This window comes from Taudactylus pleione, unplaced genomic scaffold (assembly GCF_031769625.1).
Source record: "Taudactylus pleione unplaced genomic scaffold, aTauple2 ptg000009l, whole genome shotgun sequence".
Classification (NCBI taxonomy): Eukaryota; Metazoa; Chordata; class Amphibia; order Anura; family Myobatrachidae; genus Taudactylus; species Taudactylus pleione.
In genome coordinates, this window is record NW_028284412.1 from 3,612,410 (window position 1) to 3,900,767 (window position 288,358).

The window sequence follows — 288,358 nt, forward strand, 5'->3', positions numbered from 1 at the left end:
TCACTGTCTGTTAAATGCGTAGCCTGGGCAGCCAGCACTGGACGCTTATACGCCCTTGAAGACATGTCACCCTGTAACATCGACTGAAAAGCCGAAGACGAGGCCGCCAAACTCTGGACAGAGTTGGAGAGTACATCCACCCATGATGGAGGAGCTGCCTGAGGAAAACCCTGAAAAGGCACCACAGACTGCTGCGTCACTGGGGTATACTGAACATACATAGGCAACCCTGTATACTGACCAACAGTCTGAGACCCGGGGGAAGACTAAGGGGAAATGGTCGGCTAGGGCAACGCCCTGGTAGGGACAGCAGTCGGGATAGACACCAGCACTTGTGAATACATCGCCCAAGGAGGGTTCTGCGACGTAGGGGGTTGAGAGGGACCAGGCAATAGCTGGCACCGCCTGCACAGACCATCCTGAGATAAATCCTCCCTTTCCACCCCCGCAGAACAGCTTCTGCAGGAGAACAACACAGGAGCCACAGAGCGCTCAATCTCCTCATCAGACATGACAGATTATATATATTTAATGTATATATAACGCACAATAGAGCAGTATGGTGTTTAACACCTGCGCACTCACAAGTATGCAACACAACAGCCCACAATATGGTACTGTGTAGCACCCAACTGTATGTGACTGACCCAACAAATACGCGATATATATATATATATATATATATATATATATATATATATATATACACACACACACACACACACATCCATAAATATTGACACATTGACAGAATTTTCAGATTTTGGCCTCTATTCACCACCACAATGGTTTTGAAATGAAACAAAGATGTGCTTTAACTGCAGACATTCAGATTTAATTTGAGGGTAATTACATCCAAATCGGGTGAACGGTGTAGGAATTACAACAGTTTCAATATGTGCCTCCCACTTTTTAAGGGGCCAAAAGTAATGGGACTATCATCTCAAAAGCTATTTCATGGACAGGTGTGGGCTATTCCCTCGTTATTTCATTATCAATTAAGCAGGTAAAAGGTCTGGAGTTGATTCTAGGTGTGACATTTGCATTTGGAATCAGTGACAGCTCTTTGGATCTCATATTGAGAGTTGACAGCAACTATCAGTGAAGCAAGCCATCATTAGGCTGAAAAATCAAAAGAAACCCATCAGAGAGATAGCAAAAACATTAGGTGTGACCAAATCAACTGTTTGGAACATTCTTAAAAAGAAAGAACGCATCGGAGAGCTCAGCAACACCAAAAGACCCGGAAGACCACGGAAAACAATTGTGGTGGATGACAAAAGAATTATTTCCCTGGTGAAGAAAAACCCCTTCACAACAGTTGGCCAAATCAAGAACACTCTCCAGGAGGTAGATGTATATGTGTCAAAGTCAACAATCAAGAGAAGACTTCACAAGAGTGAATATAGAGGGTTCACCACAAGATGCAAACCATTGGTGAGCCACAAAAACAGGAAGACCAGATTAGAGTTTGAAAAACAACATCTAAAAAAGCCATTACAGTTCTGGAACAACATCCGATTGACAGATGAGACAAAGATCAACTTGTACCAGAGTGATGGGAAGAGAAGGAAAGGAACTGCTCATGATCCAAAACATACCACCTCATTAGTGAAGCATGGTGGTGGTAGTGTCATGGCGTGGGCATGTATGGCTGCCAATGGAACTTGTTCCCTTGTATTTATTGATGATGTGACTGCTGACAAAAGCAGCAGAATTAATTCTGAAGTGTTTCGGGCAATATTATATGCTCATATTCAGTCAAATGCTTCAGAACTCATTGGACAGCGCTTCACAGTGCAGATGGACAATGACCCGAAGCATACTGCAAAAGCAACCAAAGAGTTTTTAAGGCTAAAAAGTGGAATGTTATGCAATGGACAAATCAATCCCCTGACCTGAATCCGATTGAGCATGCATTTCACTTGATGAAGACAAAACTGAAGGGAAAATGCCCCAAGAACAAGCAGGAACTGAAGACATTTGCAGTAGAGGCCTGGCAGATCATCACCAGGGATGAAACCCAGCGTCTGGTGAAGTCTATGCGTTCCAGACTTCAGGCTGTAATTGCCTGAAAAGGATTTGCAACAAAGTATTAAAAAGTGAAAGTTAGATTTAGGATTGTTTAGTTTGTCCCATTACTTTTGGCCCCTTAAAAAGTGTGAGGCATATATAGAAACCGTTGTAATTCCTACACCCGTTCACCTGATTTGGATGTAATTACCCTCAAATTAAATCTGAAAGTCTGCAGTTAAATCACATCTTGTTTGTTTCATTTCAAAGCCATTGTGGTGGTGAATAGAGGACAAAATATGAAAATTCTGTCAATGTCCCAATATTTATGGACCTGACTGTATGTATGTATGTGTATGTATGTGTGTGTGTGTGTGTGTATGTATGTATGTATGTATGTATGTATGTATATATATATATATATATATATATATATATTCCACAGAAAATGCCCTTCCCCGGGCCGTAGGAGAAGGAAAGGGATAGGTATAAGCTGACAGTAAGTAGAAAAATTAGCACAGACTGGCAGCACTAGCAAAAGTCACATACCATGCAGAAAAGTCAAAACTCGCTGCACCTTTCACTACAATCAACCGCCCAGATTCAGTGTCTGGGAGGGCTATAGTGCTGTGTACACTGTCCTTTAGCAGGGGAGACACAGAGGGACCGACGGTCCACGCGCCGCCTGGGAGATCTGCGCTGCTGCCAATTAGAAGACGGCCGCCGGAGACCTCAGAGGAGTGGCCGCAAGGAGAGCAGCTCAGCGACGCCAGTACACTTGAGAAAAGGCGCACTGAGCTGAGGAGTCGCTAGACAGGGAAGGCTGCCTCCCCTGGCTAGCAATTAATCCCAGGGTTGCCGGTTCCCGCTGCCAACCAGTCACCCTGGTGGTCTAGCGGTCACACAGGGTATGCCTCTTTGAGGGGGAGCCCGCCGCCGCTGCTAGCGTCTCCGGTCTGTCCCCAGAGACTGGAGGCAGCCGACTGCATATGCTCGCAGGCCGCCGCTCGCGGCTTACCTGTTCCCCGGCGCTTCCGGCAGCAGTCATGGGAGTCCCCAGAGCCCGGCTAGTACAGACGCTGGGGTCCCACCGCGATCCCCAGATCTGTACTGGTGTCGCGGCGCAAGCGGGGTGTAGGAGCAGCAGCGTGGATGTCCTAAAGAACGGTCTGATGCTGCCACTCTGAAAAGTGGAAAAAAGAAATTTTTTTTTTTCAAAAAAATCAGCTTAGGGGCTGCTCCTGCAGCCCCACTGTGCAAGGGTGACCCGTCTCCGGCCGGGCACCAACTAAAACTGTGGTGCCTGTGGCTCGGGGGTGGGGTATAGAGGAGGATGGACCCAAGTGCATCCTGGGAGCAGCAAAAGCTTTAACTGCATGGTGCCCGTGGATCCAGATCCAGCTATACCCCCAAGGTCAACCCTGTGGGCCCCCTATGGACTCTTGAAGTAGAAACTTTGCATAAACTTAATGTAATTGTCAATAAAAGCCTTTGACACTTATACTGAAGTAAAATTACAAGCATTTCATACCATAGTAACATCTGCCAAAAAGGTCTAAAACCACCGAAGCAGCAAACTTTGTGAAAACCAATACTTGTATCATTCTCAAAATTTTTGACCATGGCTGTATACAAGATGTATTTGGTTTTCGCCAAACCTAGCACTTAAAGTTCAGTCCAAAAAGCTCTTTGTCTCATCTGACCATACAACCTTTTGCCACATGGCATTAGTCTTGTTTGCGGTTTGCAAAAAAACATTGTGTGGCACTTTTTCAGCAGAGGCTTCTTTCTTGCCACCCTGCCATAGGGGCCAGCTGTGTGTAAAGCTTTTGAGCTCGTTCAGTCTCAACCATAAAGATTTGCTAGTCCTTCAAAGTTGCTATTGACCTGTTGGTAGCTCTCCTCAACATCCCTGCGGCTCTGTCACCCAGTTTGAAGGGACGGCACAATCTAGGCAAGGTGTTGGAGGTGCCCACTTTTCGCTTCTTAATGCTTTGACCAGTCCTAAGAGGGAGAGTAAAAGGCCTTAAGGATACAAAAAGATTTCAATCTTAACTTGTGCCTTTCCACTTTATCCTGAAGCCCATTTTAAAGCATCTTTCCAACCATGGTGAATTCTTGGCATTACTATGCATCAAGGTTTTATTCTGAAGATTTAAAAGCACTACTAGTGATTTCAGGTGGCAGCCTATTAGGCCGTTTGACCTGAAAGGTCATCAGTTGTACCTGAGCAACTTTATATGTTTGTTCTAAAGCCGCGTATCCACTTGCAGATATAAATGAGCGATTGAACGATAACGACATCACTTAATCGTGCATAAATCTGGCAGTTTAATGTCAGAAACGACCAGCGATGTGGACTCCCGCTGGTAGTCTCCGACATCAATCACCTGACCATGTTGGTCAATCTGCCGATAATGACAGATTGGCCATGTTCAGGGATGAGGGAGGTGCCTGCACTGAATGACATATCTTTCAGTGTAGGCACTACAGGGAATGTGGAACGACTGTACGATTCCACTATCTGCAAGTGAATACGCAGCTTAAGAAAGGGGTGTTCAACATGTGGCCCTCCAGCTGTTGTGGAACTACACATCTGGGATGTGTAGTTATGTGTAGTTCCAATAACAACTGGAGGGCCACATGTGAACACTTCTGCTCTAAGGGTATGATCACTTTACCAACCCAAGTATTTTATTAATTCTATTAATGGTTAAGATTTTGTGTAAATGTTTTTCTCACTTTCATGTTGAATGTGTAAATAGAGCAGGGAAAATTCTGGATTAATTTTTATTTTCCAGGGTGTAATAAGACAAAAGGTTGAGGATTTTGACAGGGTATTTACATTTTTTTTTTTTGCTATCATTTTATATAGGCAAATTACTACATATCTGGGGAGAGGAGGTGTATAGTGAGAGTGTATAGTTTCCATGCGTGCAAGGAGAGCAGTCATGTAAATGAACCTACAGTATATATGGGCATTGAATTGTTGCAGATTTTGTACAACAGAATAAAGCCTGGTGATATACTGTAGTGTGTAAAAAAGAAATATTACAGTGTCACAAATTCAGAAAAAAAAGAACTTAGAGCCTTAATAGAAAACATATACAACAGGAAGAAGTGAGAGAGGCCACAAATGCAGGGGTGCCTAAATCTCAGAGAAACAATCTATTATGTATAGTCTAAGGTAGTATGGGTCCAGAGCAAACACCTTTAGTAGATTTTTTTTGTTACCTAGGGCTCTATGTACTACAATCCGCATTTGTAATGCAGATTGTAGTGTGATATTATCGACTGAATTCGCATTGCGAATTCAGGCAATATCACAGGGATTTACTACAAATCCCTTGCAGGGACAGAGCTTGTGAGAAAGCTCTGTCCCTGCGAATCCCTTCCACACAGTAGTCACGGTATTTTCACAAAAAAAATACCGTGACAAGTGCCCCGCGCATGCGCCGACTGGCCGCCCCTGCTAGCCCCCAGGCGCTAAGCACCCCCCGGGATTGCGGACCCCCCCTCCCCTTAATTACACTTACCTGCATGATCTGGGCTCCGGTGAAGTCCTCCAGTCAGCTAAAATCCCATACTGAACTGGGACCCTGTCAGGTGACGACCGGGCCGCAGTGCAGCATGGGAGACCAGCTACCGGAGAGAGGACATCACCGGAGCCCCGATCACCGGTCCCTGGAGTCAGGTAAGTATTTTATTTATCCATTTTTTTTACAGTGAATCAGCATGTGGTCCGTTTAGACCACACAGCTGATTACTGGGGCCGGCTCCGGGCTCTGCTCTCCCCGTCAGAGCAGGTGGCGTTATTATCACAGGCCTTTCCCCGGTATTTTTTCACAATTCATTTTTAGTAACTTTGGTCAGATCACATTTCCCATTACAATTATGGGAAATGCGATCTGATTACTAAAAATAAGTGATACTTTAGGGATTGGGGTAGAATTTTACAAATTCTACTCCAATTGCCCTTTAGTAACTGTAGGTGATACTGTGAAAACACCCTTTTTCACTTTATTTTAGTAAAAATAGAACCCCTAGTGCTAACATATTTAGCAACGACAGACTGTCTTAGACTTCATAATATATTTTTATGCTTGTACGAAATGCATGGAAAGAATGTGAGCTCTAGCAAGCACCTTCCGTTACCAGATTATTACTGAGCTATACAATCACAATTCATTTGATATAATAAACTAAATGTGAACAAGCAATGCATCAATCATGCAGCAGTCTTTACTACTTTAAACATGTGTAAAGGGTAAAAGGTATTTTTTTCAAAACCATGCACATTTCTTAACCTCTCTGATACCTCTTCCACATCACAATGGCAAGTCTCAGCCAGGATTTTGTTCACACGTCCATCACGGGTGTGACCTGGCTGAGACACGTCAGACTGGTGGAACGACCTGGCTTATTGCCGGGTCGATGAAGTCACCATCCATCACATGCCGAGCTGGCACTTGGAGACTAGATCATCTCCAAGCGCCAGCTCTTCTTATGCTGCGAACGGGACCCAGGTTGCATCGACCCGGGATACCCATTCACACTGCATCGCAAGCCTGGTTGAACCCATGTTCAATATCCCGGCAGATGGGATTGCGGCAGTCTGAATCCTAAAGGTAGGTAGCGGTTTTAGGGTTAGTCACTAGGGGGAGGTTTAGGGAGCGTGGAGGGGGGAGGTTAGGTTTAGGCACCAGGAAGAAAGGGTTAGGATACTGACTGACAGGTGTTGGTATCCTATCCCTGTCGGGATGCTGGCGTCGGGATCCCGAAAGCCGGCATCCTGTTCAAACCTGCTCATTACCAGGGTTGAAATGCATGATAGCCCTTTCACACTGCAGTAACCCGGGTTATTGCTTGTAGTGTGAAAGTGGTACTTAGAGAACTCATCCTCCTTCTAGGCCAGCTCCTAGTGACCACGGCTGATATAATAAACGGTGTATATGCTCACTTGTATAGAAATCTATAAACACCCATATTTGCATGGAGTTTTAAAAAGGTATTTACTTATTTTCTTTAAATTTCATCAACTTTTTTGAGCAAGACCCTCTTTTCCCCATTCATAGCGTAACCTCCAGTGCCCAATTGATCTATTCTCCATGTCTCAGAATTAGGGGTCTATGTATCAATAATCGCAGTACTGCCGTGATTATTATCGGTCTAACTCGCAGGGGATATTTTCTTTTAGAATGAAAATATCCCTGCTATGTACAAAGAGGAACTCACAGGGACAGCAGTTACTGCAAGAGAGAGATATATCCCTGGCACATTGTGGAAGTCTTTCATAGAAGTGAAAAACTTTCCTGGGGGAAGCTGGCACTGCACATGCGCACTGTGTCAGCTTCCGGAGCCAGCCAGGGGCTACAAGAGAGATCGAAAGATCTCTCTCCTGCCCCTGTAGCCTCCACAGGCTTACAGTAGTTTACACCATCTGAAGATCGTGTAAACTACCAAGGCTGATCTCCGCTTTTTGGAGTTTAGTACATTGGGGACTAGAATCTGACCCCCTTTGATAATAATTTGGGACTGCAGCGCTAATTAGCACTTTGCCAGAGATTTCTGTGACATCTCCTGCACTGTGCTTTTTGTAAACTACATAAAGTTATGCAGAAACTGAAGTTTATGTAAAAAGGGTTTGATATACATACCTCAGTGAATTTAGGCTGTGAATGATACACAGTGGTGTTACAACAAAAACCAATTATTAAGATTCTCCATATGCTGCAACATAATGACGACAGGATGCATATAACTCCTCTGACTACCTGGGCTCCACAGAAAGCCTGTGGTTAATACGTTTTGAACATTAACCACTATTAGGCTACATGTGCAATCAAGTGTCAGACAGAACAGGGATTACTGTGTCTGGATTACCGTTTCCTTCTAATAGTCATCTGTGTGGGTAACTTTTCCGTTGCCATACATTTCATTACAATGTGATCATATCTTTAATGCCCTGAAACAATGAAGCAGAGCATTCAGATGTCCAATTTAATAGTACTTTATATATTTTAGTTCATGGGGTATACACACTGCACCTACACCAGCACTATTTGCACACTTCTGAAATAAGAACAGTAATTTTCTTATGTTTAAAATAAGACAATTGTAGCAGTTCGGGGGTAGAAATCTTTAGCAGTTCATGTTATGTTATTTGATATATACTTTTACAGTAGCTAGCGTTGGTACAGAAACTAAGAAAAAAAAAAGTTGATATACAAAATAAACCAAACTTTTTATATACTGTATATATACACACATACCAGTGCCTTAGTGTAACCTGCTTATATCTCAAAACTTTATCACTGTTGCAGCAAAACGCAAACAAGTATAAATTAAACAAGAAAACGATAATAAAAAAAGTACAAGATGCATAACTGCCATTCTATATCGTACTACCACACAACATTTTATACGCCAAAGGAATGACACGTGCTTTGTGTTTAGCACCTAAAGTGCAGACCCCACACTGCTGCGGACTCGCCCTAGTAGTGGCAGCAATTTGATAATGCCTTTCTAGAAGCAGGAAAAGTGTTAGGTCGCTATTCCCAAAACTGCTGGAGTTGGAACTGAGCCTTCAGTTCCTGGATGTTAGATTTCTCTGCAGCTGATTGGCTTTCAAAATCCTCTATGGTTTAGAGGCCCCCTAACTATGGAAATGATCTCAGACATCCAATAAATTGCTTTCCAATGCAACACAGGCAGACAAAGTTACAGATTAACCAGTTTTATACAAATCCTATAACGGCAGTTGTGAGGCGTGAAATGGACAAACATACGGCTCCAGAAAGACAGACGGGTGCTTCAAACAAAGGTTAGTCAGAGAGAAGAGCACAAATCTCCGCTCAGAGCTGTAACATACAGAACAGGGGCGCTCCTGCTGCGTCACAATGACCGTTTCAGTGTCTGTGCAATATATCAGACACTGAGGGTGTGAAGCACGGATAAACTCCAAGCTAAACAGTGTAGACAAGTGCATTGTGCCTGCAAATGGGCATCTGCTGGCTATAGAAAGGATAACATACTAAGATGGTGTTAGTCAACCTCTCGACATGACGTAGAGTGTGTAGATAACAGTCGCCTGCTCTAGACATGAGGTTAGCATGATAGGCCCATTTTGTCTTGCGATTCTTTCCATGTGAATATAGATCTGAACATTGCGACATTCTGCTGTAAAAATAAAAGCATTCCTACTTGGTATTTATGTGAAGGATGGTCAGAAGTTCGTACCTTCATTTTTTTTGTTCATTTAAAGTTCTATGTTTCGGTACAGAATAGGGATGCCACAAGGCCTCATTTTATGCCAATACAGTTTTGGATCTCAGTGGTAGAAAGGTCCAACTTTTCTAGGTTAAAGGCATGTCACTCTTCTATTAACCCACTCACAACTAAAGGAGCTGGTATTACAATGGTCGTTAATGCGTTTCAGGTCCCCTAGGCAATAAACTGTTAAAATACAACCTCAAGATGTAACATTTGTTGAGTAGTAGATGAGCTAGAAGTGAAGATACACTGAGGATGATCACTGACCAAGAGTCATCACCCCATGAGTCCACAGCTTAGAGTTCCTTGCGTAAGCTCAATCACTTAATGAAATCTAAAACTATCTTGCATATACAGAAGCCTAATAACTGCCCCTGATTTCATTTACATTTTAAAAACGATTTGATGTCCTAGATCATTTAAAAACGGCAAAACGAAACCCCTAGTGTCGGGTGGATCATGGAAGGCTGCACTGCTATCACGTAGCCGGCAGCCTCTCTTCACCCTCCTCAATACAGTTAGTGTCGGGATCCATTTCACATGGACTGCAGAAGTATTAGTAGGAGCCAGAGCTGACTAATCTTACATGAGACTGACGAGCGCTGACCCACTACCATTCTGCCATGCTGTGCTCCAGGACCTCTTACATATAGGCAAACCAAAATATCTGGCCAAGGAAAGGCAACAGAAGGTATCATATTTTTAGAAAGACTTCATTTTAAGAGATGGGGTTGTTAAGAGGTCTCTTTCCCTTGCACTCCAGTGGCTGTTTTTATGGTGGTGATGGTCCTGTTGAACCAGGTCTTCTTTGCTGCTTGCACTTCATTTAGGGCAAGACCAAGATGGTGCTCCAGATCCTGCAACAGAACCATATAAAACAGCATAATTAGAACCACTTCAACCACTTGAAAACGGTTACTCTGAAAAAACAAATACCAAAGCTAATTTCAGCACCACCATTTACTTTTTCATATACCCAGACCTTCTCATTAAAATGTATCTGAAAGATTGCTCCCCCTCACTCACATCTTTAGGACACTCATAATGACTTCGGAAACAGGATGAAACCTTTGCAAAGCACAGTAAGCCCATTGTGCTAGCTTTGGCATCATGGTGAATTCATACTCAGTGGCATGGATAATTGGAGACCTGGACAGAACATTTGTTATTTTGGAAACTAGCCACTCAGTCCAGCTCTGGTTTTCCCTAGTTTCAGAATAGTGTAACACAGATATTTTGCTAGTATCCCCCCCATACAACATTTGATTTAATATTTTTAATTCAGGGCATCGGGACCAAAATACGTTCATTTATGTAAGCCTATGGCTTACCACCAGATAATTGCTTCCCCATCACAACCCATGATTAGGCCACCTAATTCAAACACAAAATTGACACCATTTCACAAATTATTTTCTCATGCCAAATCCCACACAGCCCGTCCACCATTTTCTGAATCCATCTTTAGTTCCCTGCACTCATCCCAATGATCTCACCCTAGAAAGTGCATCCTCATCTCTATTCACTCCCAACTGTTTGGCCACCTCTAGCTCATCTCCTCTCAACCCGCCTCTCTATACTGGAACATCGTCATACGCTTTTAAACGCGCACTCACCTCAACACTACTAAAGAAACAGTCTCTCTCCAATTACCACCCTAGTTCTCTCCTCCCATTTGTATTCACATTATTTTATGACTAGTGTCCAATTGTCTCTATCTCACTTCATTCTTGACTCTTTGCAATTGACCACCACCTGCAACATTCCTTCGAGACTCCACCCACAAACTTACAGGAAGTCACTTTTCCATACTCCACCTCTTTGCTGCTTACACCATTGCTGATCACCCTCATCTCCTGCACACCCTTCACCTAATTGCATTTGATAATGGTGGTTCCACCAATCAGCTCCTGTGATTTGTTTGAAAAAATGACTGGAGCGGATTGGTTTGAGCAGTATTTATCATACGCCACAAGTTTTATCACTTGTTGCATATGATCAACATGTTGATAAATGAGCCCCTTAGTGTCTTTACCTCTGGCATATACTTTTCTTCATTCCCATTATCTGCGGGTCCCACAAGGCTAAGTTCTTGGGTATAAATACGGTACACCTCTTTGCCTAGGGACTTGCTCATTTGGATTCAAATACAAACTCTTCGCTGATGACACCAGATCTACCTCTCCTGTCCTCCACCCTTCTGTATTATGTTGTGTAACCAAGCATCAATTTATATGTGTGTCTGTATATACTGTATTTGTGTATATGTAAATTTACTCTTTATATTGCAGACATTAAGGGGTATATTTACTAAGCAGTAGATTTTCAAAAGCCTCAGTTTTTGGCAGATTGTCAGCCAGATTTAAAAGGGCAATAATATTTAATGCAAAAGAAGCCTGATTTTACATTGACGATTTGCCTGCCATATTTAAAAGGGCAATAATTGCAAAATTGTGGGGTTTGAAAGTCCACAGCTTAGTATATATAATACTAAATGATGGTTGTGTTTCTGAAAAACAAGTTGCCTCAATTTTACTATCATCTAGACCTGGTGGATTACTTTAACAAGTTAAATACAATCTTCTATATTCTAGTAATTGGTATTATTGATAAGCAGGAGTACAATTTGTGTGTATTTATGGTTCAATACTAATAGGCTGAAAAAATAGAGTCAGTACATTTTAAGAGATGTGTTAAACTATTATTTTTCAAAGATTAACCACTCATTGCATTATAGATCTGCAAACAATAAGACTGCATGTATAACTAACAATTCACTAATATGTGACACAGACCAAAAAGAGAGAAAGCTCACAAGTGACATCTGTGTAAGAGCTGACAAGTTAGGACACAAACAGCTAATCCGTAATAAGGACGGTGTGGTTATTGTATTAAATCTTCCAGCATTATCATAATCCTTCTATAAAAAAATGCTCAAATTGTACATACATATATATATATATATATACACACACACACATATCAGATCTTTGAAGAGAATGAAATATATTTTAATTTAGTTTGTCTCTGACAAATCAGAGAAATACTTTTGAAGTTAAAAGAATTTCAACAACCTTCTACTAACTCCAAATGGATGTTCCGACATTACCTAAAACACAACATGCCCAATACAGAGCTTCTCTGATCTCAGATTCACCACCTCCCTTCCAGTCTCCTTTATGGTCTATAACACCACGGTTTCCTCATTCTCCTGAACCCGCTGCCTTATTGTTATACTCTACTCCGCCCCCTGCTTTATTCTTCGCTCTCTTTCCCAGTCCTGTTGCCTTGACCTTTGATAAACTACCAGAATACGCCCGAACTGCAATCAAAACTTATTTAATCTCTCAACATCTACCAACCTTAAATAACGCAACCTCCTCCTATCTAGTATTCCTCTCAACCAACTATTCCTGCTTAATTCCATTTTAATTGCCACAGCAACACTGATCTTCCTTTCTCGCCACTGCACAATCTGCAAAACCTTACACTGGCTCCCTGGGCCTTCCAGAATTCAAGTCACTCACTCTCTACTATTCAACCCCACTTTCATATACAGTATGGCTACCAACTTATGGCACTCCCTACAAAGACTGATCACTCTCCCATAGCCTTTAAAGCTTTCAGAAAACCCAATCTCTTTATTAGAGCTTCCCCTACTCCCACCTAGAATGCCCACAGTGATGCACTCTCACAACTATCCCGATCTTCACGCTGAGCCACACGTTTTATCTTTGCTTTCTTTAAACTAGAATATAAGTACGAACATGAGCAGGCCCCTCTCTACTCTTTGCTTCAAGTCTGCATTTTGTCTACCTTGTATGTCCCTGGTTTATGCATGTCCTGTTTCCCCGATGACCAGAGCTGCAGAGCACAGGGGCTCCCTACAAATCAGCAAAAATAACGTAGGCTGTCATTCCACCCCCACAAAACTGCTCCAATCATTCAAAATGTACATCTGGGGTCATAATAATAAAGTGCATAAGCCAAGGCCACTCTAACCAAATCATATGACAGTATAAAACAGTGCTCTGACTTTCAGGGTTAGGCACTAGGGGGCAGGGGGGATTAGGGGAGAAATACTCACCGGAACGCTGGTGCATAACAGGTTCGTGCCGAAAGTGATTGTCGCTGGAGCCGGCGGGAAAGAAGGTGATGATGACTGGGCCACCAGGGACGATTTGTCGACATATCACCCGCGTACATATGATGAATGTCGACAGCTTGACCAGGTCAACATGCTGCATGGTGACCTGATGCCTGTCGACAAATCTTATCACACACGTTCCCAGACCTGGTTCCTACCGATCAAGTGGTATTTGTCCCAGACAGAAAGGCGACACAACACAATAATTCACTATATTTTGTCTAAATCAACAGATGTTGAGAATTGGGTTGCCAGGGTGAATTGTAAGGAATATTGGAGTATACAACTGGACTCCACCTTTCTATCTAATCTAATAAATGAATATTGAGGACATGGAAGATGCTCTGAACGCAAACTGATATCCTCCCTGATCTCTCCATTAACCTCCCTATTACACATAATGTTACACATGTTCTTGGTTGACTCAAATGGCTTGCGCTCCCCTTTCCGGTTCTGAAGGAATCCCTCTCCATTCCCTATTAGGAAACATAGGCCATATTTACAAATAAAACATTTCCCACAGGAACTGGGCCAGGAGCATATCCGTAATACCGTTTTACTGGAAATCTGACATATCCCTTTGCATCACAGGCTGGTTTACTAGAATATACTTCTAAATAAATATGGATGAAACTATTATTTCATCCAAAGACAAATTTACTGAGTTTCTCTCCACTTGGCTTGGCTGGCTAGTGTTCAAAGAATTGGATGAATACCGACCTTGAGTCCCCTCTTTCCAAGGCGTAGTGCCCGCTTCAGACTAAGTAAACCAAGCAAAGTATACATATACTTAACAATCAAACGCCTGACCATAACCTAAGTGTCTCTCTCATCCAAACCAAGAACACAATCACCTTCTCATAATCATATCTCCCCATTGCTTTCTCCTGCACCAACCTTATATAACAAGCATTATTTATGGCAATGTTTCTCACATTACTGTTTGAATAATGACTTTGCAATCTAATCATTTTGTGATGACTAGGTTTTGTTGTAAATATATTGCGATGAAAACCAATAAAAATGTAATATTGAAAAAAAATAAAAATTGTGATGGTCTTATGCACATTATCATACGTCTGTTTGTATGTCACTTGAATGCTCCCTATTTATAAGCTAGTAATATTCTGCTTATCACATAGAGGAGTTGCACTGATGCGTACTAACTCTTGTGGTTACTCCATTGATGGCTCACCTGTATTTTACACTCTGCTTCTACAAGCTGAAGCTTGGTCTGGGCCAGTTCTAGCTCCATTTCTCGTAGCTGGTTCTTCAGACTCTCCTTCTCCTCATCTGTGTCCTCGTCGGTGGAGTTCTCCTTGATGGCACTGACCAACTTCACCCGTCCCTCAGTGTTGAAGAACTCTCTGCAGCGCTCGCAACCATCAACCTTTTGCTACGATGTGAAATAGAGCAGGGAACGATGAAAATCCATAGCTTCTGCTACAGTATATGTATTTTTCTAGTACTCATAGGTGTAAAATTACTACTATAAAATTGGGGCTGCTGCAAAAGAGGATTACCAGCTTGGTCAAGCAGAATATGATTTATGGACGTGGACAAAAAATTGTGTAGCCATGTTTATACTGCAAAGATTAATAAGAGGCGAATATTCTAAAATCTCAGTGATCACAATAGTGACGGTTTATAAAGGGGTGATAAAGTACATGTGAATGTTGTATTCGATATAAAATGACCCATTGAAATAAGACATTGATAAATGTAAAAAAGGTATACCGTATATACTCGAGTATAAGTCGACCCGAATATAAGCCGAGGTACCTACTTTTACCACAAAAAACTGGGAAAACTTATTGACTCGAGTATAAGCTTAGGGTGGGAAATGCAGCAGCTGGTAGTGCCCCCAGAAGTAATCCCTCCTGGTTGTGCCCCCAGTAGTAATCCCTCCTGGTAGTGCCCCCAGTGGTAATCCCCCCCCTTTCAGTGGCCCCAGTAGTAATTCCCCCTGGTTGTGCCCCCAGTAGTAATCCCCCCTTTCAGTGCCCCCCGTAGTAATTCCCCCTGGTTGTGCCCCCAGTAGTAATCCCTCCTGGTAGTGCCCCCAGTGGTAATCCCCCCTTTCAGTGCCTCTAGTAGTAATCCCCCCTGGTAGTGCCCCCAGTGGTAATCCCTCCCTTTTAGTGCCTCCTGTAGTAATCCCCCCCTGGTAGTTCCCCCTTTTAGTGCCCCCCTGTAGTAATCGCCCCCGGTAGTGCCCCCAGTAGTCCCCCCCCCCCCCCAGTAGAGAGAGACGTAATAAGAATTAAAAAAAAAAAAAAAATCACTTACCTGAAACTCCCGCTCCTGGTCCCGCCACTAACAGCTCCTCCGGCCGCTTTGCATGGGAGAGACGTCATTACTCATGACGTCTCTCCCATGACCCACTGTGGGAGCCGGAAGATGGCTCCCGCAGTGGGAGCAGCAGCAGCCGCTGAGAGTCTGACAGACTCTCAGCGGCTGCTGATTACAGCAAACATACAGCTGCCGGCTCCGGCGGCTGTGTGTTTGTGCTATGTAGCCCTGACCGAACTCCGTCCGGTCAACGCTACACTTCACTCGAGTATAAGCCGAAGGGGTACTTTTTCAGCACAAAAAATGTGCTGAAAAACTCGGCTTATACTCGAGTATATATGGTAGTTAAGTCATATTTAATTATCCTTCACTGGAAACGTATGTAATACAATTGAGCACAGAGACCACTTTATTTTGTTAAGAAGCATATATGCAGATTCAGATGATTAATTGATTTGGTAATTGAGTGTACGCCTGTGACCGTCGTGCTGTGCCTCTAATATAACCAGAGCGCTCTACTATGCTATCTCTTGTCATACAGATGTGTCCTCATACACCAAGCCTCAATACGCCAAGTGGCACGAGACACCTGGCAGGAGTGAGCCGCGCTAAACGGTGTAGCATCCATTATGCTTGATTGAGCGTCTTATGGTGCGTACACACTGGGCGATAAAGTGGACGACTTTATCGTCCATTTTTAACCCCAAAAAGATGAACGATGACGACGACGCGCGTTCCCGCGGGTCGTTCGTCATCATCGTTCATCGGGCTGACATGCAGGCCAACCTGACGATCTCGTCAGGTTGCTGCATGTCAGGGAATGGGGGAGAGAGCCCGGCGCTGAACGATATCGTTAATGATATCGTTCAGCGGCTGTGCTCAATGTCATGAACGACATTGAGTACAGCCTGCCAGGGACAACACTACACGATATCGCTCAGGGAGCATATCGTGTAGTGTGTACCCACCATTAGTCGCAACGTGATGTGACATAACTGCCTCATGAGACTGCAATGATTCATATGACACGTGTGTGCAGTTAAGTAGGTATACGAAGAACAAAAGGAACTTGGCGTGGAAAAGAGCCGCGGCATGGTAGCACTACGTATACAGATTCAGACTCAGTCGCACACAGATATACACGTCACATATCATATTAATCAGTGCAGTCTTGTGAAGAGGCATCAAGTTGTGACCAAGACCCACGTTTGATCGAAAAAAAACTGACCCCCGAGACTACGGCTATAGTGTATGAGGACACATCTGTATGTCGCCTTATGATACTGCTATTAATCCACAGGATCTGTCTGGTTATTTCACCTTTTTTCTACTCTGTGGTTATCTGCGACCACATTCACTCCTCTAGAGCAGGGGTTCCCAACCACGGTCCTCAAGGCACACTAACAGTCCAGGTTTTGGGGATAGCCATACTTGAGCACAAGTGACTTAATTAGTACCTCAGTTATTTTGATTTAACCATCTGTGCACAATCATAGACATCACTAAAACCAGGACTGTAAAGCTGGGCATCCACTATACAATTTTCTAGCAGATATCTGTCCAATCTGGCTGGTTGGAATGAAAACAAAGTAATGTATGGGAGCAAATGACAATTGTCCATTTGCTCACAAACACTAGAAAACAGACAAAAATGGTTGTTCAGACAAATTGGTTAAAACACACAAATTTAATCAATTTGAACAATTTTTGTCCTTTTTTTCAGTGTTTAAAACCATATGATGGATTGTCATTTGCTCCCATACATTACCAGGTTTTCATTCCAACCAGCCAGATTGGACAGATATCTTACAGAAAATTGTTTAGTGGATGCCCAGCTTTAGTGTGCCTGGAGGATCGAGGTTGGGAATCACTCCTCTAGAGGTTTTATCATATTAATGTTTGTCTGTTGTGGATACTACATATTTTAGACAATTATAATGAGCTAGGTTATAAAATGAGTGCCCCGCTATTAGTGTCTTTTCCTATGTTTTTTTGATCCTTAAACATTTTACTCTTATAGGTGGTTAATTACTACTATTTTCCTTCCTCTTACTCCTATATCCAGTGCTAAGGACCACACCTTTGTCTTAAGTAAGATTGTAATTAGTTTAGCAAATCAGCCCTATTAGAAGTCGTGCACAACAGCTTAATATCCCCTTGTCCTCATCTACTAAACTATTAAGGAGTGGTAGAAATGAGTAACCAGCATTATGCAATATGGAATCACAACAGTTTTTAGTGGTAGAAGCTCTAACGGAGCAGATGCAGTTACAGAAGTGTGGTGTAAGAATGCATTACATAAAATGATGTTTCTAGCTACACAGGGAAACACAACATGAGGTGTAACAGGTATATCACACACTGGCTTTGTGTTAGTCAGATGTTCGATGAGCAAAGGTCTCCAGACACAGGATAACATTTTAAATACTTCAATGGGCTGATGATAATCAAACTGTATTAGTGTATCTTCCTATTGCGGGAAAAGCACCATATAAATACAATTAATCTTTTTGGGGGTTAGGGTCTTCATAAAGAAAGAGGAATAAATGATTTATAATAAGCTGCATCTTCATTTATTTGACATAATACCATTTGTATTCCTACCTGAAAACATCAGGTCATGAAAAAATAAACTGGACACAGCTGAACCTGAGGATCAGGTTTTACAAGTGTTCTTAATATTAACAATATTTAGACCTCCAATGTCAACATGTGATGTCCACATTGAGGACCTCATTCAGAGTCGGTCGAAGCGGCTGAACGGTCGTACGGAAAAAGGGGCAGGATATTCAAAAGATTCCCTCGCAAGTTGCGTCCCTAAGTTCGGATCAGTAGTTGGCTGACCAAGAGGAGGAAGCGGTCGGAAGACTAAAAAATACGCCCCCTTCTCGTACGCTTTGCACGTCATCTCCGGGCATATAAGGATTAATCGAGACCATCGGCACTGGTCGTAGAGCTTAAGGTTGACCATACCCTCTCTTAAGCTCTACGATCATGTCAGTGTAAAAACCTCCCATGTGCCATGACGCTACTTTGCATACGGATTATGGGAGTGCATAATTAACACTCCCATAAAACACCGTTCGCATAATGAGGCACGCCTGCGTTCGGATCTCCACTCCCCCGTTTTCAAGCACCTTCCCCTGTTACCACCCACAAACGCCTCCATCTGTCACTCAAACTACCGACCTGGCTGTGTTCTAGGAGAGAGAAATTTCTGATCGTAGCAGCTAGTTTGCGCACGCGCATTGCGAACTTTACGCATGCGCAGTATAGCGAACATTGGTGGCGTACGACCGTGCGGCCGCTTCGACCGACTCTGAATGAGGTCCTGAATCCCTGTGGCTCAATAAGATATTGAACTTACCCGGATTTTCTCAATTTCAGCTTTGTTAGAAGACTGCTGCTTTTCTAGTCGGTCACTCAGTTGGGAACATATCTACAAATGAACAAAGGATTGGCTGGTAACTTTATGCTCAATACATTGTTCCTGCTTGGTCAAAACGCCAATTGAGTTGATAATTAAATAAAAATGAAACCAAGATTAAGTGCTAGGTGCTGTAAATTTGACCTAACCATTGGAGGTACCCATTTTGTAGGCTGAAACATAGAGCTCATCAATTTAGTAGGAATCTGTAAAGCGAGGCACTTTCTGACGAATATTCATGAGATACTACTTGTCAATGCATTGTTAAAGTAGATTCTTATAAATGTTCGTTTAATAAAAAAAAAAAAATTATTTATCCACTGTGACAGAATCGCATTAATATACTGGGCACAAAATAATGTACGTCTATATCTGCCTAATAACTCATGGGAGTAATGGTAAATCCGGGATGGGTATGGGATCCCGGTGGTCGTGATGCCGCCGGTAAGAATACAGATAACGGCATCCCGACACCCTTAGGTAAGCAAGCTAACCCTCACCCCTCCCCGGTGCCTAACCCTAACCTCCCCCTCCCCAGTGCCTAAACCTAACCCTCCCCTTATACTTACCTTCAGGATGCTGGTGGTCGGGATTCTGGCGCCGGTATTTCTGCTTGCGGTCTTAGTGTGAGCAGAAATCAGCGGTGTTGGCTCTACCTTATTTGCCTGTTACAGCTGAGCCCATATCGTGTACACTGATTGATTTTCCCCCTTGGAGTGAGAACTTCTTACTTGTGGTCAAAAGATGACATCACACAGCAGCAAAGGTAGTTTGTCACCCAGATTTTTCAGTTGGCTTAATTGGATAATCTGATATACATGTGTGACACCCTCCAGGCACCAACATCTTGCCTTCATTCTCACTTCCTTAGAAGTTTGTATAAAACAGTGGCCTTTGGATCTTCAAGTTATTAAGTACAATCCTAAAGTAAAAGGCTAAAGTTAACACATTTGACTGTTACTGTATTATAAACTATTGCTGAAATTGGCAACGCACCTAACAGAATTTGAACGTGCTTAGTATAATGAATTACCATTTCAAACCAGAAGGTACAAATAACTCTCTACATTGCATAGAAGCACTGTAATTCAGAGATTTCTTTTTTTTACTTATTCAGAGCCCAATTGTATGCAGAAAACATCCACCACACACGTTCCATTCTGACAGGTCCAACAAAACACCCACTGTACAGCCTATTTTCTAATATATGTGCCAACTCAACTTTCCAGCAGTTACCAGTCAAAATAGTTGGCCGCAATTACTAAAAAAAAAAAAAAAAGAAAAAAATGACAATTACTTTAACAAGCTAGGTTTTCAGTTTTGCAAATATGGTGATTATATTAAATGCTAAATACAGGGAAATATGGCTCCCTGTGGAAAATAAAAATCCTTGAGGTCTGCCGCGATTAACAACGTTCCAACTCGCCAGGGATATTTTCACTTTTAATAAAAATATCCCGGCTATGTACTACTGTGAAATCTCCAACATTGTGCCAATAGTACATAAGTTTCTGTATCATTTTATGTATCCCGTCTACATATATGACTGATAAACCATATTAAATGTCATTTAATTAGTGGATAATCTATATAGGACTTGAAGCAGTGAGGTGCTGCATGTGGGCCTCTAAAGATGGAATCTTAGAATGTATGTGATTTGGCCACCACAATCCGAACATTCCAGAGCTATGTATGTAAATCCCACCAGGACATGTGTTTATGTAGACACTGAACAGCTCAGGTTTATGTCACGTTAAATCCATGCGCGCAGTTTGGATCTGGACAGAAAGAGATTTGCTAAGGATGAAGAAGAATGTCCAGCTCACATGCTGATAGCTGGATGGCCCAAACCCTGAGCTTCTCATTTTCCATTATACAAAACACTGATCTTTCTCTCTCTTGATCAGTCAACAATTTGATGTCTGAATTGTATTTCTGTTTACATCCAGGTGGAATAGTTCAAAGTAAAATGCTAAAATAATAACGTTTTTACTGACCACTATGGACACACAGCCCACTAAGCTAACAGCGGTGTACACAGAGTGTGATATCTTTATATACGTGGATTTAGGAGAACATAAAAATAACTGTTCCCTCAGTGCTTTATTAGTTAGCAGCTTGCATTGACAGAATTGAATTTCTTTATAGGAGATGTTTCCTTTGAGTACCTTTCATGTAACAGATTACACCTTCAGGATATGATACAAAGTCATTGCACTCTATTTCCACTATCAATTCATCAGCAACTGAGGAGGTTTTTATCTAGTAGGAGCAGAAACAGATAGGATTTGTTTGGCTTTATGTTAAATAAACAGTTTAAGTAATTGTCAATAAAAGTATATTGCCACTAGTATTTGTGGTATGATCAATCAAAGGTAATCTACACAGGTCTATTTGTAACTGTACAAAATAAACAGTTAGTAGAATTTTACTGGGTTGCCATGTAACAGAACGAGACACGGCTGCAGGAGGCAGCATCGTCCTGTCATGTGCATACCACAGAGTGAACAAGCATCAATTTACAAAGCATCCATGTGACATTAGTATTACAGGGACTTTCCACAGTCCCCCTTATTGAAGACTAATATATTGGCTGGAATTTTAGTGGTACAGCAGTTACCAATATTCATGTGTACTGAGGACCTCTGCTGGAGACTTGGTATATTGCTGCAAATGCTTCAAAAGAAAACATGTATTATATGGACATCCTAAATTTTATTAAAACGAGAGATCAGAAGCCAGTTGTTTTGCCAATGCATATTGTAACCGCCCCACCTTTGGGAGGGATGAGTCCCAATGATACACTGTTTATTCACACACCTTTCTATCATGGCCAGCATTAACTTTTTCAGAAATCTGTGCTTCAGTGGCTTTTCTGTGTGATAGGACCAAGCGGCCTAGCCTTCACTCCCCACACACATCAATGAGTCCTGGGCGCCTATGACCCTGTCAACGGTTGTCATTCCTTGGACAACTATTGTAGGTACTAACCACTGCATACCGGGAACACCACACAAGACCTGCCATTTTGGAGATGCTCTGACACAGTCGTGTAGCCAAAGCTATTTGGCCCTTGTCAAAGTCGCTCAGATCCTCGCACTTGCTCATTTTTCCCTCTTCCAACACATCAAATGTAAGAATTGACTGTTCACTTGTTGTCTAATATATCCCAACCCTTGACAGGCGCCATTGTAACAAGTTAATTAAGGTTATTCACTTCCCCTGTCATTGGTAGTAATGTTATGGCTGATCGGTGTATAGGCCCATACTACAAGCACAGTAAACTGTTCATGAATCAAAACTCTATACGTATTAAGATCACAATAGACAGTAAAAAAAAAAACATAAAACTGACAGCACATGGTGGAAATGGGTACAGAACTTTGTGCTGCTGGGAGGCATACTAGATTTTTGCCCATGAAAATATATTGAACTAAAGAACATTTGCTATAGTAACGGTTTCTTTCAAGAAATAAATAACACTGGAGTGTATGATTATATACATTATGATTGTATTTAGAATAATAAAATGTTTTGTTATACTTCTTAGGTGCATATCCAATACACGATGAAAGAACGATTGAACGATAACTACATAGTAATCGTTCATTATATTGTGCAGTGGATAATGTGCCCACACTGAACGATGTGTCAATCAGTGCAGACACCCTCCCTCATCCACAACCTGATGAGATAGTCAGGTTGGACAGTATGTTCAGGAGATGACAGATGCCGGCAACGACCAGCAGGAGCGCACATCGCTGGTCGTTGCCGGCATATTCACTGCACGATTAATGAATGAGAACGATGTCGTTACCGTTCAATCGTCCATTTATATCATGTAGTGGATGTGCGCCTTAAAGCAAGGGTCAACTAAATAGATCTTCAGTCAATTTTCATGACTAACACAAGTATGGATTAAATAAGAAGAGTGAAGTCTTTAAAACTCCAATTAAACATTGAATAGTCACTTATCACTACAGTAATTACAGCAATTTAAGCAAATGGGTTGGATAGAACTTAAATAGGAGACACGTAATAGTAAGGACTAGATGATTTTTTTTTTTTTTTTCAAATATATATGTTTGCCAAATGTGAGTTTGTGCTCTATGTTAAGATTGTTTTTTTTTTTACATAAAAGTATAGAGATGGCTACAATTGAGAATTAGATCATAAAAAAAACAATAGAAGAGCAGTTTGAAACGTCTCGGCCCTGGATTGAAATACAATCCATACTGAAAGCAATAGAATGAAGCATCACTTCAGCTGTTCATACTGCAAATAACGTTATACCTATGAACCACATATGCTTTATATAATATCTTGAATAATATAACAAAGACTGTTTAATATATATGTAACAATTTTTGGCTGTAGAATTGAAATGCATGATATTTAATATAAAGATGGCCTATTTAAGGAGGATTCGCAGAGAAACGTTAAGATGATCTGTGGATTTCTGTACCACATGTACTACCATTTCTGCAATCACGTTGGAACTTCAGCTAATAATCACATCAGTGACACACGTTGATTGTTGGATTGCAGTCAGCATAATCAGGAACACTTATCGGACTGGTAAAGAACCAGAGACAGCACAGCCACTTGTAAAAGCTGGTGAGCATGCTTATGTCTCGTAAGACAGAGATTCCCAAACTCTGCCATTACAGTCCAGGTTTTAAAGGATATCCATGCTTGAGTCCAGGAGGTTAAATAAAACTGTGAGGTTGAGTGGCAGGAATTCAATAGGTTTGTGAATTTTCAGATCATGTCTAAGCAGCCTTAATAGGACATATGAAACCGTAAGGTTTTTTGTCTATGGAATTTCATAGCTTTTTAAATATGTATTAACTATCAGGGTTTGGATGAGCAAACCGGACCACCTGCAGGTGAGAAGGGCAACAAAATGGTACACTAGCGCAGGTGGAAGAGGGGCCAGCACACAGGAGGTGGTTTGGGAGGTGTAGAGTGCGAGACGGCTGCAGGGGCAGGCCGTAGGCGTGCGGGGTAGCGTCAGCAGCGGTGGTGCAGAGCAGTGCAAAGCGGGCTCACTGGTAGTGCGCATGCACCTGAGAAAATAAAATCAATGAGACACAGATGCACGAACACAGCAGTGAGATCCATCTACACATCTATGCTAAAAATTAAATGTGTAAAATAAAACAAGTTGCACCCCTACCAAGCACAAGCAGCAGGCTTTTAACAGCCAGTCCTGGTTGTGTTTAACCACAGGGGAAAAATGATGTAGGGGTCCCTCGTATTCAGCGCAACCAGCACTGAGCTCTGAGCCAGCCCTGGTTCTTGAAATACAGGGGGAAAAAATGCGTAGGGTCCCCCCTGTATTTACCTGAACCAGCACCGGACTCTCTTTAGCAGGGGGGGGGGCGATGCCACAGCCAGGGGAGCCCTTTCACTGGGCCCTGGGCACCTGGTTACTAGTGTGCAGATGCCCAATTATTTTTTTTCTTTATTACAAAATTGGTTCTTGTGATTTATTTACAGAGGTGCTATGATGATCATGCGATTAATACTTAATGATCAGACGAAGCATCACCCCTTACCGCTAGTCAGCCCAGGCAGGGGATTGCTGGGGACCCACCCAATAAAGGGTCCCCTCTCTCCAGGGCACCCCAGGCTGATAGCCCGGGGCTATCCCCGGAACCTCTGGGCGATGTGTGGCGGGTTGATTGTGTGAAGCGTGCTGCGGCCGGGATGCGGGGGAGAGGGGGTAGGGGTTGGCGGGCGTTAGCTGTGGCAGTATAGCAGACGTTAGGATCGGGGGAGGTAGCAGAACACAGATGCAGGCTCGGGTCTGGAATATCCGTAATACCTGCATCTGTGTTTAAAAAAAAAAAAACAAACACAGAAGCAGGGACGGGTCAGTGTGACCAGTCTGTGTTTCATTAAGAAAAGCAAGACCAGTCTGTGCTTCTGTTTAATTTAAAAAAAACCTGTGTTTGAAAAAAAAAAATAAAAAAAAATAGCGTGACCCCCCCCTCCCCAAAACCAATAACGGGCTTTGAAGACCCAGTACTCACTGACCGGTCCCTGCTTCTGTGTTTATTTAAATACAGGTATCACGGATCGCTCAGATCCGAGCCTGCATCAGTCTGCTGCTACCTCCCCCGGGTCCTGTCGCCTGTTCCACCGCCGCCGCTAACACACATGGGTCCCAGCCGCAGCTAATGCCTGCTATCCCCCCCGGCCGCAGCTTACAGCTGCTTCCTTCCCCCGAGCCTACTGCCACCCGCACTGATCTGCCATCTTGCTGCACCTAAGTGAAGCCACAGTGAGTACACCTGATGGAGGCTCCTACTGAGGCTGCGCATCAAGTTGAAACTTCCTATCTCTATAATGGCGGTTTCGTGAGGTAATAGTTTGAAAACTAACTTTCTCAATTACCTAAACTCCAAAAGCACCTACCCTGGAACAATGACTACCTAATAAAACAAACCAAAAGTGTAAATTTGCCCCCTGCCCTGAGTTATGCCTTCCCAAAAATCCCCCATAGAGAACAACAGAAAAGTGGTACTAATTGAGTGCTAGAAAACACTGACAGTTGGAAATTTAAATTACTCCCAAGTCCCCATTTTTTATGTTTTTGCAGCACCGAGCAACAGTTCTACCAGCTCATGCCAAATTTCAGCTCCGTACCTCCAATAGCTTTTGAGTTTAGCCCCTTAAACACCATGCCCCCTCAGGATTTCTCTATGGGAAAATTCAGTGTTTTTCGGGAGCACCCCTACGTCACTCGTCCCCTGTATTTTGTGAACCAGGACTGGCTCTAATTAGCCTGGTGCTGGTTGTGCTTAATACAAGGAACCCCTACGTCGTTTGTCCCCTGTGTTTAGCACAACCAGCACTGGGGCTCAAAAGCCAGATGCTGGTTGTGCTGTGGAGGCACGTCATTTTTATATTACACATTAATTTTTTACAACAATACATGGATGGATCTCACTGATACGTCCATGCATCTGTGTCTTATTGATTTGATTTTCTCAGGTGCATGCCCAGCACCAGTGAGTCCCTCTGTCGCCCACTGATGCTTCGGGTGCATACCCGTTACTGCCACTGCTCTGCACCTCCACTGCTGCCACTGCCCCACACACCTGCAGCCTGCCCCCACAGCAGTCTCTCCCTCTGCACCCTTAAAACACCTCCTGTGTTGTCTGCTCCTCCACCCATGTTCGTATACCTATTTGTTGTCCTTCTGCCCTGCAGGTGGCCCACTTTGCTCGTCAAAACCCTGATGGTTAATAAATTATAAAAAAGCAATGAAATTCCATAGACAAAAAACCTTACAGCTTTACATGTCCCATTAAGGCTTCTTAGACATTATCTGAAATTTCACAAAACCTATTGAATTTGTGCCACTCAAATTAAAAACAGCAATGAAATTACGATCATTATGGCTGATGCCTTAAGGACGTGTTCCTTGCACAATACAGATATGGTATGCCATCACACCCTGTGGTTAACTGCAGATTCAGCACTCACAGAATGAGATTGCTGCCACTCAAAAAATGGTGGAGCTGCTAATTCACAGAATTGTGTGCTCATTGGAATACACACACGCAGTCTATGCAACTGAGGTTTCAGCAGTCATGTGGCTCCCACATCCCACTCAGTGCCCACAATCTTCCCATTTGATCAACAAAACAATCTCACTGGCTTCCAACATCATTCTCACTGCATACATTTATCTAATTTAGAATACACCTTCAGCTCCCTTATTTTTAAAACTATTATATTGCCCTGAAGCCTAGCTCTCAAGACCCTGGCAGAGCCGTTATGCTCAGATTACATTATTTTGCTACCAAACAGAAACTAATGAGAGAAACCAGGAAATCTCAGAGTCCAAATATTTTCGAAGCCCCACATAAATTTATCAAGATTTCTCACATCCTAAAATAATTCCAAGTATATCCTGGCTCACAGTTACGAGGAATGCTAATCTGCAACAGCTAAGACTTGAAGTCAATTATCGCTTTTTTTCTCGTTTAAAAAAAAAAAATGAAAAAAAAAAAACCTTGCTCCAAAAGATCATACTTCCCGTAGGCACTAATTATTGTACTGAATATTTAAGTTCCAGTTTTTGCAGTAATTGTTTAATTTAACTAAGGCCTATTTTACAGTATACACTGTTTTTCTATTATGACATGCTAAAACTGTAGCAACGCATGCTGGGATGTGTAGTTCCACAGCAGCTGGAGTGCTGCATGTTGAATACCCCTGTTCTAGAGTGTCTGTTTCACCTATGTGCCTAGAAGTGTAGCTTTCTATAGATATTAATGCTTCTTGTTGTAACACATATATTGGTCTCATTGTTTTGCGCTATGATGTTATATTATTAAGCTCAGTTTACAGTCGTGTTTTACAGTGTATTCAAAAGTCTGTAGGTCCGAATTGGAGGGACTATGTTGCGCCCCCACCACCATATGCATTTTGCTAGTTCCCAGGCGCTGCGTGCACCAATCCCCTTCTCCCTTAACCAAACACTTTGGCCAGTGTCTCTTGCACCAAATAACCTTACCCCTCCCCTAAACATCATATACCTACAGGACAAATAAACCGTTCTACTTTATAACGGAACAGTTTTCCATAACTATAATAGCAGTTCTCTTCAATTCTGAATAGATGTTTTACGAATATATAATGTTAAAGGAATAAAAACTCCTCAGAAGAGAGTAAAATTAAAGCCTCCTCTACCCAATATTTTTGCCTCTACCAAGATCAGCATAGATTCTTCACTGTTCTGGGCATAAATTTATCAGCATTCACGATATATGATTTAGCAGTAGTGGGATGTTTTACTGTAATCCTAAACACGACTATGGATAGACAAGAAAATAAACCTTATTACCTAAAGCAGCCAAGTGATTCAATCTACAATAAACAAAAGTGTATACAAAAAGTGCCAAGCTGGGTACACACAAAGCAATATATCGGCCAATATCTCGTTCCGACGCGAATCGGAACGATATATCGGCCACATTGCTCAGTGTGTATGGGTGATTGTGCGCTCCTGTGCGTCGCTCATCGCATCTTCTTTTCTGCTGTACATGCACGTCAGATCAGCAGCTCTCGTGGCCGACACATGATTCTGGATGCGTGGTGCACCATAATCTTGCAGTGTGTACTATCGCGCCGTCGTTGGGTACACACTTTATCTAGTGTGTACCCAGCTTTAGCCTTGGACAGGTGTCCCACTGTGCCCCACTCTCTGTAAAAAGCTGATACACTCTTAAGATCTAAGGCTCTGATTTTTTTTTTTTTTTTTTAAGTTGCATCACCTTTATGACTCTTGGAGGATCAAGGTAACCCTAACCAGGAAATACACCTTTTACTCTTCAGTTAACTCATCAAGTTCCAAACTATATATGGTTAGAAAGACAATTTAGCCAAAAAAATAGCACCTCAAAACCCAACATAAAGCCTCATCTGACCCACAAATCCTACAGTCCCTCAGGAGAGGTAAGCTGGGTACACAGGAGCGATGGTTGGGCCAATTTGCTGTTTCAATAGGACAAAATCGCCTACATCGCTCAGTGTGTACAGATGATTGCGCACTCCCACGGTCGCTAGGTTTCATGTGCTGCACATTAAACCTAGAGATATCGCTAGCGTCCTTAGTTAACGAAAGATGGAACAGTGATCACTCCGTCGCTCATTAACTCGTTGAAGTGTAGACGGACAATCCCCGTTCAAGGGCATTCGTTCGTTGTCGGAACAAATGCCCATTGCTCCAGTGTGGAACCAGCTTTAGATCCTGATCATTTCATAACACTGCACATATAATGAAATGGGTCAAACAGACTTTCAGCTTTAATTCAAGGAGTTGAACAAAAATACTGTATGAAACATTAGGGATTGCAACCATCTTATACACAGTCCTACAGATGTTTTTTGGAAAAGTCTAATCTGGCCTTTCTATTCTTGTGGCTTATGAATGATTTGCACCTTGTGGTGAACCCTCTGTATTTGACCTTGTACAGTCTTCTCTTTATGGTAGACTTTGATAAGGATATACCTACCTCCTGGAGAGTGTTCTTCACTTGAGAACTATAGAAATAGTCCACAGAATCATGTGCTCTTTGAAAGGGTAGAAGCATTTCATATATACACCCTAGTGCATTTATATAGAGTAAAATTGTATATAATGATGCTTACTAGACGCTAACATCAATCAAGTATGTTGCAGACTCAAAGGTTTCTCTCTCCACATGCTGCGTGTATCTTTCCCCACATCAGGCATATGCAAAGAGAAACTCCAAATGTGTGAAAAAAAAAAAAATCACCTTTTTTAATGGTATTAGAACATACAAGTTTAAAAAGTGAGAGATATAAGGTGGTATGGAACCCGGGCGCTCATAGAGGGGTATATCAAGCTGGCCTTAGCAGTATGAAATATTCCCACCGTCACTCCACTTTACTACGCGTTTCGACGCTCACCGGCGTCTTTATCAAGTGGAGTGACTAAAGATATACAATTAATACATATTAATATCCCCTTCTTTAATTTAAAAACATTAAAGTTTAAAAAACTTTTCCATAAGAAGTGAACTCAGCCTTTAATAAGTCCACTTGTATCTGCGGCGCCATCTTGTCCACACTGGATAAAGATTTATAGGGGGGACATCACGTCCCACGTGACCAGATGTAAAAAAAACAAAAACAAAGTTTTATTCAAAATAAAAAAAATAAAAAAAACTTTATACGCAGATGTATAAAGTTTTTTTTTTTTTTTAATAAAACTTTGGCCCTCATTCAGAGCCGTACGCTCTGAGCAGAGCGCACGCTCTGCATGAGGGCCGGGCTCCTTTTTCATGGAGCGTCCTCCTGGACGCTCGTATAGCTGTGGGTCACCACCCACAGGCTATTCGAGCGTGCATTTTGATGGCCGCGATGGTCGTGACCATCACGACCATCGAAATTGCGAGCAGGAGCCTGCGGTTGAGGTTTTCAACCGCAAGCTCCGGAGTGATTTTGGCTCTATCAGAGCCAAAATCACTCCCACTGACATCACTAGTGATGTCAGTGGGCCGGCTTCTGACGGGAGGCGTTCCCGTGGGAACGCCCCCGTCAGGGAGGCACGCCCCCGGCACGCCCACCAAAGGGGGCGTGCTGTCAATCAACATTGACAGCACGCCCCCTTTGATCGGACACAACGAGCGAAGGAAAGTCCTTCGCTCGTCGTGTCTGGCGCATGCGCACGACGGAGCTCCCTCCGTCGTGCGCATGCTCAGTGCAGACCATCGACCCACTTGCGAGCGTACAGCTGCTCGCGAGTGGGTCTGAATCAGGCCCTTTGTTTCTTAACATATGATCTTCTGAGCGCTTATGGAGGTTTTTGTCTATATGTATCCATTTGTGATGTGGTGATTCACTGCCATCAATTCAAGTGTTCTTTTTTCTGTATTGTTATTAAACATACATACACCTCATAATTACGTTCACACTGTGCAGTAATACCACTTACAGCGCGTGTGCACTTTGGCTTAATGTGCAATTCAATTGCAAAGGGTTTCCCTCTGCGGTCACGCGGTAATTCGCCATGATGTTAGCAGCAATAAGTGTGGGGGAAAAAATGGGCAAATCAGCCTGTACCCCCCTAAAAATGCAACTAACATTGGATAACAGTATACAAGCCTAAGTGACCAAAAGCAAAGAAATTGTAGAAAAAGGGTTTTTCTGCAAACTAATGGTCTAGATGAATTTGGGATGCAAATTGATTTGTCTGTCATTTTAAGCCCCTTTTGTTATTAAAAAAAAAAAAAAAAACATACCTGTAACTCCCACTTGCAACTATAAGAACACCTTTCCCGTCAACACAGCATCCCCATATGCCTGTCCCACATCATTTAACCCATAATTCTGCATTTTGCATATTACCCCAAATATTGCGTTATTATCGGCCAATTAATCGTTAGGGGAATTGTCCAAATCCTGACAATTTTTACCATAATAAAAGGGATTTTCCCCAATTTATAACCCGCTCAGGGTCTGTGTTACTGCCTATGGAGCAGTAATGCAACTTAACACTCGTGGCTAACTGAACAAAAAATTTGTGCCCGCCTACGTTGACTCATATTTACCCGCGGGACAAGTCTTTAGCCTAAATGGTAAAGAGTAAGCAAATACATTGTCAATCTTAAAAGCCTGTTTTACATGTTAGTAAATACAAGTGCATTGCAAAGCTGCAAATAACTAACGCAGGAACGTGAAGAACACGAGAGACGGGTATACCTGCTTGTAATCCCCAATGATAGAATTGTTCTTCTTTATTTCAGATTCTGCTTTATCAAGTTCTCTACGGCACATTTCCTTAAGCTGCAGAAGGATACAAAAGAGAAACAGAAAGAGATTCGTTTTTCTAAAACCCATCTGCCCCCCAATAATCCTGGACGCACATGTCACAATTAGTACAACACGTGGGGCCCCACAACAGCAGTGATAATGGCAGAGGCTATATCCAAATTGACAGGGTTATTGTGTGAAATGTCTCTATGTGTGGAGGTAACAGTATGTGTGGAGGTAACAGTATGTGTGGAGGTAACAGTATGTGTGGAGGTAACAGTATGTGTGGAGGTAACAGTATGTGTGGAGGTAACAGTATGTGTGGAGGTAACAGTATGTGTGGAGGTAACAGTATGTGTGGAGGTAACAGTATGTGTGGAGGTAACAGTATGTGTGGAGGTAACAGTATGTGTGGAGGTAACAGTATGTGTGGAGGTAACAGTATGTGTGGAGGTAACAGTATGTGTGGAGGTAACAGTATGTGTGGAGGTAACAGTATGTGTGGAGGTAACAGTATGTGTGGAGGTAACAGTATGTGTGGAGGTAACAGTATGTGTGGAGGTAACAGTATGTGTGGAGGTAACAGTATGTGTGGAGGTAACAGTATGTGTGGAGGTAACAGTATGTGTGGAGGTAACAGTATGTGTGGAGGTAACAGTATGTGTGGAGGTAACAGTATGTGTGGAGGTAACAGTATGTGTGGAGGTAACAGTATGTGTGGAGGTAACAGTATGTGTGGAGGTAACAGTATGTGTGGAGGTAACAGTATGTGTGGAGGTAACAGTATGTGTGGAGGTAACAGTATGTGTGGAGGTAACAGTATGTGTGGAGGTAACAGTATGTGTGGAGGTAACAGTATGTGTGGAGGTAACAGTATGTGTGGAGGTAACAGTATGTGTGGAGGTAACAGTATGTGTGGAGGTAACAGTATGTGTGGAGGTAACAGTACATAAAGGCAGTGACATGTGACGAGATCCCATGTAAAATTAAACAGTAATGCGGTCACTTGGTGTGTGGCAGTGTATAGGCTACAGAAGTACCATATCCTGTATAGTACTGTGCAGAAATGATCCAGGGGCCAGAAAGCTGTTACTTTGGAGTCCAGCACAGCTTCACATCAATGTATCACGGGGTTGGGTGGGTGTTTATGAAGAATCCTGGAGGGCATTACGTAGAAACACCACACTAACTTAGACGTGCATTTTTGTTAGTAAATGAACCAACATTTCTACATGGTAGAGATGCAGTTATGTCTAGCTGTCCTCTCTCATCAGTAGACTGCCCTATAATGAGCTGGTGAGTCATTAGTTCGCTCCCAGTGTTGTACATAGCACATACAGTTTGCATCAGATCACTTGTATTAAATAAGGATGAAATGTAGCCAAGTGATGATGACTACAGTAGCTCTTGTATAGGCACAGTGGAGATTCATCCTTCTGTGACACTAATGCCGGACATACATTATTCAATTATCTGTCCGATTCACCGACTATCAGTGGATAGGGACGTAAAATTATCGCATAGTGTATGGTCACGACCAATCAACATATAAAATAAAAATAGATGGATTCTAATCCAATGTATTTTTTTTCATTTCTCTCCAAAATATTAGAGATGGCTGTAAAAAAAAAAATGTTTCTAGTAATAGGGACTACATCGTTTTGATGGTTTGATGGTTTTCTGCTTGCTGAGCTCACCAATAAGTACAGTTGCATTATTTTCTCTCTCTTCCCCATTATCAGTTATCCATACTGTAAATATAATGGAGGGCAAATAATCCGGTCACAATACAATAGTGTGAGTGTGTGTACAAATAGAAAGGGATGTGTGCAAAATTATTTGGTTGTGATACATCACAGAAAATCTAACACGATATGGATATGGCGCGGATGAAGAGGTGCCGACACAACACCGTGTGCGCTCAGCGCCTGCCCAGGGGATAGTAAATCCCATATGATAGGCAGAGTTAGACATAGAACTTTTCTGAGCTTAGTTTATGCTGTGTATTGGGTTGAATCAGGAGGTCTCTAAACAACAAACCTGTCCAGATTCTTCTGCCAGACGTCTCTTCTCCTCCTCTGCATCAATCAGTTTCTGTTTAGTCATCAGTAATTCCTTGTTCAAAGCATCAGCCTTCTCCTCTGCCTGAAAAAACAGGGCCCACTCTCACCCAGGATCTGTATGTGTGGTTTAAATCACTTATGACAGGAAGCGTACAATCATGACTAGCATTCTCCAATAGGGCTGCTTCTTACTTAGGTTTTATAAATATCCTCTACTAAATACTCTGTTTACACCAGAGATACTACGGGCAAATATAGATATGTTTCACATCGATGGTATCATTAAGTTAAGCTGGAGCTCTTGTGGAACAAGTGTTTAAACATTGAAAATTTCATGTGAAATCCATTTATCACGTATTTGAATGTAGTAGATGGATAACATATGACAAAGCTCTATAAAGTGTGGAGTCCTGGACTCTTCCGCTACTGAAGCTCCTCTCAGTAAAATGTTACGATCAACTTCTGAGGTCTAAGTAATTGTCAGTGCTTGGTTTGTGGTTTAGAACGGTACATACGTTTCTACGGTCTGTAAGCAAATACTGATCAACCTGGTTTTCGTTAACGATCTAGTCAGAATCACTGTATAATTTTCTTTGAGCAAGAGACCATTGCACACGCAGTCGCTATAGAAACTTAGGCCATTGTTACTTATTAAGTACAGGTATCGGCAGAAGTGGAATCTGCTTTAATTCATATACAAAAGTGGCCGTGTTTCATTTACCAATTGTAATAGCAAAAAATGTTAACCCTTGTACTAAGATATATTAATACTTTAAAACTTCTTAGAAAATATTCTTTGTAACTTCATAGTTGTTTGGCTCATTCTAGATCAGATGTAGCACGGCACTAGTATGGTCTACGTAGATTATTACCTGCTCTAGGGGCAAGTTATGAGGGTAGGATACACAGAGGCTAGAAATAATGGAGCTCACTCTTTAATTGTATGTCAAAATGGAAAAGAAGGGTTTGGAGGGTGTTATTCAATCAAAATTTATTGTAACACTGCTAAAAAACAGACTATTTTAACATAATAGGCACAGTTATACAGACCCTGGTCCTTCATAGAGATCAATCCATGGGGAAGAGGGTGGCAAACACTTTGCAGTACATGTTTCATAGTTACTGGTAAAGTGGATAAATGCAGTTTTTTGCAGAACGCTCCCCACAGAGGCCTTGGGATGGGGTTCACTATGTCAGGGAGCCCTACACTCCTGGATCTCCCTGTTTCAGTGGAGACCAGGCCGACACATTGGTGATCTCCAACTAACATGCTATATTGATTTATTTTATTCAATAAACTGGTTTACAAGGCTTTAGGGAGTCTTTTACAGCTCTGCTGAATATGTTGTCACCATATAAATAAATAATTCCAAACCACAGTGATAAGTATGGAAAGACCCGAATGTTCCGTCTCAATAAAACTGTAGAGGAGGCGTTTTATTGTACCCTTTTACTTAAAATGTTAATGTAATGCTCAAACTAATAATATTTTTCTATGACTAGGTCACTAATGAAGAGGTTATGGACCTAATATTAAATTGATCTGCTACTGTATTCACAATATCATGCATTGCAAATAACCATAGAAGACTGATTTTAGCAAAATGTTCAAAACGGATCAGACCAAGAAATTCAGATTTGCAACAGAATTTTCTATGTTGCGCATTAGAACATCGCAGATATTATATTTATCTATCTTCCAGAAAAGCAGCTATATATATATGTTCTCTTACATTATCCAGGTCTTTGCGCAGGGCAATCTTGCTGGTAACTAATTCATGAGCTAGATCATCATTTTCTTGCTCCAGTCTCATGTTTGCTTCCTGGAGACGCTTGTTTTCTCGCTAAAAATAATAAAAGATTTTACATAGAATCTAATAGCTATAACAGAACATATTATATGGCTTGGATAAAACCATGTTATATGGCTTGGGTAACACCGCCAGTTGCTTTGAAGATTTTGATCCATGGGATAATTCCTGAACAAACCAAACAGATTGAAAACAAAAATATATATATATAATATATTATATATATAAAACTGCAGTCGCCACAACAAGTTATGGTTTGAGGATTTTCCCTACACATTGGCTTTAAATAACAAAATAATCATGGCTTAGGAAAATTAACCTAGGGTCTAGCAAACTTCCTAACAGAAAGCAATCCGCTTTCTAGGAGTATGGATGCTTGGTTTGACAAAGGGTACAGATTTCATACTGTAGGATAAACACTTTGAAATTAGGCTTTAAAGTAAAACTTGAGATAAAAAAAACAAAAAACAATCAGATAAAATAATTATTAATTCTAACCATACGCGAGTGCAACATAAAAATCATATGTGCATGGGACATAGTCTCTGGTTTTCTAAATTATGAAAATCTTACCACTGTGAAACGCTGAAAGTCTATTTGCATGACAGTGAAGCCTCCATACTGTGACTGGCAATATTGAAATTCTAGAAATACATCTATCAGTCACTAGATGAACCTAATCATACCTTGCATATCAGAGGACAAAGTATGAAAAGTACTCAGGACATGCGTACTGGGCTTTTTGGGACTAAAGCCGCACATCCACTAGGCGACTAGGGAAAGAGTATGATTACAACATCGTAATCGTACAGTCGTTCCCCATCCCCTACGATTAGTCGTTCAGTGTAGGCACCCTCCATCATCCCCGAACATGGCCAATCATCTGTCGTTATCGGCAGATTGACTGGCATGTTCGGGCGATGATTGATGTCGGAAACGGCCAGCGGAAGCGCGCATTGCTGGTCGTTTCCGACATTATAGTTCACGATTACGATGTCGTAATCGTGCAATTGCACATTAATATCGCCTAGTGGATGTGCGCCTTAAAATTATTATTATGTCTGCCTCCTGGCTTAAATAAATAAATCAATGGCATCAGTCATCCCTTTCCAGAAAAATAAACCCCCCCCAAGTGTCGAGAAAATAGAGACCAGCAATCGAGTTACTACCTCACACATCACAGATGCTGCAGCAATGTATACTCTGAAAAATAAATTAATAAAACCTTTTGTCCTAGTCCCTCACTAGTACTCAAACAGCATCGGCTGGCTTACACTAACTTCTCAGATAACGGAAGGCTACACGGTGTGCTAAAAAGTATAGTGCAAGGGGAACACGACAGTGTGCTCAAACCACCTAAGAACTACTGGCTTGCTCAAAGAGGGGAAATTGCATGGTCTTCGTGTTATAGAGCAAACCAGCTGAGGCTGCCTATTGCTGTCAATCGATTGCAGTACTCTCATTCAGTTACATGTGTATTTTTCTGCAAATGCTTTTACACCTTAAAGGTCACAGCGCTGTCAATACATTAAGCTTCATTTGTCATCTTATATTGTTACAATGATTCAGTAATAAACCATGCAGCTTTTTGTGACACTTCAAGTAAAATGTATTAATGATTTGATAGCAGCACAGATGGTGTAATGGTAGCATTACTGCCTCACAGCACTGAGGTCGTTGGTTCGATACCCACTATGGCCCTAACTGTGTGGAGTTTGTATATTCTCCCTGTGCTTGCGCGGGTTTCCTCCGGGTACTCCGGTTTCCTCCCACACTCCAAAAATATACTGGTAGGTTAATTGGCTCCTAACAAAAATTACCCCTAGTGTGTATGTGAGCATGTGATAGGGAATATAGATTGTAATCTCCACTGGGGCAGGGATTGATGTGAATGGCCGAATATTCTCTGTAAAAGCGCTGCGGAATATGTGTGCGCTATATAAATAACTGGTAATAATAATATTAATGCTTCCAACCTAGGCTTTTCCCTCCAACATCTCCCAGGCGGCCTGGGTAAAAGCTAAATCTCGCTCACTACATGGATTAAAATACATAAGTAAGTTCTAGATAAAAAAATATTGTCCTTTAGCATAGGCATTTTTCTTGCAATGCATCACAAAACATTTTACCGTGTTTGGTACAGCACTGTGCATTAAAAAGGTTTTTAAGAATTTAACCTATAAACACCAGAAAAATATAAAAAAAAAGAAAAAAATTGTTGTAAAGAAAACAAACTAATTTAATAGACGTAAAGTATTGTTAAATTTGAAAATACCCCTTACATAGGCTACATCTGTGTATCTTGGTACTTTTCAATAGTTTGGAGTCGGTGCTCAGGCATAAATCATTTTGTTTATATCATGTACGGCTCTATGGTTTTATGGTATTGGCTTGTACACATCACTCACCTCAAATCTCTCCAGGGGGTCTTCCTGCTGCGCCTGCTGCTCCCGCATCATGTGGTATTCTCGCTCGTATTTCTTTAGTTTTTTCTGACTAATCTGAAATGGAAAATATTCCCACGGATCAGCAACAAAGCAGTTGGAACACATGTTGGATTTGTTTATTACAAACGTGTTGACATGAAAACAATGGGGAGAAATGTTTGTTACAAGAATAATAAAGTTCACTAAAGACAAAACTTGGCCAGAACTTTTTAGTAAATAGGCAGTAGGTGGTGATGGGAGCGGTCATGTTAAAACAATATTCTTACTTAGATTATATTAGAAGTTCAGTTTCACTAAGTAACCCAGAAGTGAAAAACAAAAAAAAACCTGCAGGTTCTGTATTCTAGTATAAGGCAGGCGGCTTTACCGATACATAAGCTGTACAAAAAGATAGGTGTGGTACCACTACAGCGCATACCATCTCTGCATACTGGCCCTAGACAATCTTGTTACATACCCACGCCTACCCCTGTCGTTTCACCCCATTAAACATTCAGCTCTCACAGAACTCTGGAAAAGTTACTGTACCAAGGCAGTATAACACAATGGAGATATACATGCAATGGGTTGTGTATGAAATACCGGCAGTCGGGATGCCTTCTGTCAAAATGCTGACAGCGGTATCCTGACAGGGGTCGTGTAAGTATAGTAACCCTCCCCCTTCTCCCACTAACCCTCCCTTCTTGGTGCCTAAAACCAAACCCTCCCCACCCCGCACCCTAACCCTCCCCGTTAGTGCCTAAACCTAACCCTCCTCGTTGGTGCTTAAACCTAACCGTCCCCCCATGGTGCCTAAACCTAACCATCCCCTTTAGTGCCTAAACCTAACAGTCCTCCCCCAGTGGTGCTTAACCCTAACCCCCCCAGTGGTGCCTAACTATATAATATATATATATTCATTCAACAGATGTAACAATATCTGTGCATAGCTACACTGACTTTGATTAAGAATTCAAAACCATTTGTGTACCAACACTGCCGCTGTTCCTGCATATAAATGCCACCACTTTTCCTGCATATACTGTAAAACACAACATTGATGTTTGAACCACAAAGCAGAGTGTTAAACATTCAGCAATGAAGGCACACATACACAGCCCTATTACAACAATTCCAATCATAAACTTCATCACAGACCACGTTTATCATCATAACACAGACTACATTACACGCCATGCCCATCACAAACCCAGAAGGCAAAATTACATCCCTATCACACCTCCATATATTAAAGCAAATATATTATACAGATGTGTCCTCCTCTCACATCTAGCCTCAATACTCCATCTAGCACGATATGCCCAGCATGAGTGAGCCGCCAGGCCCTGAGCAACTCTGCTAGCATTGGGAGTCTTTTTTTTCTGAACATGCGTCTAAGTCTAATGCAATGCGACTAGGACGCACCGGGATTAATTTGTGCTGATTAATTTGATATGTGACACTTGCATATGTGTGTGCAACGGAAACTGAAAACAGAACTTGGCATGGAATAAAGCTGTGGCCGCTGCATATAGCACTTTGCATGCTGACTGAGACACTACGTTGCACACAGATATACAAGTGTCACATATCAAAGTAATCGGCAGAGTCTTCTGGTGCATTCTAGTCGCATCTGATGCATTTTCAGCAAAGCGAGTAACCCGGCGCTAGCGGGAGGGCCTGCTTGGCTCGGCTGCAGCAAAGACAAATGAGAAAAAAAAAATAATAATTATATATATATATATATATATATATATACACACACACACACTCACACTCTAACACAAATCTCCTTATGCTAACTCACCCTCCTGTATTACTGCATTTTCTCACAGATCTCCATATATTTAATAATGCAATAGTGTTCATTCTAGCACCCTGCACCTGTTACAACCTGTGCAGTTCCTCTTTCCTGCCTGGGGTGTTGCTCTCTGCCCTGGTGCTTCTAGCGCACTCTGGTGTGTATCTCAGCAGTTTGATGCATCAGCGGAGTGTGCTAGAGGCACCAGAGCTGAGAGTGACACCCCAGGCAGGAAAGAGGAACTGCACAGGTTGTGACAGGTGCAGGGTGCTAGATTAAACACTAATGCAACATAAACTCCACATGCTCACTAGTCAATATAAGAGCAGCAATCATGGTATTCACACGGCAGCCTCAGTATAACCACTTATTGCCCAAATTATCGCGCTGCTGTCAATGCCGCCTTTTTTAGGTCCAGTTCCCAAATAGACTGTGTATAGTGCTTTTGTCCAAGCTCTGTAGGGAGATCCTCCTGTTTCTACCATGTGTTTGAGCCCTACAAAACCAAAACGGCTACAAGGAAATAGGCACTTGCTTACCTATGTGGTTGCGTACCTAACCAAACAACAGAACACTGATTCTTGCGGCCGCTATGGCTACTCCTCCATCACTTATGTAAGGCCACCGTTGCTTACCAAAGGTAGATTCTCTGCAGAAGAGTAGATTATAACACCTTCTTTATAATGCAACTGTTGCTATAAACACGATTTGTGTGTTTTATGGCAATATAAATATGTAAGGTAATGGAATCTGAAGGTACAATGCACGGACGACTCTTCACATGGCTTTTTACTCCACTTATTTCTGTGTTTCTCAATTACAGAAAGCCAAAGACAACGCTTTCATAAGCTGGCCACACACTAGACGATTTTCTGCACGATTTACCCGATTTCGAAGCACCGGAATGACAAATCGTAATTAATATGTGCAAATCGTAAGTGCCCACTGACTAACGATTCACATACCCAGCAGTCAAGATCTGCCAGTTTCGTACACGACGCACTGGAAATCATTAAGGACGCACAATAGGTCGTTGGTCAGATTGAACACTTTAAGCGCCATATTGTGGCCTGGAGTGCCGGGAAGAGTTCAAGGGAAATCGTTAACGACACTGCATCGTTTGTGAGTGTGTGGTCAGCTAAAAGGACTACAGCCAGCAAACCCATTTCAATTTCAGTTAAAAATGAGACTTCAACCAGATAGGGAATCTCTTCCCTTTTAGTTTCACTCATTTATTTTGTATACATGAGATTTCGTAAAGTATAAGCTCTTCTGTTATTGTAGATATTTTATTAGCAACAATGCACCCCTCCCCATTTATCCCAGACTATGATGGGTCACTAAATACTTTATGCAATGTTGTAGATGCGCCAAAGGATAGAGCTCAAACACTGCTCTAAACTAATGGCTGGCTTCTGATTGAACAATGACCATCCAATGAGGAGTAGGCTGTAATTTTAGCACCAGGCATCGGTACCCCCTGGCTTTACTGCAGTATTACACCAAGCTGCCAGCAGAGGTCTCCGGTACAAACAAGTACCCTGAACTGCTGCACCTCTTAAATGGCAAGAGTTCTAGGGAAAGGATTGGGAGGGCTGTAAAACCCAGTACTGTCCAACAATGGGTTTAATTGCACTTTAAGTGGGAACTGCTAAGACACGCTCATGGTGAGGGTTTCTGGAGCCCCCGAATAAAAAAAAAGAAAATAATATGACTGTGTGTAGCCATATCATTACTCCCAACCTTCCCAATTTCAGCGCGGCAGTCCAGCTTTTCAGGCAATGTCCCGCTGTTCCACCCATGGTGTGCTGCAGTGACCAGCAGGCAGGGGTGAAATTGGAGGGACACGGTCATACGTTGCTTTGCATAGCAGAGAAGTGGTAAATGAATGATGCGTGAGTCATCCACACTGTGCTGTAATACTAAGGACTGCCCAGCAGTTTCCGGAGTGCTGGGAAAGCCCCCAGCATGGCAAGACACGGGAACCATGACACATGGCCACGCCCCCAAAACGTTACACACCTGGAAACTTGGCCTTACTGACACGAGGTCATGCCCCCTTTCCTGGCTTTGCATTTTAAAATGTTGGGCAGTATACCATATAGAAAACTCCACAAAATAAACAACGGAATATTGTCTATTAGACAGGAGAAAAGAAAACCAAAAACTTCTAGTTATCTATTCTGACATAAAAGAATAGTCCTATAAGGCAGGAGGTTTTCAATCCAACCCTCAAGTAGGCACAACAGGTCATGTTTTCTGAATTTCTCATTCTCATGCACAAGCGAGGTAACCTGTTTTTTGGGGTCATTAATAATACCATGGGTTCCTACAGGCAGAAATTCTGAGAACATGACCTGTTGAGGGTCACTTGAGGACTGAAAAAAAAAATCACTGCTATAGAGTATTATACTGGACAAGAGCACAAAACAGATCGCATACAACAGAGGATTCTCATGTTCTCTGCCGTAAGCACCGGAAACACTTTCCTTTCTACAATGTACATTGCGGATAAAGGAGTATACATTAATTCTAACAAAATAATATTAAGTGCTAATTTAGAGACGCTCCAGGGAAAAGCTACCACAGATGTCTGCGAGACAGACGTATTCATTTGGTCGGTTTACAACTGAAACATATTCGGTGCTAGCAAGTGACCACTGCAGGATTCCCCATACAGAGCTACAGCTGGGGAATTAAACTAGAAAAAAAAAAGCTCTCTATAGGGTTTGGTGGAAAGGACAGGCCACAAGATAGGGCCTGGTGCGGGGAAGGAGTTCCGACAGTTTATATGAGACAAAACAGGGCTGCTGCACCTATCCAAGCTAACAAGACAATCTGTGGAAAATTCTGATAACTGATCAAGGCACCAACATAAAACAGATAGGAGACATTATGCAGTCATCAGAGGGATACTTACAAACGTGAATCAGCAAAGAGGAGCAGCCACTGAATGCAGCTTTCCTCAGGCATACTGACTGAGCAGACAGGATATCCTTGGTTGGAAACAAAACCTCTTGCATTATTAACTACTTTCCAGAATAGCAGGGCTCACTGACAGCCAGCATAAAGCACAGAGCTAAGCAAAGAGATTACGGATGAGGTACATGGAGCGAACAGTTTATGTACTATTGTGTCTGATGTGCACATCTTTGTATGTAATAACTCACGTATGGGTCATGCCAACACGGATTGGCTTCAGTAATGCAATTGTAATAAATCAGCCTGTCAGCAACGGTGATGGGGTACTATGTATTCATTCATTATCTGGTTACTAAAAAGTTATCTTCCAGAATTATGTTGTGTATTCCAAAGATTATTTAATGTAGCTATAGGTCAATGTATTATTACAAACCACCTTTACATACACCTACTACAGAGCTGTTTCACTTTGTGGTGAAGTCAGGAGACACAACAACTATTTTATTTTTCATAACTATATAAAACATCCCAACACATGTAGACAAATTTGCACATACCCCCAACCCCCACTGCCAATATGATGGACAAGACTCATTTGGATATTGGAAATCAAAACGGTTAATGGGTATTATATAAACATTAGAAAATAAATGCATTACTTAAAGCCCAGTAGATGGGAATCATTTGCTTTCTACCCTGAAAACCGGATGAAGCGGGTTCTTAGCTGCTATAAAATATGAGCTTAAACTGCTGGAAAACAAAAATGCCATGAGGCTTGGCAGCAGCTGGGAGTGTGTGTGTGTGTGCACTAGTGGATGCGAATGTCATTTGATTGGCTCATATAGACTCATGTGACTCACTCTACAGCCAGTAACACTCCTCTGCTGAGCATTCTGGTTGACCGTTAGAAATAATGAGATTCAGTTGTGTGATCGGTCTTCTTTAAATGAGATGTCAATCCTGCAGACATGTAACTTACACAATGCAACCTAAATGCAAGGTAATTGCTCTGTGTTTAGTCTCCTTCATTAGAAGGTGCCCCTCTAGGTCGCCAACCATTTCTATATGTCATGCTGAATCAGCAATAAGAGGCTAGTGCCAAGCTGTCTGATACCATTTCCATGATGTGGATACAGCTGGGAATGAGGAAGCTCAATGCACAGTATGGATCGTCATCGCATGGGTGGGATTGAATTGTTCTAGTCACCGGCACCTGTCTATCAATGGCATTTAACAGTCGCTTGTAGACCATTAGATGGATTGAACCATTGATGGTATGCTCATGTGCATGCCAATGGACAGATATAGTTTGCATGTGCACAAAGTTACTCCTTGTATTGTAACCTACAGGAGTGACACATGCAAGCATCGGAACAAAGCAGCAATCATCCTCACGGAATCAAAGTCACTATAATGGAGCGTACACACGGTCAGATTTGTCAGATTTGTCAGATGAACGACTTGAACGATTTGACCAAAGTTTTGAACGATTTGAACGATTTTTGACTACATTAAAATGAATGGAATCGTCCAAGTCTGACTGCAAACCCATCAGATGTCAGATATCGTTATCTGACAAACGGGAACGCGCATCGTTGATCGTCCATCGTTCAGGCATGTCAGATATGTCAGATTTTCCTTCAGATATGAACGACTGAACGATTTTTAAATCGTTATCATTCATATCTGAAGGAAAAATCTGACCGTGTGTATGCACCATTAGGCTGAAAACATTAATGATTACCAATGTCCATATCTAATCCATAGCGACACAGTATATACTTTTTATTGTCTTTAAAACATTCACCCACAGATGTGTCCTCATACACCTAGCCTCAATGCGCTGTGTGTTGCGAGTGAGCTGTGCCGCGGAATGTATCGTCTTTTTTGCTCAAAAATGCGTCTTCGATCACAACGCAAAGGGAGAAAAGCGCTTTCTGAGACTACACTGATTAATTTGATATGTGGCACGTGTATATCTGTGTGCGAATGAGTCTGAAGCCGTATAACGGAACTTGGCATGAAAAAAGCGGCGGACGCTGCGCCGTAGCACTTCGCGTGCGGATTCAGACTGTCGCACACAGATATACAAGTGTCGCACATAAAATTAATCAGAGAAATCTCAAAGCGGTTTTGTCACATTGTGTTGTGACTAGGACACATTCCAGCTAAAAAGAAGCTTGGCGCAAGTCAAGTCGCGTGGGACCTGGTGCGATGTGAAAGACGGTTTGACGCCACAATAGTGTATGAGGACACATCGTTGTACTTCACACAAAACAGATGCTACATGTATCTCTTTACTTTCATGTGCTTTGATACAGAGATTTTGTCTTAACATAACTGACCGTGATGGGGACATTCAACCTGGAGCCGTGAATCTATTATAGTTCAAAGGATTAGCTTATTTTCATCTACACTTCTATGGTATGCAAGTAACAAAATTAATGATAAAGATCAGTGGCAGATTTTACCTAGGGGGCTGCCTAATAGTGGAACGTTCCTTGCTAATCACAGCCTGACAGGCAGTCCCCATGGGGGATCCTGGGACTGCCAGACTAGTCTGCGGTAGTAGAGAGCGTTTCCCAGGGGAAGTCAGTCCACTGCTATTACGGCAGCCCTTACCAGCTTCTAGGGGATGCAGCCGACTCAGTTCCTAGAAGCCTGGACTGCTTGCCAATTTATGCACATACGCAGGATTGCGATCCTATGCACAATTTACAGACCTCCTTGCCAGACTGGTAAGGAGCCATCACTGATAAAGATATTGGTTGTTTAGTGCATTTGCTGAACTGACTATGGATAATATTGCAGCTACAAAACAGAAGAATGTTACTTTTATTTGTTTTGGCCATATGTGACGGAGATAGATGTATTTCTCAACTACATCACTACAACGTATTCCACGTGAGCTGAAATAAGGCACTAGACTTGCAAGTCATATACCAAAATGATAAAACGTTGGCACTGAGTAAGTGGAGCTATGAATATACAGATACAGAGGAATGCTCGGCTGCTCTTTTCTATCAGAGACAGAGTGACACGTAAAAGGTCTAGCTGTGTTCTCACGCTGTGCTGTGATTCTTACAAAGATCTCCACCTGATGTAATAATGACAACATGCACTGATCTGGAACACTACAACCACAAAAGAAAATACATTATCGGGAATATAACAAATAGACTTGTACGTAGTCTGAGGTTGTGCACAACATGGAATTTCTTACATTAACAGGTTTATGCAGAGAGAAAAGCCCGATCATCTCCTACAGGTACTCAGAACATTACATTATCAGCGGCCACGTGTGGGCCACATAAAGCCGGCACAGATCCACCACAGAGATTGATTGAAGCTAGTGTAATAGAGGCAAACCAATTTATACAGAAATAAAATCAGATGCAAGAATTAGAATTCCAAACGGAGATCTTAGTCATAGGTATATTGTATCAAAGGAAATAAACTCTTATATCACCAAATATTCCACAGTGTGAAAGTCATGATCAAAAGTGTGAACATTAATCCATTAATCACTTTGTGAAGCGTCAACAGTCAAAGGACTATTGATGATGAGAGTTACCTTTAGGCTGCAAGCCAGCTCCATTAGCTTTTTAGCATTATCCTCGGAACGATAGCGCTTTGGAAGCTGAACGCGGAAGAATTTTAGAGCGCCCTCAAAGTCTGTAAGAAGGAGGTCATCCTTTGAGGTCTGGGGAGAAATTGTATTTGTTAATGGTCTTAGCTGTGTGTATGCGCATACACATCAGGGATGGTGCATAATGTTTCAATAAAGAACATTACAATGAGTCACATGGTTATGCAATTTAAGTACAAAACAATTTACTGTGAAATACAGAATGTATAATAAAGAGCACTTCACAAAATTCCTGGTATATTAGTAATAGATCACAAAGTATAACATTCAGGGCGAAGTTGTTCTTTATACAGCTGCAGAAGAGGTTTGCAGCCTAGTGGTCCCACTGCCACACAGCCTTCCGATGCTGCAAAGACCAGAAGGGGTATGGGTGGGCACAGCATAGGTGCAGGGACGTGCAATGCCTCCCCTGTTATACTCCCTGTCAGACTGCAGAGTTTTGACTATAAAAAGGAATAGAATAATACAAAGACGATATTTATAACTTATAAATATCTCCTTTGGATTATTCTGATCGATTTTATAGGCAAAATTCACCAAAATTGCAGCACTCCCTGGAAATACAGGGAGAGAATAGAGATGAGGCAATGAGGGGAGAGATCTGTCGGGGAGAGAGAGATCTGTGCGAGGGGGGGGGTGAAGAGATCTGTGCGAGGGGGGGGGTGAAGAGATCCGTGCGAGGGGGGGGGTGAAGAGATCCGTGCGAGGGGGGGGGGTGAAGAGATCCGTGCGGGGGGGGGGGTGAAGAGATCCGTGCGAGGGGGGGGGGGGTGAAGAGATCCGTGCGAGGGGGGGGGGGGAAGAGATCCGTGCGAGGGGGGGGGGGGGGGGAAGAGATCCGTGCGAGGGGGGGGGGGGGAAGAGATCCGTGCGAGGGGGGGGGGGGGGAAGAGATCCGTGCGAGGGGGGGGGGGGGGGAGAGATCCGTGCGAGGGGGGAGAGATCCGTGCGAGGGGGGAGAGATCCGTGCGAGGGGGGAGAGATCCGTGCGAGGGGGGAGAGATCCGTGCGAGGGGGGAGAGATCCGTGCGAGGGGGGAGAGATCCGTGCGAGGGGGGAGAGATCCGTGCGAGGGGGGAGAGATCCGTGCGAGGGGGGAGAGATCCGTGCGAGGGGGGAGAGATCCGTGCGAGGGGGGAGAGATCCGTGCGAGGGGGGAGAGATCCGTGCGAGGGGGGAGAGATCCGTGCGAGGGGGGAGAGATCCGTGCGAGGGGGGAGAGATCCGTGCGAGGGGGGAGAGATCCGTGCGAGGGGGGAGAGATCCGTGCGAGGGGGGAGAGATCCGTGCGAGGGGGGAGAGATCCGTGCGAGGGGGGAGAGATCCGTGCGAGGGGGGAGAGATCCGTGCGAGGGGGGAGAGATCCGTGCGAGGGGGGAGAGATCCGTGCGAGGGGGGAGAGATCCGTGCGAGGGGGGAGAGATCCGTGCGAGGGGGGAGAGATCCGTGCGAGGGGGGAGAGATCCGTGCGAGGGGGGAGAGATCCGTGCGAGGGGGGAGAGATCCGTGCGAGGGGGGAGAGATCCGTGCGAGGGGGGAGAGATCCGTGCGAGGGGGGAGAGATCCGTGCGAGGGGGGAGAGATCCGTGCGAGGGGGGAGAGATCCGTGCGAGGGGGGAGAGATCCGTGCGAGGGGGGAGAGATCCGTGCGAGGGGGGGAGAGATCCGTGCGAGGGGGGGAGAGATCCGTGCGAGGGGGGGAGAGATCCGTGCGAGGGGGGGAGAGATCCGTGCGAGGGGGGGAGAGATCCGTGCGAGGGGGGAGAGATCCGTGCGAGGGGGGGAGAGATCCGTGCGAGGGGGGGAGAGATCCGTGCGAGGGGGGGAGAGATCCGTGCGAGGGGGGGAGAGATCCGTGCGAGGGGGGGAGAGATCCGTGCGAGGGGGGAGAGATCCGTGCGAGGGGGGAGAGATCCGTGCGAGGGGGGAGAGATCCGTGCGAGGGGGGAGAGATCCGTGCGAGGGGGGAGAGATCCGTGCGAGGGGGGAAGAGATCTGTGCAAGGGGGGCAGGTTATATAATGTGTGTGTGTGTGTAAATCTGCCTGATACTAGACAGTGCCTCCCCATCCATTGACCTCACCACACGTCCCTGCCTAGGTGGGCACTCATCCAACTCTAGCTCTGCACAATGGCAGCAGTGACAGGGTATTTTATTACATGTGAAAGTCTACCTTCATATCTACATTTTCCCCAACTATGATACAGAGATATGTATATATCAATACTTTAAATCAGAGAGCGAAATGACTGAATATTAACTAGACTTCAACTAAAAAAATACATTCCAAGGCTTATTTAAGGACAAGGTACAAACAGTACAAATGTGCTACTGTATATTGCATTATAGCCAAAGCGGTTTATGGTTAACCCTGACATACATTAGACAAAAGATACAAGTAACCAACTGCAACAAATCAGACAGCACAGCTCAGACTATATTCAGTATCGATATTAAAAACCAGAAAACCACTTACTTTTAATAATCCAAGTGCAACATTGAAAATGACACTTATTCCCTGTAAAGAAAACAGAATATAGAATGCATTGAAATACCCATACAGCAGGGAAAATATCTTTAACAACAGGATTATGTTTAACTATAAGTGTGTACGTTCAAGGAGGACAAATGTTAACATATTTTAACAAGTAAATGTAATGATGTGTTTAATTATAACTGCATCCCTTAACTTGACAGCAGTAGTGAACACAAATTAGATAGCCATGTAATAAAATATACTATAAAGACTCTGCTGAATTTGTGTTCACAAAAGCAATGGATTACATGTGATCAGGAGAGGATAGGAATTCTAAGGATGTAATAAAAGATAAGTCCTGCTCGAGTGAAACAAAGGTGTCTCTGAGGAAATTGCCATCAGTTGCAAAGAAACTCAAAAAGGGAGAATACTTTTGAGTAACCGTAATCATATTTCTCCAATGTAAACATGTTTTGTGCTAAGCACATTCATAGGGCAATCTTAGATTTGGTTTCATTTTCAATAATTGTTTATTCACTTAGCTACATTTTAAGAATTGTGTTATAATAAACACTTATATTATTTATAATAAACACAATGACATCTAATTTCCTATGGTTTATATATATTTAAATGTATAAAGTGGTGCATGTAATAGGGAGATACTAGAGCTGTAATCTGCAAAAAAGTCTTCCTGAATAGGGTTTATCTTGCTGCAATGTACACTCATTTACATCACTGGTATACACAGGATTCTCTGCCTAAAGTGTATCTATTACTGGTAGTGGTAAAATGCTGGGTATCAAAGCAAACCAGGACCAATCATTAATTAAATCTCCACGTTTAGTGTCATTAATTCTCTCCGAATGTTTCCTGCCGCCAAATAAAAGTTGTACAATTACATGATTTGTTTAGTTTTATTGGGAGGAGCAGCCAGAATAAAAATTTAACATATTACTTCAATCAACAACAAAGAAAAACAGAACTGCTAAAAAAAAAAATAAAGCTGACACTAGATTTATTTCTACATATGCAGGATTATTCTGCATTTTCCCAGCAGAGGGCAGCGCAGGTCAAACATCAGCTGTAAAACAAGAGATATGGTAAGAACTTACCTTTGTTATCTCTGTTTCTACGAAGTCCATAGGGTCCACAGGGTTGACCTTGGGGTATAGCTGGATCTGGATCCACGGGCACCACGCAGTTAAAGCTTTGCTGCTCCCAGGATGCACTTGGGTCCGTCCTCCTCTATACCCCGCCCCGGCCACAGGCACCTCAGTTGGTAAGCAGCTAAGGCCGGAGGAGGAGACTAAACAGAGAGAAGGAAGACTGGAACACACAAGAAACCATACTCACAGAAATGGGAGACGGAAAACCGGTGACCAGCCACACAGCCCATTTGAAGCCAGGTGCGTCAGGGCGGGCGCCCTGTGGACCCTATGGACTTCGTAGAAACAGAGATAACAAAGGTAAGTTCTTACCATATCTCTTGTTTTCTACTTCAGGGTCCACAGGGGGTCCACAGGGTTGACCTTGGGGATGTCCCAAAGCAGTTCAACTAAGGGCGGGGACGCTCCTGTGCTGAAAGGAGTACCCGGCGCCCAAAGGATGCATCCTGAGAGGCGAAGGTGTCAAACGCATAAAACCTCAAAAACGTCTGAATTGAAGACCAAGTAGCCGCCTTACACAGCTGAACAGCGGAGGCGCCACGTCTAGCAGCCCAAGAGGGACCCACAGAACGAGTGGAATGAGCCTTAACAGAGGCTGGCACAGGTAAACCCTCCTGCGCATAAGCCTCACAAATAACTGAACGAAGCCAACGGGCTAACGTTTGCTTGTTGGCAGGCCAACCCCTCTTGTGAAAACCGAAGAGGACAAACAAAGAATCCGACTTCCTAACTGAAGCAGTCCGGTCCACATAGATTCTAAGTGCCCGGACCACATCCAAGGAAGCCTCACCAGCAGAAAGATCAGGTGACTGAAAAGCTGGCACAACAAGTTCCTGATTAATGTGGAACTTTGAAACCACTTTGGGCAAAAACTCAGGACGCGTGCGGAGCACTGCCCTGTCCTGGTGAAAAATCAGAAAAGGAGGGCGACAGGAAAGCGCCCCCAATTCTGAAACCCTCCTGGCCGAAGCAATTGCCAGGAGAAAAATGGTCTTAAACGTCAGCCACTTGAGCTCCACCGACTCAAGCGGCTCAAAAGGAGGACCCTGCAAGACCCTCAGTACCACCGTCAAGTCCCACGGAGCCACCGGAGGCACGAAGGGAGGCTGGATCCTGAGAACACCTTGGAAAAAGGTGTAAACATCTGGCAGTGTAGCAATCCGTCGCTGAAACCACACGGACAAAGCAGACACATGAACCTTCAGAGAGGCCAGGCGTAAGCCGAGGTCCAAACCCGATTGAAGAAATTCCAAGATTCTGGAAACCCGGAACACCTGCGGATCATAGTTTCTGGATTCACACCACTGAAAATAAGTGCGCCACACCCTGTGGTAAATCCGCGCGGAGGCAGGCTTGCGTGCCCTAAGCATGGTACCAATCACTGAACTGGAGAAACCCCTAGACCTCAAGTCGGCTGTCTCAAGAGCCACGCCGTCAAAGACAGCCGACCCAGATCCGGGTAAAGGCAGGGCCCCTGAGACAACAGGTCCCGACGCTGAGGAAGAAGGTACGGAGCGTCGATGGAGAGGCACCTCAGATCGGAGTACCAAGGACGTCTGGGCCACGCCGGAGCCACCAGCACGAGCGTGCCGCCGTCCTGCTTGAATTTCCGCAGAACCCGAGGAAGTAAGGATATCGGAGGAAACAGATACGCCAGGTGAAACGTCCATTTCACCGACAGAGCGTCTACCAGACAGGCGCCTGCGTCTCTTGTCCTTGACCCGTAAACGGGCAACTTGTGATTGTGACGGGAGGCCATCAAGTCCAGCTCCGGCAGCCCCCACCTGTCCACGAGTAGCTGAAACACCTCTGGGTGAAGCGACCATTCCCCGGGATGCACATCGTGACGGCTGAGGAAGTCCGCCTCCCAATTGAGGACTCCGGGAATGAAGACTGCCGAGATCGCTGGAACGTGACACTCCGCCCAAGCAAGAATGCGAGACACCTCCGACATTGCTGCCCGACTGCGAGTTCCCCCTTGGTGGTTGATGTACGCCACCGTGGTAGCGTTGTCGGACTGCACCTGAACCGCCCTTCCGTGAAGAGCGGGGCCGGACGACTGCAGGGCCCTGTACACAGCCCGCAGTTCCAGGATGTTGATGGGGAGAAGTGCTTCTTCCGCGGACCAACGACCCTGAAGCGATAATGAGCCGGTCACTGCCCCCCAACCCCGAAGACTGGCATCCGTCGTGAGCAGGACCCAGTCCGGGATCCAAAAGGGGCGCCCCTCGACCAGATGCACCGTCTGAAGCCACCAAGCCAAAGACTGCCGAACCTCCGCGGACAACACCAGCATCTGAGAGCGGATCCGGTGAGGTAACCCGTTCCATTCCGATAGAATCAGCGCCTGCAGGGGCCGGGAATGGAACTGGGCAAATTCCACCATGTCGAATGTCGACACCATGGACCCCAGAACTCTCATAGCTGAATGGACCGACAGGCGGCAACTGCTCAGGCAACTGTGTATCCGCAGCTGCAGGGAGGAGACCTTCTCTGGAGTCAGGAAAATCCGCTGCTGACGAGAATCCAGCAGGGCTCCCAAATGAACCATCCGCTGTGATGGAATCAGGGAGGACTTCTTCCAGTTTATCAACCACCCGTGTGCTTGAAGACAAGCAATGGTCAGGTGGAGATGTCGAAGAAGCACCTCCGGGGAGCTCGCCAGCAGCAGAAGATCGTCCAGGTACGGCAACAGACGTAGACCCTGACCCCGAAGGTGGGCAGCCATAACCGCCATCACCTTGGTGAACACCCTCGGAGCCGTGGAAAGGCCAAAAGGCAACGCCCGAAATTGGTAGTGATGGTTCAGGATAGCAAACCTCAGATACCGCTGATGTGCCGGTGCTATGGGCACATGGAGATAGGCGTCCTGGATATCGAGGGAGACCATATAATCCCCGGGTTCCATCGCCAGAATGATGGAACGTAACGTTTCCATCCTGAACCTGGGAACTCTGAGGTATCTGTTCAGAGACTTCAAATTCAGGATAGGGCGATGAGAACCATTGGGTTTCTGTACCAGAAACAGAGTAGAATAGTACCCCGTCCCGCGCTGAGACTGCGGAACGGGAACAATGACCCCTGCTTGTAGCAAGGATTCTATAGCTACCTGAATCTGACCAGCTTTGGTCTTGTCCAGAGAAGGACTCGTACAGAAAAACTGGTGGGGCGGCCTGAACCGAAAAGACAGGGCGTACCCCTGAGAGACTACTTCTCGAACCCAGGCATCCGTGGTGGTATTGTGCCAACACTGGGCGAATTGGAGAAGTCGGCCTCCCACTCTGGGGTCCCCCAGAGAGAGGCCCGTCCCATCAGGCAGCAGGCTTATCCTCCTGCTTGGAAGAAGGGCGTCGAGCACTCCATGCTTGCTTCTTGGGCTTGGGTGCGGCCTTGGTCGCCGAATGTCTCGGGAAGGACTGGCCCTTGGCCTTACCCTGAACCCGAAAGGACCGAAAGGCAGAGCTCCTCACTTTAGCCGGCGCAGAGGCCGAAGGGAGAAAAGCCGACTTGGACTTAGCCAAAGTATCCACTATTCTGTCCAAATCCGGACCAAATAGTAAATCACCATTAAAAGGCAAGGCCTCCAGACCCTTTTTTGAATCTGCATCAGCCCTCCAGGACCTCAGCCACAGGGAGTGCCGAGCAGATACCGCTGCAGCCGACACCCTAGAAGTGAGCAGGCTGGCATCCAAAGACGCTTCCCCAATATAGGAAGCTGCATCCCGCATCTGTCCCACTAACGCTCTCTGGATATCTGGAGCCTCATCAGGAAAGGTATCCTCCAAGGCATTGGCCCATGCCTCAATGGCTTTAGCCACCCAGGAGATAGCCATGGATGGGCGAGCCACCGCCCCGGAAAGAGAATAAATGGACTTTAAACAAGTCTCCACCTTCCTGTCCGTGGGATCCTTCAAAGAGGAGATAGACGGCAATGGCAACGTCGCGCTTTTGATCAAGCGGGTAACGTGGGAATCCACCGCCGGCGGAGTTTCCCATTTCCTGCAATGAGCTTCAGGAAAAGGATAGTTCGCCGCCAACCTCTTCTGTGGATGGAACCTCTTACTAGGTAATTGCCAGGCCGCCGCCATATGATCCGATAATTGATCAGACAGGGGGAACACAGTTGAGGTCACCTTGGCCTTTTTAAAATTAGGAAACTTCGACCTAGGAGCCGGCGCATCATCCTCAACATGTAGGATAGCCCGCACCGCCCTAACTAAGGCTGGAACATTAATGGAGGACTTAGCTTCCACCTCCTGCCCCATGACATCAGAGTCAGAGTCCTCATGGATTTCTCCATCATCTGAGGACACTTCCGAGTCCGACAACTGCGCAGCTAGTGAACTCACAACCGGACGTTTAGACACCCTTGGTGGCACATCACCTTGCAACATGGACTGAAACGCCGAGGATGAAGCCGCCAGACTCTGTACGGAGCTGGATAGAACATCCACCCAAGGCGGAGGCTGCAAAGGCACTACAGACTGACACGTCCCTGGGGAAGACTGCACATGCACAGGCAGTCCCGAGTAAGGACCCACAGTCTGGGCCCCGGGGGAAGACCGCAACATTTGTGGAACCCTCGGGGAATGGGGGATGGTGGGCTGCGGTAACGCCCTAGAAGGGACCGCTGATGGGACCGATAACCGGTCCGCAATAGACGCCAGCACCTGTGAAAACATCGCCCAAGGAGGGTCCTGTGATACAGGGGGGTTGGAGGGGCCCGGTACCAGCTGGCACCGCCCGCACAGACCATCCTGAGATAAGTCCTCCCCATCAACTCCAGCAGCACAGCGTCTGCAGGAAAATAGCACAGGAGCCACAGAGCGCTCAGTCTCCTCATCAGACATGATACCGTAAATCACAAGAAACAGGTATCACCAGAGGAATTACGGTTTTAACACCCGCGCACTCACCAGTATGCGACACAACAGCCCAGATATGGTACTGTGTAGCACACAACAGTATGTGGACTGACCCCACAAATACGTGTTTTATATAAGTGAGGGTCTCAGAAAAATGCCCTTCCCCCACACACCTGCCGGGCCGTAGGAGAAGGAAAGGGATAGGTATAAGCTGACAGTAAAGGAGAATAAGTCACAGACAGGCAGCACTAGCAATAGTCACATACAATGCAGAAAAGTTATACTCACTGCACCTTCCGCTACAATCAACCGCCCAGATTCAGTGTCTGGGAGGGCTATAGCGCTGTGTACACTGTCCTTTAGCAGGGGAGAGGTACACAGGGGGACCGGTCCACTTGATACCGCCTGGGAGTCTGCGATGTGCCAGTAAAGATGGCCGCCGGAGACCTCAGAGGAGGAGTGGCCGTAAGATAAGAGCAGCTCAGCGACGCCAGACTCCTAGTTGAAAGGCGCGCTGAGCTGAGGGGAGGAGCCGCTAGACAGGGAAGGCTGCCTCCCCTGACTAGCAATTAACCCCCGGGTTGCCGGTCCCGCTACCAGCCTGATACCCTGGTGGTCTAGCGGACACGCGGGGTATTCCTCAATTGAGGGGGAGCCCGCCGCCGCCGCTAGCGCCTCCGGTCTGTCCCCAGAGACCGGAGGCTCCTGACTGCATTGAAGTATCCGCGGGCCTCCGCACGCGGCGACCCGCGGCTTACCTGATCCCCGTCGCGTCCGGCAGCAGTCAAGGGAGTCCCCAGAGCCCGGCTAGTACAGGCTCTGGGGTCCCGCCGCGATCCCCAGAGCTGTACTGGCGTCGCGGCGCCAGCGGGGAGAAGGAGCGGCAGCGTGGACGTCCTAAAGGACAGTCTGATGCTGCCGCTCTAACAGTGTAAAAAAAGAAGAAAAAAATAAAAAATTTCTCTTTTAAAATAAAGCTTAGGGGCTGCTCCTGCAGCCCCACTGCGACAGGGTGACCCGACTCCGGCCGGGCACCAACTAAAACTGAGGTGCCTGAGGCCGGGGCGGGGTATAGAGGAGGACGGACCCAAGTGCATCCTGGGAGCAGCAAAGCTTTAACTGCGTGGTGCCCGTGGATCCAGATCCAGCTATACCCCAAGGTCAACCCTGTGGACCCCCTATGGACCCTGAAGTAGAAAGAGTCAGCATCACTCATCACACTGTGCATAGTTTTGATCTTATGACCTCTGATATATATGGACAATATATAATATGCTTTAGTAACCAAAATGGAGGTGTCCTATATAACAGATCAATGTTTCTCAGGGACATGTTTCCAGGTCTCCTCAGATAATCAAAGTGAAATATGTAGTCTCATTGGTAGATCTTTCTAAATGCTCTGGTTACCACCTCTCACTACAGAATCCAAGATTTCTCCTGTGCAGCCCCCCACCACAGGAACTTTCTCTCAGACTACTGAACCCCCCCCCCTCTGTTCATACAAGCATATCCATCCACCTGACAAACATATAGCCTACCTCTCCCCCCTGACTCCTCCATCTCTCCCATTCTCACTTTCTTCCCTCAGCTCCCCTTGTATTGGCTCACGCTCTCACTTCCATTTCTCATCCCCTCCCTTTAGATTGCAAGCTCCTATATGAGCAGGATCCTCCTCCCTGCAGTAGTGTTCATTCTAGCACCCTGCACCTATCACAACTAGTGCAGTTCCTCTTTCTTGTCTGGGGTGTCGATCACTGCTCTGGTGTTTCTAGCACACTCAGTTGATGTAACAAACTGCTGAGATACAGACCAGAGTGTGCTAGAATCACCAGAGCAACAAAGAGGGCAGGAAAGAGGAACTGCATGGGTTGTAACAGGTGCAGGGTGCTAGAATGAACACTATTCCTGTTCTCCCTACCTACTGCTCTTGCACACCAGCTACACACCTTCTTGGGCTCACTGCCCTCAGTGCCTTGCTCCATCTCCACCTCCAATGGCTCCAAGCCTGTTAGTTGTGGCCAAACTATTGGGGTACAGGTGTACTTCCCCTGTACCCTCTCTGCTTCCATAGCTGTGTTGCGAGTGTAGTGCTACCTGGAATTTGCTGTTAGTGTTGCATATTTGTTATTGTTTGCTCTCTATGGGGCGGCACATGGGGTCCACAGTGCTGTACAAAGTTTAATAATAATAATAATAATAATAATAATAAAAAGCCAATAAGGAAAACTGTGCAGGTAAGAGATATATATAACAAGTAATTTTAGCAGTCCTAAGGACCGGATTAGGGAAATACTGATCTAGTATATAGGACAGCTCCAGTCTGGAGAGAATGACTGTTCTCATGAGTGGCCATGTGAGGGATTTCTGCTATCGATATATATTATTAAAGCACCAAAATGTGAGATGACAGAACCATAAGCTGTTCATGATCCAAACAAATTATATGAGACACAATTGGAAAGGATAGCTCAGCATGTACACACACACACAAAAGAGTGGGGAACATTACACACAAAGTATTACAGGCCTACTTATATAACTTATCCACCATATTAATGTCTACAATGCAACTGCCACCCGACTGGGCATATGCTTTTCTTAGTTAGTATATGTATAAGAATGGACTTCGTATACTAGCTAAGAGAAACTGCTCGGGGTCTGCACTGTATATTTGCCAATAAGTCTGGCCCAAGACTGGACAGTTGCCACCAGAAGCGACCTTGCTTTATATGCTAGAATCAAGAGAGGCTTCTGTACTGTACGTTCCAGGCTGAAGGGTGGGGCCGCGTCTAGCAGACTGTAAGGGGGCTGCCAAGTTCAAGCAGGAGACTGCTGTCATTTTTCCTAACTACACCATTTGTCAGTTTCGGAAGCGGTTTGACTGAAAGACTTAACATGTGTGATTTATTGCGCAATGTACCCACCTCACACAGGAGCAAGTCAATGATGTGGAAGACCATGTATAGCGGGAACTTGGCCGTGAAGAGTGTCAGAAACCATTGGGAAGCATACATGTGAGCTTCAAGGCTGATCTCCAGGAAATGCGTGTACAAGTCAGCGATATACTCCTGATAGAAAGAAAAAAAACAGATCCAGGATTAAATAACAACCCTCTAAGTATATGGTCTTCTCTCTATCTAAGGGCAGTGTAGATGGGCAAAGTGGTTCTTATCTGCCGTCAAGTTCTATGCTTTTTACCAACACAACTTGTTTAAATAGCCAAAGGCTGAAGCATTATGGTTTGAGATGATATCTAGTGATCACTTAAGATCTTCAGATGGGCAGAGCCAAACTGGAGGAGCAAAGACTGAGCGGCCAGACCAATTCCTGCTACATTGGGTCCCATTAGTAGTCAGAAGTAGCCACACATACTGGGGACAAGTCCATTGCCAAATGTATGATCAGATTATTAAAGTGTTCATGTTGTGGCCAAACACAAATATATCCACTTTCCTATTAAAAAACAAAACATCTAGTACAGTAGAACACTCATTTTAATGACAATCATATTTTAATTGGCAAACAGTTCATAGTAAATTAAAACCAGGGTGCGATAAGAATGTCATTTCTGAAGGGGACACGCAGTAGTTCACTAAGCTTCATACAATGAGCTGAAAAGAAATGTTTTCATATTATTAGGAGAAAGTTTAATACTTCATTGTGGCCTCTAAAAATAGCCAAACAGGAATGTGTGCGGGTGAATGAGCCAGCTGATAAGCAGACAGGGAAACACCCAGTCCTGCAATACACCAGCTGTTCCTGATATGGGCATATTATTGTAAGCATACAAATGAAGTCTGATTTCAGTAGAGTAAATCACAGGTTCTCAAACTCTGTCCTCAGGACCCCAAGCAGTGCATGTTTTCCAGGTCTCTTCACAGAATTTTAAGTAAACTAACTCCACCTTTTAAAATGTTTCAGCGAGTAATGGTTACACCTGTGCACCTGCTGAGTGACCTGGAAAACGTGACCTGTGTGGGGTCCTGAGGACAGTGGGCCTGATTCAGAGATGCTCGCTTTGACAGAGCGCTCGCTCTGAATCAGGGCCGGGCTTTTTTTTTTTTTTTTTGGAGCGGCCTCTCGGCCGCTCGCATAGCTGTTGGTTGCCACCCACAGCTATTGCGAGCGGCCAGGATGATTGTCGCAATGGTCAAGACCTTCGCGACCATCGGGCTTGCGATGAAACCCTTGTGGTAGGGTCTCGCCCACCGCAAGCCCAAGAGAGCTTTCGGCTCTAACAGAGCCGGAAGCTCTCCACTGACATCACTTGTGATGTCAGTGGGGCCACCCCCAAACGGCAGGCGTTCTCATGGGAACACCTCCATTTGGGCAGCCACCACCCCGGCCCGCCCACCAAACGGGGCGAGCTGTCAGTCAACATCGACAGCTCGCCCCCTTTGGTGCGAGACCCGGAGCGACGGAGTGCCCGTCGCTAGCCGGGTCTCGCGCATGCGCACGACGGAGCCGGCTCCGTCGTGCGCATACGATATGGGCCACCATCAACCCGGTTGCGAGCGCTCAGCGCTTGCGACCGGGTCTGAATCAGGCCCAGAGTTTGAGAACCACTGGAGTACACTATCAAAGTCAGGTAAATGGAGACTGTAGCTGGTATGTAGGGAGTAAAGGAGATAGTGACCAGAGAACAAAATATATGTTTGGTGTATACATAAGGAAGTTGTTCACAAATTGATGGAATGCTCATTTTTGCTCTTTATATTTAACTTGCAGCCAAGACACTAAGCAGAATGTCCCGCACCTCAGTAACTAGTACAGCCCCTTCTAGGAGAATGTAAAACGCCACTAAAGTATACGTTAATAAAAATATATTGTGCAACATTACATAAATAGAAGTTTACATATAATGAAACCATTAAACTGCATGAAGCCTTGTGACCTAGCAGAGTGCAAGCTATGCATTCATTCAAGCAATCAATCATTACAGACTCCATGTCGTGCCCTTTATAAAAGCTAGAACACAGGAAGTCAGTGTTAGAAAGACTCACTGGAGAATTGCAGTTTGAAATGTATCTTCACTTCTTATAAGATTCTAAAATTATTATATAGGGCCGGAAAAAGGCAGAAAGGAGCCACAACTACCCAATCTCCAAAACACAATCCCTCAATGTATCCTCAAGCTTTAACACGTTTTCGTATATATTATCCCACTATTATGATATGAAAGCTGGACTCCGTTTAACCTCTATGTCCAGCAGAAGTGGTTAATTTATGTTCAACACATAGGCCCGTATTCAATTGCAGGCGAAAAGTCCCGGACTTTTCGCCTGCCGGACTTTCCGCCTACATCGCGTGTTTTTGGTGAAAACACTTTCCGTGCGCGCGGCCACTTTTCGCCCTATTAAATTTCAAAGGACGCAAAAACAGCACCCGGCGAAACTTGAACAGACGGAAAGACATCTCAAAAATGGGGAAATCAGCCAGACACCCCCCAAAAGATGCACTGACATGGGAGATCACTATGGATACCCCCAAATTGCCCTGCTGGAGGTATTTAGGGTATTTAAAGGGTCTCAATAGGTGCTGTTTAGCGTATTTGCATAAGGGGTGAAGAATAGCATTTAGAAGGGTTTTTTTTGGTGAAAACAACAACTAGTCCCAACAAAATTGGGGTACCTGAAAATGGGGGGTAGCATATTTTAAAATTGCTAAAGTAAAGTTTTAAAATCGTGAAAAAACCACCTGCTGCAAGCAACTGCAAAATAAAAAACACCTGGGGCATACTTGGGGACCCCCCTGGAGTCTATTTAGCTAGTTTTTAAATTTGTCCCCCAACGTTACACTTTTTCACCCCCAAAACAAAAGTACTTTTTTGGGGCGTTCTAAAGGTTTTTTAAAACTTTTGATGCAGTTTACCTTTGGGGAACTGTCCTAACACTGCACGGGGGTTCCCGCAACTTTGCACCCCAAAACTGCACTTTTTTCAGCCTCCATTCAGAGGCAAATCTATTTAGCCTATCTGAATGTATTGACTTTCTGCTTAGGCGAAAAGTAATTACAATTGAATACGGCGGAAAGTTTCCGACAGGCGAAATGTCATCAGCGAAAACTTTTCGCCTGCAATTGAATACGGGCCATGGGGTACATCTATATAATCACCACAAGCTGGAGAGGTGATCAGTCAATTTAAATCTTTGTGATAATGGATGGTAAGATGCCTGTCCAGCCTACGCTACCATAACAAAGCAAGCTGGCACCTTTCAACACATTCAGAGATCTTTAGGAGCACATACAAGACTGTAACCCATTTTCATCATCCTTATGAATTCTGTAGCGGTAGAGACAATGGGCTAAATGTATTATAGCGTATCGTGCCGCTATAAAACTCTTCCTGCTTCGTCTCTTTACCGAGGTGAACAAGCAGTAAGAACTACCGATGCGATGTATGAACTCTCCCCCCTCTGACGATCCCTGCCTGCGCCCAGTGCTGATGCGTTGTGTCTCACCTGCCAGCCAGCTCCACCGGGCATGCGCTTGATCTTGCAAGCATCGCAAGATCCTGCGTGTGGCCCCTGGAGCCGGCATCTGTGCTCAAAGATATAAGGTGCATACACACTGTCAGATTTGCCAGATGTGTCAGATGAACGACTGAACGATCTGAACTATTTGATGAACGATTTGACCAACGATTTGAACTACAAACGATTTTTGACTGCATTAAAGTGAATGGAATCGTCCAAGTCTGACTGCAAACCCATCAGATGTCAGATATCGTTATCTGACAAGCGGGAACGCGCATCGTTCATCATTCATCTGACAAACATGTCAGATATGTCAGATTTTCCTTCAGATATGAACGATTGAAGGATTTTTAAAATCGTTATCGTTCAGATATGAAGAAGAATCTGACCGTGTGTATGGACCTATACACATTCAAATGGGATCATTAGTATAATATCCCTGCATTGGTTATAAGGCACAATGATCCCTATGGTCACAGGCATTTTCTGAAACGTACCAGTGTGTTTTCATCAACAAGAAGATCTCACTAACTGCTTTGTTGCTCATTTACATTTGGATGTGTCAATGTTATGACACGCCCCTCTGATGTAGCAGTACACGCCCACTTTACCACCGCACTCATAGGTGCCGCTTTCACAATCTCCCTGACATGCTTTTTCAGAAGTAGGCATGTACTGTATGAGTAAGAGCTGGGGCTAAAGGAAAGAAAAAACCAACAGGACATACAGTAAGGCAGGAAGAAAATGGAGGCCACGAGTGAAGGCTGAGAGGGCTGCTGGTGGCCTGACTGCATCCTGAAGACCATTACTGGTGTATATCATAACTTCTCTTATTTACTGTACTACATTTCTCAGTTCATGTCATGGTTCATGTGTCCTTGGACCCCTATCAAATGTAGGGTACACTATGTATGGAACATAGTTGGCTGCAACAAACAATTCCATATTATATACCAGGATCAGGCAGCCTGCGGCAGTCCAGCTGCTGTGGAACTACACCTCCCAGCATGCCCTGCAGTAGTTATGCTAAAACTGTGGCAGGGCAGACAGGGTTGTCTAGTTCAATAGCAACTGGAGTATCACCGGTTGTCTAACCCTGTAATATAATTTGTCTAAGTGATCTGGTGGGATCCATTGTATACTGGTGCACTACCTATATTTTTGTACATCTCAGTACAAGCACAAGATAAATGTCATCCTTGAATGTATTAGTAATTATAAAGTTGAAATAATATTATTGGTATGGCAACACTCTGAGTTTTCTAAATTCTAGCATGTGACCATACCCAGCTGCAAATACACACCAACATTTTCCAGTACTCACAAAAGAGTTTATCTATGGGGCAGCACAGTATTATGGTGCAACCTGGTGGCACAGTGATGAGCATTCCTGACGCTCAGTGTTGCGATAATGGGTTTGATTCCATCCCGTGCCCTATTTATGTGGAGTTTGTATGTTCCATCCAGGATCGCGTAGGTTCTTTGTACATTGCTGTGCAATATGGTTGGTGATATGTTAATGAAACTAAATAATAAATGCTAATATTTGAAATTAGATGAAAAAAAAAATGTTTTATTGAAACATTCACTTTGGACTGATTTAACATTAAATACAATATTACAGTAACATTACAAAGCTACTATAAATGATAAGAACTCTGCATACCAATTTTGCGTTATTTACATAATATGTTGGGCATATACTAGACAATTATTGGTCCAATCTGCCAGATATTGGCGGATCACCTTGATAATTGCACTGTGTGAGCAGCCAACCGATGCCAAAATATCGATCGGACATGCCGGATCGTCTAGCATGCCCGCCTGATGCGATATTTTGTACGTTGAATGCCAACCGCATAGGGCAGCATACGCCCAGCCACAGCCGACTGACAGACATTTCCCCTGAACCTTCACAGGGAATGAATGGGGAAAGGTCTCCTGCGGATAGGAAGGAGCGCAGCTATCGGAGCCACTACCTTGAGATATCTTACAGTCTATGCCTGTGATATCTGCAGGGTGTCAGGCTGGTTGCCAGTTTTAATGTCGGTCAGTCCGACAGACATTGTATCTGGCAGAGTGTGCCCAGCATAAGAAAAACATTTACTATATTGTTTTTAAATATTTCCGCACATTTTGTTAATCGGTTATTTGTTTTACTTATCTTTTAGTTGCATGCATCCTGCTTGAAGTTATGAATAGAATAAATGAGAAGTGAGGGCCAAATGTATATAAACAACCTTGTGTGCTTTTTATGATCAAATGGAACCGCAACATCTATCTTTGCATAATTGTGACTAGCACAAGGATGCACATACTAGCTGTACAATTATGTTATCCCTTCCACCTCGCCCCAAAGAGGTCACACATCCTTTGCTCTCAAGTCCGTGTCCCCCACACTTATTTTGAGCGGTTCAACGTTTACCAAAGCTATGCTGTCAGTTTTCTGCAAGTGTCATAAAGGGATTATGGGTAAGAGGAAACCAGATCACATCTCCTAACAGGTATTCCCAATGCTACCATGAAAACTAGAATAAATCCTAACAAGAATACTTTTAAACATTTATCACCCAAAGTTAATATAAGGCATATACAGAACATGGAAATAAAAACACACAGTGCAGTCTCCCTCTAAGTTCTGCCAGGAAGAAAAAGATTCCAAAAGCAAAATGACAGTAGTTCTCCACTGAAACCGGGGATGCTGGATACTCAGCAGCACCTGCTCAGCGATCAGGATAATTTAACTGTACCAATGGCGTGGGCCTCTGTCATCGCACTTTATTCAGCACAAATCTTCTTCCCTGTAACCTAAATGTTCCCCAAATTCACGATAGAGAGAATTATAGAGTTAAATAATTTGGACCAAGTAAATAATAAAGGTTTGTGCGCACGGGAAAATATTTTTATTACAAAAGGTATTAAATGCTGCCAAGCCCTTACTAGTACGGACCTATGTTATAGCACTTTATACTGTAACGCTACAATTTACCTATTTCACAGTAAAAGTAGTTGTGAGACAGCTACACTGAGTCTTGTGCTCACTGTATGTACAATAAAGTTATGCTTTATATTGCCTTTGCCATATGCATAGACAAATATTGTCCTTACGTTGGCTGTACTGTATGCATTCTTGATAAAAGGTTTGTTTTATGAAAAATACTTTAAAGAACAAGCTACACATTTTTCCAAGCATGTTCACAATCATACACTCATAGGGCGGTATTCATTTGTTATAGCGCGCCCGATCTCCCATCTAAAGTGACGGGAAATCGCGGGGTGCTATTCAATTGGTTTTTCGCGCTGATAGCGCCCAAAGTGGTCTGGTGTAGCCGCGTAAAGCAGCTACCCCCGACCAAAATGCTGGGCGCGACCGCGAACAGTGATGTTTGGGCGCCCAAATGTGTCACTTTTCGCCCATTTCAGCTTGCACCCCGCTGGGGCTGCGAGCTGAAATGGTGCGCTGGCAGCTGATCGCGCCCAACAGGAGAAACAATTGAATAGCTCCTGTTGGGCGCGCACAGGGGCGTAACAATTGAAAACCGCCCATAGTGCCATGCATACACATACAGAAATATATACATGATTACACATACAGATCCCCACATGTACACAGGGGATACGTTCAGTTTCCTGGCACAGCGGAAGCTGGCGCTTAGAATACCGGTGCCGTAATCCTGACACGTGTCACAATTCCTGCGCCAGCATCCTGACCGTTGGCATTCCGAAGTTGAGTAGCGGGGTTGTAGGGAGGGTTAGGCACTAGGGGGGTAGGTTTAGGGTACACAGAGCAAGGTTAGGTTCAGGAACAGGGGAGGGATTTAGGATAAGGAGAGGGGGAGGGTTAGAATACCTACTAACAGGTGTCAGTATCCTAGCCCTGTCTGGATGCTGGAGTCGGGATCCCATACACAGAACAAGAGACACAATGCAATGCTAAAGATGGTGGCTACATGTGATAATGTGATGGCTGGGAGTGGGAAGGGCTTTCCTGCTTACATCTATGACAGATAATGTACAAATGATCAAGAGTCTTTAATCACAGACATTATTAGGTAAAGTAAGGATGGCATCGCCTTTTCATTAACATAGGGAGCACAGGTTGTCTGTTCGCCATCACATACAGCGCCTTACAAAAGTATTCACCCCCTTTGCATTTTTCATGTTTTGTTGCTTCACAACCTGGAATTAAAATGGGTTGTTTGAAGGTGTGCATCATTTCATATACAGAACATGCCTACAACTGTGAAGTTGTGTTTTTTTTATATTGTGAATCAAAAAACATTTAGGACAACATAACAGAAAACTTCAGCGTGCATAACTATTCACCCCCCTAAAGTCAGTACTTTGTCGAGCCACCCTTTGCGGCAATTACAGCTGCAAGTCGCTTTGGATAAGTCTCTATGAACTTGCCACATCTTGCCCCTGGGATTTTCGCCCATTCCTCAAGGCAAAACTGCTCCAGCTCCTTCATGTTGGATGGTTTTCGTTTGTGTACAGCAATCTTCTGACCACAGATTCTCAATTGGATTGAGATCTGGGCTTTGACTAGGCCATTCCAACACATTTAAATGTTTCCCCTTAAACCACTTGAGTGTTGCTTTAGCAGTATGCTTCGGGTCGTCCTGCTGGAAGGTGAACCTCCGTCCCAGTCTCAAATCACAGGCAGACTGAAACAGGTTTTGTGCAAGAATATCCCTGTATTTAGCACTATCCATCTTTCCCTCGACTCGAATCAGTTTCCCAGTCCCTGCTGCTGAAAAACATCCCCACAGCATGATGCTACCACCACCATGTTTCACTGTGGGGATGGAGTTCTTGGGGTGATGGGATGTGTTGGGTTTGTGCCAGACAGTGTTTTCCTTGGTGGGCGAAAAGTTCAATTTTAGCCTCATCTGACCAGAGCACCTTCCTCCATACATTTGGGGAGTCGTCCATATGCCTTTTGGCAAACTCAAATCGTGTCTTCTTATTTTTATCACTAAGTAGACGTTTTTTTCTGGCCACTTTTCCATAAAGCCCAGCTCTATGGAGTGTCTCTTGGCAGGTTTGTTGTGGTACCATGTTCTTTCCATTCGATGACGATGGATTTGATGGTGCTCCGGGATCATCAAAGATATGGGTATTTTTTTATTTTTTTTTTATAACCCAACCCAGAATTGTACTTCTTAACAACTTTGTCCCTGACTTGTTAGGAGAGCTCCTTGGTCTTCATGGTGTGATGCCTCTTGCTTAGTGGTGTTGTAGCCTCTGGGGCCTTTCAGAAAAGGTGTGTTTATACTGACAGATCATGTGACACTTAGATTTCACTCAGAAGGACTTCATTTGGGAAACAGTCGGGAAGCCAGCGGGCTAAATCCCGGCAAGGGTTAAATGACAGGCGTGGGGATGCCGGGCGCTGACAGCAGTGGGGGGGGAGGGGGTCAGGTTTAGGGCTCCGGGGGGTACTTAGGGCTAGGCACCCCCCCTGGGAGGTTAGGGTTAGGCACCCCCCCGGGGGAGGTTAGTGTTAGGCACCCCGCCCGGGAAGGGGAGGTTAGAGTTAGGCACCCCGCCCGGGAAGGGGAGGTTAGGGTTAGGTGGCTGGGAAGGGGGGGGGGTTAGGTTTAGGCACTTGGGGGGAGGTTAGGGGGTAGAATAGGTTAGTTTATAATTACCTTCCGATGTTCGGGATTTCCACCTATGTCGGGCTGCCACTGCAGGGATTTGAACCGCCGGCCATGCGTAATTATGTGACTTCTGAAGGTAATTGGTTGCACCAGAACTTTTGAGGGGCTTCATAGCAAGTAGGGTGATTACATATGCACATGGCAATTTTCAGAATTTTATTTATAAAGATTCTTTTTTAAATATATTTTTCTCATTTCACTTCACCAAATTAGACTATTTTGTGCAGATCCATCACATAACATTCAGATTAAAATAATAAATAAAATTACAGGTTGTAATGTAACAAAAAAAGGGAAACAGCCAAGGGGGGTGAATACTTTGCAAGGCACTGTACTTAAGATAAAAAGAAACATTTGGATGTTGAGAATTGTACAAGAGCTTGGATTTGCATCTGCTGAAATGACTTGGCTTGGTTCATGTGTGTCAACAAATCCTACTGGTAGGAACATTTATATGTAAACGATATTCCTGTATGTTGTCACCTGAATGTAAGGTTTGGGGAGGCTTCCCACCAGTCATACTGTAACACTTCCCTAGAATTATTCTCTAACCTGCATCAAGCGCTCCAACTGATAAAACTTGCAGTGCAGATCTTCAAAGTTCTGTTTGAAAAGTTCCCGGAGTCCGTAATCGAACATGATTTTGACCAGGACGCTGAAAGCTTGTTCTTCAGGCATCTGTGGGAGCAGACAAAAGCTAAGCTTCCTGTGTAAAACTTGCCGGATCTCGTCAATATAAACACTACTGCTATTCCCCAGACATGTTTTCACAAAACGTCCCAGGCGCACAAGATTCCTAAGGTCATGCCAGGACAGGACGGGTCTTTGCCATCAGTATGAGACAACATTATACTGTCACACACCATTATATTAATATAGTCTATCATACCCAGCACAATATACTGGGAATCACTGTATTTCTCACCTATGCGGAGCTTTCCACTTACATGTAACAAGAGAACAGCAGCCAGGAAGGACTGTCCTTGGCAATACCCAATCTCTTCATCGTATACAGAATAGGCCTAGGAAAACAGGACAGAAGACAGATTGTCATAACTTCCTAAAACAAGCGCTAAGCTTCAAACACAGCCGCAGTGATATTTCTTAAATAATGTGACTTCTACTTGGCAGATATCCCATGACTTCACATATAATCACTGAATTACACTCTGTATCAGAAGAGCAAAAATAAAATGCGCATAAGGATGTGTAACGACAAAACAGTAGATCTAAAGACATACTAGGCATGAGGCACAGTTGTACGCAAGAGCGTTCTGTGGACAGATCTTGTAATCTTTCGCAGTACACAACCATATGTGACTCATATCAGTTTGTGACATTCGTATGTAAAGAAAAGGTGCCCACTCACTAGCAGACCTCAAACGACTGCACAGCAACGACATTGTAATTGTGCAGTCGTTTGTCAGTCTGTGATGAGCCTGCACTGAATGAGCAGTCGTTCAGTGCAGGCACATCAATCATCTGCAAACATGCTGAACCTGATGTTATCGTCAGGTTGTCCATCATGTTTGCCCGATGATAGATGTCTAAACAACCAGCGGGAGCGCGCATCGCTGGTGGTTTTAGACATTTTTTTAAACAATCTGCAAATGATTATCAAACTATATTGTTATCGTTCAATTTAATCGCCTAGTGGATGGGCACCTTAAGTGTTCTGATGACACCTCAGGGGTGTGTACACAAAATTACGGGCTAGTCAGAGTATTTTAGATGGACCTCTTGCTCCTGGTATAGGGCTGGTGTAAATGCACACTGTTGGCTACTTTTATAATCAAATGGATGGGGGCAGTGCGGTCACGTCTGAATACAGCAGAAGAGCTGCATTTATTTTCGAGCATACAGGGCGGCCTCTGAATTAGGCCTACTATGTATTCCAGAATCATTCATTGCTTTGCAGGTGTGTATTACAAAAAGGGAGAAGCACCTATTCTACTCGGATCAAGAACCACTTGGCCCATCTAGCTGGGACTCACTGGCAGTTGGAATGGCTCCCCTATTTGAATTTTGGACTGCTCCACCACTGGAGCCGCCACTGGTGACCACCCTTAGCCTTCACAGCACTCTTTCTTCACACCTGGCTAAAAACTTTTGCACAGTATTGTGTGTGTGTGTAATATATTATATATACATACACACACACACACACACACACACACACACTTGTACTCAGAGGTGAGCACATCTACGCAGCTGAACTGACCCTCATCCATCATCACCATCAGTGCACAATTACACCAGCCCTATCCTTGGTGCAAGAGATCAGTCTGCAATCAGCTCTCTGCATGCGCTCACCCCTGAATAGCCCGCATTCCCATCTACATGCCCACTGAACACTTCAACTATGTGATAATGCCCAGTCACAGCCCAGTTACAGGATGTAGTCGGCATCCCAGCATGCGGGATGGCGACGGCCTTAATACCAGCGCCGAAATCCTGACAGGTCGGGACCCCGGCACCAGTATGCAGACAGTCAGCATCCGGAAGGTAAGTATCGGGGTGCAGGGGGAGGGTTGCGTTAGCTAGTGAGGTTAGGGTTAGGCACTAGGAGGAGGGTTAGGCACCGGGGAGCAAGGGTTAGTATTAGGGTGCGGGGAGGGGGAGGCTAAGTTTAGGCAATGAGGAGGGGGTGTTAGGTTTAGGCACTAGGGAAGGTTGGGTAAGGGTAGGGGTTAGAAAATTACTTACCATTCACTGCTATGGGTGTTAGAATGCCACTGTCGGTATTCTGACTAGCGGCATCCTGACAGCCGGGATATCATACCCAACTCATTACAGGATGTAGTTATTAGACCGGCAGCCAGGATACAGTCGGTCTAAATCCTAAAGCCCGACACGGGACTTAAGATAGGCATCGAAATACCAACGCCTATCTTAGACACCGGAATGCAAAGTCTTAGCAGTTAGAAGTAGGGGGGAGGGGCTTAGGGTTAGGCACCCCCCAGGGAGGATTAGGCTAGGGGAAGGGGGGGGGGTTAGGCACCCCCACAGAGGGTTAGGTTTAGGCACTCCCGGGGGAGACTTGGGGTTAGGCACCACTCCGGGAGTTTTAGGGTTAGGGTTCATTGCTTTGCAGGTGTGTATTATAAAAAGGGAGAAGCACCTATTATGCTCCTGATCAAGTTACTCACCTTCACTAAGGCTCCGCCCATTTGCAGTGGTTAGGAGAAACAACCCTAATTATCAGATGTCTCTCATAATTGTATATATTCTCCCCTGCGCAGACTTAGTATTCTATGCAATCAAAAGGGAGCAGCCACAGCCAACATATACCGTAGTAGTGTTAGAGGTGTCCGGCCAACCTTACCTTTTGAATTAACCCCTTCACCGCTAAGCCTATTTTGGTACTTATTCAGCTAGTCACATTCTAACATCAATATCAGTAATTAATTATGCAGTAACAACATTAAAAAAAAATTGAAACATTTTTTTTTTTTTTCAGAAGACTTTGAATTTCCTGGAAAGAGCATTAGTATATATGTTTAGATTTTTTTTTTTCTTCTCACAATAAAATCTGCACTTGAAAATAAGAACACATTTTCTTTATTTATACGTATATTTAAATAAAATGGGTAAAATATATACACTAACAGAACACAGCAGACCTGTATTTATTGCCAGGATGTGGGAGATCTGAGCATTAGAACCCCCATCTCTTAACATGTGCTACTGCCTGGTGACCATCAGGCAATACCTACTAAGAGGGCACAATCTTTGAAAAAGCAGACTCCCCACTTTGAAAGGAGATTGCTTACAAGTGTGTAGGTGATAAGATGAGGGACATCATACACATTGTGCCCTCCCCATCCTCCAGGCAGGGCCGGATTAATAATGGGGCGGGTGGAGCTGCAGCTCCAAGCCCACCATGGAAATAGGCCCACAGGATCCACTGCACACAGTACTGATAGGGAAAATAAAAATCCCTGTAAACACTGTCTGCACTGCACTGAATCCTGACAACATGACTGTCTGTATTGCAGACAGTGAGCTAGGATACAAATCCCGGACCATTCACACCCTCCACCGCCCCCCCCCCCCCCAGCCATCCAAAGCCACGCCCCCGGACAAGCTCCGCCCCTGGCTTTCCAAATATCCTCTGTGCAGTTGAAACCTCTGTCCCCATGCTCCAGAAGCTCCGCCCCCAGATCCTGCTTAAACAACCCATGGGTCGCCCGACGCCCACCATAGTTGTGTCCCCCAGGTGACCAGAAGCTCGGGTCCCGACTCCCCGTGTCATCTAAAGCTCCCCCGCCTTCCTCTGCAAATGGGCTGATACAGCTGGCCCTGGAAATTATGAGGCTGAGGTGGAGCGCAGAGGCTGAGCTGCCTTGCACAGGAGGGAAGGCACCTGTCACCAGCTGAAAAACAGCATGCATAACCAGGTCAGTGTAATGCCTGCCACCTATGTATGTGTTTATCTATGTGTGTGTATACAGTTTGTGTGTGTGTGTGTGTGTGTGTGTGTGTGTGTATATAATATGAGATATGGTAAGAACTTACCCTTGTTATCTCTATTTCTACGAAGTCCATAGGGTTCCACAGGATACCTTGGGGTATAGGTGTGACGTCAGTCATCGGGCACCAAAGAGTTAAGCTTTCAGCCTCCCAGGATGCACTAGGTCCCCCTCCTATACCCCGATCCCGAGCCAAGGCATCTCAGTTAGTTACCAAGCCATAGGCCGGAGGAGGAGAAGGAAGAGAGAGAACAAAGATCTGGACACATACAAGAATCACATTCTCACCAGAGGGAGATGGAAAACCGGTGACCAGAGCAAAGCCCATCTGCAGCACAGGTGCGACAGGGCGGGAGTCCTGTGGAACCCTATGGACTTCGTAGAAATAGAGATAACAAGGGTAAGTTCTTACCACATCTCATATTTTCTACTTCAGGGTCCATAGGGTATCCACAGGATACCTTGGGGATGTCCCAAAGCAGTATCCTTCAAGGGTGGGGACGCTCCTGTGCTGAAAGGAGAATCCGCCGCCCGAAGGAAGCATCCTGAGAGGCGAAGGTGTCAAACCTGTAATACCTCACGAAGGTATGGACAGAGGACCACGTAGCAGCCTTGCAGATCTGGACTGCAGAGGCACCACGTCGAGCTGTCCACGAAGGACCCACAGACCTAGTGGAATGAGCCTTCACAGAAGGAGGAACCGGCAGGCCTTCATGAAGATAAGCTTCAGAAATAGCCATACGGATCCAGGCTGCCAAAGTTTGCTTTGAAGCAGGCCAACCCTTTTTACGGAAGCCATAGAGGACAAAAAGCGTCCGACTTCCTAAACGAAGAAGTGCGGTCAACATAAGTCCTTAAGGCCCGCACAACATCCAAAGAGGCCTCACCCACGGAAAGACCCGGCGAGTTAAAGGTCGGAACAACGATTTCCTCGTTAACATGAAACTGGGAAACAACTTTGGGAAGAAACTCGGGCCGAGTGCGGAGAACTGCCCTGTTCCCATGAAAAACCAAGAAAGGGGGTCTACAAGAAAGAGCCCCTAACTCAGAAACACGTCTGGCCGAAGCAATAGCCAGAAGGAAAACAGTCTTAGCTGTTAGCCATTTAAGATCCACTGAGCCCAGTGGTTCAAACGGCGGTCCTTGGAGAGCCCTCAGGACCACAGCCAAATCCCAAGGCGCCACAGGTGGAACAAAGGGCGGCTGAATGCGGACAACACCTTGCATAAAGGTGCGCACATCCGGGATTGTAGCAATCCTACGGTGAAACCAAACAGACAGGGCCGAAACCTGTACCTTCAAAGAAGCAAGGCGAAGCCCATGATCTAGTCCCGCTTGTAGGAAGGCGAGAATCCGAGACAGACGAAACTCCCGCGGTGCATAACCTCTCGGTCGACACCACTGGAAGAACGTATGCCACACGCGATGGTATATCCTCGCGGAAGACGGTTTCCGAGCTCGCAACATGGTACGCACCACAGAGCTGGAAAACCCCCGGGACCTCAGCATGGCCGTCTCAACAGCCACGCCGTCAAAGACAGCCGAGTCAGGTCCGGGTGAAGACAAGGACCCTGAGACATAAGGTCCGGTTGTAGCGGCAACCGCAGAGGACTGACCACGGACAGACCCTGAAGGTCTGAGAACCAGTGCCGTCTGGGCCACGCGGGAGCTATCAACAGGAGCGTCCTTCCTTCCTGTTTGAATTTCCGGATTACCCGTGGAAGAAGGGAGACCGGAGGGAACAGGTATGCGAACCGGAACGTCCACCGGACGGACAGAGCATCCACCAGAGACGCCCCTTTGTCTCTTGTGCGAGACCCGTACACCGGCAACTTGTTGTTGTGCCGGGACGCCATGAGGTCGATCTCTGGAAGACCCCACCTGTCCACCAGCAGTTGAAAAACATCCGGGTGCAGGGACCATTCCCCCGGATGAACGTCCTGGCGACTTAGAAAGTCCGCCTCCCAATTTAGCACTCCCGGGATGAAGACCGCTGATATGGCCGGAAGATTGCGCTCCACCCAAACCAGGATCCGAGAGACCTCCACGAGAGCCGCCCGACTGCGGGTTCCTCCTTGCCTGTTTATGTAGGCCACGGTGGTAGCGTTGTCCGACTGGACCTGTACCGGGTGACCCTGGAGAAACCGATGTGCCTGCTGGAGAGCATTGAAGACCGCACGGATTTCCAAGATATTTATGGGAAGCTCCGCTTCTGTCGGCGTCCACCTGCCCTGGAACAAGTGTGGACCCAAAACCGCTCCCCAGCCCCGAAGACTGGCGTCCGTTGTCAACAGGACCCAATTTGGAACCCAGAACGGACGTCCCTTGTTGAGGTGGGTCGTCTGTAACCACCAAGCAAGGGACAGGCGAACCTCCGGGGTGAGCACAATCGTCTGGGACTTCAGAGACTGAGGCAGCCCGTTCCACTTGGACAGGATCAGGTGCTGCAGAGGTCTGGAGTGAAACTGGGCGTATTCCACCATGTCGAACACCGACACCATGGAGCCCAGTAACCTCATCGCCGAGTGTAGGGACACCCGGCGGCTGTGCAGACAACTGCGCACCCTTGACTGTAAAGCAGAGATCTTGTCCTCCGTCACGAAGATCCTTTGCTGTCCCGAGTCCAATAAGGCTCCAAGATGCAGAATCCTCCGAGACGGGATTAGAGTGGACTTCTGCCAGTTGATTAGCCAGCCTGATCCAGAATCTCCCCATCATCAGACGTCCCCTCGTCATCCTCATAAGGAGCCGACAGAGACGCCACCGGCCGTTTATGCGGCCGCATCACAGACTCCCCTTGCAACACATCCGACAAGTGCTGTACAGAACTCCTCAGGGAGTTAACCCACGCTGGCTCCAGAGAAACAGGGAGCGACGAAATAGGGAGACTGTGGGGTACCACCAATTGTCGTGGGAAACCCTGCATGGGTGACGACACCACTGACTGCTGGGACAAACCCATCGGTGTAAACGCGGGCTGCGGAGCTAACTGGCCTACTAAGGCTGTAAGCGCTTGAGCGAAACAAGCCCAGGGCGGCTCCTGTACCGGTGCAGTAACCGTAAGAGGCCGCGCCATAGACAAACACTGCCGGCAGAGGCCCTCCGCGCTACCCTCCCCCTCCGCTAACGGTACTTTACACGTAGTACACTGTAGCCGGAGGGGAAAATCACTTTCAGACATGATGGCACCACGTATGTAACCCCTCTCACCAATTATATATTTAAGAGGCGAGAGACCACCCTGCAGCACCGCACCGCAAGGGCTTAGCAGAAAAAACAGGGACAGTATAAAGCTGACAGTTTAGAAAAAAAAAAAGTTACAGGCAGCAGCGCTAGCACAGTCACATACAATGCAGAAAAATAACAATTCCTGCACTAACAGCGCTGATCACTCAACTACACAGACACAGGGCCTGGTAGGACACAGCGCTGCATACACAGACCTGACCACAGCGGAGGAGAGGTATGCGGGGGGACCCAGACCACGATGCTTCCAATGCAGGCTTCCAGCAGCGTTCACCATGCTTCAGAAAAGATGGCCACCGAGGAGCAGAGAGAAGGCTGGCCTGGGGAGGAGCGCTGACACAGGGCCAGTCAGCACAGTGCAGAGAGGGCTGTGTGCAGCGGGGGAGGCGCCGGCTGTGAGACAGGGAAGGCGCGCTCCCCTGGCATGCATTTAACCCCTGGGACGCCGCAGCGCTACCGCTCTGCTGCGGTCCGCTGTCCCAGGGGGTAGTGGAAGCGCAGGTTGGTCGCCTGGCTCCACGCTGCAGCCAGTCCCCAGGTAGCCCCCTGCCTGGGGACTTAGGACCATGTGATCAGCGGGGACCCCCCGCGGGACCCCGCTGCTTACTTCTGTCCCCCTTGAATCCGGCCATGGTCCGGAACATCTGGGGTCACCGCTAGCTGTGACCCCAGATGTCCACCAGCATCACCGGATCAGTACCGGCGTTCTGGTACCGGCGGGGTGTAGGGAAGACAGCATGGACGTCAGGACTGACTGTCCATGCTGTTCATCCAGATGTGCAGCCACAGCTGCATGAAGAAAAAGCTTCAGGGGCTCTTCTAAGCCCCCCTCTAGCAGGTGCCTCCGACTACGGCCGGGCACCAAACGAAACTGAGATGCCTTGGCTCGGGGGCGGGGTATAGGAGGGGGACCTAGTGCATCCTGGGAGGCTGAAAGCTTAACTCTTTGGTGCCTGATGACTGACGTCACACCTATACCCCAAGGTATCCTGTGGATACCCTATGGACCCTGAAGTAGAAATAGTGTGTATGTGTTTATCTACTGTATGCGTATATGTGTGTGTTTATCTATGTGTGTATATATAGTGTGTGTATATGCATATAGTATGTGTATGTATGTGTGTATATACAGTATGTATGTTTATAGTGTATGTATGTATGCAAGTATGTCAGGGTTGCCTACCCTCCCGATTTGGGCGGGAGCCTCCCGATAATCGGGTGCAGCTCCCGCCCCCCCGGAGAGGCAGGCAAGCCTCCCGGCGGCCGCCGATCCCCCCGACACCCCCCCGCAATTTACTCTTAACCCCCGCTGCGATTCACGTAATTTTGGCCCCGCCCCATGCCTCACAATGCCTGTATTATCGGCATTATATATATACATATATATATATATATATATATATATATACATACACACACTATATACATATATATATTTAATGTGTGTGTATATATTATATGTATACTTTGTGAACCTTGAAAAATGAGCCTGGAGGCTCTGAAACGTTGGTTTCTATGCTAATATAGATTGTCTTGTGCATCAGACTGGGTGCCGCAGTTCTTTCTACTTTTTCTATGCATCTCTGAGGGCACCCAAGCAGCTTGGTTATATAGTCAGGAGTGCCAGTTCGAGAGAGAGATCGAGAGAGAGAGAGAGAGAGAGAGAGAGAGGGGGAGATAGAGAGAGGGAGAGAGAGAGAGGGAGGGGGGGGAGGGGAGGGAGAGAGAGAGAGAGGGGGAGGGAGAGGGAGAGAACTGCAGCTATGTTGGCCTCCTGCTACAGCCACAGTCTCAGTGTGCCCGTGATGGCACGCTGGCTGCGGTTCACACAGTATGGGGGAGTTGGGAGTGAATGATGGGGGAGGTAGGAGGGCGCAGGGCTGTGCTGTATTATAGATATAGGGCCTGATTGATGGTCAGACGCAGATGAGGGAATTACTGGAAAACTGCGCGTGTGCAGAACAGATTCTGCAATATCGCTCTCAGATCCTCCAAGCTGCAGCATGATTGAAATGCTGTGGTGTTTGGGTGGATGGAGCGTGGGTATGCCTGGGCAACGTTGTCGGAAATGGAGACGGGTCACCCCTGTTTCCCGGGAGCACCGAGGCCAGGGTCTGTGCCTGTGGACGCATATTTTCTGGCCTCACAGGCTGCCCCATCGAGACAGATAGTCGCGATGGGGATCCGAGGCAGCATCTACAGACACTGCACTCGGATTGCTCATCCTGTCAGGAGGCGTCTGCTTCCTATAGATGCCTACTGCAGTATACAAATATTTGCTATACAGTGTTGCACAGCAGCTTCCTTGCAGCTGCCCAATACTGTCTGACCATGATCAGGCCCATACATCTGCCAGCAGCTTGCTATCTAATTTATCCCATTTCAGGGGCCATAATCGGTGGGTGTGATGGCCCCTGTATTTTGTGGTGGTCTCTGGAGTTCTCTGTATTATATGGCACTATTTGCAGTGTTCTTTGTAGTGTATGGTAGCCACTTGGATGCTTAGTGTATTATACTGTATGGTGGGCACTGATGGTCAGTATTATATGGCACTCACTTAATGCTCTCTCTATTATATGGCACTCACTGCGATGCTCTCTCTATTATACGGCATTCACTGTGATGCTCTGTATTATACGGCACACACTGCAATGCTCTGTACTATACGGCACACACTGCGATGCTCTCTGTATTATATGGCACTCACTGCGATGCTCTCTATTATATGGCACTCACTGCGATGCTCTCTATTATATGGCACTCACTGCAATGCTCTCTGTATTATACGGCACTCACTGCGATGCTCTCTGTTATACGACACTCACTGCGATGCTTTCTGTATTATACGGCACTCACTGCGATGCTTTCTGTGTTATACGGCACTCACTGCGATGCTTTCTGTGTTATACGGCAGTCATTGCGATGCACTCTGTGTTATACGGCACTCACTGCGATGCTCAATGTGTTATACGGCACTCACTGCGATGATCAATGTGTTATACGGCACTCACTGCGATGATCAATGTGTTATACGGCACTCACTGCGATGATCAATGTGTTATACGGCACTCACTGCGATGATCAATGTGTTATACGGCACTCACTGCGATGCTCTCTGTGTTATACGGCACTCACTGCGATGCTCTCTCTAGTATACGGCACTCACTGCGATGCTTTCTGTGTTATACGGCACTCACTGCGATGCTTTCTGTGTTATACGGCACTCACCGCGATGCTTTCTGTATTATACGGCACTCACTGCGATGCTCTCTCTATTATATGGCACTCACTGCGATGCTCTATTATACGGCACACACTGCAATGCTCTATTATACGGCACTCATTGCGATGCTTTCTGTATTATATGGCACTCACTGCGATGCTTTCTGTGTTATACGGCACTCACCGCGATGCTTTCTGTATTATACGGCACTCACCGCGATGCTCTCTCTATTATACGGCACACACTGCAATGCTCTATTATACGGCACTCATTGCGATGCTTTCTGTATTATATGGCACTCACTGCGATGCTCTCTCTATTATACGGCACTCACTGCGATGCTCGCTGTGTTATACGGCACTCACTGCGATGCTCGCTGTGTTATATGGCACTCACTACGATGCTCTATTATACGGCACTCACTGCGATGCTTTCTGTGTTATACGGCAGTCACCGCGATGCTCTCTCTATTATATGGCACTCACTACGATGCTCTCTGTGTTATACAGCATTCACCGCGATGGTTTCTGTATTATATGACATGCCCTCTGTAATATATGCCAGTGTATTGCACTCTATATTATATGGAAGTCCCTGTGATGCTGTGTGTGTGTGTGTGTGTGTGTGTGTGTGTGTGTGTGTGTGTGTGTGTGTGTGTGTGTGTGTGTGTGTGTGTGTGTGTGTGTGTGTGTGTGTATATACACACACACACACACACTTTCTCTCTCTACTAATAAAATAGATTACATAACTGGTACTGCATGATAGAAAGTTTGTATCCTACAACCCCTTCCGGGAGGAGATATTTTTATGGACCACCACATCACCATTATTTTGACTGCGTCTGTAACAAGGTAAGAACCACAAATCTACCAGGTTGTCACCTTGCTACAGGCGCAGTAAAAGTTAGCCATTGCTGCCATGGTCCAGCATTGCCATTATTATTTTTTTTTAAACAACAGCAGCAAAAAAGACAGTTCATGTAATAATTTACTGCAGTGGTTAGGGATGGGGGATGGACACTTATAGAAATATGCCAAAATCAGTGAACAATTTTGGATTTTTTTCTTATCTTATTAATGTAAAGAAAAGGCAAACCATACAGTTCTCACTCACAATTTATTTTCTTGTTATAGCTCCACTATAAAGTGATTGAAGGTAGATGTCACATGTGCCCTCCATGGAGATAGCCACACATTCCACACCCACACACTAGGCATGCCCTCACATAGGGGCGTTTTAAGAGAGGAGGGGGCCCGTGTGCAGCCTCTGTTTTGGCCCCCTCCTCTCTGACGGCGGCTCAGCGGCACTGAGCGCTGTAGATCCTGGCTTCATTCCAGAATCTACAGCACATGTGCGAGTCTCCGGGAAAATGGTGCCTGCGCCTACTTTTCCGGAGACATCTTTTCTGTGCATGTGCAGATCACTGGGAAAATGGCCGTCGCTCATTTTCCCAGTGAGTGTGTGCTGCTCTACAGCGCCGGTCTGCCGCTGCGGAGCAGCACTTCGGGAATCGGCAGAGAGGTAAGTATAATTACCTACGGGTGCAGGGTGTGCGGTGTGGGCCCCCCTTGGACCCGTGTGCCCTGCACACTCTGCACCCATTATAGATACGCCCCTGCCCCCACATCACTAGTCACATCACCACAGCGCTTATCAAACTCCCCTGCGGTGACACACAATAGGCCCTTCATAAATTTCAGCTCCAGGCCCATGTGGACCTTAATCTGGCACTGTCTCCAGGTACACAAGTAGCTGCAGTGCAGTGCAGGCTGATATTGCCTAGTGATCATAAGACAATAACCACAAACAAGCCTGTTAAAATAAGGCTGCCCATGAGTTTATTGAAGGATGGGATATATTTCCGCCTTCCCGGGACTGCAAAATGACTTCTGCAGAGCAGGGGTGTTCTCTGGTGATCACATATGTGTACCATAGAATAACTTCCCAGGGGGTCACAACACAAACAAAAGGTAACCCAGGAGTCTGTTGGTGCCAGTATAAGGGAGATAGATACTTTGATCAGCACCTTATTTCTTGATTTTTAAACAGTACTGCGATGTTTATCCTCCAAGGCAGAGGTTCCCAAACGCAGTTATCATGCGATATCCATGGTTGAGCACAGGAGGTTAAATCAAATTGACTGAGATACTAATTAATCACCTGTGGCCAAGCATGAATATCCTTAAAACCTTGATTGTTAAGGTGCCTTGAGGACAGAATTTGGGAACCTCTGCTGTAAGGGCCAGAGCTTAATGACGCAATCGCGCATCAAACATGATTATGTCATTAAGCCCCACCCCCTCATCTGGACCCCTGCAGTGCTTAGGGCAAGTCTCGCTCAACCTTAGCATTGAAGGGGTTAAATCCCAAAGGTCTTGTAAGCACACAGAAAGTAGGACCTTAGAAAAGATTATTATAATGTATATAATGTTTGTTCATCTATTTTTTTACAAAAGAAACTACAACATAAGTTCCTAGGGGAATAATGAAAATAGGACGCGATTCGAGAGTTTGGTTCTACGCACAATGTGCTGTTATACCTAATACTGATCTACTATGGAGTATATTCTTGTGAAATTTATACTAAACCATAAACTGTAGACTCTTCTGCATCTATTTTTGATTACACACATTTGAATCTAGCAATCTATTACACTAAATTAGATAGTCCTTACCCAACATGCCCTGTTGTGGTAGTAACTCCTGCTGCCCAAGGGCTGCACTATATAATGTGCACTCCCCCAAAGTGTCTGAAATGGTGTGAACCACCCATCTAGTAGCTATAAATACACTAGAAGGTCATTCTTGACACCTACAAAAAGGTAAGCATCTTTTTTTTTTTTTAACTGGTCATTGGAAGTGTTTAGACAAAACATTTAAAGTGAAATTTCCTGATGTCTGTGAAGAGAGGATGCCACATCAGGGACAAAGGAAGGACCAGTCTTTATATTAAATGAATATTTTTATAGGGTTCTTTACAGCCTACCAATTCCCTCGAACCATACACCTGCATTCTGCCATCTCCGGGACCTCCTAGTGCTTTCTTTACATGAACTCTACTTCATGTTTGCTAGATGTCTTTGTGACACTTTTTCTTATTATTGGAATTGACCTTTACGTTTTACTTTGTAGAGACCCTAACTTTTCATCTCTTCCCTTCACTAGTCAATGAGAAGAACTCGTTGAATTTTGCATTTAAATCAGAAAATATCTAAAAAGCAGCTCAGAAGGGTGCCATTATATATGGTTTGTCATTACTGAAGAAAATACTTTCAAGATCGCTAGTTTGAGGACATCTCTGCCACCACTGCAGACCAACACCACTGTAGATATGACACGAAGGAGTACAGCCCAGTCTCTCCGGCTCACATCTGTGGTAAGGACAGCCTGCTCTAGAGGACCTGGCAGTCTTCCTACCTCCAGTTTTATTATTCTATCCGTTAACAGAAAGTCTGCCACTCTCCATTGGATTGTAAGCCGTCACGAGCAGGGCCCTCTTCCCTCATGTGCTTTTCCTTCCCTCACTTACACCATCATTGGCACCAAACATTTGGGTTCAGCCGCCCTGCTGCTTATTTGTGTATTAGGACTGCTGATACAGCAGTGTTTATAAACCCCATAGTCCATGTCTTGCAATATTTTGTACTGTAAGTAATTTTTTCTTGTTTTGTTCACACTGTTTCTGTATTTTGTAAGGCTCAGCGGAACCCTTTTGGCGCCATTTAAATAAAAGTGGCGGGTACACACTGGTGCGAAGTCGTTACAATTTAGCCAAATAGTAATGACATACCATGCACATCGTGCCGTGTGTATGCATGACATGTGCGTGTCAGGTTTCATGTGCTGCACATTAAACCTGATGATATTGCATGTGGCCCCATTCATGTTAATGACGGACGTGGTCATTTGTCCTTCATTAATCTTTGCAATGTGTACTGTTAGTGTCCAGCCAGTCCCTGTACATCGTCAGGAATGCCAGTGTCAACCAGTTTGTGCCCAGCATAAGTTTGGGATACAATGCTTCCTAATGATACTTTGTTTCAAGAAAATAGGAAAACTGCAGGGAAAAATCTAGTCACTACTACCATCCGCGATGAGTTCTTGATACCAGAACAAGAAGTAAACCTATAGCACTGAAAGTAGCTGCCTTGGCTAATGAATGTAACTACTGCTCTGTATAACACAGCCCACCTCCCCAAGTACCACACTGGTTCTCCAGCAGAAACCTTTAGTGTAGTCCTGTGAAAAATAAACAGCAAGTGATTGTACCTACTGTGAATAAGACACAAAAAAAAACAAAAAAAAAAAACATAGGACATGGTGGGTGATTACGGACATTACATTTGGGTTATATATATTATGCACTATTGTAGAGGTGGAAAAAAAGTTGAAGAAATATACGGTCAGATTACATTTCAGTGATGACTGACATACCTTGCAGATTTTATAAAGGGAGTCCTGACCGTCTCCACCAGTGTCTTTAAAGTAGTCATGAGCCGGAAACGTTCTGTTGATGTCACGTGTGATGGCACTGTCCTGCGGAGACTCCTGAAAAAGAAAAAAAAAGTTTATCATTTTTACTGTGTAATGCTCTAAGCTTATTAGACAGGTTTATGGAGAACGTAGCATGAAGCCATGGTTGTCCTACTCAGTTTTTCCAAAGCGTAGACATTTTTAAAGCTCATTTTGAGCAACTATTTGGTCTAGACTAATCCAGCGGTCTATCTATATGTGGTGAAGTGTTTACTGTATATAATTTTTAAAAAGAATGATAATAGTGTGCAAAAGATTTATGCAGGTGTGGAAGAAATGCTGCAAAGCATGAATGCTTTCAAAATAAGAAGTGTTAAGGTGCATACACACACAAGGATTTTTTGAATAATTATCGTTAAACGATATCGTTTAACGATAATCGTTTGAAAAAATCGTTCACTTTATGAGTCAAACGATGAACGATTATTGTTCATGCGCGTTCACGTTTGTAGTTTGTAGTTCAGTCAGACTTGTCAACTCAACGATTTTCATTAAGTTAATATGCAAAAATCATTTGTAGTTCATAAAATCGTTCATTACATTTAAATGAACATAGTAAATGAACAACTTTAGTAAACGATTTTAGTTCATTTTTTCAAGGTAGAAAATCGTTTACTAAAATCGTTCATTAACTAAATCGTTGTGTGTGTATGCAGCTTTAAGCTATGCTTTCCAGACTGTAATTGTCTGCAAAGGATTTGCAACAAAGTATTAAAAAGTGAAAGTTAGATTTAGGTTTAGTTTGTCCCATTACTGAAGGGAAAATGCCCCAAGAACAAGCAGGAACTGAAGACATTTGCAGTAGAGGCCTGGCAGATCATCACCAGGGATGAAACCCAGCGTCTGGTGATGTCTATGCGTTCCAGACTTCAGGCTGTAATTGCCTGAAAAGGATTTGCAACAAAGTATTAAAAAGTGAAAGTTAGATTTAGGATTGTTTAGTTTGTCCCATTACTTTTGGCTCCTTAAAAAGTGGGAGGCACATATTGAAACCGTTGTAATACCTACACCGTTCACCTGATTTGGATGTAATTACCCTCAAATTAAATCTGAAAGTCTGCAGTTAAATCACATCTTGTTTGTTTAATTTCAAAGCCATTGTGGAGGTGAATAGAGTACAAAATATGAAAATTCTGTCAATGTCCCAATATTTATGGACCTGACTATGTATGTATGTATGTATGTATGTATGTATGTATGTATGTATATATATATATATACACATACACACACATATATATATATATACACACACATATACATACATACACAACTTGTACTCAGAGGTGAGCACATCTACACAGCTACACTGACCCTCATCCATCATCACCATCAGTGCACAATTACACCAGCCCTATCCTTGGTGCAAGAGATCAGTCTGCAATCAGCTCTCTGCATGTGCTCACCCCTGAATAGCCGCATTCCCATCTACATGCCCACTTAACACTTCACCTATGTGATAATGCCCAGCCATAGCCCAGTTACAGGATGTAGTCGGCATCCCGGCACCAGTATGCAGACGGTCAGCATTCGGAAGGTAAGTATCGGGGTGCAGGGGGAGGGTTGCGTTAGCTAGTCAGGTTAGGGTTAGGCACCGGGAAGGGAGGGTTAGTATTAGGGTGCAGGGAGAGGGAGGCTAGGTTAGGCACTACGGGGGGAGGTTAAGTTTAGGCAATGAGGAGGGGGTGTTCGGTTTAGGCACTAGGGAGGGTTAGGCACCGGGAAGGGTGGGTTAGGGTAGGGGTTAGAAAATTACTTACCATTCACTGCTATGGGTGTTAGGATGCCGCTGCCGGTATTCTGACTAGCGGCATCCTGACAGCCGGGATATCATACCCAACTCATTACAAGATGTAGTTATTAGACCAGCGGCCAGGATACAGTCTGTCTAAATCCTAAAGCCCAACACGGGACTTAAGATAGGCATCGAAATACCAATGTCTATCTTAAACAGACACCGGAATGCAAAGCCTGGGGTGTCTTAGCAGTTAGAAGCAGGGGGGGGCTTAGGCTAGGGGGACTTAAGGTTAGGCACCCCCCAGGGAGGATTAGGATACTTACTAGCCCCAGTCGGGATCTCCTCCTGTTTCGCTTCCACAGTCAGGATTTGAACTTTTCAATCCAATTCCATTATTACAGCTAGCAATGTTTTCTACATAAATAATTTTAATACTTTTGCCTCCAAAGGGTTCAAAAATAAAATGTAGTCGAGATTCATAGAAGAGTACCTTCCAATGGTAAGTCAGTGTGGAAATGGATTGTTTCCAGATTAGTTACCACTACAAATCACTATTATTCACATGTGTTACAGATGTGTCAACATACATGTTACCTCCATGTGCTACAACTCATGTTAAACATAAGGCATGAACGTTGTGGGACTCGGTAGCACCGAGCATCTGTTCTTACAACTTTTTACTTTCAAATGTGTCTTACTTGCAAAGCGATGAAAATATGATGTGCGAGCCGCTTCTGCTGATTAAAATGATATGCAGCATGCCTATATTCTGTGTGCGACTGCGGGAGTATCTGCATGCAACATGCTATGTTGCAGTATCAGTGGCTGTGACACTAAGGCAGCATTTCACATGCAGATACACCGGGAGCCGCACACAGAATATAGGCATGCTGCATATCATTTTAATCAGCAGAAGCGGCTTGTGCATCCTATTTGCTCTGCGAAAAAGGCAAATTTAAGGTAAAAAGTCGCACAAAAAGATGACCAGCGATACGGAGTCACACCACAGCATGGCGCAACTAGAAGGGCTGTTTAACAAGCAAGGAAGTAAGTTGTATATGGACACATCTGTATGTTCAATGGAGTTATCCAGGAAAAAAAATTAAAAATAAATTCAGTTTTCTATTTTTAAAAATAATATGATGAAAGTGGAAATAAACACATATGAGGCCACTTAAGATGCCGATTTAATTTTGTATTCAATTACAAAACCTGTAGGCACATGGCTTTCTCCATCTGTAACTTCTCCCATTGTGGTTTATAAATAGTGAGAACAGCAGTTCTGGGTATGACATAGTGTACGGTATGATTTACAGTAGCTGGTTTTAGGCAAACGGATTACATCCAGTTTGGTAAAGCAACACTATAAAAGTGTTGCCAGTTACATGTAAAGGGGCCTATCCATTAGCAGATAAAATGAACGATTGAACGATATATTGTTCATTATATCTGCTAATGGATAGGCCCTGAACGATGACAGATCTCTCCAACATGTTGGTCAATTATCGCATATAACTGTACGCAGAGCCGTAACTAGACTTTTTGGTGCACTGTGCCAGAAAGAGCATTGGCGCCCCCCTCATTTTTCAAAGGGACATAATGCACCCAAAAAAGGAGAATGGCCTCATGGGGAAGAGCCAGGGAAGAGATAGGAGAGGCCAGGAGATGCTGGGGATGAAATAAGAGGAAGCAACAAGCAAGAATGATAAGAAACAGAGATTTGACAGGCCCAAACAGCGCCCCCTGACCTGTGGTGCCCTGTGCGATGGCACCGGCAGCACTACCCTAGCTACGGCCCTGGCTGTACGATATTAGCAATATCGTGCAGTTTATATACGGAATACGACAAAAGATATTAGCAGCAGATTGAGCACTGCAGAGAAAAAAATCCACTCCCTGAATGATGTCATGCGATATCGTTCATCGTTTGCCAAAATCTGTCATGTACATGAGAGATATCGTTCAGCGCAGCCAGTGGAATTTTTAAGGGGTATCTTTTGTCTTTCATTGCTCAGAAATACATCTGCTAATGGATAAGCCCCATAACAATTCATCAGATAAACATAAATCACAGTATAGGACTCATGTAAACATATCCCAAGTTTAGAAATCATATAAGCCAGTGTTAACATTTTTAAATACGTGTTAAGGCGCTTTCAAACTCTCCAGAGTCCAGTTAAAAATCTTAGTGTACTTTGCTGGCTGCTCATCAATAGAGTTATGCTGCGTACACACGATTCAACTTTCATGAGCGATATAAACGATATAGTTCATCGTTAAATCGTTCTCTCGTTCATTTTTATACCACCAACAATCGACCAACGATGCGTGTTTCCACATGGACAATAACGATATCATTAACCATCCATGCATGCAGGCCAACCTGGACGATATCAGTGCCTGCAGTAGGGAATGGTCGTTGGTGATATTTTTGGTGTGTGGATGAATGATATTCATCTAACACACCGGGAAATTCAAGGGAGATCATTCAGCGATATTGATCGTCCCGTGTGTATGCAGCATTACAGCTCAAAACCCAGAGAGCTCAAATCATGGTTTACAGTAACCAAAGAGAAAGCAAACTAAAATTTATATAACACATTTATCTTCAATTTGCTCAAAGACGGCAGCGGAAATCAGCCTGCATTGTTAGAATCCGGCTAGCCACTGAACCACTGCATACAGCATGCAGACTCAACTCTTTGCCCTTAGAAGAGCTGCCTATGGGCCTGATTGAGAGCCGATCGTAAGCGGCCGCTCGTTAGCTCCGAGCGATGTTTGCCCAACTGCGCATGCGTACGGATCGTTATACGCATGTGCAAACCAGTCAGTGCGGCCGAATGCCTGCTATTTTGAGTGACAGGAGGAGGCGTATGTGGGTGGTAACAGGGGAAGGTGCTTGAAAACGGGGAGTGGAGATCCGAATGCAGGCGTGCTTAAAGGTCAAAACGGGCGTTTTAAGGGTGTGCATAATTAATACAGCAGCATCACTGACCACGTCACTGGGTTATTTTATAGCCAGAACTGCTCGCAAGATTGTGGTAGCAAAAAACAACCACAAGAATAGCGAGCAGTTCATACGCTGGTCGATGTACTCGATTAATCTAATAAGTAGCGGACATGACGTAGGATGCGAGCGGCCAGAGGGCGTATTTTTCCTAAAAATGACCACAAGTTTTGTTCGCTCGTTCAGACCTAGAGGCGTGAACAGACCGCAAAGAGCGAACGGTTCATTTGAACAGCCACCCCTTTTTTCTGGACGAGCGAGCGCTAATTGCGTCCGGCTCTGAATCAGGCCCTATGTCTGCAGTCAACACAGGACATAATGTGCCTTTTCACAGAGGTTACCAGGAATTTCATTGTCCTAAGGTAGACACTGAAGAGTGCAAGACAGATCCAAATCAGGAACACGCCAACCTCTCCCGACTGTCAGCATCAGCGGATCCGATGTCAGAATTGTGGCACATGACACATCATTTACTACTGGTTCCAGTCTGTGCTTAATCTATTTGTGCTGGAAATAAGGGATGCATACTAAAGTCTGGGTAAAAAGAAAACCTACAATCCTACTTTTGTTCCCTGCAGGTTACATAAAATAAAAATTGTAATACATGCCATAAATATATACATATTTTGGAGAAAAAATAAAAAAAACTATATTCATCCAACACTAGATAAATAATTATATATTTTCATCTATACAAGGTGTGATGTTTGCCATCATACTAAAATAGCAATATTTAATAACGCCAGCATCCTGACAGTTAGGATGCCAACTACATCTCTTTAATAATATTGTAAAACTTTTTCCCTTGAACTTCCAGGCAAACGATCTAGTGGATATACACTGCAATGCAACAAACGACCAAAGGCTATATCTTGCATCGTTTGGTGGTTAGATAATTAACTATATAATGTAACCATATCGCCTGATCGTTCGGTAGAGCGTACACACTGCACGATCTAAGGGGAATCGTTAACGAGATTGACAGACCTTCCTGCATGTACAAAAGATCTGAATATGCGATGAACGACGCCGTAGGAGCGAGCATAGTGTGTACACACTTGACGATTTGTCGTTCTGATGCGTCGGAATCGGCCGAATCGTTCAAAATATCGTCTAGTGTGTAGTAGGGATGTGCAGGCTCGGATAGGTTTGGGTTTGCACGCAGAGTTCGGATTTTTCCCTCCAAAAATCCGGTATCAGAAAGAGGCAAAACGTCATCTTTCATGGACAAACATCTTCCATGGACTTTTGTCCAGGAATGATGAGGTTTGTCCATGAAAGATGACGTTTTGCCTCTCAGACCCGATTTTTGGAGGGAAAAATAAAAACTCGGCGTGCAAACTTGAACCTATCCGAGCCGCCACATCCCTAGTGTGTAGGGGCCTTTAGATTTGAGAGGGGTGTCCAAGCTGAATTCGAAATTGCAGTGTAAAAATAAAGATGTCCAGCATTTGTGGGCTAAATGCAAAAGCAGTCAGTTTTTGCACCACAAAAAAAATAAAATATGATATATATATATACACACACATTTTTTGCACCCCTTGCATTGCAACATGTTTTGTCCAGGTTCACAGTTACTTGCTATGTCTTACTCTATTCCCAAATCTGAATCAGGCCCTTTGGGTCTAAATTCAATGGTGTGTTCCTCCCATTGAGTTCTTAAAGAAAAAATAAATTCCACACATTCCGCCAACCCGCTCCCCCTTCGCTGAACAAATACCAAATGGTCATCAGTAAACTTCAAAAACAGATTAATCCAGACGTGTGCAGGTTAGGTCTGCGGGGCACGAGTGCGGGTGAATGTGTTGACTTGCACGGCATTTTCTGCAAGCTAGTGTCTGGTCGGCGCAACAACCAATGTAAAAAAACATGGGCCCACGGGGGTAGAAGCTGCTACAGTCTAAAAATAAGAGCGAGAAGGAGTGGGGTGGAGGAATACCGAGAAACAGAAGGGCAGGAGAGCGAGGAAGGGAAAGAGCGCCAGACGGGAGGGGTAAAGAAAGAGTAGTGAAATGGAGAGGAGAAAATGGAGCAAGTGGGAGGATGAGAGGGATAGATACCCCCTCCAGGCAGCACCAGAGAAACAGCTAGTAATAATATACATAAAAAGTTAAGATACATATAAAAGTGATTATTTAAAGAGAGTGAATACTGAAAACAGAAGAAATGTATTTATGATGCGTTTGAAAAGCCACATAAATAGTGGGATTATTTGGAAGCAAGCATTACATATTCTTATTAAATAGAACAGTTGATAGGACCGTGTAATTTGGCATGGAATAAGGATTGATTTGTATGATAAACCAGAGCACAGACTAGCCCTTATATACATATGTATGAAGTAATATGATTGTCTCATCACATCAGATGTACCATACAGTGTTACTAAAGCAGGCTCTAGGGAATGACTGCCAGGAGTCTCACATGAGGTCCCTTCCATTTCATTCTATCTTGAGGAAGCGATAACAACACAGAAATGACTTAAACAAAGAGCATGTTTTTATAAGCTTGGCCCACAGTGTGGCCTGTGCCATGGGCATCAGCTAACCTCCGCCTATTTTTATACCTTTCTGTGAGAACCGGCTCCCTGGGCCATTTCTCAAGCTTGAAGGATAGTGGGAACCGTAGGAAACCCTTCAGAGCACACGCCCTGTGTAAACGCAGGCTCAGAATGGCAGGAAGATAGGGAAAGCAACAAACCGATCTTGAAGGAACCATGAGAAGCAGGCTCCTCATTACACACTTCAGTTCCCATAGCAAAAAAGATTTCACTTAAAAGAAAAGTGACGCTGAGCGGGATCAGAGAACAAACATCACAAGGGTTTTAATATTGAGCACCCATTCAGCAAGCGTCACAGAAATAAAAACCCTCTGGGTCACAAGAACATATTAACCATCTTATGCTTAATGCCAACCAGCACTTTGCATGAGCTGACACCAATTATTAATACTCATCCTGCAGTAAACCAGCACCCTGCAGAAATATACCCCTCCTGCAGGCCACAATGCCAGGTGACTACAATCAATACCTAATCATTGCTGCTTAATACAACATAATGAGAAAACATAACATTCAAACTATTATGAATGCTGGTAAAAGCAAGACAACTAAAGTGTCTATGTACTAAGCTTTGGAGAAAGAAAGTACCAGCCAATCAGCTCCTGTCACTTTACAGGCAGTGTTTGAAAAATTAGTTAGGAGCTGATTGGTTTCTACTTTATCTCCCTCCAAGGCTTAGTATAAGGCTTATACCCCTGATATGTCTAAAGGCCGGTACACACTAGACAATGTCTAGTGACCTCGTTAACTATGTGTCCCGGCATCAGCAAGTGCATACACACTTGCCGATGCCGGGAGCAATAGCGCGAGAATGGGAGCCTCGCTGACTATGTCGCCTGTCGGACCTGCATGCAGGTACGACGGGCGATGTTGCTTACTATATGCGGGAGCGTGCATATCAGTGACATTGAGGGTACACATTAGACCAGGGGCAGCAATCCTGGTCCTCGTGAGCTACCAACAGTGCATATTTTTCAGGTCTCCTCACAGAATCACAAGTGAAATAATTAGTTTCACCTGTGGATCTTTTCAAATGTGGTAGTGAGTAATGAATACACCTGTGCACCAGCTAGGTGATCTGGAAAACGTGAACTGTTGGTAGCTCTCGAGGACAGAGGTTGGCTAACCCCTGCACTAGACGATGTGCCAGATAGGTCATCCAATGATAAAGTAAAGATTATTTTTTTTTGCATATTTCTCAAGTGATGACATGGGCTGCACTTGTATAGGAATGGCAAAATGTGGAAACAAGTTACACACCCTCACGTATGGGGGGGGGGGCGGGGAATACCAAATATATGCTGTTTGGACATTTTCATCTGAGCATATAGGATGTGATTTCACACTGTCCCAACAGTGGAGGCTGGAAAACCTAGTCAGCAGCATAAGGAGCCACACCGTGTAAGACCATTGGCACCCAAATCTGCATGTATTTTAGGCTCATCTGCCCGTGCAATACATTGTATACTGCTTCAGTGCTCTTGATGTATAATATCCTGTAAATATCATCTGAATAAATGGGACCTTCTGTATACATCAGAAAAGCTTGTATACTATAAGGAATGCCATGTGCCCTACTATAAACTAAGGAAGTTAGAAAGTCACCTCATTGTCCGGGACCTAAATAAAATCATTCAGCCTGCAGCCCTGTATCTTAAGGCTTCCAACATCCGCTGTATATCATCATGTATACTAAGTAAGTACAGCAGGTTATTAAATATATTTTTCACAAAAACCCTTTGTCGAGACTGATAATCACAGTGTGCTCTAAATTGTAGCCCTTGATATAATCTCGCTAAAGCACACCTTTAATGTTAATACCAACAGATGGGAAAATTATAACACGCACAAAGAATCAACTATTGTTAATAAGCCTCTGGTCATTTATTATTCCCTAGAGAAGAAAACACAACACACTTGGACATCCTTAGTGGTAATACAATTAGTAAGTCTGGTAAACACCACCCAAATTAATGCTGTACACTGTATTTAGTAGCCATACCCCTTCTGTCTGGCATAAAACATAACGTCTAGAACATTAAATTTAGCCCTGGTCAAAAATAGTTCCACTTCCACGTTTTGTCCTTATTACAGACATTTCTATTTCTCAGTCTCATATCTCCAAATTTAACAATTAACTTGCACACGATTGTTAGGAATCCTACAGAATGGTCTCTCATAAATACACGGTTTTGGGGGAATGGTCAGTGTCTCCCGTTAGGGGCAGCGTGCTGGTATACAGAACACATTTGTTTATCCATACAGTGTTGTAGTTTGTTTCTAAAAATATAAGTCCCCTGTGAAACTGGCTTCCTCAGATATTTCTTCCCTTTTAAGGCTGATGTTGCCCCACAGGCAAGTTTTCTTGAGTGTTCTTTGGCAATACTATAAGAATCACGTATAAAGAGCAGATAAAAACAGTGTGGTCAACATTTTCATTGCATTGTGGAATGTTAATTAGATACAAAAATAAATACTTAGAATTCTGGGGAAAGGCAGCGCCCCTGACCTATCCTTGCTGCAAAGGACATATAACACAGAAGATTACCAGCTTCATCTAACATGGGGAGCACATTTTGACCTCAGCATAATTTTTCAAGAATGTGGAATGAAGCAAATAAATTAGTATCTGTTAAGAAAATAAACAGATCTCCACTTTTAATGACTTCATCACTCGGTCTAATAAAAGCTGCATTCCAACTGATTGCTGGTGTTTTGCTGCTCAGAAATATAGTCTGACCCTAAACATTTGCTTTACTAATTTGTTGCTAATACAGCTATAATGATATAGTTATGTATACCCAACACTGGCCCAGGCCTCTGATGACATCATGACACCCTTAAGTGACAGTAGACCTGGGGGTATATTTACTAAATTGCATGTTTTTGATGTGGAGATGTTGCCCATATCTACTAATCAGATGCTAGCTCTTCTCTGAGGTGCTAGATACACGTTAAGTAGTTTCTGATTGGTTGCTATGGACAACATTCTCCACTTCTAAGAAACCCACACATTAGTAAATATACCCCCCAGTCTTACCGCTAGATCATGGCTGTAAAGCTGGGTACACACTGACCGATATATTGGGCGATCAATTGATCGGCCAATATATCTGCTGCCCGTCGGCAAGTGTGTAACAGCGATATGTCTGAACGACGTCATTCACAGGCCTATCGCATTGGCTGTGCTGCGCAGCCGATGGACAGATATGTCTGCAGACTGCCCGTACAAACACAGCGGCAGCTGCGGGGATGGGGATGGGACACACCCACGACCCCCTCCCCATACATTCATTAGATTATTGTTTTTAAAAAGAGAAAATAGGGTGGGCAGCAAGAGATGGTAACAAAGCAATATCCACCTCCTGTGTTATAAACATTTTCAATAATTTTTCTTTATATATATATATATAAAGAAAAATGGCACACTACAATGGCAAGCAGGCCTAGGTGTCAGGGCAAGCTACCGCTGGTGGCTGTCAAAAGTTTAAGAATGCCCTGGCAGCCGTCTTAGGTACCCGGCCATGCTGGATCCTGAAATGTATAGCAGGAAAAAATATTTAAACAAAAACAGACAAGTTTAGTCACATTAAAATAAAAAAAATAAAAACTTCAATAGACGTCAGGACCGTGGAAATGCACCAGTTTAAGTATAGGGAAATCATTCTGGCTGTACAAATTTTATTACTGCAAGGGCTCCAAGGGTCCATTCACAATTTTATTTTTGGGGCTGGCGTCTTTAATCCAATATTCGATTAACTTTTGGATCCTAACCTTTTCATCTGTTTAAAGTGCTTCTTTATATTTTTTTGTTTTTATTTGCATCTTTACCTGGTGCATTAAAGGTGTCAGCAGTATCTGGTGCCAGGGCAAGCTGTCACTTGTGCTTGTCCAATTGTCAGTATGCCATGGCAGCAGTGTTGTGCATCTGACCATTCTGGTAATTGTAGGATCTTTTACACCTATTTCCACGACGTACACAGTGCTACACGGGTGTTAATGGCACTAGGGCTCAGTACACCTAGGAAGGATAGAAATGCACCAACATTGCACAACCATTGCACACAGTGTTTGCCCAGTTCTTTCTCGCCCACATACACTGAACTATAATCATTCAGAACAATCACTTGTTGGGCTGATCTTAACGATCATTGTTCAGCGTATGGGCAGCTTTATTCTCGATGTTTAGCACTATAGAACAAGTCGACCAAGTTAAAAAACATAAAAATAAGTCTGTGTGTGTCTAAACAACCTTTACTGTTGCACTGTCCTTTTACTATCTTCAGCACCTCCCTATCTGACTCCTTACACCTTATCTATTCAACACAAAATAGACAGTCAGCATTTATGCTGCATGATGTATTTGTTAGACAACTTTGCTTAATTAATGAAACAGCCATCACATAACTGATTAAACGTAAGGTAGGTTAAGTACAATCTCCAGAAAGGAGGATATGTATATTCACAAAAGCACAACAACATTGGTCTCTGGATTCAAAAGTAATCAACACGGAGGAGATCGTTGTAGTGAAACTCAAACACAAAAATACATTATCTAAAATCAAGGGGCAGATTTACTAAACACTGGGCCTACAAAACGATTGGCGGCTTCGATGGTTTTTTTTTAAAGTGGCAATAGTATTTAGGGCCATATTCAATTGCCGGTGAAAAGTCCCGGACTTTTCACATCCCGGAGTTTTCGCTGTCATCGCCAGTTTTGCTTCCGGAAAAGTATCACGCTTGTCACTGCGATTCACCCTATTCAATTGCAAAGGACACGAGAAAGGGTCCCGGCAAAAAGTACTGTCAGATTTGGGGAAATCAGCCTGACACCCCCCTAAAGATGCACTGACATGGGGGATCACTATGGATACTCCAGAATAGCCCTGCTGAAGGTATTTGGGGTGCTTTAATGCTCTCAATTGGTGCTATTTAGTGTCTTTGCACAAGTGGTGAAGAATAGTAATTACCAGTTTGTTTGGAGAAAAATTAGTAGTCCCAGCAAATTTGGGGTACATGAAAATGAGTGTAAGCATGTTTAAAAATCGCTAAAGTGCGCTTTTAAAAATCCTAAAGAACACACCTTCAGCAAGCACCTGCAATCAAAAAGACAGGTTGGGCATACTTGGGGGACGCCCTGGAGTCAATTTCGCTAGTTTTAAAGGTTGTCCCCCAACTTTGGTGTTTTTCGTCCCCAAAACAAAAGTACTTTTTTGGGGTGTTATGAAGTATTTTATTCACTTTTTTTGACAGTTTACCTTTGGGGGACTGGCCCGAGGCTGCAGGGGTGTTCCCGCAACTTTGCACCCCAAACCCCCAATTCTGCACTCTTTTCCACCTCCATTCACAGGAAAATCTTTTCCACTGGTTACAAGGCGCAGACTTTTCTCAGCGGTGGAAAGTGTTTCAAATTGAATACGGAGAAAAGTCCTCGCATGGCGAAATTATGTCACCGGCGAGATCTTTTCGCCGCCAATTGAATACGGCCATTAATGTTAAACCACGCTGATACAGCATTATTTACTATTGCCCTATGAAATCCATTGCTCAAAGCCACTTTGATAGTAAATCTGCCTCTAAGTGTGCAAAGTGCTTAGCTCAGGGCTTTCTCCCTACAACTGGCTCCATCTTTTGGACTAACAATCGTGGTGTTTTGTAACCGATACATTTCTTCACCTTTTCCATGAACTAAAAATACACATGAAGATCCCATTGGAGAACATAAGAAATGTTTTTAATTATTAATTATGGTTGAGTACATTTGAAGGAGCATATTTCAATGAAAGTTTCCAATTATTTTACTAATACTTTTTCTATGGTACCTTTCCCACTATACAGTGATCAATCATCTTTATTGCCCTGGCACTTAAAGGCCAGAGGACAGAGCAACTCTTCTGCTTTGGATGCTTCTTTTTAACATATTAGCACATGGTAACAGATCTAGAATGGAACTGGCTTCCGCCCTAGCACTTATGCTCTGCTTTAGTTGAAACCAGCTCCGTCTGTCAAGCGCTGGCACAAGTTGAGGAATTTAGTGGGGGCATAAGGCCTGATTAATTTAACATTTATGTGATTGCTCATTCCCCTTCATTTTAATGGCCTACATATTTCTACGTGGTGGAGCAAATGCTCGGAACCTATTGCAATTAATGGTAAATTTAAATGATTGAGAAAAAAAAGCTATTTAAAACGATTTATATGTATTTTGTCATGTCTGCAATTCCAGTGTTTGATGCAAGAGCAAAAACCAATCTGGCAATAAGGGATGGCGGCACTCAAATGTATCATCCGACAAGTACAGAAAGAAAACAGCAGGGCACTGTGGTACTGTATCTTTACATAGTATACAGATAGACTGTCTATCGGCAAAAGGAACTTATTGCTTATGTATGGTAACAGAGGCATCGAAAAAGGCAATCCTCTCTCACTGGATTAATAATACAATTGCATACTTCTTTATATGGATCAAGTAGATTCCAATGACAATAAAGATAGATTAGTTAGGAAACACTATAATATTTGGGATATATATGTGTGTGTATATATATATATATATATATATATATATATATACACGCACACACACACATACATACATACACACACTAACCCCCTATACCAAAAGAAGCTTCTTAAAAATGTCTTTTAACTTACATCAAAGGTATAAAGTCAACATTTTAATAAGCCATGCCAGTCTATGTATAATGTGTTCATTACAGCATTGAGATACTGAAACCTATCATGACCTGTATTCATAGATTAGTGTTGCAGGATGTTTCTTTTATATATAGGTTTCTTATACCCCTTTCAGGCAGAGAAAAGAACCCGGTAATTTTCCGGCTCTTGCCGGGTCGACCCAGGTTTTTTTTCTGTCTGAAAGTGTCAACACAGGACCTAACTCCCGGTACTTCGACCCAGGTATTTACCTGGGTTTTTCCTGGGTCTTACACGGGTTAGCAGCTGTCTGAAAGGTGCCGACCCGGGTTTTTCTACTCCGGGCATAGTAAGCAGCGCTTATTGGCTGAGTTGGCGGTGCACGGGCTGCACTTTTCATGACCTCATCTCTGTGTGCCATAAAAGCAGTCCATTTATTATGGCACACTGTATATTGCAGTTATTGTGTTCTGTGTGAAAGGGGTCGACCCGGGAATTTCCCAGGAATTATGTGCGGTTAGGAGCAAATTCCCAGGTCCTTCCCGGGTTGAAAGATATGGGAAAAACCCAGGTTTTAGGGATTTTTCTGTCTGAAAGTGGTATTAATCATCTTAGAAATTCTGTGTAACATTGTTGTTTTATTGCTGTTGAATAGCTCTCTGAGGAGATATGTATATATTATATGTATGCTTTTCTTAGAACTTCTAATAAAAGTTTAAACATAAAAAAACAGACAGTAGTGTCAACACAAGAGTCAGCATCAACACAGGTTTGTTTTTAAATGTATTGTCTAGGAGACTAGGACAGTATGAGGTTCTCTCTCTTTTCCAGTACAGATGTAATGCTTTCAATCGATAATGTGTTTATAGTTAAATTTTTGATTGAAGACACCAGAAATTTCACCGTGCGCTCTTAAGTAAACGAACAACTCAATCGGCGCAATTTGGGCTATGCGTGTCCAAACTTTCCACAGCTCCAGTGGCTTGGCAACCATGGATGATTGGAAGATGCAGGCAAAAACAAAATAAATGAATGCCAGGGATGCTTCCATACCATAATCTGCAATTCTTACAATAGAAAATATGACCCGAAATAAAATTAAAAGCATTTACAAAGTGGAATCACATGTGACAGGAGAAACTAACCTTTCCTCTCATCAGAAGATCCCAAGAGAGCGCCCTTCTATGCTATTGTAGTACTCTGGATTGCAATAGTGAAATGTCACTACACATAAAATGCAGATTGCTTTATACAAATGAGAAAACGGCACTGCTCTCAGCCATGTAAAAATGTCTTCAGAGCAATCTCGGGTAGTGAAGTAGATATGATTATATAGGTCTTACATTACTGACATGGTATAAGGGCATCTGCAAAGACTTTTCTGAAAGCTATAATGTAGATTTTCAAATGTAATCTAAACGTATTTTACATGAAGATGCCATCAGAAAATACAAACCTCTCACACAGCATATACAGTGTTTGGTTGTACAGATTCCCGTTGTACTTTACACAGAGGGTACAAGAGAGTTAAACACATCCTGGTGTGTACAGAGAGAAACGGCAGAGTCAGTTCTGACTCTTCAATGTTTCTCTGTATAATAAGAAAAAATATACAATAAAAAAAATAAAAAAAAATAAAAAGACTTAAAACAAAAAATAATGAAATCTGAACACATGGCTAAAGGACCAACAATTGTCTAAGAATTAGTGGGCAATAAGCAGCTACCCAGCTATTGTGGGACCACACATCCCAGCATGCCCTGCCAGTTTTGATATCAGGGCATGCCAAGAATGTATTTCAACAGCAGCTGGAGGGCATCTTATTGCCAAGCCCTCTCTAACCTCATATGAAATGTTAAGTGGGGTATGTACCGCTACATGGAAAACAAAAAACTCAGCATTTGATCTGATTGCCTTTACCTATGCTACACTTATTTAAAAAAGATAAATTATGCTACTAAAGGAAACTTTAGCGGTCACAAATAATACTACATTTTGCATCAGTAGTTCGCAGAATAAAAGGATTATTCCAGTATAACAATGTTTCATAAAAAGGCAAGACTACTGCTCTGGCTTTTAGGATAAATCACCTCCGGTTAATAAGAAGTTAAAGTGAAGCTCAACTAATTTGGGATAAAACCTTATTGCGTGGTTTTCATGAGAAAAACGGAGGGCCTCCATTCTTAGGTAGTGCATCGTGCCAAAGTTATGACACTATACTCCGGTTATGTATTGCGTTATTGATGTGTATGGAAAACCGTCCCTTGTGGGCATAATAAAAATGTAAAAACTACGGTTCTCAGACAAATACCACAATAAAATGAGAAGAAACAGACAGCTCGGCAGGGTGTTTCCCTTTCAGTGTCAAACCTTCTAATCATTGGCAGCAATAGCTTTTATACAGTCCTAAAAGTTATTTTTCGCATTGATTTAAACAAATGTATTGTAGTTTCTGCACACATAGCTAGGGTAGCACTCTGTGGGGGCAGAAGACAAACTGGTTTCGGTTCATTTCCTGCTCCCTTTACCCTATTTTGCTGCTGGGCAATGGCTGCACAATGGTGATAACTGTGGAGGCCGGGGTTTATACAGTTAGAGAGTACTCATTCACAATGGGTGCAAGATATGTACTAAGTGTTTTTTTTTTGTTTTTTAAATCCATTGCCAGTAATAGAGGACATATCCACCTCATGTTAACACGCCTGGAACACTTAAAAAGTTACGTGGTTACAGTTACATGGTACGTTATATTACGTACACCAGCACTTGCTGTATAAATGGCTCACCTACCTAGCATCACTTACAATTTTATTATAGTGTCTATCATGGTCACCAATTGATCATTATTTTTTTCTTGCACTCAAGGTCAGCCCACTGCCTGGGCGCCACAGCAAATGTTAAACTGCTCTGGATTTCTTACATTAAAAGTAGAACAAATGTTGAACACAGGCGTGTATTTATTCCTATGCAAACACACCCTCACTTCTGACTAGTAGACTGACAAACGTCACCCTCTTGTACTACTTGCTCTACAAAGCTGATGGAGGCCATTCAAGCAGGTGCACAGTCTAATGCTCTTAGTGGATCAGTACTAGTAAGTTTCTGTTCTACAATGATTCTGCTACTCTGGGAATCAAGGGACTTCTTCCTTATATAGAAACTTCTCAAAGTTAAATTCTGAGCAGAGGGATAGCTGCCAAACATCTCCATGTGCTTTTAGGATTCCATGGGAAATTGAAGCAAGCTTGTAACAGTAATGTCCAGTAGGACATTCCACACTAAACTAACAATTTGTTTTCTATGACTTTGCTTTTCAAGAAGAAACATTACAATCTCAGGTCTTAATAATGAAGACTGGACGCACAGCGGCCATTTTGCTCAGACTGTTGCACAAACGAGGATACAATGAAAGCCTCAGAGAATATTTCTATTTTTTCTTTGCATAATTTACTGATTTCAGATCGAAACAGAACATTAATTTTGTATGGACATCACAACTTTAACAGTTTTGGACTTGCAAGGCAAAACTTTCATGAGAAGCTTAATCGTAGGGCTTAGGCAGCTTGTAATCTTCCGGCTGTTGCTGAACTGCAACTCCCAGCATGTTGTTGAGTAACGCGTTAGTCAGGGAATTGCATAGCAACTGCTGAAGTGTCACAGGTTGCTTTAGTCTCCTTTAAAGGGTAGAAATAATTATATTAAACTGCTCTAATACACTATTACAAAGATAAAGCAGAAAATCTTTAAATTACACACACAAAATTCCAGTGGTCAACAGCTTTTTAAATATCAATAATATATATATTTTTTCCCCCATTTAGAAAAATATTGCATTAAATTGGCTGTAACCAAATTAACCACATGTGTAACAATATAAACAGACAGGATATGTCTATCACAGATTAGCTTTTAAAGTTGAAAGGCATAATGTTTGTTTAAAGTACACCCATGGCTCTATCAAGTTTATGTTACAGAAAGCGTAATCCATTAAGCTAACAGATAAGTCCAGATCGAGCGGGTTCCAAATATTTTGCTCCTTTCGGTGGCACCGTTTAGAGACGTAGGGGTGAGGGGGAGGGCTGTACACAGACCACACAACAGTAAAATTTTTACTGGCAGGGGACAGATCCAAAAAGCAGCAATATATCTCAGCTGCAGCTTCTAGAGTGCTAAACAGGTAGAGGACAAACCAGAATATGAATAGATCCGTACAGCAAAACGTATGTGATGCTCTAATACAGTGGAAATGACGTCAGATAACCACAAACTACAAGAGCCACGAGCTCAAGTAACATAATTATACAAAATATTGCAGCTACAGGTTAGGTCCACAATGGGACTGAAGCACTAGATCGATTTGTCATAGTCAATACTGTTCCAATGCCCCTTTAATATAGTAATCCCAACATCATTATGTAGTAATTGGTAGTAAAGTTGTTTAGTATCGGTGTACATCTGCAGGGATATCACATGGTTTGGGATATTTAGGGGTTGCAATCATCGGTTGGTCTTTTATGGGTAGTACCAGGTACATCATGATGACTTTCCCCTTGTCTGGAACAAGAAGCACAAATGGCCCCAGAGAGGCGCTTCAAACCTTTTTGAAAAACACTGTTGGACATGCTGTAGATGACGCAGTTGCAGAAACTGTTGCTGATGGCTAACCAGGTTGTGAGAAAGGAAGCAGCATGGTTTGAGTAGACTTTGGAACTCTCCAGTAGGAAGTAGATAATGTAGGGCAACCAAAGAATGTAGAACACACTGGTAATGCGAAAGAGGACAGTTGCATAGCGCTTCTCTGGGCTAGGTTGTCCCTGTGCTGGCTCACTCTCTGTCGAGCTGAATCGCACGCGCCTGTCATTGATCTCTTTAGTGTGCTGCTGGCAGATGCGAAAAATGTTGAAGTATGTGAAACAAACAGTAGTTGCTGCTGGAGCATAAAGCATTATCACAATAAAAGAAGTGAAGTAGGGACTGGTATGCCATAAATCAGCACATGGCTGAAATACATCTCCATGGTAGCCCGGCTTTCCCCAGCCTAGAAATGAAGGTAAAAATATAGCACACGAATATATCCAGAGCAATAAAATGCAGAAGCGTAGACGACATGCCGTGACTAATGTATTGTATGTGAGTGGTTTCGTTATTGCTATGTACCGGTCGATGCTGATACAGGCTAAAGAGGTCATGGAGACGCTCTTCAGAACAGACACTACATACACAAACATCTTGCACACAATGTGCTCTGGCAGCAGGACAGTGTGATGCAACAAAGAAAAGGAAGGTACCAAGCAGCTAACCCCAACCAGGAGGTCAGCATAGGCCATCGTCTGAATGAAGTAACTGGTGGTGTGGTGGTTGAGCAGGGGAGCACAATGGAAGACAAAAATGACTATCAAATTGCCCGAGATGATTAAAACAGTCAGGAAGATGATGATTCCCACTTCCAGAAGGCAAACGGACAAAGCTTCATGAGATCCCATGCCCAAAAGACAGAATGGATCGCTGCTTTTGTTAATTCCATCCAAGGAAGAGTTCATCTTTAGATCTCCAAAGATACCAGAATCATTCCTGCATCTCCTGCGTCCTCCTGCAAACCCCGGAGCTTCTCTTGCTAAAACTCCAGCTGTGCTGTGCCTGCGATGTGGACTCCCTTTAACTTCAGCAATGGAGAATACTGTGCCAATCTCCTGCCATGTTAGAAAAAGAGGAGAAAAAGCTCTGGAAAGGAGCTTGGGACAAAAAGGTGCCGTCATCAGGAAGCTGGGGTCATGTGGGTTCTCTGTCCTCTATCCGAGGCAATCCCACTCCATCATTACACTTCCGTACTAGACATCAGAGCAGCTGAGAGGAGAGAATGTGACAATGTTTGTACAGTATCCAGCCGATAACTGCATCCTCATATATAACAGTTGCTGCATCCCAGGGCTTCCATGGTTAAATCTTAATCACCGTAACTAACACCCCTGCCAAAGAGCCCATAGATACCATCGGTGACCTTTCAGGTTACAATTTAGACAAAGCTGATCCACAATCTTTCGACAATTAACTTTACATTTCTTAGCAGCCCAAAAGTCTCTCATAGTGCAGATTCTTTACTGCAAACAGCAGCTCTATTACAGATAGTCTTACATTATTTGTTTAGATTAAAGCTAACAGACTGTCATTCAATGCAAGACATGCAGTCTGTATTCACCCAGTGACATCTAACACCTCTACTCTGTGCATCTGCAGCCCTGCGCTGTTATCTGCTGCAGCTCTGTTCTAGGACACAGCATAAAGGGCACCTGATCCTCTATGTACATGTTACCAATAAAATAGAACACAGAACAAAGCAGGAATCCCATTTAATATCCATGTATGCTGCCTACATTTCCCAGCTAATTCATTTACAATATTTTCAGTCTGTGAAATTTAAGTTAGCCAATCCTAAAATTACTTTTAGACAGCAAAATGAAAGAAAATTGTTCAAATCATCTCCAAGATTATTTACCTGAGTATATACTTGAATCACAGGGTTTTGGTAGGAGTCCCGCAGGAGGACTGCAGCTCACTTTGCTGCAGAATGGAGAAAATGCCTTTGTGAGTGTGGTCCTCTGCAAACCCTCCTCTCCTCCTCCCTCTCCTACACTGCCAAGATCAGCAAGGATCCCAGACTGCACTACACTACCCTGACACAGGGATGGTATGCTCAGAGAAAGCACATTCAGCGCGCTTTCACTCTACATCTTCAATATTACAACTAAAAGATGTAGAAAGAAATATTTAAACAATCAGAGCACCGTGACCTGACCAGATGTGTTATTTATCAAGCTGATAGTCAGTTCTCAAATCTCATTTATAGACAACACAAATGATGGCTGCCCAGACCCAAGTAAATATCATAATCTGGGATTATTTTAACTCAGGCCTCAAGGTTTGGGGATTTAAATGGGACATCATTTTACACAGACCTAGAAAATCCTTCACATAAGCAAGACAAATAGGTTGCCAGAAGCTACAGAAATATAAACTGCATCTTATAGGCCCATTCTAGCCTGGCTGTTTAAAATTGATTTTATAATTTGATTTGCCAAAAAGGAAACTTTTTAAAAAGGTTGTCATTATTTTTGTCAGGGAGGAAACATTGACATTACTGCTATTTTTGAAACTCATTTCCAATACACCAAACAAGAAGTCCGTATGCCAGGGGTCTTCAACCTTGGCCCTCCAGTTTATGTGGAACTACACATCCCAGCATGCGCAGCCACCTTTTTGATATAATAGCATGCTAAAACTATGGCAGTGCATGCTGGGATGTGTAGTTCCACAGCAGCTGGAGGGCCAAGGTTGAAGACCCCTGCCTTATGCTATGCTCTAAGGCAGTGGTTCCCAAACTGGGTGCCTCAGGGCACTTGTAGAGGTGCCAGGGGTTGGTGGCCCAGTACCAAATAAAATTATTTTTAGTCAGTGTGATTGGCAGCAAATTAGCACTGGTTTTGCCCATCAAAAAATTTGGACAAATAGAAGCCCTGTCAACCACCACATAACTGAGCCTTAGGGTGACATAAGCACAATTTACTTCATTTAATTTTTGTGGAATTTCTCAACAACAAACTTTTGGCCCAGGAGTGGCGTGGAAAAAATGCTGATAATCTAGGGTGCTGTGTTTAAAAAAAAAAAAAAGATTGGGAGCCGCTGCTCTAAGGCAGTGGTAGCCAACCCTGGTCCTCAAGAGCTACCAACGGTGCATGTTTTGTAGGTCTCCTCACAGAATCACAATTGATCTAATTAGCTCCACCTGTGGATCTTTTCAAATGTGCAAGTTATGCTGGGCATACACTATACAATTATCTGTCAGATATCTGTCCAATCTGGCTGGTTGAAATGAAAATCTGGTAATGTATGGGAGCAAATGACAATCGTCCATTTGCTCACAAACACTGGAAAACAGGCACAAATGGTCGTTAAGACAAATTGGTTAAAAACACACAAATTTAACCAATTTGAACAATTGTTTTTTGTCCATTTTCCAGTGTTTAAGACCATATGATCGACTCATTTCCTCCTGTACATTACCAGGTTTTCATTCCAACCATCCAGATTGGACAGATATCCGACACATAATTGTATAGTGTATGTCCAGCATTAGTAATGAATACACCTGTGCACCTGCTAGGTGGTCTGGAAAACGTGAACTGTTGGTAGCTCACGAGGACAGAGGTTGGCTACCCCTGCTAGGCGACTGGTATTTGTTTTCTTCTCTATAGTCTTTGCGAATTACTATACAGTCAATTTACCGGTAAAGCAGCAGTGAAAACCTGCTAATCACCAACAACCAGCACAAATACACTAGTATATATTACTCTTACATGGGTTTTCTACCTTCCCTTTCACTGAGGCTGGATCAATTTTACTACAAACTGGTCATTAGCAACTACAGACAAAAAATACAGATAGACGAGAGGTCTATTGATGCTCTGCAATTACTTGACAAAGATGGTGCTAGTATGCAAATCAATGACAGCCTGATAATAGACTGATGTGATGGTCCCTATGTACTGTAGCTGAAGATCTAGCTAAAGAACAAGTAGACACGAAGCAGTATGGATTGTTAAGTCGGTCTCACGCTATGATGTTGAGGCTAGTGGCGCCAAATAAACATCCAATATCGCTGCAGGGCAATAGGCTTGTCGATCACAGAAAGGCGAGATCTCATCTTATTTGGCCACCAAAGGATCGTCCCATGTTTACAGAGGTTATCAGTTGTGTGGGGCTGAAAAGTGGGACAAGACTAACAAAGACTTTACTGTCAAAATGTAGCTGGCAATAGATAAAAGGTTACCTCCACTAGGAACATTTTGAGGCACCTAGCTAACCTACATTCTGAAAAGTATCTGGACCCTTGCATGAGGCCTGTAGAAATGTGCGTTTACATTTTACAGATGTGTCCACATACTTCTATCCTCCGTGCGCTACAAGTTGCGTTACATATAATGCGAGAGCGCTGTGTGACTCTGTACATCTAGCCTCTATGCGCATTAAACAGCCCTTCTAGTCGCGCCATGACGTGGCATGAATCGGTAGTGCTGAGCGTAGTTTTGTACGACTTTTTCCCTTCAAATGAGTCTTATTCACACAGTGAAGAGTACGCGCAAGCAGCTTCTGCTGATTAAAACAATATACGGCATGGTTACATTCTGACTGCGGGTGTATCTGACATGCAAAATGCTGTTCGTGTCAGCGGCTGTGACAATAACATAGCGTTTCGCATGCAGATACACCCGCAGTTGCACACAGAACCTATGCATGCTGCATATCATTTTAATCAGCAGAAGCTGCTCGCTGTGCGAATAAGATGCATTTGAAGGGAAAAAGTTGCACGAAAAGATGCTCGGTGCTACAGAGTCACATCATGTCGCGACTAGAAGGGCTGTTTAATGCGCAAGGAGGCTAGATGTATGAGGACACACCTGTATATTGTACTTTTGTACATAGTTTATTTACTTCCATCTTGTTTATAAGGGGGTCACAACTAGGACACAGATTATTGCACAGTAAAAATATTGAATAGAATATAAAAATTAGTTTTCAGTGGTGTATATTTATATATCATTCATAAAAAACTATTTAAATAATTACTTTATCTTGGGAATGATTACATATAACACAAAGTTATGATAAGTGATACAACAGTCGAGATGTTGTGAAGCGGATTTAAAAAATATGAGAATACATTTTGGAAATAGCTGTTTTTGCAATACTCTGATTGAAGCTATAACTAATGGCTGGTAATGTATAGGCTGTTAAAACCCTTAACCTTCTTATACATACTCGGGGGTCAATTCAATTGTGGACGAAGCCAGCAATGCTCATGATCAAACATGTGCATATGCCGCATTTAATATGCACCCCTAGGGGGCTACAAACAAAAATACACAATTTTGCTGTCAAATTGGGGGCGCTGGCTAGAACCTGGGGCAGGAGGGAAAAGTTTGTTTCTTTCATTGTCTGTCTCGACGCTAGTGCGATTCGCACAATAGCGTCTACGTGTTTCCTGTATTGCTGCCACAGGTTTCACAATTGTTCTGATAGTATTGTGTGTCGAAGCCGGATGATTGGCTGAGACCAGATTTAAAATTAATAAAGAGCGACGCCATTTTAGGTTGCCTCTGACGACGCCATCTTGCGTCGTCAGCATGAAACCATGGTGTGTGATGCTAATATGCTATTATTAGCATCGTGCGATCACATTACCACTGCATACTGTTTAATATCCTATCATACACACGGATACACATAGAAATATATATAATTAAAGACTTCATTAATTCAGTGATGACAGACTTGTCTTGTAGACATGTCTGTGACAAATAATCAAGAATACACAAAGATACTGTGAGTGTTTACTTCAAATATATACACAGTATGTCTCTGGCAATTGAAATGTAACCCAGACACTGATATGCACAATTGAAGTGTCCTGAATGTGGATTGATAAACAATTGCCAGACGTGTAGCTATTGTTAACAAATGTAGGCCTTATATCCAATGCTGATGTAGTTAAGTAGAACTAACAGTTGTATTAGGAGAGCCTTTTGTTAAAATTATCAGATTATTTGCCAAAGCTTGCTCCATCTATGAACAGGACAAAACCCCATTGTCTGTCATTTTTAGTTCAGACAGAAGTAAAATAAATAATAACCAGTTTGAGGATATATATATTTATGTAGTTTCTGTGTGTTGGATCCTCCGCGGGGATACCTAGGAGGGCAGTCCCAGTTAGTAGCCATTCTCTTGGATGACCACAGACCTCTGGATTGATGACTGTAACTGGGACCGGTGCCCTTGTGTAATCTATCGACTATACCTTGTTTATGTATAACCTTTGCGCTAATTGTATTTAGATCACAGCGTGTAACAATGCTTTTCATGTGAATAATAACTTTTGTGCTTTGGGAACACACTCAGTCTGGAAAGCGATTATTTCATATGCATACGCTACAGTGACATTTTGGGTATAAAGGTTATTAGGAATTCATATGTTGTATTGATAGCGATTCCATTGTTTAAAATCTCTAAATCATACTGCCATACTAGCGAAAAAGTTTATTTTCTGCGCAGAAAACTAAGTGTATGAAAACAGACGTGTGCTTGTAATGTAGGTAGGGACTGTGTGTCAGACCTATAGGCGAGATACCGTGTGTCGGGCCTGAAAGACTCAAAAGACTCAGTAGGTGTTTGACGAGGCAGAAAGCTACTGAGTATGTACACATAGCAGGTGTATTGTAGCAAGGACAGGGATTTAGTACCTTGAAGAAAACAAGGGTTTTTTTGGCTCCTAATAGTGGTCGCAGAGCCCATTGATCAGTTAGGTTCTCTGGACACTGCGAATAGACCGCACGGTTGGGCAGACCGTGATAGTGACTTGGGTTGTAGAGGGTGAAATCACTGGAAAGGGTAAGTGTTATTGGAACACTTAAATTCTAACAGTGGAGAGCACTCAAAAAGGGTGAGCTACCGAACAATGGCTGAAAGGTGTCTGGAAAGACAGTATAATCGTATAAGATGTTATTGTGTACCTCGTTGTGCACAACGGGATAGGAGTGCGTGAACGTATCTCTATTGGACTCGTTCACCGGTCCACATTCACTAGGGAAAAGCTGCTTAGCATTTTCCCAGATGGGTGCCAAGCTGATGCTGGGAATAGTCGATGATGTGCTGCTTTTGGAAGGGCCGACAGAATCGACAAATGTATAAAATGTATACAAAGTATGGTGCATATGAGACTGCGTACTGTAATGTATGGGTTAAGATGACAGAGAAATGTGTGAAACATTTTCCTAAAATTGGCAGTTTTGATGTGGAGGTGTTGAATAATGTTAGGGATGGCACCTGTATGGTGAAATCTCTAAAGAAACGAGTAAAGTATGACGACTGTTTAAAATTGTGGCAGCACGAGGGGAACACGTGGTTGAGTGGCGTGCTCGCGCCGCTAAGTAGCGTCGTGAGCACTATGCAAAAGAGCATTGCGCAGGCACCACCAGGGAACATACCCGCGATGCCAGTTAGCGTCGGGTGCACGCAACAAGGGAGCGTGCACGCACCGCAAGGTAGAGTTGCCCAAGGTATAGCTATTAGCACATGCTCGCCTCCGCCACCCTATGCGGCTGCAGGCGATGGTACAGCCAATGCCAAAAATTATAAAAATTTAACAAGTAATTTGTACCCTCTCCTGAGTAATCATAAGGATAATGGGCTTCATTCAGAGGCGGCCGTACAGTCTACGACCACACGGCCGCCTCGATGTTTGTCCAGTGCGCATGAGGGAGCCGGCTCCTTCGTGCGCATGCGTGAGACCCGCTACGACCGACAGCGCCGGTCATAGCGGGTCTCTTTCCAAAGGGGGCGAACTGTCGATGTTGATTGACAGCTCGCCCCATTTGGAAGGTGGGTCGGGGGGTGGCAGCCCAAACGGAGGCGTTCCCATGGGAACGCCTGCCGTTTGGGGGAGGCCCCACTGACATCACTAGTGATGTCAGTGGAGAGTTTCCGGCTCTGACAGAGCCAGAAGCTCTCCGGGGCTTACGACAAGTGAGACCCTACCCTTGGGTCTAGTCGTAAGCCCCGATGGTTTATGACCATCGCGACCATCACCCTAGCGGTCGTTAGAGCTGTGGGTGTAAACCCACAGCCTAACGTCCGAAACAGAGGCGGCCGGTCAGGATGCAAGCGGCCGCCCAGTTTCTGAGCGACCGCTTGCATCCTCCGACCGCCTCTGAATCAGGCCCAATGTGTGTATAGATGATGAACCTGTCAGCCATTGCATATGCAGTAAATCTGTTAAAGACAGCACTAAACCTAGAAAGGGAACCAACTGTATCAGCAGTAGTAACCCCACCAAGTGTAGCAACAGAAATTATTCCACCAGCTGTATCAGCAGTGGAAACTGGTGAAGGTAATGTAGTGCGTTCTAGTAACAGATTGAACCCCCAGAGTACCAAGGTAAAAGCTCCTATAAGTAACCTTAAAAATAGCAAAGCGGAAGGTATGCGTCCTGTCCGGACAATAACAGTTCCCAATGGGAATCCGGACGTACATGGTGTAGTACCCACAAGGGATGTAGCAATGCATTGTCCATGGACAAGAGCAGAGCTACATTCAATAATGACAAGAGTCTCCCGATCCTAGAACATAATTAGCTAAGTGCCAATAATTTGTAAAAGATTTAGGTAATGCTCATGAGCCAACCCACAAACATTGGCATGTCTTCCAGCTAATACCGACATGAAAAAGTTTATCACGGATTGTGCATTGGATGGAGATGGCCCTTTAACTGACGAGAATAATCAAAGTAACATTACCCGTATAGTCACCCAATTGGCCGTATATTTCCCAGTTGTAGTAAACTGGAGTCAAATTTTTACCATTAGACAGAAAGAATGAATCTGCAGCAGATTTCACCCGAGCGCTGCTGATAATCACACAATATACAGGTATAGAAAATATAAAAGATAACACCCGTTATAGGGAAGTAGCTGTCACGGTACTCATGGATGGTCTTAAAGACAAACTAAAAAAAAAAAGGGGTCAAACCTCTCAGCCTAACTGAAGGGGAATTACTGTAGATGCCCTCAGGGAATCAGCTATAGAACATGATAAAACATCCTCAGGAAGAAGGAAACGTAAAGTGAGAAGCTAATGGCTGTTAGCATTCAAGCTTTAGAAGGATTGTACCCACAGCCACAAAACACATATCAATATACCCAGCCACAAACCCCACACAACCACAAACTCTCCACGCACAACAACCTACACAGCGACAACTAAGATGTTACACATGTAACCAGCGAGGACACATAAGTAGACACTATCAAGAGAGAAATTGGGGGACAAATAATAAGAAAATACATAAGTTCACACCAAAAAGGATATCAACAGAATGTAGGAGATTTTAAGCAGTCACCTGCTCACATAGTGGCCATGAATGCTTTACTGGAGAATGATAGTCAGCTCTAGGGGTCAGGTCATAACTGTAGTCTACAGCAAGTCAGGTTAACAGAGAGTACTAGGGAAGAGCTTACAGTGACAGTAGATGTAGCTGGTACTAAACACACTGTTCTTGTAGACACAGGGGCGACCAGATCAGTGTTAAATTCTCCATCAAATTTACAAGACAGTACCAGCAATGGGAGTAACGGGTAAAGTGCAGCATTATCCTTTAACCAAATTGCAGAGGTTACTATCGGGCCAATGCATACCAGGCATTCTTTTCTCCTGGTAGCGGCAGCTCCTACTAACTTACTGGGAAGGGATTTGTTATGTAAAATGGGAGGTGTCATTTACTGTACCCCTGATGGTATATTCCTAGATATCCCAGAGAAGGTTGCGCATGAGGTAAGGGATATATTGGACACTCCCCAAAGGTTAATGCTTCACTCTACAGTTTCAGAACACAGCCCATCCCAAGTAAAAGATGTTATCTCAAATACCGGGTTCACTTTGGACCAAGGATGGACAGGACACTGGATTGATGGCAAATGTATCGCCTGTAGTTGTAAATTTAAAAAGTGGTAGGCAAGCTCCAAAAATCCCTCAGTACCCGTTAAAACCAGAGGTAGAGTTAGGGGTTTATCCCATAATTGAGAGGTTGTTACAGTGGATTTTAATTTGTACAGCTAGCCCAGCCAATAGTCCCATTTTCCAGTAAAGAAGGCTGGGGGGAGGGCTATAGGTTAGTACAGGACCTTAGGGGTATAAACAGACCATACAGACCGTGACACTGCCACAAAACCAGTAGCAATTCCGTCCCTTCTTGGGCATGTGTGGATACTGCAGATCATGGATCCCAGGTTTTTCTATTTTGGCATTACCATTGCAGGAATTGGTGTCATCCTCAAAACCCGACCGCGTCACACATACTGAGGAAACAGAGCAGGCTTTCCTTAACCTTAAGGATAGTCTGACAAGAGCACCTACCCTGGGAATACCAGATTATGAAAAGCCTTTTGAGTTATATTGCCCAATTGGACACTGTGGCAAGATCACTCCCAATGTGTTTAAGAAGTGTAGCAGCAACCGCTCTTCAGGTCGATCAGAGTGAGGATGTAATATTAGGTAATGATATGATTGTTTATACACCGCATGCTGTGTCTGCACTGCTGAATTCTGCCCAAACTCGATATGTCTCCTCAGCTAGATTCACAAAATGGGAACTAGCTCTAATGGCACCTGCAAATATTACCATTAAACGGTGTAATACATTAAATCCAGCAACGTACTTGCCATATGTGCCTAGAGACGCCAAAGGGTGGAGAGAGGTGAGTTGCTGATTGATGGTGAGTTTTGCAGGTATAGTGACACACATGATTGTATGGAGTATTTAAATCAGACCTTTACTGCTAGACCAGATATATACGTGATACACCACTAGTAAATGCAGATTTGACGTTTTACACGGATGGGAGTTGTCATAGACAAACTGACACAGGAGAAATATGCACAGGCTATGCTGTTGTAAATGATGATGATGTTGTAGAAGCCGAGCCACTTGGTCCACCTCACTAAGCACATGTGGCTGAACTGGTGGCACTAAAGAGAGTGTGTGAACTGGCGAAAGGTAAGTCAGCTAACATCTACACTGACTCCAGGTACGTCTTCGGGGTAGTACATGATTTTGGGGCTCTATGGCGTCTTAGAAATTTTATGACAGCAGCAGGTACACCAGTTGCACACTCACACCACATAAAAGGACTGTTGACAGCAATTCAGCTACCAAAAGAAGTAGCCGTCATCAAATGTAAAGCCCACACATGTGAAGAAGATCCTGTGTCATTGGGCAATAGCAGGGCAGACGAAGCTGTCAAATGGGCAGCAGGGTTAAGAATTAACATGCCAGTTAATCAAATGATGGTTTTTCAGGCAATTGATACGCAGGAGTTAATTGAGATGCAAAATGTGTGTTCCATTCAGGAAAAGGCAGTATGGAGATCAAAGGGATGTGGACAGGAGTCCTCTGGACTCTGGAGAGATGGACAAGGTAAGCCAGTGGCACCCAAGGCATACTACCCAAACTTGGCTGAGGCAGCGCATGGTCTGACTCACTTGGAAAAGCAAGGTATGTGCAAGTTGGTCAGAGCGTATTGGTGTGCACCAGGGTTCTCTTCCCAAGCTGAAAAGAGGGCAATGTCCTGCTTGACTTGCTTGAGGAAAAACAATACCAACCGAGCCATCCCACATCCCTCCGACAGACGGACCTTTTCAGGTAATACAAATTGATTTAATCCAATTACCTCCCTGCAGGAATCTCAAGTATGTATTAGTTTGTACAGATCTGTTTTCTAACTGGGTTGAGGCATATCCAGCTGCCACTAATACTGCCGTGTTTACTGCTAAAAAGATTGTTCAGGAGTTTGTATGCAGGTACGGGATCCCTAGAATCATAGAAAGTGATAGGGGTACTCATTTCACAGGCGATGTCTTCCAGAACATGTGTACGTTAATGGGTATTAATAGTAGACTTCACACCCCCTATCGACCATAGGCCAGTGCGAAGGTGGAAAGAGTGAACGGTACTATTAAGAATAAACTGAGTAAGATCATGGCAGAAACTGGACTAGGATGGCCAGGAGCCTTACCGCTAGTCCTTCATAGCATCAGGATAACTCCTAGACCCCCTCTTAATCTGTCCCCCTTTAGATACTGTTTGGGAGACAACCTCATCTGATTTTAAGTCCACAGGAAGATTTGAAGAATAACAACGAGGTTACTGTAAAGTATCTTATAGCATGGGTAAACAGTTGAAACAACAGCAGCAGAAACTGAAATTGTTGTCACCTGATATGCCAGAAACAAACTGTCATGATGTTGAACTTGGAGAATTTGTTATGATCAGAAACTTCGTACGTTCATGTTGTCTGATAGATCGGTGGGAAGGTCCATATCAAGTATTGCTGACAAGTACCACATCCTTGAAAGTGGCAGAGAGATACGACCGATGGAGATATAAGGCAGAGCCAAGGAAGATAACGTAGACCTGTCAATTGTGAGTTTGTTCCGGGAGAGTTAAAGACTGCAGTGAGATACCTGAGCTAGGGAAATTTGCAGTCCACTATTCCAGCAATGGAGTGGCGGGCTGGGGTTGCATTTCTGTTTCCTTCCAGAGATCTCATCATTCTTGTTTGTTTTGGGATGTCCGGTTTCTGTAACGGAGGACAGATGATGGTGGGAGAGGTTGATGGTGATATCGATGGAGTGGAGTCGGGAGAAGAAGCAATACATTCACCAGGGTGGTATGGTGACCAAACTCAATAGAGTAATTGCTAAAGAGTTCTGAAGGTTTATGTTACCTAGGAAGGGTACTCCCAGAGGTTATGACCCTTACACATGGTGAAATGCTTGGTATCCATAGATAAATTAATCCATGACACGTACATTGACGCACATTTGCACACACATATACTTGCATACTCCCACACATATACATAGTTGCTATTTCAATATACAGACGCTCAACACATACTGATGAATTCCTGTAAATATTTCACATTCACTTATGCAAGCACATACATAAAAGGTTCCCTAGCATTGAGCATAATATTAGAGGTTTTGTTAGCTAATCATTATGGTGTAACATGTACATATGTCTACTAAGTTCTATACCTTAAATATCATATGTCGCGTGTGGTATCATACTGACACCCTGTTTAATTCCAGATATCCGAATCGATCGGCGAAGGAGTCGCATCTTGAGTTCGGTGGTTATGGATTATGGGGAATTATTGGTTAGAATGTGTACTCTGTAAGTAGTGTCTTAACTAGTTTTAACTCGTTTGGAGAGATGGACCATATCCCTGTTGTGACCAAATGAACTGTCCTATGACCTGCATCGAACCAGAATGACAAGGATCAAGAACCAATTAAATCACAAATGCTTGTCTCTATTGTTGGTGTAACACTCTGGAGGGTATATAGGCTTGTGTTTTTGGGGCTAGATCTCAGTCATACCCATTTGATGACCGCAGACGTCAGGATTGATGACTGGGACCTGGATCCGGGGCGCATGCGTATGTATTGGCTGTTGCTTTTGTATTTAATTGTCTTTGCGCTAATTGTGATAGATCAAAGCGTGTAACTTACTTTTTATTGCAATAAGAACTATTTGTGCTTTGGAACCACAATCAAAGTCTGGAAAGCAATTATTTCATGTTTAGCGATATTGGGGTATTCATATAACATCTGACAAAAAGGTCTAAAAATGCTGAAGCCAAAAAAACTGTGAAAACCAATACTTGTGTCATTCTCATAACATTTGCCCATGGCTGTAGGTAGGGTCATGTTAAATAATCACATGTGCTCTGACACCACAAGCTGAGACAAAGATGGGAACTTAACACAGCCCAAAACAATGGGCACACAGATTATCTATAACTCTATAGTGATCACATTAAACCCACATTTAGAGGCTCTCTGCAACTGTGGTTTGAAAACAATCAAAAGAGATGCATGGCACTTCATCTTATCAATAGTGTGTGTGAAAAGAGCACATACAGTATTTACTTACAGGGTAACAATACTTGCACAGGAGGAAAAATCATTTAAATTACCAATAAATTGAGAAAAAAAAAAAGATTAGTACAGAGTAGTAGTAGTAGTAGTAGTAGTAGTAATATGTGTAAAGAGTTGATGAATTTGTTCATCACAGGCGGAACCATCTGTAAATACAGTAGTACAGTATGTCAATGTGTTCCACCACCAACAATCCGATAGTAGGCTATTGAAATAAATTTTTTTCCATAATTTTGTTTTGTTTTGGTTGGTTAGAAACAGCGATTAATAACACATTTGCAATTCATTGTTTATGGCTTAAACCAGGGTTTCCCAACCTCGGTCTTCAAGGCACACTAACAGTCCAGGTTTTAGTGATATCCATGCTTGAGGAAAGATGGTTAAATCAAAATAACTGAGGTACTAATTAAGACACCTGTGTTTAAGTATGGCTATCCTTAAAACCTGGACTGTTCGTGTGCCTTGAGGACTGTGGTTGGGAACCTCTGGCTTAAACATTTAATGGCAAATGTAAACCACTTTTACTGTGGGGCCATATAAAAAAAATAAAAAGTACTGGTTATGCCATTAGCCTTTCGTTTCCCAGTTTTTTTTATGAGGTGGGGAGGGGTGAAGGAATGGCAATGGATAAAATAAATAATGTTTTGCTACAAGAGTCTTTGCTTAAACCAAAATGTGAGAGAGGCCAACTTTCTAGATAGCTTGCTTAGATCCTGGGTGGAAGGGGGATGGGAAGAACAAAAATATCCATGGATATCTTGACACTGGGGCCAGAAATTGGCTATTCAAAATATCTTGAACCTGTTTCCAATAGAGGACAGTACCAGTACGTGTGCCCTGGGTACAGATGGAACTTTTAGCTACTCCTAATCTCATGTCCTCCCATGCCTCCTCATTAGTTGAGGGACCAAAGTTCCATGCTGCTGCACATGCTAAGGTAAAGTCAAGAAGAATGTCATATATTTGGGAAATCATTCCTTTGGACATAGGGTACTATCTACATAAATGTTCAAAATGAGTGAGAACTCACAGAATGTGAGGTTGAGGCAAGAAACTGAGGAAGTGCCTTGTCAAAGTATTCACATGGGCTGAGGACCCAGGTGGGGGACTTCTGCTGAAGATTGGAAAGGGTATATTGAATTAGTAACAACCATCACCAAATGGTCTTCAACTCAAACTACTAATTTAGTCATTTTCACTTATCAAGTAGCCAATTATTTGATTGATCTTTTTAAACAAAGCCGTACTACGGTCCGTCTCATGTGAGCCATATATACAGTGTATAATTATTAAATAAAATATGTCAGGTTCTGGTTTATACCATGCCTGACAAAGATTTTTTTTCAGGGTAGCAAATAACCGAACAGTCGACTGTTACTGAAGATGGTTACAACAAGGCATGTGATAAACTACCTTTCATTTCTGAAAATAATAAAATACGTAGATCTTAAAAAACTAATAAAGCAAGTACTTATAGTATAGAAATAAATTACTTCTGGTGAGATCTTGGCTGCTATAATAAGATAATTTTTGCACTGTTATTGGAACTTTAATTATAGTTTTGCTTAGGTCTCTGCTTTGTTTGTTTTTTTTGGAGCGAACTAAATAGATCACTAAAGACATCTTTGAATAAGCAAGTGCTTAAAACTGGTTGTAGATGATCTTAAAGAAGTGATGGCAAACTCTAGTTTGGTAATTACAAACACTTCACAATTTAATAGATAAACTGATACAAACTGATACCATAGCCCTGGACTAGCAGATTTTTGTTTGCAGATCCGAAGGTATGCGTACAAATATTAGCAAGTCCAGGGCAATATTGGGCTGCGAGTTCCGCTGCCTTTTATACACTTATGCAATGGCAACTTGCCCTCTAATTGAATTAAACCTTGAAAGTCTTGATCTACAGCTTTTCTCTTTAATAAGTAATTCACAGGGATAAATGGTATTTCATGGTGTACAACCGCCATTCATTTTAGGTGTAAGGCCAGCACTAAAGAAGAAATAAAGTATTTTTTTAAATATTTTTAAGATTTCTATCATAATATATTAAACCTATTTCTTATTGTAACCTTTGTTGAAAATACAGTACAGTAAGATGAAACAGAAATCAATAGAGAAGTCAGAATATCGTAATTTTAGAATAGATCATATCAACTATGTCCTATAAAACATTAGCACTTGATTTATTCAGATCTCAGGTAAAATAAAACCTCAAAATAGGTGTCAAACAAAATTCGGACGGTTATTTGTGTGGTTGTCGATTTTTTCTTGCTTTATATTTTTGTGCCACAAGTACAAGGCATAAAAACTCATCTAGAAACAAAACCCATCGTGTTTCATCCATTCTTACCCATTTGTGCTTAAACTCGAGTAGTTGTGCCATTGCGTTGGTTTTTCGGTCTGTTGCTTGTTCTATTTCAGTGTGTTCAAAACATATCGCTTGAAAGAAATCCATCGATATCTATGTAAAATCAATTGTCTACCTAGCCGCTAGACGTTAATAAAAATGGCGTAACCAGTTGTGTTGTACTTTTTCCATTCATGTCAATGACCCATTTGTTCGAAAAGTACTTTAATTTAATTGCGTAATTTTTTTTTTTTTTTTTTTTAACTCAAATCAATGGGAAATAGTATGAATGTGCCAGTGACATCAATGGATTAGCACAAAACTGGTATTTGTTTTCTTCCCACATAAATAAAGATGAAATCTTTATTAACATAAGATCAAAGCAGGGACTCCCCTTCACGGTCAGCCAATCACATGGTGTGGAAAACCACTTGTGATTGGCTGGGAAAGGAGTTAGTGGAGTTAACTTTGTTATTCTTTTTTTTGTGGATTAAAAGGAAGAAAATCTGGTTTGGCTTTCACTTTATTGATAATAAAGTAAAGACATAGCCTTTTGAATTAAAAATTTGCTAGCATTTCACTTGATTAAAATAAAACCAAGAGTTATCACTAGATGTAAGCGTAATAAATTGTTAAAGGGCATTTCAGGGTGTATTTTTTTTTTTTTTAATTAATCTTATTTTTACTTGTGTTTATTCACTATGTATACTATAGATCAGTACTGAAACAAACTATTAATGCACCAAGGAGGTTAATTATACATATGCTATATATTTTACTACTAGTTTAATAGTGGTGTTTCTCCCATTTATTTCAGTGGGTTTTCTACATGTTGCAAATCACATTAAAATGAATGGAAAAAGTGTTGCCTGCATCTGAGCATATTTGCAAAAGCATGCACACACCACCAAGCTCATATCAACCACAGATCTATCACATTTGAACCACTTATCACATTATTAAATTGGTTTCACACTTTGATGCAGGTGCTATGCCAGTAGGTAAACAGAGCTTTAAGGTGCTTAATTACATCTTAATCAAACCTTGACAATATCTACAAATTACTTAACCAAAATGTATGCCAACTTTATAACATTAGTGCACTAATTGTCTGTAAGCTCCAGAAATCTATACATTTCTTGAAGATTTATAAAACCTGCTGACCCATATAAAGTTTTTTCATTTTTAATGCAAAGAACCACTGTACAGTTTCAAATCAAATGTATTTTTGTGAACATGCAATTTAAAATATACAAGTGATTAAAGTTAGTACATTAGACAGCACTAGTTTTTTTTAAAGAGATGGTCATTCGGATCCACTTTAAATGGCTTAAGACTCCCCATACATCTGCGATGTATTGGGCCAACACACTGATCCCCAGACGCCGAGGCATCAGTGAAATCAATTTGGATTTCACCGATTTGCCGATCACGATCAAAATATGATCGCGATCAGTAAATCCGGGACTTTTAACATGTAGAATTTCACCGATTCCTCAACCGATTGGCGATTATTAATGCCAGGCAAAAGGCATTTCCGAACGGATGTTCCAGTTGGATCAGTGAAACTGAAGCCTGATGTATGCAGCCCTTAAGGCAAAAGATTAATCACAGCTAATACATTTTGACTGGGGCTGTCACCTGTCATACCATAACAGAGGTGTACTTATGAGAGCACAGGAAGGACAGAAACTTTCTATAAAGCAGATGAGCAAAAGCCAATACAGTTTCAATAAAAAGAAGCAAAGCCATAAGCCACCTTATTAAAAGGCATACAATGATAAAATATAAAGGGGTAACAAATAAATGTAAAATACTTAACTCAATGCTCAAAATTCCACTTATACATTGGAAACACAAATACATTTACTTCAGATAAACATATTGTTTGCTTATTAAAAATTAATAACTCATTGCACATTTGATTTAACAAATAGGTACTAATAAGGCAATATAAAAAAGTAAAGGCTAATAACTGCAGTTTGTTTAAATGTTAAACTTTAAAGTTCTATAAATATTTTAGAATTATGAGTTATCTGAATCAAGGAGGGAGTGCTATTAAATACTAGCAAAAACAGCTGATGTTGCCTGGCTTTTATTTTTCTCTCTGTCTCCACCTCTTTTTCTCCTTCCTTCTCTCCCCCGCCCCCCCAAACTCTTCGTGCCAACCTCTCTCATCCCCCACACCTACACCTTCTCCCCACCATCTCAGTCTATCACTGCCCCCTCACCTCTCCCCTCTGCATCTCTGCAACAGAGCAACTGCCAGTTCATTCCAACATTACAACAATTTTTTTTATCAGCAGTCGATTTTATTATATAGACAAGATCTAAAAATATTTATGTATGTAATAAATTTGTTTTTACTCAAAAAAAAAAAAAAAAAAAAAACAACTTTCAGAAACCTTGCAGGACACCAAGAGATTTAGGAAAGCATTTTTTTTTCCAGTTGACCTCAGACCACTATTGTGGCAGAAGGTTTTTGTCTTCCCTTACATGGATCATAGGCACAACAATATTTCTGTAGAGCTCATAAATTACAGCAAATATGCCATACATGCAAGATGAAATAAGTAATCAATACTCTAATGACTATTCTAACACTTGTATTTTGAGTAAAATATTTTCAGTGCAGCTTTTACTAATTAATGTAAAGATCTGGACTTACTTTAGTAATGAGCAGTCTGTATTTCTCTACCAGCTGGTCACTGTTATCCCATCCTGCAAGCAGCTGCCACACCTCTCCCCTTAGTGCCTCTGGCACGCCACTCCTTACCAGTGTGGAGAGCTGCTTGGGGCGCACTTTCAAATTCAAGTGCCTGAAAAAAATATGTGTCATAAAAATGGAGGAAAGAACACTTATTTTAACAAACCATATAATATCAGTATCTCTTTGCCTTAAAGATTAAATGCAGTTTTACTTGATTTTTTTTGTCATCTTAAAATCCTCTTGCTGTCAGATCTGGGAGCTTCAATCCACTGGTAACCTTGCTATTTCAGTTGGCCCAACTTCTACTGAGTCATTTAACAGCAGACTAAAAAAACATGCAAAGAGCTGACTCATCCATATTGGTGCAGGGCATTATAAAATCACAGAAGTCCTTCCATCACGTCAAGGTTATCAAAATACACTTACCCAATACTATAGATAGGGCTCTACATAAGCTCCAGGTGGTACTGCCTGTTAAAAGTGTAAAGTGGAATGGATCCACACTGATCTGACAGCCAAGGAAACAGAAGATGATGCCCATTCAAAGCCCAGATACAGGTCCATGGACTTTTTTTTTAACGTGTTAAATGATTAATATTACCCAAAAAGAGAAGATGGTATACAACTCTTACTTCTCCTGCAGTTCCTGCCATATCTGGGGGAGCGGCCACAGTCATCAGTCTATACAAGGCCCCCTCGTCTGATGTAATGGGGTCTGATCTGAGTAAAGAGATTTGCCTTCCACACTACTCAAAGCTTTATCACTCGATAACACTATCACTGATAAAACTCACTGCATATGATAAATGGTGCTTCAATCAATCAGATCCCAACTGTCATTTTTCAAACAGATGACAGTTGGGAGCTGATTGGCTGGAGCACCTTTTATCACTCGTTGTGACTGATCAAACTCATTCATAAATGAGGCCCAAAGTTGGCAAAATGGCTCCATATGGCCAGTCCACTGAAGCTGGCACAGCAGATTTAATGGTTTAGTGTGTGCAAGGTCTTCACATTTTAAAACTTCTTTTTCCCCCCAACAGCATTTAAATTTCCAAGTACACTTATGAATAGCTCTGAGAATATATTGAGAAATGTTAATAAGTTATCCCAGCCCAACCCCACCCCCAGAGCCATCCCAACCCCCCCACCTAGTTTTACCACACCACGCACCACACCGACCCATCTGATTAACCCAGTCCCCACCTACATATCACCCCACACACCCCACCACCTACGACCACACATGACTTAGCCCCACTACTTCGCCCTAGACACCCCACCTCCCCCCTTCACAGCACCCCGTCACTCACACATCCTCTACCAACATTAGACCCCACTCCTCTATAACCACCCCCACGCACCGCCCAAAGTACCCCGCTCAACCCACGCGAGACACATAGCCCAGCCACCTTACACCAATATGCACCCCATTCCACTACCTCAGCGACATACTACCCTTTAACATCCCCACATTACCACACCCAATTTCATCCCCCACATCTCTGGAAACCTTCCATGTCAACACCCACACACATTACGCGTAGCCGCTTTCCACTCCCCCAGGCCCAATCAACATTGTTCCCTCCAATCCCCCTCTCCCCCCCTTCCCACCCACCCTCATTGTTCACCCTCATTTTTTCACCTACACCAGCCACGACAACCACCCCCCAGCCCCATCGCTTACTCACAATGGTGACAGTGGACACAGCCCTCGCGGCCACCAGATCGTACACACCCCCCATTCGCACTGTCTTTAACCCGTTAGTACCATGCCCTTCCATGAGGTCAACCCCCAGCAACACACTGCACACAGCCCTACCTCCCACTTGTATGCATCTACATAACTTTCACTGCTGACTCAGTGCAGCACCAACAGCAAGCACTGACACATCACGCATCCAGCCACAACACTGCTCGATACGCTGAGCAGCATAGCCCCCCACCATGCCCACTCCTACACACACCTCTGAGCTTAACCCTAGCTATCCCCAGCATGCCGCCCGGACAATCCCCAGTGCCCCTTTGTTTAGCACTGTCAATCACCTTCCCTGATTGGCCGGTTTCCCCAGCATTACAGGACGGCATCCCCACACCCCCCACCCGGCCTCCCATACAGACATCACTCTCCTCCACTCCTCCCACACACGCATCACAGCAACCAACTCGCCCCCCATTGGCTGCCACGATACACATGCCCACCCAACACAGTTAAAAGACAGACCCCCACCACACATCAGTAACCTCCTTGAAGAGGCATACGCCGAAACGCGTTAGAGACAGAATCTACACAGCCACCGCTGCACACCTCGCACCAAGACCGGATCAGCCACTCTTCTACCCCCGATCCGGAGCCCCCCCCCACCCACGTGCCTGCACGCAGTCTGACACGGGAGCCTGCCTGGTCCAGGGAGCTGCCAGCACCTTCAGCGAGCAGTGTCCCCACCCTGGGACCACAGCACTCCCGGCCACCTTCCTGCCCACACGTTCCCTTAGCCAATTACCCAAGACTACAATGGTCCAGGGAGCCGCCAGTACTTCCAGCGAGCGGAATCCCCATCCTGGGACCACAACACTCCTGGCCTCCCGTTGAACATCGCGGCAAACACACCGGACCTGCAAAACCCATCGCACCAGTTCAAGTGGCGACTCACACAGCTCGCACCAGCCCACAGCCTCCTTCCGGGTCCGGCTGCACTACCGGTCCAGACACCACCAGTGTGGACCCCATCAGTACATAGTGCTACAAGAAAGAATATTGCACCCACTGTCACCTCCACATCAGGAGCAGCCGCGAGCAACACTTTCAGGAGCACCTACCCATCAAAGGGCTGCGACAACAGCCTCCAGGCAACAAGCATTCAACTCACCTAAAGAGACTGCCTCAATATCACCATCCGTGATCGCAAAGCCGCACCCAGGCACCCTGCCGGTAGGTAAGTTGCACAAGTGCGGGACGCCGCCTCCAACACACACCCCCAGAGACTTCCACCACACCACCACCGGGACCTTAAGACTGTCGACCATAGGTCCAGCAGGGTAGATCGTGCTGGTCCTGAACCACACGGTAAGGAGCGCCCTGAAAGGTTCCACCCACCTTCCCCCCAAATCCACCCCCCACCCCTGGGTCATATTCCCAAGCAGCATTGTGTCTACTTATTAAACCATTTGACCCTACACCCCAGAGTCAATCTCTCATTTCAACACTACACTAAACACGAACCACCATCTCCATATCCCACACAACCAGAGAGCGCACTTACCCACCCTTTATAAAGTTATCCCGAAGGCTGACATTAAGCATAAGGGACATTAAACCATGAGGGTTTTGTGTTGCCACTTTAATATTGTGCTGGTAGTTGCCCCTTTAAGTTTAGTCTGTCTAGGCAGCCAAAGTTGGGAGGGGTTTAGGGTGTATTTGGTATGAGGAAGCATATAAAGCTGCCTCTTTATTCCAATTTTCAGGACAGAGAAGTACACTTTGGTAGTTTTTCTCAAATTTACAGCCTTTATTGCTTTATCTCTTACTGCTACTCTGCCCCTTTTTCTTTCCTTCATCTTCATTCACTCCCTGTCCTTTTCTTTCCTCTTCCTATCTTATATCCTGCTCTCCCCCTTTCCCCCCCCCCTTTGTCTCAATTCCTTGCTGCAATAATGTCCCGCCCCCAGCATTTATGTGCTCCCCTCGCCCAGTTGTCCAGTTGTGTGTGCCCGGGGAGCCCTGTGGATGCAGGCCCCAGTACTTCACCCCGCCACGGAGCTTTTGCCCGCGACTCTACCTTGGATTCAGCCATGTCGAGGTGGCCAGCGCAGGTCTCCACAGTGCCCCATGTTATAAGGGGCTGCAGGGGTAGCCTCCCATCCTTCCCCAGGCTGGGGGGGTTGACCTGTGCATAGGAGGGGCGCTCCCCTCAGTCCCCGACCGATGCTGTCCCTGGGGTTGTGGGGGGGCTGCCCCCCTTTACAAACTAGGGCTAGATGGTTAGTGCAGACAGGCCCCTTTGTATAATGGAGTGGTAAGCTTATGGGTCCAGTAGCGGTGGGCTACCTGTTACCGCAGCAACCGTTTCGCCGGCAGCTGCTTTGTCTCCCCTGCGTAGAGCTAGGCGGTCCTGGCTTCGCCGATCCAGGGGGCTGCCTGGTCGGCTGACCAACACTGCGTCGGTTGTTACACCTGGGCCGGGTAGATAGTCTGCTATTGCTGCCCTCCATACGCTGTCATCTCTAGAAAAGGTGTCAACATGCTGGCTAGAGTCCCAGTGTCCCATGCCTAGGTCATCAACTATCAGTCATCAGCAGTCGCTGTGTTCCCACAGCCTTATGATCAGACGCAGATGGTCCAGTTGGCTGGCCAGCTTCTTGCTGCACTGGGTGTTCAGACTCCCAATCCCCACTTGATATTTCTACTTCTACGGTGTCTTCTGCAGCTCCTACGTCTTTTGGTGTTGTTGATGTTCCCACAGGTACCCCTTCGACAGTCATGGTGGATGAGCCGGCTGCGTCGTCTGGTGTTGGCTGGTAGTGCATGTGCCAGTCCTCTTGGCGAGTCCACTGCACCTGCACGAAAGTGTAGCAAGCGCGTTTGTTTCTCCTCCTCCAACTCAGATACTGATAGCTCTGGAGATCTGGGCAGAAAAACGGTCACGTCGTAGCGGGTGCCATATTCTGCTTCGATCCTGGAGGTTTCGTCTCTCTAGCGAGGATAGTTCAGTTTCCCCTGGGGCATCTAAAGGTGGGGCAGTGCACTGCGATAACACAGCCGTGTTGAGGGGGTTGTGCTGGAGGGTTCGTAACAGGATTAACAAGGGGAAGTTAATATTTTCACCCTCACCTCAAAGTAGGAGTTTAGGACGGCTCAGTGACTGGGGAGGCACGCGATTGAGGAGGCCTATTGCTCCTACCATAATTGGCAGGCGGGTTTCTTTACATTTGCGACGTGCTACCTTCACCCTCAGGAGCATTTGAAGGTCATTAAATATCTCCATTTAATGCATTCAATGTTCAGATCAGTGAATAACTCCTACTGGCGGACATATGATGAGTAGTTCCAGCCTAAACAGTGGGGAACCTCAGTTACCGATTTTGGCTGCAAAGACATGGAGGTTTGGCTGGAGGTCACTCAGCCAGCCCCCAGTCCTGCGGGCCCTGCTCCTAGCCATGTACAACCTTCCTTTCAGGGGGCCCCCACGTCACCCAAACCAGGAAGGTGCTATGCCTTCAACGGTTCCATATGACCGTTGCAGGATCCGACCTGCCTGCGATTTGGGGTCATCATCCTGCGAAGATTTGCTTCCATGCCAAGGCTGGACTGGTCACCAGCCGCCATGCAACGGCGGGTGGGTCTAAGTAAGGCGTTGTCCCCGATGCATCTAGGGTGGATGTTACGTTGGTTGCAGTTATATCCACAGATGGCTGAGGCATAATTTTGTTTTGGGGTTTTCGCAACAGTTTCCGTCTGACAATTTTTGATTCTGTTCCCACCTGCTCCCCAAACATTTTGAACTCAGCAGCGGAGTTTCCGCATGTGGTGCGCGAGAAAGTCATGAAGGAGATCAAACTCGGTAGGGTGGCTGGTCCTTTTCCCACTCCTGCTAATTAATCTGGTTCTTTCCCGCGAAAGTTGTACCAAAGAAGGAACCAGGTAAATTGAAGCTGATTCAACATCTGTCTTATCCACACGGCTCCTCTGTCAATGACTATTCCTCCAGAGTTGTGTCGGGTGCAATATCAGTCATTTCACCAGGCATTGGACTTGGTACAAGCGTCTGGCACAGGATCCTTGTTGGCGAAGATTGATGTTGAATTGCCTTTCGCCTATTGCCCCTGCACCCAGAATCTTTTAGGTTCATGGGTTTTCGCTTGCAAGACAGGTTCTACACTGACAAATACCTGCCTACAGACTTTCGTATAGTGTGCTTTTTTTCAAGCGCTTCAGCACATTTCTGCACTGATGTGCTGTTGCCGGCACGCAGGAGGTTGGGGTGGCTCACTACCTCTACGATTTCCTGTGCATTGGCCCAGCTGATTCTCCCCGCTGTGAGAACATCCTCACATGAAGGCTTTTTGCTTTTTTCAGGGTCACTGTTGCGAGCGAAAATACTGAAGAGACAGTGACTCTGCTTTCCTTTATGGGTATCGAGATCAATATCTCTGATAGTTGCTGTATTCTCACCCAGAACAAATGGTATAAGTTGCACAGGGCTGTTGTTGCATTAGGTGTGGGAAAACTCACCCTGTGGAAGATGCAGTCCATGCTGGGCCGGTTTAATTTTGACTGCAGGGTCATCCTTATGGGGAGGATCTTTTGCAGGAAATTTGGGAGGGCCAACACTGGCATTCTCTGCCCTCATTACTTTGTGTGTCTGTCGGCCGAGGTTAAGAACGACTAACGGGTGTGGAATGTATTCCGTTTCAACTTAGTGCACATCTGGCCCGCCCCGGCCTTGCTGGAGCTTATGGCTTTGGTGTGTAACTATACGACTGATGGAGCACAGCGCCTTGGCCGGTGGATTGGGCTTCCAAAGGTTTGACAAAGAACATGCTGTTGCTTGAACAGTTTCCCATTGCTGTTGCTTTGAAACTGTGGGGGGGATCGTTTGAGCAATGCTAGTATTGTTTTTTGGAGCAACAACCTGGGCATAGTACAGGCAATTAACAGTCAGAGGAGTTGTTCTCTTCCAGTTGTTCAATTGTTAGCGAAACTTGTTCCTCATTGCCTCCTGCTTAACATCAATTTTGTGCCCAAACATGTCCCCGGTGAACAAAATGCGATTGCATATGCGCTGTCGTGGTTCAACTGGCCTCGGTTTAGGGAGTTTGCTCCTTAGGCCAAACTAGCCAGTGACCAGTGTCCTCCTTATGTTTGGCAGATCATCAAGCTGGCATGGAGAAATTAGCATTGTATGCCATTTCCCCCAGTACATAGCGACGTCATCAGGCGGGTTGGCTGGAATAGGAGCATTTCCGGGTTTCTGTGGCTCAAGCAGGTAAGAGCTCGCAGCAAATCATGCTAGCTTTTGTCTGGGAACTGTATACCCAAGGTCGCTCGCTCGCGGTGGTAAGGCGTGTTTTAGTGGGAGTGTCATTTTTCTGCATTGTATATCAGGCCTGACCCCTCTCGGTCCTTCATAGTGTCAAGGGCCTTGAAAGGTGGGTCCAGGACAGCCCCTTACAGTGGGCAACTGCTGTCTAATTTTTTTTTTTTTTTTTTATCATACGAAAGTTTGCTTTTTTCAGTTAGGTTTCGCCATGGCGTTTCATGGTGCATTTTTTATCTGTAAGTTAGTTCCCCCCTCTGAGAGGGCTGATCTCCCCCTCTCGCGGTTACGGACGTGATTGTACAACCGGACGCAGTTTTATGCAATCTAAGGTATTCAAAGACTGACCAGGCTGGTAGAGGGTGTTGGGTTTCCCTTCAACCATGTCCATTTCCTGAGGCATGTCCAGTGACATTGGCGCAAGCCTTCATGCCGATGCAAGGTGAGCAGGCCGGGGCATGGTTGATGCACGCAGTTGGGTCTCAGGTTATGAAATACCAGTTTTGTCATGTCTTGAAGCCTTGTTTGGCTTTTTTAGGCCTCGTGTCTTTCGAGTTAGATACTCACTTTGTATTGGGGCTGCTACACCTGCGGCTTCCGATGGGGAGATTCAATCCCTTGGTCGGTGTTCTGCTGTATTCTGATGCTACATGCATCCGGGTTTATCTGCGTTTGCGTCAACATAGCTCACCGGAGGCCTAGCCACTCGCCAACATACTGCGAGAGTGAGGAATTTTTCATTTCCCCCCGGTGGCCCAATGGCTTATTAATTATATGGCATGATTGTTAGTTAACGCTGTTTTTTGGGGGGTTTTTTGCCTCAAGTCCGGTTGGCTAAGTTTTTTTCCCCCCCATTTTTGTCCCCTTCCGCTGTCTTATTGGTATGGTGTGCCTTTTCGCCTGTTTTTTCTTTCCATGTTGACTTCTCTTTTATACGTTTCAGGTGTCATTGATGTCCAGCCAATACGGGTGTTAGGGCATTCTTACATTTTTTTAGGCTGCTCAATCCCACTTAGAATCAGACTCTATCGTCTTCTCCCAAACTCATTGAATTAGGTGGTTGGGTTTTAGAGGGATGTGTCGGGGCTCTCTTCCAGAAAGGTTGTCAGCTGTACGGTCTTACGGTTTGCCTCAAGTTTTAGTGCTGCATCTCAGTGGTAATGACTTAGAGCAGTGGACGGCTCTTGACCTGCACTGATCATCAGAGACCATCACCTGATTGTGGAGGCCTTGCCTTCTTGTAAGTTAGTGTGGTCCTTCATTGTCCCTAGGCGTGTGTGGAGGAATGCCGGGTCTGGTGCGTGGCTGGATGTGGCTAGGAGGAATGTCAATACAGCGGTGGCTAGGTACATGGTGGAGAAGAGTGGTGGTGCTGTCGAGCATGTTTTGATACAATTCCGTGATGCCCATTTGCATCATGGAGATGGAGTTCATTTTAGTCCTGAAGATTTAGCTATTTTTCTGGAGGGCATTTTCTGCTGGTTAAGGAGTGTTTTTTTGTGGTGGCGGCATGTCGGTTTAGGCTTCACTTGGCAGTAAAAAAATGGCACTTTGAGTTAGTTAATTTTAACAGTTTTAGGCTTAGTAAGTGCGCTCTCCTTCAGGTGGAGTAAGGCGACAGCCAATTGTCCTGAATGGGAAATGGCTACACCACCCTGGCGGGGGGTTGACGTAAAAGGAGAAGTTGATCATCAACGCTTGGCTTGCGATGGTTTGATTGTCTTATGGGTTCTTTTGTGCTGCCACCATTATTATTAACTATAGCCAAAAATTTAATACTTGTCAATAATAAAAATTGACAAAAATTTTAAACACCAGCAATATTGTCTTTGTCTTTATTGTTAGAAGTTAAGTTTATAAGTTATATTTAAAAAGGTATATTAGATGGTAACACGAGAATACACAATAGTGAGTTTAATGACTGAATCATCTTAATAAAATCTACTGTAATAAAAAATAAAAGCAAATATTTAGTAGATCTCATCTCATACAATTTTTACTATTAGTTGAAATGTAAAATAAGAAATTGAAATTCCAAAGCCTTAAGTATTATAGCACATGGAATTCAATGTACGGCAGTAACTAGCAGATTCTACCTCCCATTAATCCCTAATCTCATATCCTCCAGCCACAATTTTTGTTGCAAATGTATTATGTGCTCTAACTTTCCCCCTTATCACGTCCATGCCATAATTGTATAGTACATATACTTTTATCTGGTTTCCTAAATACTTAGTTAAACATGCTTATGATATTTTATACCCGCTTGTCCCAGTCTGAGTTGAGCTGAATTCTTCTTTTAGGAGGGAAGGGACTAGTGGCATATAGATAATGAGCAGCGCCTTTGTAGGTACACAGCACTAAATTCGCCACCAGTGCATTAATTTCATAGTATGTTACAATAGTTTTTAAACTGATCGTATATTTTTCTATGTGGGTAGAAAAACAAGTGAAGTCAACCAAAGAGTCAGAACTGATCAATGACAATGGAGAATTGTGGTTGGCCATTATTCTGACTCAATGCGATCGATTGCTATATGCCAGGTTCAAATTGCTCCTCGAGTGCGGTGATCATTCACTAATTAAGATTCATCCACAAATGAACAATATGATTATTCAAAATGCTGCTGTGTGCTCAACTTAGTCAGTGACCATATGGCGATCCCAAGTGTTCATCCAGAAAACAAACACGTGGTGGTGATCTGTCAGCTTCAGAAAATATGGAGGAGGCTTTCCAAACTAAGAAATGTATAATAAATCTAACCTTTCTTATTTGATAAATGGGCTGGGAAAATAATGTTCTGGGGGTAAGGGGGGGATGTGCTTTTATCCACTGACAAATGGACACTCTCTGACAGGTAAGACCTGGGACAGGTGCTAATCAGCCTTCGTAAAAATAAATCTAAAATAACACAAACCAAGCACCCATGGAAAACGCAAATGGTGAACATGATTTCTAAGATTAAAGTATACAGTATTTTGGGTAGATTATGATCAGTGTTACTTGCACACAACAGCAGAGTATTAAATTGTATTTATATTGTTTCGAGACCAAGCATACGAACAGTCACAGGTATCTGGACAGTATAATTCTAGTCTATCCTCAACCACATACGATTTTGCTAGATAGCAAGGTAATGGCTGGTGTTATAGCACACACAAAATGACATGTGCCCAATATAAGAATTAGAGTGTGTAAAGTAACAGAATAGTAGGCTGTCTTATTGAGACAATATGTTATATAGATTTCCCATCTTACCATTTTGACAATAGATCTCCCCAAGTTTCAAGGATTTTCTCTGCACATTCTTTGGATACATCCCCAGACCCGCTCAAAAGAGGCTCGTCGTTATCTAGAACACATTTAAACAAATTTCTCAAAATGGACATCGTGGGCAAATATATTTTATGTTAGATTATATTATATATACACAGACAACTAAACCAGTCCACATAAGTCTTTAGGAGTTTGAAAATAAAAAAATTAAAATAAAAGTGCTGACATGACATTTTATAGAAATGAAAGTAGCTGCCCATATTTATTAACTACAGACGTGTCAACATACATCCACCCTCCGCGTGCTACGGTACACTTAACGTGAGTGCGCCGTGCGATTCTGTAGCACTCGATAGTGTCAGTGATGGGACACTAATGTAGCATTTGGCATGCAGGTACAGCCGCAGTCGCACACAGAATGTAGGCAAGCTGCATATTTTAATCAGCAGAAGCTGCTTGTGCATCCTATTCGTATCACTTTGCGAATAAGACATTTTAAATGGAAAAAGTCACACAAAAGATGCTTAGTGCTACAGAGTCGCACCACAGCATAGTGCGACCTGAAGGGCTGATTAAGGCGCAAGGAGGCTAGATGTATGTGGACACAGCTGTACATTGCTTTATCTTTTTAATGTTTTTTTTAAATCTTCAGCCATGTCTTTACATCATCAAGCAGACACATTTCCATTTAGCTAGTAACACAAAAGGTGTTGTGCAAACAGTTCAATTCATGTAACACGGGTTGATGTGGATGGCAAAAATTGTGTATTCAGTGTGTCTTTGTTAAGGTCAGCTCATTTATATGATATATACTATTTAGGTCCGTATGTGCTTATGTATTAATATCCTAAGAAATGGGAAAGCTCTATACTAGCAAGAGCAGCGTGGTTGTTTGAATATGAAGTCTGCAAATACATTTTGGGAAAACTGTCTGGTTAAAAAAAGCTAGTATAAAAGACCCACAGCACACATGTGTGAAGTCCCTGTGCTCACTTGAGATATAAGATCAATAGAAAAATCCCAATAGGGGACAGTTGCACACGTCCAACAGTGTTTACTGCAGTGCTACAGAGACTGGTGCACCTAAAACAAGAGGTATGCAGTAACCTGTGATCGTGTGAGAGTGTTAGTTATACATGCTATTGGAAAAAAAGGAACTCCCCTAGGCATAATTTCTTATCAACTGAGGGGCAGAAGAATATGGCTGATGTGAAGTGTGGGGGGAGGAGCAACCATAAATTCATAGGCTCCAAAGGAGTGTTGCTGTTCTCTGCTACAACTCACTAAGGAATGAGAAACATAGTTGACATAACATGAGAGATCATCTGAGGGACTTTTTTTTTTTTTCCCAATAACAAACGCAACATGTGACAGTAAGAAAACAAGACAGGAACTAGCATATCAATTGGAGAATCAGGGTCCAAGTGAAGGGAATTAGCTCACAATTATTATGTGTTTGCCCCAAAGCTGTAACATGCCTATCCATATTGGATCAGGCCCCAGTTCCTCTCAGCATACCAGTTTGTAAGATGTAATTGTTACCCTGACACATCTAAAATGAACCCTGGCACTGAATGTGTGGTGACTAATCTAATTTCACGGTTACTTGTCTTATGCTCATTTTTGATGGGGTTTGTTTGTATATCATATACTTCATGCATCTGAAAAACAGGGTGATACACAGACATACACGTATTTTAGTTTAAAGCAAATCTAATTATGGAATTCATACATGCTTTTATTCTGTAGGTATTTAATTTATTCTAAACCAAATTAAATACTTGATACCATATACTATGCACATACCTATTGTAGGCCTAATACAGAGTTGCAGGCAATGAAACAGAATTTGCAGTTATTTTCCAGCATGCAGTGCAGACTTCCGACGATATACAGTTCATCTACTTCTGATAACAGTACCGTAAACTAGGTACACACTACACGATGTGTACCCAGCACGACATCGCCGGCAACTGGTCCCTGCATGCAGCAAGTGTATACACACTTACCGATTCAGGGTCTAAAGGGAGGAGCTACGAGTTATTCTGCAGCATAGCATATGCAGCAGGGATGATGGGCGTGGTCACTAGTGACCTGCGGGAGCGTGCATATCATCGGTACAGACTAGACGATGCACCAGATATGTCACTCCGATCCGCGGGAGATTAGTGATATACTTACTGCTAGAAGTCATCTTCACCTGACTGCCGGACCTGGAAGACACCACTGGAGCAGTCGGGCCTGTTGTACCAAGTAAGTCACCATTAAACCACCGTAGACGTTTTGTCGATATAGTAATCATGTCAACATTATGACCATATTGACATTCTCATGGTGACAAAATATACCACACCCATTACCTATCAAAGCACAAGTCCAACTGCAAAACACGTGTCAACTTCCAGTTCTCCGTGAAGTGAGAGCAGGAGAGTGCACCCTCCCAACAGCTTCACCATAAAGACAGAACAGACCAGCAGAAAGGGGAAAACCATTGTGTTAGCAACGGGATCAGTATAGCTGAGCAGGGCAGATTTATTTTACTAGCAAAATGAATGGTGGATCCATTTTACTAGTATTTACTATAAAATTACATACAAAACAGAATTTATTCCAAAAAGCCAAAACGGTCATATTTAATATGAGTGAAAAGAAAATTTAAGATCAGTATGTGACCTGCAAAGGGGCTGTAAATCAATATTAGCCACCAGCAGCTATTAATAGCTATACAAAAAAGAGCAACCAGTTTATTGTATCCAATTACTGAAGCATATTCACGTTTATAATTATATAGATACTGTGGAGGGAATTGGAAGAATACTATTGTATCTATAAATGCTGCAAGTAGTGTTACATTGCAAAGTGGAATCTCATGTACTTCCTTCTACAAGCCATTTTCTGATAATCAATAGTTCAGGAGCCTGTCTAATAGGTCTAAGTGGGGAATTCAACTAGCCGCGGTAAGCAAAAAAAAAAATCTTATTGTGCGAATACTTACTTGCGCAATCCTATTAGCTGTGGTTTTCGTAAGTGTGAATTGTTCATAGGATTAAACGCAAATTAGTTATCACCACTTCCTGAGCAGGTGAAAAGTTCAGGAAAATCCCTATTTTAAAAAAAGGTAGAAATGTCAGGTCTTGGTTCTGAACCACTGGGAACCCTCCTTACTGACTAAGCAAAGAGATTTTGGGTCTCTGTGCACTGGAGGAATCTTTGTCCGTCTGGAGCAACTACACGTTTCGGTCACACCTGTGACCTTTTTCAAGTTGATTGCTCCTTCTCTGAACACATCATCCTAAATAGCAAGATCTTCAATTCCATTGGCTATTTCAAGTTGGGATTGCAAAACCCTTTTATTTTACTTTAAAAGTGCTGGTGCAAATACTTATTCCATTAGTATTACTTTTAATTCTAAAACCTATATCCCACACATATGCGGCATGCATAACTATATAGACTATGATTTAATTTATGTCAATAATATTTGTAAGACAAAGTTCAATATGGCTCAGTATATGACCCTTTGTATAAATTTTTTTTGTTTTGTTTATTGGATATGTATGATTAAATAAATATTTTTAATTTGTTTATATTCCAGCCCAGAATTGTGTGATTTTATACTAGTTTTTGTGAGGTGGGCAATAACCCTCTTTTCTGCAGCAGATGTACCAATTCTAAAGGTGATTGTGGAATCAATATAAATATCTGCTATTGTTGTGGATTATGATGAACAGAGTGGTCCGCGCTCCAGGTCTTAGAGGGTATGTCTATAAAGATGTGTGAGGGAGGGAGAATGGGGAGCAGGATAGGGGGAAAACAAGAAAGGTGGGGCTATGTTGGTGCTGCACGTGGAACAGGAGTACCAGATCCTGTTTGTTACAAGTTGGACGAGGGGGGGGTTTTCACGTGCGCTCCTGTGTGTGAATATATGCTGCGAGGGGAAAAAAAAATGTTATTATAGTGAAAATGTATGCATATATAATGGTGGGGTGAGGGATGGGAGGAACGGGGGGGGGGGGGAAAGAGGGGGGAGGCAGGGGAAGGGGAGGTGGGAAAGCGAAATTTGGGGGGGTTATGTAGTATCAATGGATGGCGTGTATTGGTGTGTCTACTGTGTAGGTGTTGTTGGTGTGTAATGAAGAGCCAGACACTTGAGATTGAATCCAACCTGTTTATTGGCGAGTCACAGTGCTCCCCAGGCGGTTCCGTGAATGAGATTGGGGTTGAGTGGCGGGTTTTAGTGATTTCCTGGTCAGGGAGTCGGTGGGCCCTTTTAGGGGGCTCCTTTCCGTGCGGCCCTTACTTCTGCACGTACCCTTTGCTGGACCTATGGTCACAGTCTTAGAGGACCAGGATAATGATGATGCTTATGAAAAAGTCCCGTATAGTGACAGTAACGGCGTCCCGCACTGATGTTGTAGTTACCTAACGGTAGGTTGCAGTCTCTAGTCCTTGCACAGATGTCGTGTACTCCGGTATTGGTCCGGTGGTTGCTGGCACCCTGCGAGCCCGCAGGGTGTGCCGGAAGGGCCCTCGTCACTGCTTCGAGATGGGGGATGATGCGGCTGTCCGCGTTTGTAATTCTGTACCACCTTGCCGTGGGGTTGATGATGGGGTACAAGGTGGGGTAGTGCAGTAGTCCTGTGCGGGGGTGTATTGCCTATAACGCGTTTCGGCCTTAAGCCTTCTTCAAGGAGTTACTGATAGGTTGAATGTGAGCATGCTATATAGGTGGAAGGTGAGTGTGTGGGCGTGGCCTGTGGGTTGGGTAGCCTATCGTGACAGCGGTGTTAGTAGGTGTGGGCTGTATTGGGTGGGATGGGGCAGTGTGAGTGATTGACATTCATATAGACTAATCATTGGTGGTAATGCTATGTTATGTAAGCGGGGGGGGTGTGTCAGCGCGCGCGTAATACACCACGCGGTAATGGCCGGGCTGCCCGGCAGTGAGCGTTGCCGTGGGAGCGTCGGGTATCCCTCTGACGTCACCTCCCACGTGCGCGTCACTGTCATGTGGTCAGTGTTGGCCGGGAGTGTGGCAAGCCATGTGACGCATAGACGCAGGCATCCCCCTGCGCCGAGCGTCACAAGGTGTACATTGGCCTATCAGGGAGGGGGTTCGCGGTGGCAGCGTCCTGGTCTCCATGGTGACGCTAGCTTGCTGGGACCTAACTCCAGAGGTGCTGTATGCGGCAGGCGTCTCGCGTATAGCGCCTATGATGGGGGGTTACTTTGTATGGAGAGGGGATTAAATAAAGTATTCAACACATATATAAGTGGTATTGTATGCATGCAACGTATATGTAGGTATATGGGTGCGCGTGATGGGAATCGTTGGATGGGTGGCCCGATGCTGCCAAACTGTGGTGTGTGTGTGTTGAGATTCTGGTTATGTCCCCTGTGTATAGGTTACCCCTTATATTCGTGTAATATGGGCAGGTGCTTGTGTCGTGGAATCTGTTATTCTGGATGTGTCGGGGTTACAGTTAAGTTGTAGGGACATGGTGGTTACGGAGGGGGGGGGCGGTTGGAAAAGGGTGGGTAAAAAAAGGGGGGGTTTGGGGGGGTTGATAACTAGTTACGTATTCTGGTGAATGTGAGATGGGTGGCTTGATGCCATCAATCTGTGGTGGGTGCGTGGAGACGCTAAATCTTGTGAGAGATGTGTATTCTGTGACCTGATCAGATGTGCATTGTTGGTCTGATAATTTGGGTGTGTCAACACTGATATCCAGTGTCGGTGATGTGGAGACGGTGGTTGTGAGGGACGTGTCGTACCGTCTAGCTGGGTGTTAACAAATGTCTTGTATTGGTTGGTGTGGGAATTGTCTCATGGTGCAATTTGTCATCATGTACATGTCTGTGTCCTATGTAACGGTGATATATAACTTACTAATTGATGTGTGTGGGGGGTGGTACTATAGTTGTGTTGTCTGTACACGCTCTTGGTGTGACGGAGTGTTGGTTGTATCATGTGAGTTACTCTTGTAGTGTCGTGATGTGAGTACATTGTTTATGCATTGTGTGCGATGGGGTTCACAGTGGTTCACCTTCTATGTAGTAAAATGGTCGGTTGCTCTCGGGTGATGGTTGAGTTGTGGGTGTGTTGCAGGGTCCGTACCTTTCCTAGTGGGTTGAGCCTAACGGGTTATTACTGATTTAATTTCATTGTCAATGTTTAGGCCTTTTGGTGCGAATGTTTGCATGGTGAAGATCCACTTAAGTTCTTATTTAATCTTTTTATTATGTCCCCTCCTCTCCAGTTCTTACTCAGAGCCTTGATGCCTATAAAGGTCATACCTTTTGTGTTACTGGCGTGTCTTTCTTGGAAGTGTAGAGGGACGTTGTGGGTATCTGTCTTGTTTACTATGCCTCTGATGTGCTCTGCGATTCTAGTTTTGAGGGGTCTGATAGTGCGTCCTATATATTGACGGTTGCAGGGACATTGTAGCATGTATATCACGTGATTGGTGTTGCATGTTATGTGTTCTCGGATATTGTAAGTTTTTCCTGTTTGTGATGAAGAGAATGTGGTGGTTGGTTTGGTGCTCCTATGTCCTAGTGTTCGGCAGTTAGTACATGTTCCACAATGGTAGAAGCCCTTCTTCAGGGGTTCTTGATCTATGGTGATTTGTGTCAGCGAAGTCGGGGGTATGTGGTTGTGAACTAATTTGTCTTTGATGTTTGGTGATTTGCGGTATATTACCTTTGGGTGTGTGGGAAGTATTGTTGCCAGTGTGTCGTCCTTAAGTAGTAAATTCCAGTGTTTCTTGATTACTTGTTTTATCTTGGTGGCACTGGTGTCGTACTGCGTTATGAAAGGTATATCATTGGTGTGTTGTTGTTTGTCAGGTTTGTATTGTAATAGGGGTGAGCGTCCCTCGTTGCCTATTTTGTCCAGAGTATCTTGGAGTGTTTTGTTGTCGTACTTTTTGGCTATGAATTGTTCCTTCATTCGTATCCCTTGTTCGTGGTAGTCTTTTAGTTTGGTACAGTTCCGTCTGATGCGTTTGAATTGGCTGTTAGGTATGTTTTGGAGCCAGTTTGGGTGATGTCCACTATCTGACAGAATGAAACTGTTGACGTCTACTGGTTTGTGAAATGTCTTGGTATGTATTTTGTGTTCGCCGATGAAGATGTGTAGGTCCAGAAAGTTGACGTCTGTTTTACTGTATTGTGTTGTGGATTACATGTGACTAAATAATTACAGTATACACGGCAGAAAGTAGCTATAACATTGTATTCTGAGGTTTGTCGACCCAGCATTAGAAGTGGGATATTATTAGACACACAATTCCACATAATATTTAAATGAATACTTCCCAATTAACTACCCATCTCCCTACACAATGAAATCAACAATGTGTACAATCTATGCTTGAAACTAGACATCTTGGGCTATATTCAGATTGGATCGCAGTTGCTAATGTGTACGCTATCAGTCGATTGTTGCGTACTGCACGAACTCGCCATTGTGAACGCACGGACACCATAGACTAAACGCAGGGCATCAGTTGATTGACAAGCAGAGAGTGTTTGGGGGGTGGTAATGGGGCATTTGAACGCTGTTGCATGGACGTGCATAAATTAGACGCAAAATAATGAGGACAAAGGTGTATCTTGTAAAACAGAAGGAGGCCAAGAAAGTAATCAGATGTGCAAAGGCAAAAGCTAAGGAGAAAATGGCACAGTCAGTGGGGTAAAGGGGGCAAAACTTTTTAAGTATATAAGCGAAAGGAGAAAAACAAAAGGTGGAATAAAGACTAAAGACAGAAAGAGGGAGTCTTGTTGAGGGAGACAATGTAATAGCTGATCATCTTAATAATTATTTTTGTTCAGTATTCACTACTGAGAGAGAGGGCAAGGGGGCCACAGTTAAGTTGCAGGTGTAATCAGAAAAATGAGGTAGGAACAAGCACATTTACAGAGAAGATCCTAAAAGAACTGAAGTGGATAAATCAATGGAGCCAGATGGGATACATCCAAGGAAACTAAAAGATCTGTTAATGGTGTTACCAGCACCCCTTTAAGAATTATTCAACCAGTCACTAGCTACTGGAGTAATTCAGAGGACTGGAAAAGAGCAAATGTGGAAGCAAGGAAGAGGAAAGCAACTACCGACCAGTGAGCCTTACATCAGTAGTAGGGAAATTGATGGAAACACTCTTAAAAGAAAGAGTTGTAGATTATCTCAAATCCAGCAATTTGCAGGATCCCAAACAGCATGGATTTACTGGGGGGAGATCATGTCAAGCAAGTCTTATTGACTTTTTGGACTGGGTGACTAAGGAAATAGATAAAGGGGGGGCCATAGATATAGCTTATCTAGACTTTAGTAAGGCTTTTGACACTGTTCCACATTGCAGACTGTTAAAATGGATAGCATGAGATTGGATACAAAGATAGTTGGATGGATACGAACATGGCTGCAGGATAGGAAACAGAGTTGTAGTAAATGGAGTGCAGTCTCAAGAGTGAAATTTTAAGTGGAGTACCTCAGGGATCTGTACTTGGACCAGTGCTTTTTAATATCTTTATTTGTGACATTGCAAATGGTATTGAAGGGAAACTATGCCTTTTTGCAGATGGCACAAAAAGGTATGCAACAGGGTAGACACACCAGGAGGGGTAAAACAAATGATTGAAGATCTAGGTAGACTAGAGGAATGGTCAAGAACGCGGCAACTACAGTTTAATGCCAAAAAAAGCAAGATCATGCACTTGGGTCTCAAAAATCCAAAGGCTAAATATAGTATTAATGGCACTATACTGGAAACTACTGAAGAGGAAAGGGATCTAGGAGTCACTATTTCAGGTGACTTAAAGGCAAGTAAACATTGTAACAAAGCAATGAGGAAGGCAAGTCAGATGTTTGGTTGCATAGGGAAAGGAATCAGTAACAGAAAGAAAGAAGTGATAATACCACTGTATAGGTCATTGGTACGTCCTCATCTCGAATACCATGTCCAGTTCTAGAGGCCATATCTCCAGAAGGATATTAAATCATTAGAGACTGTACAAAGAAGGGCAACTAAAAAAGGTGCAAAAACTAAAAGATCTTAATATGTATGGTTTGGAGTAGAGAAGGCAAAGAGGGGACATGATAAAAAAACGTTCAAATATATAAAGGGTTTTAACAAGGTAAAGGAAGGAGACATTCGTCAAAGAATGACAAGTATTAGAACAAGAGGACATGTTCTGAAACTGGAGGGTGGTAGGTTCAGGCGAAATTTGTGGAAATATTACTTCACAGAAAGAGTACTGGACAAGTGGAATAGCCTCCCATCAGAGGTGGTAGAGGCTAAGACAGTAGAGCAATTTAAACATGCATGGGATAGACATAAGGATATCCTTCAGAAGAAGTAAGGATCAGGAAGGGTTCAGGTAACAATATGTTTAAAATGGGGCAGACTAGGGGGTAAATTTACTAAAGTGAGATGTTTTTTTTAGAAGTGATGTTGCCCATAGCAACCAATCAAATTCTAGCTATTATCTTCTAGAAGGTGCTAGTTAAATGTTAAGTAGAGTCGGATTGGATGCTATGGGCAACATCACTTCTAAAACTCACTTCTAAAAACTCTCTCTTTAGTAAATTTACCCCCCTATGGGCCAAGTGGTTCTCATCTGCTTTCAAATTCTATTTTTCCATGTAGACGGAACTTTCCACGTGACCTGGAAAGCTAGCAATTTGTGAGTAAGGTCTGACCTGCTGCAATGCTGAGTGTGGGTTCGATGTCCTTCGATGTGTCTGATGTTTGACCTGATTTGGGCGGTGTTATGAATGTGAGCGTAGGCGTAGGGCGTGTATGTGATGGGTTCGACGGCATTGCGAATGTAGCATTTGAATATATTCGCCTAAGACCTGCCTACAGAATTGCACACAAGTTAGCAACTGCGATCCAAGCTGAATCAGGCCCCTTGTCTGATATCAAGTAACAAACCATGTACAGCAACAGAAATAATAGACAGACCCAAAGCGCCATGCAGTTTCTTATTTTATTTCGCAAGTATCCCTTACCTTTGTCACATCAATTTTCTTGACTAGCATTTTAGGACTTTGCTGGTTTATAACCTTTAGTATGCAATATTATTAATAAGACAACTCAATCTTCTTTGTATGATCAAGATTTTTGTTGTCAGTGGGTGCCCCATCTTGCAGAATATAGACCTTCTGCTCTGGTATTCGGACCATTAAGTGTAACATTCTTAGACTATCCAGTATGGTTGATATTTCTTTATGTACTATACCTACAAGCAGGGGATGGTGGCGTTTCAATGGGCCGCACCGAGGAGAAAAAATAAATAAGGGGGGGCTTCCCCAAAAGAGCCCCAAATACCACTAGTGTAGCAGGTTGAATGGAAGATTTGAGAAAACAAAAGACTGGACACTTTTACAGAAATTAAACACTTAATTTTCAAAAAGCAAAAGACGTACTTGTAAGTACATATATAGGAGGACAGCTATACAGGCTGAGATTTTGGGAAACAAATTTTGAAGTTTCACCACTAGGAGGCAGGAGAAAAAAAAAAAAAAAACATCTATTTTCTCTTTTTTCCTCTGTATAACCCAAATAATGCCCTGGATCCTCCTCCCTTTACAATTGGTCCAGAAAGACAGTAAGAAGAGGAAAGCAGTACTGGGAGGGTTTAAGACATCCCCTATAGCCTTGAAGAAAGATTTAACAGCAAGTACAAATAATATGAGATATGGTAAGAACTTACCCTTGTTATCTCTATTTCTACGAAGTCCATAGGGTTCCACAGGATACCTTGGGATATAGGTGTGACGTCAGTCATCGGGCACCAAAGAGTTAAGCTTTCAGCCTCCCAGGATGCACTAGGTCCCCCTCCTATACCCCGCCCCCGAGCCAAGGCATCTCAGTTAGTTACCAAGCCATAGGCCGGAGGAGGAGAAGGAAGAGAGAGAACAAAGATCTGGACACACACAAGAATCACATTCTCACCAGAGGGAGACGGAAAACCGGTGACCAGAGCAAAGCCCATCTGCAGCACAGGTGCGACAGGGCGGGAGTCCTGTGGAACCCTATGGACTTCGTAGAAAGAGAGATAACAAGGGTAAGTTCTTACCATATCTCATATTTTCTATTTCAGGGTCCATAGGGTATCCACATGATACCTTGGGGATGTCCCAAAGCAGTATCCTTTAAGGGTGGGGACGCTCCTGTGCAGAAAGGAGAATCCGCCGCCCGAAGGAAGCATCCTGAGAGGCGAAGGTGTCAAACCTGTAATACCTCACGAAGGTATGGACAGAGGACCACGTAGCAGCCTTGCAGATCTGGACTGCAGAGGCACCACGTCGAGCTGCCCACGAAGGACCCACAGACCTAGTGGAATGAGCCTTCACAGAAGGAGGAACCGGCAGGCCTTCATGAAGATAAGCTTCAGAAATAGCCATACGGATCCAGGCTGCCAAAGTTTGCTTTGAAGCAGGCCAACCCTTTTTACAGAAGCCATAGAGGACAAACAAACCGTCCGACTTCCTAAACGAAGTAGTGCGGTCAACATAAGTCCTTAAGGCCCGCACAACATCCAAAGAGGCCTCACCCACGGAAAGACCCGGTGAGTTAAAGGCCGGAACAACGATTTCCTCGTTAACATGAAACTGGGAAACAACTTTGGGAAGAAACTCGGGCCGAGTGCGGAGCACTGCCCTGTTCCCATGAAAAACCAAGAAAGGGGGTCTACAAGAAAGAGCCCCTAACTCAGAAACACGTCTGGCCAAAGCAATAGCCAGAAGGAAAACAGTCTTAGCTGTAAGCCATTTAAGATCCACTGAGCCCAGTGGTTCAAACGGCGGTCCTTGGAGAGCCCTCAGGACCACAGCCAAATCCCAAGGCGCCACAGGTGGAACAAAGGGCGGCTGAATGCGGACAACACCTTGCATAAAGGTGCGCACATCCGGGATTGTAGCAATCCTACGGTGAAACCAAACAGACAGGGCCGAAACCTGTACCTTCAAAGAAGCAAGGCGAAGCCCATGATCTAGTCCCGCTTGTAGGAAGGCGAGAATCCGAGACAGACGAAACTCCCTCGGTGCATAACCTCTCGGTCGACACCACTGGAAGAACGTATGCCACACGCGATGGTATATCCTCGCGGAAGACGGTTTCCGAGCTCGCAACATGGTACGCACCACAGAGCTGGAAAACCCCCGGGACCTCAGCATGGCCGTCTCAACAGCCACGCCGTCAAAGACAGCCGAGTCAGGTCCGGGTGAAGACAAGGACCCTGAGACAGAAGGTCCGGTTGTAGCGGCAACCGCAGAGGACTGACCACGGACAGACCCTGAAGGTCTGAGAACCAGTGCCGTCTGGGCCACGCAGGAGCTATCAACAGGAGCGTCCCTCCTTCCTGTTTGAATTTCCGGATTACCCGTGGAAGAAGGGAGACCGGAGGGAACAGGTATGCGAACCGGAACGTCCACCGGACGGACAGAGCATCCACCAGAGACGCCCCTTTGTCTCTTGTACGAGACCCGTACACCGGCAACTTGTTGTTGTGCCGGGACGCCATGAGGTCGATCTCTGGAAGACCCCACCTGTCCACCAGCAGTTGAAAAACGTCCGGGTGCAGGGACCATTCCCCCGGATGAACGTCCTGGCGACTTAGAAAGTCCGCCTCCCAATTTAGCACTCCCGGGATGAAGACCGCTGATATGGCCGGAAGATTGCGCTCCACCCAAACCAGGATCCGAGAGACCTCTACGAGAGCCGCCTGACTGCGGGTTCCTCCTTGCCTGTTTATGTAGGCCACGGTGGTAGCGTTGTCCGACTGGACCTGTACCGGGTTACCCTGGAGAAACCGATGTGCCTGCTGGAGAGCATTGAAGACCGCACGGATTTCCAAGATATTTATGGGAAGCTCCGCTTCTATCGGCGTCCACCTGCCCTGGAACAAGTGTGGACCCAAAACCGCTCCCCAGCCCCGAAGACTGGCGTCCGTTGTCAACAGGACCCAATTTGGAACCCAGAACGGACGTCCCTTGTTGAGGTGGGTCTGTAACCACCAAGCAAGGGACAGGCGAACCTCCGGGGTGAGCACAATCGTCTGGGACTTCAGAGACTGAGTCAGCCCGTTCCACTTGGACAGGATCAGGTGCTGCAGAGGTCTGGAGTGAAACTGGGCGTATTCCACCATGTCGAACACCGACACCATGGAGCCCAGTAACCTCATCGCCGAGTGTAGGGACACCCGGCGGCTGTGCAGACAACTGCGCACCCTTGACTGTAAAGCAGAGATCTTGTCCTCCGTCACGAAGATCCTTTGCTGTCCCGAGTCCAATAAGGCTCCAAGATGCAAAATCCTCCGAGACGGGATTAGAGTGGACTTCTGCCAGTTGATTAGCCAGCCGTGCCATTGCAGCAGTGCAATGGTCAGGTCCAAGTGGCGTAACAGGAGCTCTGGAGATCCTGCCACCAATAACAGGTCGTTTAAGTACGGCAACATGCGGACTCCCTGCAGCCGCAGAGAAGCCGCCATGACCACCATCACCTTGGTGAAAACCCGTGGTGCTGTCGCCAGGCCAAAAGGTAACGCCCGAAACTGGAAGTGGTCGCTGCGGATTGCAAACCTGAGGAACTGTTGATGGGGCAAAAGAATAGGGAAATGCAGGTAAGCGTCCTGTATGTCCAATGACACCATTTAGTCCCCAGGTTCCAGCGCCAGAATGATGGACCGTAGGGTCTCCATCCGAAACTTCAGTACCCGCAAAGACCTGTTAAGTGCTTTGAGGTTGAGAATCGGACGATACGACCCAATGGGTTTCTGTACCAAAAAAAGATTTGAATAGAAACCCTGGCCCCTCTGGGAGAATGGAACAGGCACTATAACTCCAGCCTGGAGCATAGTGTGCAATACCTTCCGCAGCTCCGTAGCCTTGTTCCGGTCTGATGGTAGAACCATGGTGAAGAATCGAGCTGGGGGTCTGTGCCGGAAGGAGAGGGCGTACCCGTGGGAGACCACCTCCAGAACCCAAGTGTCTGTCATAGTGGTCGACCAACACTGGGCGAACTGCAGCAGGCGGCCTCCCACCCTGGGATCCCCCAAAGGGAGGCCCGGACCGTCAAGCCGCAGGCTTGTCATCTGGCTTGGGGGCCGGACGTCTGGTACTCCATGCCTGCTTCCGGGGCTTGACCGATTTCTTAGGGCCAGCCTGTCGAGGAAACGACTGTGGTTTGGGCCTGCCCTGGGCCCTAGATGACCGAAAGGACGATGGTCCAGAACCAGAAGGAGCAGCGGCCGACGGGAGACAAGCCGATTTGGCTGCCGCCAGCGTGGCCACAATCTTATCCAGATCCGGACCGAAGAGAACTTCTCCGGTAAACGGCAACGCCTCCAGACCCTTTTTGGAATCTGCGTCCGCCTTCCAGGATCGCAGCCACAAGGTGCGACGAGAAGCTACCGCTGCTGAAGAAATCCTAGACACCAGAGTACTAATGTCTAGGGCCGCCTCGTTGATGTAGGTGGCCGAATCACGGAGATTGCCAATCAACTCCGCCTGTTCGGCCGGACAGTCGGAATCAAAAGAAGCCTCTAATGAATCCGCCCAGCGCTCCATCGCCCTGGCAACCCAGCAAATGGCCATAGCCGGCCGTGCTGCCCCCCCCGCAAGGGAATAAGCGGACTTCAGGCAGATCTCCACCTTGTGGTCCGTAGCATCCTTAAGACATGGATGGCATCGGCAATGTGGCACTACGGACAAGACGGGTCACGTGAGAATCCACCTGTGGAGGGGATTGCCACTTTGCAAAATAATTATCCGCGAACGGATAAGCCACCGCCAGGCGTCTCTGCGGCTGGTATCTTTTGCCAGGCTGTTTCCACGCCTCCTCTAAATGGTCCACCAACTGACCCGAAAGAGGAAAGACTGTGGCATCGCCCTTCACATCTTTGAAAAAGGCATACTTAGATTTAGCCACTGGGGGAACTTCGTCCTCAATCACCAAGGCTGTGCGGACCGCCCGAATAAGTCCAGAAATATATACTTTGGACTTAGCATCAGCGTCCTTAGCATGGAGAGGTTCCTGATTGTAAGGATCCAGAATCTCCCCATCATCAGATGTCCCCTCGTCATCCTCATAAGGAGCCGACAGACGCCACCGGCCGTTTATGCGGCCGCATCACAGACTCCCCTTGCAACACATCCGACAAGTGCTGTACAGAACTCGTCAGGGAGTTAACCCACGCTGGCTCCTGAGAAACCGGGAGCGGGGAAATAGGGAGACTGTGGGGTACCACCAATTGTCGTGGGAAACCCTGCATGGGTGACGACACCACTGACTGCTGGGACAAACCCATCGGTGTAAACGCGGGCTGCGGAGCTAACTGGCCCACTAAGGCTGTAAGCGCTTGAGCGAAACAAGCCCAGGGCGGCTCCTGTACCGGTGCAGTAACCGTAAGAGGCAGCGCCATAGACAAACACTGCCGGCAGAGGCCCTCCGCGCTACCCTCCCCCTCCACTAACGGTACTTTACACGTAGTACACTGTAGCCGGAGGGGAAAATCACTTTCAGACATGATGGCACCACGTATGTGACCCCTCTCACCAATTATATATTTAAGAAGCGAGAGACCACCCTGCAGCACCGCACCGCAAGGGCTTAGCAGAAAAAACAGGGACAGTATAAAGCTGACAGTTTAGAAAAAAAGTTACAGGCAGCAGCGCTAGCACAGTCACATACAATGCAGAGAAATAACAATTCCTGCACTAACAGCGCTGATCACTTAACTACACAGACACAGGGCCTAGTAGGACACAGCGCTGCATACACAGACCTGACCACAGCGGAGGAGAGGTATGCGGGGGGACCCAGACCACGATGCTTCCAATGCAGGCTTCCAGCAGCGTTCACCATGCTTCAGAAAAGATGGCCACCGAGGAGCAGAGAGAAGGCTGGCCTGGGGGAGGAGCGCTGACACAGGGCCAGTCAGCACAGTGCAGAGAGGGCTGTGTGCAGCGGGGGAGGCGCCGGCTGTGAGACAGGGAAGGCGCGCTCCCCTGGCATGCATTTAACCCCTGGGACGCCGCAGCGCTACCGCTCTGCTGCGGTCCGCTGTCCCAGGGGGTAGTGGAAGCGCAGGTTGGTCGCCTGGCTCCACGCTGCAGCCAGTCCCCAGGGAGCCCCCTGCCTGGGGACTTAGGACCATGTGATCAGCGGGGACCCCCCGCGGGACCCCGCTGCTTACCTCTGTCCCCCTTGAATCCGGCCATGGTCCGGAACATCTGGGGTCACCGCTAGCTGTGACCCCAGATGTCCACCAGCATCCCCGGATCAGTACCGGCGTTCTGGTACCGGCGGGGTGTAGGGAAGACAGCATGGACGTCAGGACTGACTGTCCATGCTGTTCATCCAGATGTGCAGTCACAGCTGCATGAAGAAAAAGCTTCAGGGGCTCTTCTAAGCCCCCCTCTAGCAGGTGCCTCCGACTCCGGCCGGGCACCAAACGAAACTGAGATGCCTTGGCTCGGGGGCGGGGTATAGGAGGGGGACCTAGTGCATCCTGGGAGGCTGAAAGCTTAACTCTTTGGTGCCCGATGACTGACGTCACACCTATACCCCAAGGTATCCTGTGGATACCCTATGGATCCTGAAGTAGAAATTCCCTGTTCTGACTGAGGCATGTCTCAAAATAGGACGTAGTAACCATCCTGGCGGTCGGGATGCCGACACTCAGAATACCTGCGCCGGAATACCGACAGCAGTTGGACTCCCGGTGCCAAAATCCCAACCTCCACAATCCCGAAATTAAGTTTAGGGGTTAGGCACTAGGGGATGGGGTTAAGATGATTGCGGGGGGAAGGGGGAGCATTAGGCACTAGAGGGAGGGTTAGGCTGCAGGAATGGTGGGTTAGGGGGAGGGTTAAGACAGTTTACTAATTGGTTTGGGATTCTGTCGGAATGCCGCTGTTTGTATTCTGACCGCCAGCATCCCGACCGCCGGGATCCCGTACCCAACCCCTCAAAACCACATTTAGCAAGAGGGGGGAAATATTTGAAGACGACTTTCATGAAAAAGCATCCTCCACGGAAGAAACAAGATCCACTTTGCTAAACCTGGAAACAAACATGCTTCAAATTTGCCAGAGAAGGTCTGACCAGCTTGGAGGACAGGATTGCTGGATTGTGACCTGGTCAAGTGAAAGAACGACTGCAGCCATGAACTTTAGGAACAAAATCTGGTGAAGGAACTGCTGGTGGTCAAACTGTTTGAGATATGGGGGCAGATGTACCAAGATCTGGAAAGTGATAAATTGGAAAGTGATACACTATTAACCAATCAGCTCCTGTAATTTAAAAAAAAAAAAAAAGAAAGCCTGTAACATGGCAGTTAGGAGCAGAGCGGCTGGCAGTTTACTTTCCAGAGCTTAGTACATCTCCCCCATGGAGTTCGACACACACAGGATGAGCAACTTCACTGAGTCCTTATTGGGGTAGATGTATGATAGCGGCACTTAACGTGCCGTTATACCGCTTCCTGCTTCGCCTCTTTACCGAGGCGAAGCAGGAAGCACTACCGATGAGATGTAAGAACATCTCATCGGCCGGAGAGGGGGAGCGTTAACTCCCCCCTCCGGCGCTACCCGTTAAGAGACAGCAGCGCATCAGCCTAGTGCTGATGCGCTGTGTCTCTGTCCCGGCCGGCTCCACTGAGGATGCGCGGGATCTCGCAAGTATCGCGAGATCCCCGCGTGCAGTCCCGGAGCCGGCAGCCACCACAGCAGGGACAGCGCTGTCCCTGCTGTGGGGATAGGCTAGCGCCAGGCTGTAGCTGTCGATAACGACAGCTACAGCCGGCTTAACGGTCATGCGGTATGACCGTTCGTACATAGCCCAGGCTATCGGCGCTGCTATCTTGTAGATAGCAGCGCCGATAATGACAGGGGCGCATAATAATGACAGGGGCGCATAGCGCCCCTGTCATTTACCGCCCAGACCCCGATCATACATCGGGGAGAAGCAGTATCAGCGCACATAACGTGCGCTGATACCGTTTCTGGGCTTCATACATCTTCCCCATTGTGCGGTAGAAAGTCACACACTGGCCCATACTAGCACATTTATATAGGACCAACTGCAAATATTTCATGTGTAGTCCACTTGACATATATCTTCTCTCTTAACCCACACAGCTTACAATTAAATCAATACACAGAAGTGGTAGTAGATTACTAACTTACCTTCTTCTTCATCATCCTCTGGGGGTGAGGGTATGTTGGTTCCATGCGGGCCGCACTGTGAAAGACGGAGTGATGGACTGGCAGTAGTTTTCCTCCTCTCTCTCTCGGATTCACTTTCTAAGCAGATGACCTCATAAAATGTGTCACAGCTGCTCTTGCGCTCTTTCCTTTCACTCTGTAACAGACAATATAAGTATTATTTCTTGTAGCACAGAAATGACGTCAGTTATAATTTTGTTCATCTCAACCTCCTGTTTAACATTTATGTAAAATAGTTGTAACAGAGTATCCTGGGGACTCCTATCTCCTCTAAAGGTCCGTACACACTAGACGATTTGCTCCATGAGCGATATAGTCTAGTGTGTCCCCTGCAGGTGTGTGCTCAATGTCGTTACCGACAATGAGCACACACACTGAACGATATCATGTACGGTATCGTTCAATGCCGGGCAACCCCTCAGCCCAGAACCTGAAACAACCTGACAATATCATCAGGTTGCTAGGCAGGTACGGGCGATGAACGACAATGACCAACGACCCACGGGAGCGCGCATCGTTAGTCATTGATGCATACACACTGGCCGATATACTGAACGACCGATAACGATATCGTTAGGTCATTTAAAAAAATCAGCCAGTGTGTACGCACCTTAAGATTGTAGGTTCATTGGAGCAGGGACATCTGTTTTTCTGTATTATGTCATATGTAATCTCTGTGCATCATGGTCACTCTATATACAGCGATGCATAATATTTAGGCGTATTAGAAATAAAATATAACACAAATAATTGACATTTTACTGCTATAGCATTGCCTTCTTAAACCCAAAAAGGTGGAAAATGATCCTTATTTAAGGAATTATTGGCAAAAACATGCAAACGGTTAATTATGTGTCCATTACAAGCAACACTGTTGAAATTGTTTTATTACTGCGCTGATATAAAAGTGTCACACACAGATATACAAGTGTTGCATATCAAATTAAATCAGTGGAGTCTTGGTTTGACGCGTCCATTTGCGACTAAGACAATTTTGGAGCGCAAAGCACACTGCGCAAACGGAGTCAGCCGGGACCTGGTGCACCCAGAAGGGTAGTTTGGCGAGACTGCAGCAATAGTGTATGAGGACACTTCTATAGTAGGAAAGTTCACTAAAGATTAAGCCCACAGGGATGTTCTCCTCCCAGGTTTAACTGTTTATATATTGTATAGTTTGTTTAAATTGTAGTTAATGCTTGTAACAGATATAAAAGTCTGTAAAAGAGCCTTGACTACCTTTAGTAAGATAGATTCTGCCATCATCAAAACAAACGCATCTTATGGTGCACATCAAAACAAACGCATCTTATGGTGCACATCAAAACAAATGCATCTTATGGTGCACATCAAAACAAACGCATCTTATGGTGCACATCAAAACAAACGCATCTTATGGTGCACATCAAAACAAATGCATCTTATGGTGCATACACACAGTCAGATCTGTCAGATGAACGATTTTTACCAACGATTTCAGATAGATTTTGATGATTTCATTCATTTTAATACTGACTGCAAACACATCAGATGTCAGATATTGTTATCTGACAAGCGGGAACACGCATCGTTCATCGTTGCAGGCCCACGTCAGATTTTCTTTCACATATGAACGATTTTCAAAATCGTTCATATCTGACAACAAATCTGACCGTGTCTATATACAATTACTCCATAGGTGTGTGAAGTACCTGTTGCCAGTCAATATTTATTATTATTACCAGTTATTTATATATAGAGCACACATATTCTGCAGCCCTTTACAGAGAATATTTGTCCATTCACATCAGTCCCTGCCCCAGTGGAGTTTACAATCTATATTCCCTACCACATGTATATACTTATACACTAAGGTTAATTGACTCCTGACAGAAATTAACCCATCAGTATATTTTTTGAGTGTGGGAGGAAACTGGGGTACCCCGAGGAAACCCATGCAAGAACAGGGAGAATATACAAAATCCACACAGTTAGGGCCGTAGTGGGAATCGAACCCACAACCTCAGTGCTGTGAGGCAGTAATGCTAACCATTACACCATCTGTGCTGCCCCAGAGAGCGTTAATCTGCAGACCAGCAATGCACATGTTAAATCTGGGAATAATTAATTTGTTAGTCTCATCTCTAGTGGTCAGGGTCCTCGCGGGAGATCCACTGTGTAACCTGCTGCTGGAAGGGAGAATGAGACAGACATGGGCAGAAACCAACAATTGCTCAAACCCCTGGTAGAAAAGAACCACCAAATAGGTAATCAGGGAGAAGATAACAGGATAAGGTCTTACGGACGGGGAGCCAAAAAGGAAGTGCCACCCTGGGAGGGCCACCGAAAGAGCAGGATAAAAAGCGGTGTCTGGAGGAAATTACTTGATCAACGCAAAGCTGCGTATCAGGATGGGCAAGGGCTTATGGTTTCCAAAGACTGACTAAAACAGTCTGGTAAGTGCTAATTTTGCGCCTGAGTCTTTGCAGCTTAATTCTCCAATAACTGGCCCAGGTAAAGAGCCTAAGGATGCCCTAGAACTGTGAAAACCGATGACCACAAAAAAGCAAGAGCCTATTATATTATTTGGATACCTGGCTAATTTTCTTTAGCTGTGAGGCAATACTATTTATATAGCAGACACACCATTCCGTTTAAAGAAGGATATTTCCGCAATTTACTGTGGAAGGCTTTCTGGTTTCTTATAGACCTACTTCATGCTAACCTTAATAGTTATCTCACAAAATATTTGACATTAAGAGCAAAAGAATCTTTATACATACATGAAAAAGGCCAAGACTACTCAAAAGAAAATGTTTGGGTAAAGGTTCATCCCTTTTAATACTTTAACGGTCAATCGATGGAAAAATATGAGATATGGTAAGAACTTACCTTTGTTATCTCTATTTCTACGAAGTCTATAGGGTTCCACAGGATACCTTGGGGTATAGGTGATGACGTCAGGCATCGGGCACCATAGAGTTAAGCTTTCAGCCTCCCAGGATGCACTAGGGTCCCCCTCCTATACCCCGCCCCCGAGCCAAGGCATCTCAGTTACTTACCAAGCCATAGGCCGGAGGAGAAGGAAGAGAGAAAAAAAGATCTGGACACACACAAGAATCACATTCTCACCAGAGGGAGACGGAAAAACCGGCGACCAGAGTAAAACCCATCTGCAGCACAGGTGCGACAGGGCGGGAGTCCTGTGGAACCCTATGGACTTCGTAGAAATAGAGATAACAAGGGTAAGTTCTTACCATATCTCATATTTTCTACATCAGGGTCCATAGGGTATCCACAGGATACCTTGGGGATGTCCCAAAGCAGTATCCTTCAAGGGTGGGGACGCTCCTGTGCTGAAAGGAGAATCCGCCGCCTGAAGGAAGCATCCTGAGAGGCAAAGGTGTCAAACGGATAGTACCTCACAAAGGTATGTACAGAGGACCACGTGGCAGCCTTGCAGATCTGGACTGCAGAGGCACCACATCGAGCTGCCCACAAAGGACCCACAGGCCTAGTGGAATGAGCCCTCACAGAGGATGGAACCGGAAGGCCTTCATGAAGATAAGCTTCAGAAATGGCCATACGAATCCAACCTGCCAAAGTTTGCTTTGAAGCAGGCCAACCCGTTTTACAGAAGCCATAGAGGACAAACAAGGCGTCCGACTTCCTAAACGAAGTGCGGTCAACATAAATCCTTAAGGCCCACACAACGTCCAAAGTGGCCTCACCCACTGAAAGATCAGTTAAAAGCCGGCACAACGATGTCCTCGTTGATGTGGAAACTTGAAACAACTTTGGGAAGGAATCCAGGACGAGTGCGCAGCACCGCCCTGCTCCTACTGTATGAAAAATCAGAAAAGGGGGTCTACAGGAGAGGGCCCCTAAGTCAGAAACACATCTGGCCGAAGCAATGGCCAGAAGGAATAATGTTTTAGCTGTCAGCCAGTTAAGGTCCACTGAGCCCAGTGGTTCAAACGGCGGTCCCTGGAGAGCCCTCAGGACCACAGCTAAATCCCAAGGCGCCACCGGTGGAACAAAAGGTGGCTGAATTCGAAGAACACCTTGCATAAAGGTGTGCACATCAGGGATTGCAGCAATCCTACGATGGAACCAGACTGACAAGGCAGACACTTGTACCTTCAGAGAAGCAAGGCAAAGCCCATGGTCTAGTCCCGCCTGTAGGAAAGCTAACACTCTAGACAGACGGAACTCCCGAGGGGCGTAACCTCTCGGTCGACATCACTGGAAGAACGTATGCCACACACAATGGTATATCCTTGCAGAAGATGGTTTCCGAGCGCTTAGCATAGTTTGCACTACAGAGCTGGAAAACCCCCTGGACCTTAACATGGCCGTCTCAACAGCCACGCCGTCAAAGACAACCGAGTCAGGTCCGGGTGAAGACAAGGACCCTGTGACAGCAGGTCCGGTCGTAGCGGCAACCGCAGAGGAATGTCCACGGACAGACTCTGAAGGTCTGAGAACTAGTGCCGCCTGGGACATGCGGGAGCTATCAACAAGAGCGTTCCTCTTTCCTGTTTGAATTTCCAGATTACCCGTGGAAGAAGGGAAAACGGAGGAAAGAGATAAGCAAACCGGAACGTCCACTGGACGGACAGAGCATCCACCAGAGACACCTTTTCGTCTCTTGTTCGAGACCCGTACACCGGCAACTTGTTGTTGTGCCGTGACGCCATGAGGTCTATCTCTGGAAGACCCCACCTGTCCACCAGCGGTTGAAAGACGTCCTGGTGCAGAGATCACTCCCGCGGATGAACGTCCTGGCGACTGAGAAAGTCCGCCACCCAGTTGAGGACTCGCGGGATGAATACTACTGATATGGCCGGGAGATTGCACTCTGCCCAGACCAGGATGTGGGACACCTCTACGAGTGCTGCCCGACTTCGGGTTCCTCCTTGACGATTTATGTTGTCCGACTGGACCTGCACGGGGTGACCTTGGAGAACCCGATGTGCCTGCTGGAGAGCCTTGAAAACCGCGCGGAGTTCCAAGAGGTTTATTGGAAGCTCCTGTTCTGCCTGCCCTGGAACAAGTGTGGACCCGTGACTGCTCCCCAGCCCCGAAGACTGGCGTCCGTTGTTAACAGGACCCAGTTCGCCACCCAAAACGGACGACCCTGGTTGAGATGGGTCGTCTACAACCACCAGGCTAGGGACAGGCGAACCTCCGGAGTGAGCACCATCGTCTGGGACTTTAGACTCTGAGGCTGTCCATTCCATTTGGACAAGATCAATTGCTGCAGAGGTCTGGAGTAAAACTGGGCATATTCCACCATGTCGAATACTGACACCATGGAGCCCAGTAACTTAATCGCCGAGTGCAGAGACACTCGGCGACTTTGCAGACAACTGTGCACCTTCAACTGTAAGGCAGAGATCTTTTCCCCCGTCACAAAGATCCTCTGCTGACTGGAGTCCAAAAAGGATCCGAGGTGCAGAATCCTCTGAGACGGGATCAGGGTGGACTTTTGCCAGTTTGTTAACCAGCCGTGACAGAACTGCAATCGTCAGGTCCAAGTGGCGTAGAAGGAGCTCTGGAGATCCTGCTACCAACAGAAGATCGTCTAGGTACAGCAACAAGCGGACTCCCTGCAGTCGCAGATAAGCCGCCATGACCTTGGTGAACACTCGTGGTGCTGTCGCCAGGCCAAAAGGTAACGCCCGAAACTGGAAGTGATCATTGCGGATTGCAAACCTGAGGCGTAAAAGAATACGGACATGCAGGTAAGCATCCTGTATGTCCAATGACACCATGTAATCCCCAGGTTCCAGCGCCAGAATGATGGACCGTAGGGTCTCCATCTGAAAACGCGGCACCCGCAAGGACTTGTTGAGGGCCTTGAGGTTGAGAATTGGACGGTACGACCCATTGGGTTTCTGCACCAAACACAGATTGGAATAGAAACCCTGGCCCCTCTGGGAGAATGGAACAGGCACTACAACTCCAGCCTGGAGCATAGTGTGCAAAACCTTCCGCAGTTCCACGGCTTTGTTCCGGTCTAATGGAAGGCCCATGGTGAAGAATCGAGATGGAGGCCTGTGCCGAAAGGAGAGGGAATACCCGTGAGAAACCACCTCGTGAACCCAAATGCCTGTTGTGGTGATCGACCAACACTGGGTGAACTGCAGCAGGCGGCCTCCCACTTTGGGATCCCCCAAAGGAAGGCCCGGACAGTCAGGCCGCAGGCTTGTCATCTGACTTAGGGGCCAGACGTCTGGTACTCCAGGCCTGTTTCCGGGGCTTGGCCGATTTTTTGGTGGCCAGCCTGTCGGGGAAAAGACTGTGCTTTAGGCCTAACCCGGGCCCTGTAAGGCCGAAAGGACGATGTACCTGAACTGAAAGGGACCACGGCAGACAGGAGACATGCAGATTTGGCTGCCGCCTGAGTGGCTACAATTTTGTCCAGATCCGGACCAAATAGGACTTCTCCATTAAAAGGCAAAGCTTCTAAGCCCTTTTTGGAATCAGCATCCGCCTTCCAAGATCGCAACCATAAGGTGCGACGAGCAGCTACAGCTGCCGAAGAAATCAGAGAAGTTAGGGTACTGATATCCAAGGCCGCTTCATTGATGTAAGTGGCCGAATCCCGGAGATTGCCTACCAACTCGGCCTGTTCAGCCGAACAGTCGGAATCCAAAGACGCCTCCAAACTATCGGCCCAGCGTTCCATAGCTCTGGCTACCCAACATATGGCCATAGCCGGTCTGGATGCCCCCCCCGCGAGGGAATAAATGGACTTTAGGCAGATCTCCACCTTACGGTCCGTAGCATCCTTCAAGGAGGACATGGGCAATGTGGCACTTCAGACTAGGCGTGTCACATGAGAATCCACCTGTGGAGGGGATTCCCACTTAGAAAAATAATTGTCCGCAAACGGGTAAGCCACCGCTAAGCGTCTTTGAGGCTGATACAGTTTACCTGGATGTTTCCACGCCTCCTCTAAATGGTCCACTAACTGACCCGAAAGAGGAAACACTGTGGCGTCACCCTTAATATCCTTAAAAAAGGCATATTTGGACTTGGACACCGGAGGATCGTCATCCTCAATAACTAAAGCTGTGCGGACTGCCCGAATAAGGCCAGGAATATAAACCTTGGACTTAGCGTCCGACTCTTTAGTACGGAGAGGTTCTTGGTCAGATAGATCCAGAATCTCCCCATCATCGGACATCACGTCGTAATCCTCATAAGGAGCGGACAGAGACGCCACCGGCCGCAACACAGACTCCCCTTGTAACATGTCCGACAAATGCTGTACAGAACTTGTCAGTGAATTAACCCGCGCAGGCTCTTGAGACCTGGGGAGGGGAAATAGGGAGACTGTGGGGTACAATCAATTGTCTCGGGAATCCCTGCATGGGTGACGACACCACTGACTGCTGGGACAATCCCATCTGTGAAAACGCAGGTTGCGGAGCTAACTGGCCCACTAGGGTTGTAAGCGCTTGGGCGAAACAAGCCTGGGGCGGTTCCTGTATCGGAGCAGTGACAGTAATTGGCCGCGCCAATAAATAACACTGCCGACATAGCCCCTCCGTGTTACCCTCCCCCTCCGCTATTGGTACTTTGCACGTAGTACACAGAAGCTGGAGAGGAATTTCACTCTCAGACATGATGGTAAGTATGTGACCCCTCTCACTGATACTCGTTAGTATAGTGAGAGAACCACCCTGCAATCACTGCACCGCAAGGGCTTTAGCAGAAGAAGAGCAGGGACAGTGAAATGGCTGACAGTAGAAAGTGAAAGTACAGGCAGCAGCGCTAGCAAAAGTCACATACAATGCAAATAAATTAATCACTGCACTACCAGCGCTGTTCCTCAACTACGCAGACACAGAGCCTAGTAGGACACAGCGCTGCATACACTGACCTGTTTCAACGGAGGAGAGGTATGCCGGGGGACCCAGACCAAGATGCCACCAATCAGCAGCATCCACCATGCTTCTGCAAAGATAGCCACCGAGGAGCAGAGAGGAGGCCGGCCTGGGGGAGGAGCGCTGCCACAGGGCCAATCGGCAGGTGCAGAGAGGGCTGTGTGCAGCGGGGGAGGCGCCGGCTGTGTACAGGGAAGGCGCGCTCCCCTGGCATGCAATTAACCCCTGGGACGCCGCTGCGCTACCGCTCAGCTGCGGTCAGCTGACCCAGGGGGGTAGTGGAAGCGCAGGTTGTTACCTGGCTCCATGCTGCAGCCAGTCCCCAGGGACTTTGGACCATGTGTTCAGCAGGGACCCACCGCTTACCTACTGCCCCCTTGAATCCGGCCATGGTCCAAAACATCTGGGGTCACCGCTAGCTGTGACCCCAGATGCTTACCAGCATCCCCGGATCGATACCGGCGTTCTGGTACCGGCGGGGGTGTAGGGAAGACAGCATGGACGTCAGTAGTGACTGTCCATGCTGTACTTCCAGATGGGCAGCCACAGCTGCCGTGAAGAAAACTTCAGGGGCTATCCTTAGCCCCCCCTCTAAACAGGTGCTCCGACTCCGAGCCGGGCACCAACGAAACAGGGATGCCTTGGCTCGGGGGCGGGGTATAGGAGGGGGACCCTAGTGCATCCTGGGAGGCTGAAACTTAACTCTATGGTGCCCGATGCCTGACGTCATCAACTATACCCCAAGGTATCCTGTGGATACCCTATGGACCCTGATGTAGAAAAATTAGTAACACCACCAAATATTGATTCACTAGTAAAAGGAACCTGGCATATGCCAGATCACCTCAGTGCCCACTCCTCCGCCCTTGGCTCTGTCCCATCCCCTCTCTGCCTGCAGCTCTGACCTGCCTCGTCCCTCCCTGTTCACTGCATCCCCCTGCTTTCTCTATCGAGCTCCGCCCCCTGCCTACCTGCCCAGTCCTGCGCCCATATGTACCATAATTATAGCGATCCTGGTCCTAGTCATCCTCCTCTCCTGCTACACTAGGATCTGTCCAGTCTTCCTAGAAGTGGGAGCAGTTAGGGCGCGTACCCCGGCTCCCACTGCACAGGCATACTGCAGATGGTACAGACTTCAGATAATTACTATAAAAGATACCAAAGCCAAGCTATATTAATAAAGTTTATGCTCAAATACTCCCTGCACACCAGCTGAAATATTACCCCACCAAAAATTTTTGGCTATTAAAAATAAAGTGTATGAAAACATGATTTATGACTAATGTAATTTTCAGTAAGTGAACTGGAATATGGACTATGGTGACTATTTATAAATAGGCTTGCTGTTTTTTGTATCCCCACATATCACACACACTCAATGGAATTGAAGTGTTTAATAGATAAATCAGAAAAAAACATTGACATGATGTATAATATTTTGAATTAAGCATTTTTAATGATTGCGGCCTATCGGTTCATCCTGAGGTGGCGATAACAGAAGAGGTATTACAGCAGTACAAGTACCGCTGTGGTGCTTGTTAAATAAGATTCCCCAAGCCTTCGCATTGGGAAACCATCGCTGATGGAGAGTTATCGTTACGTGGTAATATGTTGAATATAATGAAGGTAAAGGGAAATAAAACACCCAATTTCTATTTTTCTTTTTATATATGTGAAAAACCTCCAAAATAGGACAAGCAACTCCATAATTACTAGGGATGTGCAGGCTCGGATAGGTTCGAGTTTGCACGTGGAGTTCGGATTTTTCCCTCCAAAAAAACGGAACTCAGAACGAGGCAAAACGTCATCTTACATGGACGAACATCATCATTCCTGGTCTTTTGTCCAGGAATGATGATGTTCGTCCATGTAAGATGACGTTTTGCCTCGTTCTGAGTTCCGTTTTTTTGGAGGGAAAAATCCGAACTCCACGTGCAAACTCGAACCTATCCGAGCCTGCACATCCCTAATAATTACTTGTCCATTAAACAATGAATGATAATCAGGTGGAATAACCATTCACTTGAAGAGCCTTTATTAAAGCATCCTCACTTTTGGCAATGACAGAAATTATATGATTGTCAACTTCGATTTCTCTGTGATATTGTCAAAACGCCTACATCCCTCTCTCCAGCAGTACCAGTATGAAGCAGCGCACCACAGCCTAGACTGCTGCAGTATTTCCATTCAGATTCACGGAAATATGAATCACGTCTTCTATTTTCCTAACTGCTTAGCGTCTGCAAACAGACACAGCAAGTGGACCCAGACATCTTGACTTCATAGACTTTTATTAAATGTGAAGAGAAAATCTGTATATTTGTTTTTCATATTTCTATTATTACCCCAGTTTGAGTACTCAAAGGTGGGTACACACGGTACGATGTAGGCAACGATACAATCTCGTTAACGATTTCCCTTGAACTCTCCCCGGCAGCTCCAGGACACGATGTGCAGCAAAAGCTGCCCGATGTACACAAGATCTATCGTGCACGATCTAATGATTTGCAGATCTTCACATTGTGCACGATAGTAGACAGATGTTTGGCAAAAAAATAAATAAATCCCGGACCACCGAACATTAGTAAGTGAAAGTTACTCCCATTCTGAAAAAACAAAATTCTGACCCTAGCACTCTCTCAAATTACCGTCCTATCTCCCAGCTCCCATGCCCCTCCAAGCTACTGGAGAGACTTGTCTACACCCGCCTGACACACTTTCTTAAATACCACAACTTATTGGACCCACTTCAGTCTGGCTTTCGTTCCCAGCACTCCACAGAGACAGCACTGACTAAGGTAGTAAATGATCTGGTCACTGCCAAGGCTAAAGGAAATTACTCACTCCTAATTCTTCTAGATCTCTCTGCTGCTTTTGACACTGTTGACCACTCTCTTCTCGTACAAACATTACAATCCCTAGGTCTTAAGGACACTGCTCTTTCTTGGTTCTCTTCCTACCTATCTGATCGTTCTTTTACGGTTCGTTTTTCTGATTCTGCCTCCTCTTCGCTACCTCTATCAGTTGGAGTAACGAAAGGCTCTGTCTTAGGTCCTTTGCTATTCTCAATCTATACCACCTCTCTTGGCAAACTAAACAGCTCTTTTGGATTTCAGTACCATCTGTATGCGGTTGATACTCAAATCTACCTATCCTCTCCAGATTTATCACCATCTGTATTGGTCCGTGTCACTGAATGTAATTCTGCCATTTCATCTTGGATGTCATCTCGCCACCTGAAACTTAATATTTCTAAAACAGAATTAATTGTATTTCCACCGGCCAATAACAGTTACCAATCTGATCTCTTTATCACTGTTGATAACTCAACAATCCACCCCGCCCCACAAGCTCACTGCCTTGGTGTCATCCTTGATTCTGAACTGTCCTTTGTTCCCCACATTCAATCTGTCTCAAAATCATGTTACATACATCTAAAAACATATACAAAATTCGACCATATCTCACTCAAGACACTGCAAAAACTCTAATCCATGCACTCATTATTTCCGGCATTGACTATTGCAATAGTCTCCTTACTGGTCTTCCCAAAAACAGGCTATCGCCATTACAATCCATTATGAATGCAGCTGCAAGGCTTATCTTCCTTGTCAAATGTTCATCGTCTGCTGCCCCGCTCTGTCAGTCCCTCCATTGGCTGCCGGTTTTCTACCGTATTCAATACAAAATACTGTTACTTACACATAAGGCCATTAACCCAATTACATCAACATACATCTCTTCACTCATCTCAAAATATCTCCCAACCCGACCTCTCCGCTCAGCACAAGATCTGCGTCTCTCATCCCCACGCATTACTTGCTCTCATTTACGGTGACAGGTCTTTCTTCAGGCTGCACCCACTCTATGGAATGCCTTACCACGCACAATAAGACTTACCTCTAGTCTTCAGTCCTTCAAGCGTTCCTTGAAAAACTCACCTCTTCAGACAAGCTTATCAGATTCCAGAACTGACCACATAAACTTCATAGCTTCCATGTCTTATTACATCCCCTCTCACAGTCAACACATAACCTCACACATTGTCTTTCTTTCACATACTCCTGACATTTGGCCGACATTCCTGTGTGACTGGATCATGCAGCCCACAAAGAAACTCTGCATTCTGGCCGGACCAAATTGCAATATATAGCACCTATCCTTGTGTATCAATGCCTATTTCCCTATAGATTGTAAGCTTGCAAGCAGGGCCCTCTATGTCTGGCTGTTATTACCCTGTATTATTCTATAAATGTTTCCAATTGTAAAGCGCAACGGAAGATGCTGCGCTATATAAGAAACTGTTAATAAATAATAAAAATAAATAACCTCAAGTTACCTTTGCGGCTCCCACCATTTACTTCAATGGTGGGATCCGGTCATTGGCGGAAGAGGCTGGCCATTGAACGGCTGGCCATTGAATGTCCTTAGAGGACAGTACTAATGTTCGGTGGTCCGGAATTTTTCCTTTTTTTTGGCAAATCCGTGGATGCCTACATGGAAAGAAGAGGATGTGATCCACGCATAGGAGGAGAGAGAGTATGGAATTTTATTTTTTTTTTATTTTTTTTACAGGTACTCGTGGATTATCTACTTGATTGGCTACAGGGATACATAGGCGAATATGTGAGATAGTGAGTGTGCATGCATGTTTTAATAAACTTTTACTTTCACAGTGTGTGTACTGTTTGTGTTTTAATATTTCTATTGCAGTGGAACTACAGGTATCAGCGGGCCCGTAATGCTCCGCATGCTGGTACTTGTGGTTCTGCAGGTACCAGTGCATCTCACTTATCCATCTAATGCATCTGTGTCTGTTTTTTATTTTTCCACACAGATGCATGCATCACGGATTGCACTGATCTATGCGTGCATCTGTGTCAGCCATGACATCGTTCATAGTGCTTACATATGGAACGATGTGTGGAAAATTGTGAAAAATATGAGATATGGTAAGAACTTACCCTTGTTATCTCTATTTCTACGAAGTCCATAGGGTTCCACAGGATACCTTGGGGTATAGGTGTGACGTCAGTCGCAGGGCACCAAAGAGTTAAGCTTTCAGCCTCCCAGGATGCACTAGGTCCCCCTTCTATACCCCGCCCCCGGGCCAAGGCACCTCAGTTAGTTACCAAGCCATAGGCCGGAGGAGGAGAAGGAAGAGAGAGAACAAAGATCTGGACACATACAAGAATCACATTCTCACCAGAGGGAGACGGAAAACCGGTGACCAGAGCAAAGCCCATCTGCAGCACAGGTGCGACAGGGCGGGAGTCCTGTGGAACCCTATGGACTTCGTAGAAATAGAGATAACAAGGGTAAGTTCTTACCATATCTCATATTTTCTACTTCAGGGTCCATAGGGTATCCACAGGATACCTTGGGGAAGTCCCAAAGCAGTATCCTTTAAGGTTGGGGACGCTCCTGTGCAGAAAGGAGAATCCGCCGCCCGAAGGAAGCATCCTGAGAGGCGAAGGTGTCAAAGTCGCCAGGACCTGTAATACCTGTAATACCTCACGAAGGTATGGACAGAAGACCACGTAGCAGCCTTGCAGATCTGAACTGCCGAGGCACCACGTCGAGCTGCCCACGAAGGACCCACAGACCTAGTGGAATGAGCCTTCAGAGAAGGAGGGACCGGTAGGCCTTCATGAAGATAAGCTTCAGAAATAGCCATACGGATCCAGGCTGCCAAAGTTTGCTTTGAAGCAGGCCAACCCTTTTTACGGAAGCCATAGAGGACAAACAAAGCGTCCGACTTCCTAAACGAAGAAGTGCGGTCAACATAAGTCCTTAAGGCCCGCACAACATCCAAAGAGGCCTCACCCACGGAAAGACCCGGTGAGTTAAAGGCCGGAACAACGATTTCCTCGTTAATATGAAACTGGGAAACAACTTTGGGAAGAAACTCGGGCCGAGTGCGGAGTACTGCCCTGTTCCTATAAAAAACCAAGAAAGGGGGTCTACAAGAAAGAGCCCCTAACTCAGAAACACGTCTGGCCGAAGCAATGGCCAGAAGGAAAACAGTCTTAGCTGTTAGCCATTTAAGATCCACTGAGCCCAGTGGTTCAAACAGCGGTCCTTGGAGAGCCCTCAGGACCACAGCCAAATCCCAAGGCGCCACAGGTGGAACAAAGGGCGGCTGAATGCGGAGAACACCCTGCATAAAGGTGCGCACATCCGGGATTGTAGCAATCCTACGGTGAAACCAGACAGATAGGGCCGAAACCTGTACCTTCAAAGAAGCAAGGCGAAGCCCATGATCTAGTCCCGCTTGCAGGAAGGCGAGAATCCGAGACAGACGAAACTCCCGCGGTGCATAACCTCTCGGTCGACACCACTGGAAGAACGTATGCCACACGCGATGGTATATCCTCGCGGAAGACGGTTTCCGAGCTCGTAACATGGTACGCACCACAGAGCTGGAAAACCCCCGGGACCTCAGCATGGCCGTCTCAACAGCCACGCCGTCAAAGACAGCCGAGTCAGGTCCGGGTGAAGGCAAGGACCCTGAGACAGAAGGTCCGGTCGTAGCGGCAACCGCAGAGGAATGTCCACGGACAGACCCTGAAGGTCTGAGAACCAGTGCCGTCTGGGCCACGCGGGAGCTATCAACAGGAGCGTCCCTCCTTCCTGTTTGAATTTCCGGATTACCCGTGGAAGAAGGGAGACCGGAGGGAACAGGTATGCGAACCGGAACGTCCACCGGACGGACAGAGCATCCACCAGAGACGCCCCTTCGTCTCTTGTGCGAGACCCGTACACCGGCAACTTGTTGTTGTGCCGGGACGCCATGAGGTCGATTTCTGGAAGACCCCACCTGTCCACCAGTAGTTGAAAAACGTCCGGGTGCAGGGACCATTCCCCCGGATGAACGTCCTGGCGACTTAGAAAGTCCGCCTCCCAATTGAGCACTCCCGGGATGAAGACCGCTGATATGGCCGGAAGATTGCGCTCCGCCCAAACCAGGATCCGAGAGACCTCTACGAGAGCCGCCCGACTGCGAGTTCCTCCTTGCCTGTTTATGTAGGCCACGGTGGTAGCGTTGTCCGACTGGACCTGCACCGGGCGACCCTGGAGAAACCGCTGTGCCTGCTGGAGAGCATTGAAGACCGCACGGAGTTCCAAGATATTTATTGGAAGCTCCGCTTCTGTCGGCGTCCACCTGCCCTGGAACAAGTGTGGACCCAAAACTGCTCCCCAGCCCCGAAGACTGGCGTCCGTTGTCAACAGGACCCAATTTGGAACCCAGAACGGACGTCCCTTGTTGAGGTGGGTCGTCTGTAACCACCACGTAAGGGACAGGCGAACCTCCTGGGTGAGCACAATCGTCTGGGACTTCAGAGACTGAGTCAGCCCGTTCCACTTGGACAGGATCAGGTGCTGCAGAGGTCTGGAGTGAAACTGGGCGTATTCCACCATGTCGAACACCGACACCATGGAGCCCAGTAACCTCATCGCCGAGTGTAGGGACACCCGGCGGCTGTGCAGACAACTGCGCACCCTTGACTGTAAAGCAGAGATCTTGTCCTCCGTCACGAAGATCCTTTGCTGTCCCGAGTCCAATAAGGCTCCAAGATGCAGAATCCTCCGAGACGGGATTAGAGTGGACTTCTGCCAGTTGATTAGCCAGCCGTGCCGTTGCAGCAGTGCAATGGTCAGGTCCAAGTGGCGTAACAGGAGCTCTGGAGATCCTGCCACCAATAACAGGTCGTCCAAATACGGCAACATGCGGACTCCCTGCAGCCGCAGAGAAGCCGCCATGACCGCCATCACCTTGGTGAAAACACGTGGTGCTGTTGCCAGGCCAAAAGGTAACGCCCGAAACTGGAAGTGGTCGCTGCGGATTGCAAACCTGAGGAACTGTTGATGGCGCCAAAGAATAGGGACATGCAGGTAAGCGTCCTGTATGTCCAATGACACCAAGTAGTCCCCAGGTTCCAGCGCCAGAATGATGGACCGTAGGGTCTCCATCCGAAACTTCGGGACCCGCAAAGACTTGTTGAGTGCTTTGAGGTTGAGAATCGGACGATATGACCCATTGGGTTTCTGTACCAAAAATAGATTTGAATAGAAACCCTGGCCCCTCTGGGAGAATGGAACCGCCACTATAACTCCAGCCTGGAGCATAGTGTGCAATACCTTCCGCAGCTCCGTAGCCTTGTTCCGGTCTGATGGGAGACCCGTGGTGAAGAAGCGAGCCGGGGGTCTGTGCCGGAAGGAGAGGGCGTATCCGTGGGAAACCACCTCCAGAACCCAAGTGTCTGTCGTAGTGGTCGACCAACACTGGGCGAACTGTAGCAGGCGGCCTCCCACCCTGGGATCCCCCAAAGGGAGGCCCGGACCGTCAGGCCGCAGGCTTGTCATCTGGCTTGGGGGCCGGACGTCTGGTACTCCATGCCTGCTTCCGGGGCTTGACCGATTTCTTAGGGCCAGCCTGTCGAGGAAACGACTGTGGTTTGGGCCTGCCCTGGGCCCTAGATGACCGAAAGGACGATGGTCCCGAACCAGAAGGAGCAGCGGCCGACGGGAGACAAGCAGATTTAGCTGCCGCCAGCGTGGCCACAATCTTATCCAGATCCGGACCGAAGAGAACTTCTCCGGTAAACGGCAACGCTTCCAGACCTTTCTTGGAATCTGCGTCCGCCTTCCAGGATCGCAGCCACAAGGTGCGACGAGCAGCTACCGCTGCTGAAGAAATTCTAGACACCAGAGTACTAATGTCTAGAGCCGCCTCGTTGATGTAGGTGGCCGAATCACGGAGATTGCCAATCAACTCCGCCTGTTCGGCCGGACAGTCGGATTCAAAAGAAGCCTCTAATGAATCCGCCCAGCGCTCCATCGCTCTGGCAACCTAGCAAATGGCCATAGCCGGCCGTGCTGCCCCCCCTGCAAGGGAATAAGCGGACTTCAGGCAGATTTCTACCTTGCGGTCCGTAGCATCCTTAAGGGAGGACATGAATGGCATCGGCAATGTGGCACTACGGACAAGACGGGTCACGTGAGAATCCACCTGTGGAGGGGATTCCCACTTAGCAAAATAATTATCCGCGAACGGATAAGCCACCGCCAGGCGTCTCTGCGGCTGGTATCTTTTGCCAGGTTGTTTCCACGCCTCCTCTAAATGGTCCACCAACTGACCCGAAAGAGGAAAGACTGTGGCATCGCCCTTCACATCTTTGAAAAAGGCATACTTAGATTTAGCCGCTGGGGGAACTTCGTCCTCAATCACCAAGGCTGTGCGGACCGCCCGAATAAGTCCAGGAATATATACTTTGGACTTAGCATCAGCGTCCTTAGTATGGAGAGGTTCCTGATCGTAAGGATCAAGAATCTCCCCATCATCAGACGTCCCTTCGTCATCCTCATAAGGAGCGGACAGAGACGCCACCGGCCTTTTATGAGGCCGCATCACAGACTCCCCTTGCAACACATCCGACAAGTGCTGTACAGAACTCGTCAGGGAGTTAACCCACGCTGGCTCCTGAGAACCCGGGAGCGGGGAAATAGGGAGACTGTGGGGTACCACCAATTGTCGTGGGAACCCCTGCATGGGTGACGACACCACAGACTGCTGGGACAAACCCATCGGAGTAAACGCGGGCTGCGGAGCTAACTGGCCCACTAAAGCTGTTAACGCCTGAGCGAAACAAGCCCAGGGCGGCTCCTGTACCGGTGCTGTAACCGTAATAGGCCGCGCCATGGACAAACACTGCCGGCAAAGGCCCTCCGCGCTACCCTCCCCCTCCGCTAACGGTACTTTGCACGTGGTACACTGTAGCCGGAGGGGAAAATCACTTTCAGACATGATGGCACCACGTATGTGACCTCTCTCACCAATTAAGTATTAAAGCGAGAGACCACCCTGCAGCACCGCACCGCAAGGGCTTTAGCAGAAGAACAGGGACAGTAATAAAGCTGACAGTTTAGAGAAGAAAAGTTACAGGCAGCAGCGCTAGCACAGTCACATACAATGCAGAAAAATAACAATTCCTGCACTAACAGCGCTGATCACTCAACTACAGACACAGGGCCTGGTAGGACACAGCGCTGCATACACAGACCTGACCACAGCGGAGGAGAGGTATGCGGGGGGACCCAGACCACGATGCTTCCGTCCAGCGCTTCCAGCAGCGTTCACCATGCGTTCTGGAGAAGATGGCCGCCGAGGAGCAGAGAGGAGGCTGGCCTGGGGGAGGAGCGCTGCCACAGGACCAGTCGGCAGCATGCAGAGAGGGCTGTGTGCAGCGGGGGAGGCGCCGGCTGTGAGACAGGGAAGGCGCGCTCCCCTGGCATGCATTTAACCCCTGGGACGCCGCAGCGCTACCGCTCTGCTGCGGTCCGCTGTCCCAGGGGGTAGTGGAAGCGCAGGTTGGTCGCCTGGCTCCACGCTGCAGCCAGTCCCCAGGGAGCCCCCTGCCTGGGGACTTAGGACCATGTGATCAGCGGGGACCCACCGCGGGACCCCGCTGCTTACCTCTGTCCCCCTTGAATCCGGCCATGGTCCGGAGCATCTGGGGTCACCGCTAGCTGTGACCCCAGACGCCCACCAGCATCCCCGGATCAGTACCGGCGTTCTGGTACCGGCGGGGTGTAGGGAAGACAGCATGGACGTCAGGACTGACTGTCCATGCTGTTCATCCAGATGTGCAGCCACAGCTGCATGAAGAATAAGCTTCAGGGGCTCTTCTAGCCCCCACTCCAACAGGTGCACCCGACTCCGGCCGGGCACCAAACTAAACTGAGGTGCCTTGGCCCGGGGGCGGGGTATAGGAGGGGGACCTAGTGCATCCTGGGAGGCTGAAAGCTTAACTCTTTGGTGCCCTGCGACTGACGTCACACCTATACCCCAAGGTATCCTGTGGATACCCTATGGACCCTGAAGTAGAAACACAGGTCAGTGAACTTTCTGCATGAAGAGATAGATCACTGACCACGATCAACGACCAGCGGGAGCGCGCATTGCAATCGTTCCTACACACGGCACATATTTAAACAGTATGTCGTTCCAATCAGTCAAAAAACAGCAATATCATTTTAAAAAAATCGTGAGTGGGGGCCTTTACTGAGCAATCTGTAAAGTAGAAATTTTTTTCAAAGTTACATGTAACATGTTGTATAACCAAAATTCTACATTTTCTTTTAAAATGAGAATAAAAAAAAAAATGCGGACTGTAAAATACTGTTCTGAGGGCTCCAGTCTCATTTGAAATGTATTTAAATAACATTTTCTGGACATAGGAAAACAATAAATCCTCCCCCACAACACCAGAAATGTTTCTTTCATCCGATCTGGGGGACACTGCCATATCTTCACTACTTATAAGCTCTTGAAGCCTTTACAGGGTTAATGTTTTGGTAGTTCATTTATATAAGCCAATGTAGATACTTAGGGCCAAATGTAATACGGTGAGAGTTTAGAAAATGTGAGAGTTTAGCAGTAAACTCTCACACTAATACATTGATCGAGTTGTATTTTCAATACAGGAAACAACTGGATGAGAGTTTAAATCTTGAGAGATTTTTTGAGCCTCTAATACCTGCAAGTCTGTGACTTTGTTACATTGGCGGTGTTTAAAATGTGACAGTTTTCTCTCACATTTTTTAAACTCTCACCCTATTACATTTGGACCTTAAAGTCCACTTAGATATCAGTTTCCTGCATTTGACCTATGAAGGCACACAACTTAGAAAGATGGATCACAATAATATTAGACTAAGGCTGGGTACATACTTAGTAACCCACCAATGCGACGCCCCATGGTGCAGATGAACGATATAATCGGGCGGTCGGTATACACAGCAGGATCTGGTGAACGACCACCTGATATATATCGGTCACCTGCACCATTGACATTGCCGGCATCGACAGCTGGGTTGCTACATTGACCGTGAATGCAGGCCTATGGAGCGCCCCCGACGAACTACCTCAGAGAGCACGCATAGTTGGTACACACTAGACGATGTGCCAGATAAGTCGGCCCGACCCGTGGGATCGGACGACATATCTTCTAGTGGGTACCCGGCATAACTGAAGAACTTATCACCAGCCGTGCGGAACACCAGTCAACTTGTAACCCAATCTGGCCTATCCCAAAGTCCAGGAGGTAGTGGATCACACTATTAGTCTAATAGAATCATGGTTACATTCATTTTTCAACTTATACTACTCTACTAGTTTAATAAAGAAGCAGAGCAAGGTTTTGCACAACAATGATGCAGGCCTAGATTACCTGTTTTAGTTTGAGGAAGAAGTTTTCTGTTGAACTCCTTTTGCTAAAAGGCCAGTAGAGACGTTCACTGGCAGAGCAGACCCGCACCTTGGTCTCTAAGAGGAATCGCACCGGCTCCTGCACCTCTGTAATCACCAAATCTACTGCTGTGGTCATATAGAGAACCTTGTCTATGGAGACAGATCATGTCAACATAAAAAGTATGATCAATAAAAGGGAAGGAGCCAATACTGGGAAGTACAGAAAAGAGGAGCTGTTGCTAATGTTTTATTTACAATTATGTTTTAACACTTTTTATTAAACGGTAATTACCTTTTGGAGTTTCTTCATTAACAGCCTGGAAATGCGGAGACTTTGTGTTCCAGCTTCCAGTAATGATATAAGATTTCCCATCTGAGCTCTTACCCATAGACTCCTGCAGAAAACAAAATGTTAGGGCAGCAAGTTATTCAGCAAATAAAATATATATCCTTATGTGGGTTTTGCACATAACATTAATGGGTTACTAATGCCATTGCATCCAACTGGGCAGAAAGCTGAAACATTCAAAACAGCAAATATCAACCCGGTATATGTACTAACTGCCAATAATGCATAAGTTGTGCCAGGGGCCTATCAATCATTTACTCCCAGACATGACACTTGCAGACAGAGGAAACCAGGGAGGTTTGCAGGAAAGCCCTGAGTACAGAGACTTGTGTTCAGTAGTTTTCCTGGATAAACAGCAGTAATGATAGTGGCGGAGGTGATGAATTATCAGTGATGACACGATCATCTATGGGACTTATTTCATCGAGCAAATGTTGAGAGTTTCAGGTTTTTTTATTTCTTTCTTTTTTTTTTTAAATAATTTACACAAAGCGAGATTGATGTTATACACAGAAAGTACAAAAAGAAAGTTGAGGCCTTTTTTTCTGAAAAGTTTAATTATTATTATTACCAGTTATTTATATAGCGCACACATATTCCGCAGCGCTTTACAGAGAATTTAATGAGTCTTACCAGTTCCAACAGATGCATGTCGCTGTTCTGTACATCTCTACCGGGACTCAGGAGAAGCCCAAAACACCTGCAACAGGCAGATGTAAGAATCAGAAAAAAAAAGCTGTATACATTATGCAGTGCTGTACTGACAGTATCTCAGCCACCTGCCCCAGTGACAACCCCACTCGCCATCCGGGTGGAGTCAGTAATGAGCACACAAGCATAACGTCAGTGGCTCAGAATACTGTAGTTAAACAGTCTAGCAGTAAAAAACAACACCTCTCAACCAAGTCATCACAAATGATAAATAAAGCCTGTTTTGAAATGCAGAAATATGGACTCTTTCTACACAGTGAAAAAAAAAAAAGAAACATCACATGAATAGCAAATAGCATAAATACAATTGATCCTTGAACTACACATAGCATGGTAGTCTCAATTGTAGCCTACCCAATGCTAGCATGCTTAATATATGTAGAAATTGTTTTGTAAATAATACAGATAAGCACTATTGGCATTATTAGCTCTCACATTCTGCAGCTCTGTACACTCGGTACGTGAAATGGAAACTAGTGCCGTAAAAATAACAAACATTAAAGAATACCCAAGATAAGAGGAACAGGTAAAATGGATTAAAACTTTGTCAGGAACATAACGAAAACCTGTTGCCATGATAGCCAGGGTCGGGGTTCAGGTGTCAGACATGGAGCGCTCAACAGGCACAGGGTTGGCGAGCTGGGGGTTCAGGCACAGTGGGGTCGGCTCTGGGTGGGGCAATGGCAGAGGCCGGCGGGAGGAGAGTGGCAGCAGTGACAGTGTTGCTGCAGACTGTAGTGTCCCCCATGGGGAAAAAGCACACTCACCGCCAGGGTAATACAGGACACGCGCATGAGTACTATATTGGTTCATATTGTGGGGCTTGAAAAAGTCCCAGGCTAGGGACAAAGCGCATTGCTGCTCGCTTAATAGTACGGAGGTAAACTGTGTCCCCTTCTGTTAATCGGATGACTACTCCATTATTATCAGAGAAACACTGTTCGTGGATACCTGCAGCGGCGGCTACATCGCGGATGCTAGAGCTTTTACCACCCAGAGACGTCTAAGGGCCACTAACGCCCTGAAATCCCCTGCGGCGAATCATAAGGTGCGTACACACTGGGCGATAAAGTGGACGACTGAATGATAACGTTCAGTCGTTCACTATATCGTCTATTTTTTTTACACCAAAACAATGAACGATAACAACGATGCGCGTTCCCGCGGGTCATTCGTCATTGTCGTTCATCCGGCAAACATGCAGGTCAACCTGACGATATTCGTCAGGTTGCTGCATGTTGGGGAATGGGTGAGAGCCGGGCGCTGAACGATATCGTTAATTATATCGTTCAGCGAGTGTTTCTCAATGTCATGAAAGACAATGAGCACACCCTGCCGGGGGATACACTAGACGATATCGCTCATGGAGCGTATCATCTAGTGTGTACACACCTATACAGACGTGCTTTTTTGAAACCCTCAGCGGGTCCCCAAGCCTGAATAAGCCGCACACAGAGGGCCTGATTCAGACCCGCTCGCGAGCGCAGGACGCTCGCAAGCGGGTCGATGGTGCCCTACTGCACGAGACCCGGTTAGCGACGGGGTAGCCGTCGCTCCGGGTCTCGCACCAAAGGGGGCGTGCTGTCGATATTGATTGACAGCATGCCCCCTTTGGTGGGCGTGGCAGGGGCGTGGCTGCCAGACGGAGGCGTTCCCATGGGAACGCCTACCGTCTGAAGCCGGCCCCACTGACATCAGTAGTGATGTCAGTGGGAGTGATTTTGGCTCTGATAGAGCCAAAATCACTCCAGGGCTTGCGGCAGCGAGACCCTACCGCAGGATCTCCGTCGCAAGCCCGATGGTCGCGATGGCCTTGACCATCGCGACCATCATCATGGACGCTCGCTATAGCTGTGGGTGGTCACCCACAGCTATGCGAGCGTCCAAGAGGCCGCTCCATTTTCAGGTAGGAGGGCCCTGATTCAGAGCGAGCGCTCTGGTCAGAGCATCCGGCTCTGAATCGGGACCAGAGTGAGGGAGAGTGCTGCTAAGATTATGACAGCTGAAGATAGTGCTGCACTCAGTCCGGGCAGCATTACCCACATTTCCTAAGGCGCTGACTTCAATCTCGGGAGCAAGGTCACCATATAACAACAGGAGCAGGTAAAAAACATCTTTGTATGGAACTGCTGCCTGATTTTATTAAGAAACAGGGCTAATTTCCATTTATACCTGCACACAAGTATCAGCTTTTTGATTCAGACATAGTTCTTCAGAAAGTTCTAAAGGATATAATCATCTACATAAGCTTAGGAATTTTTATGCAATTATATTATATTTTAAAATTGCAGTGAATATTGTTGTTCTTTTTAATAAGTTTTTTTTTTTTATTACTGCTGTATAATATATATATTTTATCTCGCCAGGGGACGTGGCACTCGAGAACATCAACACAATCTTTAATAGTACTCCATACAGGTAACAACGTTTCAGCGCATCTACAACTGGCACTGTCTTCAGGTGAAGATTGTGTTCATGATCTCGAGTGCCGCGTCCCCATGCGATATACATTTTACTGCTACGAGGGCACCAGGACCAGTTACCTGGATACTGGGAGAGCCGTCTCTATTGGAGTATAATATAAATATTTGTGATTTTATCGGAAATTAGATATTAATTTTATTATTACTGTTTCTTATAATAGCACAGTTTTATTTCTTCTTTTTTAATGCTTCATATTGCGGGGAGAGCCTGGGCGCCAACAAAAATGATTGCAAGAGCAAGACGCATCATATTCCCCCGGGGTAATGTCACAGGATCTGCAGGCCTCTCCACTATCCGACAAACACTGAACAAGTATAGTGTGAATGGTAGAATAACCAACAGCAAACCACTACTCTCCAAGAACAACATTACTGCCAGTGTACTAATGGAAGAATTCTCTGTAGAGTCGTCGTCTAAAATAGACCTTTTTGTTTAATGGAACCAGGACAGCTTGCCATCAGTAACAGTTGTTGAAGCAGGAGAAGTGCTGCATTTTGGAAAAGCAAAGTCAAAGTTCAGATCTTGATACAATCGAAAACTAGCCATGTTGAAGCAGTTTTGTACCGAGGAATGGGCCAAAATTCCTCCAAGTCAATGCGCACGGCTGATCACTTAAAAAGGTTTACAGTATTTGTTTAAGTCACTGTTGGTCAACGAGGTCACATCAGTAACTAACACCAAATGGTTCACATACTTTTCTGACATGTAAAGTTTGATCAATTTGAGTGCGATATAATTTATTGCATTTTCTTTATTTTTATGGTTCAGTTGACCTGCACATAGTGAAGGTCCATTAATCCATGAAATTCTAAAGGGTTCACAAACTTTCTAGCACCACTTTATAAAACATGTTGCCTTCAAACAAATCTTGTGCACTCAGAATGTGTACACTGTAAATCGATCATTACAGCACCGTCATTTTTTAGATGGTCATGGTCAGACTCTACAAAAAGGTCACCATTCTGGCTCGCTAAGCATAGCATAAATGCAATAACATTACACGCCATAATCAAAAACATCCTCTCTCATTTTGTGTACATTGCTTTCTACTTCCTGACCGTTAAGCTGGTGCTGTACTTAGCATTGTTGGTATACTGATCAAATGACTATTAGCTGAATGGATCCCAGAAATATAAAAGCACCGGGGCAAATACAGAATGTTAAAAGTTATTATTCCCCAGTTATTCTTGACACAGTAAGTGATAAACTTTAGAGAATGTTCTCCCTTCAAAATGCAGACAAAGGGGCTTGAACAAAACTTTATAAAAAGCCTTCACACCAGGAATGGATTTACTTCACAGTACAATCCATTACAAAGTGCGCCATCACATTTTCAATGAGACGTGGCTTTGACTTTAAATGGAAACAACAATCAATGCTAAATCAGACACCGTTATCATCAATTCTTTGTTGCTGCTTTAAATCCATCAGTCAAAGCTACTGATATTCGACAGCTTTGACAAACGCTGAAAAGTAAATCTAGCCCTTAATAGGTGATGACAGAATGGTGAGGACAGGTGGAAAATTCCCATAAGGACAGATTATTTCTATATCCAGCCAGATCACTTGCTAGGCAGCCCAAGCTCCTACATGCCTACAACTGAGGGAACACAGAAGCCTGAATTACCCTAACCCATTTACATGGGGGGGGGGTTATTTTTACTGCAGAGCTCGGATTATACTTTTCACATGGTCCAATATTTTTTCTTCTTGTTCACCCCATGGCTGTTTATATGCTTACCAAAGTGTGTATAGCAAGAGTGTGGATGGCAACATATGGCCCAGACTTATGCTGGGTACACACTGACAGATACATTGGCCGATAAATTGATCGGCCAATATATCTGCTGCCCGTCGGCCAGTGTATACGCGCGATATGTCGGTGAACGTAGTCATTCGCCGACATATCGCATTGGCTGTGCAGCACAGGCGATAGACAGATATGTCTTCAGACATATCTGTCCATCAGCATGTGTGTACGGGCGGTCTCCAGACCGCCCGTACACACAGCGGCAGCCGCGAGGAGGGGGGCAGGCCTCGCCCACTGGCCGCCAAGTCCCACCCCCGGGACCAGAGGGCACAAGCAGATGATGGCCGTTCAGCGAGTATGAAGGACCATCATCTGCAGATATATCTGTCAAGTGTGTACCCACCTTTAGGGTCTTGGCTTTCATTCGTTAAAGCGTTTGCTGCACATGAGAAATATGTGTATATGGCTAGGAAAAGAGAAATAGTACCTTGATGTCTGGGCAAGGTGGCTAACCGTACTATTGTCAGGGGGGAGGGGTCTCTGATCCTAATTTGTATACTACTGGTGGAGTAGGATAGATTTGTCTATGCATTTGTAATGCACTACTGTGCATCATCTTTCCAGCTATCTGTTCCCATATCATATTTTACTTGTAAGCCATAATTTCTGTATTCCAATATGACTATGACACATTGATTGCGTTATTGTAAAGATATTCATAATTTGATGTTTGTGTAGCTAGGAAAGAGACCACCGGTGTATACTTATTTCCTTTTTTATTGCATACCAATTTCATTGTTAACAAGTACATTATGTTCTATTTTCTGTATCGATTTATTTTTGTATGTTTAAAAATTCAATAAAATAAATAAATAAAAATAAAACAGACAACCAAATAATCACTGTCCTGCTTACGTTGCTAACTGACATCAAAAGGACTGCAATGAGCAATACTACGATACAGTGTCTCTAGCAACATGCACAGAGGCATGCCTTCACTTCTATTCATGTTTTTATGTTCAGTTTTATCGTGTAATGTTGTTCATAGCACTGGGTTCAATTCCCACCAAGGTCCTATATGTGTGGAGTTTGTGTGTTCTCTCTTTTTGCTTACGTTTCTTCCGTGTCCTCCTCCGACAAAGTCCAAAAAAGACATGCTGGTAGACTAATGGACTTGCGGCAAAAAATGGTCCCGAATGTGTTGTGTGATAGGTACTTGGAGGACCGGACACCAACAGCAAAGCTTTTTTGAATCCCAGGATGCTCCGGTCCTTCCCACTATACCCTGCCCACAGTCTGAAGGCAACTCAGTTTTGTAAACAAGCCCAAGGCAGGAGCAGGATAGGAGAGAAGGAAGAATGGTACACTGAAGAATCACAATCTCACTCAGAGAAGGAAAAAAAGTGACCAAGAGACGAAACCCATAGAAGGCAGGTGCATCAGGGCGGGTGCCCTGTGTACCCTATGGACTACGAAGAAAGAGTTAACAAGGGTAAGTTGTACCATAACTCTCCTTTTCTTATTCAGGTTCCATAGGGCTCCACAGGGAGACAATGGGGATGTCCCAAAGCAGTTGTTCAAGGGCTGAGCTGAGAGGAGAACCCAGCGCCTGAAGGAAGCATCCTGAGAGGCAAATGTATCACAGGTATGGAACCTAAGAAATGTGTGGACAGAAGACCACGTGGCCGCCTTGTATAGTTGCTCGGCAAACGTGCCACGGCGGGATGCCCACAAGGGACCCACAAAGAGAGCAGAATAAGCAGATACTGTAGTCGACACAGGAATGCCAGTCTGCATGTAAGCCTGTGAGATAGTCATGCGAAGCCATCTGGCCAGAGTGTGTGTTAGCTGGCCATCCCTTCTTATGGAATCCATATAGGACAAAGAGGGAGTCCAATATCCTGATGGAAGTAGTACAGTTCATATAGTTCTTCAGAGCACAGACCACATCCAAAGAGGCCTCACCTGCTCCCCAAGCACAGTCCCAACTACTGTCTGCACTCACCCCCCTTCTTACCCCCAGCACTACCCCAACTTCTCCCTGCCTCTAACCCCAGCTTTACCCCAACTGCTGTTTGCCTTTAACCCCTCTACCCCAAATGCTATCTAACCCCAGCACTGCCCAAGCTGCTACCTGACCCCAACACTGTCCCAACTGCTGCCTGCCCTCATCCCCTATAATACGTGATGGGACCCAGAAACCGTGGCGCAGTACCTTAAGTTTTTAAAGTGAGGGTCCCTGGGACTCTCATTCTTTTTTGCTCAGCGCGATCACTGCTTTATCCGGCTCTGTTTATTAAAGCATGAAGGTAAAATGCAATGCTCAAACTTTCTCTGAAATTCCATAGCAGCTTTGTTAAAAAAAAAAAAAAAAGTTAAGGGACATTGAGCAAGTCCTTCCCCTTCATCACAGACAGCTGAAGCAATCTCTAAAGAGTCTTGTCCCGATACATAAAAATGTAAATGCAAAACACAGTATTGGCCAAGCCATTGTATATAAATCTACCACACAGAGCAAATATCAAGATAGACAAGTTTCTCGCTCATAATAGATATTTCAGGAATTATGATCTGCTCAGGAACAGAAAGTCTTTCATACATAATCATGTCAAGCAGGGGATTTAGAACTCTTTAAATAACAAGGGATCTCTAGATTCAAACAAATTCATTGTAGTTATGTTAGACAGGATTCACTTTTGCTTATAAGTCAGGATAGGTCCCAACACTGAATATTTGTTGCTAAGAGCTTTATATGGGGTTTCAAAAATATAAATAAAAAATCATCTGCTACGAGTTCAGCAAGAAATCAGGTGTCAGCTGACTCCCTTACATCTCACAGTCTAATTTTACATCTTGAAGGATAAGAAAAGGTGAAGATAGATTTGCACATCAAGTGCCCGATTCATTCCCGATCGCAACTGCGATTACGCACGCAATCAGCCAATTGTTGCGTTCTGCGCATGCATCGCAGTGCGGGAACCAGCCACTGTGATCGGGATTGCGGGATTGCCGACCCATCGCAAAGTGATTGACAGGAAATGCCGTTTGTGGGTGGTGGAAGGGGGGGGGGTTGGCGAAGCGCAGGTGTGCCAGGGCGTTTGAACGCATAAACTAGGCACTGCGATGCCGTACGCAGCCTGAACACTCATAGCGTGCGATGAAGATTAGCAATTCCTGAGTAAAGCCAGAGCTTGTGCAAGTGTGCGTGAGACTGCGATGGTACTCTATAGTACCGATAGTTTTGCAGTCTTGCTAAACATTACAGATGTGTGTAGAGTAAAGTGGGTGTCCTTATGTAGTCCTGCGACGGCATAGCGATAGAAATGGATTAGCATACTACCCCAGTGCGTAATCGCTATTGCAGTTGCGATTCGTAATGAATCAGGGACAAAGTCTGTTATATTTACACAATACTACATGTTTCAGACTACGACTCTCCTATTAGGGGATACAGAAGTGTCTATGTGCCAAATTATCAAAAAAGCCAAACAGATTTCTGAGTCTCTATTACATGTGCATAAATGACTCACTGTGTCCTAATGAAGATATAACCTGAGCATTAAAACCAAGAAAACATTTTCTCTGTAACCAACATGCCACTTAAAGCATGTTCTTGATGGTAAAATTACCTCTCAATAGTAAGTTCTTTGTTTGATGTCTGCTGGACACAAATGACAATCTTCTTGTCCACACCCTGGCGTAACCTAAAACACTGCTTGTCCTTATCCTTAGAAACAGCACTACAAATAAAAAGATATAAAAAAATAAGAATAAAAGCAATGAATACTGTAGAAGACCATTTGGATTGATATTACTATATACAGAGGATATAAAACTATGAACAAAACAGAAGGTTATACAGCAGAAAGAGTAAAAAAAAAAAAATAAAAAAAAAAAGTAAACCATTTCAAAGACCGTCCACGTGAACAGTGGAGTCATTTTAAAAAGGATCAAAAGAGCAATGACAGTTAAAAGGACAATTCCCAACCCGTAGTAGTTTACCCACTTAAAATGTACTAATAAAAGTGCTGTTATTGTGGACAAATAGTGGAAGCAACAATAATAACTGCAACTCTAACCTGGGCAGTCACTGTCATTATGATTACAATCATAACATGGAGCCCTACGTGTGTTAAAAGCGCAACAAAAACCCTGTTTATTACAATAAGGGTACAACCGTGCCAAAACTAAAGGTTGCCATAGTTCGTTGCGCTGGATAGGGACGCACACACAATTGTAACACTTTGCGGAAGTATCCAAGTACTTAGCAAGCACCCACCTGAAATAGCCCTTCCCGTCATCCTCCTTTATTTCCAGTGACACAGAAAAAGTGAAAATGTCACTGTCAGGGGTTTGTGGCGGGATGGAAGCAGAGAGAGGTGTCCGTTTCAACGATCGTCGGAAAGCGGTTGCAAAACTGTACAATATCCGACTCACCTAATGAAGAGATACAGACCAGAAGGATAATGGTCAGCCTCTTATCATACGGTTTACACCAAGAATTTGCATGCAGGGAAAAAACAGTAATTAAAAACAAACAAGTGTGAGAAATATAAGAAAAAAAAAAAAAGCGTGGGAAAAAAAAAAAAAACACGCATGCAAATAATACACAGTTGGAAAAGACATGCAGGTCACAGAATAAGTGCTGTGTCTTACAATATAATTTACACTTTGCTGGATTAAAATGAGATACTTAACCTACTTTCTCATCAGTATTTTTACTGCTTAAAAGACAAAAAGAGTTTTTGAGTGATTGGATACGTAAATCAACTATGGTATCCGAATAGGAGAGAGACAACAAAAAGTTTGACAGTCTATAGGTCGACGCCAAATGGTCAACAGGTGCAAAGGTCGACAATTTTTTTCTTTTTCAACATTTTTAAGGTGAAGGTTAGGCACTTGAGGGAGGGTTAGGGTGCTGGAGGGGACTGTTAGGATTAGGCACTAGGGTGAGGGTTACATTACCCAAAAAACAGCGTGCTGACCTATTGACGGTCAACATTTTTATTATTGATTTCCGTCAACTATGCAGAGCCATGTGATCTAGTAGTTTAAAAATGCAGAAGGAAAAAAAAAATTTGCATAACGAGTGAATTTAAAATCTGCCTCAGCACAGTGAGTGCTATCCCATTTTCTCTATAAAAAGACAGTATGTACATAAGATTTACACTGCACTCGCTCAGAGAATTGAAACCGAAGGTTGTTCAGCCCTCTAACATGCACTCAAAATTGGGTAGTGCAACGGTATTAAGTCAATGAGAGGGTTGGAAGAGGGGGGGGGACAAGGATCAGCATCGAGATATATATCTATGTGTCCACTCTAGCTGCGGCGGCAGGCAGGGCGCCAGAGAAGGTACTTCCGCGCGCATCTAAGGGGGCGTGGCCATTGAAAAGGGGTCGTGTTTATTAGACGCATCACCTTTTCGTCACTCTTGGGGGCGTGCCCGGCATTAAAAAAAAAAAATTATATATATATATATATATATATATATATATATATATATATATATATATATATATTTATTACACACACACATATATACACACACATACATACAAAGTATAGTGGTAGGACCCCTATACTGCCCATAGGCTGGATTTGTTGAGGGCTTTATCGAGTGTTCGAGTGGTTCCTTTAGGGAACCCTTTATAAAGAAAAGTAGTGCTAAACCCCTCTAACAGAGCCCTAATGAGGTCCCGCATTACTGCTTTTACCTGTGTGTCCCCTGCTCTCAGGTGATTAACAATCTCAGGGGGTCCTGCTGTCTGTTGGTGACTAAGGGCTGTTGGGGTCAGACCGCAGTGTGCCAGCCGTCTGATGCATGGGGACGCAAAGTTACAGCACCGCACGGGGACCTGTCAGCAGCAGATCACCTGAACCAGGGATTGACGTCACCAGCAACTACAATACTGTGCGCAGCAGTTCTTTGGCCTACACAGGAGTGCAGCCAGGCACATCCACCCATAGGAGAAGCCCATACAGAGAAACTACACAGGACACCAACATTATTAACGTGTTGCACCTATATCACTTTTATTCCTTTCCTTTACCAGGTGTTCTCATATACAGATGTGTCCTCATACACCTAACTGCAATAGGAGCGAGCCACCAGGTACCGTGTGACTGCTTGCACATAGAGTTGGACGAAAATGCATCTTAGATGCAATTTGATGTGACTAAGAATCACCAGGAGACAGCGCCGATTCTGTAAATGAAGCAACGGAACTTGGTGTGGAAAATAAGCCGCTGCATTGTGGCACTAAGTATACAGATGCAGGGGGAGATTTAATTAGCCGCTGTAATACACTGCAGGCTAATTGATCGCCGTACTTCACGGGCATTTTTTTTCAGATCTCATGAGAAATTCCTGATAATTGTGCTGTTATCCAGTGATAACAGCTAGTTAATACACAAATCTGTGACCTTTTCATGGATTCTGTATTTTAAGACAAGATAACCAGTGTTAACGCCCATTTACACTCATTTAACGGGCGTTAACACATATCTGGGGGAAAAAAGGAGCCAAATTGAATAGCCCTGGGCGATAAAGCCCGAAACTAAATCCCTTTTTCACCCCCAATAATTGAATTATTATTATTAATCAGTGCAGTCTCCTGGAGCATTATAGTTTCATTGCATTGCGACTAAGAAGCATTTCCGGCCTAAAAAGACACTTGGCACAAACAGTCCCACAGGGCCCAAGACTTCGGCAACAGTGTAGGAGGACACATTTGTCTACACATACATCAACAGGGCCCCACGTACCGATAGCACCAACTCCCCCCTACTATTCATGATGGACTACTCAATTTGGAGACAATAAAAATCCATTATGATAAAGAATCACACAGTACCCGAGGAAGTCAACATGAAGGAAAATCTGAAAACGAAGAGCACGGAAATCGGAGATTAAGAACCGTATTCAATTAGATGAGAAAAGTCGTGTTTGGCGAAAAGCGTTCACCAGTGAGAACTTCTCGGACATACGTGCATATCGTACCGGAGTGTTCGCATGTGCGAAAACTCTTTAGGAAGAAAAACGCCAAAAAGTTTTCACGATCTCAGAGCCGGTGATAAAATGTGCAAAATCTCTATTTTTGGCCAAAAATGTTGGGACTTGGGGCCTGATTCAGAGCCAGACGCTCTGAATAGAGCGCTCGCTCTGAATCAGGGCCCTCCTACCTAATATTGGAGCGACCATCTTTTTGGCCACTCGCATAGCTGTGGGTGACCACCCACAGCTTATGCGAGCGGCCAAAAAGATGGTCGCGATGGTCAAGACCATCGGGCTTGCGACGAGACCCTGCGGTAGAGTCTCGCTATCAGAGCCAAAAGCACTCCCACTGACATCACTAGTGATGTCAGTGGGGCCGGCCCCAGACGGTAGGCGTTCCCATGGGAACCCCTCCATCTGGGCAGCAACGCCCCCGGTACACCCAACAAAAGGGGCGTGCTGTCACTCACCATCGAAACACGCATACGCAGTTTAAATTAGGATGTGCAGCCCAGCCCCCCTTTCCTTTATTCTGCGTATGCGTGTATTTAAGGTACACTTGTTGGTGCTAGCACTTTTTCTACCTGCCCCAGGTGATTTTAATTAGTATGGGTCCCGTGCATTGCTGTACACACATGTAATGGGCGCTATTACAGGTAAGTCCTAGATACATTTACACAATGTGTCAGTATTAGGGATTTTAGGGACCCACCCACCTGATGAGGTTCACCTTGATGTGGTAGGTGGGCAAACATCTTTGGCCAAACATGTACTAAGAACCTCAATTTAAAACCATGTTTATTGACAGTTTATTATATATTTTGTGAAAAAAAGAAAGAGTTCTTAGTGCTTAGAGTGTGCATCTACTCTACAATTATCTGTCAGATATCTGTCAAATCTGTCTGGGGGGAAGGAAAATCTGGTCCGTTTTCTAGTGTGTGGGAGCATTTTTCTATTGTCATTTGCTCCCACACATAACCAGGTTTTCATTCCAACCAGATAATTGCATAGTGCATGCCCAGCATAAGTGATGCAAAATTTAGGGAAAGTGTTTGGCTATCCCAGTAAGCAGCATTAAATCACCATCATTTACAATCATAATTTCAGAGGCTCTGAATGTTTATGCACAGTGCTGCTCGGGACTCTGGAATCTCTGACACCTGCGTGTGACTACATGTTGCTTTGTACAAATAAAAAAAGAATAAATAAAATCAATAACAAAAATGAATTACCACCACACCCTAGCACCATAGGGGACTATAAGCATCTAACACAAGTAGCAAAAGCAATATTATTGTACGTTCTAAACATTGGAAGTGGTTTTCTTTTCTTTCTACTATGTTACAGTTTTGAGTCATCAGCTATGTGTAAGTCCAGCTATACAACTCTTCTGAAAGATACATAGCTTTGTCAATCTTCAGACAGCGGCTGAGAATACAGAAAGATTCAGCAACAGAATGTCATTACTATGGCAGTTACAAATCTGACCACTGACAAATAACTGGGAAACTATGACACAAATGCAGCTTATGCACAGGGGCTTTAAATGCTAAACTCTGAACCAATACAACTTGATTTTTTTTTCTAAATGACTTCAATGGAAAAATTGTCTGGTTGCAGCAGAAATAAAATGCCTTGTAAACAATTACATAATGTTGCATATGTTCCTGTGTATCTTGCCATAACCTTGCAGCAGTTACCCAAGTCTCCATAACATGCAGACAAACATTCTGCAACGACCCTTACACATGGAAAGACGGAAGATGGGTGGGGGGGCTGAGTGAGGATGATGACACTGTTACAGTGCTAGTACTAATGTAAATCCCTTGTATTAAGAGCCCATGCAGCTCTTACATGGAAATGAGAAAAACCACCACAGAGCATTATCCACATCTTACCGCCTCCTGGATCTCACAGCGGAAGACATGTATCCTGAAGATCTCAGCATTGTAATGACTCTCAGTGAACGCAAAGCAGTCACTTTCTGCAGTCCCGTCATGCCCTCTGACACAGAACAGAATCTTGTATATTGGATATTTCGCTATCTCTGTGTGAGTTTGTGGGTCGAGAAGTCTGTTTAGATTCAAACACAAAAAAAAAAAAAATACATTATCTCCTGCAGACACTTATTACCACCTAGCTCTGTTCCATGCACATACAAAAACACAAAGCCCTACCTGACAGTTCCTTCAGATACATTGGGCACAGAAAGTGTCACATCTAACGAATTCTGACACTGCCCCCGCAGAATAGAGATCATTCTGAGAGCTTCTACTTCACTCCGAGGAGCATTTACAGAGGCACAGCCCAGATAAGTGAGTTTGCTGAACACAACACTGTCCTCATCAGGAATGGGCGAGAACAACTCGGAGCCATCTCCACACTCTAAGACCGCAAGAGAGAAAATAGGCAGGTTACATACATACTTGGGATACATTGCGCAGGCTACAGAACAGCCTCCTCGAGACCCCTGTAAGGAAGGACTTTTCGGTATTCTTGCTATGCTATCCCCCTAGACCTCGTTAAAAAGCACTAAGCATACATTCACATTCTCACAGCACTCAATTGCCTGTAAACCAAAAGTTGGACAAGCGTGCCTCCATCCTTTCTCTCTTTGTGCTTAAAAAAACAAATCTAGCATATAGCGCTGTTGAGCACATAACTATGGGGGTGATTCAATTCAGTGAGATGCTGAATAGCTACGGGAAAAAGTTCCCAGAGCTATTAAAATATGAGATATGGTAAGAACTTACCCTTGTTCTTATCTCAATTTCTACGAAGTCCATAGGGTTCCACAGGATACCTTGGGGGTATAGGCGATGGCGGCAGACATCCAGGCACCACAGAGTTAAAAACTTCTCCATCCTCCCAGGATGCACTGGGGTCCCTCTCCTATACCCCCCAGAGCCTCAGGCACTCAGTTTCGTCACAAGCCATAGGCCGAAGGAGGACAAAGAGAAGAAAGTCTGGAACACACGAGAATCACATTCTCACCAGAGGGAGACGGAAAAACCGGTGACCAGAATCACACCCCATCTGCAGTACAGGTGCGACAGGGCGGGAGTCCTGTGGAACCCTATGGAGTTCGTAGAAATAGAGATAACAAGGGTAAGTTCTTATCATATCTCATATTTTCTACATGAGGGTCCATAGGGTATCCACAGGATACCTTGGGGATGTCCCAAAGCAGTATCCTTCAAGGGTGGGGACGCTCCTGTGCTGAGAGGAGAATCCGTCGCCCGAAGGAAGCAACCTGAGAGGCGCAGGTATCAAAAGTATAATACTGTACGAAAGTATATGACCACGTGGCCGCCTTGCAAAGCAGAACAGCTGAGGCGCCACATCGAGCTGCCCACGAAGACCTAGTGGAATGAGCCTTAACAGAAGATGGAACAGGAAGGCCCTCATGAGCAAAAGCTTCAGAGATAGCCAGTCGAATCCATCCTGCCAATGTTTCTTTAGTGGCAGGCCAACCTCTTTTGTGGAAGCCATAAAGGACAAACAAAGAGTCTGACTTCCAATAGACAGAAGTGCGGTCCACATAGATTTTCAAGGCCCGCACCATATCCAAGGTGGCCTCACCAACCGAAAGGTCTGGTGAAGTAAACGATGGTAGAATAATTTCCTTGTTGATATGGAAACTAGATACCACGTTTGGAAGAAACCCAGGACGAGTGCGCAGCACAGCCCTGTTTCTATGAAAAATTAGAAATGGAGGTCTACATGAGAGAGCTCCCAAATCCGAAACCCTTCTGGCCGAAGCAACAGCCAGAAGGAATACAGTCTTAATGGTTAGCAATTTCAAATCCACTGAGTCCAGTGGTTCAAATGGCGGTCCTTGAAGAGTCTTCAAGACCACAGCCAGATCCCATGGTGCCACAGGTGGAACAAAGGGAGGCTGAATAAGAAGCACCCTTTGCATAAAAGGTGCTGACATCAGGAAGCATAGCAATCCTACGATGAAACTACACTGAAAGTGCAGACACCTGTACATTCAGGGAAGCTAGGCGAAGACCCTGGTCTAAACCCGCCTGTAGGAAGGCCAGAACCCTGGACAATGTGAACACCTGAGGAGCATAACCTCTAGTGCGACACCACTGGAAGAAAGCCCGCCACACTCTATGGTAGATGTTGGCAGATGAAGGCTTCCGTGCTTTCAGCATGGTGTTGACCACCGAACTGGAGAAACCTCTGGACCTCAAGAGGGCAGTCTCAATAGCCACGCCGTCAAAGACAGCCGACTCAGGTCCAGATGAAGGCAAGGACCCTGAGATAGCAGGTCCTGACGTTGAGGCAACAACAGCGGAGTGTCCACTGAGAGACTCTGAAGATCCGTGTACCAGTGCCGCCTGGGCCACGCTGGAGCAATCAGCAGTAGCGTGCCGCCTTCTTGCTTGAATTTGCGTATCACTCGAGGAAGAAGGGAGAACGGAGGGAAGAGGTACGCATACTGGAAGGTCCACTTGACCGCCAGAGCGTCCACTAGACAAGCCTTCGCGTCTCTTGTTCTTTACCCGAACATTGGCAGTTTGTTGTTGTGTCGTGAGGCCATGAGCTCTATCTCTGGAAGGCCCCACTTGTTCACCAGGAGGTGTGTCAGCTACTGGTGAAGAGACCACTCTCCTGGATGCACGTCTTGACGGCTGAGAAAGTCTGCTTCCCAGTTGAGAACTCCTGGTATGAACACTGCTGATATTGCGGTGAGATGCTTTTCCACCCATACTAGAATGCGGGACACCTCTGTCAGAGCCGCCTGACTGGGAGTCCCTCCTTGGCGGTTTATGTATGCCACCGTGGTGGTGTTGTCTGACTGTACCTGCACAGGTTCACCCTGTAGGACCTGTTTTGCTTGCTGGAGAGCCTTGAATACTGCATCCGTCGTCAGAAGGGCCCAGTCTGCATTCCAAAAGGGGGCACCCCTTGTTCAGGTGAGGCGTCTGTAGCCACCAGGCCAGAGATAAATCGCACCTCCGGGGAAAGCACCATAGTCTGTGTGTTTATCCTTTGGGGCGACCCATTCCATCCAGAGAGGATCAGCTTCTGCAGAGGTCGAGTGAAACTGGGCAAACTCCACCATGTCGAACATAGATACCATGGATCCCAGTAACCTCATTGCCAAGTGAATAGACATCCGGCGACTCTGCAGGCAAAGAGGGATCTTTGCCTGTAACGCAGAGATCTTTTCTCCCGTCACCAAGATCCTCTGATGTTGGGAATCCAACAGAGCTCCTAGATGGAGCATCCTCTGTGATGGTACCAGGGAGGACCAATTTATCAGCCAGCCGAGAGACTGCAACCGCAGGTGGACTGCCATGACGGCCATAACTTTGGTGAACACCCGAGGTGCTGTAGCCAGACCGAAGGGCAGAGCCTGAAACTGGAAGTGGTCCTTGACCACTGCAAATCTGAGGAAGCACTGGTGTGCTGGGACAAGAGGGATATGCAGGTAAGCATTCTGAATATCCAGCGACACCATGAAATCCCCAGGTTCCATTGCTAAAATAATGGAACGCAGGGTCTCCATCCTGAACAGAGGAACCCTCAGAAATTTTTTGAGGGATTTGAGGTTGAGTATTGGCCGGTAGGACCCATTGGGTTTCTGCAGCAGAAAAAGATTGGAGTAATACCCCAATCCCTTCTGAGACAAAGGAACTGGCACTATAACTCCATTCTGGAGCATCGAGTGCATTACCTTCTTGAGTTCCCGGGCCTTGTCCTGATTGGACGGAAGGCCCATGGTGAAAAACCGGCTGGGAGGCCTCCTATGGAAGGAGAGGGCGTACCCCTGAGAGACCACTTCTCTGACCCATGTGTCTGAAGTGGTCAGACACCAGCTTTGGGCGAATTTCAGAAGTCAGCCTCCCACTTTGAGGTCCCCCAAAGAGAGGCCCGTCCCGTCAGGCCGAAGGTTTGTCATCGGACTTGGGAGTGGGATGTCTGGTACTTCAGGCCTGCTTCCTGGGCTTTGCAGGTTTCTTGGTGGCAGTCCTCCTAGGAAAGGACTGTACCCTGGGTCTGTTCTGCGTTCTGTAGGGCCGAAAGGACGAAGAACCCGCTTCTGATGGGACAGTAGTGGAAGACAGACACGCAGACATATGGAGCATACACACGGTCAGATTTGTCAGATGAACGACTGAACGATTTGAACGATTTTACCAAAGTTTTGAACGATTTGAACGATTGAACGATTTTTGACTGCATTAAAATGAATGGAATCGTCCAAGTCTGACTGCAAACCCATCAGATGTCAGATATCGTTATCTGACAAACGGGAATGCGCATCGTTGATCGTCCATCGTTCAGGCATGTCAGATATGAATGATTTTCCTTCAGATATGAACGACTGAACGATTTTTAAATCGTTATCGTTCATATCTGAAGGAAAAATCTGATCGTGTGTATGCACCATTAGATGCTGCCGAAGTATCCACAATTTTGTCTAGATCAGGGCCAAACAGCACTTCTCCATTGAAGGGTAACCCCTCCAAACCCTTTTTGGAATCAGCATCCGCCTTCCAAGAACGCAGCCACAGGATACGACGAGCCGCCACTGCTGCCGAGGAGATCTTGGACGCCATGAGGCCCATATCTAAAGCTGCCTCATTAATGAAGGTAGCTGAGTCCCTTAAATTACCCACCAACTCCAGCTCCATAGCTCTTGCCACCCATCACACGGCCAAAGCTGGTCTGACACGCCTCCTGCAAGGGAATAAATCATTTTCAAACATATTTCTACCCTGCGATCCGTTGGATCCTTTAAGGAGGACATAGAGGGCATAGGCAACGTAGCACTCTTTACTAGACGTGTGAATCCACTTGTGGCGGGTTATCCCATTTTGCTAAATAATTATCTGCAAAAGGGTATGCCACTGCAAACCGTCTAGGGGGCTGGTAACGCTTACCAGGCGTTTTCCATGCCTCCTCTAAATGATCCACTAGCTGATCAGATAGGGGAAACACCGTAGCATCACTTTTAACATCCTTGAAAAAGGCATATTTTGATTTAGCTACACGAGGAGAGTCATCCTCAATAACCAAGGCCGTGCGCACCGCACGTATGAGCCATCATATATCGTCACAGCATCCTGATCTTGATGAGGTTGCAGCTGACGCTTCTGCGCCCGCACAGACGACTCGCCTTGTAACACCTCTGATAGCTGTTGTACTGAGGTAGATAGTGAATTAGCCCACGCAGGTTCATGGATGACCTGAGGGGGCGACAACGGGAAACTCTGAGGTACTATTAACTGTGTAAGAAACCCCTGCATAGTGGACAACACCATAGACTGCTGTGAGACCCCCATCTGGGGACACGCAGGGGTTGTCGTTAACTGGCCCACCAGGATAGTAAGTGCCGTAGCAAAACAAGCCCATGGTAGCTCCTGCACAGGTGTAGTAACAGAAGTCGGCCGTGCCAACCACAGGCAAGCCTTACATAATCCATCAGAGTTACCATCACCCACTGCCAATGGTACCTTGCATACAGTACACTTAGGCGGAATGGGGAAATCGTGCTGTCAGACATACTGAGTGTGTGACCCGGAGCTGTATGTGACCACCGCACTTCACAACAAGTTATATAGCAGTGTTGGCTAACGTTGACACTCCAGCTGTTGTGGAACTATATATCCCAGCATGCCCTGCCACAGTTTTAGCATGCCCTAATAGCAAAACTGTAGCAGTGCATGCTGAGTTATGTAGTTCCATAACAGCTGGAGTGTCAAGGTAAGAGAACTGTTATATAGTGAGGTATAAATCCTGCTTGCAACACCGCACCGCAAGGGCTCGTTAGCAGAGAAGAAAAACAGGGATAGGGAAAATAGCTGACAGTATGTGAAAGTGAAAGTAACAGACAGCAGCGCTAGCCCAAAGTCACATACAATGCAGAATATTGAAAACACTGCAGTATCTGCGCTTCATCAACTAACCAGACCTCAGCCTGGTAGGAAACAGCGCTGCATACACTGACCTTGCACCGGAGGAGAGGTATGCAGGGGGACCCAGACCACGATGCCCGCGTTAACAGCTTCCAGCAGCGTTTGCCACATGTATTAAAATGGCCACCGAGGAGCAGAGGGAGGGCTGGTCCGGGGGCCGAGCGCATGCAGATGCCTAACCACCTTGTGGAGACGCCGTGTGCAGCGGGGGAGGCGCTGGCTGCTTAGCAGGGAAAGCGCGCTCCCCTGGCATGCATTTAACCCCTGGGACGCTGGACATTTACGGTTTCTGTCCAGTCCTCGGTCCCAGGGGGTAGTGGAAAGCGCAAGGATCAGTAGCCTGGTTCCACACTGCAGCCAGTCCCCAGGGAGCCCCCTGCCTGGGGACTAAGGACTGTGCTATTCGGCTGGGACCCACCGCGGGACCTTGCCGCTTACCTGAACCCCCGTAAATACGGCCACAGTCCGGGCAACCGGGGTCACCGCTAGCTGTGACCCCAGTCACCCACCAGCATCCCCGGATCAGTACCGGCGTTCTGGTACCAGCGGGGTGTAGGAGCGACGACATGGACGTCAGTACAGACTGTCCATGTTGTCTGCTCGTTAGATGTGCAGCCACAGCTGCATTGAAGAACTTCAGGGGCCGTGCAGACCCCCACTCTGTACGGTGCATCCGACTTCGGCCAGGCACCGACGAAAACTGAGTGCCTGAGGCTCGGGGGCAGAGTATAGGAGAGGAACCCCAGTGCATCCTGGGAGGATGGAGAAGTTTTTAACTCTGTGGTGCCTGGATGTCTGCCGCCATCGCCTATACCCCCAAGGTATCCTGTGGATACCCTATGGACCCTGAAGTAGAAATTAACCACGCTGTTAAGTCAGACTAAAGCCACTTAAGTTGGAGTATGCCAGTTAGCGTGCCTAAAGCTGGGTGTTTGGTCACGCTAACCGACATTCTCCGACTAAAATACCAGCCACAAGCATTGTGGTAGGCACTTAAGTCAGATCTCTGCTCGCACCTCAGGTGGGTGAGAGAAGAAATCCTGTAGTGGGACGTAACAGCGCGGTGAATTAAAAAGCTCCGGGAACTCCTTCACTGGGCTACTCGGCATCAAACTGAAACCTATCAACCCCTATGTAAGTGGGCAGATATTTAATCACGTTTGAGCTCCATGGTTCTTCAGAGAGAGCAGATCTTTATTTTCCTCTGTCGTCTGACCCCTATTACCTATGCATATCCCCATGTGTTATAAACACTTAGCTGCTCACATACAGTCAGGTGCATAAATATTGGGACATTGACAGAATTTTCATATTTTGGCCTCTATTCACCACCACAATGGCTTTGAAATGAAACAAACAAGATGTGATTTAACTGCAGATTTTCAGATTTAATTTGAGGGTAATTACATCCAAATCAGGTGAACGGTGCAGGAATTACAACGGTTTCTATATGTGCCTCCCACTTTTTAAGGGGCCAAAAGTAATGGGACAAACTAAACAATCCTAAATCTAACTGTCACTTTTTAATACTTTTTTGCAAATCCTTTGCAGGCAATTACAGCCTGAAATCTGGAACGCATAGACATCACCAGACGCTGGGTTTCATCCCTGGTGATGCTCTGCCAGGCCTCTACTGCAAATGTCTTCAGTTCCTGCTTGTTCTTGGAGCATTTTCCCTTCAGTTTTGTCTTCATCAAGTGAAATGCATGCTCAATCGGATTCAGGTCAGGGGATTGACTTGGCCATTGCATAACATTCCACTTTTTAGCCTTAAAAAACTCTTTGGTTGCTTTTGCAGTATGCTTCGGGTCATTGTCCATCTGCACTGTGAAGCGCCGTCCAATGAGTTCTGAAGCATTTGACTGAATAAGAGGATATAATATTGCCCGAAACACTTCAGAATTCATTCTGCTGCTTTTGTCAGCAGTTACATCATCAATAAATACAAGGGAGCCAGTTCCATTGGCAGCCATACATGCCCACGCCATGACACTACCACCACCATGCTTCACTGATGAGGTGGTATGCTTTGGATCATAAGCAGTTCCTTTCCTTTTCCATACTCTTCTCTTCCCATCACTCTGGTACAAGTTGATCTTTGTTTCATCTGTCCATACGATGTTGTTCCAGAACTGTAATGGCTTTTTTAGATGTTGTTTGGCAAACTCTAATCTGGTCTTCCTGTTTTTATGGCTCACCAATGGTTTACATCTTGTGGTGAACACTCTATATTCACTCTTGTGAAGTCTTCTCTTGATTGTTTACTTTGACACATATACACCTACCTCCTGGAGAGTGTTCTTGATTTGGCCAACTGTTGTGAAGGGGTTTTTCTTCACCAGGGAAATAATTCTTCTGTCATCCACCACAGTCGTTTTCCGTGGTCTTCACGGTCTTTTGGTGTTGCTGAGCTCTCCGGTGCGTTCTCTCTTTTTAAGAATGTTCCAAACAGTTGATTTGGCCACACCTAATGTTTTTGCTATCTCTCTGATGGGTTTGTTTTGAGTTTTCAGCCTAATGATGGCTTGCTTCACTGATAGTGACAGCTCTTTGGATCTCATATTGAGAGTCGACAGCAACTGATTCCAAATGCAAATGTCACACCTAGAATCAACTCCAGACCTTTTACCTGCTTAATTGATAATGAAATAATGAGGGAATAGCCCACACCTGTCCATGAAATAGCTTTTGAGTTGATAGTCCCATTACTTATGGCCCCTTAAAAAGTGGGAGGCACATATAGAAACTGTTGTAATTCCTACACCGTTCACCTGATTTGGATGTAATTACCCCCAAATTAAATCTGAAAGTCTGCAGTTAAAGCACATCTTGTTTGTTTCATTTCAAAACCATTGTGGTGGTGAATAGAGGCCAAAATATGAAAATTCTGTCAATGTCCCAATATTTATGCACCGGACTGTAGGTCCACAAGGATTGATGTATACCTAATGAAAGTGTTGCAAGTACAAAATTGTTGTATCATTGTGCAACCTGCTCCTTGATGCGGACAGAATAAAAAAAAGGGAATAATTTACCAGAGTTTTAAGGTGAACAGAGCGCCCAGACTATTATTTTTACAATTGCATCACTAAAGCTGGGTAAACACTAATAGATATATCGCCCTTGCATTGCCGGCTGCGTACAGCGGATATGTCTGTGAACAGACATATATCCGATCTGCTGTGCAGCACAGCAGATGGCCGATATATCTTTCAGATATATCGGCCATCTGCTGGTGTGTACGTGTGACCCTCCATCACCCATACACATGCTTTGTAGACCCGGTGGTGACTGACAGCTCAAGAGGGTGGGCAATTTAAATGCCCGCCCATTTCAGCTGTCAAGCCCGGCACATCGTGTAGACGTTTAGTAAGTGTGTACCCAGCATAAGCTGCTTCCAGATGTGGATAATGACCACACTCCTTCTCTTATCACTCGACTTGTGTACCATTATTACCGCTCTCCACCACCCACCCTTCACACAAAACTGCTTTCACCAATACTGACCCCTCTCTTTACAACTAGCGTTCCCACTAGGCTGTTTTCGTGAGGCGCCGCTCCCTGCCCTATTATTAAAAAGGGAAAAAGCACCATGACCTCCGACGCACTCCCCGCTGAAACAGCCTGAGGGTGCCGTCCCAACTCGCAGGGCAGTGACCCGCGGGTGAAGAAAACGGCGGTGTAGCGGTCTCCGCCCGACATCCATTCACACTGACAGCAGCGCTTGGCGGCAGCCCGGCATGTCCACAAGTGCTGGGCACGCCCCCAAGAGTGACAAAAAGGGGATGTGTCTTAAAGATACGCCCCGTTTTCATTGGCCATTCCCCCTTTTCAGATGTGCCCTTTCTCTAGTCCCGATGCCAGACCTAGAGTGAACACTATATAACCCTCACAAAATTCTGTCACACACTAACATAATTTGGTACTCCTTTGGTGATTGTACTATGCCTTCTCATGGTTGACTCTGCTATGTTTTAGTTGTTATTTAGGATATGCTATTTACAGTTCAACATATGTTTATACTTTATTTTTCCACAAATGCTCGGTTACAGAGGTGTCCTCACACATCTTTGCTGCGGTCGTGCCAAAAATGTTCTCAAGGTGTGCCAGGACCAGTGAGACTTGAGCGCTGGACTTCTTTGTTTGCGGAAAATGCAAATCTAAGTCGCAATGCGATGTGACTAGGACGCGCCAACACACTGTCTCTAAATCTGTATACGAAGTTCTATAATGTAGTGGCCGCAGCTGTTTTCATTCCAAGTTCCGTTGTGCATACAGACTCAGGAGCACACAGATATACAAGTGTCGTAAACAAATTAATCAGCGCAGTCTGCTGGTAAGTCGTAGTCGTATCGCATCTTGGACGCACTTTCAGCAAAAAAATAAAATAAAAAATACTCCCAGCGTTAGCAGAATAGCCCGGGACCTGGCGACTCACTCACGTGAGGCTAGCTGTATGAGGACACATCTGTACACATAACCATACATTATTCTGGACATAGAAAAACAAGGTTATTTGTATTTATTGATATATACTGGAGCTGTGATTCTTTGCATGGATAAGATAAAACAAATTACTCAGTGTCAAGAACCCCATTAGGTATTCCTGACCATACAACGCTAACGCCAGGAGTGTGATAGCACAGGTCCCTACGTCCAGATGTAGGGAGGACAGAATATTCTCTCTCTCTGGCCGTTGTACCATACACTTATCTTTATTGCCACCACCCGTGGTAACCAAAGGAGCCATGGGTCCCCTAACCACATCATAACTGCACAAGACCTGTGACACAAACCACCACCACAGTTAGTGATTGCTAGAAGCAGGGGGAGACCAAACTAACAGTTATAGTGTTATCTTAGCAATGTAATGCTTCCTCATAGACTGGGTTCAGGAGCATACATGAAAATACACTAATAAAAGTTACTTTATTTACAAAAGAAATACAATGCTTGTCATTTTTAACAGTTAGTCAAGGAATGAAAGAGAAAAAAAAAAAAGTTTATAAAGCATTTCTGACTACTTTTTACCAGGTCATTATCAGATTTGGTGTTTTTATTTGTTTATGTAAATACCAGTAAATGACATCCTTATTACCTTGCTGTGCTGGTTTCACTGGCAGACTCATGTCCTGTTTCTGCAGTCCTACAGATGATGGGTTGATGCTGGAAGATGCAGAGGAAGTTTCATTGGAAGACTCATCCAGATCATCCTCAGGATGTTCTTTTTCCACCTCCTCTGCAGGTTGGTCCCGGTCTTCAGCTGGCGTGTCCATTAACACATCCTCCAGCTCCTTCTGCAGTTGCTGCTCACTCCCATTTCCAACAATCTATAGTTAGAATATTGCATATTATTGCAACAGTACACTCCGGAGGGAGCTAGAGGTCATTACAACAGACGATTCCTGTGTCACAAGACACCACTGACCACTGAACATAAAATACAAGTTCTATTATGCAAAAAAGTCAACTTCAGCAGTCAGTCAGTCAACTGTAAGAGGCAACAGGATGATTTAAGGAGGAAAAAAGTGCTGTATATATATTCAACCCACTAGAAAGGACTTCTCAGTCTGACTCCTGGGAGTTATCCAGCCTCACAGTATCAGCTGCATCATTTATAGCTCCAGCTAGTGCCTTCATTGGCATTGTTATAGGGTTCCTTGTCTTTCTAGCACATCCTCCTCTCCCAGTGATTACAAATTACAAGCACACCATTGTAACCCACTGTGATATTGTTATGCTATCCAGTGCAACACTTATGGAGCATACACACGGTCAGATTTGTCAGATGAATGATTTTACCAAAGTTTTGAACGATTTGAACGATTTTTGACTGCATTAAAATGAATGGAATCGTCCAAGTCTGACTGCAAACACATCAGATGTCAGATATCGTTATCTGACAAACGGGAACGCGCATCGTTCATCGTCCATCGTTAAGGCATGTCAGATATGTCAGATTTTCCTTCAGATATGAACGACTGAATGATTTTTAAATAGTTATCGTTCAGATCTGAAGGATAAATCTGACCGTGTGTATGCACCATAAGATCTGCTTATTTTGGCTTCCAGCAAGTGGGTCTGGATAGTACTTCTTAATTGCCAGGAACCAGATTCCCACCATATACACTGGCGAGACAACTCAAACACCTAAAGAAAAATAATCATGTGATTGCATTTAAAAATTGCAATAAAGATAATGAAGAAAGTAGCATCAGAAAAATGGCACCACATCCAGGCAAAACCCAAATGCCAGCGTGCGCTCCCTGAAAGCGAATCCCATTCCCTTTCCCACTTAAGCATTGAGAGTAAAAGCATCATCAGTGAGTGGCAGGCTTTTTACCCAGTACAGGCCAGGGGTGTTCTCCCAAGGGGGGGGGGGGGCGCGATTCAATAGTTTTATCGCGCCCCATCTACTGTCTAAAGTGATAGGAGATTGGGGTGCGATATTAAGCTGTTTTTGGACACCCATGTTGCACCCAAATACACGGGGTTTACCGTATAAAATTGCTAAACCCGTCTTAAGTCCTGTTTTGGGTGCCCAAAGTGCCGGCTTAACGTACATTCTTGCCCGGGAGGCTGCGAGCAGAAATATGTGCTCCCGGGGCTGTACGCGTCCTGACAGAGCAACAATTGAATTGCTCTGTCGGACGCCCGGCACCATCAGCCGCGGGCCAAAACAATCGAATCACCGCCTAGGAGCCTTGTAATGTATAATTTTTTTAAACGGGTTATTGTACAAAATGTCGACATTCAGAATGTCAACGTGGATGGGAGGCCAACAGGCGGCATGTTGTCCATGTGGTTTTGCATTGGAGAGGTGAATATCCCTAACCACAGCCTAACCTTGACATAGTGAAAAGAAAAAATAAACGGTGTCAACACTCTTAAAGATACAGCACTAAAGTATACATTCAGAGGACTGAAGTAGGGCTTCCCATTTAGCAGAATAGGAAATATGGTATGCACAGGAAATATGGTATGCACGCACAACAAAACCACAGGTCAGAAATTTCAGTTTTTACAAGATAAATTATATATACACTTAAGCAATTCAAACTAAATATGTAAGGCAGCGTACACACTGCACGATATCCATGAACGATATGAATGATAACGATATATCGTCCAGTGTGTATGCACTCACCGACGAACGATGCGCGTTACCGCAGGACGATAACTATATCCCCAGTTGGCTGTACATGCAGCTCATTCTGGGGAGATCGTCAACGATGCCAAACTGCCGAGGTTTAAGGCATTCCTGTGTATGCTTCCAACCAAACCATATATTGATAATTGAAAGGTCACATCTAGGTGTGGGCTAGGAAAAGCCTGACTTGCAAGAGGGTTAAAGAGTCTTTTCCTGTTAGAGAGAACTGGCTTTTTATAAAAATGTTTGTAAAATGACAAAGCCATACTAAACTGCACATATAAAGCAACCACAAAACAAATTAAATGGCAAAAATAACAATTATTAACCATCTAGTATCACAGCCATCACGTCAACCTTAGTATACCTCATATTTACTGAGCAAGCTTTTCCTTGTCTGCAATCTGTACCTGCACCCAAACAACTGAAGCCCCAGTGTAACCATTACGGCAGAGTGCAGGCAAGTGCTAACTTGTAGCAGACAATCCAGAACAGGCCCAGCAAGAGCAGAGAGACAAACAGACCAAGTACAACGTATTTATTAGCAACATACCTCCCCATTTTACAATGCACTGACACAAGAAACGACACTATGGAAGAGAACAATATAGCCCTGACCGTAGCTTTGTATACAGCTGCAAACAGCAAGATATAGCAAACTGCACATGCACAGAAGAAAATGTAAGCATTTTTGCCTAACGCCGCGTGATTCAAGTTGGACGGATGTTGTCAGTTTCCTTGAGTGAAAAGGGCGTTTGTGTGTTAATGTTGCAGTCGCACGCAGGAGAGCCATATCGTGGGAGTGTAGCTAGAGTTCTGTGCTACTCACTGGTGCACGTACAGTAGAGGGAAGCACGTTTCTGACAGACAACTAGCACCAATTATAGGGATGGTAATGTTCCCGCTAGGCTGTTTCAGCAGAGTGCCGCACACTGTCGGACTTGAAGTCGCTGAAATGCGCCGCTGCCCTTACGCAGGGCCCAACTGAAATGGCCGTCCCCACCCGCGGGCCACAGTGTCATCGGCGAGTGAATAGATTGTATTCAATGTGGGGAGAGATTGGGGCAGCCCAGCACCTGAGTGCAGGGCATGCCTCGTACAGTGTTGAAAAGGGGGCACGCCTCAATGACACCTCCTTTCTAGTGACAACACCCCTTTTTTGAGCACTCAGAGGAGTGCCCTTCTGTGACAACCGCCCAGCCCACGCTAGTATAAACACTAGGAATGGTGCAAGCGCCAATACGAATTATGACTGTTGCAGACGGAAAAACAGTGGGCAGTGCGGCTACCAACCTAAAGCCCTACAGATATACGCGTTATGGATAAAAACATTAATATAATGTAGTAAATCTGGCTATTGTGGCTTCCCACAGTTACAGCCACTTTGCATCAGACTCAGAATCAAGTCCTACACACTCAAAATAACATGACCACCTCTGGAATCACAACACAATTTACACCCCGATTGGTTTATACAAACACAAATTGTGCCATCATCTTACCTTAAGTCCGGTCTTCTCGTCATCGCTGCCATTATTTGCAGAATGCATTTCATCCCCTTGCTGGTAAACCAGCACAAAGTCCTCGCTGTTCAGGGTGGACACTGAATCAGAGGACACACTGATCTTCCCCACAGAAGCCTTGTCATCCATGTTTCATGAAGGAAGATCCACTCATGAACAACTCTGGAAATTCAATAATATGTGGTAGTAAGAGATAGCTGGCATTGGAATGAATTGAATCTCAAGTCTAAAGCTGGGTACACACCGATAGATATATACAGCTGAAGCACAACAGATGACCAATATATTTTTTAGATATATCGGTCATCTACTGGTGTGTACGGGTGTCCGGCTGATAGACAGTACACATGCTGCGGGAACCCGGCGGTGATTGACAGCTCAACTGGGCGGACATATTTAAATGCCCTCCCAGTTGAGCTGTCAAGCCCGGCACATCGGGCGGACAATTGGTAAGTGTGTATACAACAAATACAGAATAAAGTCACATTATAAGTCAACAGGGAGTGTTTGTACATGACACTGTAGATAGGGGAAAAAAAAAATAAATAATAACCAAGATATAAACAAGAATACGTTTTATCAAAGAGGAATTCGGTAATAGAAACAATTGAAAACTTTCCAAGACACAAAGCTCACAAAGCAGCAAAGTGTGTGGGGGCAAGTATCAGTAATATTTAGAAAACTGTTTTTGTTATATATTTCCAATAAAACAACAAAAAAAAAAATACGATATAAAAGAAAACAGAAATAAAGAAGCAGACAGTGCAAGGGCATGTTAAACTTCACAGACAAAGGGCCGTACTCAATTAGCGGGGAAAAGCAGTTTTTGGTGAAAACGTTTCGCCAGTGACGTCATTTCGCCGACGGAAACTTATCACCGTATTCAATTGTGGAGAATTTTCGCCGATGCAGAAACTCAATGTAAGATAACCGGCGAAAAAGTTTCACCTATGAACAGGTGTCGAAAAAAAGTGCACAATTGGGGTTTTGGGGTGTAAACATCAGGAAAAACCCCACCACCCTTGGGACAGTCCCCAAAAGGTAAACCGCATCTAAAAAAAAGTTTAATAAAGAAAGACTTTAGATCACCCCAAAATTGTACTTTCATTTTGGGGGCGAAAAAGGCCAAAGTTGGGGGACAAATTTAAAAACTAGCAAAATAGACTTCAGGGGGGTTCCCAAGTAATTCCCCCGGTGCTTTTAAGTTTGCAGGTGGTTGCGGCAGGTGTATTTTTTACGATTTTTAAAACTTCACTTTTCCAACTTTAAAATATGCTAGCGCCCATTTTCATGTACCCCAAATTTGCTGGGACTACTTATTTCCAGCAATAAACACTGTTAAATGCTATTATTCACCACTTTGCAGTGACGCTAATTAGCAGCTATTGAGAGCATTTAAGTACCCCAAATACCTGCAGCAGGCCTATTCGGGGGTATCTATCATGATCCCCAATGTCAGTGCATCTTTTAGGGGATGTCAGGCAGATTTCCCCAAATCTGACAGTACTTTTCGCATTTTACAGTTTTGCCGGGTCCTGTTTTCGACGATTTCTAATTGAATACGGGGATAAGCGGGGACGCATGCGATACTTTTTCGCATGGAAAACCAGCGATTGCGGCGAAAAGTCAGATATGCGAAAAGTACGGGACTTTCTCACCTAACTGACTATGCCCCAAAATTGTCCAGGAAAATCTACCAAGTCTGGATCCCAGATATTAGGCACAGTTGTGGGCAATAGGGTTAATGTAGGGTTGGATGTAATTTATAAAAAAAAAAAAAAAAAAATGTATATATATTTCTTAAGGCTCATACACACTTATGCTCCATGAACGATATTGTTAAGTGTTATCCCTTGAATTGCCGGGCTCAATGTCGGGAACAACATTGAGCATACACACTGAAAGATATTGTTAACGATATAATTCAGTGACGTCGCCCTGCACTTCCCCAAACTTGCAGAATCTGCCGATACCATCAGATTGTCCTGTAGTTCAGGCGAAGGAAGACATCGTTAACGATGCACAGGAGCGCGCATTGCTAGCTATATCGTGCATATACACTAGACAATATTGAATGCTATGAACGATAACTATATCGTTATCATACACTTTTTATGAGCCTTTAGTCATTTGCAATGGTTAATGAGAGTTCTGAATAGGGGTGTTATTTGAAATAAAATGTAATTCAGGGTCTGATTTTTATTTTCACTATTTTTTTTATGATGCACTACAGGTCCAAGTGAGCTCTGAAAGGCAAGGGCATGCTAGTACTTGCAGTTCTAAAAGTACCAGCATGCACTGGTAGCCATGGGTTTACGGACACTAGCAGTACTACAAGAACCAACATACCCAACACTTTAAGGTGCTAGGACTAGCTGGGATCAGTAGTGCACCATAACTAGACTTTTTGGTGCCCTGTGCCAGAAAGAGCATTGGCACCTCCCCCCCCCATTTTTCAAATAGGGACATAGCGCACCCAAAAAAAGGGCCCTGGCCTCATGGGGAAGGGCCAGGGGAAAGATAGGGGAGACCAGGAGATGCTGGGGATGAAATATGAGGAAGCTACAAGTGACAATGACAATAAACAAAAAATTGACAGGCCCAAACAGCACCCCCTGCCCTGCAGTGCCCTGACACAGCCCGCACTACCCTAGTTACGGCCAGTGCCCCCTGCCCATTTATTAACAGTTGTATTTACAGGGGACACATTGTCCTATGGATGGTTGAAATTATGGCAGGGGAACCTCACACGGTTGGTACAAAGTTGGCAGTGAAATGTTCAGGGATTCCCCATGTTCTTGCACTCCAAATTTTGCTTATACCAGATTATTGTAGTGAGTAGAAGAGGGAAGGGATGTAAAAGAGCTATATGACTGCTGTCATTGCAAGTTGTATTTTCTAGATGTCAGCTGTCGTCTACAATAATAAACTCCTTCTTAAAAAAAATAAAAAATAAATGAAGAGGGAGTTAATTTATTTATTATGGTAGACGACAGCTGACATGTACAAATACAACTTGCAATGACAGCAGTCATATAGCTCTTTTACATCCCTTTCCTCTTCCACTCACTACAATAGAGCTCGGCAGATAGTAATGGTTACCATTTTGTTTATTTGATTTTTTCCTACATTATTGCAATAATATTGCAGATCTATGCAAAACAGATAATCTAGGGAAAAGACGATCTGATGCATTCTTGATGTGATTAAACCCAGGGCTGGCAATAATTGGCCCTAAAGCTGCTGTTGTACTACACATCCTAGCATGCCCCGCCAGAGTTTTAGCAAGTCCCGATAGTAAAACTGTGACAGGGTATGCTGGGATGTGTAGTCCCACAGCAGCTGGAGGGCCACTTATTGCCCACCCTTGATATAACCAGTAGTAAATATAATGGAGCATACACACGGTCAGATTTGTCAGATGAACGATTTGAACGATTTTTGAATGCATTAAAATGAATGGCATCGTCCAAGTCTGACTGCAAACACATCAGATGTCAGATATCGTTATCTGACCATCGGGAACGCGCATCGTTCAAAACGTTCATCTGACAGATCTGTCAGATTTTCCTTCAGATATGAACGATTTTTTAAATCGTTCTCGTTCAGATCTGAAGAAAAATCTGACCGTGTGTATGCTCCATAAGACTTACCAACCAGAAGTGCTTGGAAAAATAATAAATAAATATATATATTTTTTTATTTATGTTTTTTAAGCCAGCTTAAAAGTACATGCAAAAAAGCATATCAAAGACTGTATGCAGGTCATGTGCAGTATAATACGCCAGTATCTTGTACATGCATCCAGACCAAATTGGCACAGAGATGTTCTCCTTTGCTTCAGGTTACCAAGACTGTGTACTTACATGCAGAAACCCCCTTGAAACAACTGGGACAAGCTCTCAAAGTCTGTGAATTCAAATGAAATCCATCCGACAAATTCCTTCACCAGCAGTAACCAGGCAGCAGGACTAGGGGGGCCCCTAGAAGACACCACAGCTGTTGCTTTTACCCGAAAATGCAGCCAGCAGGAGGTTGGAGCAATGCTCCCTCTCACCAGGCTGTGCCAACAGGTTACTCTGCTGCCCTGAGAATGTTGAGGGCAGAGATATTTGGGCCTGTGCTGAAATAAAATAGCTGGCTGCTCCCTTTGGTGCACAACAATCCCTCTCCCTGATGCCATGAGAACAATAGACCCTCAGAGCATAGCCTATACCTAGTCGGTGGCACTGCTGTTGGCTTCTCATGCAGATGGCACTTCCCGACCCAGCCAGTGTAAATACAGAACTTCAGCTGCGGTAATCCATACGGCTGCGGCCCAGTGATACTCACCCCTTACTGCGTGTATTGTATTCCAGTGCTCCCCCCACGCTGGTGTTGTCGGGCGGTGAGGGGTGAGCCCGACAAAATTCCCCAGCCGCCCGGCACGGAGACGCGACCGAGGCCCAAAACAAGTCGCTCTGCGCTGATGCTACATAGAAACGTCAGCGCAGCGCGACTTTTTTGGCCGCGTCACTGTACCGGGCGGCGCCAGACTGGAGGGCAGAGAGCAGAGACCTCCCCCCAGTGACAAAAAAATATCGTCTGGAACACACACTCACACAGTGATAGTCACCGTCGGTGTACAGTTAAGTAGGGATGGTCATCGGTTGGTGTAACCATCGATGGTTATCATCGATGCAAAAAAAAACCAAGTAGCCATCGATGGCTACAAACTATTCAATGGATGACTATCGATGGTTTCACCAACCGATAGTCATCCCTGTTTTGTGACTGACTGGCCCGTGGTCCAATCAGACCGTGGAGGCGGAGCTTCGTGGGTGCCTGGGGTGAAGCTATGTTCCGTGCCCAGACACTTGGTGAAAAAAATAATCGGTTATGCTTAGACATCGATGGAGGGAAACCATCTGGTTCCCCCTCATCGATGGCAAAAGCATTCGACATCGGCCATAAACCATCGATTAATTAAAAACATCGATGGTGAGAGTGGGCTCTTTTGCTTTCTCTCTCTGTATTTCAGCGCCAGCTGAGGATTTGTTACCTGTCTGTGTCCAGCAAGCAAATGGGGCAGTATCTGGGCAGCGCTGGCTGTGTCCAGCCAGAAAATGGGGCAGCATCTGGGCTGACTATGGGCCTGATTCAGAGCCGCTTGTAAGCGGCCGCTCGTTCGCTCCGAGCGATGTTTGCCCAACTGTGCATGTGTACGGATCTTTATACGCATGCACGAACCAGTCAGGGCGGCCGAAATTCATGTGCTCGCAAAATAGCGAATGCCTGATAATTTGAGTGACAGGAGTAGGCGTATGTGGGTGGTAACGGGGGAAGGTGCTTGAAAACGGGGAGTGGAGATCCGAACGCAGGCGTGCTTAAAGGTCAAAACGGGTGTTTTATCGGTGTGCATACTTAAAACAGCAGCGTCATTGACCACGTCACTGGGTTATTTTATAGCCAGAACTGCTCGCAAAATTGTGGTAGCAAAAACCAACCCCAAGAATAGCGAGCAGTTCATTCCCTGGTCGATGTACTCGATTAATCTAATAAATAGCGGACATGACGTAGGATGCGAGCGGCCAGGGGGCGTATTTTTAAAAAAAACGACCGTAAGTTTGGTTCGCTCGTTCAGACCTAGAGGCGTGAACTGACCGCAAAGAGCGAACGGTTAATTTGAATAGCCACCCCTATTTTCTGGACGAGCGAGCGCTAATTGCGTCCGGCTCTGAATCAGGCCGTGTCCAGCCAGCCAACAAGTAGGGTAGTATATGTGCTGGCTCTGTGTTATAAATATGTCCAGCCAGCAAGTGTGCAGTATCTGGGCCTCTAGTAAAAAAATATATGTCCAAACAGCAAGTGTGCAATGTCTGGTCCGTGATTAAAAACTAGTTGTATCCAACCAATAAGTGTGCAGTATCTGGGCTGCTTTTAAAAATAATTTGTATCCAACAAACAAAGGGCCTGATTCAGAGCCGGTCGCTATTTGCACTCACTCGTCCCGAAAATAGGGGTGGCTATTCAAATGAACCGTTCGCTGTTTGCGGTCTGTTCACGCCTCTAGGTCTGAACGAGCGAACAAAACTTGCGGTCGTTTTTTGGGAAACTACGCCCCCTGGTCGCTCGCATCCTACGTCATGTCCGCTATTTATTAGATTAATCGAGTACATCGAACTGCTCGCTATTCTTGTGGTTGGGTTTTGCTACCACAATTTTGCGAGCAGTTCAGGCTAAAAAATAACCCAGTGACGTGGTCAATGATGCTGCTGTTTTAATTATGCACACCCATAAAACGCCCGTTTTGACCTTTAAGCACGCCTGCGATCGGATCTCCACTCACCGTTTTCAAGCACCTTCCCCTGTTACCACCCACATACGCCTCATCCTGTCACTCAACATAGCAGGCATTCGCTATTTTGCGAGCACATGAATTTCGGCCGCACTGACTGGTTCGCGCATGCATATAACGATCCGTACGCATGCGCAGATGAGCGAACATCGGTCAGAACGAACGAGCGGCCGCTTACGAGTGGCTCTGAATCAGGCCCAAAGTGTGCAGTATGTGGTCCGTTCTTAAAACTATCTGTATCCTACCGAGTGTGCAGTATCTGGTCCGCTCTGAAAATATATCTGTACAAACAGCAAGTGTGCTGATTTCACTAGAGGAACTAGATCCTACTTATAGCTAGGGGCAGTGGCGTATCTATAATGGTTGCACACACTGCACCCATATTATTTTAAACTTACCTGTCCGTGGTCCCGCGCTGCTCAGAACACTGGAAAATGGGCACGACGGCCATTTTCCGGTGTTCTGCGCATGCGCAGTAGACTCCGGGCACTAGAGTGTGCCCGGAGTCTACTAAGGTTCTGGTGGCTGTCTAGCCACTTCAGTCGGCTGCCAGCCACCGGGGAGAGGGCCCTGCATGGGAGAGAGGAGGGGGCCCTGCATGGGCCCTGCACATTGGCCCCCTCCTCTCTTAAGACGCCCCTGGCTAGGGGTGTGCAAGTGGTGCCACTTCAGAGAGTGCATGGCTCTATGGTCAGTACCGTCGCTACCCCACGGTCCCTTTATCCAGTTAGAAGAGTGCCGCAGCCAGTGTCACCGCAGACATGCACCCCAAAGCATCCTGTGGATGCTACCGTGGTGCTGCTGTTATTCCCGACGCTAGTGGCCCCTCCCCCTAGGCATGATGTCATGCAGTTGGGGGGCATGGCCAGCAGGGGGCTAAGTAAAGCCCTGTTATGGTGCTGCCTACAGACTTTGATTTTGAAAAAGCTGTTGACACCTGGGCATATAAAAATAACATAAATTAATATATAAAATATCAATCTCGATTTTAAATTGATATAAGGTCAGGATTTCAACAGTTTATTATTGCGAAGGCCTCCAACCGGCTACTTCTTGATGCCACCAGGCTGGCAAAATTTTCTGGGGAGAACACTGTATACCCTCTACCTCACCCCAATTTGTATGTTATACTCTAGATCTGTCTGAGGCATTGATATTAGTTAATAGGCATGCTTTTGTTCAATGCTGTCTGCTGTATTCTTGAGATGAAAACAGGTGGAGTAAAAAGTCAAATCCCATAGTCGTGGAATTTAAGAAGTCTAAGGGCTGAATTCTATGCGAATTGAATAGCGCTGGGAAGGAGCTCCCGGAGCTATTCAATTCAGAGTGCTGGTATGTCGGAGAATACCCATGGTGTTTTGTTGCGAAAACCGTCATTCTCTGATTTAAGTGCCTGCCGCGATGCTGTTTCCGCCACGCTAAGGGCAGAAAACGGCATTGCGCCAGCAGTTTTGTCGGATTTCTGCTCGTACCCCAGGAGTGGAGCGAGAATAAATATTTCAGTCGGGCTTAACAGCGCGCTAAATTGAATAACCCCGGGAGCTCCTTTCCGGCGCTATTCAATTTCCGTTGAATTGAGCCCAAAATGATAAGTACTATTCTTTTTCAAACGCCTTAAAATTTACTCTCCTGACAAAGTATGCCTACAAGAAACATTTTTGCAGGGCCATAAGTTAAAATACTCCAGAATTCTTTGGTAGGATTAGCATCTTATTCCCCTTTCTCTAAATATTTGATGCCACTAAGGAAGTCTATGGTGGGTTATTATTTATTTATATTATTTATTACCAGTTACAGTATTTATATAGCGCACACAAATTCTGCAGCGCTTTTACAGAGAATATTTAGCCATTCTCATCAGTCCCTGCCCTAGTGGAGCTTACAATCTAAGGGCCTCATTCAGTAGTGCACGCTGGTCGGGAATCTGCATTTGCGCCTGACCCATTCTGCGCATTGGCAGAACGCGTCTGCGATCCTGCACGCAGACTGGCAGCAGACTGTCATTGATTGACAGTCTGCTGCTGTTTGGGGGCGGCAACGGGCTCCGTTTCCCGAAAGGGAGGCATGCTGCCAGGCGTTTGGGTGGGGGGGGGGAGAGACCAGGGACATTTCCTGGCCTCTTTCTCTCATGTGTGGCAGACGGCTTGCATGACCCCATGGCTCACTTAGCCGGCCGATGTTCCCGCGGATTATCCGATGCTGCGTGGTACATGGCAGCTCGGGTAGGTAATGCATGCAAGAGGCCTGATGCTGAATCAGGCCCTATGGGCCTGATTCAGAGCCGGACGCCATTTGTGCTCGCTCGTTCATAAAAAGGGGCAGGCTATTTAAATTGACCGTTCGCTCTTTGCGGTCTGTTGACGCCTCCATGTCTGAACGAGGGAACAAAACATGCGATCGTAATTTTGAAAAAACGCCCCCCTGGCCGCTCGCATCATACGTCATCTCCGCTATTTATTTGATTAATCGAGTACATCGAACGGCGTATGAACTGCTCGCTATTCTTGTGGTTGCATTTTCCTACCGCAATCATGCGAGCAGTTCTGGCTATAAGACACCCAACTGACGTGGTCGATGACGCTGCTTTGTTAATTATGCACACCCTTAAAACGCCCATTTTGACCTTTAGGCACGCCTGTGTTCGGATCTCCACTCCCCGTTTTCAAGCACCTTCCCCTGTTACCACCCACACTTTAGGCACGCCTCACCCTGTCACTGAAATTAGCAGGCATTCGCTATTTTGCGAGCACACGATTTTTGGCCGCACTGACTGGTTCACGCATGCGTACAAAACCCGTACGCATGCGCAGCTGTGCGAACATCGCTCGGAGCGAACGAGCAGCCGCTTACGAGCGGCTCTGAATGAGACCCTATGTTCCCTACCATATACACATACACACTAGGGTTAATTTTTTTGTTGGGAGCCAATTAACTATGAACACAGGAGAGTATCTCCAGCGATGAGGAGGAAACTTCATAGATCAAAATTTCATTTTGACAAACTAGTCCTTTAGGGGTCTATTTACTAAAAGTGTGGGTTTATAGAAGTGGAGGTGTTGCCCATAGCAATCAATCAGACTCTATTATATTATATTCTTATAAATTATAAATAGAATCTGATTAGTTGCTATATACGTATAAGTGGTCAACACCCTCTTACCCAAACATGAAATATGGGCTGCAATTGGCAAATGAGGGACGACCCAACAAAAATTGATAATTAGTAAACAAATTATTTATTAGTTATGGTGCATACAAAGTCGTAACCATTTTGTAACCAACAATTTTCTTTCAGATTCTCCCTTGGAAAAGTGAACGATTTATTTGAAGTGTAATGAATGATTTTTTGAACGATGAACGTAATGTTGGACAGTCTGAAATGGACGATGAACGATAACTACGAAGGGAGTGCGCATTTGTGATTATTGTTCATCGTTATAACTCATAAACTGAACGATTTTTTTAACGATTTACGATAACGATGTCGTTATCGACAAATTGTTCAAAAAATCGTTACATGTGTATGCACCTTAAGATCAGAGTTTACCAAACTCCGCCATTACAATCCAGATTTTAACGATGCTGGAGCACAATCGCCTTAATTAGTACCTCAGTCAATTTGATTTAACCCTCTGGACTCAAGCCTGGATATACCTGGAAGAGTAGACCACCTGGCTCCCATCCCCTTCTGGTACTCTCATTTGATTTCAAAGGATTCAGAAGAGAATCTCTTTCTCTATTTTGAACTTCATCGAAAGCAGATTCTAGAAATCCTAGAGCATAGCCTTGTTCCAGAAAATTATTAGTTAGCTCTTTAGCTTGTATTATAAAATGTTTATTATTTGTACAGTTTCTTTTCAGCCTAATATATTGTCCTTTAAGGATGTTATTTAACCATGATCTATAATGGTAACTCTGATAATTAAGAACAGCCGAGAAACTAGTCAAGGATCTAAGGAAACTCTGCCTATTTGCTATTACAGCCGTCTATTTCACCCTTTGTGCTACCAGCCAGAGAAGCGTGACCACCTGCATACTCCCTCCTAGAGACTGTGTCATGACCAGGGGTTCCTTACCGGTAAGTCTGCGGTCTTTGCCCATTAGGGAGCTCTGGCGTGGGCCATTCAGTGGCGGTGCTGGAGTATGGAGACTGGCACGGGGTGCATCTGGTGGTTCCTTGTTGGTAGGCCGTGCCAGCATGGGGGTGTTACACAGTGTTCCCAAGCTATAGTTCTTTGGGCACCACCATCTTGCATTGGGCCATGTGACCTAGGGAACCAGTCCCCTAAAGGTCAGCTGTTCTGTCCAGCCAGTCACACTCTGCTGTTGGGGATTTAAGGGAGTTCACAGCTTCCTTACTTTGCCAGCGCAACGTGTATCAGCCGAGTCTGGTCACACTTATCTGAGCTCCTATACGCAGCTGACTTCGGTTCTGCCTAGCTCCCTGCCGGTTTCAGGTAGCCTCAGGATTCCCAGCAACTCCTCTTCCCGCTGCTGTTGTAATCCCACTCACCAGCCAGACTACCTTCTTACCGCATCGACCCTTGTCTACAGTTTGTTTCCCTCAGGACTTACCTAAACATTATCGCTCCACTCTTGTTACCTTCATTCCAGATTTTATTATTTGCTGCTGGACTTATTATTTGACTCTGACCCATCTCCACTTTTGCCCTGGACTTGGTTTTTTCATGTCTACCATTCAGGGGCGTTTCTAGAGAGAAGGGGGCCCGCGTGCAGTCTACGACACGGGCCCCCACCTCTCCAGCCGGCAGCGCACTGAGCTGTGCACGGCCAGCGTCGGAGTTATAGACTCTGGGCACTAGAGTGTGCCCAGAGTCTATAGTGTATGCACAGATTGCCGGGAAAATGGCCGCGGCTGCCATTTTCCCTGTACTGCGCATACGCAAACGATGGGAAAATGGCCACCGCAGCCATTTTCCAGTCGTTTTACAGCGCCAGCGCCAACGTGGGACTCCGGAGAGGTAAGTAATATTATGGGTGAAGGGTGTGCGGTGCGGGGCCCCCCTGCACCCATTATAGATACGCCCCTGCTACCATTCCATTCATTAAACAACCCAAGTTTTTCTACAGTTCTGATTCTGTGTCCCCTCCTGTATCCACCCCGGGGCCACAAAAGAACCAACCCGACAGACTGTATCTGCCGGACATCATCAGTCTGCCTCGCAGTATCAAACCCAGGGCCGGTTCTACTCATATGCATGATACGCAGCTGAGTAGGGCGCCACATAGTGGAGGGCACCTCAGCTGCGACCATGCGTGCCGCGGGCAGACTGTCTCTGTGACACAACCACACCTCGCGTGTAGTGCTGACCAGACGGTCAGCACTACACAGTGACAAACACACAGCCGCCAGCGCTGGCACTACTACTAGGGGCACTACAAGGGGGGGTACTACTGGGGGCACATCAAGGGGGGGGCTACTACAAGGGGCAGACTACTACTAGGGGCACTACAAGGGGGGGGACTACTACTAGGGGGAATACTACTAGGGGCACTGCAAGGAGGGGACTACTGCTAGGGGCACTACAAGGGGGGGACTACTACAATGGGGGGCTACCATTGGGGGCACTGCATCGGGGGACCACTACTGGGGGCACTATATAAAGGGCAATACTGGGGGTACTGCATAGGGGGGGAACTACAAACTGGGGCCATTATTTAAAAGGCACTGCATAGGGGGTACCACTATTGGGGGGGAGGACTACTACTGGGGGGACTATATAAGGGGCACTGCATAGGGGGGACTACTACTGGGGCACAAGGGGCACTGTATAGGGGGGACCACTACAGGGGGCACTGCATAGGGGGACTACTACTGGGGGCACTATATAAGGGGCACTACTGGGGAACAGCATAAGGGGGGCCACTCCTGGGGCACAAGGGGTACTGCACAGGGGGGACAACTACTGGGGGCACTGTATAAGGGGCACTGCATAGGGGGGATCACTACTGAGGCATTGTATACCTGGGTACTGTATAAGGGGCACTACTGGGGGGACTGCATTAAGGTGCATATGGAATGGAAAGGACTGTTCCCAGAGTGACGAGAAAGGGGCGTGTGTCATGGTTATGGCTTTTTCCATGACACTGCGGCCCCTTAATTTGTTTGGGCACGCGCAACAATATGCCTGGTGGTGCCAAAAAATATACTTGCTTATAAAAAAAATTTGGGCTAGGGCCGGCCCTGATCAAACCAATGGGGAGAAATTAACCCACACTGACTATGTACTAAGGAGTGGTAAGATCGGAATGAGAGAGTTGAAAGTGCTCCTCACTAAAGCTTACTACTTTTTTTTTTTTTTAAATTGGGTAAATTTTTATTGGTTTATAGAAATACATGAACACTGTGATACCTTATGGGCATTTGAGTCTGGATATTACATCTCCCCAAAAGGAGGTTCAGTCAGGAGCTTTATTTGGCGTTTGCTTGGAGACAAGGGTTACAGACAATCAGCTACTGAACTATACTGAATAGCTGTCCTGAGTTGAGCCTTTATAAGGCGGATCTTTTTTTTTTTTTTTTCTTCTTCACTACAGCATCTATTATAGGAGCAATAGAAAAGTGATAACTGTTTGCAGCAGACTGTATGTCTGTGCTTTTTGATGTATTAATACACATTCTTATTAAATTGATGAAAATATTTATGTGCGCTCCTTGTTGTTCTATAAATAAATTTTTTTAGTAACTTTATTAAAAATATTGTAGAAATATTCCGTAGGAGCAGCAAGTTTAAACTTTATTAAGGGAATCATTTTAAAAGTGTTTACAATTTGTATGCACCCGATTTACTGTATATATTTTAATATATTGTTGTTGTCTTTACTAGGTAAGGGTCTCTCTTTTTGCAGCATTTGTTAAAAAGCTGTAGAGGTATCCGCCATACTCTGCACTGAGGTAGAAAGTACGTTTACCCATGGGGGAGGCAATGGAGTTGCAGGGAGTACCTGCTGTGACCATCCCATAGGGCAGGGGTGGGGAACCTTTTTTCTGCCGAGGGCCATTTTGATATATATTACATTATTTGCGGGCCGGGTGCAGGCCACACCCCCTCTATGTTATGTCACACGGGGACGTGACCACAATTACCAGTAATTACAGCAATGCCTGGAGCATCCTGAGGATGCTCCAGGGAGCTGTAAGGGCAGCGGTGTGACCGTCTGAAGCGTCCAAAGGACGCTCTAGGCGGCACTGCTGCATAGATTCTGGCTGCTGGGTGCCATTATAGGCACCATGCTATCCAGATAAGGCTAGCAGAAAAAAGTTCAGAGGGCCAGACCAAATGATTCCGGGGGCCTTATACGGTCCCCGGGCCAGAGATTCCCCATCCCTGCCATAGGGGCAGCTACCACAGGAACCATTAGGTGGTCCACAATTTTTGCCAGCACCTGTGAAAAAGTAGCCCAGGGTGGGTCCTGAGGAGAGGACACCGGGGCTGATGGGCCTTGGGCAGTATAAAAAGATGCACAAAGACCATCCTGAATGAGATCCTCTGAAACTAAGCTTATGCCGAGCAAGACTTACAAGACACTAGAGTGGGAGCAGCAGGTTGCTTGTTTTATTTGCCTCTGCCAGACATAGCTGTAAGAATAATGTAACACACAATCTGACCCAGTGCAGTGAGCCACTCAGATGTATGAGCAATATGGCACAGTGTAGTGCGCAACAGCAATATATAGTATAGTAGCCTCACAAATATAGGGAGATGTGAGGTACAATGAGCCCCCTATACTTTAGTATGCCAGGGTTATAGTAGAATAAAGGGAAAGGTATAAGCGACAGTAATAGGGAAAAAAGAAAACATACAGCAACGCTAGCACAAGTCACATACAAATACAGAATATACAATCTAACTGCGGTGGGCACTAAAATCAACTACACAGACTGCAGTGGCTGGTAGGATATAGAGCAGTATAAACCTGGCCCTTGGGAGAGGTATACAAGGAGACTAGAACCAGCATTCCCGGAGACCTGAATGCAGAAAATGGCTGCCGTGAGTCTCAGAGCAACTCAGGGAGCAGCAAGACCGCAGTGAGATGACGCCCTGAGCTGGGGGAGGGGCTGCAGGGAGAGCGCCTTCTCCCCTATGCTGACATTAACCACCAGGTCCCTTTGCCTCAAATCGTGCCCTGTGCCAGCGTTTGTATTGACATGGTGGGCTAGTGGAGTCCCGGACGAACCAGCATCCACATATGCGCGTCTCCGGTCTGTCTCCCAAGACCAGAGGCAAGACTGCGCATTAGAAGTGGTTCCCTGCAAGTGGGGATCCGCCTTACCTGTCCTGGCTGCAATCCGGGGTCTGGGCAGGGCCGGATTTATCGTTATGCAACCTAGGCGCAGCCGGTCCCATGGTGACCGCCGAAATCCAGCCCTGATCATCTTGGCAGCTCAGTTGTGGACATATCGGCAGTGCATTGCACAGGTACCCGCCGTGCCCGCTGCAATGACAACAGCAATAATAATGAGTTACACTGACTCATTACACTGTGGCCGGCCATAACAAAGAAGGAGGAGGCGGTCCGGCACGCCTCTTCTCCTCATCTAGGGCCCCATGATGTCTAAATCCGGCTCTGGGTCCGGGAGCCTTGCTAGCTAGGTCCCCCTCACAGCCCCGCCGGGAGTACCTAGCCGAGGGCTGGTGTCACGGCGCCGTGGAGGGGTGATGGAGCAGCAGTGCAAAGGACTGTGGGGGTCATTCAGACCCGGTCGTTAGCGCCGATGCGCTCGGACTGGGTCGATGGCCCCCACAGAGCATGCGCACAATGGCGCTGGCGCCGGCGTGCGTATGCGTGAGACCCGCTATGACCGACAGCGCCGGTCGTAGCGGGTCTCAATCCAAAGGGGGCGAGCTGTCGATGTTGATTGACAGCTCGCCCCATTTGGAAGGCGGGCCGGGGGGGTGGCAGCCCAAACGGGGGCGTTCCCATGGGAATGCCTACCGTTTGGGGGTGGCCCCACTGACATCACTAGTGATGTCAGTGGAGAGCTTCCGGCTCAGACAGAGCCAGAAGCTCTCCGGGGCTTACGACAACTGAGACCCTACCCTAGGCTCTCGTTGTAAGCCCCGATGGTCGCGATGGTCTCTGACCATCACGATCATCACCCGAGCGGGCGTTAGAGCTGTGGGTGTTAACCCACAGCCTAACGACCGCAACAGAGGCGGGCGGTCAGGATGCAAGTGGCCGCCCAGTTTCTGAGCGACCGCTTGCATCCTCCGACCGCCTCTGAATGAGGCCCTGTCTCACGCTGCTGCTCAGTAGTAAAACAAGAATAAAAGTAAATCATAAAAATAAGCTTGGGCTTCTTAATAGCGGCTCCACTGTTAAAACTGTGAACCAGCTCCTGCCGGACACCAACTTAACTAAGTTGCCCTCAGGCTGTGGGCGGGGTATAGGGGGAAGTCCCACTTACACCCCATTGTCTCCCCTGTGGAGCCCTATGGACCCTGTTGAAGAAATATAAATATTTATTTAAAGAAATAAAGAGATGTATAGTAGATGTGCCTTCAAACTATTAGGACTGGCCTAGAGCTGATCTAAGTTTCTATGTGGAAAACAAGAAGTAGCAAAACAAATAAGCAAAGAATAAGCAATACAGTGTAATGTATGATGATCTCTATAAAGGAGGATTAAAAATGACTCTAATTTATATTATAATTCAGGATGGCTGTCATGACTCTGATATGTGCAGTGGGAGCCCAAATTACACTACCTCTCCCCCCCTTTCCCCTGCCCTTTGAGGGGAGCAGACAAGATATAAGCCGGGCAGTCATGATTGGTGGGAGCAGATAAAAGATAACAGGAGTAGTCATGTGTGCAAATAGGATGCATGGGGCGTATTTTGAAGTTCCCGAAAAGGAAGGCATGGGCGGAGCCAAGTCAGAAACATATGACGTTTCTGTGAGAGTGGTGTTTGTACAGGTGCTGTTGTTAATGGTGGGGGAATGGGATATGGGCCTCAACTCATAAAATAACACCCCTCCTGTATTTCATATTAGTACATTCCATGCTCATCATGTGACCGGTGACATCACAATGCCCTGGTGGCCACACAGTCTCTGCCTCTGCCCTAGTGGTGACAGATGTGCCCTGCAGCCATAAAGAAACAGAAATGGAGGAGTATTCAGGAGCAGTCCAAGGAGGAAAGAACCATTCTCCTTCTTCAGGTAGGACAGTTTACTAGCATATCGTAACGGGGGTACAAGATCATTGGTCACAAATTATTTTAAAGGTAACATTATCATTCCTGTACTGTGTTATACATTTCTGAATCTTATGTATCGCAAAATCCAGTTAGCACAAATAAATTAAGTTTTTAGAAATGGGACAGGGCTGAGTGTAACAAGTTCCTCCATAATACAAACAGACCTGCAAGAGGTAGGATGTCATTTTGGTAACAATACAATATGAATAATTATGTTCTTGGTGTAACTGTACTGTACACCCACAGAATCACTGTGACAAGGCAGACAGATCTTTCACCTTGTTTTATAAATACACAAATATTATTACATTGTTATTTGTCCAGGAATATGGGATAGATACATACAGTAGATAGATAGATTATATATATGTATGTATGTATATATATATATATATATATATATATATATACTTATATTGGCGTCCTATTCAGGTGATTGGATTGGAGGGCTGTTTACTTCGGTTATGGCCCATACTGTAGCTTATGTGAATATCAGTTCAGAGATGTGTGTTATCAATGCAGTATTTACTGTTTGATTCCCTACCTTTTTCATTATCATTGAAGAATCACTGTTAAGACATCAAAGCACAGAGTATGGTAAATATCATTACAAGAGACACATTATAATAAAAGCAGATAGAATTAAATATATAAAATTGTAACAAATTATTGACAAAGAAATGTTACAGACCACTGAACTTTACAGTAGGGAGACAATATACATAAATTACATAAGTTTACAGAGATGAAATAAAAATTATCAAGAAAATAGGGTTGCAGGCTTGCAGCTATTCTTCCCACCACATTCTGTGATGCCGAATCTGCGACTTAGTGCATGTTTTATAGTAAGTTCTTTGTAGAAAAAGTTGCAACCTAGGGGTAAATTTACTAAAGTGAGAGTTTTTATAAGTGAGTTTTAGAAGAGATGTTGCCCATAGCAACCAATCAGATTCTAGCTATCACAGTGTTGGCTAACCTTGACACTCCAGCTGTTGTGGAACTATATATCCCAGCATGCCCTGCCACAGTTTTAGCATGCCCTAATAGCAAAACTGTAGCAGTGCATGCTGGGTTATGTAGTTCCATAACAGCTGGAGTGTCAAGGTCAGCCAACACAGGGCCTGATTCAGAGCCGCTCGCTATTTGTGGTCGTTCGTTTTATAAAAAGGGGTGGCTATTCAAATGAACCGTTCGCACTTTGCGGTCTGTTCACGCCTCTAAGTCTGAACGAGCGAGCAAAACTTGCGGTTGTAATTTTGAAAAATACGCCCCCTTGCCGCTCGCACCATACGTCATGTCCGCTATTTATTAGATTAATCGAGTACATCGTACAGCGTATGAACTGCTCGCTATTCTTGTGGTTGGTTTTTTCAACCGCTATTTTGCGAGCAGTTCTGAGTTAAAAAAAACCAAGTGACGTGGTCAATGACGCTGCTGGATTAATTATGCACTCCCTTAAAACGCCCGTTTTGACCTTTAAGCACGCCTGCGTTCTGTTCTCCACTCCCCGTTTTCAAGCACCTTCCCCTGTTACCACCCACATACGCCTCCTTCTGTCACTCAAAGTAGCAGGCATTCGCTATATAGCGAACAAATGATTTTCGGTCGCACTGACTAGTTCGCGCATGCGTATTACAATCCGTACGCATGCGCAGATGTGCGAACATCGGTCAGAACGAACGAGCGCCCGCTTACGAGAGGCTCTGAATCAGGCCCACTGTTCTAGAAGGTGCTAGTTAAATGTTAAGAAGAATCTCATTGGTTGCTATGGGCAACATCTCTTCTAATACTCACTTCTAAAAACTCTCACTTTAGTAAATTTACCCCCTAGTTTCTCTGGTACACTGGGCTTGAATCAGATCCAAGTGCAAATCCCAACAGCTGCGATCTCTGACGTATTGCAATAGCAAAAATGTGATAATGGGACAGATGTACTAAGCTTTAAAAAGTGAAAAATTGGAGAGTGATAAACTGCCAACCAATCAGCTCCTAACTGTCATTTTTTAAACACAGCCTGTAACATGGTAGTTAGGAGCTGTTAGCTTATCATTCTCCAATTTATCACTTTCTAGAGCTTAGAACATCCCCCCAATGTCTCCAAAGCTTACCCAAGCATAGGGACGCCCACTTCTGTCTTCTCATATCCGTCCGACGACGTGCTTTTCTATTTATATATAGTGTACATTTGCTACACTAGATGGCGTTATCTTCTCACCTTATTTCCTAGATCAGGCGCCTGGCCAACCTGTGGCTCTCCAGCTGTTGTGAAACTACAAGTCTACTGTGCATGCGCAGAACACCAGAAAAATGGTTGCGCCGGCCCAGCGATCGCACCCCCTGCATCCTCCATATGCCGGGCGCCCGCTGAGATTGTGTTACCAGCGGACACCTGGCTCCTATTCAAACCCCCGACAGCAAGCCGGAGGACGGAGCTGACTCCGTCTTCCGGGTCCCGCAGTGCACTATGGGAGTGACGTCATGATGTCACTCCCATAGTGCCGAGGAGCGGACGCCGGGGATGGAGCTCAGGAGTGAGCTCAGTCTTTCGGGTCCCGCAGAGCACTATGGGAGTGACGTCATGACGTCACTCCCATAGTGCCGAGGAGCGGGCGCCGGGGCGGACGACGGCTTCACAGGAGCGGGTATAAGGTAAGTGGTTTTCGTGTGCGTGTGTGTGCGCGCGCGCGGGGGTAGGCAGCTGCTGGGATCTCATTACAGGGGGCAGCTACAGGGGGCTCACTACTGGGGGCAGCTACTGGGATCTCGCTACTGGGAGCAGCTACAGGGGCTCACTACTGGGGGCAGCTACAGGGGGTCACTACTGGGGGCAGCTACAGGGGGCTCACTACTGGGGGCAGCTACAGGGGGCTCACTCCTGGGGGCATTACAGGGGGCTCACTACTGGGGGCATTACAGGGGGTTCACTACTGGGGGCAGCTACAAGGGGCCCACTACTGGGGGCATTGCAGGGGGCTCACTAATTGGGCCAGAGAGAGAAACTACAAGGGGCTCACTACTGGGGGCATTACAGGGGGCTCATTACTGGGGGCAACTACAGGGGGCTTACTACTGGGTGCACTGCGTAAGGGGCACCATTACAGTGGGCATTGCATAAGGGGCACCATTACAGTGGGCACTTAATGTTTTAGGGGAACTACTGTGATTATTGTGTAAGACCTAAGTTAGGGGGGCCCCTTAAAAATGTTGCTATGGGGCCCAAAAAGTTCTAGTTACGCCCCTGACACTCCCATTATACAGTCAGAGACAAAAACACATTCCCATTATACAGCCAGAGAGAGAGAACCACATTCTCATTATACAGCCAGAGAGAGAACCACGCTCACATTATATAGCCAGAGAGAGAACCACGCTCCCATTATACAGCCAGAGAGAGAACCATACTCCCATTATACAGCCAGAGAGAGAACCACACTCCCATTATACAGCCAGAGAGAGAACCACACTCCCATTATACAGCCAGAGAGAAAACCACACTCCTATTATACAGCTAGAGAGAGAACCACACACCCCTTATACAGCCAGAGAGAGAACCACACTCCCATTATACAGCCAGAGAGAGAACCATGCTCCCATTATACAGCCAGAGAGAGAACCATACTTCCATTATACAGCCAGAGAGAGAACCACACTCCCATTATACAGCTAGAGAGAACCACACTCACATTATACAGCCAGAGAGAGAAACACATTCCCAGTATACAGCCAGACAGAGAAACACATTCTCATTATACAGCCAGAGAGAGAACCACACTCCCATTATACAGCCAGAGACAAAAACACATTCCCATTATACAGCCAGAGAGAGAGAACCACATTCTCATTATACAGCCAGAGAGAGAACCACACTCACATTATACAGCCAGAGACAAAAACACATTCCCATTATACAGCCAGAGAGAGAGAACCACATTCTCATTATACAGCCAGAGAGAGAACCACACTCACATTATATAGCCAGAGAGAGAACCACACTCCATTATACAGCCAGAGTGAGAACCACACTCCCATTATACAGCCAGAGAGAGAACCACACTCCCATTATACAGCCAGAGAGAGAACCACGCTCCCATTATACAGCCAGAGACAAAAACACATTCCCATTATACAGCCAGAGAGAGAGAACCACATTCTCATTATACAGCCAGAGAGAGAACCACACTCACATTATACAGCCAGAGACAAAAACACATTCCCATTATACAGCCAGAGAGAGAGAACCACATTCTCATTATACAGCCAGAGAGAGAACCACACTCACATTATATAGCCAGAGAGAGAACCACACTCCATTATACAGCCAGAGTGAGAACCACACTCCCATTATACAGCCAGAGAGAGAACCACGCTCCCATTATACAGCCAGAGAGAGAACCACACTCCATTATACAGCCAGAGAGAGAAACACATTCTCATTATACAGCCAGAGAGAGAACCACACTCACATTATACAGCCAGAGAGAGAACCACACTCCCATTATACAGCCAGATAGAGAAACACATTCCCATTATACAGCCAGAGAAAGAACAACACTCCCATTATACATTCAGAGAGAGAACCACACTTCCATTATACAGCCAGAGAAAAACACATTCCCATTATACAGTCAGAGAAAGAAACATATTCCCATTATACAGTCAGAGAAAGAAACACATTCCATTATAAAGATGGAGGTCACATAGGATAGAGACCAGGAAGAGCCAGCACTGCAGTATCCCAATTTCAGCCAGGGCATTTCCCCAGTTCGGTCACACAGTATTCAAAACTGGGGATGTAGTCAGGATACCGACCAAATCTGCCCAACATTAAGTTACAGAGTACCCCGCATCTGCACCAGCGTTCAGTTACATAGTAGCCACATCCACCTCAGCTCTCAGCCATATAGTACTAACTCCATCAGACCCAGCTCTCACCCTTAGAGTACATATCATATCCTCCAAGGTTTTCACCAAGAAATTACTATCCCTAACCTCCAGAGTTCTCTCCCACAGAATAATACTCTAATCAGGCCCAACTCTCACCCATTGAGTACTAACCCCAGTCTCCATACACTGTCAATACCCCAGAGTTACTCAGTATACCCCATGGAATCAGAGAAAAAGGTTTTTACTTGTAAGTACTAAAATCCTGTTATCTGAAAATACACAATTAGTAATGAATTCATTACCACATATGAACTCATGACCCACCACTAAGCTATGACAACTCTCACATGCAACCCACAAACACACTACTTTATCAATAACAACTAATGAGGACATATGTGCAAATGTATTCATAATTTTTAAGTCTATGATCCATATGTCATCTCATAGAAGACCACATGCTATAACATGGACAAATCACCATATTTTTGCACAAGAGTATATTTAATATCATTTTTTTTCAATTACAGACACTACTGATACCAAAAACAATATGCATGCAGATAAAAACTACAATGGAATGGATTATTTTATCTATATTTCTCGCTGCATATAGCTCCACGTCCCTTAAAAATATTTACAATTACCATATCTCCCTAATTCAACATCCACATAATCCTTTATATATATCTGTTTATATATTCGTTCCATATTCCACAAAAACTTATACAAAACATTAGGGAATTAAAAATCCTCTCTATTTTAGTGCCTGCAATTTAATATAAGATACATGTCCTGCACACAATTATGGACAGGAATGACCCTTAAATACAGAGGCAGTCTGAATTAAGAACTATCCATTAACATGAGATAGGCAGAGGATTCAACCAGTGACAAGCATACCACACTCCCAACACTCCCCATTAGCTCACACCCCCCTGAGGAAGGATTGGCCAATATGAGTTGACCTCTGGTCCCACTCACAAATATTTTTCACCAGGACCTTTCAACTTCTTGTGCTGACATAACTTTTTTCTTTTTTATTTAGGAGGGGGCATCGCCATGCCTCCCAGAATTGACCACATCCCCTGTACCCATGCCCGTCTCAGCTTGTCGATGGCAACGGGAGATATGCTATTTTTCTGCCTCTGCCACTACCCCTGTACTCCTCCTGGTGGTGTTCCTGACATCTTCCTACTTCTCTTTCAGGAAATGATGCACTTCCCCGCATAGCGGAGTGCTTCGGAAGTCGAGGGCTCGCATGCAGGTAAAACCTGGAATCCATTGGCTGTATTGCAAAAGAAGCTGCTATAGGTAGGGACATCATCCAGTATAGCAGACCATAATCCATTATATGTGCCTCTAGATATAGAAATATATAGAGATATATATAAAAAAAAAGTATAAATAGAGAAATGTATAGATAGCGATCGTTAGAAAAATTTAAAGAGAAAAAAAAGATAGAGAAATAGATAGAAAAATGTATAGATAGTAATCAATAGACAGGTAAAGAAATGGATGAATAAAGAATTGTATAAATAGGGAAATAGAGAAATGGATAGATAATTAAATGTATAGAGAGAGAGAAATGTATAACTAGGAAGAAAGAGAAATGTCTAGATAAAGAGATGTAAAGATGAAGAGCTAGGGAGATGGAGACACGTAGAGAGAAATGTATAGATAGAGAAATGTCTAGATAAAGAGATGTAAAGATGAAGAGCTAGGGAGATGGAGAAATGTATAGATAGAGAAATGTTTAGATAGGGGGATAAAGAAATGTGTAGAGAGAAAAATGTTTAGATAGGGCGATAAAGAAATGTGTAGATAAATGTTTAGATAGGAAGATAGAGAAATGTTTAAATAGATAAATATTTAGAAAGGGAGATAGAGAAATGTTTATATAGGGAGTTATACAAATGTGTAGATAGAGAGATGTTTAGATAGATAAATGTTAAGATAAGGAGTTAGGGAAATGTTTAGATAGAGAGATATAGAAATGTTTAGATAGGGAGATAGAGAAATGTTTAGATAGATAAATGTTTAGATAGGGAGTTAGACAACTGTGTAGATAGAGATGGTTAGATAGAGAAATGCTTAGATAGGGAGAGAGAAATGTTTGTGTGGATAGAGAAATATTTAGATTGGGAGTTAGAGAAATGTTTAGATAGGGAGATAGAAAAATGTGTGTATAGAGAAATGTTTAGATAGGGAGATAGAGAACTGTTTAGATAGAGAGGTGTTTAGAAAGGGAGATAAAGATATGTTTAGATATGTAGTTATTATTATTATCCTTTACTTAAATGGCGCCACAAGTGTTCTGCAGCGCCTTACATAGTACATAAAACTAATAAGTTAACAAGAAACAAGTAACTTACTGTACACTACAGTGCAGGACAAGGAAACAATTTATATACATTGCTGCAATAGCGATTAAAGCACTCACAATAAGCAGCAGGGAGTTGGCAGTCAAGTGTTAGGTGCCCTTATGGGGAGTAGAAGAAAATGTAAAGAGAAGCATATGAGGAAGAGTTCCCTGCTCATGAGAGCTTACATTCTAAAGGGGAGGGGCAGACAGACAGGTGTGACACAGAAGGGGAAGATAGGGAGGAAAGAGCATGAAGTGGGTTAGAATGGAAGGCCTTGATGAAGTAGTGGGTCTTGAGAGCCCATTTGAAGATTTGTAGAGAGGTGGAAAGTCTGTTAGGGAGAGGGAGAGTGTTCCAAAGGGAGCAGCACGAGAAAAACCTTGGATGCGGGAGTGGGAGGAAGTAATCAGTTGGCAAGAAAGGTATTTGTTGAGCGAAGTGGGCGGGCGGGAGTGTGAAGGGAGAGAAGGTCAGAAATGTATGTGAGAGAGGATTTGGTGAGGGCTTTGTAGGCGAGTGTAAGAACCTTGAATTGGCATCTGAAGGGGAAGGGGAGCCAGTGTAGGGCTTGAAGGAGAGGGGAAGCAGATGTAGAACCTCTGGAGAGGAAGATGAGCCGAGCAGCAGCATTGAGAACCGATTGTAGTGGAGAGAGGTGAGAGACTGGGAGGCCAACTACTGTAGGAGAAGGTTACAGTAGTCCAATCTGGAGATGACCAGCGAGTGGATGAGGGTTTTAGTGGCATCCTGGGTGAGGAAGGGTCTCATCCTGGAGATATTTTTTAGGTGGAAACGGCAGGACTGCAAGAGGTGCTGAATGTGTGGTTTAAAGGAGAGGGAGGAGTCTAGGATAACTCCAACTTTGGGGCTAGAGGAGATAGTTGTGCCATCAATAGATAATTAAATTGTGGAAAGTGAGGTAGTGGAAGAGAGTGGGAAGATGATCAGCTCAGTCTTAGACATGTTAAATTTAAGAAAGCGCTGGGACATCCATGAAGAGACAACAGAGAGACAGTTGGAGATAAGGGTAAGGAGTGAGGAGGAGAGCTCAGGGGTGGAAAGGTAAATTTGAGTATCATCAGTATAGAGATGATACTAGAGGTCAAGAGAGTTTATGAGTTCACCTAAAGAGGACAAATATAGGGAAAAAAGGAGGGGTCCAAGAACAGAAGCTTGGGGAACTCCTACTGTTAGTGGAAGTGGGGGTGAAGAGGAGTCATTGGAGGAGACAGAGAAGGAACGATCAGAGAGTTAGGAGGACAGCTAGGAGAGGGCAGTGCCACATAAACCAAAAGAATGAAGGATTTGCAGGAGGAGAGGGTGGTCTACAGTGTCAAATACAGCAGAGAGGTCAAGGAGAATGAACAGAGAGTAGTAGCCCTTGGACTTGGCAGCAAGGACATCATTGCTGACCTTCGTGAGGGCAGTTTCAGTGGAGTGAAGACAACGGTAGCCAGATTGAAATGAGTCAAGGAGGGAGTGGGAGGAAAGAAAGGTGGTAAGGCGGTTGTAAATAATATGCTCAACGAGTTTGGAAGCAAAAGGGAGAAGAGAGATGGGTCGTTAGTTGGAGAGTGTTAGGATCAAGGTTAGGTTTTTTAAGAATGGGGGAGACCAGGGCATGTTTGAATGCAGAAAGGACAGCGTCAGATGATAGGGAGAGATTAAGGAGGTGAGCAAGATGGTAACAGGCAGAAGGAGACAGGTAACAGAGGAGACGGGAAGGGATAGGGTCAAGAGGGGAGGTGGAAGGAGGGGAGGACCAGATGAGGGCAATGACTTCCTCTCCAGAAAAAGGGGAGAAGGATGTCAGAGTTGGTGGGACAGAAAAGGAGGGGTGGTCAGGGAAAGGAGGGGCAGGAGTGCTGAGGGACTGATGGGATATGATGTCCTCATGTATAGAATCAAGACAGAGAAATGTATATAATGTGAAAAAGAAATGTACAGATGAAGAGATAAAGAAATGTAAAGAAAGGGAGAGAACTGATTGCATAGAGAAATATGTATACAGAGAGAGATAAATATAAAGATGAAGTGATAGAGAAATGTTAAGAAAGGGAGAGAACTGTTTAGATAGAGAATGTATATATAAAGAGAAAAATGTAGAGACGAAGAGAGAAAAATGCATATAAAGAGACAGAAAATGTAAAGATGAAGAAATAGAGAAATACATAGAAAGTGAGAGAAATGTAGAGAGAGAGAAATGTAAAGATGAAGAGATAGAGAAATGTTATGAAAGGGAGAGAGAGAACTGTTTAGAGAAATGTATAGAGAAAGAAATATGTATAAAGAGGAGGAGAGAAATGTAAAGATATTGAGAAATGTATAAAGAAATGTGTATAAAGACAGAGAAATGTAAAGAAGAAGAGATAGAGAAATAAGAAAGGGAGAGAGAGAGAACTGTTTAGATAGAAAAATGTATAGATAAAGAAATGTGTATAAAATGAAAGAGAAATGTAAACATGAAAATAAAGAGAAATGTTAATAAAGGGAGAGAGAGAACTGTTTAGAAAGAGAAATTTATATATAAAGAAATGTGTATAAAGAGAGAGAGAGATGTAAAGATGAAGCGATAGAGAAATGGTAATAAACAGAGAGAGAACTGTTTAGATAGGGAAAAGTATAGATAAAGAATGTGTATAGAGAGAAATGTAAAGATGAAGGGATCGAGAAATGTTATGAAAGGGAGAGAGAGAACTGTTTAGATAGAGAACTGTATAGATAAAGAAATGTGTATAAAGAGAGAGAAATGTAAAGATGAAGATATAGAGAAATGTTAAGAAAGGAAGAGAGAAATGTAAAGATAGAGAAATGTATAGATAACGAAATGTGTTTAAAGAGAGAGAGAATGTAAAGATGAAGCGATAGAGACATGTTAAGAAAGGGAGAGAGAGAACTGTTTACATAGAGAAATGTATAGGTAAAGAAATTTGTATAAAGAGAGAAAAATAAAGATAAAGAGAACTGTTTGCATAGAGAAATGTATAGATAAAGAAAAGTGTATAAAGAGAGAGAAATGTAAAGATGTTGAGAAATGTAAAGATAGAGAAATGTATATAGTGTGAAAAAAAATGTAAAGATGAAGAGATAAAGAAATTAATAGAAAGACAGTGATATGTAAAGATGAAGAGAGAGAGAAATGCATAGAAAGAGATAGAAAATGTAACGATGAAGAGATAGAGTAATGTAAAGAAAAGGAGAGAACGGTTTGCATAGAGAAATGTGTCTAAAGAGAGAGAGAAATGTAGTATATATAATGCGAAAAAGAAATGTAAAGATTAAGAGATAAAAAATGCATAGAAAGACAGTGATATGTAAAGATGAAGAGAGAGAAATGCACACAAAGAGACAGAAAATTAAAGATGAAGCGATAGAGAAATGTAAAAAAAGGGAGAGAACTTTTTAGATAGCTAATGTATATATAAAGAAATGTGTATAAAAAGAGAAAAATGTAGAGATGGAGAGAAAAATGCATATTAAGAGACAGAAAATATAAAGATGAAGAGATAAAGAAATGCATGTAAAGATGAAGAAATAGAGAAATGCATAGAAAGTGAGAGAAATAGAGAAATATAAAGATGAAGAGATAAAGAAATGCATAGAAAGACAGTGAAAAGTAAAGATGAAGAGAGAATATTGCATAGAGACAGAAAATGTAAAGATGAAGAGAAAGAAATGCATGTAAAGATAAAGATATAGAGAAATGCATAGAAAGTGAGAGAAATATATATTTAGAGAAATATAAAGATGAAGAGATAAAGAAATGTAAAGAAAGGGAGAGAACTGTTTGCATAGAGAAATGTGTAAAAAGAGAGAAATATAAAGATGAAGAGAGAGAAATGTAAAGAAAGGGAGAGAGATAACTGTTTAGATAGAGAAATGTACAGATAAAGAAATGTGTATAAAGAGAGAGAAATGTTAAGAAAGGGAGAGAGGGAACTGTTTAAATAGAGAAATGTATAGATAAAGAAATGTGTATAAAGAGAGAGAATGTTAGAGATGAAGAGATAGAGAAATGTTAAGAAAGGAGAGAGATAACTTTTTAGAGAAATGCAGACAAAGAAATGTGTATAAAGAGAGACAAAAATGTAAAGAAGAACTGATCGAGAAATGTTAAGAAAGGGAGAGAGAGAACTGTTTAGATAGAGACATATATAGATAAATAAATGTGTATAAAGAGAGAAATGTAAAGATGTTGAGAAATGCAAAGAAAGAGAAATGTATAAAAGAAATGTGTATAAAGAGAGAGAGAAACGTAAAGATGTTGAGAACTGTTTAGAAAAATATATAGAAAAAGAAATGTGTATAAAGAGGAAGAGAAATGTAAAGATGTTGAGAAATGTAAAGATGTTGAGAAATGTATAGATAAAGACGTGTATAAAGACAGAGAAATGTAAAGAAGAAGAGATCGAGAAATGTTAAGAAAAAGAGAGACAGAATGTCACGGCTACAGACGCTTGAGACTTGTGAGAAGAGTCAGGCTTGGTATGCAGTTCAAACTGAGGTGGTTTAAGGAATGACCTTCTCATGAAATGGCACTGGCACAAAATGATAAAAGTAAATAGAATTTATTCAAGGACAAAACTATATGGCAAAGTTCAAACATAAAATCCCAGCGACACAAAGTTCATAACATACACTAACAGATGCAGAGGTGAGACTCTGTGAGAACAAAGTTCGAGTGCACAATTAACAGGTGTGGGGATGATACCCCGAGTCCAACACGAGACCTGGGCCTCAAGGTAGAAACGGAGGTCCGAAACAGGGTTGAGCCCTGAGATGTTATAAAATCCAGAACAGGGTTGAGCCCTGAGACGTGATGAAATCCGGAACAGGGTTGAGCCCTGAGATGTGATGAAATCCGGAACAGGGTTGAGCCCTGAGACGTTATGAAGATCCGGAACAGGGTTGAACCATGAGATGGAATGAAGGTCAGGAATAGGGTTGAGCCCTGAGATGCAACGGGGTTCCAATATGGCTGTAACGGTGCAGTTGACAACTGTTTGTTAGAGATGACCCCAATGGCTATTTGAGTCAATAGTAGTAACTTTAAGCCAATAGTGCAGCGGAGAACAAATAGCGGTACTTGAGTAGAATAACAGTGGAACAGACAATGGCAACGCTGAGCCCAGCAGTGCGGCTGATAACCTGCAGCAGAACTTGAACCAGGATACTAGCATGAGTATAAAAAGGTCCACAGCATACACCAACACAGCGAGGATCTGACAGGAGTCCAAGAAAGACCTGAAAGTAAAGTTGCACAGACAATGAGGCAGAGTTTAGTAACTGACTTTATACTAGAGGTCAGTTCAAAATATATATTTATACCATAGGAAGTTCAAAATATGTGATCCAGACAGAATCAGGTTTGGAAGAGTAAGCAATCAAAGAATCCAGCAACCAGACAATGCCCCTGAAACAGAAGATCACTCTAACTCTCTGTATAGTGCATGTGATGAACGCCAGCAGCCAGGAAAGATCCTCCAACGACCGCAGTGAAACTTTGGCAAGTGTAGTTTATCTTTATGTACAGAAATAGTCAGAGTCCTGACACAGAACTGTTTATATAGAGAAATGTATAGATAAAGAAATGTGTATAAAGAGAGAGAAATGTAAAGATAGGGAAAAGTATAGATAAAGAAATGTGTATAAAGAGAGAAATGTAATGATGAAGCGATAGAGAAATAGTAATAATGAGAGAGAGAAATGTTTAGATAGAGAAATGTATAGATAAGGAAATATGTACATAGAGAGAGAGAAATAAAAAGATGAAGAGATAGAGAAATGTAAAGAAAGGGAGAGAGAGAAAAACTGTTTAGATAGAGAAATGTATATATAAAGAACTGTGTATAAAAAGAGAAAAATGTAGAGATGAAGAGAGAAAAATACATAGAAAGAGACAGAAAATGTAAAGATGAAGAGATGAAGAAATGCATAGAAAGACAGTGAAAAGTAAAGATGAAGAGAGAAAATTCATAGAAAGAGACAGAAAATGTAAAGATGAAGAGAAAGAAATGCATGTAAAGATTAAGAAATAGAGAAATGCATAGAAAGTGAGAGTCATGTATAGATAGAGAAATATAAAGATGAAGCGATAAAGAGTTGTAAAGAAAGGGAGAGAACGGTTTGCATAGAGAAATGTGTAAAAAGAGACAAAAGTAAAGTAGAACTGATCACGAAATGTTAAGAAAGGGAGAGAGAGAACTGTTTAGAGAGAAATGTATAGATAAAGAAATGTGTATAAAGAGGGAGAGAAATGTAAACATAAAGAGAACTGTTTGCATAGAGAAATGTATAAAGAAATGTGTATAAAACGAGAAAGAAATGTAAAGATGAAGAGATAGAGAAATGTTAAGAAAGGGAGAGAGAGAACTGTTTAGATAGAGAATGTATATATAAAGAAATGTGTAGAAAAAGAGAAAAACTTAGAGATTGAGAGAGAAAAATGCATAGAAAGAGACAGAAAATGTAAAGATGAAGAGATAAAGAAATGCATGTAAAGATAAATAGAGAAATGCATAGAAAGTGAAAGAGAAATGTACAGATATAGAAATGTGTATAAATAGAGAGAAATGTAAAGATGAAGAGATAGAGAAATGTTAAGAAAGGGAGAGAGAAAACTGTATAGATAGAGAAATGTATAGATAAAGAATTGGTTATAAAAAGAGAAATATAAAGATGAAGTGATAGAAAAATGGTAAGAAAGGGAGAGAGAGAACAGTTTAAATAGAGAAATGTATAGATAAAGAAATGTGTATAAAGAGAGAGAGAAATGTAAAGATGAAGACAGAGAATTGTTAAGAAAGGGAGAAAACTGTTTAGATAGAGAAATGTACAGATAAAGAAATGTGTTGAGAGAGAAATGTAGAGATGAATAGGTACAGAAATGTAAAGAAAGGAAGAGAGAGAATAGTTTAAATAGAGACATGTATAGATAAAGAAATGTGTGTAAAGAGAGAGAGAAATGTAAAGATGAAGCGATAGAGAAATGTTGAGAAAGGGAGAGAGAGAACTGTTTAGACAGTGATATGTAAGGATGAAGAGAGATATGCAAAGAAAGAGCCAGAAATGTAAAGATGTTGAGAACAGTTTAGATAGAAAAATGTTTAGATAAAGAAATGTGTATAAAGAGACAGAAATAAAAAAAATAGAGAAAAGTATAGATAAAGAAATGTGTATAAAGAGAGAAATGTAAATATGAAGCGATACAGAAATGTTAATAAAGAGAGAGCACTGTTTAGATAGAGAAATATATAAAGAAATGTGTATAAAGAGAGAAATGTAAAGATGAAGAGAGAGAATTAGTAAGAAAGGGAGAGAGAGATCTGTTTAGATAGAGAAATGTATAGATAAAGACATGTGTATAAAGAGAGAAAGAGAAATGTAAAGATAGAAAAATGTATAGATAAAGAAATGCGTATAAAGAGAGAGAAATGTAAAGATGAAGAGATCAAGAAATGTTAAGGGAGCGAGACAACTGTTTAGACAGAGAAATTTATAGATAAAGAAATGTGTATAAAGAGAGAGAGAGAAATGTAAAGATGAAGATAGAGAATTGTTAAGAAAGGGAGAGAACTGTTTAGATAGAGAAATGTTCAGATAAAGAAATGTGTTGAGAGAGAAATGTAGAGATGAAGAGATATAGAAATGTAAAGAAAGGGAAAGATAACTGTTTAAAAAATGTATAAAGAAATATGTGTAAAGAGAGAGAAATGTAAAGATGAAGCGATAGAGAAATGTTAAGGGAGAGAGAGAACTGTTTAGAGAAATGTATCGATAAAGAAATGTGTATAAAGAGAGAGAGATATGTAAAGATGAAGAAATCGAGAAATGTTAAGAAAGGGAGAGAGAGAAGAACTGTTTAGATAGAGAAATGTATAGATAAATGTGTATAAAGAGAGATGTTTTGAAGATGAAGGATAGAGAAATGTTAAAAAAGGAAGAGAGAGAACTGTTTAGATAGAGAAATGTATAGATAAATGTGTATAAAGAGAGAGACATGTAAAGATGAAGCAATAGAGAAATGGTAATAAAAAGAGAGAGAGAAGTGTTTAGATAGAAGCATGTATAGATAAAGAAATGTGTATAAAGAGAGGAATGTAAAGATGTTGAGAAATGTAAAGATAGAGAAATGTATAGATAAAGAAATGTGTATAAAGAGAGAGAAATGTAAAGATGAAGAGATAGAGAAATGTTAAGAAAGGGAGAGAGAGAACTGTTTAGATAGAGAAATGTATAGATAAAGAAATGTGTATAAAGACAACAACTTCAACTCCTATATAGAGACTTGAGCTGATTAAGCCCTTGTATTCAATCTAAAAGAGATGTGGAGAGACCCAGATGAATAAAATTGGCCCTCTGAATAATTGCTTATATTTGCAACTATGTTATAGGGAATATATGTTTAATACATTTTTATAACTATACAGTTTTGGGTTATTTTGTAATGGAACTAGTGCAGACACCTCTTTTACATTATGAAGAGATATATAAATGTAAAGAAAGGGATAGAGAGAACTGTTTAAAAAATGTATAGATAAAGAAATGTGTGTAAAGAGAGAGAAATGTAAAGATGAATAGAGAGAGAGAGAATTGTTAAGAAAGGGAGAGAGAGAAATGTTTAAAAAACTGTATAGATGGAGCAATGTATAGATAAACAAAATGTGTATAAAGAGAGAGAGATATGTAAAGATGAAGAGAACGAGAAATGTTAAGGGAGAGAGAGACCTGTTTAGAGAAATGTGTAGATGAAGAAATCTGTATAAAGAGAGAGAATCTAAAGATGAAGATAGAGAGAAATGTTAAGAAAGGAAGAGAGAATTTTAGATAGAGAAATGTTTAGATAGAGAAATGTGTATAAAGAGAGAGATATTTAAAGGTGAAGAGAGAGAATTTGTAAATGGAGAGAGAACTATTTAGAGAAATGTAAAGATAAAGAAATGTGTATAAAGAGAGAGAGAAACGTAAAGATGTTGAGAACTGTTTATAAAAATATATAGAAAAAGAAATGTGTATAAAGAGGAAGAGAAATGTAAAGATGTTGAGAAATGTATAGATAAAGACGTGTATAAAGACAGAGAAATGTAAAGAAGAGATCGAGCAATGTTAAGAAAAAGAGAGACAGAATGTCACGGCTACAGACACTTGAGACTCCTGAGAAGGGGAAGAGGAGAAGAAGGCTCTTTTTCCGAGTACACTCTTGTAATACAATAGTGTAGATTCTATTAAAATGTAACTTTTAATGATAACTTAAAACAAAGTTCCTCAAAGGTACGTCCGGGGGTAGGTCCTATTGATAGTAGGACTGCTACCCAACAAACAAACATGAAACAATTACATATACACACAAACCACATATAAAAAAGATGTGGCACAAGTCTATTCACATATAGATTCAGATTTCGATTAATAGTAGCTATTTATACAGAATATAGCTTGTATGAAACACATAAGCACATGTAAACAGACATATTGGCAAAAATCTCAGTTCATAATAAATTGAGAACAGGAGGTTCTCATGCAGGGTATACATCCTAAGATATATACATGAGTTTTAGTACATATTGTCTTAAAATAGACATATATCTGCAGTGAGTAATCCAATAAATATAAGGCAGATGGAAATACGATGTCAGCTATATAAAACAATTGCAGTATTATGTACCTTACAAGACTCAATAAAGTTAACCTGGTCAATTAATCAACACTCATACCGGATCAAGGTGCTTTATATTGCACCATTCAGCCTAAGGCTGATACATAGTCTAGGAGTGCTTATGAGATCCCGCATTGGGAGGATACAAATTACCCTTAGTAGACCAGTTAGGAGGAGGTGGAGCACGGCGTGTGCACCCGCCGTTATCTGTCCATCTATCACCACTGCACAGTCATGAAGGTCGGGACGCGCGTCTCGCCTCTAGGGCTTGGTCACCCGCATGACTCCTGAGAAGAGTCAGGCTTGGTATGCAGTTCAAACTGAGGTCGTTTAAGGAATGACCTTCTCATGAAATGGCACTGGCACAAAATGATAAAAGTAAATAGAATTTATTCAAGGACAAAACTATATGGCAAAGTTCAAACATAAAATCCCAGCGACACAAAGTTCATAACATACACTAACAGATGCAGAGGTGACACTCTGTGAGAACAAATTTCATAGTGCACAATTAACAGATGAGGGGATGATACCCCGAGTCGGACACAAGACCTGGGCCTCAAGGTAGAAACGGAGGTCCGAAACGGTTGAGCCCTGAGATGTTATAAAATCTGGAACAGGGTTGAGCCCTGAGACGTGATGAAATCCGGAACTGGGTTGAGCCCTGAGATGTGATGAAATCCGGAACAGGGTTAAGCCCTGAGACGTTATGAAGATCCGGTAATGGGTTGAACCCTGAGATGGAATGAAGGTCCGGAACAGGGTTGAGCCCTGAGATGCAACGGAGTTCCAATATGGCTTTGACTGTAACGGTGCAGTTGACAACTGTTTGTTAGAGATGACCCCAATGGCCGTTTGAGTCAATAGTAGTAAACAAATAGTGGTACTTGAGTAGAATAACAGTGGAACAGACAATGGCAACGCTGACCCCAGCAGTGCGGCTGATAACCTGCAGCAGAACTTGAGCCAGGATACGAACATGAGTATAAAAAGGTCCACAGCATACACCAACACAGCGAGGATCTGGCATGAGTCCAAGAAAGACCTGAAAATAAAGTTGCACAGATAATGAGGCAGAGTTTAGTAACTGACTTTATACTAGAGGTCAGTTCAAAATATATATTTATACCATAGGAAGTTCAAAATATGTGACCCAGACAGAATCAGGTTTGGAAGAGTAAGCAATCAAAGAATCCAGCAACCAGACAACGCCCCTGAAACAGAAGATCACTCTAACTCTCTGTATAGTGCATGTGATGAACGCCAGCAGCCAGGAAAGATCCTCCAATGACCGCAGTGAAATTTGGCAAGGGTAGTTTATCTTTATGTACATAAAAAGTCAGAGTCCTGAAACAGAACTGTTTATATAGAGAAATGTATAGATAAAGAAATGTGTATAAAGAGAGAGAAATGTAAAGATGTTGAGAAATGTAAAGATAAGGAAAAGTATAGATAAAGAAATGTGTATAAAGAAAGAGAAATGTAATGATGAAGAGACAGAGAAATGTTAATAAAGGGAGAGAGAGAACTGTATAGATAGAGAAATGTATAGCTAAAGAAATGGTTATAAAAAGAGAAATATAAAGATGAAGCGATAGAAAAATGGTAAGAAAGGGAGAGAACAGTTTAAATAGAGAAATGTATAGATAAAGAAATGTGTACAAAGACAGAGAGATGTAAAGATGAAGACAGAGAATTGTTAAGAAAGGGAGAAAACTGTTTAGAAAGAGAAATGTACAGATAAAGAAATGTGTTGAGAGAGAAATGTAGAGATGAATAGATACAGAAATGTAAAGAAAGAAAGAAAGAGAGAGCAGTTTAAATAGAGAAATGTATAGATAAAGAAATGTGTATAAAGAGAGAGAGAAATGTAAAGATGAAGACAGAGAATTGTTAAGAAAGGGAGAAAACTGTTTAGATAGAGAAATGTACAGATAAAGAAATGTGTTGAGAGAGAAATGTAGAGATGAATAGATACAGAAATGTAAAGAAAGGAAGAGAGAGAACAGTTTAAATAGAGAAATGTATAGATAAAGAAATGTGTGTAAAGAGAGAGAGAAATGTAAGGAAGAAGCGATAGAGAAATGTTGAGAAAGGGAGAGAGAGAACTATTTAGACAGAGAATTGTATACTTAAGAAATGTGTATAAAGAGAGAGAAATGTAAAGATGTTGAGAAATGTAAAGATAGAGAAATGTATATAATGTGAAAAAGAAATGTAAAGAGGAAGAGATAAAGAAATGCATAGAAAGACAGTGATATGTAAGGATGAAGAGAGAAATGCAAAGAAAGAGACAGAAATGTAAAGATGTTGAGAACTGTTTAGATAGAAAAATGTATAGATAAAGAAATGTGTATAAAGAGACAGAAATAAAAATAATAGAGAAATGTATAGATAAAGAAATATGTATAAAGAGAGAGAGAAATGTAAATATGAAGCCATAGAGAAATGGTAATAAAGAGAGAGAGCACTGTTTAGATAGAGAAATGTATAGATAAAGAAATGTGTATGAAGAGAGAAATGTAAAGATGAAGAGAGAATTGTGAAGAAAGGGAGAGAGATCTGTATAGATAGAGAAATGTAAAGATAAAGATATGTGTATAGAGAGAGAGATACGTAAAGACGAAGTGATAGAGAAATGTTAATAAAGAGAGAGAGCACTGTTTAGATAGAGAAATATATAGATAAAGAAATGTGTATAAAGAGAGAGAATGAAAAGATGAAGAGAGAGAATTACTAAGAAAGGGAGAGAGATCTGTTTAGATAGAGAAATGTATAGATAAAGACATGTGTATAAAGAGAGAAAGAGAAATGTAAAGATATTGAGAAATATAAAGATAGAAAAATGTATAGATAAAGAAATGTGTATAAAGTGAGAGAAATGTAAAGATGAAGAGATCAAGAAATGTCAAGGGAGAGAGACAACTGTTTAGATAGAGAAATTTATAGATAAAGAAATGTGTATAAAGAGAGAGAGAGAAATGTAAAGATGAAGATAGAGAATTGTTAAGAAAGGGAGAGAACTGTTTAGATAGAGAAATGTACAGATAAAGAAATGTGTTGAGAGAGAAATGTACAGATGAAGAGATATAGAAATGTAAAGAAAGGGAAAGAGAACTGTTTAAAAAATGTATAGATAAAGAAATATGTGTAAAGAGAGAGAAATGTAAAGATGAAGCGATAGAGAAATGTTAAGGGAGAGAACTGTTTAGAGAAATGTATAGATAAAGAAATGTGAATAAAGAGAGAGAGATATGTAAAGATGAAGAGATCGAGAAATGTTAAGAAAGGGAGAGAGAGAACTGTATAGAAAAATGTGTATAAAGAGAGATGAAGCGATAGAGAAATGTTAAAAAAAGGGAGAGAGAGAACTGTTTAGATAGAGAAATGTATAGATAAATGTGTAAAAAGAGAGATAGACATGTAAAGATGAAGCAATAGAGAAATGGTAATAAAGAGAGAGAGAGAAGTGTTTAGATAGAAACATGTATAGATAAAGAAATGTATATAAAGAGAGAGAGATATGTAAAGATGAAGAGATCGAGAAATGTTAAGAAAGGGAGAGAGAGAAGAACTGTTTAGATAGAGAAATGTATAGATAAATGTGTATAAAGAGAGATATTTTGAAGATGAAGGATAGAGAAATGTTAAAAAAGGGAGAGAGAGAACTGTATAGATAGAGAAATGTATAGATAAATGTGTATAAAGAGAGAGACATGTACAGCACAGACGGTGTAATGGTTAGCGTTACTGCCTCACAGCACTGAGGTCATGGGTTCAATTCCCACCATGGCCCTGTGTGGAGTTTGTATATTCTCCCTGTGCTTGCGTGGGTTTCCTCCGGGTACTCCGGTTTCCTCCCACACTCCAAAAATATACTGGTAGGTTAATTGGCTCCCAGCAAAAAATTAACCCTAGTCCATATGTGTGTGAGCGATTGTTAGGGAATATAGATTGTAAGCTCCACTGGGGCAGGGACTGATGTGAACGGCCAAATATTCACTGTAAAGCGCTGCGGAATATGTGTGCGCTATATAAATAACTGGTAACTGGTAATAAAGATGAAGCAATAGAGAAATGGTAATAAAAAGAGAGAGAGAAGTGTTTAGATAGAAACATGTATAGATAAAGAAATGTGTATAAAGAGAGGAATGTAAAGATGTTTAGAAATGTAAAGATAGAGAAATGTATAGATAAAGAAATGTGTATAAAGAGAGAGAAATGTAGAGATGAAGAGATATAGAAATGTAAAGAAAGAGAGAGAGAGAACTATATAGAGAAAAGTATAGACAAAGAAATGTGTATAAAGAGAGAGAGACATGTAAACATGAAGAGATTGAGAAATGTTAATAAAGGGAGAGAGAAAACAGTTTAAATAGAGAAATGTATAAAGACATGTGCATAAAGAGAGAGATATGTAAACATGAGAGAGAGAACTGTTTAGAAAAATGTATAGATAAAGAAATGTGTGTAAAGAGAGAGAAATGTAAAGATGTTGAGAATTGTATAGATAAAGAAATGTATAGATAAAGAAATGTGTATAAAGAGAGTGAAATGTAAAGATGAAGAGAGAGAAATTTTAAGAAATGGAGAGAGAGAACTGTTTAGAGAAATGTATAGATAAAGAAATGTGTATAAAGAGAGAGAGAAATGTTAAGAAAGGGAGAGAGAGAACTGTTTAGACAGAGAAATGTATAGATAAAGAAATGTGTATAAAGAGAGAGAGAGAAATGTAAAGATGTTGAGTAATGTAAAGATAGAGAAATGTATAGATAAAGAAATGTGTATAAAGAGAGAAAGGTAAAGATGTTGAGATATGTAAAGATAGACAAATGTATAGATAAAGAAATGTGTATAAAGAGAGAGAAATGTAGAGATGAAGAGATATAGAAATGTAAAGAAAGGGAGAGAGAGAACTGTTTAGATAGAGAAGTGTATAGATAAAGAGAGAAATGGAAAGATGAAGCGATAGAGAATTATTAAGGAAGGGAGAGAGAGAGAGAACAGTTTAAATAGAGAATTGTATTGTCAAGCAGATGTGTATAAAGAGAGAGAAATGTAAAGATCAAGCAATAGAGACATGGGAAGAAAGGGAGAGAGAACTGTTAAGATAGAGAAATTTATAGATAAAGAAATGTGTAGAGAGAGGGAGAAATGTAAAGATGTTGAGTAATGTATAGATAAAGAAATATTTATAAAAACACAGAGAATGGTAAAGATGAAGAGATAGAGAACTATTAAAAAGGGAGACAGAGAACTGTTTAGATAGGGAAATGTATAGATAAAGAAATGTATTTAAAGAGAGAGAGAAACATAAAGATGTTGAGAAATGTAAAGATAGAGAAATATATAGATAAATAAGTGTGTATAAAGAGAGAAATGTAAAGATGAAGCGACAGAGAATTGTTAAGAAAGGGAGAGAGAGAACTGTTTAGATAAAGAAATGTACAGGTAAAGAAATGTGTATAAAGAGAGAGAGACATGTAACGATGAAGAGATAGAGAAATGTTAAGAAAAGGAGAGAGAGAGAGAACTGTATAGATAGAGAAATGTATAGATAAAGAAATGTGTATAAAGAGAGAGAGTAATGTAAAGATAGAGAAATGTATAGATAAAGAAATGTGTATAAAGAGAGAGAGAAAGGTAAAGATGTTTAGAAATGTAAAGATAGAGAAATGTATAGATAAAGAAATGTGTATAAAGAGAGAGAGAGAAATGTAAAGATGTTGAGAAATGTAAAGATAGAGAAATGTATAGATAAAGAAATGTGTATAGAGAGAGAAAGGTAAAGATGTTTAGAAATGTAAAGACAGACAAATGTATAGATAAAGAAATGTGTATAAAGAAAGAAATGTAAAGAAGAAGCGATAGAGAAATATTAAGGAAGGTAGAGAGAGAGAACAGTTTAAATAGAGAATTGTATAGTCAAGCAAATGTGTATAAAGAGAGAGAAATGTAAAGATCAAGCAATAGAGACATGGGAAGAAAGGGAGAGAGAACTGTTAAGATAGAGAAAGTTATAGATAAAGAAATGTGTTGAGAGAGGGAGAAATGTAAAGATGTTAAGTAATGTATAGATAAAGAAATGTTTATAAAAACACAGAGAATGGTAAAGATGAAGAGATAGAGAACTATTAAAAAGGGAGACAGAGAACTGTTTAGATAGGGCAATGTATAGATAAAGAAATGTATTTAAAGAGAGAGAGAAATGTAAAGATGAAGCAATAGAGAAATGGGAATAAAGAGAGAGAATAGTTTAAATAGAGAAATGTAGAGATAAAGAATTGTGTATGAAGAGAGAGAGAGAGAAATGTAAAGATGAAGCGATAGAGAAATGGGAAGAAAGGGAGAGAGAGAATTGTTTAGAGAAATGTGTATAAAGAGAGAGAAATGTAAAGATGTTGAGAAATGTAACGATAGAGAAATGTATAGATAAAGAAATGTGTATAAAGAGAGAAATGTAAAGCTGAAGCGACAGAGAACTGTAAAGAAAGGGAGAGAACTGTTTAGATAGAGAAATGTATAGATTAAACATGTGTATAGAGAGAGAGAAATGTAAAGATATTGAGTAATGTAAAATGTAAAGATAGGGAAATGTATAGATAAAGAAATGTGTATAAAGAGAGAGAAATGTAGAGATGAAGAGATATAGAAATGTAAAGATGTTTAGAAATGTAAACATAGAGAAATGTATAGATAAAGAAATGTGTATAAAGAGAGAGAAATGTAGAGATGAAGAGATATAGAAATGTAAAGAAAGGGAGAGAGAGAACTGTTTAGATAAATGTATAGATAAAGAAATGTGTATAAAGACAGAAATTTAAAGATTTTGAGAAATGTAAAGATAGAGAAATGTATAGATAAAGAATTAGGTATAAAGACAGAGAATGTAAAGATGAAGAGTAACAGGTAAGTTCTAGATAAATTTATACAATGTGTTAGTATTAGGTATGCTAGGGACCCACCTGATGAGGTCACTGTGAAGTGGTAGGTGGGCAAACATCTTTAACAAAACATGTACTAAGAACCTCTATATAATTAACACTATGTTAATTGATAGTTTATTATATATTATTAATATTTATTATTCTTAGTACATAGTGCGTGCATCAGCTTCCCCCCATTTTTTCTGCATGAAATACAGAATTGTTCAGAAAGGGTGAGAGCGAACTGTTTAGAGAAACGTATAGATAAAGAAATGTGTATAAAGAGCGATAAATCTAAAGATGGAGCGATACAGAAATGTTAAAAAAGGGAGAGAACTGTTTAGAGAAATGTATAGAAAAATAAATGTGTATAAAGGGAGAGAAATGTAAAGATGAAGTGATAGAGAAATGCTCAGAAAGGGAAAGAGAGAACTGTTTAAAGAAATGTGTATTAGAGAGAGAGAAATGGAAATAAAGGGATAGAACTGTTTACTTGGAGAAATGTATAAAGAAAAGTGTATAGAGAGAGAGAAATGTAAAGATGAAGAGATAGAGAATTGTTAAGAAAGGGAGAGAGAGAGAAATGTTTAGAGATATGTATAGATAAAGAAATGTTTATAAAAACACAGAGAATGGTAAAGATGAAGAGATAGAGAACTATTAAAAAGGGAGACAGAGAACTGTTTAGATAGGGAAATGTATAGATAAAGAAACACATTTAAAGAGAGAGAAATGTAAAGATTAAGCAATAGAGAAATGGGAATAGAGAGAGAGAGAACAGTTTAAATAGAGAAATGTAGAGATAAAGAAATGTGTATGAAGAGAGAGAGGGAAATGTAAAGATGTTGAGAAATGTAAAGATAGAGAAATGTATAGATAAAGAAATGTGTATAAAGAGAGAAATGTAAAGATGTTGAGAAATGTAAAATGTAAAGATAGGGAAATGTATAGATAAAGAAATGTGTTTAAAGAGAGAGAGAGAAATGTAAAGATGTTTAGAAATGTAAAGATGTTGAGAAATGTAAAGATAGAGAAATAAATAAATAAATAAGTGTGCATAAAAGAGAGAAATGTAAAGATGAAGAGATTGGGAAATGTTAAGGGAGAGAGAGAGAGAATTGTTTAGATAGAGAAGAGTATAGATAAAGAAATGTTTATAAAGAGTGAATGTAAAGATGAAGAGAGAGAGAAATGTAAAGAAAGGGAGAGAGAACTGTTTAGATAGAGAAATGTATAGAAAAAGAAATGTGTTGAGAGAGAAATGTAGAGATGAAGACATATAGAAATGTTAAGAAAGGGAGAGACAGAACTGTTTATACAGAGAAATGAATAGATAAAGAAATCTGTATAAATACAAAGAAATATAAAGATGTTGAAAAATGTAAAGATAGAGAAATGTTTAAATAAAGAAATGTGTATAAAGAGAGAGAGAAATGTAAAGATGTTGAATAATGTAAAGATAGAGAAATGTATAGATAAAGAAATGTGTATAAAGAGAGACAAATGTAATGATGAAGAGATAGAGAATTGGTAAAGGGAGAGAAAACAGTTTAGAGAAATGTATAGATAAAAAATGTGTATATAGAGAGAGAGAAAAAATGAAGAGATAGAGACATCGAAAGAAAGGGAGATAATTTAGATAGAGAAATATATAGATAAAGAAATGTGTATAAAGACAGGGAGCATGTAAAGAGAGATGTTAAGAAAGGGAGAGAGAGAACTGTTTAGATAGAGAAAAGTATAGAAAAAGAAATGTGTTGAGAGAGAAATTTAGAGATGAAGAAATATAGAAATGTTAAGACAAGTAGAGAAAGAACTGCTTAGACAGATATGTTTAGATAAAGAAATGTGTATAAAGACAGAGAAATGTAAACATGTTGAGAAATGTAAAGATAGAGAAATGTGTAGATAAAGAATTGGGTATAAAGAGAGAGAATGTAAAGATGAAGAGATAGAGACTTGTTAAAAAAAGGGAGAGAGAGAACTGCTTAAACACATTTCTTTATCTATACATTTCTCTGTTTAAAGAGAGAAAGCTATCTAAAGATGAAGCGATTGAGATATGTAAAGAAAGGGAGAGAGATCTGTTTAGATAGAGAAATGTATAAAGAAATGTGTATAAAGAGAGAAATGTAAAGATGAAGAGATAAAGAAATGTTAAGGGAGAGAGAGAACTGTTTAGAGATATGTATAGATACAAAAATGTGTAAAGGGAGAAATATAGAGATGAAGAGATATAGAATTGTAAAGAAAGGGACAGAGACACCTGTTTAGACAGAGAAATGTATAGATAAAGAAATGTGTATAAAGAGAGACATATGTAAAGAATAAGAGAATAGTAAAGATAGAGAAATGTATAAATAAATGTGTATAAAGAGAGATAAGTAGAGATGAAGAGATATAGAAATGTTAAGAAAGGGAGAGAGAGAACTGTTTAGACAGAGAAATGTATAGATAAAGAAATGTGTATAAAGACAGAGAAATGTAAAGATGTTGAGAAATGTAAAGATAAAGAATTAGGTATAAAGAGAGAAAAGATGAAGAGATAGAGAAAGGGAGAGAGAGAACTGTTTAAAGAAATGTATAGATAAACAAATGTGTATAAAGAGAGTGAGCTATGTAAAGATAAATAGAATGTTAAGAAAGGGAGAGAGAGAACTGTTTAGATAGAGAAATGTATAGATAAAGAAATGTGTTGAGAGAGAAATTTAGAGATGAAGAAAAATAGAATTGTTAAGAAACGGAGAGAGAGAACTGTTTAGAGAAATAAATAAAGAATTGGGTTTAAAGAGAGAATGTAAAGATGAAGAGAGAGAATTGTTAAGAAAGTGACAGAGAGAACTGTTTAGATGGAGTAATGTATAAAGAGAAATGTGTATAAAGAGAGAGAGATATGTAAAGATGAAGAGAGAGAGAGAAATGTTAAGAAAGGGAGAGAGAGAACCGTATACAGAGAGAAATGTATAGATAAAGAAATGTGTATAAAGAGAGAAATGTAAAGATGTTGAAAAATTTAAAGATAGAGAAATGTATAGATAAAGAAATGGGTATAAAGAGAGAAATGTAAAGATGAAGCGTTAGAAAAATGTTAGGAAAGGGAGAGAGAGAACTGTATAGATTGATGATGATGATATCAGATCTACCTTTCCTCACCTAATCTTTCCCCCTCTCTACTGGCTCGTATCTCTAACTGTCTCTCTGCTATCTCTTCCTGGATATCCCAGCGATTTCTCAAACTTAATATGTCTAAGACTGAGCTGGTAGTCTTCCCACCCTCCCACATAAAATCATGTCCCACTATTTCTTTATTAATAGATGGCATAACTATCTCATCTAGTCCAAAAGTGCGTTGTCTTGGCGTCATCCTGGTCTCTTCCCTCTCCTTCAAACTACACATTCTCGCAGTCCTGTCGTTTCCATCTCAAGAATATTTCCTAGCTCAGACCCTTTCTCACCCAGGATGCTACCAAAACCCTTGTACATTCACTGGTCATGTCCAGATTGGACTATTGTAACCTTCTCCTAGCTGGCCTCCCCAAATCCCATCTCTCTCCTCTCCAGTCTGTGCTCAATGCAGCTGCTCAGCTCATCTTCCTCTCCAAATGCTCTACATCTGCCTCCCCTCTTTTGCAAGCCCTCCAGTGGCTCCCATTCCCTTTCAGAACCCAATTCAAGGGTCTCACACTCACTTGCAAAGCCCTCACCCATTCCTCTCCCATTTACATCTCTGATCTCATCTCCCTTCACTCTTATGTCTGCCCTATTAGTTCACTTAATATACGCCACCTTTCAAGCCAATTGCTTACTTCCTCCCACTCCCGCCTCCAAGATTTTGCCCATGCTGCTCCCCACCTTTGGAATTCCCCCCCTCTCCCCATCAGACTCTGCACCTCTCTATAATCTTTCAAATGAGCTCTTAAGACCCACTACTTCAATAAAGCCTTCCAGCTCTCATCCTAACTTGCAGCTACATCTTCCTTTCTCCCCGGATACTGCATTCTATGTCACTCCTATTTGTCTACCCCTCCCTTAAAGAATGTAAGCTCTTTCGAGCAGGGCCCTCTACCCTCTTGTACTTCTCCCTACTGTTACTTAATTTATCTTACTCCCCACTAGGGCAACTAAGACTTGGTTGCTTATGTGGGCATAAAGATCGCTAATATAGCAATGTTTATTATCTATGTTCTGTATTGTATTGTATTGTAATGTAAGTAACTAGTTACTTTTTTTTCCATGTACTTTTTAAGGTGCTGCGGAACACTTGTGGCGCCATATAAATAAATGATAATAATAATTGAGCGATGTATAGATAAAGAAATGTGTAGAGAGAGAAATGTAAATATGAAGAGATAGAGACATGTCAAGAAAGGGAGAGAGAGAATTTAGATATAGAAATGTATAGATAAAGAAATGTGTATAAAGAGAGAGAATATAAAGAAAAGGAGAAAGAACTGTTTAGATAGAGAAATGTATAGATAAAGAAATGTGTATAGAGAGAGAAATCTAAAGATGAAGCGATCGAGAAATGTTAAGAAAGGGAGAGAAAGAGAAATGTTTAGATAGAGAAATGTATAGATAAAGAATTGTGTGCAAATAGAGAGAAATGTAAGGATGTTGAGAAATGTAAAGATAGAGAAATGTATAGATAAATAAATGTTTATGATGAGAGAGAAAAGTAAAGATGAAGTAATAGAGAAATGGTAAAAAAGGGAGAGAAAGAACTGTTTAGATAGAGAAATGTATAGATAAAGAAATGTGTATAAAGAAAGAGTAATGTAAAGATGAAGAGGGAGAGAAATGTTAAGGGAGAGAGAGAACTGTTTAGATAGTGAAATGTAAAGATGTTGAGAAATGTATAGATAAATAAATGTGTATAAAGAAGGAGGGAAATGTAAAGATAGAGACATGCATAGATAAATGAATGTGTATAAAAAAGGAGGGAAATGTTAAGGGAGAGAGAACTGTTTAGATAGAGAAATGTATAGATAAATAAATGTGTATAAAAAGAGAAAGAAATGTAAAGATGTTGAGAAATGTAAAGATAGAGAAATGTATAGATAAATAAATGTGTATAAAGAGAGAAAGAAATGTAAAGATAGAGAAATGATAAGAAAGGGAGAAAGAAAAGTTAAAATAGAGAAATGTATAGATAAAGAAATGTGTATAAAGAGAGAGAGAAATGTAAAGATGAAGAGATAGAGAATTGTTAAGAAAGAAAGAGAGAACTGTTTTGATGGAGAAATGTATAAAGAAATGTGTATAAAGAGAGAATGTCAACATTAAGAGAGTATTGTTAACAAAGGGAGAGAGAAAACGGTTTATACACATTTCTTTATCTATACATTTGTCTGTCTAAAGAGACAGAGATATGTAAATTGAAGCGATAGAGAAATGTAAAGAAAGGGAGAGAGAACTGTTTAGATAGAGAAATTTATAGATAAATAAATGTGTGTAAAGAGAGAGAGAAATAAAAAGATGAAGCAATAGAGAAATAGGGAGAAAGGGAGAGAGATAACATTTTAAATATAGAAATGTATAGATATAGAAATGTGTATGATGAGAGAGAGAAATGTAAAGATGAAGCGACAGAGAAATGTTAAGAAAGGTAGAGAGAGAACTATTAAGAGAAATGTACAGATAAAGAAATGTGTATAAAGAGAGGGAAAACTGTAAAGATGTTGAGAAATGTAAGGATAGAGAAATGTATAGATAAAGAAATGTGTATAAAGAGATAGAAATGTAAACAAGAAGAGAGAGAAATGTTAAGAAAGGGAGAGCGAACTGTTTAGAGAATTGTATAGATAAAAGAAATGTGTATAAAGAGAGAGAAATGTAAAGATGAAGCGATAGAGAAATATGAAGAAAGGGAAAGAGAGAACTGTTTGGATAGAGAAATGTGTATATAAAGAAATGTGTATAATGAGAGAAATGTAAAGAAGAAGAGATAGAGAAATGTTAAGGAAGGGAGAGAGAGAACTGTTTGGATAGAGAAATGTATAGATAAAGAAATGTATATAAAGAGAGAGAAATGTAAACAAGAAGAGACAGAAATGTTAAGAAAGGGAGAGCGAACAGTTTAGAGAATAGTATAGATAAAAGAAATGTGTATAGAGAGAAATCTAAAGATGAAGCGAAAGAGAAATTTAAAAAAAGGGAGAGAGAGTACTGTTTAGAGGAATGTATAGATAAAGAAATGTGTATAAAGAGAGAGAAATGTAAAGATGAAGTGATAGAGAAAAGTTAAGAAAGGGAGAGAGAGAGTACTGTTTAGATAGAGAAATGTATAGAAAAAGAAATGTGTTGAGAGAGAAATGTGGAGATGAACAGATATAGAAATGTTAAGAAAAGTAGAAAGAGAGCTGTTTAAACAAAGAAATGTATAGATAAAGAAATGTGTATAAAGAGAGAAATGTAAAGATGTTGAGAAATGTAAAGATAGAGAAATGTATAGATTAAACATGTGTATAGAGAGAGAGAAATGTAAAGATATTGAGAAATGTAAAATGTAAATAAAAGGGAAATGTATAGATAAAGAAATGTGTATAAAGAGAGAGAGAAATGTAAAGATGTTTAGAAATGTAAAGATAGAGAAATGTAAGATAAAGAAATGTGTATAAAGAGAGAGAAATGTAATGATGAAGAGATAGAGAATTGGTAAAGGGAGAGAAAACAGTTTAGAGAAATGTATAGATAAAAAATGTGTATATAGAGAGAGAGAAAAGATGAAGAGATAGAGACATCGAAAGAAAGGGAGATAATTTAGATAGAGAAATATATAGATAAAGAAATGTGTATAAAGACAGGGAGCATGTAAAGAGAGATGTTAAGAAAGGGAGAGAGAGAACTGTTTAGATAGAGAAAAGTATAGAAAAAGAAATGTGTTGAGAGAGAAATTTAGAGATGAAGAAATATAGAAATGTTAAGACAAGTAGAGAAAGAACTGCTTAGACAGATATGTTTAGATAAAGAAATGTGTATAAAGACAGAGAAATGTAAACATGTTGAGAAATGTAAAGATAGAGAAATGTGTAGATAAAGAATTGGGTATAAAGAGAGAGAATGTAAAGATGAAGAGATAGAGACTTGTTAAAAAAAGGGAGAGAGAGAACTGCTTAAACACATTTCTTTATCTATACATTTCTCTGTTTAAAGAGAGAAAGCTATCTAAAGATGAAGCGATTGAGATATGTAAAGAAAGGGAGAGAGAACTGTTTAGATAGAGAAATGTATAAAGAAATGTGTATAAAGAGAGAAATGTAAAGATGAATAGATAAAGAAATGTTAAGGGAGAGAGAGAACTGTTTAGAGATATGTATAGATACAAAAATGTGTAAAGGGAGAATTATAGAGATGAAGAGATATAGAATTGTAAAGAAAGGGACAGAGACACCTGTTTAGACAGAGAAATGTATAGATAAAGAAATGTGTATAAAGAGAGAGAAATGTAGACATGAAGAGAAATAGAAATGTAAAGAAAGGGAGAACTGTTTAGATAAATGTATAGATAAAGAAATGTGTATAAAGAGAGAAATGTAAAGATGAAGAGAGAAAGAATTGCTAAGAAAGGGAGAGAGAGAACTGTTTAGATAGAGAAATGTATAGATAAAGAATGTGTATTAAGAAAGGGAAAATGTCAAAATGTTGAGAAATGTAAAGAGAGAGAAAAATATAGATAAAGAAATGTGTATAAAGAAAAAGAGAATGTAAAGATGAAGAAATAGAGAAATGTTAAGAGAGAGAGAGAACTGTTTAGATAGAGAAATGTATGAAGAAATGTGTATAAATAGATAGAGAAATGTTAAGAAAAGGAGAGAGAACTGTTTAGATAGAGAAATGTATAGATAAATATATGTGTGTAAAGAGAGAGAGAAATGTAAAGATGAAGCAATAGAGAAATGCGAAGAAAGGGAGAGAACGAACATTTTAAATAGAGAAATGTATAGATAAAGAAATGTGTATAAAGAGAGAGAATGTAAAGAGAGAGAAATGTTAAGAAAGGGAGAGAGAGAGAACAGTTTATAGAAATGTATAGATAAAGAAATGTATATAAAGAGAGAGAGAAATATAAAGATGTTGAGAAATGTAAAGATAGAGAAATGTATAGATAAAGAAATTTTTATAAAGAGAGAGAAATATAAAGATGAAGAGATCGAAAAATGTTAAGAAAGGGAGAGATAGAACTGTTTAGAGAAATGTATAGATAAAGAAAAGTGTATAAGAGAGAGAGAAATGTAAAGAAATAGAGAGATAGAACTGTTTAGATGGAGAAATTTATAAAGAAATGGGTATAAAGAGAGAATGTAAAGATAAAGAAATGTGTATAAGGAGAGATATATGTAAATATGAAGCGATAGAGAAATGTAAAGAAAGGGAGAAAGAGAACTGTTTACACAAAGAAATGTATAGAAAAAGAAATGTGTTGAGAGAGAAATGTGGAGATGAAGAGATATAGAAATGTTAAGAAAAGTAGAAAGAGAGCTGTTTAAACAAAGAAATGTATAGATAAAGAAATGTGTATAAAGAGAGAAATGTAAAGATGTTGAGAAATGTAAAGATAGAGAAATGTATGGATAAAGAAATGTGTATAAAGAAAAAGAGAATGTAAAGATGAAGAAATAGAGAAATGTTAAGAGAGAGAGAGAGAGAACTGTTTAGATAGAGAAATGTATGAAGAAATGTGTATAAATAGATAGAGAAATGTTAAGAAAAGGTGAGAGAACTGTTTAGATAGAGAAATGTATAGATAAATATATGTGTGTAAAGAGAGAGAGAGAAATGTAAAGATGAAGCAATAGAGAAATGAGAAGAAAGGGAGAGAACAAACATTTTAAATAGAGAAATATATAGATAAAGAAATGTGTATAAAGAGAGAGAATGTAAAGAGAGAGAAATGTTAAGAAAGGGAGAGAGAGAGAACAGTTTATAGAAATGTATAGATAAAGAAATGTATATAAAGAGAGAGAGAAATATAAAGATATTGAGAAATGTAAAGATAGAGAAATGTATATAATGTGAAAAAGAAATGTAAAGATAAAGAGATAAAGAAATGCATAGACAGACAGTGATATGTAAGGATGAAGAGAGAAATGCAAAGAAAGACAGAAATGTAAACATGTTGAGAACTGTTTAGATAGAAAAATGTATAGATAAAGAAATGTGTATAAAGAGACAGAAATAAAAATAATAGAGAAATGTATAGATAAAGAAATATGTATAAAGAGATGTAAATATGAAGCCATAGAGAAATGGTAATAAAGAGAGAGAGCACTGTTTAGATAGAGAAATGTATAGATAAAGAAATGTGTATGAAGAGAGAAATGTAAAGATGAAGAGAGAATTGTGAAGAAAGGGAGAGAGATCTGTATAGATAGAGAAATGTAAAGATAAAGATATGTGTATAGAGAGAGAGATACGTAAAGATGAAGTGATAGAGAAATGTTAATAAAGAGAGAGAGCACTGTTTAGATAGAGAAATATATAGATAAAGAAATGTGTATAAAGAGAGAGAGAGAAATGTAAAGATGAAGATAGAGAATTGTTAAGAAAGGGAGAGAACTGTTTAGATAGAGAAATGTACAAATAAAGACATGTGTATAAAGAGAGAAAGAGAAATGTAAAGATGTTTATGAAATGTAAAGATAGAAAAATGTATAGATAAAGAAATGTGTATAAAGTGAGAGAAATGTAAAGATGAAGAGATCAAGAAATGTCAAGGGAGAGAGACAACTGTTTAGATAGAGAAATTTATAGATAAAGAAATGTGTATAAAGAGAGAGAGAGAGAAATGTAAAGATGAAGATAGAGAATTGTTAAGAAAGGGAGAGAACTGTTTAGATAGAGAAATGTACAGATAAAGAAATGTGTTGAGAGAGAAATATAGAGATGAAGAGATAAAGAAATGTAAAGAAAGGGAAAAGAACTGTTTAAAAAATGTATAGATAAAGAAATATGTGTAAAGAGAGAGAAATGTAAAGATGAAGCGATAGAGAAATGTTAAGGGAGAGAACAGTTTAGAGAAATGAATAGATAAAGAAATGTGAATAAAGAGAGAGAGATATGTAAAGATGAAGAGATCGAGAAATGTTAAGAAAGGGAGAGAGAGAACTGTATAGATAGAGAAATGTATAGATAAATGTGTATAAAGAGAGAGACATGTAAAGATGAAGCAATAGAGAAATGGTAATACAAAGAGAGAGAGAAGTGTTTAGATAGAAACATGTATAGATAAAGAAATGTGTATAAAGAGAGGAATGTAAAGATGTTGAGAAATTTAAAGATAGAGAAATGTATAGATAAAGAAATGTGTATAAAGAGAGAGAAATGTAAAGATGTTGAGAAATGTAAAGATGAAGAGAGAGAAATGTTAAGAAAAGGAGAGAAAGAGAGAGAACTGTTTAGATAGAGAAATGTATAGATAAAGAAATGTGTATAAAGAGAGAGAGTAATGTAAAGATAGAGAAATGTATAGATAAAGAAATGTGTATAAAGAGAGAGAGAGAAAAGTAAAGATGTTGAGAATTGTATAGATAAAGAAATGTATAGATAAAGAAATGTGTATAAAGAGAGTGAAATGTAAAGATGAAGAGAGAGAAATTTTAAGAAATGGAGAGGGAACTGTTTAGAGAAATGTATAGATAAAGAAATGTGTATAAAGAGAGAGAGAAATGTTAAGAAAGGGAGAGAGAGAACTGTTTAGACAGAGAAATGTATAGATAAAGAAATGTGTATAAAGAGAGTTAAATGTAAAGATGAAGAGAGAGAAATTTTAAGAAATGGAGAGAGAGAACTGTTTAGAGAAATGTATAGATAAAGAAATGTGTATAAAGAGAGAGAGAAATGTTAAGAAAGGGAGAGAGAACTGTTTAGACAGAGAAATGTATAGATAAAGAAATGTGTATAAAGAGAGAGAGAGAAATGTAAAGATGTTGAGTAATGTAAAGATAGAGAAATGTATAAAGAAATGTGTAGAAAGAGAGAAAGGTAAAGATGTTGAGATATGTAAAGATAGACAAATGTTTAGATAAAGAAATGTTTATAAAGAGAGAGAAATGTAGAGATGAAGAGATATAGAAATGTAAAGAAAGGGAGAGAGAGAACTGTTTAGATAGAGAAGTGTATAGATAAAGAAATGTGTATAAAGAGAGAAATGGAAAGATGAAGCGATAGAGAATTATTAAGGAAGGGAGAGAGAGAGAGAACAGTTTAAATAGAGAATTGTATTGTCAAGCAGATGTGTATAAAGAGAGAGAAATGTAAAGATCAAGCAATAGAGACATGGGAAGAAAGGGAGAGAGAACTGTTAAGATAGAGAAATTTATAGATAAAGAAATGTGTAGAGAGAGGGAGAAATGTAAAGATGTTGAGTAATGTATAGATAAAGAAATATTTATAAAAACACAGAGAATGGTAAAGATGAAGAGATAGAGAACTATTAAAAAGGGAGACAGAGAACTGTTTAGATAGGGAAATGTATAGATAAAGAAATGTATTTAAAGAGAGAGAGAAATGTAAAGATGAAGCAATAGAGAAATGGGAATAAAGAGAGAGAGAATAGTTTAAATAGAGAAATGTAGAGATAAGGAAATGTGTATGAAGAGAGAGAGAGAGAAATGTAAAGATGAAGCGATAGAGAAATGGGAAGAAAGGGAGAGAGAGAATTGTTTAGAGAAATGTGTATAAAGAGAGCTTGAAATGTAAAGATGTTGAGAAATGAAAAGATAGAGAAATGTATAGATAAAGAAATGTGTATAAAGAGAGAAAGGTAAAGATGAAGCGACAGAGAAATGTAAAGAAAGGGAGAGAACTGTTTAGATAGAGAAATGTATAGATTAAACATGTGTATAGAGAGAGAGAGAAATATAAAGATATTGAGAAATGTAAAGATAGAGAAATATATAGATAAATAAGTGTGTATAAAGAGAGAAATGTAAAGATGAAGAGATTGAGACATGTTAAGAAAGGGAGAGAGAGTACTGTATAGATAGAGAAATATATAGATAAAGAAAGGTGTAAAAAGAGAGAGAAATGTATAGATAAATGTGTATAAAGAGAGAGACATGTAAAGATGAAGCCATAGAGAAATTGTAATAAAAAAAGAGAGAGAAGTGTTTAGATAGAAACATGTATAGATAAAGAAATGTGTATAAAGAGAGGAATGTAAAGATGTTGAGAAATGTAAAGATGTTGAGAAATTTAAAGATAGAGAAATGTATAGATAAAGAAATGTGTATAAAGAGAGAGAAATGTAAAGATGTTGAGAAATGTAAAGATGAAGAGATAGAGAAATGTTAATAAAGGGAGAGAGAGAACTGTTTAGATAGAGAAATGTATAATGAAATGTGTATAAAGACAACAACTTCAACTCCTCTATAGAGACTTGAGCTGATTAAGCCCTTGTATTCAATCTAAAAGAGATGTGGAGAGACCCAGATTAATAAAATTGGCCCTCTGAATAATTGCTTATATTTGCAACTATTTTATAGGGAATATATGTTTAATACATTTTTATAACTATACAGTTTTGGGTTATTTTGTAATGGAACTAGTGCAGACACATCTTTTACATTACGAAGAGATATATAAATGTAAAGAAAGGGATAGAGAGAACTGTTTAAAAAATGTATAGATAGAGAAATGTAAAGATGAAGAGAGAGAGAGAATTGTTAAGAAAGGGAGAGAGAGAAATGTTTAAAAAACTGTATAGATAAAGAAATGTGTATAAAGAGAGAGACATATGTAAAGATGAAGAGAACGAGAAATGTTAAGGGAGAGAACTGTTTAGAGAAATGTATAGATGAAGCAATCTGTATAAAGAGAAAGAGAGAATCTAAAGATGAAGACAGAGAGAAAAGTTAAGAAAGGAAGAGATAATTTTAGATAGAGAAATGTGTATAAAGAGAGAGATATTTAAAGGAGAAGAGAGAGAATTTGTAAATGGAGAGAGAACTATTTAGAGAAATGTAAAGATAAGGAAATGTGTATAAAGAGAGAGAGACATGTAAAGATGAAGAGATGGAGAAATGTTAGGAAAAGGACAGAGAACTATATAGAGAAAAGTATAGACAAAGAAATGTGTATAAAGAGAGAGAGATATGTAAACATGAAGAGATTGAGAAATGTTAAGAAAGGGAGAGAGAGAACAGTTTAAATAGAGAAATGTATAAAGACATGGGTATAAAGTGAGAGATATGTAAACATGAAGAGACTGAAAAATGTTAAGAAAGGGAGAGAGAACTGTTTATAGAGAGATGTATAGATAAAGAAATGTGTGTAAAGAGAGAGAAATGTAAAGATGAAGAGAGAGAGAGAATTGTTAAGAAAGGGAGAGAGAGAAATGTTTAAAAAATGTATAGATAAAGAAATGTGTATAAAGAGAGAAATGTAAAGATGTTGAGAATTGTAAAGATAAAGAAATGTATAGATAAAGAAATGTGTATAAAGAGAATGAAATGTAAAGATGAAGAGAGAGAAATTTTAAGAAATGGAGAGAGAGAACTGTTTAGAGAAATGTATAGATAAAGAAATATGTATAAAGAGAGAGAGAAATGTTAAGAAAGGGAGAGAGAGAACTGTTTAGACAGAGAAATGTATAGAAAAAGAAATGTGTATAAAGTGAGAGAGAGAGAAATTTAAAGATGTTGAGAAATGGAAAGATAGAGAATTGTATTGATAAAGAAATGTGTATAAAGAGAGAGAAATGGAAAGATGAAGAGAGAGAGAGAATTGTTAAGAAAGGGAGACAGAGAAATGTTTAAAAAACTGTATAGATAAAGAAATGTGTATAAAGAGAGAAATGTAAAGATGAAGAGAGAGAAATTTTAAGAAATGTAGAGAGAGAACTGTTTAGATAAATGTATAGATGAAGAAATGTGTATAAAGAGAGAGAAATGTTAAGAAAGGGAGAGAGAGAACTGTTTAGACAGAGAAATGTATAGATAAAGAAATGTGTATAAAGAGAGAGAGAGAGAGAGAGAGAGAAATGTAAAGATGTTGAGAAATGGAAAGATAGAGAATTGTTCAGATAAAGAAATGTGTATAAAGAGAGAGAAATGTACAGATGAAGAGAGAGAGAATTGTTATGAAAGGGAGAGAGAGAACTGTTTAGATAAAGAAATGTACAGGTAAAGAAATGTGTATAAAGAGAGAGAGACATGTAAAGATGAAGAGATAGAGAAATGTTAAGAAAAGGAGAGAGAGAGAGAACTGTTTAGATAGAGAAATGTATAGATAAATAAATGAGTATAAAGAGAGAGAGTAATGTAAAGACAGACAAATGTATAGATAAAGAAATGTGTATTAAGAGAGAGAAATGTAGAGATGAAGAGATATAGAAATGTAAAGAAATGGAGAGAGAGAACTGTTTAGAGAAATGTATAGATAAATAAATGTGTATAAAGAGAGAAATGTAAAGATGAAGCGACAGAGAAATGTAAAGAAAGGGAGAGAACTGTTTAGATAGAGAAATGTATAAATTAAACATGTGTATAGAGAAAGAGAAATGTAAAGATATTGAGAAATGTAAAATGTAAAGATAGGGAAATGTATAGATAAAGAAATGTGTATAAAGAGAGAGAAATGTAGAGATGAAGAGATATAGAAATGTAAGGATGTTTAGAAATGTAAACATAGAGAAATGTATAGATAAAGAAATGTGTATAAAGAGAGAAATGTAAAGATGTTGCGAAATGTAAAAATAGAGAAATGTATAGATAAATAAATGTTTATAAAAACACAGAGAATGGTAAAGATGAAGAGATAGAGAACTATTAAAAAGGGAGACAGAGAACTGTTTAGATAGGGAAATGTATAGATAAAGAAATAAATTTAAAGAGAGAGAAATGTAAAGATGAAGCAATAGAGAAATGGGAATAAAGAGAGAGAGAACAGTTTAAATAGAGAAATGTAGAGATAAAGAAATGTGTATGAAGAGATAGAGAAATGTTAATAAAGGGAGAGAGAGAACTGTTTCGATACAGAAATGTATAAAGAATATATGTTTAATACATTTTTATAACTATACAGTTTTGGGTTATTTTGTAATGGAACTAGTGCAGACACATCTTTTACATTACGAAGAGATATATAAATGTAAAGAAAGGGATAGAGAGAACTGCTTAAAAAATGTATAGATAAAGAAATGTGTGTAAAGAGAGAGAAATGTAAAGATGAAGAGAGAGAGAGAATTGTTAAGAAAGGGAGAGACAGAAATGTTTAAAAAAACTGTATAGATAAAGAAATGTGTATAAAGAGAGAGACATATGTAAAGATGAAGAGAACGAGAAACGTTAAGGGAGAGAGAGAACTGTTTAGAGAAATGTATAGATGAAGCAATCTGTATAAAGAGAAAGAGAGAATCTAAAGATGAAGACAGAGAGAAATGTTAAGAAAGGAAGAGAGAATTTTAGATGGAGAAATGTGTATAAAGAGAGAGAAATGTAGAGATGAAGAGATATAGAAATGTAAAGATGTTTAGAAATGTAAACATAGAGAAATGTATAGATAAAGAAATGTGTATAAAGAGAGAAATGTAAAGATGTTGCGAAATGTAAAAATAGAGAAATGTATAGATAAATAAATGTTTATAAAAACACAGAGAATGGTAAAGATGAAGAGATAGAGAACTATTAAAAAGGGAGACAGAGAACTGTTTAGATAGGGAAATGTATAGATAAAGAAATAAAATTAAAGAGAGAGAAATGTAAAGATGAAGCAATAGAGAAATGGGAATAAAGAGAGAGAGAACAGTTTAAATAGAGAAATGTAGAGATAAAGAAATGTGTATGAAGAGAGAGAGAGAAATGTAAAGATGTTGAGAAATGTAAAGATAGAGAAATATATAGATAAATAAGTTTGTATAAAGAGAGAAATGTAAAGATGAAGAGATTGAGAAATGTTAAGAAAGGGAGAGAGAGTACTGTATAGAGAAATATATAGATAAAGAAAGGTGTAAAAAGAGAGAGAAATGTATAGATAAATGGGTATAAAGAGAGAGACATGTAAAGATGAAGCAATAGAGAAATTGTAATAAAAAGAGAGAGAGAAGTGTTTAGATAGAAACATGTATAGATAAAGCAATGTGTATAAAGAGAGGAATGTAAAGATGTTGAAAAATGTAAAGATGTTGAGAAATTTAAAGATAGAGAAATTTATAGATAAAGAAATGTGTATAAAGAGAGAGAAATGTAAAGATGTTGAGAAATGTAAAGATGAAGAGATAGAGAAATGTTAATAAAGGGAGAGAGAGAACTGTTTCGATACAGAAATGTATAAAGAAATGTGTATAAAGACAACAAATTCAAGTCCTCTATAGAGACTTGAGCTGATTAAGCCCTTGTATTCAATCTAAAAGAGATGTGGAGAGACCCAGATGAATAAAATTGGCCCTCTGAATAATTGCTTATATTTGCAACTATTTTATACGGAATATATGTTTAATACATTTTTATAACTATACAGTTTTGGGTTATTTTGTAATGGAACTAGTGCAGACACATCTTTTACATTACGAAGAGATATATAAATGTAAAGAAAGGGATAGAGAGAACTGCTTAAAAAATGTATAGATAAAGAAATGTGTGTAAAGAGAGAGAAATGTAAAGATGGAGAGAGAGAGAATTGTTAAGAAAGGGAGAGACAGAAATGTTTAAAAAAACTGTATAGATAAAGAAATGTGTATAAAGAGAGAGACATATGTAAAGATGAAGAGAACGAGAAACGTTAAGGGAGAGAGAGAACTGTTTAGAGAAATGTATAGATGAAGCAATCTGTATAAAGAGAAAGAGAGAATCTAAAGATGAAGACAGAGAGAAATGTTAAGAAAGGAAGAGAGAATTTTAGATAGAGAAATGTGTATAAAGAGAGAGAAATGTAGAGATGAAGAGATGGAGAAATGTTAGGAAAAGGAGAGAGAACTATATAGAGAAAAGTATAGACAAACAAATGTGTATAAAGAGAGAGAGATATGTAAACATGAAGAGACTGAAAAATGTTAAGAAAGGGAGAGAGAACTGTTTAGAGAAATGTATAGATAAAGAAATGTGTGTAAAGAGAGAGAAATGTAAAGATGAAGAGAGAGAGAGAGAGAGAGAGAATTTTTAACAAAGGGTGAGAGAGAAATGTTTAAAAAATGTATAAATAAAGAAATGTGTATAAAGAGAGAAATGTAAAGATGTTGAGAATTGTATAGATAAAGAAATGTATAGATAAAGAAATGTGTATAAAGAGAGAAATGTAAAGATGAAGAGAGAAATTTTAAGAAATGTAGAGAGAGAACTGTTTAGATAAATGTATAGATAAAGAAATGTGTATAAAGAGAGAGAGAAATGTTAAGAAAGGGAGAGAGAGAACTGTTTAGACAGAGAAATGTATAGATAAAGAAATGTGTATAAATAGAGAGAGATAAATGTAAAGATGTTAAGAAATGGAAAGACAGACAAATGTATAGATAAAGAAATGTGTATAAAGAGAGAGAAATGTAGAGATGAAGAGATATAGAAATGTAAAGAAATGGAGAGAGAGAACGGTTTAGAGAAATGTATAGATAAAGAAATGTGTATAAAGAGAGAGAGAGAAAAGTAAAGATGTTGAGAAATGTAAAGATAGAGAAATGTATAGATAAAGAAATGTGTATAGAGAGAGAAATGTAAAGAAGAAGCGATAGAGAAATATTAAGGAAGGTAGAGAGAGAGAACAGTTTAAATAGAGAATTGTATAGTCAAGCAAATGTGTATAAAGAGAGAGAAATGTAAAGATCAAGCAATAGAGACATGGGAAGAAAGGGAGAGAGAACTGTTAAGATAGAGAAAGTTATAGATAAAGAAATGTGTAGAGAGAGGGAGAAATGTAAAGATGTTGAGTAATGTATAGATAAAGAAATGTTTATAAAAACACAGAGAATGGTAAAGATGAAGAGATAGAGAACTATTAAAAAGGGAGTCAGAGAACTGTTTAGATAGGGCAATGTATAGATAAAGAATTACATTTAAAGAGAGAGAAATGTAAAGATTAAGCAATAGAGAAATGGGAATAAAGAGAGAGAGAACAGTTTAAATAGAGAAATGTAGAGATAAAGAAATGTGTATGAAGAGAGAGAGAGAAATGTAAAGATGTTGAGAAATGTTAAGATAGAGAAATGTATAGATAAAGAAATGTGTATAAAGACAGAGAGAAAGGTAAAGATGTTTAGAAATGTAAAGATAGACAAATGTATAGATAAAGAAATGTGTATAAAGAGAGAGATATGTAGAGATGAAGAGATATAGAAATATGGAGAGAGAGAACTGTTTAGAGAAATGTATAGATAAAGAAATGTGTATAAAGAGAGAGAGAGAAATGTAAAGATGTTGAAAAATGTAAAGATAGAGAAATGTACAGATAAAGAAATGTGTATAAAGAGAGAGAGAGAAATGTAAAGGTGTTGAGAAATGTATAGATAAAGAAATGTGTATAAAGAGACAGAAAGGTAAAAATGTTTAGAAATGTAAAGATAGAGAAATGTATAGATAAAGAAATGTGTATAAAGAGAGAGAAATGTAGAGATGAAGAGATATAGAAATGTAAAGAAAGAGAGAGAGAGAACTATATAGAGAAAAGTATAGACAACGAAATGTGTATTAAGAGAGAGAGACATGTAAACATGAAGAGATTGAGAAATGTTAAGAAAGGGAGAGAGAAAACAGTTTAAATAGAGAAATGTATAAAGACATGTGCATAAAGAGAGAGATATGTAAACATGAAGAGACTGAAAAATGTTAAGAAAGGGAGAGAGAACTGTTTAGAAAAATGTATAGATAAAGAAATGTGTGTAAAGAGAGAGAAATGTAAAGATGTTGAGAATTGTATAGATAAAGAAATGTATAGATAAAGAAATGTGTATAAAGAGAGAAATGTAAAGATGTTGAGAATTGTATAGATAAAGAAATGTATAGATAAAGAAATGTGTATAAAGAGAGTGAAATGTAAAGATGAAGAGAGAGAAATTTTAAGAAATGGAGAGAGAGAACTGTTTAGAGAAATGTATAGATAAAGAAATGTGTATAAAGAGAGAGAGAAATGTTAAGAAAGGGAGAGAGAGAACTGTTTAGACAGAGAAATGTATAGATAAAGAAATGTGTATAAAGAGAGAGAGAGAAATGTAAAGATGTTGAGTAATGTAAAGATAGAGAAATGTATAGATAAAGAAATGTGTATAAAGAGAGAAAGGTAAAGATGTTGAGATATGTAAATATAGACAAATGTATAGATAAAGAAATGTGTATAAAGAGAGAGAAATGTAGAGATGAAGAGATATAGAAATGTAAAGAAAGGGAGAGAGAGAACTGTTTAGATAGAGAAGTGTATAGATAAAGAGAGAAATGGAAAGATGAAGCGATAGAGAATTATTAAGGAAGGGAGAGAGAGAGAGAACAGTTTAAATAGAGAATTGTATTGTCAAGCAGATGTGTATAAAGAGAGAGAAATGTAAAGATCAAGCAATAGAGACATGGGAAGAAAGGGAGAGAGAACTGTTAAGATAGAGAAATTTATAGATAAAGAAATGTGTAGAGAGAGGGAGAAATGTAAAGATGTTGAGTAATGTATAGATAAAGAAATATTTATAAAAACACAGAGAATGGTAAAGATGAAGAGATAGAGAACTATTAAAAAGGGAGACAGAGAACTGTTTAGATAGGGAAATGTATAGATAAAGAAATGTATTTAAAGAGAGAGAGAAACATAAAGATGTTGAGAAATGTAAAGATAGAGAAATATATAGATAAATAAGTATGTATAAAGAGAGAAATGTAAAGATGAAGAGATTGAGAAATGTTAAGAAAGGGAGAGAGAGAACTGTTTAGACAGAGAAATGTATAGATAAAGAAATGTGTATAAAGAGAGAGAGTAATGTAAAGACAGACAAATGTATAGATAAAGAAATGTGTATTAAGAGAGAGAAATGTAGAGATGAAGAGATATAGAAATGTAAAGAAATGGAGAGAGAGAACTGTTTAGAGAAATGTATAGATAAATGTGTATAAATAGAGAGAAATGTAAAGATGTTTAGAAATGTAAAGATAGAGAAATGTATAGATAAAGAAATGCGTATAAAGAGAGAAATGTAAAGATGAAGCGACAGAGAATTGTTAAGAAAGGGAGAGAGAGAACTGTTTAGATAAAGAAATGTACAGGTAAAGAAATGTGTATAAAGAGAGAGACATGTAAAGATGAAGAGATAGAGAAATGTTAAGAAAAGGAGAGAGAGAGAGAACTGTATAGATAGAGAAATGTATAGATAAAGAAATGTGTATAAAGAGAGAGAGTAATGTAAAGATAGAGAAATGTATAGATAAAGAAATGTGTATAAAGAGAGAGAGAAAGGTAAAGATGTTTAGAAATGTAAAGACAGACAAATGTATAGATAAAGAAATGTGTATAAAGAGAGAGAAATGTAGAGATGAAGAGATATAGAAATGTAAAGAAATGGAGAGAGAGAACTGTTTAGAGAAATGTATAGATAAAGAAATGTGTATAAAGAGAGAGAGAGAAATGTAAAGATGTTGAGAAATGTAAAGATAGAGAAATGTATAGATAAAGAAATGTGTATAGAGAGAGAAAGGTAAAGATGTTTACAAATGTAAAGATAGACAAATGTATAGATAAAGAAATGTGTATAAAGAGAGAAATGTAAAGAAGAAGCGATAGAGAAATATTAAGGAAGGTAGAGAGAGAGAACAGTTTAAATAGAGAATTGTATAGTCAAGCAAATGTGTATAAAGAGAAAGAAATGTAAAGATCAAGCAATAGAGACATGGGAAGAAAGGGAGAGAGAACTGTTAAGATAGAGAAAGTTATAGATAAAGAAATGTGTTAAGAGAGGGAGAAATGTAAAGATGTTAAGTAATGTATAGATAAAGAAATGTTTATAAAAACACAGAGAATGGTAAAGATGAAGAGATAGAGAACTATTAAAAAGGGAGACAGAGAACTGTTTAGATAGGGCAATGTATAGATAAAGAAATGTATTTAAAGAGAGAGAGAAATGTAAAGATGAAGCAATAGAGAAATGGGAATAAAGAGAGAGAGAATAGTTTAAATAGAGAAATGTAGAGATAAAGAATTGTGTATGAAGAGAGAGAGAAATGTAAAGATGAAGCGATAGAGAAATGGGAAGAAAGGGAGAGAGAGAATTGTTTAGAGAAATGTGTATAAAGAGAGAGAAATGTAAAGATGTTGAGAAATGTAACGATAGAGAAATGTATAGATAAAGAAATGTGTATAAAGAGAGAAATGTAAAGCTGAAGCGACAGAGAACTGTAAAGAAAGGGAGAGAACTGTTTAGATAGAGAAATGTATAGATTAAACATGTGTATAGAGAGAGAGAAATGTAAAGATATTGAGTAATGTAAAATGTAAAGATAGGGAAATGTATAGATAAAGAAATGTGTATAAAGAGAGAGAAATGTAGAGATGAAGAGATATAGAAATGTAAAGATGTTTAGAAATGTAAACATAGAGAAATGTATAGATAAAGAAATGTGTATAAAGAGAGAGAAATGTAGAGATGAAGAGATATAGAAATGTAAAGAAAGGGAGAGAGAGAACTGTTTAGATAAATGTATAGATAAAGAAATGTGTATAAAGAGAGAGAAATGTAAAGATGAAGAGATAAAGAATTGCTAAGAAAGGGAGAGAGAGAACTGTTTAGATAGAGAAATGTATAGATAAAGAATGTGTATTAAGAAAGGGAAAATGTCAAAATGTTGAGAAATGTAAAGATAGAGAAAAATATAGATAAAGAAATGTGTATAAAGAAAAGAGAATGTAAAGATGAAGAAATAGAGAAATGTTAAGAGAGAGAGAGAACTGTTTAGATAGAGAAATGTATAGATAAATATATGTGTGTAAAGAGAGAGAGAAATGTAAAGATGAAGCAATAGAGAAATGAGAAGAAAGGGAGAGAACAAACATTTTAAGTAGAGAAATGCATAGATAAAGAAATGTGTAAAAAAAGAGAAAATGTATAGAGAGAGAAATGTTAAGAAAGGGAGAGAGAGAACAGTTTATAGAAATGTATAGATAAAGAAATGTATATAAAGAGAGAGAGAAATATAAAGATGTTGAGAAATGTAAAGATAGAGAAATGTATAGATAAAGAAATTTTTATAAAAAGAGAAAAATATAAAGATGAAGAGATCGAGAAATGTTAAGAAAGGGAGAGATAGAACTGTTTAGAGAAATGTATAGATAAAGAAATGTGTATAAGAGAGAGAGAGAAATGTAAAGAAATGGAGAGATAGAACTGTTTAGATGGAGAAATTTATAAAGAAATGGGTATAAAGAGAGAATGTAAAGATAAAGAGATAGAGAATTGTTAAGAAAGGGAGAGAAAGAACTGTTTAGAGAAATGTAAAGATAAAGAAATGTGTATAAAGAGAGAGAGATATGTAAATATGAAGCGATAGAGAAATGTAAAGAAAGGGAGAAAGAGAACTGTTTACACAAAGAAATATATAGCTAAAGAAATGTGTATAAAGACAGAAATGTAAAGATTTTGAGAAATGTAAAGATAGAGAAATGTATAGATAAAGAATTAGGTATAAAGACAGAGAATGTAAAGAGTAACAGGTAAGTCCTAGATAAATTTATACAATGTGTTAGTATTAGGTATGCTAGGGACCCACCTGATGAGGTCACTGTGAAGTGGTAGGTGGGCAAACATCTTTAACAAAACATGTACTAAGAACCTCTATATAATTAACACTATGTTAATTGATAGTTTATTATATATTATTAATATTTATTATTCTTAGTACATAGTGCGTGCATCAGCTTCCCCCCATTTTTTCTGCATGAGATACAGAATTGTTCAGAAAGGGTGAGAGCGAACTGTTTAGAGAAATGTATAGATAAAGAAATGTGTATAAAGAGCGATAAATCTAAAGATGGAGCGATACAGAAATGTTAAAAAAGGGAGAGAGAGAACTGTTTAGAGAAATGTATAGAAAAATAAATGTGTATAAAGGGAGAGAAATGTAAAGATGAAGTGATAGAGAAATGCTCAGAAAGGGAAAGACAGAACTGTTTAAAGAAATGTGTATTAGAGAGAGAGAAATGGAAATAAAGGGATAGAACTGTTTACTTGGAGAAATGTATAAAGAAAAGTGTATAGAGAGAGAGAAATGTAAAGATGAAGAGATAGAGAATTGTTAAGAAAGGGAGAGAGAGAGAAATGTTTAGAGAAATGCATAGATAAAGAAATGTTTATAAAAACACAGAGAATGGTAAAGATGAAGAGATAGAGAACTATTAAAAAGGGAGAGAGAGAACTGTTTAGATAGGGAAATGTATAGATAAAGAAACACATTTAAAGAGAGAGAAATGTAAAGATTAAGAAATAGAGAAATGGGAATAAAGAGAGAGAGAACAGTTTAAATAGAGAAATGTAGAGATAAAGAAATGTGTATAAAGAGAGAGAGGGAAATGTAAAGATGTTAAGAAATGTAAAGATAGAGAAATGTATAGATAAAGAAATGTGTATAAAGAGAGAAATGTAAAGATGAAGCGATAGAGAAATGTAAAAAAAGGGAGAGAGAGAACTGTATAGATAGAGAAATGTTTAGATTAAAAATGTGTATATAGAGAGAGAGAAATGTAAAGATATTGAGAAATGTAAAATGCAAAGATAGGGAAATGTATAGATAAAGAAATGTGTTTAAAGAGAGAGAGAGAAATGTAAAGATGTTTAGAAATGTAAAGATGTTGAGAAATGTAAAGATAGAGAAATATATAAATAAATAAGTGTGCATAAAAGAGAGAAATGTAAAGATGAAGAGATTGAGAAATGTTAAAAAAGGGAGAGAGAGTACTGTATAGATAGAGAAATGTATAGATAAAGAAAGGTGTAAAAAGAGAGAGAAATGTAAAGATGAAGAGATTGAGAAATGTTAAGGGAGAGAGAGAGAGAATTGTTTAGATAGAGAAGAGTATAGATAAAGAAATGTTTATAAAGAGTGAATGTAAAGATGAAGAGAGAGAGAAATGTTAAGAAAGGGAGAGAGAGTACTGTATAGATAGAGAAATATATAGATAAAGAAAGGTGTAAAAAGAGAGAGAAATGTAAAGATGAAGAGATTGAGAAATGTTAAGGGAGAGAGAGAGAGAATTGTTTAGATAGAGAAGAGTATAGATAAAGAAATGTTTATAAAGAGTGAATGTAAAGATGAAGAGAGAGAGAAATGTAAAGAAAGGGAGAGAGAACTGTTTAGATAGAGAAATGTATAGAAAAAGAAATGTGTTGAGAGAGAAATGTAGAGATGAAGACATATAGAAATGTTAAGAAAGGGAGAGACAGAACTGTTTATACAGAGAAATGAATAGATAAAGAAATCTGTATAAATACAAAGAAATATAAAGATGTTGAAAAATGTAAAGATAGAGAAATGTTTAAATAAAGAAATGTGTATAAAGAGAGAGAGAAATGTAAAGATGTTGAATAATGTAAAGATAGAGAAATGTATAGATAAAGAAATGTGTATAAAGAGAGACAAATGTAATGATGAAGAGATAGAGAATTGGTAAAGGGAGAGAAAACAGTTTAGAGAAATGTATAGATAAAAAATGTGTATATAGAGAGAGAGAAAAGATGAAGAGATAGAGACATCGAAAGAAAGGGAGATAATTTAGATAGAGAAATATATAGATAAAGAAATGTGTATAAAGACAGGGAGCATGTAAAGAAAGATGTTAAGAAAGGGAGAGAGAGAACTGTTTAGATAGAGAAAAGTATAGAAAAAGAAATGTGTTGAGAGAGAAATTTAGAGATGAAGAAATATAGAAATGTTAAGACAAGTAGAGAAAGAACTGCTTAGACAGATATGTTTAGATAAAGAAATGTGTATAAAGACAGAGAAATGTAAACATGTTGAGAAATGTAAAGATAGAGAAATGTGTAGATAAAGAATTGGGTATAAAGAGAGAGAATGTAAAGATGAAGAGATAGAGACTTGTTAAAAAAAGGGAGAGAGAGAACTGCTTAAACACATTTCTTTATCTATACATTTCTCTGTTTAAAGAGAGAAAGCTATCTAAAGATGAAGCGATTGAGATATGTAAAGAAAGGGAGAGAGAACTGTTTAGATAGAGAAATGTATAAAGAAATGTGTATAAAGAGAGAAATGTAAAGATGAAGAGATAAAGAAATATTAAGGGAGAGAGAGAACTGTTTAGAGATATGTATAGATACAAAAATGTGTAAAGGGAGAAATATAGAGATGAAGAGATATAGAATTGTAAAGAAAGGGACAGAGACACCTGTTTAGACAGAGAAATGTATAGATAAAGAAATGTGTATAAAGAGAGACATATGTAAAGAATAAGAGAATAGTAAAGATATAGAAATGTATAAATAAATGTGTATAAAGAGAGATAAGTAGAGATGAAGAGATATAGAAATGTTAAGAAAGGGAGAGAGAGAACTGTTTAGACAGAGAAATGTATAGATAAAGAAATGTGTATAAAGACAGAGAAATGTAAAGATGTTGAGAAATGTAAAGATAAAGAATTAGGTATAAAGAGAGAAAAGATGAAGAGATAGAGAAAGGGAGAGAGAGAACTGTTTAAAGAAATGTATAGATAAACAAATGTGTATAAAGAGAGAGAGCTATGTAAAGATAAATAGAATGTTAAGAAAGGGAGAGAGAGAACTGTTTAGATAGAGAAATGTGTTGAGAGAGAAATTTAGAGATGAAGAAAAATTGAATTGTTAAGAAACGGAGAGAGAGAACTGTTTAGAGAAATAAATAAAGAATTGGGTATAAAGAGAGAATGTAAAGATGAAGAGAGAGAATTGTTAAGAAAGTGAGAGAGAGAACTGTTTAGATGGAGTAATGTATAAAGAGAAATGTGTATAAAGAGAGAGAGATATGTAAAGATGAAGAGAGAGAAATGTTAAGAAAGGGAGAGAGAGAACCGTATACAGAGAGAAATGTATAGATAAAGAAATGTGTATAAAGAGAGAAATGTAAAGATGTTGAAAAATTTAAAGATAGAGAAATGTATAGATAAAGAAATGGGTATAAAGAGAGAAATGTAAAGATTAAGCGTTAGAAAAATGTTAGGAAAGGGAGAGAGAGAACTGTATAGATTGATGATGATGATATCAGATCTACCTTTCCTCACCTAATCTTTCCCCCTCTCTACTGGCTCGTATCTCTAACTGTCTCTCTGCTATCTTTTCCTGGATATCCCAGCGATTTCTCAAACTTAATATGTCTAAGACTGAGCTGGTAGTCTTCCCACCCTCCCACATAAAATCATGTCCCACTATTTCTTTATTAATAGATGGCATAACTATCTCATCTAGTCCAAAAGTGCGTTGTCTTGGCGTCATCCTGGTCTCTTCCCTCTCCTTCAAACTACACATTCTCGCAGTCCTGTCGTTTCCATCTCAAGAATATTTCCTAGCTCAGACCCTTTCTCACCCAGGATGCTACCAAAACCCTTGTACATTCACTGGTCATGTCCAGATTGGACTATTGTAACCTTCTCCTAGCTGGCCTCCCCAAATCCCATCTCTCTCCTCTCCAGTCTGTGCTCAATGCAGCTGCTAAGCTCATCTTCCTCTCCAAATGCTCTACATCTGCCTCCCCTCTTTTGCAAGCCCTCCAGTGGCTCCCATTCCCTTTCAGAACCCAATTCAAGGGTCTCACACTCACTTGCAAAGCCCTCACCCATTCCTCTCCCATTTACATCTCTGATCTCATCTCCCTTCACTCTTATGTCTGCCCTATTAGTTCACTTAATATACGCCACCTTTCAAGCCAATTGCTTACTTCCTCCCACTCCCGCCTCCAAGATTTTGCCCATGCTGCTCCCCACCTATGGAATTCCCCCCCTCTCCCCATCAGACTCTGCACCTCTCTATAATCTTTCAAATGAGCTCTTAAGACCCACTACTTCAATAAAGCCTTCCAGCTCTCATCCTAACTTGCAGCTACATCTTCCTTTCTCCCCGGATACTGCATTCTATGTCACTCCTATTTGTCTACCCCTCCCTTAAAGAATGTAAGCTCTTTCGAGCAGGGCCCTCTACCTTCTTGTACTTCTCCCTACTGTTACTTAATTTATCTTACTCCCCACTAGGGCAACTAAGACTTGGCTGCTTATGTGGGCATAAAGGTCGCTAATATAGCAATGTTTATTATCTATGTTCTGTATTGTATTGTATTGTATTGTAATGTAAGTCACTAGTTACTTTTTTTTCCATGTACTTTTTAAGGTACTGCGGAACACTTGTGGCGCCATATAAATAAATGCTAATAATAATTGAGCGATGTATAGATAAAGAAATGTGTAGAGAGAGAAATGTAAATATGAAGAGATAGAGACATGTCAAGAAAGGGAGAGAGAGAATTTAGATATAGAAATGTATAGATAAAGAAATGTGTATAAAGAGAGAGAATATAAAGAAAAGGAGAAAGAACTGTTTAGATAGAGAAATGTATAGATAAAGAAATGTGTATAGAGAGAGAAATCTAAAGATGAAGCGATCGAGAAATGTTAAGAAAGGGAGAGAAAGAGAAATGTTTAGATAGAGAAATGTATAGATAAAGAATTGTGTGCAAATAGTGAGAAATATAAGGATGTTGAGAAATGTAAAGATAGAGAAATGTATAGATAAATAAATGTTTATGATGAGAGAGAAAAGTAAAGATGAAGTAATAGAGAAATGGTAAAAAAGGGAGAGAAAGAACTGTTTAGATAGAGAAATGTATAGATAAAGAAATGTGTATAAAGAAAGAGTAAAGTAAAGATGAAGAGGGAGAGAAATGTTAAGGGAGAGAGAGAACTGTTTAGATAGTGAAATGTAAAGATGTTGAGAAATGTATAGATAAATAAATGTGTATAAAGGAGGGAAATGTAAAGATAGAGAAATGCATAGATAAATGAATGTGTATAAAAAAGGAGGGAAATGTTAAGGGAGAGAGAACTGTTTAGATAGAGAAATGTATAGATAAATAAATGTGTATAAAAAGAGAAAGAAATGTAAAGATGTTGAGAAATGTAAAGATAGAGAAATGTATAGATAAATAAATGTGTATAAAGAGAGAAAGAAATGTAAAGATAGAGAAATGATAAGAAAGGGAGAAAGAAAAGTTAAAATAGAGAAATGTATAGATAAAGAAATGTGTATAAAGAGAGAGAGAAATGTAAAGATGAAGAGATAGAGAATTGTTAAGAAAGAAAGAGAGAGAACTGTTTCGATGGAGAAATGTATAAAGAAATGTGTATAAAGAGAGAATGTCAACATTAAGAGAGTATTGTTAACAAAGGGAGAGAGAAAACGGTTTATACACATTTCTTTATCTATACATTTGTCTGTCTAAAGAGACAGAGATATGTAAATTGAAGCGATAGAGAAATGTAAAGAAAGGGAGAGAGAACTGTTTAGATAGAGAAATTTATAGATAAATAAATGTGTGTAAAGAGAGAGAGAAATAAAAAGATGAAGCAATAGAGAAATAGGAAGAAAGGGAGAGAGATAACATTTTAAATATAGAAATGTATAGATATAGAAATGTGTATGATGAGAGAGAGAAATGTAAAGATGAAGCGACAGAGAAATGTTAAGAAAGGTAGAGAGAGAACTATTAAGAGAAATGTACAGATAAAGAAATGTGTATAAAGAGAGGGAAAATTGTAAAGATGTTGAGAAATGTAAGGATAGAGAAATGTATAGATAAAGAAATGTGTATAAAGAGATAGAAATGTAAACAAGAAGAGAGAGAAATGTTAAGAAAGGGAGAGCGAACTGTTTAGAGAATTGTATAGATAAAAGAAATGTGTATAAAGAGAGAGAAATGTAAAGATGAAGCGATAGAGAAATATGAAGAAAGGGAAAGAGAGAACTGTATGGATAGAGAAATGTATATATAAAGAAATGTGTATAATGAGAGAAATGTAAAGAAGTTGGGAAATGTAAGATAGAGAAATGTATAGCTAAAGAAATGTGTATAAAGAGAGAGAAATGTAAAGATGAAGTGATAGAGAAATGTTAAGGAAGGGAGAGAGAGAACTGTTTGGATAGAGAAATGTATAGATAAAGAAATGTATATAAAGAGAGAGAAATGTAAACAAGAAGAGACAGAAATGTTAAGAAAGGGAGAGCGAACAGTTTAGAGAATTGTATAGATAAAAGAAATGTGTATAGAGAGAAATCTAAAGATGAAGCGAAAGAGAAATTAAAAAAAAGGGAGAGAGAGTACTGTTTAGAGGAATGTATAGATAAAGAAATGTGTATAAAGAGAGAGAAATGTAAAGATGAAGTGATAGAGAAAAGTTAAGAAAGGGAGAGAGAGAGAGTACTGTTTAGATAGAGAAATGTATAGAAAAAGAAATGTGTTGAGAGAGAAATGTGAAGATGAAGAGATATAGAAATGTTAAGAAAAGTAGAAAGAGAGCTGTTTAAACAAAGAAATGTATAGATAAAGAAATGTGTATAAAGAGAGAAATGTAAAGATGTTGAGAAATGTAAAGATAGAGAAATGTATAGATTAAACATGTGTATAGAGAGAGAGAAATGTAAAGATATTGAGAAATGTAAAATGTAAATAAAAGGGAAATGTATAGATAAAGAAATGTGTATAAAGAGAGAGAGAAATGTAAAGATGTTTAGAAATGTAAAGATAGAGAAATGTATAGATAAAGAAATGTGTATAAAGAGAGAGAAATGTAATGATGAAGAGATAGAGAATTGGTAAAGGGAGAGAAAACAGTTTAGAGAAATGTATAGATAAAAAATGTGTATATAGAGAGAGAGAAAAGATGAAGAGATAGAGACATCGAAAGAAAGGGAGATAATTTAGATAGAGAAATATATAGATAAAGAAATGTGTATAAAGACAGGGAGCATGTAAAGAGAGATGTTAAGAAAGGGAGAGAGAGAACTGTTTAGATAGAGAAAAGTATAGAAAAAGAAATGTGTTGAGAGAGAAATTTAGAGATGAAGAAATATAGAAATGTTAAGACAAGTAGAGAAAGAACTGCTTAGACAGATATGTTTAGATAAAGAAATGTAAACATGTTGAGAAATGTAAAGATAGAGAAATGTGTAGATAAAGAATTGGGTATAAAGAGAGAGAATGTAAAGATGAAGAGATAGAGACTTGTTAAAAAAATGGAGAGAGAGAACTGCTTAAACACATTTCTTTATCTATACATTTCTCTGTTTAAAGAGAGAAAGCTATCTAAAGATGAAGCGATTGAGATATGTAAAGAAAGGGAGAGAGAACTGTTTAGATAGAGAAATGTATAAAGAAATGTGTATAAAGAGAGAAATGTAAAGATGAAGAGATAAAGAAATGTTAAGGGAGAGAGAGAACTGTTTAGAGATATGTATAGATACAAAAATGTGTAAAGGGAGAAATATAGAGATGAAGAGATATAGAATTGTAAAGAAAGGGACAGAGACACCTGTTTAGACAGAGAAATGTATAGATAAAGAAATGTGTATAAAGAGAGAGAAATGTAGACATGAAGAGATATAGAAATGTAAAGAAAGGGAGAACTGTTTAGATAAATGTATAGATAAAGAAATGTGTATAAAGAGAGAAATGTAAAGATGAAGAGAGAAAGAATTGCTAAGAAAGGGAGGGAGAGAACTGTTTAGATAGAGAAATGTATAGATAAAGAATGTGTATTAAGAAAGGGAAAATGTCAAAATGTTGAGAAATGTAAAGATAGAGAAAAATATAGATAAAGAAATGTGTATAAAGAAAAAGAGAATGTAAAGATGAAGAAATAGAGAAATGTTAAGAGAGAGAGAGAACTGTTTAGATAGAGAAATGTATGAAGAAATGTGTATAAATAGATAGAGAAATGTTAAGAAAAGGAGAGAGAACTGTTTAGATAGAGAAATGTATAGATAAAGAAATTTTTATAAAGAGAGAGAAATATAAAGATGAAGAGATCGAGAAATGTTAAGAAAGGGAGAGATAGAACTGTTTAGAGAAATGTATAGATAAAGAAAAGTGTATAAGAGAGAGAGAGAAATGTAAAGAAATAGAGAGATAGAACTGTTTAGATGGAGAAATTTATAAAGAAATGGGTATAAAGAGAGAATTTAAAGATAAAGAAATGTGTATAAGGAGAGATATATGTAAATATGAAGCGATAGAGAAATGTAAAGAAAGGGAGAAAGAGAACTGTTTTCTATACATTTCTTTGTGTAAAAGAAATGTGTTGAGAGAGAAATGTGGAGATGAAGAGATATAGAAATGTTAAGAAAAGTAGAAAGAGAGCTGTTTAAACAAAGAAATGTATAGATAATGAAATGTGTATAAAGAGAGAAATGTAAAGATGTTGAGAAATGTAAAGATAGAGAAATGTATGGATAAAGAAATGTGTATAAAGAAAAAGAGAATGTAAAGATGAAGAAATAGAGAAATGTTAAGAAAAGGTGAGAGAACTGTTTAGATAGAGAAATGTATAGATAAATATATGTGTGTAAAGAGAGAGAGAGAAATGTAAAGATGAAGCAATAGAGAAATGAGAAGAAAGGGAGAGAACAAACATTTTAAATAGAGAAATGTATAGATAAAGAAATGTGTATAAAGAGAGAGAATGTAAAGAGAGAGAAATGTTAAGAAAGGGAGAGAGAGAGAACAGTTTATAGAAATGTATAGATAAAGAAATGTATATAAAGAGAGAGAGAAATATAAAGATGTTGAGAAATGTAAAGATAGAGAAATGTATATAATGTGAAAAAGAAATGTAAAGATGAAGAGATAAAGAAATGCATAGAAAGACAGTGATATGTAAGGATGAAGAGAGAAATGCAAAGAAAGAGACAGAAATGTAAACATGTTGAGAACTGTTTAGATAGAAAAATGTATAGATAAAGAAATGTGTATAAAGAGACAGAAATAAAAATAATAGAGAAATGTATAGATAAAGAAATATGTATAAAGAGAGAGAGAAATGTAAATATGAAGCCATAGAGAAATGGTAATAAAGAGAGAGAGCACTGTTTAGATAGAGAAATGTATAGATAAAGAAATGTGTATGAAGAGAGAAATGTAAAGATGAAGAGAGAATTGTTAAGAAAGGGAGAGAGATCTGTATAGATAGAGAAATGTAAAGATAAAGACATGTGTATAGAGAGAGAGATACGTAAAGACGAAGTGATAGAGAAATGTTAATAAAGAGAGAGAGCACTGTTTAGATAGAGAAATATATAAAGAAATGTGTATAAAGAGAGAGAATGTAAAGATGAAGAGAGAGAATTACTAAGAAAGGGAGAGAGATCTGTTTAGATAGAGAAATGTATAGATAAAGACATGTGTATAAAGAGAGAAAGAGAAATGTAAAGATGTTTATGAAATGTAAAGATAGAAAAATGTATAGATAAAGAAATGTGTATAAAGTTAGAGAAATGTAAAGATGAAGAGATCAAGAAATGTCAAGGGAGAGAGACAACTGTTTAGATAGAGAAATTTATAGATAAAGAAATGTGTATAAAGAGAGAGAGAGAAATGTAAAGATGAAGATAGAGAATTGTTAAGAAAGGGAGAGAACTGTTTAGATAGAGAAATGTACAGATAAAGAAATGTGTTGAGAGAGAAATGTAGAGATGAAGAGATAAAGAAATGTAAAGAAAGGGAAAAGAACTGTTTAAAAAATGTATAGATAAAGAAATATGTGTAAAGAGAGAGAAATGTAAAGATGAAGCGATAGAGAAATGTTAAGGGAGAGAACAGTTTAGAGAAATGTATAGATAAAGAAATGTGAATAAAGAGAGAGAGATATGTAAAGATGAAGAGATCGAGAAATGTTAAGAAAGGGAGAGAGAGAACTGTATAGATAAATGTGTATAAAGAGAGATGAAGCGATAGAGAAATGTTAGAAAAGGGAGAGAGAGAACTGTTTAGATAGAGAAATGTATAGATAAATGTGTAAAAAGAGAGATAGACATGTAAAGATGAAGCAATAGAGAAATGGTAATAAACAGAGAGAGAGAAGTGTTTAGATAGAAACATGTATAGATAAAGAAATGTATATAAAGAGAGAGAGATATGTAAAGATGAAGAGATCGAGAAATGTTAAGAAAGGGAGAGAGAGAACTGTATAGATAGAAAAATGTATAGATAAATGTGTATAAAGAGAGAGACATGTAAAGATGAAGCAATAGAGAAATGGTAATAAAAAGAGAGAGAGAAGTGTTTAGATAGAAACATGTATAGATAAAGAAATGTGTATAAAGAGAGGAATGTAAAGATGTTGAGAAATTTAAAGATAGAGAAATGTATAGATAAAGAAATGTGAATAAAGAGAGAATTGTAAAGATGTTGAGAAATGTAAAGATGAAGAGAGAGAGAAATGTTAAGAAAACCAGAGAAAGAGAGAGAACTGTTTAGATAGAGAAATGTATAGATAAAGAAATGTGTATAAAGAGAGAGTAATGTAAAGATAGAGAAATGTATAGATAAAGAAATGTGTATCAAGACAGAGAGAAAGGTAAAGATGTTTAGAAATGTAAAGATAGACAAATGTATAGATAAAGAAATGTGCATAAAGAGAGAGAAATGTAGAGATGAAGAGATATAGAAATATAAAGAAATGGAGAGAACTGTTTAGAGAAATGTATAGATAAAGAAATGTGTATAAAGAGAGAGAGAAATGTAAAGATGTTTAGAAATGTAAAGATAGAGAAATGTATAGATAAAGAAATGTGTATAAAGAGAGAGAAATGTAGAGATGAAGAGATATAGAAATGTAAAGAAAGAGAGAGAGAGAACTATATAGAGAAAAGTATAGACAAAGAAATGTGTATAAAGAGAGAGAGACATGTAAACATGAAGAGATTGAGAAATGTTAAGAAAGGGAGAGAGAAAACAGTTTAAATAGAGAAATGTATAAGGACATGTGTATAAAGAGAGAGATATGTAAAGATGAAGAGACTGAAAAATGTTAAGAAAGGGAGAGAGAACTGTTTAGAAAAATGTATAGATAAAGAAATGTGTGTAAAGAGAGAGAAATGTAAAGATGTTGAGAATTGTATAGATAAAGAAATGTATAGATAAAGAAATGTGTATAAAGAGAGAAATGTAAAGATGAAGAGAGAAATTTTAAGAAATTGAGAGAGAGAACTGTTTTGAGAAATGTATAGATAAAGAAATGTGTATAAAGAGAAAGAGAAATGTTTAGAAAGGGAGAGAGAGAACTGTTTACACAGAGAAATGTATAGATAAAGAAATGTGTATAAAGAGAGAAATGTAAAGATGTTGAGAATTGTATAGATAAAGAAATGTATAGATAAAGAAATGTGTATAAAGAGAGAAATGTAAAGATGAAGAGAGAAATTTTAAGAAATGTAGAGAGAGAACTGTTTACATAAATGTATAGATAAAGAAATGTGTATAAAGAGAGAGAGAAATGTTAAGAAAGGGAGAGAGAGAACTGTTTAGACAGAGAAATGTATAGATAAAGAAATGTGTATAAATAGAGAGAGATTAATGTAAAGATGTTAAGAAATGGAAAGATAGAGAATTGTATAGACAAAGAAATGTGTATAAAGAGAGAGAAATGTACAGATGAAGAGAGAGAGAATTGTTAAGAACGGGAGAGAGAGAACTGTTTAGATAAAGAAATGTACAGGTAAAGAAATGTGTATAAAGAGAGAGAGACATGTAAAGATGAAGAGATAGAGAAATGTTAAGAAAAGGAGAGAGAGAGAGAGAACTGTTTAGATAGAGAAATGTATAGATAAAGAAATGTGTATAAAGAGAGAGAAAGGTAAAGATGATTAGAAATGTAAAGACAGACAAATGTATAGATAAAGAAATGTGTATAAAGAGAGAGAAATGTAGAGATGAAGAGATATAGAAATGTAAAGAAATAGAGAGAGAGAACGGTTTAGAGAAATGTATAGATAAAGAAATGTGTATAAAGAGAGAGAGAGAAATGTAAAGATGTTGAGAAATGTAAAGATAGAGAAATGTATAGATAAAGAAATGTGTATAGAGAGAGAAAGGTAAAGATGTTTAGAAATGTAAAGATAGACAAATGTATAGATAAAGAAATGTGTATAAAGAGAGAAATGTAAAGAAGAAGCGATAGAGAAATATTAAGGAAGGTAGAGAGAGAGAACAGTTTAAATAGAGAATTGTATAGTCAAGCAAATGTGTATAAAGAGAGAGAAATGTAAAGATCAAGCAATAGAGACATGGGAAGAAAGGGAGAGAGAACTGTTAAGATAGAGAAAGTTATAGATAAAGAAATGTGTAGAGAGAGGAGAAATGTAAAGATGTTCAGTAATGTATAGATAAAGAAATGTTTATAAAAACACAGAGAATGGTAAAGATGAAGAGATAGAGAACTATTAAAAAGGGAGACAGAGAACTGTTTAGATAGGGCAATGTATAGATAAATAAATGTATTTAAAGAGAGAGAGAAATGTAAAGATGAAGCAATAGAGAAATGGGAATAAAGAGAGAGAGAATAGTTTAAATAGAGAAATGTAGAGATAAAGAAATGTGTATGAAGAGAGAGAGAGAGAAATGTAAAGATGAAGCGATAGAGAAATGGGAAGAAAGGGAGAGAGAGAATTGTTTAGAGAAATGTGTATAAAGAGAGAGAAATGTAAAGATGTTGAGAAATGTAACGATAGAGAAATATTTAGATAAAGAAATGTGTATAAAGAGAGAAATGTAAAGATGAAGCGACAGAGAAGTGTAAAGAAAGGGAGAGAACTGTTTAGATAGAGAAATGTATAGATTAAACATGTGTATAGAGAGAGAGAAATGTAAAGATATTGAGTAATGTAAAATGTAAAGATAGGGAAATGTATAGATAAAGAAATGTGTATAAAGAGAGAGAAATGTAGAGATGAAGACATATAGAAATGTAAAGATGTTTAGAAATGTAAACATAGAGAAATGTATAGATGAAGAAATGTGTATAAAGAGAGAGAAATGTAGAGATGAAGAGATATAGAAATGTAAAGAAAGGGAGAGAGAGAACTGTTTAGATAAATGTATAGATAAAGAAATGTGTATAAATAGAGAAATGTAAAGATGTTGAGAATTGTATAGATAAAGAAATGTATAGATAAAGAAATGTGTATAAAGAGAGAAATGTAAAGATGAAGAGAGAAATTTTAAGAAATGTAGAGAGAGAACTGTTTAGATAAATGTATAGATAAAGAAATGTGTATAAAGAGAGAGAGAAATGTTAAGAAAGGGAGAGAGAGAACTGTTTAGACAGAGAAATGTATAGATAAAGAAATGTGTATAAATAGAGAGAGATAAATGTAAAGATGTTAAGAAATGGAAAGATAGAGAATTGTATAGATAAAGAAATGTATTTAAAGAGAGAGAGAAATGTAAAGATGAAGCAATAGAGAAATGGGAATAAAGAGAGAGAGAATAGTTTAAATAGAGAAATGTAGAGATAAAGAAATGTGTATGAAGAGAGAGAGAGAGAAATGTAAAGATGAAGCGATAGAGAAATGGGAAGAAAGGGAGAGAGAAAATTGTTTAGAGAAATGTGTATAAAGAGAGAGAAATGTAAAGATGTTGAGAAATGTAACGGTAGAGAAATGTTTAGATAAAGAAATGTGTATAAAGAGAGAAATGTAAAGATGAAGCGACAGAGAAGTGTAAAGAAAGGGAGAGAACTGTTTAGATAGAGAAATGTATAGATTAAACATGTGTATAGAGAGAGAGAAATGTAAAGATATTGAGTAATGTAAAATGTAAAGATAGGGAAATGTATAGATAAAGAAATATGTATAAAGAGAGAGAAATGTAGAGATGAAGAGATATAGAAATGTAAAGATGTTTAGAAATGTATAGATGAAGAAATGTGTATAAAGAGAGAGAAATGTAGAGATGAAGAGATATAAAAATGTAAAGAAAGGGAGAGAGAGAACTGTTTAGATAAATGTATAGATAAAGAAATGTGTATAAAGAGAGAGAAATGTAAAGATGAAGAGATAAAGAATTGCTTAGAAAGGGAGAGAGAGAACTGTTTAGATAGAGAAATGTATAGATAAAGAATGTGTATTAAGAAAGGGAAAATGTCAAAATGTTGAGAAATGTAAAGATAGAGAAAAATATAGATAAAGAAATGTGTATAAAGAAAAAGAGAATGTAAAGATGAAGAAATAGAGAAATGTTAAGAGAGAGAGAGAACTGTTTAGATAGAGAAATGTATGAAAAAATGTGTATATATAGATAGAGAAATGTTAAGAAAAGGTGAGTGAACTGTTTAGATAGAGAAATGTATAGATAAATATATGTGTGTAAAGAGAGAGAGAAATGTAAAGATGAAGCAATAGAGAAATGAGAAGAAAGGGAGAGAACAAACAGTTTAAATAGAGAAATGCATAGATAAAGAAATGTGTAAAAAAAGAGAGAATGTAAAGAGAGAGAAATGTTAAGAAAGGGAGAGAGAGAACAGTTTATAGAAATGTATAGATAAAGAAATGTATATAAAGAGAGAGAGAAATATAAAGATGTTGAGAAATGTAAAGATAGAGAAATGTATAGATAAAGAAATTTTTATAAAGAGAGAAAAATATAAAGATGAAGAGATCAAGAAATGTTAAGAAAGGGAGAGATAGAACTGTTTAGAGAAATGTATAGATAAAGAAATGTGTATAAGAGAGAGAGAGAAATGTAAAGAAATGGAGAGATAGAACTGTTTAGATGGAGAAATTTATAAAGAAATGGGTATAAAGAGAGAATGTAAAGATAAAGAGATAGAGAATTGTTAAGAAAGGGAGAGAAAGAACTGTTTAGAGAAATGTAAAGATAAAGAAATGTGTATAAAGAGAGAGAGATATGTAAATATGAAGCGATAGAGAAATGTAAAGAAAGGGAGAAAGAGAACTGTTTACACAAAGAAATATATATCTAAAGAAATGTGTATAAAGACAGAAATTTAAAGATTTTGAGAAATGTAAAGATAGAGAAATGTATAGATAAAGAATTAGGTATAAAGACAGAGAATGTAAAGATGAAGAGTAACAGTTAAGTCCTAGATAAATATATACAATGTGTTAGTATTAGGTATGTTAGGGACCCACCTGATGAGGTCACTGTGAAGTGGTAGGTGGGCAAACATCTTTAACAAAACATGTACTAAGAACCTCTATATAATTAACACTATGTTAATTTATAGTTTATTATATATTTGTAATATTTATTATTCTTAGTACATAGTGCGTGCATCAGCTTCCCCCCATTTTTTCTGCATGAGATACAGAATTGTTCAGAAGGGATGAGAGCGAACTGTTTAGAGAAATGTATAGATAAAGAAATGTGTATAAAGAGCGATAAATCTAAAGATGGAGCGATAGAGAAATGTTAAAAAAGGGAGAGAGAGAACTGTTTGGAGAAATGTATAGAAAAATAAATGTGTATAAAGAGAGAGAAATGTAAAGATGAAGTGATAGAGAAATGCTCAGAAAGAGAAAGAGAGAACTGTTTAAAGAAATGTGTATTAGAGAGAGAGAAATGGAAATAAAGGGATAGATAGAACTGTTTAGTTGGAGAAATATATAAAGAAAAGTGTATAAAGAGAGAGAGAGAAATGTAAAGATGAAGAGATAGAGAATTGTAAAGAAAGGGAGAGAGAGAGAAATGTTTAGAGAAATGTATAGATAAACAAATGTGTATAAAGAGATATAGAAATGTAAAGATGAAGAGATAGAGAATTGGTAAAGGGAGAGAGAAAACTGTTTAGAGAAATGTGTAGATAAAGAAATGTGTAGAGAGAGGGAGAAATGTAAAGATGTTGAGTAATGCATAGATAAAGAAATATGTATAAAGAGAGAAATGTAAAGATGTTGCGAAATGTAAAAATAGAGAAATGTATAGATAAAGAAATGTTTATAAAAACACAGAGAATGGTAAAGATGAAGAGATAGAGAACTATTAAAAAGGGAGACAGAGAACTGTTTAGATAGGGAAATGTATAGATAAAGAATTACATTTAAAGAGAGAGAAATGTAAAGATTAAGCAATAGAGAAATGGGAATAAAGAGAGAGAGAACAGTTTAAATAGAGAAATGTAGAGATAAAGAAATGTGTATGAAGAGAGAGAGAGAAATGTAAAGATGTTGAGAAATGTAAAGATAGAGAAATGTATAGATAAAGAAATGTGTATAAAGAGAGAAATGTAAAGATGAAGTGATAGAGAAATGTAAAAAAAGGGAGAGAACTGTTTAGATAGAGAAATGTTTAGATTAAAAATGTGTATATAGAGAGAGAGAAATGTAAAGATATTGAGAAATGTAAAATGTAATGATAGGGAAATGTATAGATAAAGAAATGTGTTTAAAGAGAGAGAGAGAAATGTAAAGATGTTGAGAAATGTAAAGATGTTGAGAAATGTAAAGATAGAGAAATATATAAATAAATAAGTGTGTATAAAAGAGAGAAATGTAAAGATGAAGAGATTAAGAAATGTTAAGAAAGGGAGAGAGAGTACTGTATAGATAGAGAAATGTATAGATTAAGAAAGGTGTAAAAAGAGAGAGAAATGTAAAGATGAAGAGATTGAGAAATGTTAAGGGAGAGAGAGAATTGTTTAGATAGAGAAGAGTATAGATAAAGAAATGTTTATAAAGAGTGAATGTAAAGATGAAGAGAGAGAGAAATGTTAAGAAAGGGAGAGAGAGAGAGTACTGTATAGATAGAGAAATGTATAGATAAAGAAAGGTGTAAAAAGAGAGAGAGAAATGTAAAGATGAAGAGATTGAGAAATGTTAAGGGAGAGAGAGAATTGTTTAGATAGAGAAGAGTATAGATAAAGAAATGTTTATAAAGAGTGAATGTAAAGATGAAGAGAGAGAGAAATGTAAAGATGAAGCGATAGAGAAATGGGAAGAAAGGGAGAGAGAGAATTGTTTAGAGAAATGTGTATAAAGAGAGAGAGAAATGTAAAGATGTTGAGAAATGTAACGATAGAGAAATGTTTAGATAAAGAAATGTGTATAAAGAGAGAAATGTAAAGCTGAAGCGACAGAGAAGTGTAAAGAAAGGGAGAGAACTGTTTAGATAGAGAAATGTATAGATTAAACATGTGTATAGAGAGAGAGAAATGTAAAGATATTGAGTAATGTAAAATGTAAAGATAGGGAAATGTATAGATAAAGAAATGTGTTTAAAGAGAGAGAAATGTAAAGATGTTGAGAAATGTAAAGATGTTGAGAAATGTAAAGATAGAGAAATATATAAATAAATAAGTGTGTATAAAAGAGAGAAATGTAAAGATGAAGAGATTAAGAAATGTTAAGAAAGGGAGAGAGAGTACTGTATAGATAGAGAAATGTATAGATTAAGAAAGGTGTAAAAAGAGAGAGAAATGTAAAGATGAAGAGATTGAGAAATGTTAAGGGAGAGAGAGAGAGAGAATTGTTTAGATAGAGAAGAGTATAGATAAAGAAATGTTTATAAAGAGTGAATGTAAAGATGAAGAGAGAGAGAAATGTTAAGAAAGGGAGAGAGAGTACTGTATAGATAGAGAAATGTATAGATAAAGAAAGGTGTAAAAAGAGAGAGAAATGTAAAGATGAAGAGATTGAGAAATGTTAAGGGAGAGAGAGAGAATTGTTTAGATAGAGAAGAGTATAGATAAAGAAATGTTTATAAAGAGTGAATGTAAAGATGAAGAGAGAGAGAAATGTAAAGAAAGGGAGAGAGAACTGTTTAGACTGAGAAATGTATAGAAAAAGAAATGTGTTGAGAGAGAAATGTAGAGATGAAGACATATAGAAATGTTAAGAAAGGGAGAGAGAGAACTGTTTATACAGAGAAATGAATAGATAAAGAAATCTGTATAAATACAAAGAAATATAAAGATGTTGAAAAATGTAAAGATAGAGAAATGTATAAATAAAGAAATGTGTATAAAGAGAGAGAGAAATGTAAAGATGTTGAATAACGTAAAGATAGAGAAATGTATAGATAAAGAAATGTGTATAAAGAGAGACAAATGTAATGATGAAGAGATAGAGAATTGGTAAAGGAGAGAAAACAGTTTAGAGAAATGTATAGATAAAAAATGTGTATATAGAGAGAGAGAAAAGATGAAGAGAGAGACATCGAAAGAAAGGGAGATAATTTAGATAGAGAAATATATAGATAAAGAAATGTGTATAAAGACAGGGAGCATGTAAAGAGAAAGAGAAATGTTAAGAAAGGGAGAGAGAGAACTGTTTAGATAGAGAAAAGTATAGAAAAAGAAATGTGTTGAGAGAGAAATTTAGAGATGAAGAAATATAGAAATGTTAAGACAAGTAGAGAAAGAACTGCTTAGACAGATATGTTTAGATAAAGAAATGTGTATAAAGACAGAGAAATGTAAACATGTTGAGAAATGTAAAGATAGAGAAATGTGTAGATAAAGAATTGGGTATAAAGAGAGAGAATGTAAAGATGAAGAGATAGAGACTTCTTAAAAAAGGGAGAGAGAGAACTGTTTAAATACATTTCTTTATCTATACATTTCTCTGTTTAAAGAGAGAAAGATATCTAAAGATGAAGCGATTGAGATATGTAAAGAAAGGGAGAGAGAACTGTTTAGATAGAGAAATGTATAAAGAAATGTGTATAAAGAGAGAAATGTAAAGATGAAGAGATATAGAAATGTTAAGGGAGAGAGAACTGTTTAGAGATATGTATAGATAAAAAAATGTGTAAAGGGAGAAATATAGAGATGAAGAGATATAGAATTGTAAAGAAAGGGAGAGAGACACCTGTTTAGACAGAGAAATGTATAGATAAAGAAATGTGTATAAAGAGAGACATATGTAAAGAATAAGAGAATAGTAAAGATAGAGAAATGTATAAATAAATGTGTATAAAGAGAGATAAGTAGAGATGAAGAGATATACAAATGTTAAGAAAGGGAGAGAGAGAACTGTTTAGACAGAGAAATGTATAGATAAAGAAATGTGTATAAAGACAGAGAAATGTAAAGATGTTGAGAAATGTAAAGATAAAGAATTAGGTATGAAGAGAGAAAAGATGGAGATAGAGAAAGGGAGAGAGAGAACTGTTTAAAGAAATGTATAGATAAACAAATGTGTATAAAGAGAGAGAGCTATGTAAAGATAAATAGAATGTTAAGAAAGGGAGAGAGAGAACTGTTTAGATAGAGAAATGTATAGATAAAGAAATGTGTTGAGAGAGAAATTTAGAGATGAAGAAAAATAGAATTGTTAAGAAACGGAGAGAGAGAACTGTTTAGAGAAATAAATAAAGAATTGGGTATAAAGAGAGAATGTAAAGATGAAGAGAGAGAATTGTTAAGAAAGTGAGAGAGAGAACTGTTTAGATGGAGTAATGTATAAAGAGAAATGTGTATAAAGAGAGAGAGAAATATTAAGAAAGGGAGAGAGAGAACCGTATACAGAGAGAAATGTATAGATAAAGAAATGTGTATAAAGAGAGAAATGTAAAGATGTTGAAAAATTTAATGATAGAGAAAAGTATAGATAAAGAAATGGGTATAAAGAGACAAATGTAAAGATGAAGCGTTAGAAAAATGTTAGGAAAGGGAGAGAGAGAACTGTATAGATTGATGATGATATCAGATCTACCTTTCCTCACCTAATCTTTCCCCCTCTCTACTGACTCGTATCTCTAACTGTCTCTCTGCTATCTCTTCCTGGATATCCCAGCGATTTCTCAAACTTAATATGTCTAAGACTGAGCTGGTAGTCTTCCCACCCTCCCACATAACATCATGTCCCACTATTTCTTTATTAGTAGATGGCATAACTATCTCATCTAGTCCAAAAGTGCGTTGTCTTGGCGTCATCCTGGACTCTTCCCTCTCCTTCAAACTACACATTCTCACAGTCCTGTCGTTTCCATCTCAAGAATATTTCCTAGCTCAGACCCTTTCTCACCCAGGATGCTACCAAAACCCTTGTACATTCACTGGTCATGTCCAGATTGGACTATTGTAACCTTCTCCTAGCTGGCCTCCCCAAATCCCATCTCTCTCCTCTCCAGTCTGTGCTCAATGCTGCTGCTCAGCTCATCTTCCTCTCCAAATGCTCTACATCTGCCTCCCCTCTTTTGCAAGCCCTCCAGTGGCTCCCATTCCCTTTCAGAACCCAATTCAAGGGTCTCACACTCACTTGCAAAGCCCTCACCCATTCCTCTCCCATTTACATCTCTGATCTCATCTCCCTTCACTCTTCTGTCTGCCCTATTAGTTCACTTAATATACGCCACCTTTCATGCCAATTGCTTACTTCCTCCCACTCCCGCCTCCAAGATTTTGCCCATGCTGCTCCTCACCTTTGGAATTCCCCCCCTCTCCCCATCAGACTCTGCACCTCTCTATAATCTTTCAAATGAGCTCTTAAGACCCACTACTTCAATAAAGCCTTCCAGCTCTCATCCTAACTTGCAGCTACATCTTCCTTTCTCCCCGGATACCCCATTCTATGTCACTCCTATTTGTCTACCCCTCCCTTAAAGAATGTAAGCTCTTTCGAGCAGGGCCCTCTACCCTCTTGTACTTCTCCCTACTGTTACTTAATTTATCTTACTCCCCACTAGGGCAACTAAGACTTGGCTGCTTATGTGGGCGTAAAGGTCGCTAATATAGCAATGTTTATTATCTATGTTCTGTATTGTATTGTATTGTATTGTAATGTAAGTCACTAGTTACTTTTTTTTCCATGTACTTTTTAAGGTACTGTGGAACACTTGTGGCGCCATATAAATAAATGATAATAATAATAATTGAGCGATGTATAGATAAAGAAATGTGTAGAGAGAGAAATGTAAATATGAAGAGATAGAGACATGTCAAGAAAGGGAGAGAGAATTTAGATATAGAAATGTATAGATAAAGAAATGTGTATAAAGAGAGAGAATATAAAGAAAAGGAGAAAGAACTGTTTAGATAGAGAAATGTATAGATAAAGAAATGTGTACAGAGAGAGAGAAATGTAAAGATGAAGCGATCGAGAAATGTTAAGAAAGGGAGAGAAAGAGAAATGTTTAGAAAGAGAAATGTATAGATAAAGAATTGTGTATAAAGAGAGAAAGAAATGTAAAGATGTTGAGTAATGTATAGATAAAGAAATGTTTATAAAAACACAGAGAATGGTAAAGATGAAGAGATAGAGAACTATTAAAAAGGGAGACAGAGAACTGTTTAGATAGGGCAATGTATAGATAAAGAAATGTATTTAAAGAGAGAGAGAAATGTAAAGATGAAGCAATAGAGAAATGGGAATAAAGAGAGAGAGAATAGTTTAAATAGAGAAATGTAGAGATAAAGAAATGTGTATGAAGAGAGAGAGAGAGAAATGTAAAGATGAAGCGATAGAGAAATGGGAAGAAAGGGAGAGAGAAAATTGTTTAGAGAAATGTGTATAAAGAGAGAGAAATGTAAAGATGTTGAGAAATGTAACGGTAGAGAAATGTTTAGATAAAGAAATGTGTATAAAGAGAGAAATGTAAAGATGAAGCGACAGAGAAGTGTAAAGAAAGGGAGAGAACTGTTTAGATAGAGAAATGTATAGATTAAACATGTGTATAGAGAGAGAGAAATGTAAAGATATTGAGTAATGTAAAATGTAAAGATAGGGAAATGTATAGATAAAGAAATATGTATAAAGAGAGAGAAATGTAGAGATGAAGAGATATAGAAATGTAAAGATGTTTAGAAATGTATAGATGAAGAAATGTGTATAAAGAGAGAGAAATGTAGAGATGAAGAGATATAAAAATGTAAAGAAAGGGAGAGAGAGAACTGTTTAGATAAATGTATAGATAAAGAAATGTGTATAAAGAGAGAGAAATGTAAAGATGAAGAGATAAAGAATTGCTTAGAAAGGGAGAGAGAGAACTGTTTAGATAGAGAAATGTATAGATAAAGAATGTGTATTAAGAAAGGGAAAATGTCAAAATGTTGAGAAATGTAAAGATAGAGAAAAATATAGATAAAGAAATGTGTATAAAGAAAAAGAGAATGTAAAGATGAAGAAATAGAGAAATGTTAAGAGAGAGAGAGAACTGTTTAGATAGAGAAATGTATGAAGAAATGTGTATATATAGATAGAGAAATGTTAAGAAAAGGAGAGTGAACTGTTTAGATAGAGAAATGTATAGATAAATATATGTGTGTAAAGAGAGAGAGAAATGTAAAGATGAAGCAATAGAGAAATGAGAAGAAAGGGAGAGAACAAACAGTTTAAATAGAGAAATGCATAGATAAAGAAATGTGTAAAAAAAGAGAGAATGTAAAGAGAGAGAAATGTTAAGAAAGGGAGAGAGAGAACAGTTTATAGAAATGTATAGATAAAGAAATGTATATAAAGAGAGAGAGAAATATAAAGATGTTGAGAAATGTAAAGATAGAGAAATGTATAGATAAAGAAATTTTTATAAAGAGAGAAAAATATAAAGATGAAGAGATCGAGAAATGTTAAGAAAGGGAGAGATAGAACTGTTTAGAGAAATGTATAGATAAAGAAATGTGTATAAGAGAGAGAGAGAAATGTAAAGAAATGGAGAGATAGAACTGTTTAGATGGAGAAATTTATAAAGAAATGGGTATAAAGAGAAAATGTAAAGATAAAGAGATAGAGAATTGTTAAGAAAGGGAGAGAAAGAACTGTTTAGAGAAATGTAAAGATAAAGAAATGTGTATAAAGAGAGAGAGATATGTAAATATGAAGCGATAGAGAAATGTAAAGAAAGGGAGAAAGAGAACTGTTTACACAAAGAAATATATAGCTAAAGAAATGTGTATAAAGACAGAAATTTAAAGATTTTGAGAAATGTAAAGATAGAGAAATGTATAGATAAAGAATTAGGTATAAAGACAGAGAATGTAAAGATGAAGAGTAACAGGTAAGTCCTAGATAAATTTATACAATGTGTTAGTATTAGGTATGTTAGGGACCCACCTGATGAGGTCACTGTGAAGTGGTAGGTGGGCAAACATCTTTAACAAAACATGTACTAAGAACCTCTATATAATTAACACTATGTTAATTTATAGTTTATTATATATTTGTAATATTTATTATTCTTAGTACATAGTGCGTGCATCAGCTTCCCCCCATTTTTTCTGCATGAGATACAGAATTGTTCAGAAGGGATGAGAGCGAACTGTTTAGAGAAATGTATAGATAAAGAAATGTGTATAAAGAGCGATAAATCTAAAGATGGAGCGATACAGAAATGTTAAAAAAGGGAGAGAGAGAACTGTTTAGAGAAATGTATAGAAAAATAAATGTATAAAGAGAGAGAAATGTAAAGATGAAGTGATAGAGAAATGCTCAGAAAGAGAAAGAGAGAACTGTTTAAAGAAATGTGTATTAGAGAGAGAGAAATGAAAATAAAGGGATAGATAGAACTGTTTAGTTGGAGAAATATATAAAGAAAAGTGTATAAAGAGAGAGAGAGAAATGTAAAGATGAAGAGATAGAGAATTGTAAAGAAAGGGAGAGAGAGAGAAATGTTTAGAGAAATGTATAGATAAACAAATGTGTATAAAGAGATATAGAAATGTAAAGATGAAGAGATAGAGAATTGGTAAAGGGAGAGAGAAAACTGTTTAGAGAAATGTGTAGATAAAGAAATGTGTAGAGAGAGGGAGAAATGTAAAGATGTTGAGTAATGCATAGATAAAGAAATATGTATGAAGAGAGAAATGTAAAGATGTTGCGAAATGTAAAAATAGAGAAATGTATAGATAAAGAAATGTTTATAAAAACACAGAGAATGGTAAAGATGAAGAGATAGAGAACTATTAAAAAGGGAGACAGAGAACTGTTTAGATAGGGAAATGTATAGATAAAGAATTACATTTAAAGAGAGAGAAATGTAAAGATTAAGCAATAGAGAAATGGGAATAAAGAGAGAGAGAACAGTTTAAATAGAGAAATGTAGAGATAAAGAAATGTGTATGAAGAGAGAGAGAGAAATGTAAAGATGTTGAGAAATGTAAAGATAGAGAAATGTATAGATAAAGAAATGTGTATAAAGAGAGAAATGTAAAGATGAAGCGATAGAGAAATGTAAAAAAAGGGAGAGAACTGTTTAGATAGAGAAATGTTTAGATTAAAAATGTGTATATAGAGAGAGAGAAATGTAAAGATATTGAGAAATGTAAAATGTAATGATAGGGAAATGTATAGATAAAGAAATGTGTTTAAAGAGAGAGAGAGAAATGTAAAGATGTTGAGAAATGTAAAGATGTTGAGAAATGTAAAGATAGAGCAATATATAAATAAATAAGTGTGTATAAAAGAGAGAAATGTAAAGATGAAGAGATTAAGAAATGTTAAGAAAGGGAGAGAGAGTACTGTATAGATAGAGAAATGTATAGATTAAGAAAGGTGTAAAAAGAGAGAGAAATGTAAAGATGAAGAGATTGGGAAATGTTAAGGGAGAGAGAGAATTGTTTAGATAGAGAAGAGTATAGATAAAGAAATGTTTATAAAGAGTGAATGTAAAGATGAAGAGAGAGAGAAATGTTAAGAAAGGGAGAGAGAGAGAGTACTGTATAGATAGAGAAATGTATAGATAAAGAAAGGTGTAAAAAGAGAGAGAAATGTAAAGATGAAGAGATTGAGAAATGTTAAGGGAGAGAGAGAGAATTGTTTAGATAGAGAAGAGTATAGATAAAGAAATGTTTATAAAGAGTGAATGTAAAGATGAAGAGAGAGAGAAATGTAAAGAAAGGGAGAGAGAACTGTTTAGACTGAGAAATGTATAGAAAAAGAAATGTGTTGAGAGAGAAATGTAGAGATGAAGACATATAGAAATGTTAAGAAAGGGAGAGAGAGAACTGTTTATACAGAGAAATGAATAGATAAAGAAATCTGTATAAATACAAAGAAATATAAAGATGTTGAAAAATGTAAAGATAGAGAAATGTATAAATAAAGAAATGTGTATAAAGAGAGAGAGAAATGTAAAGATGTTGAATAACGTAAAGATAGAGAAATGTATAGATAAAGAAATGTGTATAAAGAGAGACAAATGTAATGATGAAGAGATAGAGAATTGGTAAAGGAGAGAAAACAGTTTAGAGAAATGTATAGATAAAAAATGTGTATATAGAGAGAGAGAAAAGATGAAGAGAGAGACATCGAAAGAAAGGGAGATAATTTAGATAGAGAAATATATAGATAAAGAAATGTGTATAAAGACAGGGAGCATGTAAAGAGAAAGAGAAATGTTAAGAAAGGGAGAGAGAGAACTGTTTAGATAGAGAAAAGTATAGAAAAAGAAATGTGTTGAGAGAGAAATTTAGAGATGAAGAAATATAGAAATGTTAAGACAAGTAGAGAAAGAACTGCTTAGACAGATATGTTTAGATAAAGAAATGTGTATAAAGACAGAGAAATGTAAACATGTTGAGAAATGTAAAGATAGAGAAATGTGTAGATAAAGAATTGGGTATAAAGAGAGAGAATGTAAAGATGAAGAGATAGAGACTTCTTAAAAAAGGGAGAGAGAGAACTGTTTAAACACATTTCTTTATCTATACATTTCTCTGTTTAAAGAGAGAAAGATATCTAAAGATGAAGCGATTGAGATATGTAAAGAAAGGGAGAGAGAACTGTTTAGATAGAGAAATGTATAAAGAAATGTGTATAAAGAGAGAAATGTAAAGATGAAGAGATATAGAAATGTTAAGGGAGAGAGAACTGTTTAGAGATATGTATAGATAAAAAAATGTGTAAAGGGAGAAATATAGAGATGAAGAGATATAGAATTGTAAAGAAAGGGAGAGAGACACCTGTTTAGACAGAGAAATGTATAGATAAAGAAATGTGTATAAAGAGAGACATATGTAAAGAATAAGAGAATAGTAAAGATAGAGAAATGTATAAATAAATGTGTATAAAGAGAGATAAGTAGAGATGAAGAGATATACAAATGTTAAGAAAGGGAGAGAGAGAACTGTTTAGACAGAGAAATGTATAGATAAAGAAATGTGTATAAAGACAGAGAAATGTAAAGATGTTGAGAAATGTAAAGATAAAGAATTAGGTATGAAGAGAGAAAAGATGGAGATAGAGAAAGGGAGAGAGAGAACTGTTTAAAGAAATGTATAGATAAACAAATGTGTATAAAGAGAGAGAGCTATGTAAAGATAAATAGAATGTTAAGAAAGGGAGAGAGAGAACTGTTTAGATAGAGAAATGTATAGATAAAGAAATGTGTTGAGAGAGAAATTTAGAGATGAAGAAAAATAGAATTGTTAAGAAACGGAGAGAGAGAACTGTTTAGAGAAATAAATAAAGAATTGGGTATAAAGAGAGAATGTAAAGATGAAGAGAGAGAATTGTTAAGAAAGTGAGAGAGAGAACTGTTTAGATGGAGTAATGTATAAAGAGAAATGTGTATAAAGAGAGAGAGAAATATTAAGAAAGGGAGAGAGAGAACCGTATACAGAGAGAAATGTATAGATAAAGAAATGTGTATAAAGAGAGAAATGTAAAGATGTTGACAAATTTAATGATAGAGAAAAGTATAGATAAAGAAATGGGTATAAAGAGACAAATGTAAAGATGAAGCGTTAGAAAAATGTTAGGAAAGGGAGAGAGAGAACTGTATAGATTGATGATGATATCAGATCTACCTTTCCTCACCTAATCTTTCCCCCTCTCTACTGACTCGTATCTCTAACTGTCTCTCTGCTATCTCTTCCTGGATATCCCAGCGATTTCTCAAACTTAATATGTCTAAGACTGAGCTGGTAGTCTTCCCACCCTCCCACATAACATCATGTCCCACTATTTCTTTATTAGTAGATGGCATAACTATCTCATCTAGTCCAAAAGTGCGTTGTCTTGGCGTCATCCTGGACTCTTCCCTCTCCTTCAAACTACACATTCTCACAGTCCTGTCGTTTCCATCTCAAGAATATTTCCTAGCTCAGACCCTTTCTCACCCAGGATGCTACCAAAACCCTTGTACATTCACTGGTCATGTCCAGATTGGACTATTGTAACCTTCTCCTAGCTGGCCTCCCCAAATCCCATCTCTCTCCTCTCCAGTCTGTGCTCAATGCTGCTGCTCAGCTCATCTTCCTCTCCAAATGCTCTACATCTGCCTCCCCTCTTTTGCAAGCCCTCCAGTGGCTCCCATTCCCTTTCAGAACCCAATTCAAGGGTCTCACACTCACTTGCAAAGCCCTCACCCATTCCTCTCCCATTTACATCTCTGATCTCATCTCCCTTCACTCTTCTGTCTGTCCTATTAGTTCACTTAATATACGCCACCATTCATACCAATTGCTTACTTCCTCCCACTCCCGCCTCCAAGATTTTGCCCATGCTGCTCCTCACCTTTGGAATTCCCCCCCTCTCCCCATCAGACTCTGCACCTCTCTATAATCTTTCAAATGAGCTCTTAAGACCCACTACTTCAATAAAGCCTTCCAGCTCTCATCCTAACTTGCAGCTACATCTTCCTTTCTCCCCGGATACCCCATTCTATGTCACTCCTATTTGTCTACCCCTCCCTTAAAGAATGTAAGCTCTTTCGAGCAGGGCCCTCTACCCTCTTGTACTTCTCCCTACTGTTACTTAATTTATCTTACTCCCC

The 288,358-nt window shown here is 41.8% G+C and overlaps 2 protein-coding genes across 3 annotated transcripts; both read right to left on the reverse strand.

Moving 5' to 3' along the window:
- Positions 1-8,007: 8,007 nt before the first annotated feature.
- RABGAP1 (RAB GTPase activating protein 1) lies at positions 8,008-201,966 on the reverse strand. 2 transcript variants are annotated; one of them, XM_088466930.1, is made up of 27 exons: positions 201,722-201,966; positions 201,256-201,372; positions 197,369-197,551; positions 193,815-194,046; positions 182,957-183,164; positions 182,678-182,852; positions 178,064-178,221; positions 177,414-177,524; positions 169,473-169,539; positions 168,783-168,885; positions 168,471-168,640; positions 148,325-148,499; positions 130,111-130,204; positions 119,773-119,923; positions 82,151-82,264; positions 67,720-67,794; positions 67,325-67,450; positions 57,555-57,698; positions 48,597-48,638; positions 46,046-46,174; positions 37,731-37,823; positions 35,245-35,355; positions 33,489-33,593; positions 31,398-31,481; positions 19,092-19,163; positions 14,628-14,828; positions 8,008-10,142 (listed from the first exon to the last, which is right to left on the reverse strand). In XM_088466930.1, exons 3-27 carry the CDS (start codon positions 197,516-197,518, stop codon positions 10,020-10,022), a joined length of 3,213 nt encoding a protein of 1,070 aa, XP_088323056.1. In that variant the 5' UTR covers positions 197,519-197,551; positions 201,256-201,372; positions 201,722-201,966; the 3' UTR covers positions 8,008-10,019. The 2 variants fall into 2 exon arrangements, with proteins under 2 accessions (XP_088323056.1, XP_088323050.1); XM_088466924.1 differs by lacking the exon at positions 201,256-201,372 and having other exon boundaries at positions 201,722-201,965.
- Positions 99,685-102,767, reverse strand: LOC148542720 (putative G protein-coupled receptor 21). Its single transcript, XM_088465919.1, has 2 exons — positions 102,702-102,767; positions 99,685-102,052 (listed from the first exon to the last, which is right to left on the reverse strand). Exon 2 carries the CDS (start codon positions 101,962-101,964, stop codon positions 100,693-100,695), a length of 1,272 nt encoding a protein of 423 aa, XP_088322045.1. The 5' UTR covers positions 101,965-102,052; positions 102,702-102,767; the 3' UTR covers positions 99,685-100,692.
- Positions 201,967-288,358: the final 86,392 nt, after the last annotated feature.

What these genes read in the sequence shown, in the direction of transcription:
- LOC148542720 (XM_088465919.1), bottom strand. Translation starts at nt 101,964, where the DNA reads ATGACGGCACCTTTTTGTCCCAAGCTCCTTTCCAGAGCTTTTTCTCCT.
- RABGAP1 (XM_088466930.1), bottom strand. Translation starts at nt 197,518, where the DNA reads ATGGATGACAAGGCTTCTGTGGGGAAGATCAGTGTGTCCTCTGATTCA. An exon ending in CCCTTTATAAAATCTGCAAG is followed by an intron (nt 67,795 to 82,150) that starts GTATGTCAGTCA and finishes CTGTTTTCCTAG; the next exon opens with GCCTATTCTGTATACGATGA. An exon ending in AAGCAGAGTGTAAAATACAG is followed by an intron (nt 10,143 to 14,627) that starts GTGAGCCATCAA and finishes GTTCTGTTGCAG; the next exon opens with GATCTGGAGCACCATCTTGG.